The 254,273-nt window shown below is 49.8% G+C and overlaps 3 protein-coding genes, 1 long non-coding RNA gene, 1 other non-coding gene and 1 pseudogene across 21 annotated transcripts in view; 4 read left to right on the top strand and 2 right to left on the bottom strand.

The window, feature by feature from the left end:
* Positions 1-3,501: 3,501 nt before the first annotated feature.
* On the bottom strand, positions 3,502-142,801 carry FNBP1 (formin binding protein 1). 15 transcript variants are annotated; one of them, XM_078436364.2, is made up of 17 exons: positions 142,655-142,801; positions 91,825-91,940; positions 79,575-79,631; positions 78,732-78,879; positions 65,388-65,450; positions 64,862-64,966; positions 38,361-38,489; positions 37,026-37,172; positions 30,268-30,465; positions 29,151-29,333; positions 23,379-23,393; positions 18,880-18,989; positions 13,734-13,866; positions 12,300-12,421; positions 11,867-12,006; positions 10,044-10,199; positions 3,502-6,578 (listed from the first exon to the last, which is right to left on the bottom strand). In XM_078436364.2, the coding sequence occupies exons 1-17, from the start codon at positions 142,676-142,678 to the stop codon at positions 6,571-6,573; spliced, it is 1,854 nt and encodes a 617-aa protein (XP_078292490.1). In that variant the 5' UTR covers positions 142,679-142,801; the 3' UTR covers positions 3,502-6,570. The 15 variants fall into 15 exon arrangements, with proteins under 15 accessions (XP_078292490.1, XP_078292494.1, XP_078292493.1 ...); XM_078436368.2 differs by lacking the exon at positions 3,502-6,578 and having other exon boundaries at positions 7,254-10,199; positions 11,867-12,003; positions 29,151-29,303; XM_078436367.2 differs by lacking the exon at positions 3,502-6,578 and having other exon boundaries at positions 7,254-10,199; positions 29,151-29,303.
* On the bottom strand, positions 27,792-27,905 carry LOC132663934 (U6 spliceosomal RNA; annotated as a pseudogene).
* TRNAR-CCG (transfer RNA arginine (anticodon CCG)) lies at positions 42,060-42,144 on the top strand. Its single transcript has one exon. It is a non-coding gene; the product is annotated as a tRNA-Arg (tRNA).
* A 130-nt stretch (positions 142,802-142,931) lies between the features above and the next one.
* On the top strand, positions 142,932-144,304 carry LOC132662838 (uncharacterized). The gene is made up of 2 exons (XR_013551644.2): positions 142,932-143,305; positions 143,973-144,304. It is a non-coding gene; the product is annotated as an uncharacterized LOC132662838 (long non-coding RNA).
* A 5,844-nt stretch (positions 144,305-150,148) lies between these two features.
* On the top strand, positions 150,149-219,432 carry GPR107 (G protein-coupled receptor 107). Of its 3 annotated transcripts, XM_060608366.3 has the most exons (19): positions 150,149-150,639; positions 171,943-172,065; positions 172,398-172,448; positions 172,703-172,782; positions 173,537-173,676; positions 176,177-176,214; positions 177,962-178,018; positions 181,332-181,442; positions 181,768-181,901; positions 185,954-186,029; positions 187,793-187,866; positions 188,242-188,359; positions 191,099-191,229; positions 193,288-193,331; positions 195,533-195,564; positions 205,636-205,725; positions 207,332-207,415; positions 207,734-207,852; positions 214,246-219,432. In XM_060608366.3, exons 1-19 carry the CDS (start codon positions 150,499-150,501, stop codon positions 214,340-214,342), a joined length of 1,740 nt encoding a protein of 579 aa, XP_060464349.3. In that variant the 5' UTR covers positions 150,149-150,498; the 3' UTR covers positions 214,343-219,432. The 3 variants fall into 3 exon arrangements, 2 of the variants coding, with proteins under 2 accessions (XP_060464349.3, XP_060464348.3); XM_060608365.3 differs by lacking the exon at positions 195,533-195,564 and having other exon boundaries at positions 150,200-150,639; positions 205,676-205,725; XR_009602736.3 differs by lacking the exons at positions 207,332-207,415; positions 207,734-207,852; positions 214,246-219,432 and having other exon boundaries at positions 150,167-150,639; positions 195,533-200,370; positions 200,409-205,669.
* Positions 219,433-238,952: 19,520 nt separating this feature from the next.
* NCS1 (neuronal calcium sensor 1) overlaps positions 238,953-254,273 on the top strand; it is a 59,873-nt gene continuing 44,552 nt past the window's right edge. The window contains exon 1 of the mRNA XM_078436361.2: positions 238,953-239,558. Coding sequence (XP_078292487.1) covers positions 239,495-239,558 — 64 coding nt within the window. The 5' untranslated portion in view covers positions 238,953-239,494. The remainder of the gene's footprint in view (positions 239,559-254,273) is intronic.

Here is a 254,273-nt window from a genome sequence, read left to right on the forward strand (position 1 = left end):
GGGGAGGGGGGGCCGGGGGTGTCGAGGCCCCGCATCCCACAGGCCGGTCCCCTCCTGGCGCCGTGCCCTGGCCACTCCGAGTAACCCCGCATCGAGCAGGGGCCGCCCTCCCTGGGCCGGGCAAGGCCGCCTCGCGGCCCCGGGGACCTTTCCCTCGGCGCACGGCCGACATTGTGCCGGCGTCACTGCATCGCGGTGGCCGGTGTCCAGCTCCCTGACGTTTAGTGACGCTCGTGTTTTATTTGCCCCACGGTTTGGGGTGGTTTTGTTGCTACTCCGTGGGGTCTGGTGGGGAGAGAAGAATTGGCGGCTTTTATGTATTAACTTGAAACACACGTGCTCGTGAGATCCCCTCACACGTGAGTGTGCAGAAGCGTGTTCAGCGCCGAGAACGGTTCCTCGGTGTCACCATCACCGGTCCCCACGGACTGCTGTGGGTCCCTCCTGAGCACGCCTGCCACCTCGCCCCACCCCAGAGGTAGCCCCTGGCCTCCGTGGCCGCGTGCGTCTGTGTCTAAGCAGTATCTTTAGCTTTGCTCGCATTGGAACGTCGTCTACACAGAATTCCCATGGTGCAGATTGCACGACTGGCTTTTCTTGCTTACCTTGGAGGATGAGAGAGAACCAGTTCTGCTGATTCAGAGTTTTGGAGACAGTCACTGGTCTACAGGAAGGTGGGGGAGAGATTGGGAGGTACCACTGGGCCTTAAAATGCTTTACATCTTCCCTCGACGCACCAGGCTTTGGGACGCTGGGCTGGTTCAGTCCGTTCAGCGTCCGTCTCTTGGTTTCGGCTCAGGTCATGATCTCACGGTTCGTGAGACTGTGCCCCGAGTTAGGCTCTGCGCTGACAGCGTGGAACCTGCTGTCTCCACCTGTGGATTCTCTCTCTCTCCCTCTCTCTGCCCCTCCCCCGCTTACACACAGGCACTCTCTCTCTCCAAATAAATAATCTTAAAAAGAAACACCAGGTTTTAAGTGGCTCGGCCAACCTTAGGTGCTGGAATCCTGAGACAAAAGAGGAGACCGTGGATGTTCACCCCGCGGACTGCGGACTGAATGGGGACAGGAAGCAACCACCGGGCAGCAGGGGAGGCCCCTTCCTGTCTTTCCCTCCTGCCGGCTCCCCCCCCCCCCCCCCCCCCCCGTCGGGCTGCTCCCTTAGGCTGGGACTGGGCCTCACTCCAGCAGCACCTTTTAGAGGAGCCAGAGCCACGGCCCGGCCGGGGAGTGTGCGGTTGCCGTCCCATCTGCCCGTGCTTCTCACAAACCCGCATTCGCAAATACACGGGCAAGGCGCGGGCCACCCAGGAAGTGTGGCTTCCCACCTTCGTGCCCGTTGCAATTCCGCACAAACAAGCCTGTGAGTCTCCCCCCACCTCATTTTGAGCCCCCACAGAGCCTTGAGGGAAGCCAGTGGTGTTTTGGAATGGGGCCTCCCTCTGGCTGGTTTCCGTGCAGGAGTGCAGGAGAGGAGCGTCACTGCGGGGAAGGAGCAGGTGCGGGAGAAACGAACGCCCTCCGGGGGAGCTGTGGGAAGGGCAGTCCGAGCTGTGGACCAGGTGCCTTCTGGAAAGCTGTCCCAGGGGCGTGTTAGGATGCTGTCTCCAGCCCTTCCCGGGATCTGACCCCAGTGAGCAGCCTGGTGTCTGGTGAGTGGGAGCGGGCACAGGCTGGCCTGGGGGCAGTGAGAGGGTGTGCACGCTGCCGGGGCGCCCAACCCCCCCCTCCCCCTGCACCAGGCAGGATGCTGCCCGGGATCCTTCCGGCCCCTGCTGCTTCCTTCCGGGGCCAAAGAGCTGATGAAGAGAAGATCCCTGTGTTTTCTTCCACACCTTAAAAAATAAAAACAATGAGGGGCGCCTGGGTGGCTCCGACGGTTAAGCGTCCGACTTCAGCTCAGGTCATGATCTCGCGGTCTGTGAGTTCGAGCCCCGCGTCGGGCTCTGTGCTGACAGCCTGGAGCCTGCTTCGGATTCTGTGTCCCCCCCCGCCCCCCCGTCTCTCCGCCCCGCTCATGCTCTGTCTCTGTCTCTCAATAATAAATAAATGTTTTTAAAAAATGGGAAAAAATTAGAAAATACAAACAATGAAATAGATAATAAACCAGGGCCTCATGGCTGTAAACAGCTCCCGACACACCCAAGGGTCGCTTCACAGACTTCACACTTTAATCCCTGGTCTGAGAGGGTGCTGGCCACAGGCTTACTGCCTCGGAAAAGAGCAGCAGGGGCCAGGGAGGGAAGGGGAGGCCTCCTCCAGCGGGGGACAGGACTTGCCCGCGGCTCAGCGCACGGGGACGTGCGTCCCAGGAAGCTAGGCTGGCCTCCCTCCTTCAGCCCCGGTTCAGAGCTGGATCTCCAGGCTGTCCCGTGGGGCGGACTCCAGGGATCTCTTTTGCTTTAATAAAAGAGAGAGAGAGAGACCCTTGAGCCCCGCTGGCTCAGCCCACCTCCATCGTATTGCCCGTTACCGGGTCCCCCGCCAGGGGGCGTCCTTCCCCTGACGCGCTGACCCCCTCTCCCGCTAGGGGTCGCCCCCGCCTCTGCGACCGCGCTGCCGGGCCTGGGTGCGGCCGGCGCCGGGGAGGCCGGGGGAGGCCCCCACCCGCCCGGAGAGGCCCGGCCCTGCCCCCGCAGACTCCCGGCCCCAGCGGGGCAGCCTGACCGACGGGTCCGCTGCCTCCTGAGTCAGGAGCTCCGGCTTTAAAGTCCAGTCACACCGGGGTTGGGGGAGGAGGCCAAGGCCCCAGGGAGGGCCGGCCTCTTATTGGTGGCCTCGCCTCCCACCCCGCAGCCGCTTGGCGCCGGCGAGGCTGCCCCTGCTCACGCTCCGCGGTGCTGTTTCCCTCCCTCCCGAGAATGTTCTCCGAACATGGCTCGGAGGAGCCTTAGGGCCCCAAGAGGTGTGGGCACAAACCGCTGTACCTCCCCCCGCAGAGCCTGGGGCCGGATTCTCTGCGCCGGTAGGGACCCGGCCTCCCGCCGCGCACATCCTGTGCGTGCAGGCCTGGGCCTCCACCCTGCGATGTCGCACGCCGTCTGGGGCCCCACAGAAGCCAAACTAGCCAGGGGGCGGGTCCGGGCACTTGCACCTGACACAGCAGAGCGTCAGTGAACCAACGGCAAACTTGCCCCATTTTCCCAGCCCCCCCCCCCCCACTCCTACCATAGGATCCCTGAAAACCTGTAGCTGCCAAGTGCATGAAAAACAAACTTCCTGCTCCTAAGGAGCCTCCCCAGATCCCTGGACTGAATCAACTTGAATCTCTCATCACAATGTCCCCGACAGCCAGCTTTTCCCCCAGCGGGTGGGGGGGTGGTCAGAGCGAGCCCGGCCCCCCAGTCTCGACGGCTACGTGACTCGTCTTGGGTTCACACAGTAAATCAGCGAGGTGCGGACGGGCCCAGCCGCCTCCACCCCCCAGCGCAGGGGCCCTGCCTGCTTCCGTGACCCGGGTCACCCCGCCAGTACAACAAAAACAGACCCGTGACAACGTAACAGAGGTTATACTTTTATTTAACATTTAAGAGGGTTAACGTATAGTTACAAGGTCAATATAAGCCTTCCAATGGAAGCACTTTATTTGGTTTAATTCCATCTCCAGAGACAAATGGGCAGTTCCAGAACCTTCACAATGGCAATGGGCCGTTACAACACTTGAGATGCCTCCAAAGCTTAGAATTAGTGCCACGCGCACAAATAAACTAAAAAGTTTAAAGGTGCTCAACGTCAGGTTAAAATAGAATTTTGGATCACTCTCTAAAGAAGTTTTGTTTTTGTTTTTGTTTTTTTTAATGATAGAAGCACACGAGGCAGAGGCATGAGGAAGTATGAAACCAAGATTTCTGGAAAAATACTTAGCATCGATGTAACTTTTTTTTTTTTTCCACGTTCAGTAAACTTTCTCCTGTAATTACGGAAGTCACCAGAAAGCATTAGGGGGCCCCTGTGCTACAGCTCATCTGGCCTGAGCCTCACAGCCTGGAAGCTTCGAGGCGAGCGCCATCAAAATCCAAAGGAAAATCCCATTACGGCTTTCCATACCTTTTTATCCTGCAAAGGAAAAACGGGGTAAATGACAAGTTCCTGTCTTTCGTTTCGTTTTTAGGTCATTGTCAGGGCAGGCTCCTTAAAACTTAGTCATTCTTACGACAACAGTATTCTAGCATCGGCAGGGAAACCACAGGCATCGGGGGTGCGGGGCGGGGAGGCCGGGAAGCAGGTCGGAAATTCCGCATCTCTACCCTACGTGAACTGGTCCGTACGAATAGATAGATGAGCTCCCAGTAGGACTCCCAGAGTGAACGATACGTCTCAACTATCACATAATAACTTATTTCCTTTGATGAGCTCGGCCTCACAGCGCAAACCCCACGCCGAACACTGAGAAGTGCTTACGATGCATTCTTTTTTGGACGCAGGTGGTACAGAAGGAAGGCGGGGGGGGGGGGGGGCGGGGAGGAAGGCGCAGGGGGTACAAGATACGAGTATATTCTATATCGGGTTTAACAGACATGAAAAGGACAAATCACTGCAGCTTCTACCGTATCCCCTATGTTGCGAGAAATGAATCTGTTCTGACCCGGGATGGGAAAGATGCAATGCGCATGCGTTACCGAGGCTCTCAAATCGATTTAAAAAACCATTAGCATCTTCTGTGGGGTGGAGAGTGGTCAGCTTGGCCTGGTGAGATTCAGAAGTTCCTGGGGACACCTGGTGACCCGGCGGCTGCAGAAGCCGTCCGTGGAGCCCCCGGGGCCGCCCGGACTAACCACGCACCTGTAGGTTTGCAGGGACGTAGGGGAGCCCCGGCCCCCCCTTCGCCCTTTGGCCGCCTGGCTTCCGGGTCACGTGCCACGCCGGCCCTCTCGCGAGACTGAGGAGTCGGCCACGGGTGCGCCGCCACCGTGGGGACCGGAAGCCTGCCGCCAACGTAGCAGCCTCGCGACAGCCAGTGGCCGCAGCCTCTCCGGCAGGTGATCGTCAAGCCAAGGGCGTAGCCCCCTTTAGGGACAGACAGAAGGACAGAGAGACAGAAGGGGGGGCGGCTCATGCTCTCTCGCTGGCTCGCCTTTAAACCCAAAGCGACTTCGGTTCACTTGCTCAACCCCGGGCGTTTGCTTGCTGGAAGTTTCTAGTCGCCGAGCCGCTCTGAGGGAGGCGTCTGGTCAACCCCGGTTTGCTGAGAGGAGCCATCTTTGGGGCCGCTGGACACAGGCCCAAGCCCCTTAGCACCTGCCCGTTTCTGTCCCTGTCCCTGTCCCTTCGGCTCCCAGAAGACACCCTGGTCTTAGATTCGTAAACGTCGAGAAAAATTGAGGAGGCTCGAGGTGACCGCCTAGTTACCAAAAGCCAAACGAGACAAGAAAGAGGCCCGATTTCCTTCTTGGGCTTCGGATGGGGTCTCGTCCACAGACAGTCCCAGCCAGTGATTTCTCCCGACTGTTTCTGCACCAGAAAAGAAGGAACGCTGCGCTGCTCTAAGGCATGAGTGGCCACAGGCTACATGGCCTCACGTTGTCCCCGAGGATCCGCAAGGGGCGGGCAACCTAGCTCCAGAGGCAAACGCAGTCCAGTCTCCGTGGCCTGCAGAACACGTGAGAACACACAGAAGCCAGAGCCACGGGCAGCACAGGGTCTTTGGTGAGGAAAGCGCCAAAATCCTAAGACGCACATCTCGGAATTCATGGAAAGATGGGAATTCTCGCCCTGCGACCAGCTAACGCCGAGGCGAGACCCTCGTTCGTAAAGCGCCAGGGTCCACAGCGCTCATTAATGAGACGACAGGGAGAAGGCGGGTGGATGCAGGCTTTTGTGCGCGGCCCCCGGGCTGGAATAGGACGTCCAGTCCAGACCTTTCCGGGCCACTGAGCACGGGCCCCAGATAAAAACACGTGTGTACTGAGCGTGCACGGAGAGGGGGGGGTGCGCGCGTGCATGCGTGTGCGTGCCCCCGTGGCCACCGTGGGCGCGCTCGGGCCATGACATGTTGCAAGGGCCAGTGTTTGGGGCGAGGTGAGGACCCATAACCAGAAAAGGACCACTGAATACTCAACAGACTCGGGACACGGGAACACGTCAGTGACATTCGGGCGCTCAGTTCACCTGGTGCGCACCTGGCCTTCCTCGTCCAGATTTTGTTAGTCTCCCGGGCAGGGGGGGGGAGGCGACCAGTGGCAAAGTTTTCACGAAAGGCACAGTGTGAACCATGGACGGGCCAGGATGCTCCAGGTAGACTGAGGGCCGAGGTGGGAGCCCGGGGAGGAGGGAACACGTGTCTAGCTGCCTTCCGTGGCCCTTTGTGTGTGGTGGGGACAGGGATAGACCTGCTCCCCGCAGAGGTGGCCGGACTGGGCCACGGAAGGAGCCGGGCCACGAGGGGCATGCTGTCGAAAGGAAAGAAAAAGAAAAAGGCAAGCAGCTACGTGGCAGGGGGGGGCGGGGTGGGGAGGGGAATGTCACTTCAGGCTGAGATGTCCAGGGCCACGGTCCAGCCCAGCGCGGGCGCCCAGGCCTGTGGAGACAAGCAGACCGGAGGGTTTCTCCTGGGAAGGCTCCCCGAGGCCTCTAGGAATCTACAACACAAAAAGAAAGAAAAAGACGGTTTAGAGGAAGGCAGGCGGTCAGGGGGGGCCACTCTGTTTCCCAGAATGCACCACCCGGGAGGGGGGACAGCTTCAGAACAGTGGGGCTGTCACCACAGGGCACGTCTGAGATAAGGAACTTTCACGGTTTCACTTCCCACTTTCCCTGGGGAACCCGCCTTCCCTTCAGGGGTGAACAGAGGCCCGCATGGGAGACGCTGCCCCCACCCGCCCTGACCCCCTCTTTCTAAGGGGGGAAAAAAAAATGTGACCAGGTTCCCAGGAGGGCGCGAGGCATTTCAAGGCCCGGTTCTGGATTCTGTCCCCGGCTGACACTCTCTGTGCTTTACAAAAGTGTACAATCTTGGCGAGAAAAGGAAAACCTGTCACTTTAATGTTGACTCAGCAATGAACAGTGAAAGTTCTTCATCTTGAGGGGGCAGAGGAGGAGAGAGAGAGGCGGATTCTGGAAGCCCTCAGGAGCACACGGGGCAAGAAACAGAGAAGGTGGCATCATTTTAAAGGGTGGGGGCGGGGAAGGGCAGAATTTTTAAAAAGCATTTGGCCGGAAAAGTTCCCCGTTACTGAAGACAAAAGAGTTAAACACCCGTATTACACAGAATAATTTTCTCGGAAAGGTGAAGAATCACTTAAAATACACAACACTGAGAAAAATACGTTTATTAGAGAGGCAGATACGAGGGTACAGCTGAAAGGTGCCAGACAGATTCGTTTCTTTTAGGGTAAGGAGAGCGAGACAATCATGTTGGCCGCATTCAAACAAAACTTACTCAGAGCCCCAGTGTCTACAATAAACTCAAGTGAGGAGGCAGCCGGCAGGGGGACCTAATCCTTCCGGCTTCCCCAGCGGTTACAAAAACAAAAAAGGTCATTAGGCAGCAGAATCACCAATAAAACAAACAGACAAAAGAGTAAAACGGTAAAACAACGAATTCAAGGCATCCTTTTAGTTCTTAGCATCCTTTTAGTTCTTAAATTGCAGTATATACAAATATAGTGGGGGGGGGGTCGGTGGGGAGGGGATTACGGGCATATTTAACAGAAAGCAATTAAAAAAAAAAAACCATAAAAGAAGGTAAGTCACAATCCAACTGACCCATTGGATGCTCCTCTAGTCTAAATATTTTGGCAATCGTTAAATAGTCACATAGTAGATCACACACACAGACACACACACACACACACACACACACACACACACAAGTGCACAGGCACACAACAGCTGCTTTGAGTTCTGGGCGTCAGGAAGCAGCAGTCCACAGGCTGGGATGGGTTTGCTGGGGGGGGGGTGGGGGGGTGGGGAAGGGTGTTCTTGGGGGTCCCGACCAGATTTAGAAACCAGGTGGGGAAGACCAGCCCCTACGTATACACTAGTCACCTCTAAGTGTGCCTCTAAAATAGGAGAAAACTTCATGAACAAGCTGAGACTTGTGTTCTATTGTAGCAGATTAACTGGGCGAGTGGAAACCAGAGTCTACACTCTGGGCAGAAATGGGCATCCTGATTCTTTGAGAATCGTTGCGGGATTTCTTCTAACACCCGGGGCTGCGCTGACCGGCCTAAACGGGAGCTACAAAGTGTCACTGCGTTGTCCCCGATCCTGTGGCGGCCTCTGCTAGGGGCCCGGGGCACACAGCTGCAAATCGTGATCATTTCATTTACACGCCCAAACCGGCCGCCAGGCCCTCCCGCAAACCAACGGAGCCATCTTCTGAATCAAATCTGCACAACCATAAGGGGGAAAAAACAAACAAAAAAAAGAATTCATGCCCTGTCATACTTCCCAAGGGAGGCTTCAAAAGGCTAACGTTGTCTTGGCCATTTTAAGACTTCTTCAATGTTTAATTTGCTTCCTGCAAGCAGTTCATCGTCCGGAAATGAGTCCAGCAGCGGACAGAAAGCTTGGATTTTAGTATCTCGGGTCTCCCATGCGCTTGGGTCCGTGCCTTCTGCTAGAATGTGCAGCAAAAGCACTCCTGTCTCCTGCCAGGTGCTGCCCCCACCCAGGAGCTGCGGTTGCTTTTCAGATCAGCCTTATTTATTATGAAAATTTTTTTGGTAAAGTCAGCTATAAATTGACTCGAGCTTATAAAAGGAGCTCACAACGTAAAAACCAGGAGCCGATTTCCCACTTAAAAGTAGGAAAGACATGAAATGGTTTTCAAAGCCAAATAAAAGGAAAATCTCAACCTGACCCCTTTATTCTGAGCTGGTTCTCTGGGCTCTCAGGGTAGATTCTTGAAATGGGGACAAGCACTGGGCTCGGTACCCGTCTATGCATGTGATCAATTTCACTACCCATCTTGCCAATTTAAAAAATGCAAATCCCCTTGTGACCCAGATTCCTTTCAAGACGGTGAAACGCTTTATTTTACTCCGGCCATGGTTAATTATACAAAACAAGCGAGCAATTCTCAAACAGTTGTCCGTAAATTCATATTTTGGGTCTTAAAGAATGCCAGGGATTAAAATAAAACAAAACACCTTTGAAAAGTGATTAGCCGGGGTCTGCGTGTAAGAGGCAGCTGGTGGCGAACCAGGTTCTATTTATGGCCCCACCTGGGGAAGCGTGAGCTGCCTACGGCCCCCGCTTGCCACAAAGGCTCCAACAGAAATGCACTGATTTTTGTTAAGTTATCTGAACAGCACCAGGACATCTGATGGGCTCGGTCAACCGCAGAGGGAGGAGCTTGGGTGGTCTGATGGCAAAGTCAACTGGTTAATCGTTAACCGAGCTTTTCCGGGTTTTAGTGGGTTGTCTGGGATCACGCAGCCGTGACAGGCTCATCCCAAGAAACCAATCGCGATCTTAAACGTGTTTAAGGAAAAAAGACACACTTTTTAGTACCAACATAGGAATCTCCTCACTCTTTCCTCCAGGAGGGGGAGGTTTTATTTCTGACTTCTTCCAAAGCGGACGACTGCAAGAGCGAACTGACCAACTTGCGGAGTTCAATGTGTTAAGTTACAAAACGGAACGTCCTAGGGCAGTTCAACGGGACACAGATGCTATAAACAGGAGGGCTGAGGTCTCACGGCACCCCTCTGACGCGCGTGGACGTTTTAAACTCAGAAACGTCGACTAGAAGCTAGAAGGGCAACTTTGTTTTTCTGGATGCCTACAGGTAACTGCCAGAGGAAGGACTGTTTGTGGATTGCAAATGACAGCATCGTAAGGGGGCAGTTGGAAGCTTTCCACATAATATTTCATTAGCGAGTGAAACTTGATTATCGTCAAAACTAGCCAGGGAAAGCCGGGTGTGAGACGCCTACATGCCCACCGCGCCCGGCCCAACGACAACACGCACGCGGGTGTCCTCCATCGAGACTTTGAAGGACTGCCTGTCACCGTCATAGTTGTGGAGCGAGACAACGCCAACTTTTTTTAAGTTTGTTTTTTTTTTTTAAGTTGTTATTAAATATAAGTCTTAGCACCTTTGGCATTTTTGTCCAAATAGACTTCGACGTACGAAGTGGGGACATAACCCTCTTCTTCGTTCCTCCGGATGCGGGTCCACCCGTCACCTTTGTCTTCCTCTATAACGTACAGCGTTTCTCCTTCCACTACTGAAATGGTTCCTTCATTCTGCCCTGGGGAAGCAAGATCAAGAGTATTTTAGGCTTCTCGCGGCATCCTGGTGGGGCACACAGGGGAGCCCGGCCGTGAAGAAAGGACAGCCAGCAACAGAGGCACCCACCCCCTCGCCCGTTGCCCTCCAAGGCCTCCTCCCTCGCAGAAGCTTCTAGGCCCTCCCCCCAAGGCCCTTCTCCAGTTCCTCCTGGGAGGGCGAAGCCAGGGGAAGCCAGGTGTCTCCCCGGGGAAGGGCAGGAGGGATCTTTGCGCCGCTCTTCCTCTCTCTTGCGGACAACAAAGTCCCAAGGCTTTGATGACCCCTTTTCAGACGACATCCCTACTTCTCTTTCTCCCTTTCTGGTTCTTGTCTGGAGCGAAGGTTCCACTTCTCCCTGCGATCTGTGTCCACCTCCCTGTTGCCCTGGCACCTGAACCGCCGGGCTCACGGTTATGTTATTATTACAAATAATACAAATCCCAAACCACGACTTCCTCCTCCTGCCTTCCCACTTCAGGGGGACCCCAGGAAGGCACCTTCGGGACCCCTCTCCGCTTTCCTCCCCCTCTTCGTTCCCCGCTTCCCATCAGCCAGGAGTCTGAGCGGTTGGCTGACCGCGGCATCTCGGTGCCCACTCTCGAATCGCGGTCCCCAAGACCGTTTGCGGGAGACAGTTGCCAAAGTCTAGCCCCCACGGCTCAAACAGCGTTCTGAGCGCAGACTGTCTGGGGCGCTGTTTACAGGGGGTGCCGTAGGGGTGGGGCCGAGGTGTGGGAAGGAGGCAGCATCGGCAACATTTAACCCGGTGCTTTCTTGTCACTATCAACATTTGGTCTGTGGCAAGGGAATCTGTAAGATCCCTTCGTTCCAGGGCTTCCCCAAACCAACCCGAGCTCGGATGGCTTCTTCCACAGCATCCTCGTTAGCTTTCTACAGGACATCGTTCTGGCAACGCTAGGCTAGTCTTTCTAACCCTCCGTCCCTGTTCTCTGATTGGTCCTGCACATGTGACAGTAAAGATCCTAAGGTATCAACACCCTGCTCAAATGCTTTCAATAGCTCCTCCGTTATTGCCAAGTCAGATCCAAACGCTGCTCTTACCCCCGGCCCCCCGCACAGGTACCACTTTCTCGTCTCAGATTCCCCTATTCCTAAGACCTCTCAGCTCCAGCCGCACGAGCCCATGCTTTCCTTCCCTCCTTCCCTCCGATGTACAGCAGCCTGGAGGGTTCTCTGAGTTCTCTTAAGGATGGGATCTCACCTTCCCCCCCCCACACAGAGTGATGTCCCCCTGTCACTCTGTACCCTTCTTCTGGTAAACGCTGCAAATGTGTGTCTGCTCTCTGATCTCCGGGGGCGGATGCCAAGCCACACCCACCCACATACCCCGCCCCCCCCCCCCCGGGGCCTTTCCAAGACAGGGGCTCCAGAAATACTAGAAGGACGGATGAAAAATCATCATCATCCCACACTGCCTGCTGCAAGTAAACTCCACCAAAGCTGTTCGGTTGTGCGGACCGAAGGGCAAACTATACAGCAGTCAGCCACGTGATGATGACGATGACGACGGCAACTCTGAGCAGAACGAATCTTCTAGAAAGATCTAGAAGGCTTCAGAAGAAGGTCCGGTCACAGCAGGAGGAGGGACAGCATGTGCAAGCGGGGAACCCCGTGGGCCCATGTCACCTTCGAACGTGTAGAGGGCTTTGCAAGTCCCGATGGCAGGCAGGGGCTCCTCATCATCAAACTCGTCGTCGAAATCCGTGGCCAGCACCTTCACCTCACTCTCCTGACTCTGCTCCTCCGTGTAACTGCCATCCGGGCTGCTCAAGAAAGCAAAGCACACAGCAACTATAGCGACCGACCCCGGTGAGGGCTCAGACTCTGCCACCGTGCGAGCAACGTGCTTGCACACACGCACCCCCCCCCCCCCGTCCCCCGCTAACGAACACCATCTCGGGTCACCCCGCCCGTCCATCCCCGCCCCACGCGGCATCAGGGACCCGAGTCGTGGCGAAAGGGCAGCTCAGGCCTCACGGGCGCTTTGGTGTCAGGAAACGACCTTACGCTCCTTTCCAGCCTCCAGAATCGGGAAGCGAACACAAGGGAGATACTGTACCTCTCGCGGTCCTGAGCGCAGTTGTTGACCGTGGTCGGGTTCTGGGCCTCGTACATTCCGCTCTGGCGCCGGGCCTGATCGCTGCGCGCTGGCAGCCTGCCTTCCACCTCGGCCAGCCAGGCCTGCGAGCAAGAGTGACGAAAGGCCCTGGTCTGAGCTCAGCTCAGGGCCCGACCGTGGAGTCCTAAGGCCCCATGCTGGGGTTGCCCGATGGTCACTGAAGCTGAGACTCCAGAAGGACTCCATGGGGGGGAGGGGTGGCGACGGGGGGGGGGGGGGGTGTGTGTCCCTCCAGTGTATTTGCACCTGGCTGTACCACCGCTTCTAGCTCGTCTCACCTCGGAGACGTAGAAGCAAAGGCACTGAGGCAGCTGTGACAATGGGGCGGAAAGAACACGGGACCGGACCGCGTCACACTCTCGGGCTTTTTGCAAACAGCCGTGTGGTTTCAGATGCGTTACTTCCAGTTCCTTCTGGTTCCAAAATTCTGTGACCTCGAGGTCACACGGGGAAACAGGAGGATCCTGCCCCACGTAAGCAGTGACTCAGTTTGAAAGCCACGCTTCCTTTTTTTGGGGAGGATCACTCTCTTGAATAGGGAAGAAACATACATATAGGAAATCCGAAGTAGAAAAAATTGCCCTCAGCGACATTTGAAACAGGGTAAGAGAGGGGCGAGAATGAAAGTGATCAGAAAAGGACATTTCTAGGTTCTAGAAACTCAAAAACAGTACCAACTGATGGATGGGCTCCAGGAAGAATTTTAAAAACGCCCCCGTTGACCCTTCGTGGCTGCAAATCACCTATTCTGACCGGAACGATCGGTTACCAATGTATCTTTCCGTGTTTTGTAGCCTTCACGTTTGGGGGCAAAAGAAGCCTTTGAGTGCTCCTCTCTCGGTCCTTGAAACATTTATTATTTGTATTTCCCACTCACTTCTGATCTGTGTCTCCTCCCGGTTTTCACAGACATAACCCTTTAATAATGGGGCCTTTGAAAGAACAATAACACATTGGAATTGATTTTTTTTTTTTTTAAGTTTTTTTGATTCCGGGCGGTGTCGGACGATTACATTCTTCCAGTTGTTTCCATGACCAACAGAAAATGAAGCAGGATCAACTAAGGGAGGCACTTCTGGAAAAGCACTGTGGATCCCAATATGACTCTGATCGGCATCGGCTTTAGGAGACGTAACGGACCGAGGGCGTGCTGAGGGGCAGGACGCTCAGTGCACGACCATTTCCTCTTACGACAACTCGAGACCCACCCCTTGAGACCCACCCCGACACCTCTGGCTGAATCTCCAGCCGGTGCCAGACGCTCTGTGACCGCGTCCCCCCCCCCCCCCCCCCGCCCCGCCCCTCCCTCTGTTTCTGTCTTTTTCTTTTTTTTTTTTTTTTCAACAGAGCTTTTCAACCCCAGCTTTTTCATACCTCAAATTTCTGGGCTTCTAGCCGCAGTTTGTCTATATTTTGGCTGACTTCTGTTAATTTGTGATCCAGGCTGGCTGGGTCTCCCATCTGAGGATTCTTTAGGTAAACATCTTTCATTTTTGTTATGGCATCTCTGGAGGGAGGGGAAAAAAAAACCAAGAATGAGCAGAACACGGTGAAAGGTGAATGTCACGAGCTAAGTGTATTCTCCCGACGCCCTGGGAACCGTGTGAAGGTTAAGCAGGGGAAGATCGGGTAACGTCTGGGTTGGGGGGCGGGGAGCATCCTTCTTTAAAACTTTCCTTTCCTTCTTTAAAACTCTCCTTTCCTTTCCTTCCTTTCCTTCTTTAAAACTCTGTAAGAATTCCGCTACCCAGGCCTGTGTCATCCAGAGACGGTTATTAAACTCTCAGTCGCCTCTTCTGAATGCTACCTGGTGTCTCCCCATTGCCTTTAGCCGTTGAGAAACGTGAATCAATCCTGACCCCTCCCCTTGCCCCAAACGACAATAAAACCAAAGCAAACCCAGAGGTCTCCTTGTGCGCATCCTTCACGCAAGCCAAAGCGACAGCTGGCATCCTGGGTCCTGCGGGGCTGTCGTTCGCTCACCCCGTGGAGAAGCACAGTTAACTGCTTTGGAAATTTTCCTACACACCCCTTTCAACTATTAAGAAACCAGATCCATCCAGTTGGTATCCATGACGAGAGCAGCCGAGCCTCAAAGCTGCATACAGCAAGATCCCACCCCCTTCCTGAAATCAGGTGTCGGAGGCCCGCCCACAGCAGCCTGAGTAAGGGATCCCCAAGCTGGGGTTATCTCTAGGACCACAGAGCCCTCTTAATTTGAACTCTGGCTTCAAGGAACCTTCGGAGGGGGTCAAGATGTTAAGAAGTTTAGGGGCGCCTGGGTGGCTCGGTCGGTTGAGCATCCAACTCTTGATTTCGGCTCCGGCCACGATCTCGCGGTTCGTGAGTTCGAGCCCCGCGTGGGGCTCTGCGCTGACAGCCCGGAGCCTGGAGCCTGCTTCGGATTCTGTGTCTCCCTCTCCCGCGCCCCAAAATAAATACACATTAACAAATTTTTTCAAAAAGACGTTAAAAGCTTAACCCAAGTGACTCTGCAGGTGGTAGCGGGCCAACTTCCAGAAGCTTCCGTAAAAGACACTCTACACCCATCATACGACATCAGACCAATGAACCAAACCCTATTCTGAGTCACGGGAAATAGTTTAAATTTTTTTTTTTAATTTTTAATATGTATCATAAAGCTCTAAGTTTCCTTTTATGAGTATCACCTTAGTGATAGCCCAGTAGCTGATTCGGAGAATGTGTGTTCAGGTTCAGTTCTGCTCTGTATATTTCCCAGTGCCTAGTATGACTTCGTTAGTCTCTGAGTTATTCAGAGCTACACTTCTTAATTTCTAAACTTTTGTTCTTGGTAACCAGCTTTATGTCAGGCTTCAGAGAGCACGCCTTGAATGCGGTCTCCCCTTGGACGTTTGTAGAGATTCGCTTCATGAAAACAGGATGTGCTCAATTTTTGGAAACGTTCTAGTGGGTGCTTGAAAAGAATGCGTACCATGCAATCACTGGATAGGCTTGTCCTGGGTCAATGTGATCAATCCTATCATTTAAATATTCTGCCCTGACTGTGCTGAATCTGTTCTGTCACTTACGGACAGAAGAGCATTAAAAAAAAAATCTCTCCCTACAACGACATGTTTGTGTTTCTTGTACACGCTGATGTCCAAGGGTTAAGAGCAAAACCTTGTTTATGTTTTGAGGTCATCTGGTCCTACGGATTTAACTGAGCTGTTTGGTACTCGAAGTATTTATTGTTATAAAGTTGATCCTCCTTGAGCTGAATAGTTAGAGGGTTTTTTTGGCCCGAAAGTCAGTCTTCCTTCGGTCGGGCACTGGCCAATCAGTGGATGACAGATCTTTTTCCATTCTTTTATTTTCAACCTTTCTGTACCTTGCATGTTAGGGGTGCCCTGGAGCCTGCTTCAGATTCTGTGTCCCCCTCTCTCTCTGTCCCTCCTCCACTTGTGCTCTGTCTCTCAAAAATAAATAAAAATATTAAAAAAAAAAGAAAAAGAAAAGGGGCACCTGGGTGGCTCAGTCAGTTAAGCATCTGGCTTCGGCTCAGGTCATGATCTCACAGTCTGTGAGTTCGAGCCCCACGTCGGGCTCTGTGCTGACGGCTCAGAGCCTGGAGCCTGCTTTGGATTCTGTGTCTCCCTCTCTCTCTCTGCCCCTCCCCTGCTCGAGCTTTGTCTCCCTATCCTCTCTCTCTCTCTCTCTCTCAAATAAACATTAAAAAAATTTTTAAATGAAATCTAGCATCAACTTTGCGCTTCTAATTCTGCCTTCTTCTACACACAAATCTGACTAATTCTGCCTTCTTCTACACACAAATGTCAGCGGCCTGACATATGGTTTGTTCATCACTTTATCCTCAGCGCCTACGATATTTCCTTGTACACAGTACATGCTCACTAAACAGTCATTTAGTGAAGGTTTAAATGTGATTTGCCTAATTACCAGCAAGGCTGCTGGAAGGGTTAAAAGGTTAACCAGGTTCCCTGGCCATGACCCAAGTGGCAGAGGAAATTTTCTACGTAATTATTGGACAGCATCCGATGTCATTTCGGATGCTTGAGTCCTAACTTCCTACTCTCGGACGGAACACAGCTGCTCACATATTAAACGGCATGAGGTTTAACTGGCTTATACACCGATGACCCTTTCTGTATTTGGTCCCACATGTAATAAAAAGTACAGGGACGAAGTTTTCATTTCAGGAGGTGTATTTCTAATATAAAACAGCAGCGAAGGTAATTATATGTGCTGCTACATTTTATGTGGCGTAACAGGATTTATGAAACCCACCCATTTTTCAGGAGCTGTTTTACCAGAGGCAAAAAAATAAATAAATAAACAACTACTTTTCTTTTGCATATACTTTAACTGTACTGACCTACCAATTGTTTGCTTTATGCATAACCAAATTTTATTTTTAAAAACGATTTTTTTTAATGTTTATTTTTTGAGAGAGAGAGAGAGAGAGACAGAGCACAAGCAGGGGGAGAGAGGGAGGCACAGAATCCAAAGCAGGCTCCCGGCTGCAAGCCATCACGTGACGCAGGGCTCGAACTCACGAACCGTGAGATCATGACCTGGGCTGAAGTCGGACGCTCAACCGACTGAGCCACCCAGGCGTCCCTGCATAACCCGATTTTAATCCCAGCTTCCGTATCGTTCAAATCACACAGAGTCACTTTTTGGCTACATGCAGAGCACAAAATCTCAAGTTCAAATCTCAGATGGGTCAGTGACTCACTCAGTGAGAATTTTAGAAGGTGGGAGACGATTAACAAAGTGGTTTTTCAATCGGGATTAGTAGCAAGTATCCCCTATGTGATATAAAAGATGTACGGGTTATAAACGTGGGAAGCACAAGGGAAGACAGATATCAAACCTCTTCCATTTTTTTTTTTTTTATGGGTACGATTCTAGGGAACTTGCAAAACAGCCCCGAAAACTGGGAACCCCGGAAGGGGAGGCAGAAGCTGGTCAAGAGTCAGCAACCGTCACCCCCCTGACGGCCGGCGGTGTGTAAGGCGTACTGTGATTTATTTTCTAGACACTGTCAATATGTTCCGTAACAAGATACGGAGACACGAGAACCTCTGGGAGGGCTGACTGTCATTCAACCTCAGGGAGAAAAACAAGCACGTTTTGGACCCAAAGCTAGGACATGGGGCAAGGGGGAGGGGCTAGAGTCAGGCCATGTTTCTCTTCCTCATTTGTACACGAGACTTGGCTCTGGGGCACGTGGGTGGCTCAGTGGGTTAAGCATCTAATTCTTGATCTCGGCTCAGGTCACCCTCTCAGTTTGTGAGACAAAGCCCCGTGTCAGGCTCTGCGAGGACAGTGCGGAGCCTGCTTGGGATTCTTCCTCTCTCCCTCTGTCCCTTCTCCCCCTCCTCTCTCCCTCTCGAAATAAATAAACTTAAAAAAAAAAACAAAAAACCAACCCTCAGCTATACAGTCACGATTTAAAAAAAGAAGAAGGTGGGGGGGGGGGGGGATGGGTGAAGCAGGTGAAGGAGATTAAAAGCACACGGATCACGATGAACACTGCGTAAAATATGAACTGTCGAATCACCACATTGTCCACTTGAAGCCAATACGACACCGCACGTTAACTCTACTGGAATTAAAATTAAAAACCTAGAAATACAAAATTTAAGGGTTGCCTGGCTGGCTCGGCCGGGAGAGCGTGCGACTCTTGATCTCGGGGTTGTTGAGTTCAAGCGCCACGGTGGGGGTAGACATTACTTCAAAAGAAGTAAAAAAAATTTTTTTTAAATGCAGAAATATAGAAAAAAAAATAATCTTATGTATTTTGTTGCCCAAACTCAGAATAAAACCTATTTGTGAAAAGAATTCTCCTGATCGGTACTGAAGTCCTCCAGGAGACTCTCCGCGACAAAACACGCGGCCAAAATAATCACTTATGTTGAACCCATTTTAGGATTTCCTGTCTTTCCAAACTGAACCTGAATTCCTTTCTTTCTTTCTTTCTTTCTTTTTCTTCCTTCCTTCCTTTCCTCTTTCTTTCTTCCTTCCTCCTTTCCTTTCTTTTTCTTTTCTTTCTTCCTTCCTTTTTCATTTTTCCTCCTTCCTCCCTTCGTCCTTTCTTTTCCTTTTCTATCTTCCTTCCTTCTTCCTTCCTTCCTTTTTCTTTTTTCTTTTTCCTCCTTCCTTCTTCTTCCTTCCTTCCTTCCTCTTTCTCTCTTCCTTCCTTTTTTTCTTCCTTCTCCTTCCTTCTTTTTCCTTTCTTCCTTCCTTCCTTCATTTTTCTTCCTTCCTTTCTTTCTCTCTACCTTCTTTTTTCTTCCTTCCTCCTTCCTTCCTTTTTTCCTTTCTTTCTTCCTTCCTTCCTTTTTTCTTTCTTTCTTCCTTCCTCCCTTTCTTTCTTTCTCTCTTTCTTTCGACTTTTTTTTAAGTCATCTCTACACCCAACGTGGGGGCTCGAACTCACGACCCCGAGACCGAGCGTTTGCGAGCTCCCCCCGACTGAGCCGGCCAGGCACCCCCGAACCTGAATTTCTCAGTAAGTCACACTGCTGCACTCTACCTTTGGTCCATCTCCTTTTGAATTTCCTTATTTAATTCATCGACTTTCTGCTGCAGCTTTTTCCTTCTCTGCTCAGGCGGGAGGTTGCTGAAATCCTCTGGCGCGGCGCCCTGCAGATGCAAACACGCGTGAGCCAGCGGCAGGGCTGGAAAACAGACACCGAGCGAAGCCCGCGGGAAAGATGCCCCCAGACCCCGGGGGCCGCAGATGTCCGCATGTGTTTTCATGAAATCGGTGAAGCCCTTTCCCACGACACCCAGCTGAGTCGCAGAATCAGTGCATGCAAACCGCCAAGGAAAGTCCCACAGACCGGTTCCCGCTCCAGGCCTGCCGGCCCAGCCGCCTTCCGCCAAAGGCAGAGAGCGAGACGGCAGAAGGAGGGAGGCGAAGAAGTACCTCTGACCCCCGCGAGAATCCACGAGAAACCCATTTTGCGACAGGTTCTCCACTTGACCGCCAGGGTCGGTGGCATCGCTGAAGTCTGAAGGAAGTTTGGAGTTTCTGCTTCCTTCATAAAACACAGGGACAAGCGCCCCTGTCACCCATGTCCCGTCAAAGGCACTGCTTTCCTCCCTGATCTTTCTTCCCATTTCTGCACACAGGCGGAGGCCAAAAGTTTCCACCCCCAGCAAGTGACAGATGGGACATCTGGCTGCTCAGAGACCGTGGGTGAAAAGGACATTAAAACATATATCCTCCCACCTCCCCACCCCCCCACCCCCCACTGGACCCTTCCCTCTGAAAGTCTGGTCACGCCTTTTGACATCTAGAGGGTGACCGCAGAAAAGTCCGCGGAGAGCTCGCGCCCCGATCTCCACACCGGCTTCCCAGCGTGCAAATAAATCCATGCCAGCTGTTTCCAATCTGGCAGGAGGAGCAGATTTTGACATCTTGATCCCCCTTCAGAAACAATTCCTATCTTTCCTCCGTGCCTGCCATCTGAGCAGAAAATATCAACAGCGAGCTTCCAGACAGATGCTTACGCGTTAGAAGCTGCGGCTAGGCTGTTGGTCCCCGAGTGCTTTGACTTCAACGAGGCTGTGACCATAAAGACAGAGAAATGTATTCCACAACCAGGGAGAAGCCAAGGAATTGAAAAAGAGATCCCCCCACCCCCACCCCGCCTTGCTTTCGAGCCAATTAAACAAAGACCAGACTGGCTCGGGAGGGGGTGGAAAAGAGGGGACCCGGATAACGGAATTCCGAAATCAAGCTGAATTTGCCAAGCAGCTAATATGGTGCTTTGTGACCAAGGCTCCTTGGCTGCCTGCGACAGGATGCCAGGTTGCTGGGCTGGAAGCGTGTGATTCAGCAGGGTTTACCCGAAGGCCACGCACAGACCTCTCTCAGCTGATGCTCTCAGACTTGTGCGCGCGCGTGCGTGTGTGTGTGCGTGTAAGAGAAAGATTTGAGTGAAACCAGAAGTGGCTATTTCCCTGATGGCAAACCGAGCCAGTCCAATCGCCTCGACGGCGAAGAGGAACCAGAAAGAAATCAGACTTGTTTTTTCTTTCCCACGTGCTACTGCCGTGTCGGTGACACTTGCAACCCTCAATCGTGTGCTTTTTCACTTGGGCTGAATTCAGTCGCCGGGCCAGCGAGCACGAGACTCTGTCCTCGTGCTGGCTTGACTCAAAACAGATCAGCACGCTTTCCGGAATGGAGGGGCTTTTTGGTCTGTGTTGCTTTTCGGTGCTGCAACAAGTCACGGCCGCCAGGAGACCTAGCGAGCGGTCGACGTCGACTCACGGATCTTCACTGAGCCTGACTGTGTGCTGGGAGTCCCGAAGAATTTTTTTTTCGACAAAGGATGGAAAAGGTCTCATGTCTGCACTGGTCAGTGCGGTAGTCGCACAGAGCTGCCGCACATCTGCACCGCGGCCAGGGCAACCGTGGGACTGCCTGAAGTTTTCGTTTCATTTTCCTGAACTGAAATGTGAAGAGCCACGTGTGAAGTGTGCCTGCCATACGGGACGGCACAGGTCTAGATGGAGAACAGGTGTAAGATTTGCATTTGGTGTATCCACAGCTGCAAAGGGATCTTCAGTAAAACGGACCGTGCTTAGGGCTTACGGACAGATACCCTCAACAGCAAAAAAGTTAACTTTAATCATTTACGAAAACTAAAAACGGTTAAATGAGGAAGGAATGAATTAGGGCCCTTTTGATAGATATTCCGTGCTTCTGTATTGCTGTTTAGAAACTAATCTCGGGGCACCTGGGTGGTTCAGTCAGTTAAGTGCCCCGACTTTGGCTCGGGCCATGATCTCACGGTCCGTGGGTTCGAGCCCTGCATCGGGCTCTGTACTGATGGCTCAGAGCCTGGGGCCTGCTTCGGATCCTCTGTCCCCCCCTCTCTCTCTGCCCCTCCCCTGCTTGCACGCTCTCTCTCTCAAAAAATAAATAAAAATATTAAAAAATAGAACCTAATCTCATGCACTATGCCTCAAACAAACCTCATGTCGCCCTTGGAGTTGCAGGTCATAACTTCTACATCCAAAGGAGCGTATGGTGTCTGGAAGTGCCTTAAAAGGCCATTGTGTCCAATTAGCTTTTTAATTCCATGAAGGAATTTATATTTCTAGCTTCGGGTCAGAACAGACTTTCTGAAGTCTTTGGAATGGCCTGGTTTACAAAGAGACTGGCCACACCAGGTGGCACTGGTGTTTCAGGAAGGGGGGGGGGGAGGTCAAAGCACGTATGGTTATTTTAAGTGGCTGTGGCTCTAGGAGGAACTTGTTTTGCCCATTTCTGGAATCAAACACTTGCTCCGGAGCATTTCCCCACAAACAGCCCAAGCACGAGCTGCTTCCTGGGATTTTACGCTTGTTTCCACCCCAGGCGTCTCTGGGCAACACTCCATTTCTTTATTAGCGTCTACGTAACGATATAAAGCAACAATTCAATACCGGGTGGGTAAAATGATTTCTATCTCAGACGGAAAGACCGCCTAATATTATTAGTGATATTATCCTTTGTTGCCAGCACCTCAGCAGAAGAAGAAATACAGAAAGGGCAAGGAAGGAACCCCAGTATCTGAGAGACTCCTACTTAATCGATCTAATTTCTCCCCGATTGTTGCTGTCATCGAACGCAGTTCATTGAAACATTTAGAATGTTTTCCTTCTTGTAGACACTTTAATTAGGGATTCGTCTTGGATTTTGAGTTTAAGAAATGTTCAATTTAATAAAATATTCATTTCCTTCCTTCCTTCCTTCCTTCCTTCCCTCTTCTGGTTTTGGCGTTAGGGTAATGCTGGCCCCAGAGAATGAGTTAGGAAGTATTTCCTCTGCTTCGATCTTCTGAAAGAAATTATAGAGAACTGATAGAATTTCTTCCCGAAATACTTGGTAGAATTCACCAGTGAGTCCATTTGGGCCATGTGCTTAATTCTTGATAAACGAATGCTAGGATCAAATAAATGTGTGTGCTTGCACATGTGTGTGTTTAAGTACGCTCCACGCCCAACGTGGAGCTTGAACTCATGACTCTGAGATCAAGACTCACATGCCCTATGGACTGAGCCAGCCAGGCACCCCTAAAATATTCATTTTCTTTAGGGTTGAGTTGGTTGCCAAATACTGAGTCAGGTGGAAAAAATTCTGTATATGCGCACATATACATATACGTGCACGCGTCCAAATGTGTACATCAGGATAACCAGAAACTCTTATCCTGCATTATCAACAGAATTGCATAAAGTGCTGACTTCCTCCCTGGTTGAATTGTTGCAATTTATCATGGTCCATAATTTTAGGAAATTCTCAGCTGTGCCGTTGAGACCACTATGTAAGTTACACGTATCTGAAGTGCAGTTAAGGGTTATAGGGTTAAGAGTTTCTTTTAAGAAATTTAATAATGATTAGTCTGTTTACTAGGGCTATATGCAAGTAGGTAGGAACAACACAGAACACTAAGTACATCATTTTAGAAAGGCTTAGGAGGCTCCTTGCGGTGTCTGTAAAGTCACCTTGTGATTTCTTAAATCAGCTATGCACAAGGCACCCACGTATTTATGTAGCAACTTTAAACATTCCGTGGCTTGCGATTCTCGCAGGCTGCCTCGGACCTGAGTTTGAGACCGGCACCATCCCTGCACGTGTCCTTCAGGCTCCCCGCATCTTCCATCTGCTTCTGGGGTCCCCAGGGAGGAGCACCCTCCAGCCGCGAAATTTACCTTGACTCCAAATGATCCCATGAGCCACCCCCCCGATATTGAGTATTTCTATTTATGCTCGCACTTAAATAAAGCTTATGAATATTTGCCATCCTCTTAAGGCCCCAATAAGAAAGAAAACCAAATCAGGAGTTAAGCGTTAATTTTCTTAGCGACTTGAAAAGATTAAGATCGCCCCTATTAGATTTTGGACCTTTGTTTTGCAAAGGTCTGATGAAAAAACACCAGCAAAAGCACACGCAAAGGAAACACACACCAAAAAAAAAAAAAAAAAAAGCAAGCTGATTAGATTCAGGACATGCATAGAATAATTGTGCTTACCAGCTTGAGAGAAAGCTTCATGTAAAAATTGAAGAGGTAACAGGGGAAAAAAAGAGAGAGAGACAACACATCAGAAGAAGAGGAACTCGACCAGTTCCACCGTATTAACATAGCACATAAATTCACCTGTCGCTTGTGCAAATGGCTTGCAGCGGATCTGTGCAAACGTTCACAAGAGGGGCTGGCCCCTGCCAAAAACCTTCTTTTAGCTGCCACGTTGCCAGAGCAAAGAATAAAGATAGAAAAGGAGAGTTTCTGTTCACAGTTCTGTATCGGTCACATCAGCCTGGAGATGAGCTAAATTACGTTTGCAGTGGGTAACGCGTGCGGATAATACAAGCCAAGAATAATCAGGTAGGCTTTTGTTCACCAAATTTCACATGGAATGTTTTACTCACAGCGGGGGTCTGGAGAGCAAGGACTTCCACAAGGTACAAGTAATCTGTCTTAAGGAACTCTAATAACTGGCATTTCTTAAAGGCACCCACTCTCGAGTGGGTGAACGGGGGACCAGGGACTGGAAGTTGCTTGAGGAAACCACCCACAGGAGCCAGAAAGCCTCTCTGCACCAGGCTGGAGGCAGGGCGTTGCTCTCTCCCACCTGAGCACCGCTCACCACCTCCTGCGCCGTGGAAGGTGTACTCAGAGGCTCTCCATCCACTCTGAGCCCTACCCCCGGGGGTTACATAGCACTTGGGGAATTAACAGCAGCAGCTGCTCTGAAGGTTACCTTTAGGAAATAGAGAACCAGCTGTCTCAACTACCGAGGGAACACTTACTCCTTGCTGTGGATTTGCTGGGAATTATCAGGACACAGCAGGTGCAATTCTGCTGGGCCTGCAGATTAGCAAAGGTATAGTGACTCCTCGACACAAAACAGATGACGAGGCATCTCCGAATTAGCAAACGAAACATTCGGTCCTTCGTTAACAGGGGGGACATGCTCTATGGCTATAAAGCAGTGTTTTGAGAGTGCAGTGCCTTTTTGCTTAGCTGTCGTCAATCCTAAAAGTTCCGGCAGCTGTAGTAGGATCAAAACTATGTTGGGGACAAAGCACCGAAGAAAGGGCCCTTTGATTTTAAGTGGCGAGTGGGGAGGGTGTTAAAATTCCTTAACCAGATTTAAAAAATCTTATTCTTAAGATTAACTCAAAAATGGACGCTTCTTTTTAAATAGGCAGGAAGCTTTTAAAGACATTGCCCTTATGGGGGAAAAAGAAAGACCTTGAAGGAAGGAAGTGGTCGGACAAAACTTTTGGGAGAACACGGTACACACAGGCACACTCGCGACTGTCTCGTGCGCCCCTCCTGTGAGCTTTAGCACAGATCAGTTTGTCACGACTTGGGTTCTTTACAGACAACACCGGGTGCACAGCAGAAAACTTTGCGAATATCCTCCCTAGAAAGCACACTACCACCTACAGATGTCTCCTCACACGTTATCGTCTTCAATGCTCCTAATTCAAAGAACCGGCATTTGAACTTCATACGTTACCTGTTCTCTATTCGGCTACTTCGGTGACTTATATACGTATGCAAGTTATGTATTCTTCCTTAAGCATCCCGAAAGAAGAATTCTAACATCAAGCCTCATGGCACGGGAATATCACCACTTCATAATGAAAACGAATCATGAGGACTGGAAACAAATCCGAGCACCAATGGGAAAATACCGAGTTTCCAAGACAAAATTCGATTTTCCGAAGTGGACAGTGATGGGGAATCTACATAAAGCACCAGCACGGTGCCGCGTATTCTTGTAACGATTATCATAAACTGGTTTCCGGTCGTGAGTTGTAAGCCAGCCAGTTAGATCATTTGACATTAGAAACCGAATCATTTAAGAGAATCGTTTTCAAAGACGGCATTAAGTGCGCCGCGAGACACCCGGGGAGCTAAGAAGCTGTCAGTTTCAGGCAACAAGTATGGAGCCTCGGAAGCCACACGTGTCAATAACACATGAGGGAACACAGAGCCAGCGGGTCCATGTGTTATTCTGCAGCCGCAGGTACTAACCTCAAGTACGAAGAAAGGGGACGGTGAAAATAAATACACGAGTAAACGTGCTTAAGGTCCGTGGAAAGTCACGGTACTACTCTATGACCTTGCTCGTTGCTTCAGTGGTCGTTCTGGCTCTCCAAGCTTTATGGCATAACCCCCTTACGGATCCACCTGTTTCAGACCCGATCGTGAGCCCTCTTGCTACGCAACTGCCGTCCGTTAAGAGTGTCCTTCTCCTGGGACCACGCTCTGTGGCTGCGCTTATGGGGGAGACTCTGCCGTAAAGGCACATACCCAGGGACATCGTCTCAGACGGCCGAGCTCAGCTCACTGGCGTTTTTAGGCAGTTTGGTGGTTACTGGGAAGTTGGGTTCTCTTCCCCACCTCCCGCCCCAAGCTTTCCGGATGAAGGAGCTTGGGATTGCATTTATACTGAGAATTGGGCTTTTTCTGTGTCCAGGTCCGCCAGTGGAGAATTTCATTGCTGGGTCCCCAGTCTTGGTGCTGTCATAGGGGTTAGTGCCTGTGCTGTGACTGTATGACCTGGCCGACACATGGAAACTTACAACATAGTCCCTAGCTTCAAAAGCATACGTGGGCTTCCCTATCGTCCTCTTCATGAGTTCTTTGTGAAAACAGAAAGACTGAGTCTGCCAATAATCAGCAAGAGAACAAGATAAAATAAATAAAAAATTACAGTAACCATACAACCGCAACATCTGACAAACGGTCGGTAAGGACTTTCCAAATCTTTTCATCCACGTTGATGGGATTTTTCCATGCAACGAGCTCTCAAACGTGGGGAAAATATGTCCACGTTTTAGATTTAGAAGGCCCTTGCCCAGCCCGGGAAAAGAAATCTTAATTTAAGGCAATAAAATTACATCTGTAAATGGCAAACCGAGACCATACTTTCTAGTTCCATTTTTCTTACGGAAAGATGAAAACATGGCTAATCATGCTTAGGTGACCTACTGTAGAAACGTTCAGTGAAACAGAATCTTCTTGCAGATGCCAATAGCTTACAACACCCTTCCCTGGTAGGGTTGCTTTACATCCAATTTGTTAACAAATCATAAATTAAAAAAAATAAAATGAAATCTGTTTCCCCAAACTTCAGATTGCTTTTTATTTTTTTGAACTTCCTAATCATACTTGGATCATGAGTTTCCTTTTTCTTTCCTTTTGGTTGACTGCTACTTCCTGAAGGAAGGGTCATCAAATGTGACCTTTGCTAAGAGCAGACTGACCAAAAGTGAGGGAGGCAGAAATATGTTTCTATCTCCTTACTGATGTTTCCGGTCTGTATATGTGTGAGTTCACTCTCAGCAAAGCACACTCACTATCGAGGAGAAATTTTGTTAACCCTGTTTTTGCTGAGCACAGGTTTAAAGAGTAAGAAATAAACTTCATTTTGCTGATGACCATTTTTTTTTTTTTAAAAAGGGATTTTCCTTTAAATCCTCATAATAGCTGGTTTCTCATTTCACGGTGTTAAGTGTTAAATTTTTCCTAGCCATCTTTCCCGTACGCTTATTGATTACTGACATTCTTTGGTCTTTTCCTAAACATTCAGAGAACAGCATGAGACACAGATTCAGAAACCATTTGCAACCGACAGACTGTGTGGTGTTGACAGAATGGAAGAGACACAAACAAATGGGAAACAATCACGGATATTCAACAGACTCCGTTAGGAGATTCCAAAAGACCGTGCAGAGGGGTTTATTAGAAATATAATAAATGAGCGCTCTGTAAAGGTTTTGGAAGTGGCCGAGATGGGTTAACAGACTTATAGTTGATGTAAAGCTTTATACGGTCGAGCAAAAACACCCTGGCCAGATGTTGGAAATTCTTCCAGGAGTAAAAGCGGGATGGACGGGAGTGTTAAAAGCCAGCCTGATCGAGCCAGGGATTGAGATCTCATTATAGAGCTCAACGCGATCCGTCATCTACTTGGGATGCTATACTCTGCCTCCTAACAACGGCTCTCCTGAAGTCTTGCGGAAGTTAAATCTCTAATTCCTAACCTGACACGCTGGGTAACCTTAAAACAAAATAATCCCACCAACAATACAGATTCTTTGCATGAAACACTGGGATTCCCTGATGAAAGAAACTCTGCATATAAAGAAATAGGGGGGTTGTCCCTTGTTCCGTTTACTTATTTATTTTTAAAATACGGAACGCGCAGGGGCGCCTGGGTGGCTCAGTCGGTTAAGCATCCGACTTCGGCTCAGGTCATGATCTCGCAGTCGTGAGTTCGAGCCCCGCGTCGGGCTCCGCGCTGACGGCTCGGAGCCTGGAGCCTCCTTTGGATTCTGTGTCTCCCTCTCTCTCTGCCCCTCCCTCGCTCGTGTACTCACACTCGCTCTCTCTCTCTCTCTCTCTCTCAAAAATAAATAAACATTTAAAAAAATGGAACGTCTCATGATTTTGTGTGTCACTCTCACATAGGGACCACGCTAATCTCCTCTGTATCGTTCCAATTTTAGCAGATGTGCTGTCCCTTGTTTTAAAAGGCAACCACTTGATTGGCTGTTATTTACTGACACTTCTTCTTTACCCAAAGGAGGGGAAGAGTAAAAATCATCGGTACAAGAACACATCCCCCTGCCACCGGACGGCGATCCCCAAAGGTCAGGACAAAAGACCTTTACTGGATACGTCACCGCGCTATGTGTCTGTTTGCTCTTCACTGCCACACTTCACTCGTTATTCGTAATGAAGAGTGTTGGGGGCGTGGCTTAGAGTCCACTGATCGGTTCGATTTATTTGGGAGGCTACGGCTGACTCTATTCCAATCTTTTCCCGTAAACCACACTGGTATCTACTTTTGGTTCCTGGATCAATTCCACAAAACCCTGTGAGTGAAGCCAGGCAATGGTAATCAGCGTGGCAAACTGGAGTATAAATGACCTCCACTGGCGGGTCGACCGTGGGGTACCAGATCCTCCCTGAATGTGGATGTCGCAAAACCTCAGCGTATGACGAGCGGGCTCTCTGGCTTTCATTCTGGCTCGCCGTCTTCCTAAGTTCATCTTTTTATGCCTTAGTTTTCTTGCCAGCAAGACAAGGAAACCTCGGTACCTAGGTTCGGAGGGCGGCCGAAGGAAAAGCAAACGAGCACACCGAACAGGGTCTGGTACATCACAAGCACTCGATAAACGTCAGCTCCTTCTTATTTTCACCCTTTAAAGACAAATACTGCGTTCGGCCTCTTCCAGTCAACAGGTATTTTATCAGTCTTGTAAGTTCAGCCAAACGGCTCAAGAAACCACTGTAAACTCATGACATCTCCGCCCTCCGAACCCTGAGGCTTAGCCCGGGGAGAAGTGCCTCGGCGACACTCAGGTGGTTTTGGGAATTAACGAGCAAGTATTTTCTGGGCGTACAGTGACTTCCAATTCCTCATCTCGTCTGCCACTGGCTTTAGAGAGCAAACCGAAGTTTTCCTTTTTTGGTAAAATATTAATGACTTAGATGTTTTAAAAGGGAAGTGGAGACAAGTCCTTCCGAAACGCGCGAAGGGCGCACAGAACCCCGGGCTGGCTGGCTTTCTCTTCTTCTTTCCGTCCATTCTGCTTCCTCCTTCCTCCTCCCCTCTTTCTATTGTTGTTCTTCCGTCTAGCTATGAGGAATCACAGGTCCTTACGGTTTCGCGTTATGGGAAAACACAACGGGCTCAACTCACAAACGAGATAAAGTGACGCAGGGCCAAACACGCAACCCAAGCGCACGAGAGAGACAGGATTCCGGAGCGGAACTTACCCCACGCTTTAGGCTCCTGAAGCAGTGGATTTTGGGTTTGGAGGTCATGAACTCGTTGAAGCGATGGGAGAGGGGTTCCTTTTGCTGCTTGGGAGACTGGGGGCCGTTGGGAACAGCAGTGGGTAAGGCAGAGGCAGGGGGAGGAGGGGGAGGCTGATGGGGGGATGTTAAAAGGGACATAAGCTACATGTAAGAGACGGAGCAGTGACAGAGTAAAATCAGAAACAAGAAGATAAGACACAAAACAAAAATAAGCATCAAATCATATTGGAAATCCAAAGCAAGTACAACGCAAAACGATCGACTATCCCGGCCATGGTCCGAAAGAAAACACTGGGGCATGTGACGAAAGGGGAAGTTTTTAGTAAGTAGAAGCAAGAAGACCGAGGGACATCTGACCAGCAGCTCATGCAGACTTTCCACATGCAAACTAAGGCTTCTGATTAGTTCCGCCAAACCCGTTAGAGCCAGAAGGGCCGAGACTTCTAACCCGCCTACGCTAACAGAGCTGAGCTTGGTGGGAGAAAATGAAGGACCCGACAGCCTCTGCGAAGCACATAGCAAAGTTATCCTGAGGCAAAAGCAGTCCCGCGGCCTTGACCACAGCCGACGCCCAGGTTAGAGCGGCCATGCGCCTGCGCATCACACTATCAAAAGGAAACGCAAAAAATGGGCATGGACGCACACAGGTTAACACGAGTCCAACACCGAGTTATTAACCCATGGAAGCGATTCCAATGAGATCTGCTGATAAATCGTTATCGGAATTCTGCGCGGTAACCCCTCTCCCAGCCGAGGCGACCGGGCGTCTGGGAGACTTAGCAGTGAAAGGCATGATGGGAAATGGCCGAGAGGTCAGTAGAGGTCAGGGTTAGCGTGGGCGACACGGTACAGAGTGGTAATATGCATCGGAAGTCAGACAAATGGCCATGGCAAAGGTTCCACCACCAAAGAGAAATGATGGTTCAAAATAAAACAGCTCACTAGCTTTTCTTTCTTTGCATTCTGCGTTCTGTTTAAAATTCTTTGCTTGTTTGTTTTTAAAGGCTTAACAGAGAAAGTCAAAAATCGCCACACTTTATAAAACTCCTTTCACACCGGGTCCAACCATCAGTACCTTATTTTTTTTGATGAAGGGCCACAACTTTCCTTTGGATTTGCCACCAAATTTGAGCTCCGGTTTGCCTTCTCCTCTGGAATTCGAGAGGCTGTTATCTGACACAGTGCGCTTCATCGGCTGAGTGTAATCCTCAAATTCAATGTCCCCGGGAGGCTCAAAGCCGGACTTGTAAGCTTCTATGACCAGCTGCGAATCCTGAAATGACACCCACCAAACAGGAATGCATTTAAACACGTGCAAATACCTTTTACACAATGAATTATGATCATACAGCTGACCGTGTAAAGAATTTTGTCCAAATAAGGACTCACAGAACTGCATCTATATTGGTTAATAACAGATTTTTTTCTAGTCAAACATATATTTTTTTTCTTTTTCTTTTTCTCTTTTTAAAAATTTGTTTAAACCTTTATCTTTGAGAGAGAGACAGAGAGCGAGCAGGGGAGGAAGAGAGAGAGAGAGAGAGAGAGACACAGAATCCGAAGCAGGCTCCAGGCTGTTAGCCCAGAGCCCGACGCGGGGCTTGAACTCACAAACCGTGAGATCATGACCTGAGCTGAAACCAAGAGTCGGGCACTTGACCGACTGAGCCTCCCAGGCGACCCTCCAGGAATATTTTTATAACTAGAAAGACTAAGTGCCATTCGTAAAGGTATGTGTCTAATGGAGATGGGAGAACACTTTTAAGAACCACCTGTCCACATATGGAGAAACAAATATTAAGGAAGAATGACTTTGCTAAAAGCAGGGAGAAAAAAATGAACGGCTGTTAACGCAATTCCCTTGAAAAATACAGTAATACAAAAGTCTGGTTCTCACCAGAAATTCCTAAGGTAATTTAGCACCCCCCAAAGTCAAAGCCAAGCGGAGATAATCGCTCTCATTTCTTTGGTTCGTTGTGGTTCGGGGGTTTTAATTCATCGCATGATTTTTCCTTATGTATGCATTTGTTCACGGTCCCAAAGGCAAGCTCCCTTCTGTTTTTTCTCTACTGTATCCCCAGAACCTGGATGGTGCCTGGGGAGAACCGTGGGCAACAAATGTCTGCTGAATAAATCAATGAACTCTACGGTGTGCACGCTGCTAGGAACTCTGGGTGCCTCACCTTCTCAGGGTCAGAGAGCGCAGGCACAAACGTGTGAGGCAATCACAACCATAATGCCATAGAAAGATAGATGTATACATAAAATATCACAGGGGCGCCTGAGTGGCTCAGTCGGGTAAGTGTCTGACTTCAACTCAGGTCACGATCTCACGGTTCGTGAGTTCGAGTCCCACGTCGGGCTCTGTGCTGACAGCTCAGAGCCCGGAGGCTGCTTCGGATTCTTGTCTCCCTCTCTCTCGGCCCTGCCCGCACTCACACGGCCTCGCTTTCTCTCAAAAACAGATAAGCATTTAAAAAGTTAAAAAAAGTAACTATAGAGAAGACAATCTAGAAAGATCTCAGTTCTTTTCTTTTCTTTATTTATCTTGAGAGAAAGAGAATGCGGGACAGGCGCAGAGAGAGAGCGCGAGAGAGAGAATCCCAAGCAGGTGCCACCCAGTGCAGGGCTTGAACCCTCGAACTGTGACAACATGACCTGAGCCAGAGTCAGACGCTTAACTGACTGAGCCGCCCAGGTGCCCCTGGGAAGATCTCAATTCTTTTTTTTTGTTTTTATTATTTTAAAATTTTGTTTTAATGTTTATTTTTGAGAGAGGGAGAGACGGAGAGAGAGACAGAGCACGAGCGGGGGAGGGGCAGAGAGAGAGGGAGACCCAGAATCCAAAGCAGGCTCCAGGCTCCGAGCTGTCCGCACAGAGCCCGACGCGGGGCTCGAACTCACAAATCACAAGATCATGACCTGAGTGGAAGTCAGACGCTTAACTGACTGAGCCACCCAGGCACCCCAAGATCTCAATTCTGAATACAAGCCCACATTTTAGCAAATATTTTAGCTACTACCTACTTTGTAGATGGGCCATAGACTGCGGATTATCTCCTTTTTTTTCTTTTAATTTTCTTTAAATGTGTATTTATTTTTGAGAGAAAGGGAGAGAGAGACAGAGAACGAGTGGGGAGGGGTAAAGAGAGGAAGACACAGAATCTGAAGCAGGCTCCAGGCTCTCAGCTGTCAGCACAGAGCCCAACGTGGGGCTCAAACCCGTGAACCATGAGATCATGACCTGAGCCAAGGTCGGACACCTAACCGACTGAGCCAGCCAGGCGCCCCAGACCACCTAAATTTTGACCTCTGAGATCTCTGAGATGTATACAGGGCAGGGCACCATTTTATGAAGACTCTTTAAAGGGATGGTGTGGGCCCTTCTCTATATTCTGCTTTCTGGAAGTCGGACGTGATGGCTGGAGCTCCAGAAGCCACGTTGAGTTTGAAGGTCACATCATCAAAAGCTGTGAGCTAAGAGGAGCCCGGGTCCCTGAGGTCTTAGAGACATCTGTCCAAGCCATGACTGGACCCTCTGCCTGCAGACATCCTTTACGTGACAGGGGAAACAATCCCCCTTGTGTAAGACACTACGCTTCTGGTCACACGCGGGGAGACGTATGCTAGCAGAGTCGGGTCCACAAGCCCGGGTGTGCCAGTGAGCACGCCGCTGTGCTCTAGTGAAAACATGGCCATGTGAAAATAAGTGGAAACTGATCACATATAAATAAACCAGTGGGAACGCTTAAGTAATCATGTGATTCTGACACTGCATTAAGGGGGAGAGGGGACATCCGGTTTGTTGGGAGAGCTGGGGGCTTTAGGACCTCCTACCCCATTTAAATAAATAATCACCTCTTCCAAATCTTTGCTCAAATGTCACGCCTTGGTAGAATACCCCACAGGCACTTCTAACACCCTTTCCTACCTCATTTTCCCCCAAATGCTCATCCTGGTATTTTATTTTATTGTATTTTATTTTAGAGAGCACACAAGCTGGGGAGAGGGGGACAGCGGGGGGAGAGAGAGAGAGAGAGAGACAGAGAGAGGGAGAATCTTAAGCAGGCTCCATGCACAGCGCAGAGCCTGACGCAGGGCTCGATCCGACGACCCTGGGATCATGATGTGAGCAGAAACCAAGAGTCAGATGCTCAACTGACTGAGCCACCCAGGGGCTCTGCGCTCATCCTGTTTTAACACTCGTTTATTTTGCTACTGTCCGTCTCCGTCTTTAGAACTGTGCCTGGCACTTGCGAGTGAGTGGGCAGATCCAGACGTGTGCCAGGAACGGTGCTGGTTTTAGAAATAAAAAGAACAAGGTGGTGGGCTTAAGGGAAAGAACATGGGTTTCCAAGGGTGTAACAGCGGCCAAACATGAACAGGCGGAGAGCGAGAGCGTGTGATAAAAGGAAAAAGGGTGACAGAAACAGCAAAGATCAAAGCAGCAGGACCACAAGTAACCGTGCTAAGAGCCGAATCTGCCGAAGAAGATAAACTTGAAACACGCTGCGAGAACAGGGCAGGCGGAAAGGAATGTGCAAGGAGAGGTGTTATATAGGGATTAAGGAATATCTCGCCCTTGAATTCTCAAAAAAAAAAAAAAAAAGCAAATTGAAACATTCATTCAAGGAACACCAAAGGTTGAGGGAGTAAGCCAGGCAGGTATCTGGGGGAAGAACATTCCAGGCAGAGGAACAGCAAGGCAGGAGCATACTTTTGAGCTTACGAGGAAGACAGCACTGGGGAGAACAGAGAATAGGCGACGTGGGACGGATAAATGGGGAGGCAGGGCATTCCAGATGGTTCAGGGCGTCGAGGCCCCAGCGGCTTTGATTTTTTCCGGGAGACAGAAGCCCTGTGAGGGCCCTGAGCAGAGGAGACATGTGACCTGGCTTATTGTTAAAAAAAAAAAAAAAAAAAAAAAAGAACCCTCTGGTCTCTGTGTTAAGAATGAACGGGGGTGGGGGACAAAGGTGGAAGACTAGTTAGAGGTCTCCTGCAGTCATCCGGGCTCCTCCTGCCCAATCCGAGGTGATGGAGATGTTGGATCAGGAGAGGTGGTAAGAAGGGTTCTGATGGGAAAGCCAGCAGGATGGACTGATAAATTGAAGCAGGTGTCGGGGGGGGGGGGGGCATCAAAGATGATTCCAAGATACACGCCCCTGGAAGGACGGAAATGCTGTAACGGAGGCAGTGGGGACCCCGGGAGGCGCGGGTGTGGCCAGGCAGGTCTGGAGCTCCATTTTGGATACACTAAGCTTGAGGAACATACCGGACACCCAAGAGGAGAAGCCACTGGGCAACTGAATGAATGAACCTGCGGTGGAGGGGAGAGTCCAGGCTGGGATCGTAACATGTGTGATTCATACTTGAGATGGGACTTAACGCTCCAAGAGTCTACGGATCGCTCCAAGGAGTCAATGGGCAGAGTTCAGAGATCCGAGATCAAAGCCCGGGGGTATTCCCCCCTTCCATGGTAAGAAGAAAGAAAAACACGAATAAGAAAGGAGACTGAGGCAGTGAGGAAAAGCCATCACGTTATGGTTTCCTGGGAATCAAGTAAAGGAAGAACAAGTAGGGGGGTGGCCGAGTGGGGGCCGGTGCTCCTAATACTTCAAGTGCTTGAATAAGAACTTGAATGAAGACCTAGAAAAGACCCTCAGAGGGGCGCCTGCGTGGCTCAGTGGGCTGGGCGTCCGACTTCGGCTCAGGCCGTGGTCTCACGGCTTCTGAGTTCAAGCCCTGCATCGGGCTCTGTGCTGATGGCTCAGAGCCTGGAGCCTGCTTTGGATTCTGTGTCTCCCTCTCTGCCCTTCCCTGCTCATGCTCTGTCTCTCTCACTCTCAAAAATAAATGAAAGAAAGAAAGAAAGAAAGAAAGAAAGAAAGAAAGAAAGGAAGGAAGGAAGAAAGAAAGAAAGAAAGACCCTTGGATTTAGCAACATAAAGGTCACAGGTAAGAAAGAATTATCAGTGATATAACGGAAAACAAGGATCCCCTAATGGGAGAAATAGCCTATAAACCCAGCGGGCTCACAATTTCTCAGATAAAGCCCATAAAGGGAAACCCGTCCTTCAGACGTGATCTGATAAAGTTGTGAAATTTCAAGGAAAAAGAAATTTCCAAGCTTCTTACTATAAGAAATTTAAACCAGGCTGGTTTCAGATTTTCATCAATGCCAGAAGTAATGAAGCTAAGGAAAAGAGTCAAGAACTGACCTCACTTCTAAAAAGTTTTTTAATGTTTATCATTTTTGAGAGAGAGAGAAAGAGAGGGGTGGGGAGGGGCAGAGAGAGAGGGAGACACAGAATCGGAAGCAGGTTCCAGGCTCCGAGCACAGAGCCTCATGCGGGGCTCGAACTCATGAGCCGCGAGATCATGACCTGAGCGGAAGTCGGACACGTAACTGACTGAGTCACCCAGGCGCCCCATTACTATTTCCCTTTAAAAGGTCCCTCCCCATAGTATTTTATTGGTGACCGTTGACATTTTAAATAGGGAGATTAGAAAAAGCCTCACTGAGACTTGATTTCCCTCTAAGAGCCAGGCATCGATGAGCCACCAACACACTTTTACCAAAACCGAGATGTATGAAATTGATGAAGCAATGGCAATAAGGAAATGGAGCAGGCACTCGTTGCATGGAAAAACTTGACTGTGTGGACGCAAGCCCAGTCACGTGTGTCTGAACTGTTTTTCCCTTCAGACGCTTAAAGGAGATAAAGAAAACCACCATCAAATAAAGAAATTTTCAGCTTCAGGAAAGGATGGTTTGATCACTTGCGAACCCATGTGGGCACAGCGTAGTTCTGTGAGGGAAACACCATTAATTCGGAAGCATCAGTAATTTTCCCCCCAAAAGTTGGCTGAAATCCCCGAAGAAGAGGGCTCTCGGCAAATAGATGTTAATAAAACAGAGGCTGAGGAATCCTAAAATGAAAAAAATATGCCTGCTACTGGAACTATTCTCCCTAAAAACACTTACCATTTAACACATTTGGAAGTATCTCTGCACATTGGATTGACAAGAGTTTTTTGTTTTTTTACACAGATGGCCTTAAATGTTAACACACATATTCTTAGAGCAATGAAAAATCTACACGCTGAGATATGTTCATACAGAAAAGACGGCTTTGATCCCTCACCTGGGCTCATTTTAAGACACTCCTATGACAAGGAAGACTTACGACATCGCTTTTTGTTCAATATTTGGTTTTGCAAATTAACGAATGTTTGCAAAAGCCTATGCTGGTGTTCTAGTTGATACTTTTATCGAGGGAAAACAGGTTTCTAGGAAAGGAATTCAAACGAATGACACTGGCCCTAAGCAGTGTTCTCAGACGGAGATGGTGTTGCCCTGTAGGGGACATTTCGCAGCGTCTAGAGACACTTTTGACCATTATGACTTGGGAAGGGGTGCTTCCGGCATTTGGTGGGTAGAAACCAGGGATGCTTCTAAACACCCTTTAGTGCTCACGACGGGCCCCTACGATAAAGAACTACCTGGCCCGAAACGTCAGTAGTGCCTTAAAGAACCAGATCCCAACGTGGGGGGTTATTCAGCCAACTGACAAGAAAGCCATTTGCTTCTGCGATGTCTCAGACTTATCTGTGTCTCCCACAAGAGAAGTTTGAGAGCTGAATCCAAAACCCTGAGGGATGAAGAGGACACTCGAAAGCGGTGTAACGACTGCTCAAAGTACTGGTGATCACGGGAAGCAACTCCCCACCGCGAGATGATCCAGTGAGGTCGCTGGAGACGGTGGCGAAGAAATGGTGGAACCAGAGATACAACTTGGTTGTAAGTTAAGCCCAAGCTACAATACTTACATTCTTCTGATCAATCGATTCGGCCGCCTTTACTATTTCATCCAAGCATTTCCCAATGATCGGAATCACCTGCCGATCAACTTCCGCGTAGGTCTTCATGGACTCCCCAATCCTCAGTATCCTCCTTTCCTCCATCTCCTGTATTTTCTGCAACATTAGATTTTGTATGAAATTAACGTAATCCACTCTCACTTACGGAAGTTGCCTTCAATGGCGCTGTTACCTCGAGCAAACAGTCTAGGAGGGAAACAGGTCCATCGATCGGGTTCGAGCTAGACAATCACTGTAATTATTGCCTCCACATTCACCAGCTGTACACGTTATTTTACGAATCGTTAGGCTGCCCAAATGTATCCAGTAAAACCTTGGATTGCGAGTAACTCGGTTCTGCTCGTGTTCCACACGACAAGCAAACATCTCTAATAAACTTTAACTTGATAAACGAGCAACGCCTTGCCAACGAGTAGTACGCGATGCCGAGTGTCACAGGATCACAACTGAGCCAAAGGTTCCTAACATTCACTTTGATATACGAGTGCTTTGGACTGCAAGCATGCTTCTGGAATGAATTGTGCTCGCACACCAAGGTTTTACTATACTTTATAGGATTCCATTCCAGCTTCATTGCGAACCCCAAACTCAAGTGCTTTTGTCGGCGATACATTTCAGACAATCTCTTCTGCCTCTGACCCCCTACTTCGCTCTTTACCAAAAGCCTGGCGTTAGTGAACCGCCTCAACGCAACACAGGCCGAGATGTCACTGGTGTATCTTCCTTCTACAAACTGGAGCTTCTCGTCTGCTGTGTGCGTAGACACTAAGACGCGAATATTTGTTATTTTCCCTCCAACTGGACACAAGTCGTAAAAGATTCCCAAAGCGGGAGAACACGTATACATCTTTCTTCACGCCATTTCTGACAACCTAAAGTAGCCCAAAGAAAAACAATCCAGAGAAAAGTTCTGTCCTTTGTTCAAATCCTACAAGCTTAGGAATTCCGCTAGGACTCCTAAGGTTAAGTTGGCATTTCAGAACCAGAATTGTCCTTTCGGCGAAAGGAGCACTAATCTAAGAATTGTAAATTCTCAAACTGGCCAAGAAAGGCTGCAGGTACCAACCGAGGACGTCTGGAAAGGCCAACTGATTAACCTTGAGGTTAATGTTCTAGTTCACCTTGGTGCCAGTCAAGGCTTGATCTGGACGCTTCAAAAAATGGCTTTAGTGCACGGAAATTTAGCACTCTATATAAATACTCAGCATATAAGCCCAGCCATCGTGATTCCAAGGCAACGTGGCTCTCAAAGCAAGGCCACCTCGGGAGGTCTGAATCACTTACCTGAAATATGTTGGGGATGTGAGTATGGTAATATTCGTGCTGCTCGTGGTTGAATTTCTGGAGAATTGACGAGTAATCGGCTCTGCTGTCCTCGGCCATTTGGTGACGTACTTGAGCTTGCTGACGTGCCTTGGGGTCAAAAAATGAGAACACCCCATGTTTAATGAATACAGTAAAGGGTCTAGGACCGCAAACCGGAGGGATCTGCAGTCAGACTGACCCTCAAATGTGTTATATGGAGCAGGTGTTATTTTCTAGAAATTGTTTAGAATTTGAATTTGGCTTAGGTAAGGATGTGAACCCAAGTTTCTCACAAGCCCTACCATTCTCTATTGTCTTAACTTGGCATTACTTTCTAGTTCAACACAAACACCGCTATTCTGTATTGTCTGCACTTGGCCCAGTTGACGTATTTATGTCACCTAGACGGGCCTTGTGGGAACTTGCTTCTCTATATATCTATATAGTTTTTTGAGGAGGGGATGGGGGAATCCGTAATTTTTTTAATTCAATTCTCAATGGAGGTCATGAATTAAAAAGGCATATGAACCACTGATCTATATGTATATGGACCTTTTCTAAAACTCACCACAATGTTTGTGATCATTTTTATTTAAAAAAAAATTTTTAAGTAATGTCTACGCCCAACATGGGGCTTGAACTCACAACCCAGAGATCAAGAGTCGCATGCTTCACTGACTGAGCCATGGAGGTGCCCAGGTGTTTACTTTTAGTATATAAAGTATACAGTTTAGGGGCACCTGGGTGGCTCAGTCGGTTGAGTGTCAGGCTTTGGCTCAGATCATGATCTCACAGTTTGTGAGTTTGAGCCCTGCATCCGGCTCTGTGCCGACAGCTGGGAGCCTGGAGCCTGCTTCTGATTGATTCTGTGTCTCCCTCTCTCTCTGCCCCTCCCCTGCTGGTGCTCTGTCTCTCTCTCAAAAATACACATTAAAAAAAAAACTTTTTTAAAGTATACAGTTTAAAGAAGCAGTAATGTGGCACCCTCTTTGTGTTTTTGTCTGTATATGTACATGTATGTGCTATTTTGTATTCTACTGCGTTGATTTTCTCCTAAATAATCAATAAGAAAATTCATACGTTTTTCTCTCTTTTTTAAAAAAAATTTTTAATGTTTATTTTTTTTAATTAAAAAAAAATTTTTTAACGTTTATTTATTTTTGAGACAGAAAGAGACAGAGCATGAACAGGGGAGGGTCAGAGAGAGAGGGAGACACAGAATCTGAAACAGGCTCCAGGCTCTGAGCTGTCAGCACAGAGCCCGAGGTGGGGCTCAACCTCACGGACCGTGAGATCGTGACCTGAGCCAAAGTGGGCCGCTTCACCGACTGAGGCACCCAGGCGCCCCAAATGTTTATTTTTCATTTTTGAGAGAGAGAGAGACAGAGCATGAGCAGGGAAGGGGCAGAGAGAGAGGGAGACACAGACTCCAAAGCAGGCTCCGGACTGAGCTGTCAGCACAGAGCCCAACGCGGGGCTCGAACTCACGAGCTGTGAGATCACGACCTGAGCCGAAGTCTGATGCCCAACTGACTGAGCCACCCAGGCGCCCCTTTGTTTCTCTTTTCTAATTCACGTTTTGGTCAATCACACACTTGCAAGAAAGGGGCAATCGTTGATGAATTGCAGAATCGATACAATAATAGTTATTATTTTAAATATTATATATAATATAATAATAATGATTATTATTATTTTAAAGCTCAAACAAGAACGTCTGTAAAGTAGGAAATCATCCACAAGCACCGCCAATTGTTATGCTGCTGATCCCACCTTGGATTCATCTAGCACTTTCGAGATGTCTTAAGCAATATGACCTCATGAATCTCTAACGCGGCCTGAGGTTCGCGCGGGGCAAACACTCCCCCCCCCACCCCCCCACCCCCCCGCAGACAAAGAGGTGGCTTGGCCTGCAGGTGACACGACCACTGCTACTCGGGGCCAAAAACACACCAGGAAGAGGGCCCTGTTCCAGCAAAACCCAGGGAACTTTCCCGTTTGCTTTCCATTTTGCTTTGTGTTACTAAACCCCACAGTTTTCAAAAAGGACGAAAGAGAACACGGACACGTTCAACTGCAAAAGCGACGCCCCACTTTCGGTCTGACGGCTGGCACCGCCCACTATCAGACTTGTGGCCTCGCGCTGTCCTTTATGGCTTCCTGCCTCTGTGACTCGAAGGCTCCACCTGAGTTTTCACTTCCTTGACACACTTCACTCATCTGCGCGTTGGTGAAAGCCCAAGGTGCTCATTCAGAGCTTGCTTCCTCTATTTTCTTCTCAAACGAAGGTTAACAGGATGAGTCTTTCCAAACCGATTTCCCTATTAGCTGGGGCTTTGCAGTTTCTCAGGGCTTTGAGGGATCTCAACACCATTTCCTCCACGTCTCGTGTTCCCTTGGTTACTTCGACTGCCACGTTCTTCCTCTTTGTCGGCACCCTGTTAACTCCCTTCCTGACCATACGCTCTGGCGTCTGCTTCTGCGTCCACTAGTAAATATTTTAAGCTGGTCCCCCAAATGTGAAGATCCTGGCCACCCTCAAAAATCCCTTCCAATAGACACTAGCCCTCCTCTGTGTAGATAATAGCTTTCCCACCTACGTGCGTACCATCTGTCCCCCTAACGCTTCTGACACAAAAATCCTTTTAACTCTTTCAGTTACTTAAGGGTTTTTTATCATTTATCATCTTGTTGTGAATGCAAAAAAAAAAAAAAAGAACCGAGGAAATTCCCAGGTAGACCTCAAACTTCTAAAAAATTCTCTATTTCATTTACATACTTCTCTCAAAAATTCAGGGGCGCCTGGGTGGCCCAGTCGGTTAAGCGTCCGACTTCAGCTCGGGTCACGATCTCACGGTCCGTGAGTTCGAGCCCCACGTCGGGCTCTGGGCTGATGGCCCAGAGCCTGGAGCCTGCTTCTGATTCTGTGTTTCCCTCTCTCTCTGCCCCTCCCCCATTCATGCTGTGTCTCTCTCTGTCTCAAAAACAAATAAAAAAAAAAAAGTTAAAAAAAATTTAAAAAAAATTAAAAAAAAAAAATTCAAGGCAGGGGCACGGGGTGGTGTTTCCTCCCCTCCTTTGTAAACAAGATGGAGTCCCCTTTATTTTGGAGAAATTATTCTACCTTGGTGAATTTTTATTTATTTATTTTCAATGTTTATTTATTTTGAGAGAGGGAGGGATAGAGAGCGAGCAGGGGAGGGGCAGAGAGTGAAAGGGGGAGAGAGAATCCCAAGCAGGCCCCGCACTGTCAGCACGGGGCCCGTTGCCGCACTTGAACCCATGAACCAGGAGATCATGACCTGAGCTGAAACCAAGAGTCGTATGCTCAACCGACTGAGCCACCCAGGCGCCCCTGGTGAATTTTTAAAATAGCTTAAGTTCTGAAACAGAGAGCAGAACGTCATCCTTAGGCACGTGTAAGTATGTACGTACACACATGTGCACACACACACACACACACACACACACACACACACAGAATCGAGCTTCCGGACGATAAACCCATTCTTCTCAATCCCAGCAACCAGCTGCTTGGAATTAATTCCCACTTTGGAATCCCGGGCCCGGGCACGTGCCATCGTTCCGACCAAGTTGTACTATGGAAAATCCATTTTTGATAGGTTTATTTTGTTGGGTTTATTTTGCAATGGAACTTAAGAGTCTCTCTCTAGGGGCGCCTGGGTGGCTCAGTCGGTTAAGCGTCCGACTCCGGCTCGGGTCATGATCTCACGGTTCGCGGGTTCGAGCCCCGCGTCGGGCTCTGTGCTGACAGCTCAGATCCCGGAGCCTGTTTCGGATTCTGTGTCTCCCTCTCTCCCTGCCCCTCCCCCACTCATGCTCTGTCTCAAAAATAAATAAACATTAAAAAAAATTTTTTTAAAAAAAGCATCTCTCTCTAAAACTAGAGTCGGGTCAGTTACTCACGATTATAAATACATTAAAAAAAAATATGTTTAAACGTGCTTTCAAAAACTTATTTGGAGTAACCGGTTACGTAGCTAGAAATTTTAAGAGGGTATCTCCCAGTCTGAGGCTAAATGAAGATCAGAAGCGTCCTTATTTCTATCTCTGTGTAAGTCAGTCTAAAAATAGCGACTATTATCTTAAAGAGATACTTCCTTCCCAAACCAGACCATACGCTGTATCTTGCAATTCAATTAAAGTTCTCGTTCTAAGAATACAAGACAGTGCATCTTATAGCGACATGACCGTAGGGCAGAAGTTCAGAGGATTTTTTTTTTATGAGTCGGTCACAGAATTTAGAGAAAATATTCTAAAAAAGTCCAGCATGACCACAAGTGCCTGAGGCTGTAAATCGCAGACATCTTTGAATAAAGGTCTGGACGACTTTCACTGTCAATCAGAAAGGCTGAATTGAAACTTGAGAATTTCCTTGACCAACCCTCGGGAATCTCCCCAAATGAATCCGCACAGGCCTGCGTGTGTATGCTTAAGCATGACTTCACAGCTCGGTGGTTTCTCGACACAGCCCCTTCTACTGTCCTATGGAAACACGGCTGGATTGCCTAAAAGGTCAGAGGTGGAGTTTCTAAATAAAGAAGACAATATTTTAGAAACTGAACTGCCGTCCGATGCTTCGAAATCCTAATGGGTTTAGAGATAAAAATACCGTAATCCATTTAGTTAGTTAAATTTAGACGATTCGCGCTGGCCAAAATGTGCAGCCATTTGCTGTTCAATGCAGTGTTATTCTCTCCCTTGATATTTCAGATATCAAGGGACAGAACAACACTGCTGGCTGAGTCCCCGTTGTCACGAGCAGAGAATACAGGGTGTATTAAGAAACTCGTTCGCTTTCACGTGGGGAACGTGGCTGATCTGCTTAACAAACGATACCCTCTCGTCTCTTACCAGCTGCTCGTGGCTTCTGACCTTTTCACAAAAATGGGCAAATCCACACTCGTTCCATTTAGATATTTATTGTTAATAAGCAGAGAGACTGATTCCTTTTTTGAGCAACAGTTAAATGACCTCAGACCTCCCAGATCGACAGGCAATGCTGCTCCTTAAGTGAGAAACCATTTACTGCAGCGGTGCTCAGAGGTTTGGGGAAGCCGTCTTCTCCTTTGTTAAAAGCATGTAATAGAACAAATTTGAAAGGCCCATCCTCTCCTAATCCCAAATCTGGGAACGGCAAAGAGGAATATTTGGCATTTACCACTGGGAGCTCAAACGACAGTAAGTGTTCTCCAGAGCACCTGCGCTTGTGATGTTTATTTCATTATTTTATTCATTTATTTATTCTTAGGGATTTTTTTCTTTTTAATGTTTTTTATTTATCTTGAGAGAGAGAAGGAGCATGAGTCGGGGAGGGGCAGGGAGAGACGACGGAGAAAGAGGATCCCCAGCGGGGCTCGATTTCACACGAGATCGTGACCTGAGCCGAAATCAAAACTTGGGACGCTGGGGGCGCCTGGATGGCTCAGTTGGTCGGGCCACCGACTCTTGGTTTTGGCTCAGGTCATGATCTCGCTGTTCGTGAGTTTGAGCCCCACGTCGGGCTCCACGCTGGCAGTGCGGAGCCCGCTTGGGATCTCTCTCTCCCTCTGTCTCTCTGCCCATCCCTGCTCACTCTCTGTCTCTCTCGAAATAAATAAAACTTTAAAAAAAAAAAAAGTCAGACGCATAACCGACTGAGCCACCCAGGTGCCCCAGTGTTTTCTTTCTTTCTTTTTTAGTGTTTTTTAAATTTATTTTTGAGACAGAGAGAGACAGAGCATGAGCAGGGGAGGGGCAGAGAGAGAGGGAGACACAGAATCGGAAGCAGGCTCCGGGCTCCGAGCCATCAGCACAGAGCCCAACGCGGGGCTCGAACCCACGGGCCGTGAGTTCATGACCCGAGCCGGAGTCGGACGCTCAGCCGACTGAGCCACCCAGGCGCCCCTCCAATGTTTCATTTCATTAACATAAAAAGAAGCCAAATGTATTTTAGGCTGGACGGAAAAGAGGACTAAATCGAGATGTTATTCGGAATCACCATTTGGTATCACTGCCGGACTACCCACCATTATTATCCAGTAGCTGGCGACCCGAGGTAGCTCCGCTGTTGGGGGCAAGACGGGCCGGACCACTACCACCAGGATCGAGCCAGATGGCTGGATGGCCTGGGCTGAAGCCACAGCATGGATCCGGTGGGGCTCCTGGCTGCAAATTCACCCATCTTCAAACTACCTCAGCCGCTGACTTAGTATCACAGATAAAACTGGGGCGCCAGGCTGGCTCAGTTGGTGGCGCGTGCGACTCTTGATCTCAGAGTGGTGAGTTCGAGTCCCACCGTAGGCATAGAGATTACTCAAAAAAAAAAAAAAAAAAAATCCTAAAAAAATATACTGTGGATCAAGTGACAACCTACACATTTAAAGACCTGGGTTCTCTGGCCTTTGTCCATCCTTTTTCACCTGATTACAAAAATTTGCTTGCCGCAAATGATTCCGATTTACAGAACTCTGTGGTTTAGAAGTAAAGGTCCCTGCACGTTCAAACCCTCCGACAATCGCTGGGAACATGACAACCTAGAATCCTTCATTTGTGAACTGTGCTAACTACTGAGAGGAGGTAAGACAGCCTGGGGCAAGTCACTGGAAAGTTCCAGAAGCACAGCTGCAGTGCTTCTAAATGACACCAGCACATTACAACGGCCCCCAGTCGACAGCTGGCAAAGCTGTTCACCATATTCTCAGAGTGGCAAAGAGCCCTAAGCACGAGACACGCTTCCTTTGGACCCCCGGCTGGGTTCATGAGAAGTACACACACCGTGGCAGCAAACGAGGGAGGAAGAGGCCACTGAATACTCTGACCTATTTTCTGGGTATTTTCGAGATGCATAAAAACAGCAACCAGTCGAGAATCCCTGAAAACTTTCACTGTTACACTGGATGTCTCTAGGATTTGTCTGTGATTAGGAGGCGAACTCATGTTCCCTAGTCCTTGACTTAGCAATTCTACTTCTGGGAAGTCATCCTAATGAAATTCTTTTATTCATTCATTCATTCATTAAGTTATCTCCATACCCAATGTGGGGCTCAAACTCATGACCTTGACTAAGGTCAAGGGTCGCAGGCTACACTGGCTGAGACAGCCAAGAGTCCACTGCCCTGCCAATGAAATCACTTTAAATGTCCACAAGTGATATTCATCACAGTATAATTTATACTAGACGATAATTTGAAACAAATGCTCAGTAATGTGATTGGTTAAATATATGTCATATCCTTGATGGACTAAAGTGTAGCCTGCTTAAAAAAAAAAAAGTAAGAGCACTTAATGATTTGGAAAAGTGAAAGCTGTATGTGATCTAAAAAAATGTTAAGGTTTCCAAACAGCATTTACAGCATACTTTGGTGATTGTAAAAATAAAACATTAATAATTAATAGTGATCACTTCTGAAAAGAGTGATTAAGAAATATTTTATTTTGCCGAAAAGATTAAAGAAACAAATTCTAATGGTGAATTCCAGAAACTTAAAGATGGAAGAGGTATGGCTTGCCTTTGAGAGAAAGAAAATTCCTATTCAGACAGAGTGCTGGGAGTTTTTGTTGGAGACTTCCAGGCCGGGGACTTGCCAAAACAATGAGTCTGTCTTTGATAAATTATAAAGGCAGCTAAAATACAAAACAGAGAAAAACTTCAAAATAAGTTAACCAAAGAAATATGCTTGAAATATTTCAGCAATTTCCTGATTCTTTTTTAACAGTCTTACAACTTCTAGCCCCAGTGTATTGTAAGTTACTTTGGTCCATAGTCACTGAAATAGAAGGAGAGAACACAGAAAAGATAGCAAATGAGACCAGCATCTCAATCCCACATGGGCCATTCAGTTGCTAAACAGTTTTAAGAAAAGGCCTTCTGTTCCCCTATACCCTGGTTGCCTTATTTGAAAAGTAGAATTGGAAATATCTATTTACCAAAGGTGAGTGACTGTTTCTGCTGAAAGGGAAGCCAATGCTGATAGCGTTCATCTTGATGTTGGCACAGGCCCAAGGTAGGCTAGTGAAACATTCGGCATGAGCCCAGAGATCTTGTTAAAATATAAATCATGGTCTCCAAGACTCGACCCCCTTCTCTTCCCTTGTTTCTAAGGCATTGTTGGCAAGAAACTTGCGTTTTCAGCTGTGGCAGGGTGGAAACTGACTACCTCTTTCTCTTCTCTCTCTCCCCTTAATAAATAATCTCACCCCAGAATATGACACTCACAAGGTCTCACATGAGTACAGCTGAAGATGACAGCCCGGATTCTAGAAAGTTAATGCCCAAATGACCTTTCTTTATGGCTGTGGGGTTCCTGTGAAGAACAAAAATACTAAAAGCCCTTTTAATGCAGTTCTAGAAAAGATCGGTTCCTCAGAAGAGGACAAAAATTAGTCACGTTACATACCCCAGGGAAAGAATTAAATACATGCATCCTGTTCTGAAGAAATCTGATGTATTTGGTGGTAGGTTAGCAGCTGTTTGTCCTTAGTACCCGAGTGACCACAGACGTCTAACCAGTAAGGTTTAATACTAAAAAGTTGTCATGTGGTATTCAGCATATACGCTCAATTCGTTCAAGAAGTAAGACCACAGGTTTGTTTTTTATTTTAATCTCGGTGTTCATTCTTTCTGCTTTTCTTTAAGTTGGGTGACACCTAACAAAACTTCTCTAGTGACAGAGAAGACAGCTAGGAAGTTTGTTAAGGTCTTTGGCTATGGGGTGGAGTGGAGGAAGTGTGTCCTCTGAGAAACAAAATCTTAAACTTGTATATATTATACAGATGGTACAAGAACTCCCGACCCAAGTAATTAACATAAAAATTGGTCCCAGGTTGTCTGGAAGAAACCGATATAAAACCTTGCTGGGTTTCACCTAATCCTGCCTTTATGGGATTCTCAGAGAAAAAACCATCCCCATTGAAGACATGTTCATATAAAAAAGACCATAATAATCACAAATGCACAAGGAAATAAACCACCATGAGAGATGATACAATAGAGAGAAAAATTATCAGCATAAGAACTTGAGGTAAAAGAACAATTTGGAAGAAAACATAAAACAGGAATATTTAAAGTAAAGAAATAAAAAAAGCAATAGAACTCAGAAGAAAATAGTAAGACATTATAAAAATGAAGCATATATGAAAAAGAACCAAATAGAACTTCTGGAAATAAAAAATACGGTCACTGAAATTTGAAAACTTAACAGATGAGTCAAATAATAGAATGAAGAGAATTCATGAAGTAACTGAGAAAGTTACACAAAATGTAATATACGGAGATAAAGAAAGGGAAGGAATGGAAACGAAGTTAGAAGGCATGGGGAATAGGATGAGGAGTTTCACACACATCAACGAGGAGACCCAGAACCAACAATTTGAGAGAATGAAACCCAGGCAACATTTGAAGAGTTAGTACCTGAAAGCTTTTCCTACATCGACAAAAGGAACAAACCCCCAATTGAACCCCAAGCAGAAAAATTAGAAATAGAAAGTATGTACTCTGAAATATCATAGCGATGCTACAGAACTCCAAAGGCAAAGATACAGTCTTAACAACTAGGGAAGGAAAGTCAAATATCTACAAAGGAATGCAATTAAGTAGACAGCCAATTTCCCAAGAGGAATGATCAAAGATAAAACACACTGGGATGATATTTTCAAAATGTTTAGAGAAAATAATTGTCAGCTGAGAATTCTATACCTAGCTAAACTATCATGGTAGAATGAGGGCAAAATAAAGACTTCAGACAAATAAAGAAGCAAGTACTGCTCACAAACCCTCAAGGAAGAAAAGTAGAACAACCTATCATCCAGGAAGGAGGAAATTTAACCCAGAAAGGAATAATATGCAAGAAGTAACAATACTGGGCCTGCCTGGTAATGTGTCTACAGCGGTGAGGATGGACGGTGAACTTCCAGGTGTCTGTGCCTCCTGGTCCAGTACGATCCCCGCCTCTCCTCCTTGGCTCCCTGATACTGAGGCCTCACGTCAATTGCTATTAGCCACCTTACCCCAACTCACTATTACCTGCCAGTTCTGTAGGTGAGAGCGGTGGTTAACAGTAAAGAGCTCATTCAACATAACCCAATAGTAAAGTCATAGGGTCCACAGACAAGAACTGAATTTGAGGCATGGACACGTACTTCGGTCTTGGCTGTACCCTATCCAGCAGGGCCACTTGCAGCTAATGATAATTCAACATCTTACAGCCTTACCCTGTTTATCCAGAAAGGGACAAAAGAATTCTAGAGAGGATCAGAACCCTTTTAGAAAATACAAAGCACTTTTCCAGCGTGAGCTTTTTGAGAAGTAGGTTCAATAGCATTTCATCGGGGTCACATTCATTCTGCCATTTGGCTTTTAACATTCTTCATCATCTGTTCTCATGCCATCCCTCCAGGAGACCCTACTCAGTCCCCTGCCCCACCAGGCAGGCCAACCTGAGCAGCATGTTCCCTCAGAGCCCTGGATGCAGCACTTTCCACTCTGTTGACCTCTGCCTGCTTCATCTTTTCAATTTCTACACATCCTTCATGTTCAGGCCCCAATTCCAGCCTCAGGCCTATCTCAACAACCTGTCATCTGCACAGAGCTTTCACAGATGCAGAATCCTAGTCTCTGAACTCCTCGTATTTGCTGCTCACAGGACCCGGTGATTTTCCACACGATGTCTCTCATAAACCATGTTTTAAATGCTTTTATTTATGAAAGACACAGAGAGACAGAGTGTGAGTAAGGGAGAGGCAGAGAGAAGGAGGGAGACACAGAATCTGAAGCAGGCTCCGGGCTCTGAGCTGTCAGCAGAGCCTGACACGGGGCTCGAACTCACGAACTGTGACATCGTGACCTGAGCCAAAGTCGCAGGCTTAACCGACTGAGCCACCCAGGTACCCCTCTCATAAACCATTTTTTTTAAACTGCTATTGTTCTCATTATCTTCACCAGGCAGTTTGGCATGTAACCTACGATACTCTATCTTCTTCTCCAACTGACTCGAGTTTTCCTCGTCTCTCCATTTCATCGTTATCGGCTAACCAAAGCCCTCACGAAAGGCACCCTATTGTAATCCTCTTGATGCGCTGTTTGTTCAATAAGTGTTCTTACAGAATGCCTAGGTGCCTAGAATGTTCTAAATATACTCAAGTGATTCACAGTAGGTCGAAGGAATAAGACCGGAGGAGGAAGGAGCCAGAAGTAACCAAAAGAGAGGGACACAGACAAAATACAGATGATGACAACAGTGTCGACCACTTAACCGTGGTCCAGAAGCAGTCCTCTCCTTTATGCAGATCACATACCGCTGAAACCTCACAACAAGCCCTTGAGGTGCGCAATGCTATCCTTATTTCACAGAACAGGAAACACACTCAGACAGGAAGCAAACCGTCTTGTGCCATACCATTAATGAGTGGTAGAAACAAGGTCCAAAGATTAAGAACAAGCTCTTGCCCCAGCTAGCCCCCTCACTCTCAGTGAAAATGAAAATATTTCCTTAGATGAGTTGCCATATGGAAGCCTAAGTGAGTATCATTTTTATGTATTTAATCCATTTTTGTATAGGCATATTCATATGTTCATAAAATATGAATATATTCATATTTTTTAAAATATTTTTATTTTTTACTTTTGAGACCGAGAGAGACAGAGCATGAGCAGGGGAGGGGCAGAGAGAGAGGGAGACACAGAATTCAAAGCAGGCTCCAGGATCTGAGCCATCAGCACAGAGCCCGACGCGGGGCTGGAATTCACAGACCGCGAGATCAAGACCTGAGCCGAAGTCGGACGCCCAACCAACTGAGCCACCCAGCCGCCCCAATATTCATATTATTTCTATTCAATTCATCTTAATCTTCAGGTCTGGGGCATGGGGATGACCTATTTATTATCTTACTGGGCTCTATTGCTATTTTGCAGATCATTTTGCAAACGTGGAGGTTGGTCAATGGTTATGCTTTCAGGAACATTAAAACAAGCCTAAGACAGAGTCTCATGTCAAAATGAAAAAATGCATACTGGAAATATTTCACTGAGGAGGCTTTCGGAAGTATTTCATCTCTATGTAAATTCACTTTTGGTATCACCTCCACTCCCACCCTTCCTGATACTCTTGAGATTTTGACATTTTGACTTCCTTGGGGTTTTTCGGATGTTTATTTAACCAAACTCCATTGTTCAGCGTAAAAACCACTTACGCCAAAAACAAATAAGTGAAAATTAAGACTCACAATATAGAGACAGTAGCAGTTGCTAGCAAATGAACTAAAAGTTGGAGCTGGGAAACCCAATTTGGCAATAAATTTCATATTTAAAAAAATAATAAATAAAAAAAATAAAAGTTGGAGCGGAATGCAATTTAAAGAGCACTTCTGTAAAACATTTAACCGTAGTAAATAATTGCATGTTTCAACATTCTTATCACAAATTCATTAAAATTTTTTTAAATTTTTTTTAATGTTTATGTATTTTTGAGATAGAGACAGAGCACGATTGGGGGAGGGGCAGAGAGAGAGGGAGACACAGAATCCGAAGCAGGCTCCAGGCTCTGCACCGTCAGCACAGAGCCCGATGTGGGGCTCGAACCCACGAACCGCGAGATCATGACCTGAGCCGAAGTCGGACGCTTAACCAACTCAGCCAGCCAGGCACCCCCACAAATTCATTTTTAATGGTAAAACTAACACTGAGTGTCACAACCTTTAAAAAAAACCCACAAAACTCATCTAACTAATATTCGCTTACGACACAGATCAAAGTTATGCCCTGTTTCCAGACATAAATACATTTACTTCACATCTAATAATTGGAGAACATTTCCATTAAATTCCATTTCCCATGTTCAGTGTCAAAAGAGGAAAACATATCCATTATTACCCAGGACAAATATTAAGAACCAAAACAACCGAAACCATTCAGAATGTTCACTTAATACGGGCACCCCGAGAGACAACGTATACGCAGAATATAAACTCTACAGATAGATACGTAAACAAAACAATAACAAAAGCGTTCCCTCTCGAATCTTTGATTTGAACACTGATCCATTTATAAAGGAACAGAGCAACAATACCCATTTTCGAAAGTCTCTTTTTAACCGTACACATTTTTTCCCTCGTTGTAAATAAAAAAGCATTTCCAACCAAAGGATCGAGCTGCCGTTGCAAAATGTATTTCCTGCATTCATACTAACCACTTCCTCTTTCAAAAAAAAATTTTTTTTGTTGTTTTCTAAGCTGTTACAGTGAACAGTTCCTTCAGATAACCAGTCAGACATTTTATATGAAACAAATTTGGGAGAAGCACTAAAGATATTACCATGTTCCATAAAGATGTCAAACCTCAGCGTTAGAGCGAGGGCAGCGAAAACATTTGACAAGTACAACTCCTTATACGTCCAGTGGCTAAAGCAGTCATCTTGCAAGAGACTGTTTCCCCAAATGGTAAAAAAATTTAACACTGCTACTCGGCTGGCTTCAGTTAGAGAAGAAGTGAGCCTACCGTGCCTGTGCGTTTCGGAGTCCTCAACTGAAGAAAATTTCCCAACTGCTCAACTCCTTTTCTTTTATTGAGATAATTACCACACTGAAAATCATTCAAAGCAGATCCTTTCCTTCTTGCGTAAAGTTAGCACAGATTCTTTACTATAGTTTTATTTTGCTCTCCAAAACAACCGATTAGGTAACACAGGACACATTAAAAAAAAAGAGCGCATGTATATTTTATCATAAACTAGAAATGTGAAGTTTTATCACATACTTCTCGAATTTTTTTTTTTTTTGAATGTTTATTTTTGAGAGAGAGAGAGGAGACAGAGTGCGCGCCGGGGAGGGAGAGGGAAAGACAGAGAGACACACACAGAATCTGAAGCAGGCTCCAGGCTCGGAGTTGTCAGCACAGAGCCCGACGCGGGGCTCGAACTCACGAACTGACAGATCATGACCTGAGCCGAAGTCGGACGCTTAACCGACTGAGCCACCCAGGCGACTCTATCACCTCCTTCTTAAAATTCTACCATCATTCATAAATGGCTCAGAAGTTCCTATTCTGCTTCACGCTAGGGACCTCCCTATAGAATCTAAAAGCTACGAATGTTCAAAGCCAAATACTTTTAGAAGCTGTAATGACTACACATAAACAGAATGCTAACTCCCTGAGTAACTGACACGCTCTTCTAAGCGCTGCTCGTCAGGATCTGGATGTAATTTAACTTTTAAAACGTTTCCTCGAGTCAGGTTCTATAACAACACTCATGAGCAAGCCCAGTAATGAAGCCTCCTGCATTGTCTAGAGAATTCTTCTGGTTAATCAAGACTCAGAATTGCAATGAACTTGAATAAAGAAGCCCCATTAACAGTTTCAGGGCACACAACTGCCCGTAAAAATGCAGACTCTGGCAGCAAAAAGAATCATCCGAGATAAATGAAACTACAGCTGTAAGAAAGGGAGAAATTGACACCAGCGTTTAAAAACATAACTTGAAATCCACTAACAATTCGTAACCACTAACTGTGCAGTTTTTTGTTAAACAATATCCTATTTTGCATTTAGAAATTATGTAAGCGCCAACAGTCACAAGGCAAGGGCGAATTAGAGAAAGGGAATTATTCATTGCCTGACATGGATGAACTCCGTGTAATGCATGCATTTAGAAAACACTGTTCTCTCTGTTCCGAAATATTAGTTCACATTCCATTCATTTTGATAACCTTTTCCTTTTTCCTCCTAACACCACACTGACCATGGGCAGCTCCATCAGAAGGCAGAGATTAGGCACTGCTCCTCGCCCAACTTGGTCCAGTATGTCGTTCTTCCAAAGCAGACCGACAGACAAAACCTGACTATAAAGCCTTTGTCACCAAAATGCCACTGAAGAGCCCCCGTTAGAGGGCAAACGGGAAAATTCACAATACGGAGAGCTGAATACCGGGAGGAAAGTGAAAGCCAAGCTCCTTAAAGTCAAGGATTGTGTGCTGGCGTGTGGGTGTCTCGGGGTGCCGCCCCCACAGCTCCCCAGCACGCAGTCGGTGGGTCATGGGTGAGGGAACGAACGGGTGCATCATTCCGAAGGATCACACCTTAGGAATTCTTCAACATGTTCAATGCTTTTTGAAAATCAGACTAGGACCGTGAAATCACGATTCCATTACGATTCCCTGAAATTAAAACAAAGCCAAACAAACAAACAAAAATAGGTAACTCATTGGGGGGGTGGGGGGGTGGGGGGGCGGGGGGTGGGGTGGGGGGAGGCCTGTGAAAAGGGAAATAGGCAATGTTCAGAATTTAGTTGGATAAAAAGCTGTACCGAGCAGGGGCGCCTGGCTGCCTCCATCGGGCGAGCACGCAACTCTTGATCTCAAGGTTGTGAGTTCGAGTCCCATACTGGGCATAGAGATTACTTACATAAATAAACAAACTTAAAAAAAGAAAAAAATGGTCCACAACACTCCTCGTCAAGGAAATGCAAACACAAAAGAAACCACTACCAGATTCCACTCCCCCGCTCATCCAGAAGTCTTTCTATTTCAAGACCGAGAGCACCTCTTGTGGGTACGGATGAAGAGCGGCCCGCGGAGGGGCATCCGTGGGCACGGCCACCTCGTCAAGCTCTTTGACAGCACGCCAGAGGTACCCAAGTACGACTCACGATGCCACACCCAGGTCTCCGCCCAAGAATAGCGAGAGATCGTGGCCACCAAAGATACGTCTAGAGAGGTTCGTGGTAGCTTCCTTCTTAATGTAACCTCACTACGGAGACAACCTAGATGCCCCCGAACGCGAGAAGGGATACACACTGGGGTCTGTCCGCACATGGAGAATCACATGGCGACCGAGAAAGGGCAACTCAAATGACCACCACATGCAACAAAAATATGAGGGTCAGAAACACAACCTTGAGCCAGAGAAGCCAGACAGAAGGATATGTGTTGCATACCTTGTACGAAGTACAGAAGCAGGTTAAACCAACGTATGATAGGGGTCAGAACGATAGTTACCTTCGGGATGGGGGAGTGTTCAAGGGAGCCTGTGGGGTTCTAGAGACGTCCCCATCTTAGCTGGCAGTGCACGGTTTCCTATAGACGTAAAAACTCATTGAGTTGTCCACTTAAGATGTGGCCACTTTATTGTATCTAAATTCACCTCAATAAAAAACTAATTTACGGGGCGCCTGGGTGGCTCGGTCGGTTAAGCGTCCGACTTCGGCTCAGGTCACGATCTCACGGTCCGTGAGTTCGAGCCCCGCGTTGGGCTCTGTGCTGACCGGTCAGAGCCTGGAGCCTGTTTCAGATTCTGTGTCTCCCTCTCTCTCTGCCCCTCCCCTGTTCATGCTCTGTCTCTCTCTGTCTCAAAAATAAATTAAAAAAGCGGGGCGCCTGGGTGGCTCAGTCGGTTAAGCGTCTGACTTCGGCTCAGGTCATGATCTCAGGGTCTGTGGGTTCGAGCCCCGCGTCGGGCTCTGGACTGATGGCTCAGAGCCTGGAGCCTGCTTCCGATTCTGTGTCTCCCTCTCTCTCTGCCCCTCCCCCATTCATGCTCTGTCTCTCTCTGTCTCAATAATAAATAAAAACGTTGAAAAAAAATAAATAAATAAAAAATAAATTAAAAAAGTTAAAAAAAAATTAAAAAAAAAAAAAAAACTAATTTATTTCTAAAGTAAGCTCTATGCCCAACACGGGGCTTGAACTCACAACCCTGAGATCAAGACATGCATGCCCTGCCAAAGGAGCCAGCCAGGCGCCCCAATAAAAACCTATTGTGAACGTTCTAGAACACGTATCAAGTGCAAGGGTGATCACCTCTCATGAGGGCCCGGGAAGGGGGCAGAATACCTTTCCCCTTACTCTCAATGTATTTTAATTATTATTCCTATTGTTTTACCAGAGAATCCTACATTTGAGTGAGGCGTTTTGGGTTTGATTTTTCCATGTTCCCTTGTAGCCCTCTGACTTCTCAATATTACAAAAGAGACAGTAGGGACTATATTTTCCACCTCGTTAAAAAAGAGGTGCTTCAACTTCAGCGCGTGGGTCACGAGCCCCAGGGCGACCTATTCTAACATGTATCGGTTCTTTTACCAACCCGGATCAGCGAATTCCTAATCACTAGAACTCATGTTAAGTCTTCAAGTTCAAAACCTCCTGAGCGCTGCATCTTGGCAAAGGAGAGGAGACCGCGACCTTCCTTGAGTTTCATCACCAACAAAAACCATTCCATTGAGCGATTTCCTTCCCCCGTCGTTCCTCAGAGGAACACGGCATCCTCACACATCCAAATATGTTCCCCTGCCCAGAGATAAAACTACCAAGGGTCTTTTTTTTATTTTTAATGTCTATTTGATACATATAAATTTATTTCTAGTTAGACTGGGCGCCTCGAGGACAACACAGAGCTTCTTGTAAGCAAATTACTAAATATCTGCCCACATGCTGATATTGACCACAGAGCACAAGTCTACTGATGCCCCACGCAGACTTGGACAGATTTTGGTGACCTGAACACAGGGCATGTGAAAACCATAGGACGTTTTATTTTTCGAAAAAAAAAAAAAAAAAGACGACGACGATGAAATTCAGGCTCATCATACCCAGATCCTAAGTCCTCTAGAAGATGCATGTACCTAGAGTTCACATCACCTGTTATCATCAAACACAGATGCCATGCGCAGAAGTCCCTTCTGCTTCTCCTGGGGAGGGTTCCCTCTCTGTAAACACAGTGCTATCATTCCAAATGTCGCAGAACTGATCGCCGCACGAGGGAGGGTGAGTTATTTCTAACACAATTGGATAACTGAATCATGGGCGGAAACCGGGGGGGAAAGACATTGACATCAGATTCAAAGACCATCAGAAGTCACAATGGGAAATTACATTACACAGCGACAAGAAGTGAAACATTACTTCCTTTCCGCTTGATACTGACAAGAGGCTTCGCTGGTGACAAAGGAGAGCGGATCGCTGTGTGTTTGGGGAAATCGGAGTGTTCCAAGTCCCCCTCTTGGGCAAAATGACACGATTGCCGATATTTCGACACTGCTTTACCTGCTTCAGGTTTGTGATGCTAAAATCATTTATCGTATCCTCGGAGAGGAGGTAAGTGGGACTTGCATAAAAATAGCAAAATGGTGTCTTCAGGATAAGAAAAAACAGTATGCCCTTGGAAATACTAAGACAGTCAAGGAGAACAATTCAATTTGGCCAGGACCTGTCAGAAAGTCCTGAAGCCGTAACTGGCCCCAGGAACTGCACTGTTCATAGCTAACTAGGGTCTGACCTGAGGGCGAAAAGCAAAGAAAACAATCACCCTGGAAATTTCTGAGCCACAGAAAGGGCCAGAACTCATACAGCATGTGTGGACCTCAACCCCCAAGTGGAGATTAATGCAGTCCTGGCGGGGGAGTGACCTCAGGGAACGCCAGCTCATCCTGGAGAACCCACTTTAAAGCTAGGCCATACATTGGGAATGCAAGCTGGTGCAGCCACGCTGGAAAAGAGTATGGAGGTTCCTCAAAAAACTAAAAATGGAACTACCCTACGACCCAGCAATTGTACTACTAAGCATTTATCCAAGGGATACAGGTGTGCTGTTTCGAAGGGACACATGCACCCCCATGTTTATAGCAGCACTCTCGACAATAGCCAAAGGACAGAAAGAGCCCAAATGTCCATCGATGGATGAACGGATAAAGAAGATGTGGTCTATATAGACAATGGAGCATTACTCGGCCATCAAAAAGAATGAAATCTTGCCATTTGCAACTACGTGGATGGAACTGGAGGGTATTCTGCTAAGTGAAATTAGTCAGTCAGAGAAAGACAAAAATCAGATGACTTCACTCATATGAGGACTTTAAGAGACAAAACAGATGATCATAAGGGAAAGGAAAAAAAAATAATACAGAAACAGGGATGGGGACAAAACAGAAGAGACTCATAAATATGGAGAACAAACTGAGGGTGACGGGAGGGGTGGTGGGAGGGGGGATGGGCGAAATGGGGAAGGGGCACTAAGGAATCTACTCCTGAAATCATTGTTGCGCTATATGCTAACTAATTTGGATGTAAATTAAAAAAAAAATTCTTTAATATTTATTTATTTATTCTATTTATTTATTTAGGACAGAGAGACAGAGCCTGAGCAGGGGAGGGGCAGAGAGAGAGGAGACACAGAATCCGAAGATGGCTCCAGGCTCTGAGCCGTCAGCACAGAGCCCGACGCGGGGCTCGAACTCACAGACCGTGAGATCATGACCTGAGGCGAAGCCGGGTGCTCAACTGACTGAGCCACCCAGGCGCCCCAATTTGGATGAAAATTAAAAAAAAAAAAAAGAAAAGAAAAGAAAAAAAGCTAGGCCATGGATAAAATTCCAAGGAACACACATTCATAATCAAACAGTCTATTCTACACCTCCCATGTTTTTCTGCTGTGATTTATACCTTTTTATGGGACTGAAATACAGGGCAATGATGCGAGGATAACATAAGAGCCTTGTTAGTCTACGTGCAGTTTTTCACAGCACATTAATATCTACTGGGAAGATTTTTCCGCCTATGTAAAAATAATGGATAACTACCGAAAACTATCTATCTGATGGATCAGATTTTTCAGTTTGATGAGAGGCATCTCATCAGAAGTGAATGCTCCCAGGGGCACCTGGGTGGCTCAGCTGGTTGAGATCCGACTTCAGCTCAGGTCATGATCTCACGGTTCGTGGGTTCGAGCCCCACGTCGGGCTCTGTGCTGACAGCTCAGAGCCTGGAACCTGCTTTGGATTCTGTGTCTCCCTCTCTTTCTCTCTCTCCCCCTCCCCTGCTCACACTCTGCCTCCCTTTCTCTCAACTATGGATAATAAAACATTAAAAGAAAAAAAAAAAAGAAGTGAATGCTGCCCAAAACTATATCTCTGGAGGTCCTACTACTCTTAAGGACCTACATCATGAAGGACAAGGGCTGTGATCCTCGGTGCAGATGCCTAGTTTTACTAAAGTTGTTCTTCTGTTGGAGCTCTGGGTACCAAGTTCTCTTCACTGTTGAGAAATCAGTTTCCAGGCCTATTTTCCCCCCAGAAGCCCTGTCTGTTGTTTTTAGCAGTATTTTTGTGGAACGTAAGGTTCGCGGTGATGCGTTTATGGCATTATAGAAGAAATGTCTGTATCACGAAAATACACAAGGAAACAAGTCACCGTGAGCAAGTGAGCAGAAACAGCAAATTGAAGCATCAGGCCCGCAAAGAGTAGACGCTGAAATTAATTAAAAAGAGAATATAAAATTAGTACATTTACTATGTCTCAAGAAGTAACCTATGATGTGAAAGTGTGACAACGTCACCAGAAGATAACAAAATGTCTCTACAGATTTTAAAGACAGCCTGAAGGAACTTCTGGAAAGTAAAATTAACACCTGAACTTAGAGAACTTAGAGAACCCGCGGACTAGACACAGTGTAAGAGAGAATTGGTGAAATGAAAGTCACATCTGAAGGAATTCCATGGGACACAGAAGAGACAGAGAGACAGAGATGAGACTTACAAATACACTTTCACAGGCAAAGAGGACACAAAGTAGAAGTTTTAACTTGCACCTTAAAATCGGAGTTCCAGAAGAAATAGAAGAAAGATGGACAGGCATGTGTGGGAAAACTCCAATCTGGAGCCAATAAATTCAGTGGATCAGAAGCAAGACAGAAAAGAAATTCACAGCTAGATATGTTATAGTGAAATTTCAGCGAAGAACTTAGACCAAAAATATCTCCGTAGTCAGCAGGAAGAACAGACATTATCTTCAAAGGGTTAACAGTTACACGGACTTCTCACCCCTTGTGACCTCTCAACACAAATGAGAGCCAAAAGATGATAGAATTAGGTTCCTCTGGGTACAATCACCCTGGGATTGTATACATGGAGAAATCATCTTTCAGAGATGAGAGGTCCATTCCAATCAAACGAACACTGAGATTTTATTGCAATAAATCTTGGCTACTGGCACTTCTAAAGGATGTCCTTTGGAATTAAGAAGGAATTAAGATCCCCGATACAAAAAAAACAGTGAACGAAGAAAGTGGAAAGCATACTTATAGGACTGTATAAAATTACCAAAGCCCCGCTTGTGTAATTGAACCCAAAATACTCACAAGTAAATGGCAACAAGGGAGCTGGTTTAGTTAAAGGGTTGTGTGAGAAAACATCACTGGGGCGCCCGGGTGGCTCAGTCGGTTAAGCGTCCGACTTCGGCTCCGGTCGTGATCTCGCGGTCTGTGAGTTCGAGCCCCGCGTCGGGCTCTGTGCTGACGGCTCGGAGCCTGGAGCCTGCTTCCGATTCTGTGTCTCCCTCTCTCTCTTCCCCTCCCCTGCTCACACTCTGTCTCTCTCTCTCTCCTTCAAAAATAAATAAACATTAAAAAAAATTTTTTTTAAAGAAAAAAGAGAAAACATCACTAAAGATTCCGGTATACTTTGTAGTTCAGGCTGAATACGTCTGTTCAAATGTCTAGGCTAGCCAATGAAAGCACAGGAAGAGGATACAGGAGATCTCCAAAAAGAGCTAGTACAGATCAGGCAATACAGACTTTAAGGCACAAAGCATCACGGCAGAAAGAAATTCACCACACATGGATGAAAACTTAAAACACACCGAAGGTACTGCAATTCTAAAATTTATTTATTTCTTTAAAGGCTTTCTTTTTTTAATTTACTTAATTTCTTTTTTTTTTTTTAGTTTTTTTTTTTTTAAGTTTATTGATTTATTTTGAGAAAGAGAGAGAGGGCAGGGGAGGGGAAGAGAGAGAGGGAGAGAGAATCCCAAGCAGGCTCCATGCTGCCAGCCCAGCGCTGACGTGGGGCTCGAACTCACCGACGGGAGATCAAGATCTGAGCCCAAACCAAGAGTCGGACGCTTAACCAACTGAGCCACCCAGGTGCCCAAATTTAATTTCTTTAAGTAATCTCTGTGCCCAACATGGGGCTCAAACTCCCATCCCCAAGTCAGAGTCGCACGCTCTACTGACTAAGCCAGCCGGGCGCTCCTAGAATTTATTTTTTCCTAAGGTAACTTCACGGTAGAAGAAAAAAAAGTAAGAGTAAATGACAAATCTTCCACCATTACGATCTGCCATAAATGGCTTTGAGTCCCTTGTACATACGAACACTGTGAATATTCCCATGAATCCTGTTCTTCTGTGTTCCCATTTTACAGACAAGAAAAGTAAGGCACAAAGAAGTAACATATCTCCCACAAAGAAATGATACAACCAATGGCAACAAGAATCCTTCACGATGGGAGGATTTGCATATCAGCAAGTTAGATCCAATGCAAATACGTAGGGATGGAGAATACATATTCTTTTCAATTACTTCTAGAACACTGATAAAAACTGACCATGTGCTGGGGCATAAAACAAGTCTCAAATAAACCAAAGACTCAAACTCAGAGTTTCCAGAACGATGATGCGATTAAATTATAGAAATCAATATCAAAGATACTGAACTTATCGAAGAGAAGTTGAACTACGTCATACAGTGGGAAATTTTAAAATAGGCTTCCAAATAAATCATAGGAGAGATTCAATAATAGTAGAGGAAATGAAAAGTATCTGGAAATGAACAATAACGATACTTCATATCAAAATCTGTGGGTTACACACAAAATCATATGTAAATGGGAAATGTATTACTTAAATGCTCCTATCAGAAAAGAAGAAAGGGGTGCCTGGGTGGCTCAGTCGGTTGAGCGTCTGACTTTGGCTCAGGTCATGATCTCACGGTTTGTGAGTTCGAACCCCTGCATCGGGCTCTCTGCTGTCAGCCTGGAGCCCGCTTCAGGTCCTCTAGCCCTCCCCCGCCTCTCAAAAATAAATAAACATTTTGTTAAAAAAAAAAGCGGGGCGCCTGGGTGGCTCAGTGGGTTGAGTGTCCGACTTCCACTGAGGTCATGATCTCATGGTTCGTGGGTTCGAGTCCCACATCAGGCTCTGTGCTGACAGCTCGGAGCCTGGAGCCTGCTTCGGGGTCTGTGTCTCCCTCTCTCTCTGCCCCCTTCCTGTTTGCGTGCTCTCTTTCAGAAACAAAAATAAAAACAAACAAACCAAATAAACACACATTTAAAAAAAACGAAAAAAAAAAAAGAAAAGATGAAAAGCTGTAATGACATCAACCGAAGAAAGAAATTTCTGGAAGGGGAGGAGAATAAATCCAAAGACACTGACAGAAGAGGAAGAAGAAAAAGAAAAAGAAACTAGATGAAATAGAAACTACAAATAGACAAAGGAAGCTCCATGACGATCGGTTTGGGGTTCTCGGAAAACGCGAATAAAAATGATCTGGAATGCTGGTCCTCCAAAAAAAAACCCCAGAGATATAAATAAACAATTTTAGGAGTAAATAAGGGGGCACAACAGCACAGGCAGCAAAACTAAGGTGAGAGAATATTATGGGCAACTTTAAGCCAATAAATTTAAGGGGCGCCTATGGCTCAGTCAGTTGAGTGTCCAACTTCGGCTCAGGTCATGATCTCGCCGTTCGCAGGTTCCAGCCCCGCGTCGGGCTCTGTTCTGACAGCTCGGAGCCTGGAGCCTGCTTCGGATTCTGTGTCTCCCTCTCTCTCTGCCCCTCCCTCGCTCGTGCTCTGTCTCTGTCTCTCGATAATAAATAAACATAAAAAAAATTTTTTAAGCCAATAAATTTGAAAATTCAGGATGAAGTGGATATAGGTCTAGAAAAACACAATCTGCCAGTACCGACCAAAGGGGAAGCAGACGATGAAGGAACTGACTCTGTAGTTCGAGACTTCCCACAGTGAAGTATTACGAAACGTTCAAGAAACATTAATTTCAACTTCCATGGATTATTTCAGAAAATAGAAAAACAAACAAACTGGCAACACGCTCGTAAAGCAAACTAGGACGGACGGGAAAGGAAAATTATAGATCCATTTCAATGGAAACAGATGCAAAACTCTTAGGTAAAATATTTACAAAACCAATTCAGCTACCGTAGTAAAATAAAAAACAAACCCAAGACATAATCACCTAGTTGGGTCCGTCACAAGAATGCTAATTTGGTTCAATGTAAGAAAACTGACTCAGGTAATCTATCGCATTGATGGACTCAAGGAAGCAGAAAGAGTATCTGATGTTATTCAACATGATGAAGTCACGGTGAAAAAACCTCATGGTAAAATAGGAAAAGAAGGGACTCCCTTAGCCTGATAAAGTGTATAGATTAAAATCATGCTTAATGGAGAATTATTTGAAGTACTCTCTTCACACTCAAGAATCGAGATAAAGAAGTCCACAATAATTGCTTTTACCAGCATAATGGCGCTCATGACCAACAGAGCAAGATAAGAAAAATAAATAAAACGCATAAGGGTTGAAAAAGAAATAAAGCGGTCATTATTTGCTGGTGATAGGACTGTCTCTACATACACACACACACACACACACACACACACACACACACTCCAAAGTAGAAATACAAAGAGAAATTTAGCAAGGCATCTGGCTCTAACATTAATGTAATTAATATATAAAAGTCAGATTTCTACATAGTCCACGGGAATTAAGAACATCACGCCGAACGAAAAAACAATCAAGAATGAAGGAAATAAATGAAAGTATGATTTTTGTTTATATAATGGTGAAAAAGAAGCAAAATTATAAATATACTCTTCGGAGATACATACACCCGTGGCAAAGCTGGGACAATTAGTAAGGAGGTGATTAACACCGAATTAAGGATAAAGGGCACCTCTAGGGTGAGGATCAGGGGCATGAAGTTAGGGACAGACTTCAAAGGCATCAATAAGATTGTATTTCTTTTTTTTTTAATCTGTATTTATTTTTGAGAGAGACAGACACAGAGCGGGAGCGGGGAAGGGACAGAGAGAGAGGGAGACACAGAACCTGAAGCGGGCTCCAGGCTGTCAGCACAGAGGCCGACGCGGGGCTCGAACTCACGGACCGTGAGATCACGACCTGAGCCGAAGTCAGACGCTTAACCGACTGCGCCACCCAGGCGCCCGTCAAGTATTTTTGTAATAAGCAAAGATAGCTTTTATGCTAAGAAAAGGCCGTAAGAGAAATTCCTTTTTTATTAATTTTTTTTATGTTTTTTATTTTTGAGACAGAGAGACAGACAGACAGAGTGCAAGCGGGGGAGGGGCAGAGAGAGAGGGAGACACAGAATCGGAAGCAGGATCCGGACTCTGAGCTGTAGGCACAGAACCCGATGGGGGGCTCAAACTCACGAGCCGTGAGATCACGACCTGAGCCGAAGTCGGACACTTAACCCACTGAGCCACCCAGGCGCCCCATAAAAGTAATTTTCTTTTAAGAAGATCTTGAAATGAATAAAATTCACTCTGATTTTACATTTAGGCTAACAAAACATTTGATAAAGAAGGGGCATGTCTTTGCGAGGAATGCTACCCCTATACTGACGTACCTCATTTAGCCCCAAACGATTTCAACTGAGTCCCATTTTAAACAGTTTGGGGAGCTGGCTATTTAATAGGAATTTATGACAAACCTACGGTACTTTACGGTTACTTTATCAGCACATTAATATCTTTTGGTAAAGTATCCACACTCGGGCTCAAAAACAGACATTGAGACTATGTATTTTAATATCGTCGGCAATTTTCAAGGAAGGCAGGGTGATAAATACCTGGGCTTTAAGCCAGGCATCTGGCAGACCTAGACCCATAACTAAATCATCCACGCTATTTTCCAACTAAACTCGTCTCCCACGAATCTGGCAAAAGTGAAAGAAACCTATGAAAATGCCAGGCTTCTCCCCACAGAAAGCAGCAGGCTGAGGACGTCAAAACGGCCCTGGGCGGTCGTGGGATGAATACAGCCATTTAGCAGGCCTCACGCTGTTTACCCTGTATTGATGACTCTTTGGAAAAGAAAACTCCGCTTCTAGGGAAAAACACGTATGGGACCCACAAGAAGGTACAGTGCGAGCTTTATCACCTTCCTAACTGCGACACAAGTCGGGGACGCCCAGAGGCCAGCCCTCAGCTACCACCTGCTAACAACTGCAATGAATCCACTGCAAGGCAGGCCGGCCCTCCAGGCCCTTTATCTCCCGAGCGGAAGCATCAGAGGCAGCCGATCTCTTCCAGATGGCTCTGCGGCCCTGTGCTCTGGCTTTTAAAGGGGTGAACTCGTTCTTTGAAAAGCCATTAAGGGAAAAGCCACAACCTCCGGAAACCACCCTGCTGCGAGCCGCTCCCAGGCCGAGTCTCCGCGTCACCATCCTGGGGACCACACGATTCGGCCAACTGCCCCCGATCGGCACTCCGGAGACGCCCCGAAAGTCAGGGCTTCTGGCCCCCACGACAGGTGACACAAAACGGGAAGCACTGATCCCAGGGTGGGTGGCCTTCTGCGGTGCCGTCGGAAAGGAGAGCTTGGGGACGGGCAGCCTGGGGAGGAGGGGCTCCAGGCCCAGCTAAGGGAAGTAAGTGAAAGACTCTCACTGTCACCTCACCTTCTCAACGTCTGCTTTGGTGACATTGATGTCGGCGTCCATCTTCTCAAAGTACTGCTGTGCCCTGTCCGCCTCTTTGCAGTCACGCTCAAATCGCCTTTTACTCTGAAAGCAGGGGCGAGTGGTGGCAGGAGAGCAGGTGTTAATGCAACCACGAGATTCCTACGCGAGGGTATCATTTCATCTCCATCCCCCAAAGAGCTTTCTCCTTCCTCTGAGCGGATTTGTGACGATTTCAATAAGTTACTCGAACAGCTGCATTTATTTCCACCCAAACCCATCTCCCCTTTGTTCTTTGCGTGTGATTTTTTTTTTTTTCTTTTTTAAGAAAAACACTCTACGTGAGCTCTTGGGGCTCAACATCCTAGTCTCCCTAAGGGCGCCTACAAACAAATCCAATTCAAACTGGAAGATCTCTGAAGGCGTGTCTTTGGCGTTTTGGTTTCGCGCTTACGGATCGCTTCGCGCTCGCGTTCACGTTTAGGGAACCTAAAGCCGTTTCTCGAGCCGTTTGTCCTCCACTTACTGATTCGAGCTGCTTCCAGCAGATCTCGATGTGCTGTTGTGCCTTCCGCCCATCGTGAAAGTACTGGAAACAGAAAACGCACAGTGATTAGCACCCCCTCTTTCCCAGGGTCACACCTGAGGGGAAAAAAAATCATCAACTCAAATCATATTTAGTTTCTTGTTTTAAGTAGGCTCCACGCCCAACGGGGGGCTTGAACTCACAACCCTGGGATCCAGCGTTGCGTGCTCTGCCTACGGAGCCAGCCAGGCGCCCCCTAAACCGTATTGAAATGCTGAACCTCTAGTGCATTCCAAAGAAATGGAAGACTTAAAAAATAAAGGGGAGGGGCGCCTGGGTGGCTCAGCTGGTTAAGCGTCCGACTTCGGCTCAGGTCACGATCTCGCGGTCCGTGAGTTCGAGCCCCGCGTCGGGCTCTGTGCTGACGGCTCGGAGCCCGGAGCCCGCTCCGGATTCTGTGTCCCCCTCTCTCCCTGCCCCTCCCCTGCTCAGGCTCTGTCTCAAAAATAAATGAAACATTAAAAAAATAAATAAATAAAAAATAAAGGGGAAATGAAAACACAGTCACAGAGTTTCCCCCTCAAACTTCAGGTAGGATAATCCCGAGTTCTCAGACCCGCGCGCAACACTCGTGAAAAGGGCAGGAATGGTCGTTAGGACAGCGACCACGGAGACCTTTATTTTTCCGCTGCTTTGAGAATTCACACACAATGGCTTCCATTAGCGCATAACTGTTCACCAGGAAGAATGTCTTCCAGGTTCATCCACGTTGTCACGTGGGTCTCGGTCCTTTCTCTCGTTTTTACTGCCCAGTGACACTCCGTTGTATGGTCATATACCGATTTTGTTTCTCCATTCACAGTTGACGAACATTAGGGTGTTCCCAGTTGGGGGCTACTAGGAATAATGCCCCTGCAACCATTTGTGTAGATGAATGCTTCCATTACTTAGATCTTCTTAGATTGAAAAGTTCAGCCCCCTGCTCTCTGCCAAGGCCCCGTGGCAGGTACGTGCCTTGTGTTGGCCAGTAAGGACCCCAAAGGGCTAGAGCAGGGGTAAGCCTCAGGCACTATCAGGAAACGGGGTCAGAGAAGAAAGGGCCAGCCTGTGTAGAGTCTCGTAGGCTTTGGGTCTGAATGAGCTGGGGAACCATGGGTCCCATAGAGGCGCCATGTTGTGAAGGAAGGTTCCAGGTCTCTCTCTAACCCGGGAGACGGGAGACTTGGACCACAGGGCAGCAGCGTAGGTGGTAAGCGGGGGTCAGACTCTAGGTGTCCTTCCCAGGTGTCAGGAAAACCCCAGGATCAGATGTGAGTGGAGGTACGGAAGTTTCAGGGTTGACTCCAAGACTGCTGGTCTGAGCTTTAGGAGGGGGGTACTGGAGTCAGACAGTTTTAGCTTTGTTAGGTTGACATTCTAAGACACCCCCAAGTGGAGAGCCTACCGGGGAGCTGGATGGCCGAGTGTGGGCTCAGGGAAGGGTCAACGCTAAAAAGATCAGTGTGGACGTCACCAGCATCACGTGGGTGGTTAGAGCCACAGCCTGGACAAGATCTCCAAAGGAGACGAGATCCCAAGGAAAGACCAGAAATACACAGAAATGTTAAGAAACTGATGTCCTTTTTATCCCGTGGCCCCAAATCACCAGCGTTTCCTAAATCGTGTGATCTCCTTCAGCTGTGACATCACTGACTTCGTCAATGTGGTGGGAATTTCCCAGATCTGTCCCCTGTGTCCCCAGCGGCTGACCCGGGGATATGGACCACACACGGCCTCCCGGGCCCTCCGGTTCTGTCAGATTTGCCACAGACGTTCTGGTGCATCAGAGGGCGGGGAATTTAGGTGTATCTGAAGGTCCTCTCGCTGAGAAATTCTGGGTTGGCTGGGTCCTCGACCGAGGCCACGGCTGCGGTCAGGAACCCCCGCCCCGTGGGACGGAGGGGACCGCAGCAGCTCCCCACCCTGACTGCCCCCCGGGGTTGGGCACTAGCTCTTAGTGCTTTTCCTGAACCTTCTCCGCAGCCAGGTAAACCCTCCTGCTACTGAACAACCTTCCTGGAATGACTGGGCTTGAATGTGCCGTCTGTGTTCTGACAGACAAGGTGGGGAATGTCGTGGCCAGAAGGCAGGTTGAAAGCAGACTGATGGCGGAGGCTCCCCCTCCCCCCCCCCCCACCCTCCCCCTCTGAGTTTATCTCTCCTAGTCAGAGCCTAGGGCCGGGCTGAGTCACAAAGGAGGACTGAGGACTGGGGAGGACAGGAAGGAGGAGACAAAATCAGATCCTGGCTCTTTTATAAGGGACTCCTTCCTTGTCTCTCTTTCGAGGCCACGCTTCTCGGCTTTAAGCTCCCTTTTCAGGCAACTTTTCTCCATCCAGCAATTTAGGAATCCAAGAGGGGGCCCCCCGGGGGGGGGGGGGCTTCACTTCTCAGGTTTCGTTAACAGACACGGGGACGAAAGGGAACCGAGCTGGAGTCTCGACATGAACGTTTCTCCCAAAACACGAGGCCCGTCCTGGGCAGAGAGAGGAAATGGACACAGAAGAACACGGGGAACGTGACAGGCACTGCCGGGAAAGGTTGACTCGGCTTTAACATCAAAGGCGTCTTCTCTGAAGGCAACAGGTGTCCCCCCCCACCCCCCGCCGCCCCCTGCTCCAAAAAAAGTCACATTCTGGGAGCATGAGGGCTGATCTTGATTGAAAACCCATAGAGTGAATGTTCTTACCACCCCTCCATTTAATAATCTAATAATAAATATGAATTTATTCCAGGGGTGCCTGGGGGGCTTCCGACTCCCGATTTCGGCTCAGGTCGTGATCTCACGGTTGTGAGTTCGCGCCCCACATCGGGCTCTGGGCTTACAGCTAGGAGCATAGAGCCTGCTTCGGATTCTGTCTCAGTCTCTCTGCCCCTCCCCTGCTCGTGCTCTCTCTCTCTCTCTCTCTCTCTCTCTCTCTAACTCTCTCAAATACAAAATAACACATTAAAAAAAAAAAAATCATCTGAGAACTACACTTGAGACCCTAAGGTTTCCAGGGACACAAGGAAAAATCGAGGTGTCAGTGATTTCCCTCCTAATCTTTCTTTCCTGGCAATATGTTCCTCCAAAACTCATCTGTGGCTACAACACACACACAAAGACGTGGTGCTGAGCCCTTGGGAAGTTGGCGGGTGGTACCGGAGCCCCCCTGACCGTCCTGAGCGGACGGCCACCTACCAGTGGTTCATCTGCGGCCAGCTCTCCGTCCCCTCCTTCAATCCCAGAGGCTAGTTCACAGGAACAAAGGTAAACAAACAAACCAGCTTGCCAGATGGGTTTGTTGTTTCTTCCCAAACAATGGCAAAGCATTTCTTCCCAGGACAGTGAGCAACTGTGTATCTAAAAAGTGTGCCTCCCAGCGCTAGAGAAAGAGGAATTGTTCTCTAGAAAAAGAGAATAGGTCTTTTGGAGCCACAGAGTGAAGTCACCACGGCGCTTTTCTCCTATCGCCAGAGAAGACAGGAAATGCCATCTCCAGAGACCCAGAGAGATGCTGCGGACTTTCTGCTGCAGGCAAGATGCTTTTGTGTCTCTTCCAAGGTGATAAGAGACTTTTAAAAATGCCTGATGGTACGGCAGGTGGCAGCTAAACTTCCTTTCCTTTCCCCTTTCTGGTTGAACCTTAAAAATATACAGATAAGGGGCGCCTGGGTGGCTCAGTCGGCTCAGCGTCCTACCTTGGCTCAGGTTATGATCTCATGGTTTGTGGGTTCGAGCCCCGCGTCAGGCTCCGTGCTGACAGCTCAGAGCCCGGAGCCTGCTTCCGATTCTGTGTCTTCCTTTCTCTCTGCCCCTTCCGCACTCATGCTTCTCACCCCCCCCCCCCCAAAAATAAACATTAAGAAACAATTTAAAAACTATATACAGATAAAATCTATACAAATAAAAACCATCCTTCCAATTTTTGTTGTTGTTGCTGTTAGAAATCTCCCAGGGACCAGGGGCAGCTAAGATAAGATAAGAATCACAGGGAACCTAAAATAAACAACCACAAACTTAAAGAAAAACTTCAATGACAGAGCTTCCAAGAAAGTTTTACTAAGCGCTGCAAGAGATCATCGTTAGGCTGCGAGAATGTCTATTATTCATACCCCACAATTAGGTACAGCAGCTGCTCTTTTTTACTAGATTTATATATAATAGACCGTTAATTTTTAAAACTCCACAAAAAAGCAAAATATAGCACTGATCTGAGAACAGTCACTTCCCCCCCCAAAAAAAAGTGAAAAAAAAAAAGCATAAACACTCAATTGAGGACAGTCAACCATCTGGAATTTTAAATAAAACTCAGATTCCACAGATGAAAACAAAGGAATACAAAGACTGGAAAAGGCCAACGAAAAAAAGCAGCTTGCAGAAAATATGCCTGGGACAAATATTATAATTTCCTCAAAACCCACAGCGTGGTGGGTCTGAACACTAACAGCTTCGAAGCCCGACTCGGGATTAATGAACAGAGCTATGAATCTGCGTGGCCAAGGGGAGCCGTGGATGCGGGCTGCGGGGGAAACTCAACCACCTTCAACCCTGCCCGAGGGAGCCCTTCACCCCCTCACTTCAATCCCAAGCCACAAACCTGGGAGCTTTCGGGATGTGATGGGAGTCGCATTCTGATTTATGCAGAATGGTCAGATGATTAAATAAAGAGGAATGATTCGGGAAGGTCTATTTCCCCCAATACATTTATAATACAGATAACCTTCGCAGTGAATTTGTTTCAAGTTCCTAAAGCGCCTGCCTCCCGGCATCATGTTTAGCTGCTTACCCCCCCCCCCCCCCCCCAGGCCATCTGGGCACCGGGCAGGGGACCCCACTCACCGTCCTGCGGCCAAGTTCCCTTCACTCCTTCTCCCCATGTGCCTTCACCCCGCTGTTCCTGTCATTCTCCTGCTGGCTTTTGCTACCCAGAATGCTCCTCGTGCACAAGGTACCTGGACTCCAGAAGGCTTTTGAACCTATTCTTCAGGACAACTCTTTCTTTCGTGTTGCTTAAAATCCTAATTGTGCTGAAGAATCCGATTAACTTTTTTTTTAAGTTCCACGTCCAACGTGAGCCTTGAACTCACAGCCCCGAGATCGACAGCCTGCTCTGTGGGCTGGGCCAGCCAGGTGCCCCCCTGATTAACTCTCAGGATGATCTTAAACAGCCGATGAGACACGGCCCTCCCTTGACCTCTTCCGGGGTATACCTCTGTTACTTCTAGACCCAGACGAGGAGGATCGCCCAATAGAGGGCCAGGGTGACCAGGGGTGGGACTTTAGGGGCAGTGATCCTTCCCTGAAAAGGCTAAAAGCTCTTTCAGTGGGATTCAGTCATTCAGTCCACACGTGCTAACTGTATGCCCAGATGCGCAGGGTGCTGCTGTCCTTGTGAAAACTAGTGGACGCAGAGGAAGAGAAAAGGGGACGAGGTGGGGGTGTGGGCACAGCGGCATTTTAGACAGAGAGGTCTGGGTGATGTTTCTTTCTTTCTTTCTTTCTTTTTTTTAATGTTTATTTATTTTTGAGAGAGACACAGACAGAGTGTAAGCAGGGGAGGGGCAGAGAGAGAGGGAGACACAGAATCCGAAGCAGCCTCCAGGCTCCGAATGGTCAGCACAGAGCCCGACGCGGGGCTCGAACCCACGAACCGTGAGATCATGACCTGAGCCGAAGACGGACGCTTAACCGACTGAGCCACCCAGGGGCCCCTGGATGAGGTTTCTTGAACAAAGTGTAGGAGCGGACTTGCAGAGGTCCGGGGAAACACCCTTCCGAGCAGCGGGAACAGCAACGGAGATGCCCTGAGGTGGGAGAGGGCTGGGTGTGTTCACGGAACAGCTGATGCCAATGTGACCAGACGGAGATGACGGACAAGGCCGAAGCAGGCGACGGCTGGACCAAGGACAGCTTCCAAAGCCACGTTAGCGTGAGGGGAAGCCACCAGGACGTGGTCTGCTCTGTGCCACCACAAGGTTGCACGGACTCCCTGGCGTGTGGAGAATGTTCCGAATGTGGCAGGTGCAGCAGAGGGACCGGGGGTACAGGTGGAGATGGGGAGCTGCGTCACGGACCACGGGGCGAGCCCGGAAGCCGAGGGGGGAGTCGGGAAGCCTGGAGCACTCCTCCGGGTGAGACGATGAGGGACTGGACGAGGGCTGAGAAGTGTTTGGATTGGGGACATTTGCTGAAGATAGAGCCGATCACAGGACCTGCTACTATACAGAAGATGGGGTGCGAAGGGGGCCAGAACAACTAGGTTAAAAAGGAGTGCCACTGACTGACTGGAGGAAATGCAGACTGGAATGGGGTGTGATAAAAAGGAGTTTCGGGGATCCAAAGTTTCTTTCTGGATGGGATACATGAGCCACTGCCTCCCACAGCCCTGGGGCATCACTCCCAGTACTGCTGGGCTCCAGAACCCCCTCTTTCCTTGGTGCACTGGTGGGGGGGGGGGGGATGCTGCATCGGGCACATGGCGGGAGGTGACGAGCAGGTGCCTGGATAGAGGAGAGTCAGTTGGGACACAAAACATCAGTCAAGTAATTCCCGGTCTCAGAAGAAAAAGAAGGTGTCATTCCAGCTCCTGAGGGAGAAACCCAGAACCCAGAGTTGCACTTCAGATCTATGGAATCGAGAACAGAATTTCAGTGCCCTGATAACTAGCTATGCTACCCCATAAATGACAGGACAGACTGTCTACGGTTCTGCGGGTGACAGAACCACAGTGGTGACAGGCCCTCGATGAACAGAATGCGACCATCACGTGTGCTTCCAAAACAAAACAAAATACACCTTCTAGAGATCCATTAGACCAGGGGCCACCAGTGGGTGTCGTATCAGCATGACCTTGCCAAAGACCAACAGCTTCTTTAGGGCTCCTCGCTTTTGGATTTATTTAAATAAAAGAGGTAACCCCAGGAAGGAGGAACTCTTATTGGGAACGATGCTCCTCTCCCAGGCCACGAAATCTAAAATCTCTTAACACAGTACCCAAAGTTGCATCTCAACAGGACCGAAGGGATCAGAGACAGATTTGTAATCAGATGATCACATACGTACGTTCCTTTCGTTTTTCGCTTTCCTTCTGTCTCTTTGCTGTAATCGCGCATAAAAACATGTTCTAAACACAGTAGGGTCAGTCTGTGCTACAAAACTGCCTTGTAGGAAATTAAGTCCCTCCCTAGGTTTCTAAATAGGACCTACCCAATACCTAACTTCAAGAGGAAGTTCCAGTAAATATTGGCCGGAACCTCCTGACTCCCCTTCTGGGGCAACAAATCTCCATAAATCCCTCTTACGCGGTTAGTGGTGACCACTGTGGATAACCCTGCGACAGCCTCAAAGCTGGAGCTGCCCCAAACGATCCCTCTGAAGTTCTCTGAATACTGGATGCGATGTGCAGAAATCGCCAACAAGAGTGTATTTACTTCCGTTAAAGACCGTTACTCTTGTAAGTGACCAAAGCTTAATTGAGAACCGTAAACCACGTATGCTTTGACCTCGTATTCTCTTTCTGGGAATTTAGCTGGGAGAAACGATCCCCACCCCCCACACCAAACAGCTATTAAAGTAATGAGTTCTCCGCAGTATTGTTTATATAAGTGAGTAATCAGAAACCGGTAATAGCCTATAGATCAAATATTAAAGAATTAATTAAGTATACAATAGCATTAGAATGAGACATAGCCACTACAATTCTAATCATGAAAATTGTATGTTTTCGCGTACGAAATTGGAAACTGCTTATGCTATTAAATGGAGAATAAATAAAAATATAAATTATACCTATATAGGACTCATATGCTTAAATGTTATATATTCTTATACAGATACTATATATACACCCATATCTGTCTCTCTCTATACATATCAATATCTTTATGTCTATAAATGATGTCTAGAAGGAAACTTGGAAAAACGAGGTTCTGATTTATAAAAACTTTAAGTTTTGGGTTTTTTTTTAACTTTATATATCTTTGAGACAGACAGTGCGAGCAGGGAAGGGGCAGAGAGAGAGAGAGGGAGACACAGACTCCGAAGCGGGCTCCAGGCTCCGAGCCGTCAGCCCAGAGCCCGACACGGGGCTCGAACTCACGAACCGTGTGATCATGACCCGAGCTGAAGTCGCCTAACCGACTGAGTCACCCAGGCGCCCCGAGTTTTTGTTCTCTAATCCAGAGTTTTGGTAACATTCTACACAATACTGACAACTAATAAATGAATCCTAGCCCTCCCCCACCTTCAAAAAAAGGAGGGGGAGGGGCACCTGGGGTGGCTCAGTCGGTTAAGCGTCCAACTTCAACTCAGGTCATGATCTCACAGTTCGTGGGTTCGAGCCCCGCGTCGGGCTCTGTGCTGACGGCTCGGAGCCTGGAGCCTGTTTCAGATTCTGTGTCTCCCTCTCTCTCTGCCCCTCCCCAACTGGGGCTCAATCTCTCTCCGTCTCTCAAAACTAAATAAATGTTAAAAATAATTTTTTTTCAACACTATGTGAGAGAGTTGCACGTAACATGGGAACACGGGTGGATGTGGACAGGGCGGCATAAAACCCATCTTTTCTCCTAAACACACGAACGGCAAGAATCCTATTTTACAACCAAGGTCTTTAAGACTTAAAGATCGGCTAGCCGGCTCACTCTGAAACGCCCCCCGAAGACAACCATCTCTCCCACTTCCTTCCTTCTTACTACCTTCCTTTCAAAGCTTGACAAAATAGGAAGGAAACATCTTTTGCATAAGGAGCTATTTTTTTACCGTGCAGACTCTCGTGAGAGACTCGTCTACTCAAACGTAGCAAAATCTAGAGGAGAAATAATTTTCCAGTAGCATTCCAAACCGAACTTGGAAACACGCTCTAGGCAGTAATGAGATCCAGCAGTAATCCTGTAAATTCTAAATCATCCCTTTGGGCAGATAGGATTTCGCCGCTACGTCAAAGGCCCCTAGACGTGACACCAGCAGACCTAGATGCGAGTTCCAGAAAGGGGAAAAGATCCCATTTTGCCGTGTTTTTAAGAGTCCCCTTTTCAAAAATAAATAAGATCACTCACTAATAAGAGTTGGGGGAGGGACGCCTGGGTGGCTCAGTCGGTTAAGCATCCAGTTCTAGATTTGGGCTCAGGTCACGATCTCACGGTTCAGGAGTTCGAGCCCTGAACTGGGCTCTGCACTGACCGTGCGGAGCATGCTTGGGATTCTCTCTCTCTCTCTCTCTCTCTCTCTGCCCCTCCCCCACTTGCTCTCGCTCTCTCTCTTACAATATACTTTAAAAACCAGTAAGAGGGGAGCCAAAAGGGAAAGCTCGAAAGGAGACACATTGGTCATCAGCGTTCCATCTCAAGGAGCTCCTTGGCCACAGCTAACTGCCCACGAAGAAGTTTACACGTTGACCCGGCCTCCTCGCATGGAAGTTAAAGAATCAGTCGGTTAAGCGTCCGACTCCGGCTCAGGTCATGATCTCGCGGTTTGTGGGTTCGAGCCCCGCGTCGGGCTCTGTGCTGACAGCCCGGACAGTCGGGTTGACTCTCCAGCCCCAACGCCTCCAGCCTCCTGGTCTGGAGTAAAACGTTCCCGAGGGGAACCGTGGAGAGTAAATGTTAAAACGTAAAAGATATCAGTTATGCAAATCCAGAAACATGAAGATCTGAGGCCAAACAACTAAATAGCCAATATCATCCGAATGATTTTTAAAGTCACAGCGTCTCAACATACAACGTGTCACCATGTGCGGTCACTCCAAATGATGGTAAATATGAAAACACCGCAAATACGCATTTGCCTACCGATACGCGTCCTGGAATTCTAAAAGGTTTCCCAGTTTCCTGGGGCGCCTGGGTGGCTCAGTCCGTTAAGTGTCTGAGTTTGGCTCAGGTCATGATCTCATGGTTTGTGCGTTCGAGCCCCGCATCGGGCTCTCCTCTGTCGGCGTGGTGCCTGCTTGGGATTCTCCGTCCCACCCCCTCTCCCTCTGCTCCTCCCCTGCTCTCTCTCTCTCTCTCTCTCTCAAAAATAAATAAACAAGCAAAAACGAAGTAAATAAAAGGTTTCCCAGCTTCCTCAAATGTCATTTTAATATAATTACAAAATGCTTCAAGAGAGCACGGTGTTTGTAATTCTTCCCGGCAGAACATTTGACTCAGAAATGTGTGCTTGCGATTCTCCTTAAAATAAAAGGAACAGCACGTATCGCAAGATATTATTTAACGTGTATCTGTGCCACCTGTAATTTACTCCATAAATTACTATAATTTCTGATAAAAAGGGAACAGAATTCAAACTACAGATATGACGGACGGTACAAGACATGTGATTTACGGGGGGTAAACAGAACGAAAGGACCCAATCGTAACACAGCAAAGACACACAAGGATCCTCAACACGAAGTCTCCCTGAGGACAAAGTTGAGTCTAAGACCGCTTCTCACCACTTCTTAATTATTTCTTCCACCTTGGGAGTATTTATCAAGAGCCTGCTTTGTCCCGCCCGGACACTCGAGCTCGAGATACAACGGTAACCAAGAAAATTCTTGCCCTCATGGAGCTTACGTTCTAGCGTGAGACGCAAGGAAACAGATACATAAAATGTTAGACGCTGGCAACCACTAGGGAAAAACAGTAAAGCAGGGAAGGTGGGGGCAATGAGGAGGGGAAGGAGTCGGGGGGACTTTGTAAGTTTAAATAAGGTGGACAAGACAGACCTCAATGAGAAGACCATATTCCTGCGAAAGAACTCAGCAGGTGAGCTCTGCAGGTATCTGGGGGGAAAGCTTTCCGAGGAAATAAAAGGCCAGTGCAAAGGCCCTGAGGCAGGATCACACAGGGCAAGGAGGAGGAGCAGCGAGGGAGCAATGTGTCCGCAGGAGAAGAATAAAAAAAAGTGACAGGAGGGGGGCTCAGTCAGTGAAGCATCTGACTCTTGGTTTCGGCTCAGGTCGTGAACTCGTGGTTCGTGGGATCCCGCCCATCGGGCTCCGCGCTGAGACCACAGAGCCTGCTTGGGATTCTCTCTCACGCTGTCTCTTTACCCCTCCCTGGCTCGCACACTCGCTCTCTCTCTCTCTCTCGCAATAAATAAACTTAAAAAAAAAAAAAAAAGTGGGGCACCTGGGTAGCTCAGTCGGTTAAGCATTTGACTCTTGGTTTCGGCTCACGTCACGATCTCAAGGTTTGTGAGTTCGAGCTCCAAGTTGGGCTCTGTGCCGAGGGCGCAGAGCCTGCTTGGGATCCTCTCTCTCTCTCTCTCTCTCTCTCTCTCTCTCTCTGCCCCTCCCCCCTTCGTTCTTTGTCTCTCCCCCTCTCTCGAAACAAATAAGCATTATTTAAAAAAAAAAAAAAACTAACAGGAAGCCAGGTCATGTGGGTTCATATCTCACGGTCCACTCCAGAAACAGCATGTACGTTCCGGACTAAGGTAAATGCAGAGAGTTCTTGTTGAGGGCGTTGGCTAAATCTCTAAGCTATATGGGTGGATAAAGGTCAGTGAAGACACACAAAGCACCGAACAAAGAAACAAACAGGAAGAGGGTACAAACTGTGCAAGGTTGAGGGAAGTTCAAGTGCCCAGGGAAGCAGTCCAACATCATGTCCAGATTGACCGCATTTCCCTGAGGATCACAATAGGCCACGGCGTTTCATTCTGAACCTTAGTATTTTGCTTCACTGCTTCCTTTCCATCACGGAAAAGACCTTCTTTAATGAACGGTCTGGAAGAGGCTGTCATGTCAGTCTGGGCACCACGGACATCAGGGGCCAGGTAATTCTTTGTTGTGGAGGCCGCCCTATGCATCACAGGATGTTGAACAGCATGTCCGGGTTCCACCCACCAGATGCCAGTGGCAACCCCCCCCCAAAGCTAATCCCCCCCCACACAACCAGAACTATCTCCAGACATTGGCACATGTTGGGGGGGGGGGGTCAAAATTGTGCCAGCTTGAGATCCACTGCTCTAATGTGAACAGATAAAAATTTCATCTCAGTTTACGAACTTTTTTTTTTGCAACGAATGGGTTGATCTTCAGGCATAGATCTGTTCCTAACTTCTATACACCCCCAAAGCCATGTTCTACCTACTTATAGCTTAGAAAGAGTAAACGCCTCAGCCGTTCCAAATACCTTCCTGTCTCAGGGCCTTTGCACTGGCTGTTCCCTCTATGGTTTGCACCAGGCAACTCGTCCTCCTACTTCGAGTCTTGCCAAAACGTTAAGTGCTGAGGGCCCTGGGAAGCTTCTCCCTGGTCCTGGGTCCAAGCATGTTAGGGATTCCTATCATCTGCTCCCAAAGCCCCTGCAGTCATACTCTGTAGCTACTCTCACAATGAAATAATTATTTTGGTCATGATTTATTTAACGTCTCTTCCGTTTCAGCAGCAACGAGATCTTCCCCGTTGGCTCGAGCAACACCAGAGCACTTACAACCATTACTGTGGACTCAAATTTATTTTTTTTCAACGTTTTTTTTTTTTTTTTTTTTTTAATTTATTTTTGGGACAGAGAGAGACAGAGCATGAACGGGGGAGGGGCAGAGAGAGAGGGAGACACAGAATCGGAAACAGGCTCCAGGCTCCGAGCCATCAGCCCAGAGCCTGACGCGGGGCTCGAACTCACGGACCGTGAGATTGTGACCTGGCTGAAGTCGGATGCTTAACCGACTGCGCCACCCAGGCGCCCCAAAGGACTCAAATTTAAATGAAAAAAGTATCGTCGCTGGCCAGCTCTGGTACCTTATTACTAACATAGTATGATGCCCTTACTTCCTAAGGGATCAAAGAACAATGACACAGACCACAGCCTAACCATAAATCTCTTAGGGGCCTCCGGGGGACTCAGTGGGTTAAGCATCCAACTCCTGGTTTCGGCTCAGGTCATGATCTCACGGTTTCATGGGTTCGAGCCCCGCATCAGGCTCTGTGCTCACAGGGCAGAACCTGCTTGGGATTCTCTCTCTCTCCCTCTCTCTCTCTGCCCCTCCCCCACTCACACTGTCTCTGTCCCTCTCAAAATAAATAGACTTAAAATAATCGATTAAAATAAATCTTTTAGGATGAAACCTTCACTATGAATATACTTCATGTGACCGTACATTTTTCTCCTTTGTTAATAATAAAAGCTACGAAAAGATTACGGCTCAGGTCATGATCTCACGGTTCATGAGTCTGACCCCCCGCATTAGGCTCTCTGCTGTCAGCACAGAGCCCACTTTGGATCCTTTGTCCCCCTCCTTCTCTCTGCCCTCCCACCCCGTGCTTGCATGCACGCTCGCTCTCTCTTTCTCTCTCTCTCAAAAATAAAAATAAACCTTAAAAAAAAAATGCTATTTGTTACCGATTTCCTCTCCTGCTTCAGTTCCTGGACGTAGCGGGCTAGCTCCACAGTGATGTGTGAGGTCATGTTCTCGGAGATAACTTCGTGCTGCCCGGCGTAATCGTTCATTTCGTTCAGGGTGGAAAGGAAGGCTTTACATGCCGTATACCTACGGAACAGAACACACGCCACTCCTTTGCAAACAAGGCCACGTCCGCTCTAACGCGCTGCGCGCTGACAAAATATTAATTAAAATCAGGTTAACATGCATCGACCTCCCAGAGGATCCTGGCAATTCATCACACGTAAGAGTGCTCCGGTCAAAATGGCTCGGAATTAATTACCAGTGAGACACTTTGCATTTTGGGGAACGCCGAATCACTCTACATAAGGCAGGATTTGGCTCTGTTAATGCTCGGTCCAAAGATACCCCCCAATACGTATACGTGGTAAATGCACTAATGCAGTGGATATTTAGGTCTAGGTGAGAGACATAATACTTTGGGGCCATCCACGGTAAGGTGCCTTAGCTACCGACTGAAATGAACACATTTCTCGGTGAAACAGACTCCTGATGTTACAAAGCCAAATCCAGACGGCGGACTGCATAATCCACACTTCCTGTATTTGCGTAGATTAAGCTTTTCCCCATCACCTTAACTGAAATGATCTGGAATAGGTCTAGTGACTCCGTCAAAGGGAAGTTAGTGGAGCAGGGTCTTTATGGTTCTTCCCGTTTAAAAACTGACACAAAGAGGAGCGGGGAAGGCAGCTTAGTTTTGTAGATTTCATTTTTTTCTTTCCTTCACCATCATCACCACTGGCATAAAGATATCACCACATAATGATCGGTGTTAAACAGACCTGTATTCCTCTTCCTCCTTCGAGTTCTTTTTAGGTTGGTATTTCTTTGCAAGATTCCTAAAACAAAAATGCAGACAATGTCACCTTCTGTAGAGAGATGACTGAGAGAAAAAAAAAAAAGACGACCGAGAAATCAGTGATGGAAGGTGAAGTCAGTGCTTTTGTTGACAACTTAAAAAAAAAAAAAATCAGAAAATGTCCACAGTTGAAATCCATTCTTTTCCTTCGTTTTAAAAAAAAAAAATTTTTAACGTTCATTCGTTTTTTGAGAGACAGGGAGACAGAGCGTGAGCAGGGGAGGGGGACACAGAATCCAAAGCAGGCTCCGGGCTCTGAGCTGTTGGCACGGAGCCCGACGCGGGGCTCGAACTCACGGACGGTGACATCATGACCCGGGCTGAAGTCGGGTGCTTACCCGACTGAGTCACCGGGGCGCCCCATTTCCTTCCTAGAGCAGATAAGAACAGAGAGGGGCGGGGGCACCTGGGGGGCTCAGTCGGTTGAGCGGCCGACTTCGGCTCAGGTCATGATCGCACGGTCTATGGGTTCGAGCCCCGCGTCGGGCTCTGTGCTGACAGCTCAGAGCCTGGAGCCTGCTTCCCATTCTGTGTCTCCCTCTCTCTCTGCCCCTCCCCCGCTCACGCTCTGTCTCTCTCAAAAATAAACATTAAAAACCACGTTTAAAAGAAAAGCACAGAGGGAGGCACTAGCTGATGTCGACCCGGCTTGAATCGGAGACTACAGACCCTGTGTACCCATGAAGCCACGTTCACAGGCAGGACTGAGCTGACGGTGGGTTTTCCCACCAGGCCACTGCTCCTTTGTGGTCCTCTGCAGCCGAATAGTATTACCCTAAACCCACGGAAAGCACGGGGACTACGTCCAAAATGTTCAAATTAAAACTCCAAGTGCCAAGGGCATGCCGTCAAGGCGGTGCGGCTGCCCCTCCAAAGAGCTAACGAAAAGGGGAGAAGGGGAAGGAAGCCTTCTCGGAGGAAGCGGAGACCATATTCGGGGGACGTTCACGCTACGACATTTAACGAGAACTTTCAACCTGCCCAGCCGATTTGCACCGATCGCACTCCGACGAGCCCGAAATCACTCCTATCTCTCTTCCGAATCTCACCTCCAGGTCAAGAATCCAGATAATGTCTACAGTCAACACGCTGCGATCTACACAAAAGCTAGGAGGCAAACATGAAAAAAGAAAACTCGCTCACATGGGTCTCGCTGGCTGATTTCTCGTGGGGCCTGCCTTCGGCGGCTGTGGTTTAGAGGAACAGCCAAAGGCTGACTAATGGTCCACAGTGGGAGCCCTCACCTGAGGGCTAGTCCTCTTTTCTAGCAGCTACTTTCACTATTTTGTTCTTTCATTTCCCCTGAAACCAACAGAATCGTCTAGAAAAAAAAAAACAAACGTGCCGTCCTAAGTTTACAGTTTGGATCAGGGTACATTTCATGGACAAAGTGGATGCGATCTCATCTCTAACAGGTGTTACTAGACGACACGAGGCCGTGGACTTGGGTAAAAAGTCTGTGTGTTCAGGTCTTCATCCATGAGTCCGAGGGGACTGGATGAAATGACCTCTACTGTCCCTTCAGGTTTGGAAATTCTAGGGGAGTATGTAACATCCACTAGAATATTGATCGTTGTCATTTAAAATGAAGATACGAGGGGGGCTCCTGGCCGGTTCAGTCAGTAGAGCCTGTGACTCTTGATCTCAGGGTCGTGAGTTCAAGCCACACGCTGGGCGTAGAGATTACTTAAAAATAAGGTCTTTATTTTTTTTTAATTTTTTTTAATTTGTTTTTGTAACGTTTATTGATTTTTGAGACACAGAGAGACAGAGCACGAACAGGGGTGGGTCAGAGAGAGAGAGGGAGACACAGAATCTGAAGCAGGCTCCAGGCTCTGAGCTGTCAGCACAGAGCCTGATGCGGGGCTCGAACCCACGAACTGGAGATCATGACCTGAGCCGAAGTCGGACGCTTAACCGACGGAGCCACCCAGGCGCCCCAAAAATAAGGTCTTTAAAAATAAAAAATAAAATAGGGCACCTGGGTATTTCAGAGGTTGTGCATCCGAGTTCGGCTCAGATCATGATCTCACGGTTCATGAGTTCGAGCCCTACATTGGGCTTGCTGCTTTCGTCACAGAACCTGCTTGGGATTCTCTCTCTCTCTCTCTCTCTCTCTCTGCCCCTCCCCTGCTTGAGTTCTCTCTCTCTCTTTCTCTCAAAACTAAATTTAAAAAACATTAAAAAAAATTAAAATTAAAAATAAAATTAAAATGTGACTTGAAGAAAAAAACTAATGCAAAAGAGGGAAACCTTGTCTGCTAAAAGCACAGTACAGTTCTTTGAGCTGGTTTGACCACAATCACCCCGTAAAAGGAAGATTTAGTAAAAACAGTCTGTCCTCCTTACAGGTGGCAGGGACAAAAGGGGAACACGTGGAAAGCAGGTGAATATAAAACCAACAGGTTCTTGTTAGCAAACATGGGAGACTGGAGTAGTAAAAAGCCTATTGGCTGCATGTGAAGTATTTTTTAATGTTTATTTATTTTTGAGAGAGCGGGAGAGAGAGACAGAGTGTGAGCAGGGGAGGGGCAGAGAGAGGGGGAGACACAGAACCCAAAGCAGGCTCCAGGCTCCGAGCTGTCAGCACAGAGCCCGATGTGGGGCTCGAACTCATAAACTGAGATCATGACCTGGGCTGACGTTGGACGCTTAACCGACTGAGCCACTCAGGTGCCCCTGCATGTGAAATGATTTTTAATGCAAGGTTTTAAATATTAATCATTTCTTCTGTTCACAATAAAGTATAAATGGAAAATACCACTTCGAAACTCACATCTTCTATAAAAATTCTTTCAAAACTGTTATTTTAAAGGTTTATTGAAATCTGACTTCGGCTCAGGTCATGATCTCACAGCTCGTGAGTTCGAACCCCGCGTCGGGCTCTTTGCTGACAGCCTCGAGCCTGGAGCCTGCTTCGGATTCTGTCTCCATTCCTCTACCCCTCACCCGCTAGTGCACGCGGGCTCTCTCTCTCTCTCTCTCAAATATAAAAGAAAACATTAAAAAAAAGTTTTTAAAAAAGTTAAAACAAAAACCCATCATACTGTGATGAATGAGTATCACTTTGATCATATTAGCGTACGTAAACAGCATTCAAAAAAGCTTCTTAAAAGCACCGATGAATAATTCACTCTATAAATGCCAGCAGAAAACTAAAAGCTTAAGAGGTCTGGAAGGGAAAGTCAGGATATTTCTCTCAGGGACCGCTACAAAAAAAAGATCGACTTTCATTTGCATTCTCTGGAGATGGGCTTTCTTGCCCTATTTTGTACGAGGTTATTTTAACAAACAAGCAAGAAAATAAACCACAAAAAGCATCTATAAATTTATGGGATCTTTCTGAGAACTTTTAAGTGTTTTATATATTAAACTTGCTCTTCAGACAGGCTAATTAAAAGGCAAGAGAAAAATATAATCCTCTCATAAGAATACTGGATGTAAACTTAGTTGATCCTAAGAACCACAGGGAGGCTTTTAAAAAGGAGATACTTGGGCTCCATTCCAGACCCTCTGAAATGGAAGGTCCAGGGCTGGGTCTAGGAATGTTTTGTTTTTTCCTATCTTTCGTTTTTTTAAAGAAGCTCACCACAAGATTTCCAGATAAAGACAGCGGAACAAAATTCGATCAGAGAACTATGCTTTCCCAGTAAGAGGTGAAAGTCACAAGCCAGGACAATTTTCAACAGCGGAAAGCAAGCCGATGAAGAAAGGAACGCAACCTCAGTCTACACAGTCTGAAAAGTGGTGACCGTGGCGAGGGACGGAAGATTCTGGAACAGTAGAACCCCACCGCCGCTGCGGGGTGGGGCTGGGGGGTAAGCCCACCAAACCCTGAAGAGCAATTTTTTTTTTTAATTTTTTTTAACGTTTATTTATTTTTGAGACAGAGACAGAGAGAGACAGAGTATGAACGGGGGAGGGGCAGAGAGAGAGGGAGACACAGAATCGGAAACAGGCTCCAGGCTCCGAGCCGTCAGCCCAGAGCCTGACGCGGGGCTCGAACTCACAGACCGCGAGATCGTGACCTGAGCTGAAGTCGGACACTAACCGACTGAGCCACCCAGGGGCCCCCCAAATTGTATTACTATTGAACGGACGAACCAAGAGTATATCCCAGGTATTGGGCTCTAATGTCTGTTCTCCCTTTTTTTTTTTAAGTTTATCTATTTATTTATTTATTTTGAGAGAGAGAGAGAGAGATAGTGTGTGAGTGGGGGAGGGGCAGAGAAGGAGGGAGAGAGAGAATCCCAAGCAGGTTCCATGCTGTCAGCACAGAGCCCGATGCAAACTCCTGACCTGAGCCGAGATCCAGGGTCAGATACTTAACTGACTGAGCCACCCAGGTACCCCCCCCCATGTCTGTTCTCATTACTACCTCACTGAAGTGCCCATATTAAACATAAGCAAGGTGAAAAGATATGTAATACAGAAGAAAAGGAAGGAAGGAAGGGAGGAAGGAAGGAGGAAGGAAGAGAGGAAGGAAGGAAGGAAGGAAGGAAGGAGGGAAGGAAGGATGGATGGATTTTTGGGAGAAAGGCAGGAAAGGAGGGAGGGAGGAAGGGAATGACAGAAAAACCCAATCTGGAAGAAAAGAAGCGAAACAGGCAAACACCAATTCCTGCAGACTATTTTACACTAGAGACAAACGTAATAAAACCACGAAGCCAATAAAGCAAAGAACTCCCAGACCACAGACTAAAACGGACTGAAAGCTAAGGAAATGAACTAAGACCCAAAGCCCACCGCTACGGAGCTAGTGCATCAGGTGGGCTTGGGTATCGAATTCAACAGAGGAAAGTTTGGAAACGATCATAATAAGGAAAGCAACTAACAAAAGCAGGAAAAAAAATATCTATCGAAAGGGCAAGACGCTTTAACACAAGGAAAACTCCTCTCTCTGAAATATACACGACCCAGTAAGTAGCACAGAAACAACACTCCGATGCAATTGAAGAAAGTTCCCCCGAAAATAAATTAAAAATTGGAATCTGCATATGAAAAGGGCGCTAAGGAAACCGACAACGAATGAGCAACAACAGGGCTTAGCTTGGCGACGTTATCAAACTGCTAAGTGGAACAAAAAAATTCTTCACATCTACAGTCAAAAAAAAAGCAAGCCACCTACAAAGAAAAAAAATCTGGCTGCCCCCAGACTTTTCCAACAAAAGACAATGCAGCAACAAAGTTTGGAGAGACAGAAAATATCACCAGAGAACAAGCAGGTCAAATTATTATCAAGTATGAGGGCATTCTCAAACAAGAACAAACCCGAGAATTAGTCCACAAGCTCTCATTAGGGGAGAAAATATTCCTATTTTTCTTGATGCCCAGAGATAAGCAGAGAGGCTGTGGTCGAAGAAAGAGTGGTGAACATACATTCATATTTAAAAACAGGACTAAGACAAACGAACCGTGGGACTCAGGTTACAGACGATATTATATCACTCAGAAAAGGAAGAAAAACATGTAAATATTATTTTCTTTACCTTAGCAGTGAGTCAACCGAGCCCGTTTAACATCGTAACATGGAGCTTAAAATAGAGAACAGTAAGGGGGCGGCCGGGCGGCTCAGTCGGTTAAGCTCGCGACTTTGGCTCAGGTCATGATCCCATGGTTCATGGGTTCGAGCCCCGCGTCAGGCTCTGTGCTGATAGCTCAGAGCCTGCTTGGGATTCTCTCTCTCTCCCTCTCTTTGCCCCTCCCCTGCCTGTTCTCTCTCTCTCTCTCTCTCTTAAAATAAATAAACTTAAAAAAAAGAAAGTCTAAGTGGCTTCCACGCATAAAAAAAAGGCTTAAGCTCATTGATAACAAGAGAAACGCTAATGCTCAGATGCACCAATTTTTACTTATCACCTTGGCAAAGATAGAATGGACTGGTACCAAGAGGCACTGAGGGTCGAAGAAAGTTGCACTGCCACCCAATAGGGCGTGAGTGGTAAGGGTCACAGCCTCTGAGAGTCGACTTGGCAAAAACGCCACCAAACCCAGGGCGCTCCTTTTAGGAACTTAGTCTCCAAGCAGGCTGGCCAAGTGGATTACTCAAGGCTACGCACTGCAACTTTGTTCAGCGTTGCAAACAATTGGAAACACGTCCACCAACCCGATGCAACATTGTAAAACCGCAAACATAAAAATGAGTCCTCGGGAAGATCTCCAGGATGTAGCAAGGCAAGGGCACGCTGACCTGCCGGGGGAAATGAGGAGGCAAACACACTTAGTTGCCTGTGTCGGCATAAAATCTCTCTATGGAAGGATAAACAGGAGACGGAGAACATTCATTGTCCCCAGGGGCAGTGGGAACAGAAGGGACACTTTGCTGTAGACCGTGCTGTGCCTCTGGAAGTTTTCATCCTATGAATTCATTACCTGGTCATAACCAATAACTTTCTTAAAAAAAAAAATACAGTTGCTAAGGGCAGGGCACCTGGGTGGCTCAATCGGTTGAGCGTCCGACTTCAGCTCGGGTCACGATCTCGCGGTCCGTGAGTTCGAGCCCCGCGTCGGGCTCTGGGCTGATGGCTCAGAGCCCGGAGCCTGCTTTGAATTCTGTGTCTCCCTCTCTCTGCCCCTCCCCCACTAGTGCTCTGTCTCTCTCTCTCTCTCTCTCTCAAAAATAAAAATAAACATCAAAAAAAATGAAAAACAAAAACAGTTGCTAAAGGGCAATACATAGCTGGTTCTCTTATACAGGTCAGATAAGATGTTTAAAATTTTCTTAGGAACTTGACCTTACGCTGCCTTGAATAAACAGTAACTATCGCAACGGTCAGTAAACTTTTTTATGTATTTATTTATTTAGAGAGAGAAAGAGAAAGGGAGGAAGAGAGAAGATGAGGGGGGAGGGGGGGGAAGCAGAGAGAGAGAATCCCCAAGCAGGCTCTGTGCTGTCAGCACAGAGCCAGATGTGGGGCTCGAACTCATGAACCGTGAGAACACGACCCGAGCTGAAATCACGAGTTAGACGCTTAACAGACTGAGCCACCCGGGTGCCCCTACGCTTTTGCTACAAAGGGCCAGACAGTAGATATTTTAGACTTGCACGTAGGTCATGATCACATGGTCCCTGTTGCAACTAGTGACTTGCCACTGTTTTGCAGAAGCAGCCGTGGACAATACGTAAATAAAGGAGTGGACGTGGCTGGGTTCCCGTAAAACTTTATTTACAAAACCAGGCAGTGGATGGGTTGGGACATAGGTTGTAGCCTGCCGACACCTCACCTACAGAAATCAAAGCCCCGACTCTCATCATTTGCTTGTAAAAATAAGCGAGCACCTCTTTCCTCTAATGCTGAAAAACTAAAAATGACTTGAGGCCAGAAGTCTCCCCGCAAAGGCCGTGTTGCCTTTTCAACATCAGACGGATATTTCAGGCAAGCATTTGCCGGGTATGCTTCAGTCACGCTGGCCTTTCCGTCCCTTGAACATGTTCCCACACCCCAGGGCCTTTGCACTTGCTGATTCCTTGGCCTGGGAGAGCTATCCCCACACCTTGGCAGGCCTGCCCTCTCCTCGTCCTTCAGTTCTCAAGCAACAGGCTTTCCCCGGCCAGTCTAGCTTACGTAACCCCCACCTGCCACCAGGCTGCACTGCATCGCTGGCTTTAGGTATCTGGGGTGGTAACTGCTATCTTTTAGATGATTTAATTTCTTGCTTATCTGCATGTGCTCACACGCTCGCGGTCTGTTTCCCGCAGTGAGAAGGTTGAGTTCCGCAGCGTCTCGTTCATGAGACACATCGGGGGTCCTGTTTGTCGGTGAGCCCTCCTCAGCTCTCAGGCCTGTGCAAACCCACAATTCTCCCTGAAGCGGGGCTAACCAAACGTCTGACATGAGAGCCCTGTTGATCCGCTCTTTCTCCGGCTACTTACTGAGTCCCTGTTACGCATCGGGCACTGTCCTGTACCTTGGGGACACTTCAGTGCACACAGCTCAAAACCCGTGCCCTTGAGGGGTCTCCGTTCTAGCAGAAAGGAGTGGAAGGCAATGAACAGTAGGTATGGGCCATAAGACAATGTTACCGGGTGTTAGAAAGTTACCAGTGCTCTGGAAAAAGTGGAAGGTAGGGGCGCCTGGGTGGCCCAGGCGGTTAAGCGTCTTGACTCTTGATTTCGGCTCAGGTCCTGATCTCACGGTTCATGGGATCGAGCCCCGCATCAGGCTCTGCGCTGACAGTGTGGAGCCTGCTTGGGATTCTGTCTCTCCCTCTATCTCTGCCCCTCCCCCACTCTCTCTTCTCTCTCTCAAAAAAAGTAAATAAGCATTAAAAATAAAGAAAGAAAAAGGGTAAACTACAGCAGGAGGACGAGGCAGGCCTCGCTGAGCAGGTGACCTCTGAGCAAAGACTTGAAGGAGGTGAGGGGGGGATGGCCACACGGATCGAGGGGAAGGATATATAGGGGATCCCCATATGGAAGGTGAGCCCGGGGTGAGGGCGAGCCTGGTGTGTACAAGAAACAGCAGGGAGGCGGGTATGGTTAGGGCAGAGAGGAGGGAGAAGGGGGAAAGAGGTGATGTCAGAGAGGTTGGGGTTTACGATCACACAGGGCTTTGTTAAGACATCTATCGTTAAGGATTCTGGATTTACGGAGTACAACAGGGAGTTGTTGGAACTCTGAACAGACCGCCATGATCTAGCTGCTGTGTGGAAAACAGAGAGAAGACACGGGATAAGAAGGGAATAAGAGAGGGGCGCCTGGGTGGCTCGGTCGATTGGGTGTCCGACTTCGGCTCAGGCCATGATCTCACGGTGTGTGGGTTCGGGCCCCGCGTCGGGCTCCGTGCTGACGGCTCAGAGCCTGGAGCCTGCTTTGGATTCTGTGTCTCCCTCTCTCTCTCTCTGCTCCTCCCCCACTCAAGCTCTGTCTCTGTCTCTCTCAAAAATAAGTAAACATTAAAAAAAATTTTTTTTAAAAAGAAGGGAATAAGAGAAACCAGTTAGAAGCCCCATAATAACCCAGGTGAGAGGTGCTGGGGCCTGGACCGCCACGGCCGCAGCGGAGGTCAAGAGGAGGAGTCGGACCCTGGGTAAATTTGCCAAGTACAGTCCTGATGGCTTAGATGAGGGATGGGGGGGGGGGGGGGGTGGGTCACGCGAGAGAAAGAGGGGGAACCAACGGTGTCCGGGGCTCCTGATCCAAGAAGCAAGGAGGCAGCTGCCCTCAAGTGAGTGGGGAAACGCTGGGCCGTGCGGACGCAGAATCTGAGCGGACAGATTCAGTTCTGGGCACGTCGCATTTCAGACGTCCCCCTGGAGACACTGCGTAATCTGTGTCGGAGTCCGGGACAGAGGTCTAGCTTGGAGATGCGTATCTGCGAGCCACGGCTACACAGACCATACTTAAAGCCAGAAGAGATCACAAGGGGATACAGGAGACGGGGACTGGGCACGGGGGGCACGCCGGATGAAGAGAAGGAGGCAAAGGAGAACCCAGTAAAGGGGGGTGCGAAGGAGCTCCAGTGAGGTGGAAAGAAGGAAGCCAGAAGACTGGAATTCGAGAGGCCGGGCAAGGAGGAGGGAGCATCCGCCCCGTCAAAGCCGCCGATGGGTCAGGGACGCTGCAGACTGGGGACGGGAGGTTGGGTTGAACAACATGGAAGTCACTGGAACCCTCGAAGAGCAGTTCTGGCTGAGCCGTGCGGGGTGAGTTGAAAGTACTGACAGGAGGGGCGGCCGGGTGGCTCAGTGGGTTGAGCATCCGACCTGGATTTCGGCTCAGGTCACGATCCCGCGGTTCATACGATCGAGGCCCCCAAGCCGGGCTCTGCGCATGGAGCCTGCTTGGGATTCTCTCTCCCTCTGCCCCTCCCGTGCTCACTCTCTCTCTCTCAAAATAAATAGAGAAACATTTAAAAAGTAATCAAGCAGGGACAGGAGAGGGACCAGAGACAGCAAGTAAGAACACTTTCGAGAAGTCTGCCTATGAAGGGGAGCAAAGAAACCAGCAGGTGTTGGGGAGCACGGGGCACAAGAGGGGCGGGGCCTGGGTTTAGACAGGAGCATCTCTGGTGGGGGGGGGGGCACAGAGACGTGGGGACAGACACCGAGAGATAGGACGTCTTCTTCACACCGCTTCGATGTTCTCGGTGACGTTGGGAAGCCCACGGGAAGGATGGGGAAGGAGGTGCTGGGTTTGCAGAAAGGGGAGAAGCCGAATCACTTCGGTGAGTGGGGAGGGCGGGGGGCACATCGACAAAGCGCAGGGAGCATCTTATGTATCTGCATTGAGGACCCGCTGAGATTTGCATTCTTTCCCAAGAGCCTCCCGGTTTGTTGCTGGCATCCTCAATCCCTCACCTCGGGTGCTGAGAAAGGCCAAGAAGGCAGGTGCAACACAGAGGGGGAGCTAAGGAAGCCCTTTGCTTTCGTGACGCGCAGAACGGAGCAGACGCCTGCTAGGCGCTGACTTAACGGCACCGAATAACAACACTCCCAAACGAAACGAGATTGTGGCAAAGGCACCAGGAAAGACCAGGGCAAGCTAGCGGAAAGACAGCAAATACACATAAATCCACAAGGTGAGACTGCATTTGGGGCTAAGGCTGTTATGCAACCCATTTTCCCATGCAAGACGTTTTACGACCAGCGGTGCGATACTGAAATAATCACCACGAAGCAGCCCCGTCCCTATTCCGACATTCAGTTCTTGAGGTCCTAAATGAGGCTGCTTTTACACGCAAGGAGCCAGAAGTTGATCTGGGTTCAGCAAGCCATAACCATTGTTTCGCTGGCCAACATGTTTTATGTTTTACTTGCTGAGTGGAAACAAGACTAGTCAGCCCACAAAGATATTCCATGGGTGCTCATTTATAAACAACAACAACACCAGCCCTAGAAGGATCTGCCTTCTCTCAGTGACCCATGACCTACCCCTCCTGCAGAAGCTCTTTTTAAACACTTGTTTTTAATGTTTATTTACTTTTGAGAGAGAGAAACACAGACAGAGAAACAGAGACAGAGGGAGACACAGCATCCGAAGCAGGCTCCGGGCTCCGAGCTGTCAGCACAGAGCCCGATGCAGGGCTCGAACTCGGGACTGGCGGGATCGTGACCTGAGCCGACGTCGGACGCTTAACCGACTGAGCCACCCGGGGGCCCTGTGATCCAAGCACTTTTCAAATGTGGCTCCCCGGGACTCTCACACACTGCTGGATGGATCGTGGATCGGGAGAAGCATTTGGAAGACTGTGTATGTGAAGCTACACATACAGGGTGCCTATGACCCCGCAATCCCACTCCTGGGTGGAGACAGACTCTGTACCCCCAAACAGGGGCCTGGCAGCAGAGGAACGGATAAAGGGCGGTACACTCACATACCCGAATACTATCCACCGATGAAAAGAAAGAAGCTACCACCACATGCGGCCACATGAACGAATCTTACAAACATCAGGTAGAACAAAAGAAGCCAAAATCAAACAGTGCCCAGTAGATGAATCCATTCACAGGAGGTTCAAAAACAGGCAAGACTGTCCACGTGGTTGGAAGTCAGGAGAGCGGACGAGGGTGGACGAGTGTGGGAGGAGGGCGGTGCACCAGGAGGGGCTGGAATTGCCTGTTCCTCCACCTGGGTGGAGGTAACCCGGCTGGTTACCAGGGGGGTGGTTCACTCTGTGGATTCCTGGGGCTGCGCACTTGGGACTCGTGCATTTCTCTGTGTATATGTTACACTTCAATGAGAAGCATTCTGAAAAGGGGCGCCTGGGTGGCGGCTCGGTCGGTTAAGCATCAACTCTTGATTTCCGCTCAGGTCACAATCTTGCAGGTCAGGGGTTCGAGCCTTTATTGGGCTCCGTGCTGACAGTGTGGAGTCTGCTTGGGATGCTCTCTTTTTCCCTCTCTTTCTGCCCCTCCCCCACTCCTGCACGCGTACATGGGCGTATGCTCTCTCTCTCTTAAAATAGATAGATAGATAAAGCCGTTTTCCACAAAAATAAGTAGCTCCAATATTTTAAAAATGCAGAGCCTGAAGGCAATAACTTAGCTTTTATTTTTACTGTTCTATGAAAACGAATTTTCCACATTAAAAGCAATGGTTTCCATTGAAACAGTACCTTACGTAAGGGGGAAAAGGAATATTTAAAGGATTGTACATCTGTCGTATAAGTGAGAATCTAAATTATCAGTACATCCATTTTGCAGTTAACAAACAACCTTTGTCAATATCAACTTACCTGAGTTGTTTTGCATAGCTGAGTTCGATCTCTGTCCTTTCCTTTACAAATTTGATGTATTTCTCAAGAATGTCAATTCCCCACTGTGTGTGTTTTTCTAAGTTGTCAAATTGATCCTGTTTAAAAAAAAAAAAAAAAAAAACACAAAGAGAGAGCTTATAATCCTTCTCTGTGATTAATAGCATTTCAGCGAACAATGCTCTCAACGAGACGTCGCTATGTAGAAAGCAGTTCTAATATTTTCCATGATTGTCCTGGGTGCTTTTCTTGTTGAGGAGTTTTAAATCAACATTACCAAATTTGGTTTGAAAACTGCCTGGGGGACTGAACTCTGACCCACGCGTTCCCGTTAGCAACATGGTTTGAGGATCCAGTTCGTGTCCTAGTGCAAAGGAGAATGTCCTCTCCAGATTCCAAAAGCCGAGAGGTAAAACACCCGCCTCAACTCGGTGGGCAGCTAGCACCTTACTCGTCACCTCTCAGTTATTCAAAGCAGCTCACTGAAATTCGGGGCAAAGCACAGGGGAGCCACAAGAGCTCCCAAGTACCGCTCTCTTCAAACAGATACATAAAATGACTCACGCGGACTTTATTGAGACGTTCAAACATCTATCAAACCCACACTGTGTGCCAGGAAAGGAGCTGGGGAAACCACCCCCACCCCCACCCCCGCCCCGGGCCCCATCTTGCAAGGTGCTTGAGGGTCCCAGCCTGGAACAACGAGGGGTGCTGGGTATCCCGGCAACCCCTACTGCAAAGGCCCGGACACGTCCAGGAATCAGGGGGCCTTGTCCTCTGCAGCGAGGGTGGGGGCAGGGCGCCAGGGAAGGGTGTTGGTGGCTGAGAAACAGGAGAAAGTTGGGGGCCCCTGGGTGGGTCAGTTTAAGCAGCTAACTCTTGATTTCCGCTCAGGTCACCATCTCACGGTTTGTGAGTTCGAGCCCCGAGTCGGGCTCTGGACGGACAGCGCGGAGCCTGCTTGGGACTTTCTCTCTCTCCTCTTCTTTGCCCCTCCCCTGCCTGTGTTCTCTCTCTGTCTCTTTCTCAAAATAAACAAACATTAAACTTTTTTTTTTTTTTTTTTAAAGAAAGCAACGGCAGAAAGTCTCAGCCCATCGGCCCAGGCGAAGGAGCCTTTTAGCCTCTCGAGTGGGCACACGTGAGCCACTGAAGTTGCGAGGGGAGAGGCACGCCCACGGATGTGTTCAGAATCGTCAGGTGGTGGAAGTCAGGAGACGGTTCAGTTGTCCAGATGAGAGGAAACGGAAGAAGACGGAAGGACGTACAGACCCGTGACAACTAGGATCAACTAGTCTTGGTGGCCGATTGCGTAAGGAGGCTGGAGGGGGATATGAACGGGAGGCAGGATTCCGGAGGGCTCCCTGCCTCTACCTCCTGGGACCGAAGGACAGCACTTTGGGCTGAAGTGACACATCGGGGGAGGGAGTGGCATGTCCAGAAGGGAGCTGGAAACACGGATCCGTTCGGAGCTCGCGGAGGGAGGCCCGCAAGCTGGTGGATCTGAAGCAACAGGGCCTGGCTGGGGGGGGGGGGGGGGGCGGGGGGGGGAGGCAGAAAGTTCTGGGAAAGAAAAGGGAGTGTCAGCGTGACATCGCGGGGAAGAGAGAACGGCCATGAGAGAGGCAGATGCCAAGTCTCCTGAGAAGAAGCCGGAACAGAGAAGGTGGGTTCTGGCCCCAGCCGGGGACTTCACCGACGCGGGACCCCACACGTGGCCGAGCGTGGTCATCTGCCTGAAGGTGAAGAGCCAGTCCCCGCCTAACTTCACAGCTCAGTCTTTAGCATCGTGTAAAATGGAAAAGTGTCAAATCAAATATAAAAAATACAAAGCCACAATTTGGGGCGCCTGGGGGGCTCAGCGGGCTAAGCGTCCGACTTCGGCTCAGGTCATGATCTCGTGGTTCGTGGGTTCGAGCCCTGCATCGGGCTCCGTGCTGACAGCTCGGAGCCTGGAGCCTGCTTCTGATTCTGGGTCTCCCTCTCTCTCTCCGCCCCTCCCCTGCTCTCTCTCTCTCTCAAATAAATAAACAAACATTAAAATTAAAAAAAAAAAAACCAGGAAAATAAGAAAACCAACAACTGTATTTGCTTAAAGGAAATTATTTAAAAACCATGATGGAAATAAAAGGAGATAGGAATCAACGAAACATCATACCATGCTCCTGCTGGCTGAAAAGATTGGATATGCAGAATTGACTCAATATTAACCAAAGTCCCTGAAGGATGGCATACAGAAGTTGGTAAATTTTTTTTTAGAAGTTGGTCTAAGTTGATTTAAGCATTAACTGAGAAGAATAAAAAGGAATGGGAATATTGTAAAAAGTCATGAATTTGTATACTTGTAAGTGGGTGAACTGTTTGGTAGGTTAATCGTATCTCCATAAAGCTGTCAAAAAATAATAAAATTTTTTAAGTTAAAAAAAGAAAAAAAAATTTAATACATAAATAAATAAACTTTTGAGAATACAAAAATACAAAACGACAATTTAATCCTAGCACATGCGTGCGCAATCCGACGGGACCGACTCAGCACCGCCCTTCAGCTTGATTTTAAAACCTAGCATTTCCCACTTTTAAACGTGTCCTCACGCTTTCATTCTGTTTTCCGTTCAAGGCTGAGCACACCGGAAAGTGAGTCGACTTCGTTCCCTCCAAGTCTGCCTTGGGTGGAAGCAGGCAGGCAACGGGGTCTAAAGCACTTTTTCTCCGATGTCAGAAAATCTCTCCTTGAAGAAAACTCGTTTCCTCAACCTTGATCTGTGCCCCCCACCCTCATCCCCCCACCTCCAGGCCCACGGAACACTTGGAAAAATTAAGGTTTTATTTTACAGGAATGTTTTTCTCATGGAAAAATCACTGTAAGATGTTTGTCTTTCAACCTAATAAGTGTCCACCTGATCATAAAAAGCAAAGGACAAATATTTAAGGCTTTGGTTGATTCTTGGTCCCCAATAATACATTCCATGGACATCCAGTCTCCCCTTAAGGAACACTAGTCAGGAAGATTATTTATTTGTGTTATCTGGAAAGAGAGGGGTTGTCAAGCAAATTAGGTCACTTTAAACTACTTGAGGGAACAAATACACAAATAATTCGAGTAAAGATTACAAATCATCCCTAGCTATTTAGACCAAGGCTCGTTAAAGCTCTCTGCTAATTGGTAACCCTTTGCTAATCTAGTTTCATAGCGACCCTATTTATTTAAAAACTCCTTTCCAGGGGCGCCTGGGTGGCTCAGTCGGTTAAGCGTCCGACTTCAGCTCAGGTCACGATCTCGCGGTCCGTGAGTTCGAGCCCCGCGTCGGGCTCTGTGCTGACAGCTCGGAGCCTGGAGCCTGTTTCAGATTCTGTGTCTCCCTCTCTCTCTGACCCTCCCCCATTCATGCTCTGTCTCTCTCTCTGTCTCAAAAATAAATAAACGTTAAAAAAAATTTTTAAAAAAAAGAAATTAAAAAAAAAAAAACAAAAAAAACTCCTTTCCAGGGGCGACTGGGTGGCTCAGTTGGTAAAGCGTGTGACTCTGGATCTCGGGGTCGTGAGTTCGAGCCCCACACCGGGGGTAGAGCTTACTTAAAAAACTAAAGTGAAATAAAATGTTGTCGCAAATCAAATGTTTAAAAATAATAAAACATCTCTAATGATGCCACACTCTACCGTTCCCATCACACGGATCACCGCAGCATGAACTTTTTTTTTTTGACAGCAGCTGAAAGAAAATTCAAAACAGATGAAAAACTAATCAACCCACTTACATTCTTGACCAAAATGTGGAAAACTTAATGGAAAAGAATTCCAAATCTTCAAAAGACTCCTTTGTGAGCAAATATTATAAATGGCCCTTTAAAAAAATAGCTTTGGCGGCTTTGAAGACGGTGCCATTATCAAAAATTCCTCCTTTCCCGCTTTCATTTATGTGGGTTATGGCTATCAATATTTACTCTAGCGGAAATTAGAAACTGAGAGAGTTTAAATCGTATTTATTGATCCCTCCAGAAGACAACACTAAATCCATCACGTGCTAAAATATTTTTATTTATTTTTGAGACAGAGAGAGACACAGCGTGAGCAGGGGAGGGGGCAGAGAGAGAGGGAGACACAGAATCCGAAGCGGGCTCCAGGCTCCGAGCTGTCAGCACAGAGCCCGACGCGGGGCTCGAACTCAGAGACTGTGAGATCGTGACCTGAGCGGAAGTCGGACGCTTCACCGACGGAGCCACCCAGGCGCCCCTCACGTGCTAAAATAAATAGCATTGTTTCCTTTTCAAGAATGTTCCTTTCCAAAACAAAACAGAAAAGTGGGAAGGCTGGCGTTGGTTTACATTTTTGCAAACCTCTTTTATGTCTGGCTTAATGGAATGCCGCTGGGTTTTCGGATGCCTCTGTTGGGATTCCCTACTTTGGTTGCATTATACGAAAAAATAAGACTTCACCCAGATATGCAGTAAGAAAGTGGAGGAGCTGGGGCGCCTGGGTGGCGCAGTCGGTTAAGCGTCCGACTTCAGCCAGGTCACGATCTCGCGGTCCGTGAGTTCGAGCCCCGCGTCAGGCTCTGGGCTGATGGCTCGGAGCCTGGAGCCTGTTTCCGATTCTGTGTCTCCCTCTCTCTCTGCCCCTCCCCCGTTCATGCTCTGTCTCTCTCTGTCCCAAAAATAAATAAAAAAAAAAAAAAAAAAAAACATTGAAAAAAAAAAAAAAAAAGAAAGTGGAGGAGCATTTCAAAAGCCTTTTTAGGGAATCCTGGATACTCTTTGGTACCACACCCAAGTTCAACAAATAGTAGCTTCTTCAAGGCTAGCTTCGATGTGAAATCTGAAACCACACCAGTGAATTTTTCATATCGGGTTACAATAAAATGCACTTTGAATGGCTCTTTTGCCGGCGCACGACTGTGTAACATTATGCACTTAGAAAATACACATGTATTTTTAAACATTTTAAGTAATCTCAACACCCAAAGTGGGGTTCGAACTCACAGCCCCGAGGTCAAGAAACACTACCTTGTGACACATACTCTAAAATTTCTAGGGGCGCCTGGGTGGCTCAGTCGGTTTGAGCGTCCGACTTCGGCTCAGGTCATGATCTCGAAGTCAGCGAGTTCGAGCCCCGCATCGGGCTCTGTGCTGACAGCTCGGAGCCTGGAGCCTGCTTCGGATTCTGTGTCTCCCTCTCTCTCTGCCCCTCCCCCACGGGTGCTCTGTCTCTCAAAAATAAATAAATGTAAAAAAAAAATTTTTTTTTTTAATTTAAAATTTCTATTGGAGGGGCACCTGGGTGGCTCAGTCGGTTAAGCGTCCGACTTCGGCTCAGGTCATGATCTCGCGGTCCGTGGGTTCGAGCCCCGCGTCGGGCTCTGTGCTGACGGCTCAGAGCCTGGAGCCTGTTTCAGATTCTGTGTCTCCCTCTTTCTCTGCCCCTCCCCTGTTCATGCTCTCTCTCTGTCTCAAAAATAAATAAATGTTAAAAAAAAATTTTTTTTAAATAAATAAATAAAATAAAATTTCTATTGGAAAGCTTCATATCTCCAAAGATGAAGGAAGTCAGATAATACAGAACCTAACGGAAACTTATGTTTAGTTGACGACTGCATACTATATACCCTCTCAAGAATTCACTCCAGAATTGCCCAGAGACGAGCAAATGGATGTTTCCAAGGAGCTGAGTAGGTACCACGTGATGAACCCCCTCCCTCTTGACCTCTCACTGCTCCTCGAATTCGAACCAAACAAACTTTTTTGGTGCCAAGAGCTGTTGGCCACACAACAGGCTGACTAAGCTGCAGAGACAAACGAGGAGGGTGTACCAGGGTATCAATCAGATGCACGTACTGTATTTTCCAATTATTTTCACATCTGGTTTTATGCACAGTAAAGAATGAACCAGAAGTATGAACGACAGCATCTTTTTTGGGTCATCCTATCTTCAGCAGAGTTCCTAAAGAATCATGAAGTTCAACACAGACCAATTTTGCCTTGCCTCACCTACAATATCAACTCATCAGTTGGGGGGCCAAGACGGGTCTCTCTGGGTCAGTATGTAAATGACTACTCTCGGCTACGCAAGAAGCCTTCTGAAATCTGATTTTGTTTTTTCAAAGCACGCAAAAGAACGGACACGGGAACTACTTGCAGAAAAGCTGGTTACTTTAAGATGAGGAGACCCAAGTCAGCCACAGGGAAGTTCTTCTCCAAAGTACAGGACTTCCCGTGGCTGAAAAGTAGACGAAATCGACGCGAATTCAAAATCCCGGGAATCCGCCAATCTGGTAAGAAACTATGTTGCTCAAGTCACCTCCATGTAGATGGCTCCCATTTAGAGGAAGGGTATGTGGGAGGCCCCATCTCCACAATTCTCTCCCTCTGCAGTGAGTCTGTGCTGTCTGGACCGGTGTTTTAGGAGACTCTAATTTCTTTGAATTTTTTTTACATTAATTTTTTGAGAGAGGACAAGTGGGGAAGTGGCAAAAGAGGGGGAAAGAGGGTCCAAAGCAGGCTCTGTGCTGTCAGCAGCGAGCCCCGTGTGGGGCTCAAACTCATGAAATGCGAGATCACAGCCCGAGCCGAAGTCGGATGCTCAACCGACTGAGCCACCCAGGTGCCCCAGGGAACTTTAATTTAGGGTAAATACACTTTCCTAAAGACTAGGGCACTTTGAGAAGCAGACCTTAAATGGATCTATCTGAACAGAATCTCTTGGGATGATATTATTCGTATTAGCTTCCTCTTATCTTGGAGAGAAAACTGTCAACACATATCGATCTACCCAGAGTAAATGTAACAAAATCTCCATCTAAAATGTTTTTAAAAATCAATTTGGTTCTGAATATTAAAGTGGCTGTATACATATAGGAACAAAAAAGTTGTTCTAAAACTTTACAAACAAAAATATGTCATCACGAATACCACCCGATATTCTGGATCTCAAATTTGAAACAAAGACCTCAATCTGGGGCCCCTGGGTGGCTCAGTGGGTTAGGCATCTATCTGGCTTCAGCTCAGGTCATGATCTCATGGTCTGTGAGTTCGAGCCCCGCGTCGGGCTCTGTGCTGATGGCTCGGAGCCTGGAGCCTGCTTCCAATTCTGTGTCTCCCTCTCTCTCTGCACCTCCCCTGCTCAGGCTCTCTTTCTCTCTCTCTCAAAAATAAATAAATAGAATTAAAAAAAGAAAGAGAAAAAGTCAGGGACTGTTTGAGACATGCGTTATAACTAGGCACCGTCGACCTAAGGCTGCTTCTGTTGTGAAAACGAAAAACAAGGAGTTTATTCCGTTTGTGGTTCTTTTCCAGCAACTGCGTTCTGAGCCCAAGAGGTAAGAGTGTAAACAAACACAAGACGAAAATATATGTAGGCGTTAAAAAAAAACAACAAAACTTTAACTGAAGCTTAGGAGGCAACAACAGCATGTAGATGAAGTCAGTGACATAAAAAAAATGTGGCAAAGGGGCAGCTGGGTGGCTCAGCTGGTTGAGCGCCTGACTCTTGATTTCAGCTCAAGTCGTGATCCCAGGCTTGTGGGATTGAGCCCCACGTCGGGCTCTGTGCTGGGGGTGGAACCAACTTGGGATTCTCTCCGCCTCCCTCTTCCCCTCCCTCTCTCTCTCTCTCTCAAAAAAAAATGTGGAAAAGCACACCAATAGAAAGAGCTGCATTTTTCATGTTTTTATAACAATAATTATATTGTGTAAAAGGGCAACACGGAGGCTGGTGCCGGGCATCGAAAGTAGCCGACTTGAGGCGGACGAATGCAGGGATGCCCTGTGCCAAATTTTACACTGCATCCTGAGTTGAAAAGAGAGGGTGAGAAAGATGACTTGTACCAGAAGCACCAGAATTCTGACTCTCCTGGAGTCTGAGCAGGTGCGATGTTGGCTGCAGGGGGCAGGGGGAGGGAACTGCTACGGAATGTATTCCTTTAAGAAGCGGCAACGATAGGCTTCTGGCTTATTATTTCAATGTTCTCAGCACACCTTAGTCACTTTCGGTTCCCCCTCTGTTCCTCCGGACACAGTCAAAGCCAACAAAGAAATAAAACCTCGGACACGGTACCTGCCCCAAATATGCTGAGTGAAAGAGAGCAAAGGATACTATTTTCAAGGAAAAACAAAACAAAACATTTTGAAGAGTGCTTTTTTTTTTTTCCATGAAAATAACAACAACAACAGGAATTTTTAAAGTGATCATACAGGGTCACCTGGGTGGCTCAGGTGCTTGAACACCCAACTCTTGACTTCAGCTCAGGTCGGATCTCGAGGTAGTGGGATCGCGCCCCTCATTGGGCTCCGTGCGGAGTGTGCAGCCTGCTTAAGATTCTCTCTCTCTCTCTCTCTCTCTCTCTCTCTCTCTCTCTCTCTGACCCAATTAAGATTCTCTCTAGAGGCGCCTGGGTGGCTCAGTCGGTTAAGCGTCTGACTTTGGCTCAGCTCATGATCTCGCAGTTCTTGAGTTCGAGCCCCGCGTCGGGCTCTGTGCTGACAGCTCGGAGCCTGGAGCCCGCTTCGGATTCCGTGTCTCCCAGTCTCTCTCTCTCTCTGTCTGCCCCTCCTGCACTCGCACTGCGTGTGTGTCTCTCTCTCTCAAAAATAAGTAAACATTAAAAAGTAAATGAATAAAAGAGGGGCTTTGTCAAGTGGTGATTGTGAGATGAACATCTTTCACACAAATGTTCAGTATCATCAGTGTCTGGCTTCAGCCCGGAAATGGAATCGACTTGTTCATTTCCTGGTTTCTATACATCAGCTCAGGCAAGGAAACCTAACAAATGTGAAGTTTCCTGAGCCCGGTCAATCAGCAGGCACAGGAGTTCAGTTACCTGCCCTCCCCACCCCACCCCCAGCTGCCCCACATTCCTTTAAACCCTGGAGAGCAAAGTGTATCTCTCAAACATCCCACACTGTCCTCCACAGGTGATTCTCTCTTCCCCCCACCCCTCCCCGGCCAAAACAAGTTCAAGACCAACCGAAGGGAGGAAAAAAAAGAGGGAGAGGGAAGAATGCCCAGAACACTGAAGGCAATCCAAAGACTAAACAAGAACAAAGCATATAAGCTAAATTTTTAATGAGAAGAAAAAAAAAAACAAATTTTTTCAGTCCTGACTCATTTCTAAACTCTATAAATATTTCCGTGGGTGTGGGGAAGGGGTGCAAAATAATTACAAAAATATCATAGGAATGGAATTTTTTAAGCCCCGTCACCTGAAACTTAGTTAACCTCAAGGCAAAACGTTTTCCAAACGCTTAGCAATTTAACTCACTTCCAATTCTAAGTGAAGAAGGTTAGGCAAACACATAGGTGTTGTTCTCTTTTCGAGACAAAGGGATCCCCGGGGCGACCAGGGTTGGGGGGGGGGGGTTCAGCTGATAAAGCGTCAGACTCTTGACCTCGGCTCGGGTCGTGATCTCACGGTCCGTGGGGATCAAGCCCCGCGTCAGGCTCTTTGGTGACAGCGCAGTGCCTCCTTGGGATTCTCTCTCTCCCTCTGCCCTTCCCCACTCGCACACATTCTCTCTCTCCCTCTCAAAATAAACACATAAACTCAGGTTGTGTAACGTGTCCCCTGGGACATACCCCCGTGGCTGACGGTCCAGCAGCTACCCCCTACGCATCCCATCTTCCCTCTGGCAGAGCGCCTCGAGTATATCTTTTCCGGCTCCCTTGCAGCTAGGACACAGGCATGAGCCGTCACCCTGGCTCACTAGATGGGTGGGCCATCTGTGGCCGGCTACTGAGAAAGCTCACCCTAAAAATTCCTCCTCTTCTTGACCTGTCATGGTCACTGCTGCCTGGGACACTTCAGGTTGCGCCAACCATCCTGCAACCATGAGGAGGGAGCGTCGCTGGGATGCTGGGATGGCAGATGGAGTTCAGCCCTGATCCCAGGGCCCCCTGCCTCTGGGCTCTGCAGTGTGAGATGTGTCCTTATCGCCTGAGCCACTTTTCTCTGGGTCTTTGTTCCTTTCTTTTTTTAGCGTATTTATTTATTTTTAATGTTTATTTATTTTTGAGAGAGAGAGAGACAGAGTGCAAGCAGGGGAGGGGCAGAGAGAGAGGGAGACACAGAATCCGAAGCAGGCTCCGGGCCCTGAGCTGTCGGCACAGAGCCCGACGTGGGGCTCGAAATCACGAACCGCGAGATCGTGACCTGAGCTGAAGTGGGATGCTTAACCGACTGAGCCACCCAGGCACCCACAAAGAGTGGATTTCAAAATAATTTATCAAGATAAATGCTAGGAAAGGAGCTACGATGACCACCTTAAAGCAGGTCCACAGTCTTTAATTGGCAAAGCCAGAATAAAAACAATTCCTGAAAGCCAAAAGCTTTTTCATAACTCATCTGATGACAATCCTCACTCAAGCCTACTTATAATCTCTATTTATCACACTTAGTGTGATTATTCGTATCTATCACGGCAGAACTATAATGTTACACGATATATGATATGTTTGCTGTAGTTCCCTTCTAAATTCTAAAAAAATTTGGAATCCCTAACACATTTGGCTTCAAAGGTTTTGGATCATGAGTTGTGGATCTAATTTTGGGAAATTAGTTGTTTAATAAGACAAAATAGGAAACATAAAAGGTGTAAGGACTGGAAAGGAAGAAATAAAATTGCCATTAGCCACAGATTATATGATTAACTACCTACCACAGATAAAAGAATCCACCGACAAATGATTAGAATTAAGAGTTAACATGATAATTGGACATAAAATCAATGTATAGAACCCAACTGCTTTTCTAGACACTAGCAACAAACAAAAAACTAAAGTTTGGAAACAGTATCATTTAGAAGAGCATGAAAAAACTACAAGTAGATAGAAATAAACTTAATAAAAGGTCTGCAAGACCACTATGGATAAAATGATAAATACTTATTAAAAGACATTAAAGAAAACTGGAAAAAAATTGAGAGATATAAGCCACGTTCAAAATGGGAAGGTTATCGGGGCGCCTGGGTGGCGCAGTCGGTTAAGCGTCCGACTTCAGCCAGGTCACGATCTCGCGGTCCGTGAGCGCGAGCCCCGCGTCGGGCTCTGGGCTGATGGCTCGGAGCCTGGAGCCTGTTTCCGATTCTGTGTCTCCCTCTCTCTCTGCCCCTCCCCCGTTCATGCTCTGTCTCTCTCTGTCCCAAAAATAAATAAAAAACGTTGAAAAAAAAAAATTCAAAATGGGAAGGTTATCTACTGTAATAGAGCAATTCTCCAAATTATCTACAGATTCCAACTTCATTAATTATAAATTCAAAAGTAACTGGGGCACCTGGGTGGCTCAGTTGGTTGAGTGTCCGACTTCGGCTCAGGTCATGATCTTGCGGTTTGTGAGTTCGAGCCCCGCGTCGGGCTCTGTGCTGATGGCTCAGAGCCCGGAGCCTGCTTCGGATTCCGTGTCTCCCTCTCTCTCTGCCCCTCCCCTGCTCATGCTCTGTCTCTCTCTGTCTCTCAACCATAGATAAACGTTAAAAAAATTAAAAAAAATAAAAATAAATCCAAAAGTCATTAATTATACATTCAATCAATTCAACTTTATAAAGTCCCGGCAAGTTTCTGGAGAACATAACTCGGAGATTGAAATGGAGTTGCAGAGGTCAAACGACAGCCAAAACGGGCTTGAAGAGCATGGTGGGGGGAATAACCAGACGGTACTGACTGATTATAAAGTTAATGAAGAAGCTGTGGGGTATGGAGCAGGGACAGAAAAATAAGGAAACGCAAAGAACAGCGGAGGCCCATGAAAAAACAAGTTTGTACGGGAAAGAGGAAGTCATACAGAAAACACAAAGAACCTAATGGCTGAGGACCTGGGGATCTGGAGCTAGAACGGCTTGGTTTGAACTCTGGCCCTGTGACGGGCCACCTACGTCACATGCAGCAACCTACTTAACCTTTGTCTTTCTTTCTTTCTTTTTTTTTAATTTTTTGAATGTTTATTTTTGTTTTTTTTATTTTTTGTTTTTTTTGTTTATTTATTTTTGAAGGAGAGACAGACCGTGAGCAGGGGAGGAGCTGAGAGAAAGGGAGACACAGAATCCAAAGCGGGCTCCAGGCTCCGAGCCGTCAGCACAGAGCCCGACACGGGGCTCGAACCCACAGACCGCGAGATCATGACCTGAGCCGAAGTCGGACGCTCAACCGACAGAGCCACCCAGGCGTCCTCTGTGTTCCTGTTTCTTATCTAAAAAATGGGGATAAAAGCAGGATCTATTTCCAGGAGTACCGTAAGGATGAAATGTTATCTTCTGCTGGGAACACTGCTTGGCCCATGGTAAGCCCTTGGTAAGTGTTCACCATGACCACCATCATCATCGGCCAAGGGGAAAAGAACAGTCGTTCAATAAAAAATGCTAGAAGAGGGGCACCTGGCTGGCTCAGTTGGTGGGTCGTGTGACTTTTGATCTCAGGGTTGTGAGCTCGAGCCCCTCGTTGGGTGTAGAGATTACTTAAAAATAAAATCTTAAAAAAAAAAAAATGGTGCCGGGATGATTGAATATCTACTGGAAAAAAACGAAATCAAATCTTTCTTTTTTTCTTTTTACAACTGGAACCCCACTTTTTAAACCTCTATTTCTAACAATATACAAAAACTAGTTCAAGATAGACTAAGGATCTAAAGATATAAAAGGGAAGACCGTAAAGGAAAAAAACTTATAAACTTGACTGTATAAAAACTAAAAACTTTTGGTCACGAAAAGATAAGTGAAACGATAAAAGGTAAACTAGGAGATTTTACAACACACATGGCCAACAAAGGATTAGTACCTACAACATAGAAAGAATGCCTTCAAACTCGTTTCTTTCAAATATGAACTAACTCAACAGGAAAAGAGACAAAGGTAAGAATTTTAAACAGGAAGTGATAGTTAGCCTTATTAGTAACCGGAAGGCACATTAAAACTACAATGAAGGAAGGGCGCTTGGGTGGCTCAGTCGGTGGGGCATCTGACTCTTGATTTTGGCTCAGGTCACGATCCCAAGGGCAGGGGATTGAGCCCCGCATCGGGCTCCATGTCGAGTGTAGAGCCTGCTTAGGATTCTCTCCCTCTCTCCCTCTCCGCCCCTCTCCTCCACTCGCACCCTCTCTGAAAACAAAGCAAAACAACAACAAACTACAATGAGATACCATTTCACACCCACCAGTGGCAAAAATTTAGTCAGAAAACTTACCCAGTGTTCACAACGCATTGCAATGAGAAGGGTCATACTCCACTGGAGACCTTGGAAAACAAATTAGCTCTGCCGAGTAAAGGTGAACTTGTGCCTCTGCCTAACCTAGGTACTCCTCCTCTCTCTGTATATATTAAGGTCAAGGAACTAGACAGTAAACTCTTGCTGATATGCCCAAAGACACATAAGTAAGAATGTAGGCCACAGCATAATCATAGCAAAATACTGGAAACAACTCAATTGCCTATCTCATTCCATTTCTATAAAGTCTCCAAACAGGCAAAACCAAACAATAGAGTTTACTAATGCAATCAAAGTGACGACAAAAAAAAAAAAAAACAGTAACAACAACAACAAAAAAAACAACCTATAAAGAAAAACAAGGGAATCTAGTTTAATACAAAATTCTGGGTATTATTTAATTAGGGAGAAGGATGTAATCACAATAAGGCCACAGGAAGCTTCTGGGGCAGAATAATGTTCTATATCTTTACCTGGGGGAATGTAAGGGGTGTTCATTTTACTGCGATTTTTTTTTTAATTTTAATGTTTATTTATTTTTGAGAGAGAGACAGATACAGCATGAGGAGGGGAGGGGCAGAGAGAGAGGGAGACACAGAATGTGAAACAGACTCCAGGCTCCGAGCTGTCAGCACAGAGCCCGACGCGGGGCTCAAACTCACGGACCGCGAGATCACGACCTGAGCCGAAGTCAGATGCTTAACCCACTGAGCCACCCAGGCACCCCTACTGCTATTTTTGTATATGTCATTCTATACATACACGTTTCCATACGTTCTTTGGTAATATGCCATAATCAACACTCAGTTGTTAGTTTATAATTGGGTTGGTATGAACATCTTCGGTGTAAGAGAAACTTAAGACCACGGGAGCCTCTGCCAACTGGAGATCAAAAACGAAGCTAAAACATTTGTGAAAGCAAAGAGGAAGTCAATAGGAAAATCTATTACATAAAGTATTGAAGTATTACTTTTTCCTTGATTGATGCACTTCCTATTTTGCTCCCATATAAAGTACGAAACGTTCCTCAGAAAATGGGCCTCGCTTAATACCCAAGTATGGATTGCTTATTGATTGTTAAAGACTTCACACTTGGGGCAAAAACTTTTTCAAAAAATTCCAGGACTATTACTGTCCGAAGCCAAAAATATGTGTCACAAATCACCACAGAAATACAGCAGATACTTTCCCTCAGGTAAAATGTTTACGAAGGTTAAGAGAACACAAAACACGACGGTAAGCAACAATCACACTTATCCAGTCATTCATCCAACAATATTTTACTGAGCACCTAGTATGTGTCAAACCCTAGTCTAGGAACCAAGGACACAGCACGAAACAAAAGACAGGAATTTATTCTCACGGAGCTTACCTACCAGATCTTTGCTGTACAAAGCTATAAAGAAATTTCAGAAAGATCAGTTTATGTTCCCATGAGAAGAACTACTAGGTCCTCAGATAGGAACGCTTTTAAAGCCCACTCATACCTGCGACCAGCGGCGACAGTCAAAATATTTAACAATTATTAACAGACTCCCCATCCAATCAGAACAGAGGCCAGCTGTGCTGGGGAGGCATCCGGGCTGGAAAATACCTTGCCTGCCAGAACCCAGTATTACCGTTTGTAAACCGAAAACCAACCAACAAAAAAGGAGAGGAAGAGAGCATGGTTTGCTTGATAAGCAACTTGCTTCATTTATGTAGTTCCTTTCATATTTGGGAAATGAACCCGTGCAGGAATGGTCATTAGCCTTTGGAATCTCCTCTTGTAACCCTTCTCTCTCTCTTTTTGAAAATCTCTTATTTAGATATTTTTAAAAATAATCTCTACCCTCTGCCCCCCCGCCACGTGGGGCTCGAACTCGCAACCCCAAGATCAAGAGTCACATGCTTTACTGACTGAGCCAGCCAGGCACCCTTGTAACCTTTCTCGTCTTAAACTTTATGCATTTATTTATTAGAAACTTTGTATTTTGGGGCGCCTGGGTGGCTCAGTCAGTTGAACGTCCGGCTTCGGCTCAGGTCATGATCCCATGGTTCACGGGTTCAAGCCCCGCATCAGGCCCTGTGCTGACAGCTCGGAGCCTGGAACCTGTTTCTGATTCTGTGTCTCCCTGTCTCTCAGTCCCTCCCCTGCTTATGCTCTGTCTCTCTCTATCTCTCTCTCTCTCAGAAATAAACATCAAAAAAACCTTTTTTTAAAGAAACTTTGTATTTACCTTAGATTTTGCATAAGCACTTCATATAATCAAGACTGTCATACTAATTCTGTCATATTTGGTATAAATGTTGTTCCTAGTTTGATTAATTTTAAATTTATGTACGCTTTAAGTACACAAAGCGCTGGGGAGGACAAGCGCGAGCAACAGAAGATTAGCTATCTCGCTCTTACGGAGCTAGTGAAGAGGTCATTTACGAAAAGCACACACTCACGCGAAACTTTACATATATAAGATAATAATTTTTTTTTTTCTAATCATTCCATTAGGAGCTCTCAAGTTCCCAAGATCGGGTGCAAAAATGTTAAAAAAAATAATAATAATAATTCTGGTACAGGCTACCTTCCCTAAGCTGTTGCCAAAAAATGTGAGATAATTAAATGTTTAGTTACCTATAATCCGAGTGGAAGTGTTTTGCCTTCATTAATTACACACAGTAGTGAGGTCTCCTGACAGCCAGAAGCTATTCAAGATGTAAAAGTCACCATGAATAGATATTTCCAAAAAAAACCCCTCTATTTGGCTGTATTTGGGAGTGGTTGTAAATTATTTCAGCTTAAAAAAGAAATGATGTCAGTTTCATCTTATTTCAATGTTTTGAGCTATTTCTGCGTTACAAATTTATTTTGGGCAAACACTCACATAAGCATCATACGCGGCATTCTCTGCTTCGCAAACAACCCAAAACGACGGGGCGCCTGGGTGGCTCGGCCCGTTGGGCGTCCGACTCTTGATTTCCGCTCTGGTCATGACCTCACGGTTGGCGAGATCGAGTCCCGCGTCAGGCCCCGCGCTGACAGTGCAGCGCCTGCTTGGGATTCTCTCTCCCCACCCTTCCCCCCATCTCAAAATAAATAAGTAAACTTAAAACCAAAACGAGTAAACCGAACACGTACGGCAGCGCGGGTCACACTAGGCACTTTTCCGCGGGGTGGGGGGCAGAGCATGAGGCCCAAGGCTCAGACTGCCCCGTCCAGCCAACACTGTCACCCCACCAGCCACGAGAAGTCACTTTGTTCGCTTCTGTGTTAGTTTCCTAACCCAGAAGTGAAAACAGTAATAATACCACGTTCAATGCCACTGAACTATACAAAACTGTCAAAAGGCCAAATTTTGTATTTTACCACTATTAAAAAAAAAAAAAAAGTTTGGGGGGAAAAAGAAGAAGAATATTGATAGAAGTCAGGAAGATCACCTTGGCCAGACCACCTAGGGCCACGCCGACCATTAAAAGGAATTTGGGAGGGGCGCCTGGGTGGCTCAGTCGGTTGAGTGTCCAACTTCAACTCAGGTCACGATCTCGCGGTCCGTGAGTTCGAGCCCCGCGTCGGGCTCTGGGCTGATGGCTCAGAGCCTGGAGCCTGCTTCCGATTCTGTGTCTCCCTCTCTCTCTGCCCCTCCCCCGTTCATGCTCTGTCTCTCTCTGTCTCAAAAATAAATAAACGTAAAAAAAAAAAAAAAAAAGGAATTTGGGAATCAGCCGGAAGTCACTGACATACTTTGAGCACAGTGACTCTCCCTGTCCACTTTCACCCCTTCAGTGTCCACTTTTCATAAAGACTGGAAGGCTAAACACTACGCTTCTCGGGCTCCCTTGCACTTAGGGATCCGGGTTTGGGTTTCTTGAGCAAGGTGGACTCTCATGAGATCTCGAAAACAAACGTGAGGCAGGGAAAAAAATAAATAAATAAACGGCACCAACTTCGTAGAGCTGTTGGAACATATCACGTGAGTCAATCTCCTGTAAAGTGCTGAAAACTGGCACCAAGTACGTAAATAGCTAAGCAATAGCTTACTGACAAATTGAACACCATAGCAATATCGTAACAGGTCAAACCGTTAACATCCATGTCCTGAAAGAGCAGGGAAACCCGTCTTTAACACTAGACCCCATTTCCCCTTTCAGCATATCAGTCAGTCATGGTCTGAGCTAGTGACCACTCCCACGCTAATGGTGGGTACAGGACCATGACCCTGAAATCCCAGTATCCCAGGGATTTTTGGCAGGACTATCGGAAACCCCTAATTCAGACGGAAAGTGCCCATCTTTTTCCAAAACATTACACATACGCAAACGATTTTATTGGTCTGGGATGTGATGGCCATTCAAGAGAATCTACCAGGCCAACAACAGAACAGGCTCCATCTTTGGGCAGGGCCAATTAATGATTTAATTCCAGTGTATCTCGTTGTGTCGGCAATATCGATCCGGCTAGTCTTTTCTCCCCCTTTTGCAAAGATTGGGGAAGATTCATTTGAAACAGACATCATCTATGCTGGGTTCCCAGGCTCCTGAGTGTAGATATCCAGGTCATGGATAATGAAAATACTGGTTACCGGGCACCTGGGTGGCTCAGTTGGCTAAGAGAATAATGGCTACCACTTCTGGTGTCCTCACCTGCCCGAGCCCAGTTATTCACTGGAAGAGGTAAGATTTGAACTCACAGTTCCAGAGTCAGTGAGTCTGTGTGCTTAACTGTTACTCTAGACTGTTTGCTCAAGATGATCCTTACTTTTTGGGGCACCTGGGTGGCTCAGTCAGTTGAGCGTCCAGCTCTTTTTTTTTTTTTTTTTAATGTTTTTATTTATTTTTGAGACAGAGAGAGACAGAGCATGGGCAGGAGAGGGGCAGACAGAGAGAGGGACACAGAATCCAAAGCAGGCTCCGGGCTCTGAGCTGTCAGCACAGAGCCCGACGCGGGGCTCGAACTCCTGGACCGGGAGATCATGACCTGAGCCGAAGTCAGACGCTTAACCGACTGAGCCACCTAGGCAACCCCGAGTGTCCAGCTCTGGATTTCAGCTCAGGTCATGATTTCACGGTTCAGGAGTTCGAGCCCCACATCGGACTCTGTGCTGACAGTGCAGAGCCTGCTTGGAATTCTCTCTCTTTCCCTCTCTCTCTGCCCGTTCCCCACTCACTCATGCGTGCTCTCTCTCTCAAAATAAACTAAAACAAAACAGAACAAAACAAAACTTTAAAAGGCAGGAAAAAACCCCAATGCAGATTCTTTCAAGTTTAAAATAAAACCCGTAGATCATCTTTTTCCTTTGTAAGAGCTAACAGCTCCAAGGACACAGTCAATGATATGTTACTTCATGATCTTGGTGTACTGCCCTGATTTGTTTTTTATGTAATAGGCTTTTTTTTTTTTTTTTTTCAGGAGTTTCAGGGTTAGAGAAAAACTGGGCATAAAATACAGAGTTCCCATACATGGCACCTATTTCCCCAACCCCCAGTTTCTGCCATTATTAACATGCGGCATTCACATGATACATCTGTTACAATTGGTAAGCCAATATCGACACATTGTTATTTTTGTGCTGTATGAATTTGCCAATGGAAACTGTCAGGCATCCACCATGACAATATCATAAGAAAGCGTTTCATTGCCCTAAGAATCCTCTGGGCTTCTTCTCTTTATCCTTTCCTCCCTCTTAACCCCTGGCAACCACTGATCTTTCTGCTGTCTGCCCAGTTTTGCTTTTTCCAGAATGTCATAGGGTTGGAATCAGACAGCATGTAAACTTTTCAGACGGCTCTCTCACTTTGCAATATGCATTTAAAGTTCCCCCATGTCTTTTTTTGTGGCTTAATAGCTCATTTCTTTAATTGCCTGAATAACAGATGGCATTTAAGGGCATTTGGTTGCTTCTGAGTTTGGGCAATTATAAAATAAAGCCGCTATAGGGGCGCCCGGGTGACTCAGTCGGTTGAGCGTCCAACTTCCGCTCGGGTCATGATCTCACGGCTCGTGAGTTCAAGCCCCCCGTCGGGCTCTGTGCCGACAGCTGGGAGCCTGGAGCCTGCTTGGGATTCTGTGTCTCCCTCTCTCTCTGCCCCTCCCCTGCTCACACTCTGTCTCTCTATCAAAAATAAATAAAAACATTAAATAAATAAATAAATAAATAAATAAATAAATAAATAAATAAAGGTGCTATAAACATCCAAGGGCTGTTTGTCTCTGGGTTTGTTTGTTTTTTTATCTCTGGGGTTGTTCTCTTTATTTCCTTTTTTTTTTTAAGTGACATTGATAACAAAACAATTACAGAGCTATTTTTAAGGCACACTGACTACACAGAAAAGTCAGGATTTCCTCAAATCAAGTGAACTTTCTCTTGGACGGTTCCCACTGCCCTATCAGGCATTTATGAGAAACACTAATGAACAAAAAGGACACGGGGCCTCTGTTTGAGAGTTATGAATAATTTAATTGTAGGCATGCCTGTGTAATTTTTTTTTTTTTTTTTTTTCCAGGCTGGATTGGTAAAGATAGCATAAATTAGCAAGACACTATTGACTTGTCTGGGGAAGCCTCTTGAAATTCCCTGGACTTAGCTTTCTCCTGATGACGGGTCTTAACATTATGTACTTGCTCTCGTGGCATTGATCCCAGTATAAACCCACATTTGTCTGGGTAGTTATCTGATTAGTAAGCTCTATGAAGGCAGCCCCCTCTGTCTCTGTGCTCACTCTGGTATTCCCCCAGGGCATAACAGAAAGAATAATTATATTGGCAAAAGTACTATTTTCTTTCTTTTTAATTTTTTTTTAACATTTATTCATTTTTGAAAGACAGAGACAGAGAGAGTGAGCGCGCGAATGGGGAAGGGGCAGAGAGGGAGACACAGAATTCGAAGCAGGCTCCAGGCTCCAAGCGGTCAGCACGGAGCCCGACGCGGGGCTCGAACTCACAGACCGCGAGATCATGACCTGAGCCGAAGTCGGACGTCAACCGACTGAGCCACCCGGGCGCCCCAAAAATACTATTTTCATATTATCTAAAGAGCCAGTGTTAGTGCGAATTTTTTTTTTTTTTAACGTTTATTTACAGAGCTCCATGTGACCAACCATGAGCCGAAATCGAGAGTCGGACACCTAACCAACCGAGCCCACCCGGGAGCCCCGAGAAATTTCTTAAAATGTATAGGTTCGCTGCAATTTTCATTACCTCAAATTTTTATTTTTAGATCTGACACACAGCAGGCAGAGAATATCTGGATTATTTTAAATGCAGTGAAAAGAGTCCTCCGTTATATATATACAGTTACTTACCTCTTACTAAAAGTCAGTCTATATGGATACAGAAGCCAGGGGAAAGAAGGAAATCCTGACATTTGCAATGGCATGAATGGGCCCGGAGGCATCACACAGAGTGAAATAAGTCAGAGAGAGGCAAATATTGTAGGATCTCACTTATATGTGGAATCTAAAACAGCTGAACTCACAGAAACAGAGGTGAGTGATGCTACTGGGGCAAACGGGAAGATACCGGTCAAAGAGTACAGACTTCTAGTTACAAGGTAAATACGTGCGGAAGATCTAACGTACAGCTCGGGCGATTACAGGTAATAATACTGTGTTACAGACTTGAGGGTTGCCCACAGAGTAGATTTTAAATGTTCCCACTGCAAAAAGGAAATGGTAATCGTGTGACACGTTGGAGGTGTTAGCTAACTGAACCGTGGCAATCATTTTGCATCATGCAAGTGTATCAACGTGGTACGCCTTAAACTTACACAATGTTCATGTCAGTTACGTCTCAGTGCAGCTGGAGGAAAAGACGAGAACGCAGCTCCATTGTACTAAGAGAATTTCTACAAACTCTGAAAATTCTGACCCCTGAAAACCTCACGTGGGGACTTTATCCCAAAAACCTTTCGCTGGCTAGAAGCAGTGAAACAATACATCAAAAAAGATAATCAAACCAGCATATTTTTCCCCTCAGATAAAAAGCCAATGTAAACCAGTCAAGATCGGGTTTGTTTTTGGGGGGTTTTGTTTGTTTGTTTTTTGGATTAAGCTGGCAATTAGAAAGCACTGGTTCCATAAAGAGTCTTTCTGGGTTTAAGAGTGATTTTCTTTTTTTTTTTTTTTTTTTGGATGAAAGATACCTCCATGGAGAGATTCAAGAAAATATTCTAGAATATCAATCTTGTAATTAGCCCTAATGTTTATACAAACCAATGAGTAAAGCTCCAAGCAGATCATCCCGGCTGCTCCATGTGGAGCCAGAATCTGCCACGTAACTTCAAATTTGGCAATAATTAACTGGAAAGAAACCAACGATTGTTTGGTTTGTTTGTTTTGTTGTTTGCTTAGGTTTTCAGAGCAATAGCTGGCCGGGGAGAAACCTCAAGCTTTTCAAGTGGTCAAATGCACAATGTTGATTCTATCTATCTAAACACTAGACGATTTTAACAAGCCTCCGCTAAATTAAAAAAAAAAAAAAAAAAAAAAAAAAAAAAGGCTACAGAACCGAAAAGTAACCACTACAAGCCCCCTTTAGAGTTGGTCTGATGATTTGCCTTTTAGGCAACAGAATTATGCTTTCATCACATTCCTCAGCAGGAACACTCAGAGGGAAATTTCCGTTGGCTCTCCAAAGCCTAGCATGATACAAACGACATCGACAGCAGGGACTCTACCTAGGAGACCCCATGACAGAGGCTTTATTTCCACATCTGCAATGTCCATGAACATGGGCTTTCTCATTTAATTGGGCTGCCTCTGACTTCTCTTGTGATAGCCATCGTTCTGTTTTGTTTTTCTTTTTGGCTTATTAAATGTTGTCTACTTGAGACCGACAGTGCAATGGTAACTTTAAAACTACTATTTCTGGGGGCGCCTGGGGGGCTCAGTCGGTTAAGCGTCCAACTTCGGCTCAGGTCACGATCTCACAGTTTGTGGGTTCGAGCCCCATGTCGGGCTCTGTGCTGACAGCTCGGAGCCTGGAGCCTGCTTCAGATCCTGTGTCTTCCCCTCTCTCTGCCCCTTCCCCGCTCACGCCCTGTCTCTCTATCTCTCTCTCAAAAATAAATACACAGGGGCGCCTGGGTGGCTCAGTTGGTTAAGTGTCCGACTTTGGCTCAGGTCACGATCTCATGGTCCGTGAGTTCGAGCCCCGTGTTGCGCTCTGTGCTGACAGCTCAGAGCCTGGAGCCTGCTTCGGGTTCTGTGTCTCCCTCTCTCTCTCTGCTCCTCCCCCGTTCATGCTCTGTCTCTGTCTCAAAAATAAATAAAAATTTTTAAAAAAGATATTAAAAATATTTTTAAAAATACACATTAAAAAACTTTTCTTTTAATAAATAAATAAAACTACAATTTCTGTAACACTTAACCTAGGTCACTTCAACATAAAACCAAATGGTCCTAAGAATGGAAGCGGCGATGCCGACAGTTGCCGATGGGAACAGTGAATGAATACTCCACGCCAACTCAGCAGAGACGCGGTCCTATTGAAACCTGAAGTTTTTTGCACTCTGCTCTGAATGCCTGCACAGATCCGGGTGGGATGAGTACTCAAGAACGCTGAAAAGCTGCCATTTCCTCAAGTGGCCAGCAGCTTTTAGCCCTTCCTTCCCACTGCAGGAGCAACAGAGAACATAGAATGTGTGCATGCCAGCACAGAGCGAGCCTTAGTTCTAGCACTCTCCATTACCAAGACTAATTAAAATGAGTGTTAAGCCAATACACGTAGATTCCCACCTCTGCTTTAAAAAAAAAAAAAAAAAAAAAAAAAATTGGGGCGCTTGGGTGGCTCAGTCGGTTAAGCGTCCGACTTCGGCTCAGGTCATGATCCCGCGGTCCGTGAGTTTGAGCCCCGCGCGGGGCTCTGTGCTGACAGCTCGGAGCCTGGAGCCTGCTTCACATTCTGTGTCTCCCTCACTCTCTGCCCCTTCCCTGCTCACGCTCTGTCTCTGCTCTCTCTCTCTCAAAAATGAATAAACATTTAAAAAAATTTTTTAAAAAACTTAAGACTTCTCCGAAACAATGTCAAATTGCTGGCTATTTTTTCATACGCCTGATAAAAGATCACATAAAACTGGTCATTCAGAACAGATGGGTTTTTAGGTCATGAAAAACTATCACAGCAATTTCTAGAAATGTCACCCCTATTAAATTTAAGGACAGGTGTTAAGTCTTCATATCTAGCCCCCACGGCAGCCAGCTCACGGCCTCGCACAAAATGTGTTTGTGGAAGTGAGTTGCAACATGGGTAAGCGAATGATGTTTATAGCCAATCTGACCAGAGTGGCTTTTAAAAAGAACTAAATACTCATTTTCGGTCACACACTGTAATCACAGGAAGGTGTAAAACACTCAACCTTGATCACTCAACTGTCAGCTTCTCTTCTACCTGGGCGCACACTTTCCACGAGTGCACAGAAAACTACCATCAGCCAGATGGACTGAAAGCCTCTAGGTACTGGTTTGGGTAGACAGCTTCACAACCGATTGGCGGAAAATTAATTTGCAGAAAGCACAATTCCCAATTAATTCTCCGAGTCTGGTTTAATGTGGTGGTTGTAATTTTAAATAGCACCTAATACACTCTTACAACCTGTTTTGCAACAAGGTTATTTAGACAGTCGGTAGGGAGACTTCAAACACAACACAGGGATCCTTTAATTACTTGGGAGAACATTTACAGAACCCTTCTGAAGAGTTACAGGTCAATGGTTTCGCACGGCATTTACAAACAGCTTTTACATTTCCAAAAACCAGTGAGCCTCCCAAATCGCTTCTTTGCCATCATAAAGAATAACTAAGACGCCCAGGACGATCTGTGTTGTATCTTTTTCTCTTACTGAAATTGAGGCGAAATTCACATAATGGAAAATGAACTGTTTGAGACAATTCAGTGCCACTTAGTACATGCACAGAGCTGTGCAACTACTCCTTCCACCTAGATCCAAAGTATTCCCGTCGCCCTAAAGTAAAAACCTCTACCCACTGAGCAGTCACTCCCTGCTTCTCCCTCCCCCAGCCCCGTCAAACACCAACCTGTCTTCCGTCACTGCGGATTTACTTATTCTGGATTTTTTATATAAATAGAATCACAGAACACGTGACCTTTTGTGTGTCTGGCTTCTCTCCTTGAGCTTCGTGTCTTGAAGGTACATCCAAGCACCGGATGGAACCGATTCCTCTTCCTGACTGGATAATATTTCATTGGGTGGGTATACCACGTTTTGTTTGTTCGTTCATCCATCCGTGGACATCTGGGTTGTCGCCACCTTTTTGTTTCTGCGAACAGTGCTGCCATGAACGCTCCTGGACCGTGTTTATTAGAACATCTATCTTCAATTCTTTTGAGTTTATACCCAGGCACAGAATTGCTGGATCACGTGGTAATTCTATGTTTAAGTTTTTTTTTTTTGAATTTTTTTCAATGTTTATTTTTGAAAGACGGAGACAGAGCATGAGTGGGGGAGGGGCAGAGAGAGGGGGGGGGGGGGGAGACACAGAATCGGAAGTGGGCTCCAGTCTCTGAGCGGTCAGCACAGAGCCCGACGCGGGGCTCGAACCCACGAACCGCGAGATCGTGACCTGAGCCGAAGTCGTAAGCTTAACCAACGGAACCCCCCAGGCGCCCCTATGTGTAACTCTTCAGAGGACCGCCAGATGGCTTTCTGCAGTGCCTAAGGCATCTTCCGTTTCTACCAACAGAGTACGAGGGGTCCAATGTCTCCTCCACATCCTCTCTCACACTTGTAATTACCCACTTTCTTGGGTATAGTCATTCCGGTCCGTGTGACAGCAGTATCTTGTCGTGGTTCTGATTTGCATTTCCCCGGTGACTAATGATGTTGAGCATCTTTTCGAGTGATCATTGGCCGTAAGTATTGTCTCCCTGGAGAGCCCATGTCCTTTTATCCCTCTCTTCTGTGACGGTAAATATAAATGACTTTAATCTTTGCTATTACTTTTTAAAAAGTGACCCCTCCCTCCACTTTTCAAAGTAGGGCCCATAGATGGGCCACGGAGGGCTGTTGTGTATGGATATTAAATAACATGGAAGGAATGTCCTGCCTTTACTGTGAAGAGGACGGCTTGGGGCGCCTGGATGGCTCATGCAGTTAAGGGTCCCACTCTTGATTTCGGCTGAGGTCATGATTTCACCGTTCATGAGATCAAGTCCCACATCGGGCTCTGTGCTGACAACGCGGAACCTGCTTGGGATTCGCTCTCTCCTTCTCTCTCTGCGCCCCACCCCCCCCCCCCCCCACACTCACTGGCTCTTTCTCTCAAAATACATGCATACTTAAAAAAAAAAAAAAAAGAGTACTGCTTGGTATACTCATCAGGCCTCTTTTACATAATTACAACTAAGAAATGCACACATTTACTAAGAGTTTACCAAGCTTCGGGTCTAAAAGCATAGAACAACATACTTTGTTTTGATATCCTCAAGAAATAAAACTGTCAGACAAATGGCAGCGCTGTTCTTTTTATACCAAGAATAAACTCAATTTTTAGAAATATAATGGCTGGTATACACCAAGGTATAGAGTTAGAAGCTACTGTCTTAGGAGTTTTTTTTGTTTTGTTTTTTGTGTTTTTTTTCCAGTAAAGGTAGGACAAAAAAAGGACATCAGTTTGGTGATCAGTCCAAATTTAGAAAGGTACGGTGTTAAAAGAGACCAGCTCTTGAGAGCCTGGCTGGCTCTGCAGGTAAAGCGTGCAACTCTTGATCTTGGGGTCCTGAGTTTGAGCCCCATGTTAGGTGCAGATATTACTTTAAAAAATAAATAAACTTAAAAAAAGAGAGTGCGGGGGTGCCTGAGTGGCTCAGTCGGCTCAGCATCTGTCTTCAGCTCAGGTCACGATCTCGCAGTTCCTGAGTTCAAGCCCTGCATCAGGCTCTGTGCTGACAGCTCGGAGCCCAGAGCCTGCTTCGGATTCTGTGTCTCCCTCTCTCTCTGCCCCTCCCCTGCATGCACTCTATCTCTCTCAAAAATAAACATTAAAAAAAATTTTTTTTTTAAGAAACAGAGAGAGAGACAAGCTCTTACCTAAGTCTGTTTGCTTTTTGATAAAACACTCCTGGAGATTAGATTTAATCTAGCCTCTCTTTTCTGAGTTATTACCATGCCAGGACCTAAGATGAGGTCATTTCGCATTAGCCCTTGAGCAGCCGACTTGCTTATTAAACCACATTCACATCCCACTCATCACCAGCTAATGGAAAATGAATAGAGGACTCCAAGAGTTTACAGAAGACGGTTCTTAAAACTTTGAAAAGATACGTGAGAATTAAAACCACACGGAAGCCATCACTTTTTAGCCACTGATTAGCAGATAGCAAAATGTTTGGCCACACAGTGTCGGGGAGGATGTAGGACCGTAGGGCTCTCATACACGCTGGAAAGCACACAGACTGTTTTTGGGCCTCTTCGTTGGGTGGTTTGGAGGTACCTATCCAGGTTCCTGGTATCTATCCTCCAAACATATGCAAAACAACAAAGGAGACTCTTAATCTGTACTATTTTTAAACACTTTTTAAGGTTTATTTATTTTGAGAGAGAGAGAGAGAGAGTACAGGGGAGGGACAGAGAGAGGGAGACACAGAATCCGAAGCAGGCTCCAGGCTCCGAGCTGTCAGCACAGAGCCCGATGCGGGGCTCGAACCCACAAACTGTGAGATCATGACCTGAGCTGAAGTCTGATGCCCAACGGACTGAGCCACCCAGGCACCCCCACACTCTCTTTTTGGAGCTTGAACTCACGACCCTGAGATCAAGACCTAAGCCAAGATCAAGAACCAGACTCTCAACCGAGTGAGCCACCCAGGTGCCCCTGTCTTATTTTTAATATGGAAATATATTGCAAACAATCTAAACAACCATCACAAGTTTCAATATATCCACACAATAGAATGGTATATAAGCATTAATTAAGAATTGATACTTTGGGGGCGCCTGGTTGGCTGGCTCAATCAGTAGAGTAGGAGACTCTTGATCTCGGAATCATGAGTTCAAGCCCCACGTTGGGGGTAGAGATTACTTAAAAAATAAATAAATAAATAACAGTTACATTAAGAAGAATGAGGCAGCTAAGGGAAAGAGAACACCAAGAGAGTATAAGTGATAAAAAGAAAGATACCAAAAATGTGAATGCCATGCTGCCATTCCTGTGGGGGTTGGGGGGGGGGGGGGCTTTTATTTGCCAACACTCGAGAGCTCTCTAGAAGAATCCACACGAACCTAGTTAACCAGTGGTTGCCTCCAGGGAAGGGACGGGGTGACTGGGACAAATATATACCAGGAGCCCAAGTTGCTTATTCAAAAATACACAAACAAATAAGAAATAAATCACGGCTTTTGAGATCACTTTTCCCCAGTTATGCATCTTTAACGGAGTTCCTTTAAGCGTGTAACTACAGGAAAGAGGTCACTGAAAGGAAGTGGGGTTCATAGAAGGAGGGGAGGGGTCGGGGAGCTCTCTGGGGCAGGAGGGTTTCCTGGTGGAGGGCAAAGCTAGAGCAAAGCGGTGCAGAGCTGAGGCAGAAGCAGGCTGGCTGGTCTGGAGGACAGGAGGGTACGAGCGGCTGGAAGCGACAGTGTGCCAGGGGATTCTAAATTTAGCCATCACTCTGAGCAGTTCCGGCCTGGCTGGGTTTGCACTCAGGTCTGAGACTCACCCAGTCCCTATTAAGAATCCAGGTTCCTAAGCTGTCCATAGGATCCGAAGGACGGGCCATTTTTTTATTTAGCATTTTACCCAGTTCCCCTGAACACAAGCTTCGATCCACATTAGCAAATCCTACATTCCCCCCTAGGCTCTGTCTTTTCTCCTTTGCTTTCTTTATTTTTACTCCATAGGAGATTGCCTGGTCCCTGGGACTGGCCCACAGCTCAAAGACTGCCAAGGAAATAGCGTATATAACAGTATCCTTGAATCTCTGGTCTCTGCCACACTGAAATACCAAGGTAAGAGTCATCTTCAGGGGCGCCTGGGTCACTCAGTCAGTTAAGCATCCGACTGTGGCTCAGGTCATGATTTCAGAGCTCGTGGGTTCGAGCCCCGTGTCGGGCTCTGTGCTGACAGCTCAGAGCCCGGAGCCTGCTTCCGACTCTGTGTCTCCCTCTCTCTCTGCCCCTCCCCGCCACTCATGCTCTGTCTCTCAAAAAATGAATAAACGTTTAAAAAAAACAAAAAAGAGTCACATTCAGTTTGGCCCACCTTGGTAATCACTGAACAGCCAGCCAGCACACCCCAAGCAGGTGACGTGGGTGGAGCCTGTACCTCAAATAAATACTGTTTTCCAACGAACAGACCTTCGTAGAGACCCCCACATATCGGTGACACCCAACTGAACGCTCCTGACACGTCTGCAATTGACTTCTAAAGTTTTCAATCTTTTTTAAATAATCAAGGGTAATTTCTAGATGGGCTTGGAGTGATCAGAAACAGTCTGTAGCCCAGCCAACTGCTCTCCGAGTCCCCCTGAGTGTTTTCTTCTCCTCTAATTGACTGTTCATGCCACTTTCTCAGACAATTACCGGCGTTCCACATCCAAAGAAATCCCTAAGTGAAGGACAAAAAAGCTATCAGCCTACGTTCTTTTCCATCAGGTGGTTGAGTCTTTCTGATCCGAAGCCTAAAGTCTTTCTGGAATAGTATTATTTAACCTCTCTTATTTCCTTGCCCACCTACCAAAGTGACAACTAAATGAAACGACAAGCCATTCAGGCAAAAAGTTCTGGATGAGCAAAACAGCCCCTGGTCGTTTTTGCCTATGGAGTCACATCCAAGATAGTCAATCCAAGTCCAGGGTGCCTGACAACTTAAGGAATGTGCTCCATGGTTCTATTCATGTGTCACTTTTTGAATTGTTGAACCTTTTACAAACCTCCTATTAACATTATTAGCATTTCTTTGAGCTACGTGTGGGAACGATACGTAAAATCTCTCAGCAGGGTTTCAAGCCTCAGAAGTGGCTACTCTAGGGTAATTGACACTGACGTGTTCTCCTCTTACTGCGCATCAGTACTCCCAGGACAACTTGTTCCTTGCCCACTGATCCTGGAATCCTGATTACTTGAGAATACGTGAGTTGAAGGGACTTGAGGTCACACAGTGTAGTTCATACCCACCTCACCGATCGCTTCTACGATACGCCTAGTGAGGAAATGCCCGTTCAGTTTCTTCTGGACAAGATTCAGCATATGAATGAAATATCATCATAACCAGCAGCGTGTAAGGTGACTAGTGAGAGCCAAAGCCAATATAGCTTATTGTGTCAGACATTTACGGCTCTTAACTATTCATTAACCGATTTGATATTCCCAATGAACTCGTAAAGTAGGCCCTGTGATTATCCCCATTTTACAGATGAAGGAACTGAGGTTAGGCGACGTACCCAGAAGAATTACTCAGCTAGTTAGTTTTGGGCTCTGAACCAAGCAGTCTGGCCCCAGACCTGAATTCTTGGACAAATGACACACGGACTAAGTTGTACAGTCTTGTAAAAATAAAATAGAGCAATTTTTATTTATTTATTTCTTAATTTGAGAGAGAGAGAGAGAGAGGGAGGGAGAAAGACAGCATGAGTGGGGGAGAGGGGCAGAGCGGGAGAGAGAAAGAGAATCTTTTTTATTTAAAAAAATTTTTTTAATGTTTTTTTAATTTATTTTTGAAGGAGAGAGAGAGAGAGCATGAGCAGGGGAGGAGCAGAGAGAGAGGGAGACACAGAATTCGAAGCAGGCTCCAGCCTCTAAGCTGTCAGCACAGAGCCCGACGCGGGGCTCGAACCCACAAACCGTGAGATCATGACCCGAGCCGAAGCCGGATGCTCAACCAACTGAACCACCCAGGCGCCCCGAGAGAGAGAATCTTAAGCAGGCCCTGTGCTCAGCGCAAAGCTGGACGCAGGGCTTGATCCTACCACCCTGGGATCGCGACCTGAGCCGAAACCAAGAGTCCGACGCCCAACTGACTGAGCCACCCAGGCACCCTTAAAATAGAGCGATTTCTAACTAAGGAGTCATTAGAGACCACCTAGCCCAAGCCCCTCACTCAGAGAGCGAAGGCACAGAGTGAATCAGCCGAGACAGAACTAGACCCGTGTCTTCTGCTTTACTCTGGCAGATTCACTGCCTCCAGAACTCTGATCGCATTTCAAAAGTAAAACTAGGAAAATGTGCACGTTACTTAATATTCCTCAAACAACACCTCTGAAGCGGATCCTCCTGGCTTACCCCTCAAAGACGAGATGGATGCTGGGGAGAAAAAAAAAAAATGACAGAACTATTTCTTACAAAGGGGCCTGACAATGAAACGTGCTCTTCTGCAGGTGGATGACAGTCAAGGATGAACTGGCATTTCAGAAACAACGACCCTGAATCACCGCGCTCAAAGTGACCACAATCCTGCCACCAGAAGCTTAAAACCAACTGCGTATGTAAAGAGTTTCTTTTTTCCTGTAAGTCTTCACGAGATGCCTTGTCAATTTCCTATTCCATCGCCTTCGGAGAAGAACAGTATAACAACTTATTTTTTAATGTTTTTATTAATGTTCCTCTGTTTCTCAGTGTCACATTCTAAGGGATTTCTTCAATAAGAAAATGATCTTATTTTCTCTTTAGGGTACAATAAGAGGGTACATGGCAACCCTCTTGTTGAATAAACAGAGAAGGGGCAGCGTTACTCTTATCTAATAGGACATCCAAGGATATTGTTCCAATTATTACTGTTTAAAAAATCACCCCCCGGGGCACCCGGGTGGCTCAGTCCGTGGAGCGTCCGACTTCGGCTCAGGTCATGATCTCGCTTTTGGGGAGTTCCAGCCCCGAGACGGGCTCTGTGCTGACAGCTCAGAGCCTGGAGCCTGCTTCGGATTCTGTGTCTCCTTCTCTCTCTGCCCCTCCCCCACTCACGCTTTGTCTCCCTCTGTTTCTCAAAAATAAATAAATGTAAAAAAAATTTTTTTTAAATCACCCCTGAAACTTAGTGGGAAAGAACCATTTTATTACGGGTCAGCAATCTGACCGCGACAACTTATCTCTGCTTCTCCATGGCTGGGGCCCCAGCTGAAAAGGCTTGAAGGCTGTGGGGACTGAACAGCTGGGGACTAGAATCATCTGGAAGGCTTTCACTCACATGGCTGGCAACTGATTACAAAAGTTAGCTGGGATCTCAGCTGGGGTGTCAGCAGGAACCTTCATTCAGTCTCTCGATGTGGACTGTCTGGGCTTTCCCAATAAGGCAGTGCTGTGTTCTAAGAGTAGGCATCCCCAAAAAAGCACACACTATATTTGTGATCTCGCCACGGAAATCAGAGGGTGTCACTTTCGCCCTACGCCGTTGGTCAAGGCAGTCATCAAGATCTGCCAAGGTTCAAGGGGAAGGGACACAGCCCTCTCCTGCCCCTGCGTGGGAGTCACGCTGTAAGAACACGTACAATTTCAGAGGTTGTTGTGGCAATCTTTGCAAAACAGAGTTGGCCCCCATATGAAGTAGGGCTCCCCCCCCCCATATTAACAATTTTCAACTATCTCGGAGAAATAGAAAGAGGAAAATTAACCAGGCTCAGGTACAAAAGAGATCTCCGTCAACAAGGTGTGAACTGCATGATTCTGAACATTCCCCACTCATCTCCAAATGTGAGAACAAGCACACAGGCCGCTCCCAAAGAAATAGAGTCAACCCCATTAGACTGTCTGCAAAACCCTATTCCTACCATATGTGACATGCGCTGCTCTGATCAATTACCGAAAGCAGAATGCCCGTCGGTGGCCATTTCTTTGCATTTTTCTCATTTTTGAATCGGTACGTTAGTTTGACTTCTGAGCATATCAAAACTTCAAGATCTTAGAATAACTTACAAAACCAATCGACTCTGAATAGTCTCCGCTCCCCCCCTTCCCCCCACCCCCGATCTAAGACAAGTTCCACGGAACGGTTCTCACTAAGGTAAACAGTTCACCAAACAGCACAGCCACTGTCCAAAAGGGCAACGTATTATGACAGTTTTGCTAAGTGACAGAGTTCTAAAGTTAAATGAGAGTGTTTGGAGGTGGGGGGAGGGGGAGGGTGCCTGGCTGGCTCAGTTGGAGGAGCGTGTGGCTTTTGAGCTCCGGGTCGTGGGTTCAAGCCCCACGTCGGGCATAGAGATTACTAAAAAAATAACAATACGTATTTTTTTTACTAAAAAAATAACAATACGTATTTTTTTAAAAGAGCACTTGGAGGAATATCACTATAACAAGAGCTCGGAATTTTATCGTTTTAATTCTAGCTTTCCTGATTACCCACACCTATACTGGGTAATCTGACCCAAACAGACATGGCCCTGTTCCCGGGGCTCCAGACACATATACTGAACGATGTACTTGGCATTAAGTGCTTCAAGATCTAAGAGGCATCTTGCAAAAATGTCCAGCACTACACTTTTGTTCTCCTCCTCATCAACCCTAATTCCTCAGTTCCCAGTGTCTCACACTTGATTTTTCTCCTTGGCATTTATGATGATCAGATATATTATGCAGAGGGGCGCCTGGCTGGCTCAGTCAGTAGAGCGTGTGACTCTTGATCTCAGGGTTGTGAGTTTGAGCCCCACGTTGGGTGTAGGAATTACTTAAAAATAAAATCTTAATATATATATATATAGAGAGAGAGAGAGAGAGAGAGAGAGGAAAGAGAGAGAGAGAGAGAGGAAAGAGAGAGAGAGAGAGAGGGAGTATCTTAGAATGGTTACGTCTGTAAGTGGGTGCCAGAGTTAGAAAGCAGCTCCAAATTATCTCTACATTTTACATTTCTTTTTTTTTTTTTAATTTTTTTAAATGTTTTTATTTATTTTTGAAGGAGAGAGAGAGACAGAGCATGAGCAGGGGAGGAGCAGAGAGAGGGAGACACAGAATCTGAAGCAGGCTCCAGGCTCTAAGCTGTCAGCACAGAGCCCGACGCGGGGCTCGAACTCACGAACCGCGAGATCGTGACCTGAGCCGAAGTCGGACGCTTAACCCACTGAGCCACCAGGCGCCCCTACATTTTACGTTTCTTATAAAGAATAAAAACCAGGCATGTGGCTCAGTGGGTTAAGCATCCGACTCTTGATTTTGGTTCAAGTCAGGATCTCACGGACAGTGGGATCAAGCCCCACAGGGGGCTCTGTGCTGACAGCAGGGAGCCTGCTTGGGATTCTCTCTCTCCCTCTCTTTATGCCTCTCCCCCATGGGGACGCACACTGCACACACTCTCTCTCTCTCTCTCTCAAAATAAATAAATACATGACAGAAAAATCAAAACTGAGGGGCGCCTGGCTGGCTCAAGGGGAAAAGCACACAACTCTTGATCTTGGGGTCATAACCCCCCCATATCGGTGTAGAGGTTACTTAAATAAGTAAACCTTAAAAAAAATAATATTAACAACGAGCAAAAGCTGAGAACGCACGAGAAGGAATCCAAGTGTTAAAATAATGCTCCCCGACTGCGTGGCTCAGTCGGCTAAGCGTCCGACTTGAGCTCAGGTCATGATCTCGCGGTCCGTGAGTTCGAGCCCCGCGTCGGGCTCTGTGCTGACGGCTCAGAGCCTGGAGCCTGTTTCGGATTCTGTGTCTCCCTCTCTCTCTGACCCTCCCCCATTCATGCTCTGTCTCTCTCTGCCTCAAAAATAAATAAACGTTAAAAAAATAATAATAATAATAATAATGCTCCCCGAGCCACGTCAGGATTCCCCAGGAGGGATTTTTAAATGGTAGATTCTCGGGGAGCCTAGGTGGCTCAGTCAAGGAGCCCGCTTGGGATTCTCTGTCTCCCTCTCTCTCTGCCCCTCCTTCCTCCTCAACAATAAATAAACATTTCTTAAAAAGGTAGTCTTAAAAATAAATAAAAATAAATAAAAATAAAATAAAATAAAATAAAATAAAAAAATAAAAATAAAATAATAAAATAAAATAATAAAATAAAATAAAATAAAATAAAATAATAAAATAAAATAAAATAATAAAATAAAATAAAAAATAAAATAAAATAATAAAATAAAATAAAATAATAAAATAAGATAAAATAATAAAATAAGATAAAATAACAAAATAATAAAATAAAATAATAAAATAAAATAAAATAAAATAATAAAATAAAATAAAATAATAAAATAAAATAATAAAATAAAATAAAATAAAATAATAAAATAAAACAATAAAATAAAATAAAATAAAATAAAATAAAATAAAATAAAAAATAAAATAAAATAATAAAATAATAAAATAAAATAAAATAATAAAATAAAATAAAATAAAATAAAATAAAAAATAAAATAAAATAAAATAATAAAATAATAAAATAAAATAAAATAATAAAATAAAATAAAATAAAATAATAAAATAAAATAAAATAATAAAATAAAATAATAAAATAAAATAAAATAAAATAATAAAATAAAATAAAATAATAAAATAAAATAATAAAATAAAATAAAATAAAAGAATAAAATAAAATAAAAGAATAAAATAAAATAAAATAAAATAAATTAATAAAATAAAATAAAATAAATTCTCAGACTTGCCAGTGTGGCAAAAGCTGCCACGTAAGAAGACGGTAAACACCCAATATCCAATTTGGGTACCTGGATATAATCTCACGAATGCAAGACTGAACAGAAATTGGAAGTCAACAGGTCGAAACGTAATCGAATACCCTGCAGTCTCTCTCAAGAAAGAACAGATTAAAGAAAAAGGAATCATCGCCACAGCATGTACCAAATGGGCTTTATTCTACCCTTGATGTGGAGCTATCCCCTCCGGAAGGGCTGGGTTTCCACAGCTTGCTGTCACGAGCCAGTAAATGCGTCCAAATCTATCTTGACTGTATGCTCTCCAAGAAACTTTGTGTGGAATCCCGCCCTCCACCTAGATTAGCCCACAGGGAGAAAACATGCAGCCGGGCATATAGGAAACACTGGCCTCTCTCTGGATATACCCCTCCTGATAAATTTAAAATCTGCATTTTGAGTTCTTCGTCAGTCTTGGGAATTTGGTTAGCGTGAGTCGCCTCCAGGCCTAGCAAATCCGTTAGCTTAGTGAAAGCTGGGGTACAGACGCTGGCCAACCCCTGTCCGGTCTGTACCACCTGCGCAGAAACGAAGGACCGGAAAGAAACAACCGTAGGTTTTGGTTTTAGGCCCAACGGGGTTACAAAAGGACCGGAAGCTGACAGGCTATTTAACCCACAAGCCAAAGTGGTGAACTGGGGCTCATCCTCCCAATCGCCCGGCTCGCTACTCAAGACAGACCCTACTAGGTGTTCTGTAGGCATTCGAGGCCCCCCGAAAGTTCATTCTAGCCTAATTCCACCCATATAAAAGTAATACTGAGAGGGGCTCTGTACCCCCACATGATGAGTCCAATCAGCCTGTTAACACAGCCGGGTCTACAGCAACCTGCCTTCTTTCCAAGCTGCTCAAGGACAAGAACCACATCTTGGCGCTTAGGAGATGCTCCAAAAATAGGTATTGTGGACAAAGTATGGATGTCTCCATCATTCACATCATATCTGCATCAATATATGCAGTATAATGGTTCAATAAGTCTATACACGACTTAGCACACATCATGGAAAGTGTACTCTTAATCACCTTTACCTAGCAAAAAAATTGTTTAAATGTTTATTTATTTTCAGAAAGAGGGAGAGAGAGCGTGAGTGGGGAGAGGGGCAGAGAGAGAGAGGGAGGGAGAGAATCCCAAGCAAACTTCGTGCTGCCCCAGCAGGGCCTGATGCGGGGCTTGATCCCACGAACCGTGAGATCTCGACTTGGGCCAAAATCAAGAGTCAGATGCTTAACCAACTGAGTCACCCAGGTGCACCGCCCCCCCCCCCCCGGCCCCCGCCCGCCTCCCCTCTGGGAACCACCAGTTTGTTCTCTGTATTTAAGATTCGGTATTATCCCTTTTCTCTGTGTTTTGTTTCTTAAATTCCACCTATGAGTGAAATTATATGGTATTTGTCTTTCTCTGACTTATTTCACTTAGCATAATACCCTCTAGGTCCATCCAGAGTCTCTCAATGGCAAGATTTCATTCTTAGGGGTGCATACATCTTTTTGAATTAAGAGTTTTTGTTTTCTTGGGGGTAAACACCCAGTAGTAGAATAGCTGGGTCATACGGTAATCCTATTTTTAATTTTTTGAGAAACCTCCGTACTGTTTTCCACAGCGGCTGCACCAATTTGCCTTTTCACCAACAGCGCACGAGGGTTCCTTTTCCTCCACATCCTCACCAACGTTTGTTATTTGTCTTTTTGATTTTAGCCATTCTCACAGGTGTAAGGTGATATCTCATTTCATTTGCCCTCCTCTGACGATTAGTGATGTCGAGCATCTTTTCACGTGTCTGTTGGCCCTCTCTATGTCTTTTTTGGGAAAACGGTCAGGTCTCTGTCCATTTTTTGATCAGATTATTTGTGGGTTTTTGGGTGCTGGGTTGTACACATTCATTATATAGTCTGGGTATTAATGCCTTATCAGACACATCATTTGCAAGTATCTTCTCCCACTCGCCAAGTTGTCTTTTTGTTTCGTGTGTTTCCTTCACTAAACAGAAGCTTTTTATTTTGGTGTAGCCCCATGCTGTTAAAATTTACATACCGCCCAAAGCTCTCTACAGATTAAAGCAATCCTCATCGAAAGACCAACAATGGTTTTCACAAAACAGAACAAATAATACTAGATCACTTACTTTTAAGGCCAAGTAAAATTTAAACGTAAAAATTTAGAGGCGCCTGGGTGGCTCAGTCAGCTGTGTGTCTGATTTCGACTCAGGTCACGATCTCACGGTTCATGAGTTCGAGCCCCGCGTTGGACCTCTGTGCGGACAACTCAGAACCTGGAGCCTGTCTCAGATTCTGTGTCTTCCTCTCTCTCTGCCCGTCCCCTCTTCATGCTCTCTCTCAAAAACAAAATAAACATTAAAAAAAAATCTTTTTTAATAATAAAAATAAAATTGGGGCGCCTGGGTGGCTCAGTCGGTTGAGCATCCAACTTCGGCTCAGGTCATGATCTTGCGATTTGTGAGTTCGCGCCCCACATCGGGCTCTGTGCTGACGGCTCGGAGCCTAGAGCCTGCTTCGGATTCTGTGTCTCCCTCTCTCTGTGCCCCTCCCCTGCTCGTGCTTTGTCTGTCTCTCTCTCAAAAATAAATAAAAACATTAAAAATAATAATAATAATAAAATTAAAACTTAGAGTCATAGTGGGGTGCCTGGCTGCCTCAGTTAGTAGAGCATCTGACTCTTGATCTCAGGGCCTTGAGTTCAAGCCCCATATTGGGCACGGCGCCTACTTAAGAAATAAATGAATAAAAATAAACATGTAGCGTTATAGTGAAAAATATATTTTACATGCACACGTATACTAACAAAATCCAAATTTTTTTGCCCGAACATTGCCAGGCATTTCCATATATATCTATTTAAGGTTCTTTGTGTTCTTTGTTAAGAAGTCAATCTCTGGGGATACAAGCTGGTGCAGCCACTCTGGAAAATAGCATAGAGTTTCCTCAAAAAACTAAAAAAATAGAACTACCCTACGACCCAGCAATGGCACTACTAGGCATTTATCCAAGGGATACAGGTGTGCTGTTTCGAAGGGACACGTGCACCCCCATGTTTATATAGCAGCACTATCGACAATAGCCAAAGGATGGAAAGAGCCCAAATGGCCATCCGTGGATGAATGGATAAAGATGTGGTCTATATAGACAATGGAGTATTACTCAGCAATCAACAAGAATGAAGTCTTGCCATTTGCAACTACGTGGATGGAACTGGAGCGTATTAGGCTAAGTGAAATTAGTCCGAGAAAGACAAATATTGTATGACTTCACTCATAGGAGGACTTTAAGAGACAAAACAGATGAACATAAGGGAAGGGAAATAAAAATAATATAAAAACAGGGAGGGGGACAAAACAGAAGAGACTCATAAATATGGAGAACAAATTGAGGGTCACAGGAGGGGTGGTGGGAGGGGGGATGGGCGAAATGGGTCAGGAGCACTAAGGAATCTACTCCTGAAATCACTGTTGCACCATATGCTAACTAATTTGGATGTAAATTTAAAAAAATAAAAAAACAACAACAACAAAAGAAAGAAGTCAATCTCAAACTAAGCTGATACGTAGCATAATTCATCAGACGTCTCAGGCAGCAAACATCCAGCTTTTGGGGGAAAATAATGTCACTTCAGGATAACTTAAAAAAAATTGAGATAGAGAGGCTCTGGGTGACTCAGTCGGTTAAGCGTTTGAGTCTATCGTCTTTTATCATCTTGGTGAGATGGAGCCCCACATGGGGCTCTGTGCAGAGCGTAGAGCCTGCTTGGGATTCTCTCTCTCTCGCTGCCTCTCCCCTGCTCACTTTCTCTCTCTCTCTCTCTCTCTCTCTCAAAATAAGTAAATAATTGTCGACATACAGCATTATTAGTTTCAGATGTACAACATAATGATTCTATATTTGTATATATTGTGAAATGATCACCACAGTCTACCTAATGTACCTAATTACAACTTTTTTTTTCTCGTGATCTGTAAGAATAACTTTAAAAAAAATTTTTTTTAACGTTTTATTCATTTTTGAGACAGAGAGAGACAGAGCATGAACGGGGGAGGGTCAGAGAGAGAGGGAGACACAGAATCGGAAGCAGGCTCCAGGCTCTGAGCGGTCAGCACAGAGCCCAACGCGGGGCTCGAACTCACGGACCGTGAGATCATGACCTGAGCCGAAGTCGGACGCTCAACCGACTGAGCCACCCAGGCGCCCCGTAAGAATAACTTTTAAAAAAAAATGTGGTAATAAGAGCCAAAGAGAACTATTCCGCCTGGAGAGGGAACATTAAATTTATATCTTAAGTAGACCCACGTATATTGCTAAAAATTAGTATGGTTAGTGTTATGGAGTCCATTCTATATTTTAAAACAAAAACTTTTTTAAGTAATAAACACGCCTGGTCTCCTAAAGTCCAGACTTTCTTTCCAAAGCCATGATTTCCAGGCATTTTCTCCTCCTATTATTTTATTTCATTGTTAACACGTAAAGAGAATTTTAGGTCAAAAGACAAAGACTTTACCATGAAAACCAGAAGGCAAGGAGTGAATCGCTCATTTTTCATGAGTCCTGCTTGCAGCAGGGTGATTCTGCAGTTGGCTCCCAAAGAGAGTCGTTTTTTTTTTTTCCTTCCCATCACCATACTACTTTGTATTTACCCATCACGCCTCATCGAACCATCTCAAAGCACTTTACAAACAACCACTTACCTTTCTGCTTTCTCACAAAGAGGAAGAAAGTATCATCATACCATTTTATGGGTGGGGAAACCAAGGAAGGGAAATGTGAGGGCTTGCCCAACACTGATGAGGGTTAGGTTAGGCAATCCGCGAAGGCCGAGTGGAGCTCTGCTATGCTTTCTCTCTCACGTGGGAACGCCCACATCATTTCTCCCAAGAACCTGTTGGGTATTTTAATGCATTTTAGGAACCTGCTCTCAGTTCTGGTTGTGCCCACACAAGTGTAAAGGGAACGGTTCCCTTTATTTTTTTTTTTTTTTTTGGGAACGGTTCCCTTTAAAGGTGCCACGTTTTCGGGGCGCCCGGGGGGCTCAGTCGGTTAAGCGTTCAACTTTGGCTCAGGTCATGATCTCACGGTTCTTGGGTTCAAGCCCTGCGTCCGGCTCTGTGCTGACAAATCAGAGCCTGGAGCCTGCTTCGGATTCTGTGTCTCCCATCTCTCTCTCTGTTCCTCCCCTGCTCACACTCTGTCCCTCTCTCTCTCCCAAAATTAAATAATAAAACATGTAAAAAATTTTAATAAATAAAAACGAAAAAAACTAACAAAAAAAAGTCGCCACATTTCCTTTTGCTGTAGATAGGAGGGGAGAGGGTTAGCTTCTTAGTCTCCAAGAACCAAAACTTTGAAGGCCCTGCATGTGACGGCCAGAAACCCCCAAATCGTCAATATCTATAACCTCTTCATTCTTTCTCAATTTGATCAACAAAACTTTTCAACAACCATAACACAAATACTTTTCGATAAGACGTACTTTTGTTAGACGGGAAATCAGAACTTAATGTTATCTTAAGATTAACACCTTTGGGGTGTGAAGCGTCTGACTTCGGCTCAGATCATGATCTCGCGGTTTGTGAGTTCAAGCCCTGCATCGGGCTCTGTGCTGATGGCTCGGAGCCCGGAGCCCGGAGCCCGCTTCCGATTCTGTGTCTCCCTCTCTCTCTGCCCCTCCCCTGATTGCACTCTGTCCCTCTCTCTCTCTCTCTCTCAAAAATAAACAGACATTTAAAAAAATCACAAAAAAAGTGATACCTCTACAAATTAATTTCTTTATATTAAAAAAGAGAAAAAAAATAACTTTGGATTTGAAAGAATGAGGGAACCACTAGACACGCATGAGACACCTGCTGGTCTAAGGTTCATTCATCCCAGTTTCTGCTGGGGCTGCAGCGCTTAACTCCGTGAGTCACCGGTTCTCGGTGCTTCCCAATATGACTAACAGCAAAGGTTTCTGAAAGCAAAACATACATCGATGCTGGGGACATCTGAGCGAGTGGTGGGCAGAAAAGGGATTGCAAGCTACTAATACGGAAAATGCAGTTTTACGACTACATTTGTCTAGTGTCCGAAAAACAAACAAACCAACCCAAACCTGAAGCATGAACTCCAGGGTTCTTAGGTGAGTCTGGTTAAGTCGCTTCACCTCTCTGAGGCTCATTTATAAAACGGGGAAAGTTATGAAGCTCACATGGTCCTTCTTAGGTCACGATAGTAGACATCCAAAGCCTCTAATAGGGACCCCTGGGTGGCTCAGTGGGTCAAGCGTCAGACTCTTGATTTTGGCTCAGGTCACGGTTTAGCGGTTTGTGAGATGGAACACTGCTTGGGATTCTCTGTCTCCTTCTCTCTCTCTGCCCCTTCCCTCCTCGCACTCTCTCTTTCGATACAAATACATTAAAAAAAAAAAAAAAAACTTAGAAAAAATAAATCCTCTAATAAAGGTGTCCAGGGCACTTAACCATTGGGTTCTCTTCTGTCTTCAGATTTTAAAAGATGGGCAGAAGAATTTTGGTTCTCTGCCTGGTTCCTGGGAAAAGGGGAGGAGCTGAACAGCGTTACAATACGTGGGGGAGGGGCGCCTGGGTGGCTCGGAGGGTTGAGCATCCAACTTCGGCTCAAGTCATGATCTCGCCATCTGTGAGTTCGAGCCCCGCATCGGGCTCTGTGCGGACAGCCCAGAGCCGGGAGCCTGTTTCAGATTCTGTGTCTCCCTCCCTCTCTGCCTCTCCACCACTTGCATTCTGTCTCTGTCTCTCTCAAAAATAAAAATAAACATTAAAAAAAATTTTTTTTTGGGGGGGTGCCTGGGTGGTTCAGTCGGTTAAGCGGCCGACTTCGGCTCAGGTCATGATCTCACGGTCCGGGAGTTCGAGCCCCAAGTCGGGCTCTGTGCTGACAGCTCGGAGCCCGGAGCCTGTTTCGGATTCTGTGTCTCCCTCTCTCTGACCCTCCCCTGTTCGTGCTCTGTCTCACCCTGTCTCAAAAATAAATAAAAATGTTAAAAAAAAAATTTTTTTTAATTAAAAAAAATTTTAAATACGTGGGGGAAAGACCAAGGGTTCTAAACACACCTGGTGGGGCCAAGACGGGAAGAATGCCAACATTATTGATTACCTTCAAGCTGGGTGATGACTACAAAGGGTTCACAATAATACTTCCTGTAAGTAGATCTGAAAATGTCCCTAATAAAAAGTTCCAACAAGAATATTTTTGAAGACATTAACTTAAATTTTTTTATTAATGTTTTTCTTCTTAATGTATTTTTGAGAGAGAGAGAGACAGAGCGCGAGCGGGGGAGGGGCAGAGAGGGAGACACAGAATCGGAAGCAGGCTCCAGGCTCCAAGCCGTCAGCACAGAGCCCGACGCGGGGCTCGAACCCACGAACCAGGCGATCGTGACCTGAGCCGAAGTCGGATGCTTAACTGACTGAGCCCCCCAGGTGCCCCTATTTTTTATTTTTTATTAAGTAATCTCTACGCCCAACGTGCGTCTCGACTGACGACTCTGAGATCAAGACTCACAGGCTCTTCCAACTGAACCAGCCAGGCAGCCCTTAACTTAAAAAATGTTTGAAGGCTGAGGAAGAGGGCTCTTGTATCCCACAGGTATGGAATTGCACCCCTACTTTCTACTCCGTGAACTTGGGCAAGTTACTTTATCATTCTGAGCTTCAACCTCCTCTCACAAAAGGGGTCGATAAGGGTATGGCCATGGCCGGTGCAGAGATGTGCCACTCAGATCCGGCTTCCAGAAAGGATGCACCGCCCAGCTGCAAGGAGTGTAGCAGACAGCCTCCTTTAGGGTCTGCCTTATCTTGTGAGCCAAGGTCACGGTCTTCTTGTGGCAACCAACCACCAACCAAAGACGGACCAAGGTGGCAGCCAAGGTCACACCGTTCTTGGGGCGGCCCTTGCCCAACGAATGTGCAAGGCAGTACGAGGGCCTAGCCATTTCTGTCCAACGTGAAATGGCTTAAATGGATAATCTTCGCCCTGGAGCTCCTCACCGGCCTGGAAGAGACTTTTGTCAGGCTGCATCTTGGTCCAGTGGCCCCTCCTCGCAATCACCCTTCCCTCTCTTCTCTTCACGGGTGTTACTTCCTAATAAAACTCTCCACTCCTAACTCCTTCTCAACATCTTCTTCCCAGACGCTCACATGAACGGTACTTACCTCACTGGATTCTTGGAAAGATTAAATGAGGTGATGGATGGAAAATAAATTTTTTTTATTTGTTTTTTTGAGACAGAGACACAGTGTGAGCAGGGGAGGGGCAGAGGGAAAGGGAGACCCAGAATCCGAAGCAGGCTCCAGGCCCCGAGCCGTCAGCACAGAGCCCGACGCGGGGCTCGAACTCACCAACCGTGAGATCATGCCCTGAGCAGAAGTCGGACGCTCAACCGCCTGAGCCAGGCAGGCGCCCCTGATGGAAAATAATTTGTACAGGACACGGGAGATGATAAGCTCTCAATAAACAGCAATGTTGATGATAACTACTCAACAGCACGTAGGACAATGGGGCACGGTGCACAGGTGAAAATACCACAAGAACTATAGAATTTATACAATTTATAAACTATTTCCGCTTATATAAACCATAGAGTAGAGAAGCACAAACAGAAACGGTAGCTGCTAAACTGTATACACTAAAGCCACAGGTGTTAGCCTAAGAGCCAATTGTTAAAAATTTCATTCTCATGACGAGAATGGCATGTTCTACATTTTCAAAAACACGCAGTCGGGGTGCCTGGGTGGCTCAGTCGGTTGAACCTCCGACTTCGGCTCAGGTCACGATCTCGCGGGTCGTGGGTTCGAGCCCCGCATCGGGCTCTGTGCTGACGGCTCGGAGCCTGGAGCTTGCTTCCGACTCTGGGTCTCCCTCTCTCTCTGCCCCTCCCCTGCTCATGCTCGGTCTCTCTTTGTCTCAAAACTAAATAAAACATTTAATTAATTAATTAATTAATTAAATAAAAACACGCAGTATAACTATTGTGATATTACAGATTAAATGTGAAGAGGTATTATAACTTTTGCAATAAGAAATTGGAAGCTTCACCTCTTTGTCGTTGTTGGGGGTGGGGGGTGGTGGTTTGAATCTATTTCCAGTATGGAACAACTGAAGTTGTTTGAGCTTTCCGTGAATTTAACAGACAACTTACAAACTGGATGAGATTTGCGAGTTGAAAGTTGGTCCAATTGGAAGACCAAGACTAAGGAACATTGTATACGCTCAATTAACTCTCTAATATAATATACATACATGGCCTTTTATGATTTTAACATTTTTTACGATTTATTTATTTATTTAGAAAGAACACAAACTGGGCGAGGGACAGAGGAAGAGAGACAGAGGATCTCAAGCAGGCTCCTCGCTCGGCACAGAACCTGGCGTGGGCTCGATCCCACAACCCTGGGATCACCCCCCGTGCCAAAATCAAGAGTCGGACGCTCAACCGACTGAGCCGGCCAGGTGCCCCTACAGATTTTATGTTTAAGTAATCTCTACACCCAAAGCGGGGCTCGAACTCACCACCCTGAGATCAAGAGTTGCCCGTTCCACCGACTGAGCTGGCCAGGTGCCCCGATTTTAACATTTTTTAACTAGACATATCGCTAGGCTGAAACCAGTACGTGTTACTAAAAAAGGAAACAAATATTTCATTACAAACACTGATTCCAGATTTCACACCCACGTTCTAAAATCTAATTAGATTAATTCCTGGGGCATTCATGGATTCTCGGTAGCTTGCAGTTTTTAAGTGTCAAAATAAAGCCTTGTTTTTCAATGTGGGCGGTGTTGATGAAACAAGTTTGAGTAATGCAGGAAACACAATATTAGCTTTAGCTAGGTAGTGGGTGATACTTGAATAGACCTCCAAAGAGCATTTTCCGTGTCGCCCCGACGTACAGCCCGAGTTTAACGTGGTCGCACGGCGAGCACGGGCGTTTACAAAACTCTTTTGCGGTACCTGAAATACAGCGTCACCTACCAAAAATGCAGTTTATACGAAATTTTCAGGATGATGTCTGGTGTGTAGGGAGGACAAGGAGGTGATGAGGGAATTAAGGCTGCCAGACCTCCCGTGTTTTGTTTCATAACCAGAAGAGGCGGGCAAAGCCTGCTTCATTTTATTTTTTTTTAATGTTTATTTATTTATTTATTTATTTATTTATTTTTAAAAATTTTTTTAAAGGTTTTATTTATTTTTAAGGCAGAGAGAGACAGAGAGCGTGAGCAGGGGAGGGGCAGAGAGAAAGAGCGAGACACAGAATCCGAAGCGGGCTCCAGGCGCCGAGCCATCAGCACAGAGCCCGACGCGGGGCTCGAACTCACGGACTTGTGAGATCGTGACCTGAGCCGAAGTCGAGCGCTTAACTGACCGAGCCACCCAGGCGCCCCTGGGGAAAGCCTATTTTAATGGCAAGGCAGGGATGGCAGAATTAAACTCCATTTCGTGTGTCTTCTGAAGCAGTTCTGCTCCACTCACCACCGATCTGAGAGTAACGAATGTCTCCCCTGTTGGTCTTGCTATGTTTTATCCCAAATGGAAATCTCTGAATCATTAAGAATAAAGAGCAGAAGGTCTAGGAGTTGTCGTTAATACGGCCCTGCATTTAGCATTCTGCAGTGAGGAGAGGTACTCATCAATCTCCCAAACCTGGAACTTACTAAGTCAATTACTTCAAGATGAAGAAGGGATCGGTATTGCCTAGTGTACAATTTTAACACTCTGGAAAGTGTTCTTATAATGAACACACACATGCATAGCAGGCATAAACAGCATGAACGACAGAGAAGAGAGAAACATTCAAGCCCTACTTTAAAAGTAAAAAAGGTGCCGAGGCCGTGCGTATTTGCGAACGGGGGGGCCTATGGGAAATCTCTGTACTTCCCAATCAATTTTGCTGTGAAACCCAAATGGCTCTAAAAACTGAAGTCTATTAAAAAATAAATAAATCAAAGATGCCTAGAATTATCAGACATGTTTACAACTGCCAGAGGGCAGAAAGGTGGGAAAATTACCCTCCCATTACTAAAAAAAAAAAAAAAAAAAAAAAAAAAAAGCCAATGTTAAAACAAAAGGGACAACAAGGATTCGTTCATTTATTCAGCAAGTATTTACTAACTCCTACTGTGAGTCGGGCATTGTTCTCAGTACAGTTGGTAGATCACTCTTTCATGGCTGCCTCTAAAAAACTGCATCCCGGGCCCCTGGGTGGCTCAGTCGGTTGGGCAGCCGACTTCGGCTCAGGTCATGATCTCACGGTCTGTGAGTTCGAGCCCCGCGTCGGGCTCTGTGCTGATGGCTCGGAGCCTGGAGCCTGCTTCGGATTCTGTGTCTCCCTCTCCCTCCCACTGACCCTCCCCTGCTCACACTCTGTGTGTGTGTGTGTGTGTGTGTGTGTGTGTGTGTGTCTCTCAAAAACACATAAACATTAAAAAAAATTTTTTTTTTTAATTACACACAATCAACACAGGGGATTACTATGTTAACCAATAGGTATTATTCAGTCTCGCTGCTTGTTTTCTTGCTTTTGGCATTTGGGCCAGTCTATTTCTTATTAGCACCAAAGTAAAGAAATGATGATGGCAGAGAGGCCGCTGAGAGATAACAAAAGTAGGTTCTGTCACTTAGTCATTTGTTAGCAGCAGAGAGTAGAATCATTATGAGGAAAGCTAAAATTTCCAACGGGTTTATTTATACTTTGCATTAATGAGCGAGCAAATAAAAATCTGAAGTGACACTTCAGTAACTTGTCACTTCCCTCTACTGAGTAACAAAAACAAACAAAAAAAAAAACCATTCAAATGTAAGAAATTCTTGCTTGGCCATTTCTCCCATGACCAGTCACAGTGTCAACAAATCAGGGCAATCCATTTAACCCTCTTCACATTACCTTTTGTAACAAAGTCTTGAGTAAACGCATTTTGGTTATTCTTAGAAACATAAATCTCTGTTTAGACTCTGATGTGGCAGACGAGAGTTAAAACCTGCTTCAATGCTTTCACTGAAACAAGTAGATATCCTTCAATGTATATAACAGGAGTTAGATCAGTGTCTTGCATACAGTGGCTGTTCAATAAAAAAAATTAAAAACTGATTTAAAGGGAGGGGCGCCTGGGTGGCTCAGTCTGTTGAGCGTCCGACTCTGGATTTTGGCTCAGGTCATGATCCCAGGGTCGTGGGATCCAGCTCTGTGTCAGGTTCTGATTGATTAAAGGGGAATAGTATGGGGCGGGGGGAGCACCTGACTGGCTCAGTCAGTAGAGCACCCAACTCTTGATCTCAGGGTCCTTAGTTCGAGCCCCATTTCTGGCGTGGAGTCTAACTTAAAAAAAAATTTTTTTAACAACAAAAATAAAAGGGACTAATGTGAAGAGTTGTACAGAAACGATTTAATTATACCCTAACCACTTTAAAGCAGCCATTTACACTTTGTTATGACCTTCTGATACAAAAATAGAAAGCCTCAATTTAAATACAAACGATCCAATGAAGTTATTACAAAGTACGGGTCTGAGTTCATTTTTACAGTGGTATGATAACTTCCTGAACATTGCATGATTTCTCAAGGTTTCCTGGAATATGAAAGTAAAGGAGAGAGAGAAAGGTTTCACTCCACCGAAAAGGAGGACATGTGTGGAGACCAGTCCTCGCGTGTAAAGGACCCATTAGAAACCCGTGGGTTTTAAAGGCCTGTGTGGATCTTGACTAAAGTCTTAAAATGTGTGAGAAACGTGGTGGGTATTTGTGAAGGTCTCTGAAAGCTGCAACCACCTGTTACAAATAACTCATGGCCACCCAAACCATAGCGCCGTCTCACCCCACCTAGAGACGTAATTCTGACAATTTAGGCTTCTGCGCCCCATCGTTATCTTTTTTTTTTTTTTTGAGACAGAGAGAGACAGAGCGTGAACCGGGGAGGGTCAGAGAGAGGGAGACACAGAATCCAAAGCGGGCTCCAGGCTCCGAGCTGTCAGCACGGAGCCCGACGCGGGGCTCGAACTCACGGACCGTGAGATCATGATCTGAGCCGAAGGCGGACGCTCAACCGACTGAGCCCCCCGGGCGCCCCAACCCCGTCGTTATCTTATTACCCGCGTGCCTGAGTCCAAGCCACCATTCAAGGAAAACCCTCAATGCCTGCTCTGTGCCCGACTGCTGGACACTGCCCACCCCTGTACTTCACCCAGTCTCCTACCACTGAAGGACTGGAGGGTTCTTTTTCAGAATCCTTCATTATTCCCAAGTTTTTCTTAAATCTCCTATACTAATAAAATAAAGCAACTGAAAAGAGACATTTTGTTGCCCTTATACTCCTGGGCATTTCACCTTAAAACTCCAATAATTCACTTCTCTTATTAGTGCAAATAACGTGTTGATTTTTTTCCCCTCTATTAAACTCTCAGCCACTCAAGGACAAAGCCCCCCCCCCCACACACACACACACTCGAGTGGAGTGGTTTTTAGGGGTAACTCTTCACCGACATATACGTGCACGTATAAAACGGTAACTGATGTGTTCTTCCTTGTCAATCTATCAAGCAAAAAAAAAAAAAAAAAAGAAAAGAAAAGAAAAAATTCCAAGTAGTACACATATACTCCCTAACGACCTTTTCCAATTACTTCTTTTATAGAAAATTCCCAGCATGTACAGTAGCAAGAGTATCCTGGGTCCTTTGATGCTGATGGCCCAGCTTCAACATTTACCAGCACACCCCACCCCCCACTCGTGCTTCATCAACATCCCTACCCACCACCCCTCCAATTTACTTGGGAAATCAAGGCTCCATATCATACATATTCCAGTTCCTATTTGTTTTCGGCAAAATTGTCTTTCCCACCCCTCTGCCCTCTAAAGAGCAAGGCAGGCGATTGGGGCTAACCGACCATTTTCTTCCCACAGCTACCTCCTCTTTCCGGATCACCTCTTAGGACATTCACTCACACCACTGAAACGGCCACACTGTGTTCAGTCCCTTTAACCCAACCTGTTTCGCCTAAAAATAGATTGCATTTCCCCCTCCTTAATCCCTCTCTCTTGTCTGAACCAGTGCAAAAAGAAATCGTGCCAGGATTTCTATTATCTGGATAAAATTTACTTCTGATGTGTTTCCCCCCACCCCAGATAAGCTTAAAAAGAGCCAAAAGGAGTGGACAAGGAGTGGAAGAGGAAAGAAACACCGCACTTAAAAGGATAGACTTTTGCCTAAGTAGGTATGTTGCAAATACCTAAAACCATCGGTTAACTTTATTTTTAAAATGAGTGTTTGTAAACATCGGCGGAAATTTCGAGCCCGTTTAGACAGAGGATGTTTATCAAATGAATCGCTCTAATTGAAGGGAGCTATTGCCTTCAGGATTTTGCTATCAGTAACAGTAGCTGCTTCTGAGCCGGAGAAATGGTTATGTAAAAACAATTAAAGCCAAAAAAAAAAAAAAAAAAAATTAAGGGAGGATGCGCTCCGTTTCTATAGCGGCTCCAACCTTGTTTCACTTTGATGCGAGATTTCTTGGCCTCGGCTCAGAGCAACCACCACCCCACACTTTTCTCCTCCACACCCTTTACAAATGGAATTCGGAAAGGAGGCCCTTTGGAGTTCACCATGGGGAAAGGTCTCCTCTTGAGAACATTTCTGGGCGATGATTGAGATTGCATCCACTTCTCCTCCTCCTTCCCCCCCCCCCCACCCCCGCCCCCCCACCGTACTGCCCATCCCCTGCCCGGCCACTTCCCCAGGAATCCAGAGAGAGGCGGAGAAACCAGCTCCATCCCACCGGCCACAGCCTCTGCTCCCCGGGGAGGGCCTGCGCGCTGCCTCGGCGTCCCCAGTTCGCCCCGCTCCGGGGACGCCGTTTCCAGACACCTCGCCGCCTGTTTACCCATCGGCAGCCCCCGCTGGAGGATCTCGGAGGGCGCCCCTCGCCGCCAACCTTCCCCATGTTAAACTGTTTCCTCGGAGCAGTCAAAGAACGGTTTCCCCCGCGAATGCCTCTTCCTGAAGACATCTCCCCCCAACTACTTTCCCCTCCAGGCCAAACGCCGCAGTCCCCGCGGCAAACCCAGGATCTGAGCTGCTCCTTGAGAACTACGAGCGCGCCCCGCGCCGCCACAGGTCAGAAGTCCTCGCCCCGAGAGGGAAGACGCACCACGTCTCGCCCGTGTACCCCAAAACCCAAGACCTGGGACCCGGCCGGGCCGAGGCCGCCCCGCCCCCGAGAGGAGCGCCAGATCGGCCCGCACTTCCACTGGGAGAACAGCCCTAGGGACCCGCGGCTGGGGCGCCCGAACGCATCACGCAGCCCCGAAAATCCGACGGCCTCCACGCCCCCTCGAAGCCGGTCGGTCGCGCATCGGTTACTCGACGCGAGGGATTAAGGCTGCTTTTTCCACACACCACTCTGAGCTCGGGGCGCGGGGGACAGGGAGGCCGGCCCGCGCCCCTCGACCAGACCGCCGCGGGGACCTGGATCCGCACCCCGTTCCCAAGCACCGGGGCGAGGCGTTGGGGAGGAGGCACAGGTCCGTGCTCCCTTCCCGGGCCGCTGGGGGGACCCAGATCCGCACCCCTTCTCAGGCCGCTGGAGAGTAGGGGGACCCAGATTCGCACCCCCTGCTCAGGCCGCCGGGGAGACCCAGATCCGCTCCCCCTCCTCAGGCCGCTAGGGAGTAGGGGGGACCCAGATCTGCACCTCCTGCTCAGGCGGCCTGGGGTCTCAGATCCGCGCCCCCTCCTCAGGCTGCTGGAGGGGGTGGGGTGGGGGTACCCGCACCCCCGGCTCAGGCCGCCGGGGAGACCCGGATCCGTGCCCCCTTCTCAGGCGGCCGAGGACCCACACCAGCTCCCCTCGCCCGGGAAGGGCGAATCTGGCTCGCACCTCCCGCTCGGGCCAAGGCCGACGAGGGGCACCGAGCCCCGCGTCTGCTCCCGAGGCCGCGGGGACCCGGACCAGCGCGCCATCGCCTTCACCAAGGCAGCTCGGCCCGCGCCCCCTGCCCAGGCGCGCCAGGCACCTCCCCACCCCCCCCCCACCCCCCCACAGCCCGGCGGGCCCGGTCCCTCACTCACCCAGAGCTCGATGCCCCAGCTCATGGTGCAGGCAGGGGGCGGGAAGGGGCGCGCCGCGCGGCGGGCGCGGCTCTCCGGTCCCCCTCCCCGGCGATCCCTTCGCCCCTTGAGGTCCCCGCGATCGAGGAAAGCCCGGTGCGCGCGCGGCCGCCGCCTCCTCTGGCTCGCCGCTCCTCGCCTTGGGTCTCCTCGGCAGCTCCTCCTCCCCGAAGCTCCTCAGCAAAATGGCCCGAGGAAGCAGCCGCCGCCGCCGCCGCCGCAGCGCCCGCCCGCCCAGCACCCGGAGACCCAGAGGAGGGGGAAGCGAGGGAGGGGCTGCGGGCTGGGGGCGGGGCTACGCCGGGGGAGGGGCCGGCCTGACAGCTCGCGCACGCGCGCGCCCCGCCCCCGCCCCCGGCCCACCTTCCCGCCGGGCGCCCTCCGCCGGGCCTCCGCGGCGCCGGGGTCCAGAAGGACGCACGGGGTGGCGGGAGGGCCGGCGGGATCCGGAACCCGGAGAACTCGCCCTGCCGATTTCTTTTATTTCTTATTAGCGACCACGTTCTGTGCTCTTGGAACGACCTCTCGCCTTTGAACGTAGCCGGACTCCGTTATTAGCGGTGCTCTACCGAGGCCTGGGGCTGCCCCACCGCGCCGAGCGCCAATTTGGACGTAAGGACAATACTTTTCCCTGGCGGCCGTTCGCGCCGACCAGAGTTCGCTCGGGTTGCCCTTTTCCCACCGCCCGGCAGCCGCGGAGGCCCGAAGGGCCCCGCGGCCTTGCACGGTGGCAGTGGGGCCTGGGACGGCGATGTCTGCGCCGGATACAGATAGGGAAGTCGAGGCCAAGAGCGACCAAGCAGCTCTGAGGGGCTGGGGAAGGAATCCAGGGGCAGGCAACCAGTGATTTCTAATCTCTGAAACCAGTGGTTCCCAACTTGTTGGGCCAAGAAACGCTCACACGTGAAATAGCGTCGCGGCTGAGTGGGTTATAATAGCAAAGGCGTTGGGTCCACGGATCACGCGTCAATCCGGCTTCCTGCACACATAGCTGGGTGGCCTCAAGACAATGACTCCGCCTCCCACATGGAGGTTATAAGGATCCATCTCACCCAGTGCTGGAGAGGAACAGGAGATGAGCACCTGTTACCCACCCGCCCGACGTTGGTAAACTGAGAGCTGGTTTTTCTTTTAAGATTTTAAGTAATCTCTACACCCAAGGCGGGGCTGGAACTCACAACCCCAGGATAAACAATCTCAAGCTCCAGAGACTGAGCCAGCCAGGTGCCCCCAGAGTTGATTTTTAAGTAGATGCTCCCCTTTTCTTTGTGTTCCAAAGGTCTACCCAGATATTTCCAACGAGCTGTGTTGAATTGTGGAGTTCCGACTCTTTCCTCTGAATCACTACGTCCTCTCCTCCCCAAGTTTTCATTTCGCGCGTATCTAACGTTCCTGACTTTTCTGAGTAACTGAGAACTAAAATGGGCCCCATTTTAGAAATATTGCACAATAATGCATCTCTCCAATACCTACCACCCCACCACCACCAGCCTCAACAAGTTTATCATTCTCCTCCATGGAAGGGTGGAAATGAAAAACCCTTGCAGAGAAACCTACGAGTCTACTTCCTTTGTTGGACACAGTTACAATAAATTGAAACTGTCTAAGCTGTTGGGTTGTTTTGTTTTGTTTTTTTGTTTTTCAGTTACCAGCTCCCCCTACTCATTCGTTTTTAGCGCGTGTATTTAAACATTTTTGTCTCACAGTTACCAAGTCTGGGAACTCTTTACTCCAGAGCCTGCTAGATATGCAACAATCAGGGTGGCCAGTCTCTTACTCCCAAGGCAGATTAAGAGCCCGAGTGAATTGGAAGGCTTAGAATTTCAAACAATGCTGCAAAATTTAGTTTGCTATCTGGAAATGGTAAAGGAAATACAGGTTAGCTAACGAGACCTTGCTCAGCAATCAACTCAATTTCCCTTCCTGCCAAGGCTTGACTCTTTTTCCAGTCAAATACAATGATCTAATCTTGACTGAGTTCTTGGAGACTTCTCAAAAACACACTGACCATTTGTGAAAATATGCTAATCAGGAGAAAAAACAACCTGCTGCTCTAGAAGGGAAAGAAGAGGAAGGGACAGAAGAAGAAAAAAAGACCACATGACAATGAAACCTTTTTAAAGTAAGCAGGAAATAGTTATAGGAACCCCTTAGAAGCCACAGTAGCAGAACTCTATGGAACCAGGTTAATTAGACCACACTGCAAAATATCTTCAAGTTCATTAAGTTTGGGTGGTACCTGGAAAAGTTTTGAAAATGTCAGAATCTTCAAGAAATAAAAATAAAGGAAAAAGGCACTACTGATCTCAAAGCAAGGGAAACCAACGGTTCAAGATTAAGAGCAGCCAGCGGGGGGGGGGAGGGGGGGATAATTACAGCACAGTATTCTCCAGGCAGAACAAAATCCACTTCAGTTTCTCTTATAGTAAGAGAATAATTCTAAGACACAGAATTCTCACTATTGACACATTAGGGTGACCTGAGCTACTTAGGCATCAATTTTCACAGGACGTATTCCAAGCTCTATGTAAATGCTTGAATTACACAGAAGGTCAATGTGGGTTCAGCATACCTCTTTCACGCTCAGTCACATTTGAAGAACACGGATTTGGGGGCGCCTGGGTGGCGCAGTCGGTTAAGCGTCCGACTTCAGCCAGGTCACGATCTCGCGGTCTGTGAGTTCGAGCCCCGCGTCGGGCTCTGGGCTGATGGCTCGGAGCCTGGAGCCTGTTTCCGATTCTGTATCTCCCTCTCTCTCTGCCCCTCCCCCGTTCATGCTCTGTCTCTCTCTGTCCCAAAAATAAATAAAAAATAAAAAAAAAAACAAAAAACGTTGAAGAACACGGATTTACAAAGTTACGATCTTGGTGGGTAACTATGAATTTCCACCAGATACTCTGTTCCTGTGGACATGATTAGAGACCCTGCACAGCCCAACAATTCCACCAGGGCTTTTTTGACAATTCTGATGCTTCTAGCAAATAATACACATCTCGCTCAGGGCCTTTGATGTATAGAGATCTCTTTTACCTAGTTTACAGGAGATAGGTTTTGTAACTGCTAAGTTGGGATTTTAGTGTTCCATGACTTATCAGATAGATGTGTTATGTGTGTGACCTTCCCAAGTCAACTTAAACTGGGTTTCAGTTTCCTCATTGGTAAAACAGGAACCGCACAGGTTGTTACGAGGCTGAATGAGGGGGCTGGCATGCACACAGGCTTTGGGGTCAGCCAGACTGGGATCGCCCTGCACAGACGGCTGCAAAGCTGTGGCCGAATTATTTTCCTTCCCTAAGCCTCAGTTTCCCACTCTAGAAAACGGACATAATGCTACTGACTTCAAAGTCATGAAGATTTGTAGTAGCACTTTGAAGATTAAGTGCCCCTGAGATTGGGGCGCCTGCGTGGCTCAGTCGGTTGAGCATCCGACTTTGGCTCAGGTCACGATCTCTCACGGTTTGTGGGTTCGAGCCCTGCGTCGGGCTCTGGGCTTACGGCTTGGAGCCTGGAGCCTGCTTCGGATTCTGTGTCCCCCTCCTTCTCTGCCCCTCCCCCGCTCATGCTCTGTCTCTGTCTCTCCAAAGTGAATAAAGATTTTTAAAAAATTAAAAAAAAAAGAATACGTGTAAAATGCTTAGCACACTATGGGCACGAGTTATCAGTCCCTTCCTTTCCTCTTGTTTTCTGGAGGATTTTTACTTATCGCATCAAGGAAAGCAATGCTTTAAACACTTCTGATGCAGCAAAGCGGCCTGCCTGAACTACAACTAATTGGTTGTCTATTGCTGAAATACTATTCATAATGAACTTCTTGGTATTTTTTTTTTTTCTTTAAAATAGCTTCCATCAGTTTCCAGCTTAAAATTCTCCATTTGTTTAGCATCCAAACTTCTAAGGACCCAAGAAAGCAGTCAAGTGGAAAAAGCTGGACTGGGATAAAAGTCGCAACTCTCTGGCGAGTAGAATCTTAAAACTGCGACCGATTTTTCACCTGATTGTGGAATTTCCCCCGAAGGTCTATGAAAATGTGCACGAAATCAGGAAAAACCAGCTGTCCTATGACCAAGCAAGTTACACACTGTGCCGCCAAGCTGAGAAGTGAATTTGATGTTTTTCTCCAAACCACGGGATTTAAGATGCGTCAGGGCCTCGTTTTTCCGAGATCACTCTTCTGTAGGAACACCTGATGAACTTCCCCATGCCCCAAGAAACGAAGCTTCAAGCCAAAGAACAAGAGTGATGTTTGACTTCTGAATGTATTTATAGAGGTCTGGGGTCTTAAATAACAACTCTTTTGATAAGAAAAACATATGGCAATTATACCTTATTGCAGCCGGAGAACATTAACCCGCTAATTTCTATAAGATTTCTGGAAATTTCTGGAAACTTCTAAATGGATACCAAAGATGATTAATAGTACTAGGTTCAAAATACAAATTCAGCTACTAGTGGCAAACTTTGGTGGATCCTGCAAAGTTAGAGGAAGTGGAAAAACAAAACAGACTCGACTGAGAGAGCAAGGTTAAAAGCCAGCTTTGGGAGATCAGTCTTTGCAGCTCCTCCAGGCCTTTTCAGGCGATACCTTAAAGTTCAACGTCCCTTTGAAAATGTTGCCAGGGAGAAGCAGGCATAACTTGTTCTATTGCTCAACATGTCTGTTTCCAGTTACAGCATCATGATTATGCAAATAATCTTTTCTTGAAACTCTGAAATTATGTGCCCGAATAGGATTGTCAAGAGAGTTTTCACCTTATTTGAAAAATAATTATCTTAAAAAAAAAAAAAAAGAAAACCACGTCACTTTTAAGTCTTTGTAATTAGCCTTCCCTTTCATAATTCTCTCAATTTTAAACTAATGACTGGCACCATATAGTTCTCAAATACGTGAAGGAAGATACTACTTATAAACTTCTGGACAGATACCATTGGTATGTGACCCGGCGAAGGTCACAGAATAATTCCCAAGGGGAGAGAAGCAAAGAGTAAGAATCCAACTTTAAGCCCTTGTAAAGTTGTTCCCCAGAAACTTAAAAAAAAAAAAAAAAAAAAAAAAAAAAGCTTTCTATTTTATAAACTATTTAAATGTTTCATGACTATTATATCACTTAATGAAATTAAGACTCTTCCTTATGCTCAGTCTCCCTCTCTCTCTCTCTCTCTCCTTCAAAAATAAATAAACACGTTTTAAAAAGTGTAAAAACCAGAAATACTCTAAAGCATTGCAGACTGCCTTTAAAAATGAAAGTGCAATTAAAAATCACCTTTTCCTTGAACGGCTTGTTTCGTATTGACATGAGAATCAGTTAACTGTTTTTGAAGTCTCCTCTTGATACCGAAAAAGAAAGTATCATTTATTTTATATTCTTACTATGTTCTTTCATATTGCTGGTTTGTAAAATACGTTCTGAACATTTTTCTAGCATTTGATAACACACCAGTTACTTATATTCTGGGCTTTTAACTTTTTGAAATATTAAAACGGTGATAATTAGAAAACCATGTAGGGTTCAGTGCCAGAAGCACAGACTGGGCTTTGTGGTTGGGCCCTGAATGAGAGTTTGAGAGTTCCATCTGGGTTATTTGTGAATGAGGAGCGGCCTTTGAAGAAGTCGCATCTTTTAAAACAGGAATCAAAACATACATCTTTTATAAGGTTTTGGTGACGTTAAGTGAGATAATGCATATGTAAAGTACTGAGCAAAATTTTGGCAAATTTAATCACTCGATAAATGAATTTAACTATTATTATCTCCCTGTGTGGATTTGCAAAATATTAGTTTCTTGTGCCCCGTTTCTTTACCTGTAAAATGGGGTAGTGAGAGCCGATAAAACTTCTGTGCAAAGATGTAAGATTACATATTTGTAATAGATGGCCAAAGATCAGAGGTTGGGGAAAGATGTGCCTCACCAGCTGGTAAACAGTGCCTCTCTCTTCCGGGCTCCACCTCAGTGGCCTACTTTCGTCCTTACAGTGTGACAGAATTTGTACGGACGGAGTGCTCATTCAAGGGAGGAATTCATTGATTCATGATGTTACCAAAATTGCACACAGCTAAAAAAAAATCTAGGACCTTCCCTTTCTCCCATCCCCCTCAGGCTTCCTTCTCCTATTCTGTATTTGACCCATGTTTTTTAAAAAAATTTAATGTTTATTTATTTTTGAAGGAGAGAGAGGCAGAGAGTGAGCGGGGGAGGAGCAGAGAGAGAGAGAGAGAGAGAGAGGGAGACACAGAATCCCAAGCAGGCTCCAGGCTCCCAGCTGTCAGCACAGAGCCAGATGTGGGACTGGAACTCACAAACCGTGAGATCATGACCCCAGCGGAAGTCAGACGCTTAACTCACTGAGCCGCCCAGGAGCCCCACCCCCATTTTTTTTTTTTTTAAACCTGAGTGCAGCCCATTCAACTAGATCATGTTAATTTCAGTTCCTCGTTCCAGGTAAAACTTTAAAAAAAATCGGACTGTGCCATACAATACACTAGTATACTAGTTTTTTACTTTTTCCTCTTCAATGATTTCACACGAAGAGCACGCATTACTTGCGTGCCAAGCTACAAACGAATCTAAAAACTAAATAAACTTGTCTAGTTTATTGGCAATTTTCATGATCATGTTCCTTTACAACTTTTATTTCAATTTTTTAATGTTTATTCATTTTTTGCACAGACAGAGAAAGACAGACAGAGTGCGACTGGGGGAGGGGCAGAGAGAGGGAGACGCAGAATCCGAAGCGGGCTCCAGGCTGCGGGCTGTCAGCACAGAGCCCCACCCCGGGCTGGAACCCACCAACCCGGAGACCATGACCTGAGCTGAAGTCAGATGCTTAACCGACTGAGCCACCCAGGCGCCCCGTGTCTCTAGCTTCTTGATAAAAGGTGGTGAGAGAGGGAACCCACTACTGAATTCGCTATTGAAGATCTCCCTACAAATCCCAGATTGGAAGCAAAGAAAGTCTCCACGCAGAACTCAGGGACAAACGTTGACCCTCAGGCTCTAGCCGTCGGATGAAATAATGTGGGGCCATACAACACAGTACTTGGAAGTTTCCGTGTGATTCTCAGCTCAACCTGGAACAAACGACTTGATTTCTCAGAGCCTCGGTTTGCTTACCTGTAAAGTGGGGATAACGGTCCTGCCTACCTCCTACCTCGCCAGACTGCTCCAAGGGTTCAACGCAGTAATGCAACACAAAAGGCCTAAGCACCTGATAAGGGCTCAATAAATCGTCTTACTGCAAACATTTCGTCTGACACTTTAGTGTGAGGTGCCTCCACAAAACCAAGGGCCCTACGACAAGCCCCGAACTTGGTATTTTCCACCGAGTCCCCGCCGCTCCCGAAAGCAGGCCGATCGTCGGCGGGGCACGGTGCTGTGGCCACAGCGTAAGACTCCCCGCCCGCAGGCAACCTGGATCCCCCTGCGGCCGCGGTCCTGCAGGCCCCAGGTGGCTTTCAAAACTCCGCGGGGCGGAGGTGAGGCCCCTGGGTGGGTGGGGAGGGGGGGGGGAGGGTTTCCTGCCCGGGGCTTTTGCCATGGCAACCGCCACAGACTCCTCCACGGGGGGAGGGGAAAACTCCACCTCTTCCGGCGAAACAGAGAGTCTGCGTCCGAGAGGCCAACTGAATCGCCCCAAGGTGGCCGCTCTCAGCCCCTCGGCGACCTCCCGGGCCGCACGCTCCAGGTAAAGGCCCACAAGCCCCCGGCGGCCGGCCTCCGAGCCCCGCTTCCAGGCCCTTCCGGGGGCCGCCGCCCTTTGCCCCCGGAAGTGGGCGGGAGAGGAAGCGGCTGGTGATGCTGGAACAAACATGGCCGCCCCGGCGCCCGTCGGCCCCTCGGGCTCCTGCCGTCCTCCGCTGGCCGCCGGCCTCCGGCTGCTGCCGCTGCTGGGGCTGCTGCAGCTGCTGGCTCAGCCCGGCCTGGGCCGCGTCCACCACCTGGCGCTCAAGGTAAGGCCGGCCAGGGCCGCGCGGGGGGCGGAGGCCGAGGCCGAGGCCGCTCTCCGGGGCTGGGGGCAACTTTGGCCCACGGTGGGCGGGAGCCGCTGAGCGCTGGCCCTCCGCCCCTCCTTGCCCCAGGCGCCGCCTCTTGCCGAGGGAGGGTTCTGCGGGGAACTGTGGTCACGGCGGGGGTCCTCGGACCGTCTGGAAGGGGCTGGAAGGTTGGAGCTGAGCCGCCGAGGGGAAGGGGCTGAACTGCGGCGTAACCCCAAGGACTCCGGAGGCCGCCCTTGCTGACTTTCCTCGCTTCCCGGCCGAGAGCGACCAGCTGTCCAACTGTTTTCCCCGATTCGCTTGTCCGCGGTGCCCACTCTTCCATCCTCTTGTGCCCCTTGAAGGGACGCGAAACCCTAGCCTCAGTTTCCCGGTTTGGCTCAGGGCGCTCCCTGGACTGATGAAAGCGGGGATCTCCTGGAGGAGTTGCAAATCGTTGTTTTTAAGGAATTTCAAATCTGGCCTGAAATACACGACCAGCGTTCAAAACGTGTTTCTGATTAGAGGGCCTGCCCTTTCTTCCCCTCGCTCCTGTCACTGTCAGTCTAAGGAAGAGACTTACACAGGCCTAGAATGATCTTACTGTACAGTTCACCGCTAAGAGTCGTCTGAGGCTAAAACGTGCCTCCAGGCGATTCAGCAGGTTAATATATCTGAGGAGTAGAAAAATAAATCGTTACGACCCACAGCCTTGTACGTTATTTTCACAACGTACAGTTTTCTAAGAAGCTGTGGGATTGTAAGCACTTTGTCTTATAAGAACACGTTACTTGAAAACCACGAAGCATTGTTATTTTGTGACGGTAGAGTTTGAAGAGTATGGAATCCAGGTGAAAAAGCCTGGCCAGACCCATGCACCCATACTTTGGGTTATCAGCTTTTGCTGTTTGTTAAGTAAAAAGTATCCTGATTAAAATGGTTCCTAAGTGCAGGGAAATAGGTGAGTCTTGGCTCCTTTTGAGAATCTGTTGAAAACTATAGGACCTTTCCCCAGAAAAGTGCAAGAAGAAATGTAGACAACACATTCAGGGGGAATTTCTGCGGCTTTATAAGCCCCAGATGATTATCCATAGGCCCTAGTCCCCAGGCTTATGACTGTGACTCCAGATGTACAGAATTCTTTCTTTTATAGTTCAGGATCCTTGGTGTTAGATTAAGTGGTGGAACTGGATTCATATAGGTTATAAATTGGAGACAAAGCTAGTAATGGCCGCGGTGGACCGTGGCTCTTGGTTCCCAATCCAGTGCTCTTTGTAGATGTTTGGAATTAAAGTGTCAGGTGTTCAGCACCATTGGGTAAATACTGACGGTATTGACGTAGGTGAAAACGTACACTAACCTCAGTGGTGGAAGCAAACCGAATTGGTGTGATCCTGGTGATGGGTTTCTTCCTGTTGTGCTAAATTACTTAATGTTTTTCATCCGTGTACGTGATTCGTAAGTACTGTGGTAGTTATTCCATAATAATACTGTAGTGGTTTCTTTCCTCTTTGGATAAATATTCTGACTTCTTCCCCCAAGGAAACAGAAATCACCTGAAGAGAGCCTTTCAGAGCAGCACCATTAGATGGTCTTGTTTTGCTTGAGACGGCATGAACGAGGAGACTTGATCAGGATATAGACCTGGAGTGGCAAGAATAACGTGAAGAAGTCACTGAGCATTATAAATATGCATTGATCTGTTTGAAAACTTCATGGAGTTTTCATGGGGAAAACTTCATGGAGAATTTCAAACAGACATCAATAGCAGCCAGAATGAACTCCCATGTACCTGTCATCCAGCCTCAATAACCATTAACCCGTAGCTAATTCTGCCCCATCCCCATACACATGACTTCTCTCTTGACATTCTTTTTTTTTTTTTCAGTTAGAAATGAGTCTTTTCATTTTTTATTCACTTTTTTTATCCCATATTATGCTTTTCTTTCTTTTTAAAATTTTATTTATTTATTTATTGGGTGCGGAGGGAGGGGGGGAGAGAGAGAGAGAGAGAGAGAGAGAGAGAGAGAGAGAGAGAAAGGGAATCTTAAGCAAGCTCCATGCTCAGTGTGGAATGTGATGCAGGGCTCGAGCCCACGACCCTGGGATCATGACCTGAGCTGAAATCAAGAGTCAGATGCTCAACTGACTGCACCTTTGGGCGCCCCTCTTCCTTTCCTTTCCTTTCCTTTCCTTCCCTTCCCTTCCCTTCCCTTCCCTCCCCTCCCCTCCCCTCCCCTCCCCTCCCCTCCCCTCCCCTCCTCCCCTCTCCCCTCCTCCCCTCTCCCCTCCCCTCCCCTCCCCTCTCCTCCCCTCCCCTCCCCCCCTCTTCTCTCCCCTCCTCCCCTCCCCTCCCCTCCTCCCCTCCCCTCCTCTCCCCTCCTGTCCCGTCCTTCATTCCTTCATTCTTCCTTCCATAGGCTCTAGGCAAAACCTGGGGCTTGAACTCATGACCCCCAAGATCAAGAGTCTCACGCTCTACCGACTGAAGCAGCCAGTGTTCATCTATCCTTTAAATTGTTAATTGGATGTAGAGGCTTGATCATGTTGAGGTTTGATTCTGTTGGCAAGACCGCTTCATAGTTAGCGCTGTGTGCTTCCACTGGGAGGCGTAGTGTACGATTTTCTTTCTGTCACGTTTGCCCCATCGATGCCCGATGCTTATATCTCTGTGTTCATTTGTGTCTTAGTCTTTTCAAGCTGCTGTAACAGAATACCACACACTGGGTAGCTCATAAACAACATAAATTTATTTCTCACAGGTCTGGAGGCTAAGTCCAAGATCAAGGTGCTAGCTTTGGTGAGGGCCGTCTTCCTGGTTCCTAGCGGGTGTCTACTCACTGTGCCCTTAACGGTGGAAGGGGTGAGGGATGTCTGTGGGGTCTCTCTTACAAGAACACTAATCCCATTCATGAAGGCTCAGCCCTCATGACATAAGTACCTCCCTCCTAATACCATTACCTTTGGGGATTAGGATTTCAACATACGAATTTTGGGGGAGAACAAACATTCGGACCGTAGCAATTTGGCATTTGATCTTTACATTGTCTGGTGTCAAAGTGTAGGACTGTCTTGATTAAGTTATATGTTTTATTGTATAGTAGATCTGGTTGTATTTCTCAAATTTGGCACACAAGGCAAAGTGTATTAAGTGCAAACAAGTATTGTTCCTTAGACGTTTATTTGCTCGGGAAACATTTATGGATCACATGTATTAGGCGTAATCCCTACCCCCAGGCTGACCAGGCATGGAAGTTTCAGACCAGCAAAGAAAATAGATACGGTCCTCCATATTCTGCGTTGTAGTATAGACTTCTCTATTGATGGAAAATTTTCTCAAGTATTTTAATACTTCTTGACTTCATAAACCTAAGATACGGGATAAAATTAGCTTTTCCTGGATAATGGGTGGTTTCCATTCATTTATTCACTAAACGTTTGTTTTCTGACTCCTAACTTTGAACAGATGGAATGTTTATTTAAAAAAAAATTTTTTTTTTATTGTTTATTTGACAGAGAGAGAGACAGGGTATGAGTGGGGGAGGGACAGAGAGAGAGGGAGACACAGAATCTAAAGCAGGCTCCAGGCTCCGAGCCGTCAGCACAGAGCCCGTCGCTAGACTCGAACTCGCAGACCACGAGATCATGACCTGAGCCGAAGTCGGCCGCTCAACCGACTGAGCCACCCAGGCGCCCCTGAAGTTTCTTTAGGTTGGGAGTGACCGAATGTACATTTTAGGTAGGTTTCTGTGGGCACGTGATCGGGGGGCAGGACCGGAAGCGATAGGAGCCAGTGATGACTCTGGGTACAAGATTAGGGCTGAGCGTAGGGCGCTGTGGGGAGGAGGGGGGAGAGGGAACAGACCACTAGCCGTTGAGAAGGCGAATGCTGGGCAAATGTGGAGGTGAAGGAGGAGGTGACACCTAGGTTGCTCGCAGAGGTTATGAAGGTGGACACTGGTGCCACCACCTGACAGGCCATAGGAGGAAGATGAGATAACCCTGTTAACACGACTTCGCAGCCCGGCGGGGAACACGGGAGCGGCGTGCGTATTTATCCTCAGACTGTAAACACACGTCCTCTGCCTCCCACTCGCATTTGAGGTAGAAGGATTAAGTTTGGGGATCTGATGATCCAACCGGCATATTTTGCAGGGTGTGAAGGGCACTTCCTGCGTAATTACCCATTTGCGTAGCTGAATTACTCTTGTCCCTCCTATTAGACCAAGAGAGTGAAGCGCCAGTTTGGCTTGAGCACATGCCGTCCTGTGGTTCGTGGGCCTGGCCAGAAGGCAGCGGGTTCCCATTTCGTTTGGGCTTGGGTAATGCGAACATACGGACTGATCCGCGTCCCGTCCTCATTTTTCATACGTTCTCCTGCCTACTTTCATGCACCGAAGCGGAACGGTCTATAACACTCGGAAGGTTCTTTTAACACCGGTACCTGGCATTTTTAATTAGCCTCCTAACTTCAGTGTATGCTTTAAATGGCTTCTGTTTGTTTGTCTGTTTTTAATGTTTATTTTCGAGGGGAGCCAGAGAGTGCGTGGGGGAGGGGCAGAGAGACCGAGAGGGAATCAAGAGAATCTGAAATAGGTTCCAGGCGCTGAGCTGTCAGCACAGAGCCCGACGCGGGCTCGAACTCGCTAACTGCACAATCGTGACCTGAGCCGAAGTCACACGCTTAACCGTCGAGCCGCCCAGGCGCCCCTTTAAATGGTTTCTCACGCGCCTCTCAGGGTTTCATCCCTTTTAAGTACAACGATCTATTGAGTATCTGTTCCTCGGTATGTGTGTATATGAGCACATAAGGTGCCCTTTTGCAGTGACTGTCGTCACTGCACGTGTGCTGGTTTGCTTTCTTCCGAGAATACTAGCACGGAAGAATCAAGTATTTGATCGGTAGAGTTTCTTAATAAGACAGCCCTGGAAAATTCTAGTGACCGCTTTGTCTTTTTTCCACTTTTCCTGCCCCTGCCCCTTCCACGGCTGCTGTTATACATTTTTGCTGCTGCTGCTTCTTTTTCTTTTTCTTCTTCTTCTTCTTCTTCTTCTTTTTGGTCTCCCCCCAGTGCACCCTCACATGTAGTTTACTACTTTTTTAACTTGTAGAAAAAAAGTTGGGGTCAAAAAATACTCTCTGGACTAGCCAGCAGGTTTTCTTTTCCTTCACCTCTTTACTTGAAGGATGACATCTACATGGGCCAGGTAGGTAGGCGCTGAAACACTTCACTGTGAATGATTAGGAAGATGGATAGATATGCTGCGGTGACAAGTGTCCCTCCAGAATGAACGTCTACCTGGAACCTCAGAATGTGGCCTTGTCTGGAAATGGGGTGTTCGCAGAAGTGAGTGGTTCAGATTAGGTCATGCTGGCTTAGGATGGGCCCTAATTCCAGCACGACTGGTGTCCTTACAGGAAGAGGGGACACACACAGAAGGAAGAAGGCCATGTGAAGACAGAACAGAGATTGCGGTGAGGTATCTGTAAACCAGGAAACTCCAGGGCTTGCCAGCAGCCTCCAGAAGCACAGAAGACACGGGGAGGATTTTTTTTCTTAGAGCCTTTCCAGGGAGAACAGCCATGCCCAGGCCTTGATTTTGGACTTGTAGCCTCCAGAACTGTAGGAGTAGAAGTTTCTGTTGTTTTAAGCCGCCCAGTCTGTGGGTATCCTGACAGCAGCTCTCGAAAGTCATCAATATGTAGCAACCTTACTTCAAAACTCTACCTTCGTGGCAATGTGTTATTACTTTGTGTGTGCGCGCGCGCGTGTATGTGTGTGTGTTTAATTTTTATTTATTTTGAGAGAGAGAGAGAGAGAATCCGAGCGCAAGCACGGGAGGGGCAGAGAGAGGGGAAGACAACAGAATCCGAAACAGGCCCCAGGCTCTGAGCTGTCAGGACAGAGCCCGACCGCGCGGCTCGAACCCATGAGCCATGAGATCATGACCCGAGCTGAAGGTGGACACTCAACTGACTGAGCCACCCAGGGGCCCCACGTTATTACTCTGTTTTTGAGTAATAACTTTCAGAGAACATCTTTAGCAGTTTGACGTAGCGGTGATCCCTGGTACGTAAGTCCAGTCCCTCTCTGTACAAATACTCGAGAACCCGGTCGCATTAGCCTTCTATGGTGGATCTTCCTTAAGCCAGTGGCTACAGCCCCACTGCACAGACTGCTTTGTGAGGCCCCCTCACCCCCAAGAGTTTCTGAAGAGTTTTGGGAAATTAAGAGAGCATCTTCCTCCTCCGTGCCATGCCCCATCTCAGGGCGGGGCCGTCCCGGTAAACCTCAGACCCTTCCCGGGCAGCCTCCGGAACCGTGGTCAGTATGTAAAATGAATGTGGGTAGCCTTGTCTGTCCAGAGTATTGATCAGGGCGGTATAGAAAAGGATGCAGTGTGTTCTTGCAACAGCAGTGTGAGGTCAGACCCGTTACGTGGGCCTTGTGAGCGTTGCAGAGAGCTTGGTCGAGGCAGCCAACAGCCCATCCAAGGCAACGCAGAGCGAGACACGAAGGAGCTGGGACGAACGTGACACTGAGGTAGATGCCGTTGGCACATTCATTGTTGTCTTAAATCTTTTTTTTTTTTTTAAATGGTTATTTATTTTGAAAGAGAGAGAGCAAAGTGAGCAGGGGAGGTACAGAAAGAGGGAGAGAGAGAATCCCGAGCAGGCTCCACACGGTCAGCACAGAGCCTGACACAGGGCTCGAACCCACGAACCGTGGGATCGTGACCTGAGCCGAAACCAGGAGTCGGACGCTTAGCCGACCGAGCCCCCCGGGCACCCCGTGTCCCTCTTCAGTGTGGCTCCAGGGCTCTAGTATGTGAGACTGCCGTGTTCACAAGACGGTGGACCCTGCTCCCGTGTCCAATGTTCTAGGCTCACTTGGAAATCAGGTGTTCTACAGAATCTAAGTTTGAAGTGGTGGTGACAGCAACTCGGTATTAAAGTACCCCCCGTGAGCCAAAGACTGGGCTGAATATTGGATGTTTTTGCTCATTGACTCCTCATAACAGCCCTTTGAGGTAAACGTTACCGTTCCTACTTTGTAAATCGGGAAAACAGAACTTGGGTTACAGAAGTGGAGGTGACGGAATCTGAACCCAAGACCGGGGCTCCTCCCGTCTTCCCACTTGCACTGGGTGAGCAGCCCTCAGTGACTGTCCCCGAGGAAAGCTCTGGTTGCCAAGACCCCAGATTTCTGTGTTTCCGTGTTTCTGTTTTACATTCTCTTTCAGCTTTTTGTGGTTTTTCTCTCGTGTATGCTTAGCTGTCACAATTTTGCTTCTTTGAGGAAATTGGACCGCATTCCTTTTGTGAGTTGCTGCCTAAATACAGTGAGCCAAACATTCAGATATTAAGCTTCTTACGGGAATGTTTCCTAGCATTAATAGTAGGCAGGCAAGGGACGGGATGCTAGATGGTGTTATTCTTGTTTTTCTCTGGAGTAGAGAAATTGATTGTGGGTGCCTTTTGCTGAAAGGCACTGTTGCTTACCTTTGAGATGTGATGTTTGTTTTAATCTGAGGTCCCCGATTTAGATGCTGCTGGAAGCCAGCTAGAAACTGTGAGCAGGCTGGCTCCAGGGGACCCCAGGGGGCACGGCCGGCTGAGGGGCACCTGTTCCTTCTACAGGGGGCTGCTTCTCTGCTTTTGCTGCACTGGAATGTGGCCCAGACATAGTGGGTCTTGTGGGTTTTCTCCCCCCGCCCCCAAGAAAACCTAGAAATTTCGCCTTTTATGTGAAATTAGCCAGCAACTAATTGAAGTTAAAAAACCAAAAACCACCATTTTAGCCAAATAGAACACATTTATGGGCCCACACAGTCTTACTGCCAGTTGGTGAGCTGTTTAAAACGAAGTGGCCGGGTAGGTGACCTTGAGCCAGCTCAGTTAAGTGTTACTGTACTTACCCTTTCAAGTTCAGTTCATGAGAACAACTAAACTGAAGCATCATTATTCTACTTGCTTTATATGTGAAAACAATTTAATGTGAAATTGTTGAGGAAGTTAAAGCAAAAACACTGCTTATATCCTGATATTTAGTCCAAGGAACGGGATCGTCCGTAGAAAACAATTATTGTTACAGGGAGGAAAAAAGGAGAAAGCACACCAACGTAGTAGTTTTCATTAGGGATTATGAGTGGCTTTTTTTTTTTTTTTTTTTTTTTTTATGTTTATTTGTTTTTGAGAGAGAGAGAGAGTGCTTGAGTGTGTGAGCAGGGGAGGGGCAGAAAGAGAGGGAGACCCAGAATCTGAAGCACACTCCTGTTTCAGATTCTGTGTCTCTCTTTCTCTCTGCCTCTCTCTCTCCAAAATAAACATTAAAAAAAAAATTTTTTTTTTTAATAAAAAAAGAAACAGGTGCCCCAAATTCCTGAAGTATCAGGAAATGCAGCTGAATTAGTGTCCGCAAAATGGAATGCCTGACGTCAAGGTTCGGTGAGGATGTAAGGAGGAAGCTCTCCTATACCTTGGAGATCCCTTTGGCAGTTTCTGGCAAATTGAAAATGTGCACATTCTGTGTCCCAGAATGTTCACGCCTGGGCGTACGCATGTACTCCCGATCTCTGCACAGATATGTGTAAGAAGGCACGTACAGGGATGTTCATGACAGCATTGTGATGGCAAAAGGTTGGAAATTCCCTGAATGTACGCGGATGGGGAAATGGATATACCGATGTTCCTCGACTTACGATCGAGCTATGTCCCGATAAACCCACTGTAAGTTGAAAATGCCTTGATACGCCTACCCTCCTGATCATCAGAGCCTAGCCTGGCCCACCTTCAACTCCCGGAACACTTACATTCGCCTACATCTGGGCAGAATCACCTCACACCGAGCCTGTTTTATACCAAAGTGCCGAATGCCTCGTGTAATGTACCGAATACCGTCCTGAAAGCGACAAACAGAACCGTCGTCCGTGTAGGGGTCGGTTACGCTTGTGACCGCGGGGCTGCCTGAGAGCCGCGGCCGCTGCCACCGCCCAGCATCCCGAGAGAGGATCGTGCACACCTCTAGCCTGGGAAGAGAGCCAAATCCAAACCTCAAAGTCCGGTTTCTACCGCGTATGTATTCCTTCTGCACCATCGAAAGGCCAGAAAATTTGAAGCTGGACCGGTCTTCCTGTGATGTACGTGTGGTGAAATATAAGCCGATAAAGTGGGACCCGGAGCATGATAAATGTATCAACACAGATGGGTCCTCACAAACAGCGTTGTCTGAAAATGCAAGTTACAGATGTGCTTCTACGTTATGACACCGTGTATCCAAAGTTTTAAAACACTGAATGATACTGTATGATGTTTATGGATATGGATAGATATATCTAGTAAAGGTACTGTTGTTATTTTTTTTTTAAACGTTTATTTATTTTTGAGAGACAGAGAGAAACAGAACGAGCAGGGGGGTGGGGGGCGGAGAGACAGGGAGACACAGAATCGGAAGCAGGCTCCAGGCTCGGAGCTGTCAGCACAGAGCCCGATGCGGGGCCGGAACTCGAGGTGTAAGACCATGACCTGAGCTGAAGTCGCACGCCTAATGACTGAGCCACCCAGGCGCCCCCGTAGTAAAAGTACTTTCAAAGGGAGAGCAGGAAGGCACCTAATCAGTTCATGAGCACAGGGAGGGGGGGATGAGAGGGGACGAGGGTTCGACAGAGGGACGAAGGCATTTTTCTTTGTCACCAGTGTTTTATTTTCCCTTCTTCACACCCTCCCTTCCTGTGAATCCAAAGCAGCTGCAACATAGGCATCTAATAAGCCTGGAGAGCGGGGGAACTGGGTATTTGTTGTTACTCCTTTTACTTTTCTACAACTAGGAGGATGGGGAGGCTCTGGAGGCCGCAGGCTCGCTTGTCCGGCTGACCGCTGACGCCCAGTGCCCGACACGCGGTGGGGCTTCAGCAGGCGTTTGTCGAATGACGGAATGAGTGCATTTCTGTGTCCCAGTTTTTCTCAAGTGAACACTTGTTGCTAGAAAAGGTATCGTTGCCATGTTCGTTAAAGTAGAAGTTCTCTGGGTCGCCTGGGTGGCTCGGTCGGTTGAGTGTCCAACTTCTGCTCAGGTCATGATCTCGTGGATCATGGGTTCGACTGCTCAGTGCCTGGAGCCTGCCCCTCCCCTGTTCACGCTTTGTCTCTCTCTCAAAAATAAACAAACATTAAAAAAAAAATTTTTTTTTTTAAGTAGAAATTCCCTGAACCTGGGTGGTGGGCTTGTGAGCGCTCAGCCCTACACGCCTGATCTTGTTATGGATGCCACCAAACAGCAAGATTATACATTGTGGCTGTGCTTATACCTTTCTGACATGTGTGCGTGTGTGTGTGTGTGTGTGTGTGTGTGTGTGTGACACACACACACACACACACACACACGCACACAGAAGATTTGAAGCGGGCTCCATGCTGACAGCAGCGAGCCCCGATGTAGAGCTCGAACTCACAAACCATGAGACCCAGTTGGTTTATTTATTTTTAGTAACCTCTACACCCAGCGTGAGGCTCCAACTCTCCACCCCAAGATCAGGAGTTGTACCTCTTCCAACCCAGCCAGCCGGGCGCTCCTCTAACATGGTATTTGGTTGCTGAGTACCAGTTCAGAGCTCTGATATCTGAAGTACGTGTTTTACATTTTCTTAGATCAAAAGGAAAACCCCAAACCGTTATTATGACTTATCCCTGAGTGGTAAGGTTGCAGCTACTTTTCTACACGGTTCACTTACGTTTTCTCTGACCACGTACAGGCTTTATAATTCACAATAACTGATGGTAAAGTAGGTGAGGAGCTTCCGGGGTGGCAGGCCTGTGGGGGTGAGGGGGGAGTGGCGGGGAAGCTTTGCGCCCCTTCCTTCCCGCATTTCTTTCATCCGACTCTTGAGTTCTAGTCTTTTGTAATAACTCTGTTCTGCGGGGCGCCTGGGTGGCTCAGTTGGCTAAGCGTCCGACTCTTGATTTCAGCTCAGGTCATGATCTCACGGTTCGTGAGATCGAGCCCTGTGCCGGGTTCTGTGCTGACCATTGAGAGCCTGCTTAGGATTCTGTCTCTCTCTCTCTCTCTCTCTCTCTCTCTCTCTGTCCCTCCTTCCTTGCACGTGCTCGCTTGCTCTATCTCCCTCTAAAAACTAAACTGAAAACAATTTTAAAAACCAGTGAATTAGTGAAGTAACAGTACATTAAATTCCATTAAAATAGATTAGAGGAAAATCTCCAAATTCTGAATGGTTTTCACACATTGGTGAAACGGAGGTACCTTTTTTTCCTTTGGCTTTGGCTCTTTTTTTCCCTAATGTAGGGGAAATTTTTATATTTTTAAAAATATATTATTAATTAAAACAGTTGTTTTTAAATTTTAAGTAGGCTCCACACCCAACACGAGGCTCGTACTCACAACCCCAAGATTGAGAGTCGCACACTCTACCAGCTGAGCCAGCCAGGCACCCCTGTCATTTATAATTTTTAAAAGTTACATTTGATTGTAAAAACGATCCTAAATCTCACTCAAAGGTAAAATAAAAATGATTTTTTTGAATATAACGCTTCATTTTCGGAGGCATAGTTTATAGAAAACCAGATTTTCATTTGGGTAAGTACACATTAGAACAGCACAAGTTACAATTACCTTTCGTAAAGCATTTGAAAGAGGGAAATAGTTTTTAGCATGTGACAGGTGACCTTTTCCTTTTTGCTGATCCAAAAGCTTGTCTAACACAAGAGGATGACGGGCGTGGTGAAGAGTCCTCTCTTCTCCCCATCCCTGTGGGCGGGTTCCTCAGACTTAACCACTCTCACCCTCCGTGGGTCCTTCCACGTTTTTCTACATAACTTTAAAGATCTTCGTCTGCACATTCCCCACTTGTAGGTTTCTTTTTTTTCTTTTCTTTTCTTTCTTTCTTTTTTTTTTTTTTGGCATAATCACACTTTATAAAAATCTAAGGTCAGGGGGCTCCTGGGTGGCTCAGTCGGTTAAGTGTCCGACTTCGGCTCTGGTCATGATCTCACGGTTTGTGGGCTCAAGCCCCGTGTCGGGCTCTCTGCTGTCAGCACAGAGCCTGGAGCCTGCTTGGGATTCTGTGTCTCCCTCTCTCTCTCTCTGCCCCTGCCCTGCTCACACTCTGTCTCTGTCTCTCAAAAAGTGAATAAACATTTAAAAAAATTTTTTTTTTTTTACTTTTTAGAAATGTATTTATTTTGAGATAGCACGAGTAGGGGAGAGGCAGAAAGAGAGGGGGAAGAAAGAATCCCCAACAGGCTCCGTGCTGTCAACACAGAGCCCGATGCGGGGCTCGAACTCTCATGAACCACGAGATCATGACCCGAACTGAAGTCAAAAGTCGGATGCCCAACTGCCTGAGCCACCCAGGCGCCCTGCCCTGCCTTTCGGTGACTTCTAAGCCAAAGCCCAGCCACAGCGGTGTCTTGTTGTCCTCAGTCCACCGAGCTCCGTGCCAAGGTCCAGAACATCCTTCCCGCTGACGTCTGCATGGCCTGTGCCCTCACTCCGGTGCCTTCTCAGTGAAGCTCGGACTGATAGACCGAGGCCTTCACAGTGCGTGTGTTCTCGTCTCCTCTCTCCACTAGACGGAAGCTCAACAAGGCAGGACTTTCTGTTCACCTCGCTCAGTGCCCCATTCTCACAGCCTAGGGCAGTGCCTGTTCAATGAATGGCCTTGGCTCTTTCTTTTTTTTTTTTTAATGTTTACTTATTTATTTGCGGGGGGCGGGGGGGGTGCAGGCAGAGACAGGGAGACAAAGAATCCCAAGCAGGTTTCCACGCTTAGCCCGGAGCCCGATGCAGGGCTTGATCCCACGACCCGAGGATCATGACCTGAGCCAAAATCAAGAGTCAGACTCTTAACCAACTGAACCAACTGGGCACCCCATCTTTTTCTTTATTATATTACAGGCTCGCTTTATTTATTTATTTATTTATTTATTTATTTATTTATTATGTATGTATGTATGTATGTATGTAGGCTCCCTGCCCAACAGGGGGCTTGAACTCACGACCCTGAGATCAAGTGTTTGCTCTACTGAATAAGCCAGCCAAGCGCCCCTCTCTTGCAGTCTTTTCTCAAATGTTGGGATATGCGGGCCTACATCCTTCTTTTTAACCACTATGATAATTCTTCATTGTAAAGAGGACTCAGCATTGATAGAAATCATTTGTTTGCTGACAGAAATGTATACTGCATTTTGACTGCTTGATTTTAGCTATTGTAAACAGAGCTGCTTTGAATATTCTTGTAGAAATATCTTTATATTTCAGCTCTAGTGTTTCTGTGGGGGTAGATTCCTAGGCATGGGATTACTTTAAATGGAAGGTACCAAAGAGCCCTGTGTGTACAAGGTTCTGTCAGTTCACGCTACCGCCAAGTGGCGTGTAAGTGTTTGCTGTTCATTTGCACACGTACGTCACAAGGCATCACGTTGTAGGTCTTAACTTCTACCAACCTGATAAGAGAAAGGTGCCATTTCGTGTTGACTCCTGGTGACGTTCAGGATCTCAAGCGTGTTTATTGTCTTTTAGTTTCAGACTTTCTCTGTAAGCCAGAAATTTTAGGAAAACTTATTTCAATGCGAGTTTACTTCTCGGCGTGTATACACTCCTAAATGCGAGGAAAACTTTGGTGGTGGTAAAAATAAAGGTGTGTGCAAACAGAAAACAGGAAGAAGAGGGGAAACGTACGCATCCATAATCATGCCCTGAAACCGCACATTTTAAAGTGTACTTTTTGGGTAAAGTTTTGGTTTAGAACTTTGATAGCGATACGATGAAGTTTTAATTTTACAAGTAGTTTATTGAAAATAGAGACGACCCATTTAGAATAACCTGAAATAACTCAGAATAATCGGCCGGTGCCACATTTTCTCTAATTGGATCCTCTGTAACAAATTAACTACCCGTTTTTTTAGATTGTTTCTTCATCACTGTCGTCAGAGTAATGCTTAGGTCCTTATTTGCATTAGTGCCTTGGAGATTGTAATTGTGTTTCCACTGATTTCAGATAATAAAAGTCAACTAGGAGAGCAGGAGTTTACAACCAGCCATAGAGATAAGTACCTGAGAACAGTCCTGTGTTTTATGTTCCTGTAAACGTCTTGTGGATGAACAGTCTTGTTTACCTAACTTGATAAGCAGTTTATTGTGGTTAGGAATATGCCATATTATCATGATTATGTTTTTTAAAGACGTTCTCATCAAACATACACTGAAATATTAATGGATGAAATGATAGCACATCTAGGATTTGATTCTGTTGAATCCAATCTATTGATTGGAGTGAGATCCTATTTAGATGAGATTGGGGGTGGGGAGAAGTACAGAAGAACAAAGTGGACCGTGAGTCGATGGTTTGAAATTTCCTATAATAAAAAATGCAAAACAAACAAAAGATAGACTGGTTGGTTGGTTGTAATAAGTATGAGGCGGCCAAAACCATAGGTTGGGGTTTAAACAAACCTGAGTTTGAATACTGGCTCTGTCGCCTACTGACGTTATGATTTTAAGCAAGTTTTACCACTCTGAGCCTCTATTTCCTCGTCTATAAAACGGACATAATAACACCTGCCTTGTAGTGTTGCGATAAGAATGAGTGGCGGTAGGGGTGCCCGGGTGGCTCAGTTGGTTGAGTATCTGACTCTTGGTTTCAGCTCCGGTCATAATTTCAGGGTTTGTGGGATCGAGCCCTGTGTCAGGCTCTGTGCTGACAGCGGAGGCCTGCTTGCGATTCTCTGCCCCTCCCTCCATGCTCGCTCACTCTCTCTCTTTCAAAATGAACAGATAAACCTAAAAAAAAAATGAGTGCTGGTAGATAAAGCTCTTAGCATAGTACTGGCTACAAGGTCAAGTGTTTGCAGTCTCTGAAATCCTTGGGGAAACAGACATTACTGCTGTGTCAGTGCTAACAGAATTAATGGGGGCGGGTGCTTCTGGCTGCCTTAGTTGGAGCACGAGACTCTTGATCTCAGGGTTGTGAGTTCGAGCCCCATGTTGGGTGTAGAGCTTACCTTAAAATCTTACCAAAAAAAAAAAAGTGTGGTTGTTGAAAATGTAATTAAATCTTCTTTGTGTCTGATATTGTCATTCCCACCCTACTCTGGCACCCGCCCTGCCTTGTGTCTCCTGTTTGCTTCCTCATCCAGTCAGACTGACCTCGCTGCTCCTCCTAGGAGAGTGTCTGGAGGGAGAAATGTCACGATTCTGACTCACTCCTGCCTCCTCCCCAGACGCCGGCTGGAGCACTCTGGCATAGGAGTTACGGAACAGATGGGGCATTTGTCCCAGAGTACCCAGGTCTGGAAGGAGTGTTTTTTTTGTATCCCTCTGCACTCAGAACCGACTATTGGCAGTTTTTTCTGGGACTGAGTATTTTTCACGTTTGGGGCCTCAGCCATTAGTGGTATCATGTGAATGTTGGTTTATTTACACTGCATCGAATCAAATGAAGTTGAATGAACAATTAGAATGGATGACCTTCCTGGTTCCTTCCAGTTTCAAAGTGTCCATGTGTCTATGGTTTGTATAGTAAAACAGAGTTTGTACAATGCCTTCCACACACACCTTATTTGACACAGTGACGCGATAACTTAACACAGATGGGGGTTAGGTTAGGTGCAGGTCGTACACATGATACTGGCAAATGGTAATACTGAACATTTTTTTTATTTTTAATTTTTTTTGTGTTTATTTTTGAGAGAGAGAGAGAGGGAGAGAGGAAGAGAGAGAGAGAGAGCATGAGCAGGGGAGGGGCAGAGAGGGGGGAGACACCGAATCGGCAGCAGGCTCCAGTCTTCGAGCTGTCAGCACAGAGCCCGACGCGGGGCTCGAACTCAAGAACCATGAGATCATGACCTGAGCCGAAGTCGGACGCTTAACTGACTGAGCCCCGCCAGGCGCCCCGATCCTTTGCCCATTTTTAAGTCAGGTTATTCGGGTTTTTTGGGGTTTTTTTTGTTTTGCTGTTGAGTTGAGTTCCTCACGTATTTTGGGTATTAGCCCAGTATCAGATATATGATTCGCAAATATTTTCTCTCCTTTCAAAATGTTGTCTCTTCACTCTCTTGTTTTCTTTCCTGTGCAGAAGCTTTTCAGTTTGATGCAATCCCCATTTGTCTGTTTTTGCTGTTTTTTTGGTTGCCTGAGCTTTGGGTTTTACCCAATAAGTCATTGCCCAGACCAGCATCAAGAAGCTTTTTCATATGTTTTCTTCTACTAGTAGTTTTACAGTTTATAATCTTACATTTAAGTCTTCAGTCCATTTTGAACTGGTGTGTGTGTGCATGGAGTGGGAAAGGGTCCGGTTTATTCTTGTGCGTGAAGAGATCTAGTTTTCCCAACGCCATTTGTGGTGGGGACTGTCCTCCACTTGGTCAAAGATCCGTTGGACATACGTGTGTGGATTTATTTCTGGGCCCCTTGGGTCCTGTTCCGTCGGCCTCTGTTTTCGTGCCATTGTCACACCGTTTGGATCACGGTGGCTTCGCAATAGACTTTGAAACCAGGCAGTGTGATGCCTCTAGCTTTGTTCTACTCAACTTTGCTTTGGTTATTTGGGGTCTTCTGTGGTCCCATAGGAGTTTGGGGTTGTTTGGTCTACTTCTATGGAAAATGCCGTTGGCATTTTAGTAGGGTTGACGTTGAATGCGTAAGTTGCTTTGGATAGCATTGACATTTTTACAATCGTAAGTCTTCCGATCCATGAACACAGATTATTTTTCCATTGATTTCTGTCTTCAGTTTCTCTCATCATTGTTTTTATGGTGTTCAGGGTATATATAGATCGCTCACTTCCTTTGTTAAACTTATGCCTAAGTATTTTATTGCTTTTGATGCTTGTAAAATCTTTTTTCTCTCTCTCTCTCAGATGCTTTGTTGCTAGTGTATGGAGATGCCACTGATTTTTTTTTAAGTTTATTTATTTTGAGAGAGACAGAGACAGTATGAGTGGGGGAGGGGCAGAGAGAGAGAGAGAGAGAGAGAGAGACAGACACTGAGCATCCCAAGTAGGCTCCGAGATGCCAGCACAGAGCCCGATGCGGGGCTCAAATGCACGAACCGTGAGATCGTGACCTGAGCCGAAACCAAGAGTCAGACGCTTGACCAACCTCAGTGCTATTGATTTTTGTATTCTGCAGCTTCAAGGAATTCACGTATTAGTTCTAACAGTGGAAGCTTATTGTTTTCTATATAAAATAGCATGCCATCTGTAAATAGTGACAGTTTTACATCTTCCTTTGTAGTTCGATGCCTGTTATTTGTTTTTCATGCCTGATCGCTCTGGCCAGGACTGCCAGTACTGTGTTGAATAAGCATGGTAACAGCGGGGAACCTTATTTTGTTCCCGAGCTTAGAGGACAAATCTTCTGCTTTTCACTGTTAAGGATGATGTTAGCTCTGGGCTTGTCATTTATACGGCCTTTTTTATACTGAGGTGCGTTCCTTCTGCACCTGATTTGTGGAGGGTCTTTATCATGAAATGATGTATTTTTGTTGACTACTTTTTCTGCATTTATTGAGGTGATCATAGGATTTTTTTCTCCCTTCATTTTGTTATTGTGATGTATCACATTTATTGATTTGCATATATTCAGCCATCCTTGCAATCCTAGGGGTGAATCCCGCTTGATCATGGCGGATGATCCTTCCGTGTGCTGTTGAGTTCAGTTTGGCGGTCTCGTGTTACGGAGTTTCTCGTCTGCGTTCATCAGGGATATTGGCCTCTACTGTTCTTGTCTCGTAGTGTCCTTATATGGCTTTGGTTTCAGGATAAAGCTGGCCTTGTAAAATGGCTTTGGACATGCTCCTGCCTCTTCGGTTTGTTTGGAAGAAGTTGAGAGGGGTTGCTATTAATTTTGCCTTAACTCTTTTTCCTGTTTGATTGGTCTCCTTACTCATTATTAGTTTGTTCAGATTTTCTCTTTCTTTAGGAGTCAGCCTTGGGAAGTTGTGTGTTTTTAGGAATTTGTCCATTTCTTCTAGGTTGTCCAGTTTGCATTTAATATCATGTCGTGATTACCTTTGCATACTGGGAGGCAGTAGGGTGAAAATGGCTTTCACGTCAGATCTGTGTTGCAATCCCAGCTTTACCACTGATAGTCTCTGTTGTCTTGGGCCACGATTTCACCCCTGAACCTGTGTCTGCGTCTCTACCGTGGAGCTGCCGCCCTGAATTACACTGGGCTGGGTGAGGATGGGATGCCCTGGGAAAGCCCTCGGCCCGTAACCCGTTTCTCGAAAGGTGTGGAAAATGTGGAGTTATGATGCTGTAACGAATGTTTGAAAGGAAACTTGGAGATTTTAGAGGAGTATTTCTCAAAATGTGGTTTCTGCATTATAAGTAGCCATAGTGTATGTTAAATATGATGATTTGTGTATTTTTACCATAATTTAAAAAATAATGGTACCAGGGGCACCTGGCTGGTTCAGTCGGTTAAGCGTCCGGCTCTTGATTTCGGCTCAGGTCACGATCTCGCAGTTCATGGAATCGAGCCCCGTGTTAGGCTCTGCGCTGATAGCGTGGAGCCCGCTTGGGATGCTCTCTCTCCCTCCCTCCCTCTGGCCCTCTTCCACTCGCGCGTGCACACGCACGCTCTCTCTCTAAATAAAAAGCAAAAATAAAATGATTCAAAAACATGTATTTTGTGGCAGTGTTTTATCAAGTGAAATGCTAATATAAAAGTGAGAAAAAGCAATAAAGGAATGTAATGTTTAAATAGAAAAACAACTGTTCTAAGCTTGGTATTGAAACATTTTCCCCCAAATACGCAGAAAATATCTTTGGTGGACTGGATGAGTTAAGCATTTTTTTTTTTTTAAACCAGGCTTCCATTTTGCCACGTAGCATCTAAATGCTGGATAAATTAGAACAAGCATACTTGTAGGACTTAAACCTTCGTGTAGAATACACATGCTAAAAAATAGTCACTATTGGCTCATAACTTGGTGAATTTCCACAACGTAAATAAACACACTTGTGCAACCACAAGAGTGTCACCAAGCACTTCCGGAAGCTCCTTCCGACCCCCTCCTGTAGCCGCTGAAGTCTCTTCCTCCCAAGGATCCCCCTCACCTGACTCTATTCCCGTAGACAATTGCCCTGTGTTTGAATGGATCGTACCTACGGCGGCCTCGTTCAGCTTAGTGTTCTGTTGTGAGGCTCCGCTCGGGGCAGGAATTTGTTTATTCATTCTGTCTCTGGGGATCCTGCCAGAGCCTGAAACCGCAGTGTCCTGAGGCGTCCGTCTCATGGAGTTGAACTGATTTCTCTCCCGTGCATCTAGGACTGTGCTAGTCTTGTGCCTTCGGGAGCATTGAGAAAAGAGGCACTCACATCATTCTCTTAGAATCCTGAAAAAGGATGTGAGCTTTGGCATTTTGGGTTTTGTGGTCGAGCCTTCCGGCGGATGACTTCTAATATCTTCTCTGCTTCTCTTGTCCTCCCTGGGAGTTCCCGTGTGCCGCAGGCTACTCTGTCCCACCCGGGAGTGGGAGTCCAGCGACGTTCTCTAAATGCACGGCTGGCTCCTAGGAAAATTAGGGAAACTCCTAGAGGCCAAAAAAAAAAGAAGACGGTGGGGGTGGGGAAGCTGCAACCTCTGGAGCCAAAGCCTTGGGTGCAAGGAGGCAGAGGGGGTGGGGTGGTCAGGGTGTGGCTGGAGCTGTGTCCCTCTCCTTAGCCCCTAATATTATAGGACCCTCAGAGCTATAGTCCTTGAATTGATGAGTGGGCTAGGAAACATAACCCTCCTAATGGCAGCAAAGTAAGTGTTTTAGCTATCGTGTAGGGGGTTACAGTTTATGATTTTTTGAAAAAAATGTTAATGTTTATTTATCTTTGAGAGAGTGCAAGCAGGGGAGGGGCAGAGAGAGAGGGAGACACGGAATCCAAAGCGGGCTCCAGGCTCCGAGCCGTCCGCACAGAGCCCGACGCGGGGCCCGAACTCACGAATGGCAAGATCGTGACCCGGGCCGAAGTCCGACGTTCAACCGAGCCAGCCACCCAGACGCCCCCAGTTTATGATTTGAATGCTGTAGACTGATCCACAGCCTCTCCTCCGAGGCCTTTGGGGTTTGCGATTTTAGACTCCCTCTGATGTCCGGGAGACCCAAGTCTAGAGAGAAAATTAGCACTCACGCGAAGAAAGAGCCGGCTGTGAAAGCCCACAGAGAACACCGGAAGCAGAATTAGAGCCCCCAGAGCATCTCAGTGGATTGTAACGTAGTTTATGTGTAAAACTGGAAGAGACAAAGGGTAGAATTAAAAAACATGAGCCAGAAGCAAACAGTAGCAAAAAGGACTGTGCAGATTGGAGGAAGAACCAAATGCAGGATTTAGAAAAGTGCTCGGCTTAGTGCCTTGCATCTAGAAGCTTCCTAATTAATAACTGTTAGCTTCTGAAGGTGCTCAGATTTAGGCACGTGATTCTCAACATAAAACTCCTGACTTACCAATATGCACTGTCTTCATGGAGCCTCCGTTTTAGAAGTGTTCCCTAGAGCTTTTGTTCTTTTGGCCTTAAAATGTATTGACTTGGTTGAGATTGGAATCCCAACTTTGAGATGGCTTCAGGCGGCCGTGGTAGCACCTGCCCACGTGTCGCAGTTTCAGCAGATCTCAGGGCTGTCCTGTGTCCGAGACATCGCCCTCCACCCGGCCAGTGTCTGGATTCCTGCTGCATAAGGGCTTTGTTTCCTGAAACGTGTGTGACACCATTTTAGATGCAGATGTTAAAAAATTGTATCGTAGGTCAGAAAAATAATGTCAGGTGTCCTTCATCGTCCCGCAGTGGGAGGAGCCGGGTAGGTGCATAAAACTCTCATAGGAAGATTTATATAAATGAGTGTATTGTCGGAGCACCTTTGGCCACTTTTCCCCTCCCCCCTCCCCTCCCCCATCACGTTTTGAGTGCCTCCTGATGCCAGGCCTTGTGGCAGCGGGAAGCTTGTGAGGATGACTAAAACATTGTTCCTCCTTCCCGGGCAGTCACATTCCGCTTGACCACCAAGTCTGCCCCTGGGGCCCTTACAAGTGCACGGGGATGAATGGAATCTATTGTATGCCTCTTTCTGCAAAACTGTTGATATCTTATGAATTTCTGATGAGTCTGCTTCAGCTTTTGGAGCAGGAAGGTATATGTATTGTACATATTGCCAAATACATGGAAACGTGAGCTTGCTAGCTAGACACTGTAGTTTTTCAAGCAATAAATCGGTTAAATAAATCAAGTTAACTTCTCCCTTTGACTCATTCCACCACGGCAAATCTTTCTAGGACGATGTGAGGCATAAGGTTCATCTGAACACCTTTGGATTCTTCAAGGACGGGTACATGGTGGTTAATGTCAGTAGCCTTTCAGTGAATGAACCTGAAGGAGCCACGGACAAGGACACAACCGTAAGTGCCTTCCAGGAGGTCAAGGGCTTTACCCGTTTCTGTTGTGTAGATGAGAGCTTCACTCCCCCCCCCCCCCCCCTTAAATATGAAGTATCCCAATGTAGAGAAAATTAAACTTGGGGGCGGGCACCAGATAGTTTTATTTTTTAACACTTAAGTTGTAATTCTTGAATAATTTTTCGTAACTGGGGTTGCTTCTTACAAAATGAATGCTCAGAAGACCAAGAGAAGGCTAGGCCAAAGAAGCGCCTTTTCTGCTCCTTGAGTAAGAAAGGTGTGGATGCCAAATCTCTGCGTGGACACTTACCTCTGCCCTTTCCACCCCCTCTTAGATTGGATTCAGCCTGGATCGTACAAAGAACGACGGGTTTTCTTCCTACCTGGTGAGCATCCCTTGCATGACCCGGTTCCCCTCATCACTTTGAGCCCAAGACGCTGGGCGGGAGCCTCCTGCTTTTGTCAGTGCTGTGCTCCTGGCGGTGGGGGCTGCTTTGACTCCCTGGCATCTCTGAGCACCCGCAGCTGTGTGGTCTGGGGCGGAGCACGGGTCACTTGCTTGCCTTGGTCCTGAAAACTTTCTGTTCTTGTTCTGACGTGAGTGAATGAGATGATGTACCCCCGGGGCTTCCTTTCTCAGGATGAAGATGTGAATTACTGTATTTTAAAAAAAAAGTCCATCTCCGTCACCCTTCTAATCCTAGACATCTCCAGAAGCGAGTAAGTAATTGCAGTGTTCCTTCAGTCCCATCCTAGAGGAGACTCAGGGGGAGTTGCGTAGCTACGCTGACGTTCGCGGAGCGTCTACCGGATACTGGGCCGAAGGCGGGACGTCAAGAACATGATGGGGGGGACAGAGGCGCCGCCCCCGAGAAGCGTGCAGATTAATGACGGAGACCCAACGGCAATACACGTGGTCACAGCAATAGAGACAGGAAGTAGGGCGGAGAAACGGGACTTAGAGAAGAGGAGGGAAGGCTTCAGGCAACCGTTGGCTCCTTGGCAGGACGGGGTCTGCTGAGCGGGGAGAAGGGAGGGAATGCACGTTCGGCAGGCCGCGCATAGTGCCCACTGCCCCTCACATGCCCTCCCAGAGTTCCCTTTAACATCTTACTTGGTGTTTTACCCCTCGCTCCACTTCCCTTGTGCGCCAATTCGTTGAACACATTGTAGACACTAAGGGGGAAAATACGTTCATCAGAGCCGTGTGGTCGCTAGGAATGTAAGCTTCGGAGTGAGAATGTCAGGTCCTCGCCCGGCTGCTTCCGGCCTCACCACTCTTGGGCGAGTTATTAACCTCCCCGAGCCCCCATTTCAGCAGGTGTACAAAGCAGACAGTAGAATCCACATCAGGGACCTCGTAAGGACTACCTGAGATGATGGGTTTAGACCCCGGGACAGTGTGTAACACGGGGCGCTCAAAGGGCCCTAGCATTCCTTTGAACTTGTTTACTTTTCTCTTATTTGAATTTAGGGTGAGAGTAAGATCTCCATCAGACGCTGGGACCCAGCTACCAAAGATCATCTTCAGCAAGGATGAGAAAGTCCTCGGCCAGAGCCAGGAGCCTGGTGTTGACCCTGTTCCGGCGGGCAACCAGACTCAGCAGAAACAAGGTAAACTATAAGGTGGAGAAGAGCATTTTCTTTACCACCCTGCTTCGTAGATTCTTCTTTGTCCCCAGGTAAAAACCACACACAGTCATAGCATTATTTTATTTTGGAGCTTGTCCAAAAATAAATAACCATCAAAGAAAAAGGTGGAAACTGGGGGAAAGGAGAAACAGAACAGTAATTTCTCTGATCTTGTTGTGTTAGAATTTTAGTATTTCTGTTTTCTTTTTCTTTTTTTTTTTTTTTAAGTTTATTTTTGAGAGAGTGAGAGAGAGCCCTTACACAAGTGAGGAAGGGGCAGAGAGAGAGAAAAACCCAAGCAGGCTATGCACCAGCCCAGAGCCCACTGCGGGGTTCGAACTCAGGAACTGTGAGATCGTGACCTGAGCTGAAGTTAGAGGCTTAACCGACTGAGCCATTCAGGTGCCCCCGTATTTCTGTTTTCTTCTGAGCTGTTTCCTGGGTGGGTCTAGAACATTTGATTTTTATTTCTTGTAAAAATTCTTTTAATGTTTATTCATTTTTGAGAGAGACAGAGTGCAAGCAGGGGAGGGCCAGAGAGAGAGGGAGACACAGAATCTGAAGCAGACTCCAGGCTCTGAGCTGTCAGCACAGAGCCCAATGCAGGACTCGAACCCACGAACCGTGAGATTGTGACCTGAGCCAAAGTCGGAGGCTTAACCGACTGAGCCACCCAGGCGCCCCTGATGTTTAAAAGTCATAGTCATGTTTGTAATTTCCTAAGCATCCCTGTTCACTCAACTTTAAGATAGTTCATTCTTACCAGCCATCCCATTATATGGATACTGTAACTTGCTCAAGCTTTCCCCTTAAGGAGACGTGTTTCCATTGTCATGCTATTATAAATATTGCCGCACTGGAGGTTCTTTATTTTAGAACTTTGGTCATTTCTAGAACTTTCTTTAGGATGGGTTCCCTGAACTGGAATATTCGGTTCAAAGGATAGGAGTACTGAGAGAATATTGGTACTGTTTTCAGCTCCTTTCCAAATGAGTTGTATGAATTGATACTCCTTTTGGAAAATATATAAGAATAGTGCCCACCTCACCTTGTCCTAGGCAGGACTGGGATTTTGGTGTGTGTTTGTTTGTTTTGGACCCAAAGTAAAAGGCAAAAAAGGACTCCTGTTTGGGTATTTACTCTTAACTACCGAGGTTGCACTTTTTCTCCATATGTTGAGTAACCAGTTTATATTTATTGCCTCTTTTATTAATTGTCAGGTTTATCTGATAGTTTAGTTCTTAAAGAGAACTTACTCTTTATTATTGACACTTTTTTTTCTCAGTGTGTCAAAACTCTAATCCCAATTAAAACACATACAGAAACGTTGCCTTTGCGTGATGGTGCAGTTTAGTGTCTGTGTACATTTCCTCCTCGTGCTGGTTTCTCATGCTCACGTACACATTCGCTGCACGGAAAGTATCCTTTTCCTACTGTTATTTTGAAACTCTCTCCCTATAGCGAGGTTGAGATCCTGTCTTCCCCATGAAGATATCTTAAATAAAAATAAGGCCCAGATGCCCTCTCTGTTCCGTGAAAGAAACCATTAGCAATCTTAACACTCCCTGCTGTCGGGAAAAAGCATCAATTATGCTGCTGTTACTTGCTATGAATTTTTCCGTACGTGTAAATAGATGTCATACACACACACACACACACACATATATATATATATACATATTTTGTTGTTGTTTATTTTGAGAGGGAGAGAGTGTGTGTGTGCATGCAGAAACGGGAGGGGCAGAGAGAGAGAGAGGGAGAGAGAGAAGATCCCAAGCAGGCTCCACGCTGTCAGCACAGAGCCCGATGTGGGGCTGGAACTCAGGAACCATGAGATCGTGACCTGAGCCAAAATCAAGAGTCGGATGTTAACCAACTGAGCCACCCAGGCGCCCCGTGTGTACATATTTTGAAACAATGATCTGTTTTTAAATGTGATTACTTAGAAAATGAGGAAGGTCACTCCGTGTGGCATCTCTGGCAATAACATACATTAGATTATTCAGAGATGAGTTTCCCTGTTGGGACTGAATGTTATCCTTTGTTAGAGAGCATTTATGGGGCGCCTGGGCGGCTCAGTCGGTTAAGCGTCCGACTTCCGCTCAGGTCATGATCTCGTGGTTCGTGAGTTTGAGCCCCGCGTCGGGCTCTGTGCTGACAGCTCGGAGCCTGGAGCCTGCTTTGGATCCTGTGTCTCCCTCTCTCTCTGCCCCTCCCCTACTCGTGCTCTGTCTGTCTCTCAACACTAAATAAACCTTAAAAAAAATTAGAAAGAGAGCATTTATAAGCTCCAATTTGCTGCTTCTGCAATTGAAGAATCGTTTTGGAATCTGAGGAGTTGGCATTCTACAAGATAGCATACGGCCTCACCTTGTTTGTTTGATTTATTTGATACTAGACAAGCTAGAGCCTCGTAACGTGAAAGTAATATATCTAAGAGCTGAATCATGCAGTAACATCTTTTAAATGTTTCTGCTTCTAGACGGTGGAAAGTCTAAAAGAAGTACGGTAGATTCCAAGGTAAGAACTGACCACCCACTGCTCAGCTTTTCTGCGTGTATTTGTAGCTGTGTGTACATGTGTGTGGCGGTATATGTAAGTGACCGTATGCGGGGATATGAATGTGGATATGAACGTATAGACGTACACGTAAGCAGATACACACAGGTGCGCGTGCCTACCCCACGGGGCGTTGCTCTCTGTCGGGAGAGCTGTTACTACACTGGAAGAATAAGCATGACGGGTGCCGGGCACCGGCCTGTGGGAAATAGAAGGTGTGCCTTGAGCGGAGAGGGGGATCTTAGTTAATATAGGTCCAGACAATAGAGGCTGTTTATTTTTTTTATTTTTTTTATTTTTTTTGAAAATTTGGATTTTTTTTGTTAACAGTTTTTTTTTTTTTTTTTTTTTTTAATTTTTTTTCAACGTTTTTTATTTATTTTTGGGACAGAGAGAGACAGAGCATGAACGGGGGAGGGGCAGAGAGAGAGGGAGACACAGAATCGGAAACAGGCTCCAGGCTCCGAGCCATCAACCCAGAGCCTGACGCGGGGCTCGAACTCACGGACCGCAAGATCGTGACCTGGCTGAAGTCGGACGCTTAACCGACTGCGCCACCCAGGCGCCCCTAGAGGCTGTTTATTGATGCACCCAAAATAGGAAGTCCTCAGGAGTTCTTGGTCAGGAGAGACTGATACGGACGGTGTTTGGGGCGGACGTTGCCCTGCAAGTAATGTGCAGAGGAGCCTGGGAGTGGGGGGGAATGGAATCAGGAGGACCCGGAAGAGCGCCCGCCGTGATAACACACGGTGCCCTGACAGCGGCGCGAGGGTCTGCAGCCAGAGCAGAGCCTTGGAATGGGAAGCAAGGGCTGGGGGCGAGGCAGGGGAGGGAGGTGTTTATCTTCTACTGTTTGTAGTAGACGAAGAGATAGTAGAAATCGCGGAAGGAAAAACTGGCAGCGTTTGGGTTTGGGGTATCTTGAATTTTCTGCGAGGGGGCACCCGGACGGCAGCGCTTCGTCGGAACCGATGCGTCGAAGGGTGACCGTCATACGGTTAAGCGCACACTTTGAAAAGTTTCGCCCTAAGCGTCCACCTGTGAACCCGCCACCACGATCGAGACCGTGCACCCATTCACGGTCCTGCAGGTTCCTCCTCCCACGCCCGGCAACCGCCGGTCCGCCTCTGCAGATCAGTAACGCAGAGCTTTGTAGAAGTGCCTTATGCAGCCCGCGCCCCGGTTGTCGTCTTTGACTCCGCGTGACCGTTTTGAGTTCGGCCATGTTGTTGGCTGTATCCGGAGTCCCTTCCTTTCCGGTGCTGAGAACTTGTCGGTTGCGCCGATGGCAGTAGGCCGGTGGTTTGAAATCGGGAATGGCGTCCAGGTGGTGTGTCGGGGTGTGACCTGGGCAGGCACCCGTAGTCTTGCTGAAGCCGTAAGAGCAGAGATGTGCTCGGGGGTGGGGGTGGGGGCGAGATCGGGAGGGCGGGGCAGGGAATAGGGGGTTATCGGGGAGGCAGAAGAGACCGCAGAGAATAGGAAGTAGGTGAGGAGGAATTCCCATTCTCTGGGAAAGGGGATCTCAGACATCTTGAAAGGATGGTGAATTTTATTTTCAGAGAGCTTTTGAAGGTCAGCCAACTCCGGATTTTTTTTAAAAGGATGTGTTTTTGGTTTCGTTTTTCCATTTCCATTTTTATGAGCATACGTTTTTTGCCAGTGTCCTCCTAAAACAGGCGATTGTGTTTTGTTTTTTGTTTTTTAGGCCACGGGAGAAAAATCCTTTTCTGTTCACAATAGCGATGGGGCAGTTTCTTTCCAGGTATGTATTCTCTTGGAGTCATCTCCGTAGGATTTATCCCTACAGCGTAAATGGGTGAATTTGTGAAGGAAGTTTGAGTTTAGGAATGATAGTTTAGGCATGCTACACATCGGTCACTCGAACGCGGTAGCTCTTTCCCTGGCAAACCTGCAAGGTGGATACGGTTACCCACCGCTTGCCAGATCATGTCTCTGAGAATGAGCCACTTTGTGAATGTCCAGCGTGAGTGACAGGGTCCAGATTCCAGCCCACATCTGCCCGGCTGTCCCCACACCTCTGCCTCTTTAATCCCGTGCTGCCCCCTATTCAGAGTGTTCTAGAAGCACAGAATTCTGTACCTAGGAAGACCTGTGGTGATCATGGACGATGCTGGTAGGACTCGAGAGATGAATTCACCGGGGCCCCTAGGCCTTGAGTGACCGGCCCAGCCGGTCCCGCTGTTCGGTGCACGAGAGCACGTGTGGCAGCCTTACAGCCTTGGGTGGGGTCCAGCGGCCACTTACTTACTAGGTGGTGACCTCAGACAACTCAGTTAACTCCTGAATCTTGCTCTCCAATCATCTGAAAGTGAAACATGGTGGAACCTATCTCATAGAGTTCCCGTAAGTATCATTTTTAAAGATATAAAAGTGCTTTGTGAAACACTATGCAAATAATGTTTTATCATGAATTGGTAAGAATCGCGGTCTCTTTTCTGAGCAGTTTTCATTAATTGAGGTCTAATTTGCTTCGAGTGAAACGCACAGGGCTTACACACGCAATTTGATCAGTTCTGGCAAAGGCACGCACCCACGTAACCCACTCTCTGTGGAGATTTCCGGTATTTTTATCACCTCAGCGCCCCCCATCCCTGCATCCACTGTCCTGATTTCTTTCAGCATAGATCATTTTGCCTCTCTAAACAATTTTATATGTTCTTTAAATCTAGTACCCCCAGGTTTTAGTAGCTAATTGAGAGCCCGTGGACGCTCGTCTGCTCAGAACCCTTGGCGGCTTCCCATCTGCCTCAGAGCAAAAGCCTCGAGCCCTTCCCGGTCTGCAAGGCCACGTGGTCTGGCTGCCGTCTTGTCTGTGACCTCGGCTCCTGTTTTCTGCTCCAGCCGCGGAAGCCACCTTGCTGCTCCCTCCCAGAACCGATCAGGCCCGAGCCTCTGCTGTGGCTGTGCCCCCTAGTGGGAATGCTTGTCCCTCAGAATCCACATGCTTAATTTCTTCCTCTTTCAAGCCTTTGCTCGAACATCATCATCTCACCAAAGCTTCCTCCGTTCGCCCTGTTTTAAACACGGCTCCCTTCCTTCCCCTGTCCCTGCAGGCTTCCCCTTAGCACTTCACCTTTTGCCAACCTGCTGTGTACTCTGCTTATTTATTATGCTGATGTTCTGTTGCTCCCGTTAGAAGGTAGCCCTAAGGGAGAGGTTCTTTTAAATCTGTTTTATTACTGATGTATGTAAAGTCCCTAACCTCGGGCCCGGCCCATAATAGGCTGTGTCCGTTAGTAATCATGGAGCCAAGTAACCGGGTCCCAGGCGTGGCGCGGAGCACTTACACGTTGTCGTTACCCCAGTTCATCCTTCGAGCACCTCTGTGAGGTAGGCACTGTTATCATTCCCCTTTTACAGATGAGGAGACTGAGGCTCAGAGAGGTTAAGTAACTTGTCCAAGGGGAGGATTCAAACCCAAGTTTGTCTGACTCCAAGGCCCATGTGTTTAACCACTTTGTTCACTGCCTCCTTAAGAAAATACAAAAGGTACTTTCCTCTTTTCCTTCTCTCATTTTAAAATGCTTGCTAATACAGTAAGCTTTTTGAAATTTCTTTAAGCCGTTTCTTTTAAAATCACCAAGGAAAGAAAACGTGGTGGGATTTACACATTTGTCGCTTACTGACGCTCTGTGTCAGGGTGGGTGTCGTGGGGAAGCAGCTCGTGTGATGGTTAAGAACGTTGAGATAGCCAGTTTGCAGGGTTCTCGGGATCAATGCGACAGGCAGTGGATGGCCAGTCTGCCTTCTCTCTGGCTTCCCTTCTCCTCGTAAGAAGTCGGTAGATGACCCCTTGCCTTGCTGTTCGCTAATTTTGGACAAGGCAGTCACTGTGAGCCTCTCTACCCCATCCACGGAGCAGGAATGATAGTTTATCTGCCTAAAGCAGGAAGGGGACCGTTAGGCCTTATTCCTACTCTAGAATGTACATTCGTGCTTGATTTTGTTTGCGGGTCAGGTGCCTCCTGTGATCGGCCGTGATATTTCTGCTGACTTTTTTAGAAATTTCTATTTCTTAGAATCTTCATGGGCATCTTACTTTTGGAACTAAAAGTTACCAAGACGTTAAGAGTTTTCTGGCTACCCTGCGTGGACTAAGACATACACTCTGACGTTGACAGCTGAGCTTGGGAGATGATTTAACAAAGGAATAATTCCAGCTTGAATACCTGCGGTCTCTTATTTCCGTCTTCTTGTCAGATACCTGTTTTTTTCCCTATCCTGTCTAAGTGGACCTTTGTAACCATCAGCGGGGGCCAGAAATAGAACAGTGCCAGCACCCCAGAAACCCCGTGTGACCTTCACATCCCTTCCCAACTGTTAGGAGAGATGTTATAGCCCCGTCAGTTCCTCGCTTCTCCTTATGGTTTATCGTGTATCTGTGTAGCCCTCAAGAATGTATCTTAGGCTTGTAGCAAAGTGCTTTTGACCAAGGAGTCGTATTTTCTAATCTTATCTACAAAATGTCTTTGGATTTACGTTAAACTCCGTTTGAACACCTGAAACATGCAAGAAACAGGAAAGTGTGCAAATGTAGAAAATACGGCCTGTGTCCCCGTTGTCTGAAATCACAGGTACACATTTTAACGAGGGAGTGTTGGTCCCCTGCCTTTTCAAGTAGCAGGCGGGCCTTCTTCCTTCTTCGGGAGTTTTTTGTTTGTTTGTTTTTGTTTTTAACCTAAAAGAGCAAGGCGACACGTCGACTGAAAAGTAGGTACCTGCATCGTAGGTCATCGCTGCGGCCCCCAGCCACACCTCCCACAGCTGGGGAGTCTGTGACAAAACCAGGGTGGTGGGGAGCGGACCGTAGACCCCAGGTAGTGGGCACGCGGGTACTCACCAGCCACTTCCGTCCCCTTTCCTGTCGCCTGGACAGAGACCGAATCGCAGAGGAAGAAAACACCTGTTTGGTCTCTGCCCTGGGGGAATTCGGTTAGGTAATTCGTCTCTCTGTGTTTGTTTCCGCCCTTAGCATCCCCGATCTCTTCCTAAGATTGAAACACGTCGCCGGGGATCTGGGCATATTCTGAAGTTTCTGTCCTCTCCACTTACAGTTTTTCTTTAACATCAGCACCGATGACCAAGAAGGCCTCTACAGTCTTTATTTTCACAAATGCTCCGGGAGCGAACTGCGGTCTAGCGACGAGCTCTCCTTCAGCCTTGATGTGAGTACTGCGCAGAAGGTGTTCCACGTGGGTTTTGTCAGCCCCGTAAAACGTGAGGCATTTGTTTCTTTGTAAGAGTGGGTGTTAACAACCCTTAAAACGGAGTCGGAGAAAAAAATGGCCGGAGTCTCACCTCTGCAGAGGATTCCTAAGCTAGAAAATACAAAGCAGTTTGGGGTGTTTTTACACTTTATGCCGTGCGTTAGGAGTGTGGCTATCTGCCGGTACTTTCTTCGGCCCGAGTGAAGCAGCTAAGGCGACAGACTGCTGGCTGTGGGGTGATCTGTTCTTGAAAAAGAAAAAATTAATCTCACGTTCGTTGCAGATTGAGATCACAGAGAAGAACCCTGACAGCTACCTCTCGGCGGGAGAGATCCCTCTCCCTAAATTATACATCTCTATGGCCTTTTTCTTTTTCCTTTCTGGGACCATCTGGATTCACATCCTTCGAAAACGACGGTAAATTGTTACTTCCTTGAGTCATCCAGCTTAGAGTATGTTGAGATGTGTGTCATTTCACCTTTTGCTGGCTTCTGTGCCTGGGGGGCATTGGCTCTAGCAACCCTGCCCTCCTCCAAGGGCATCTTCCCTGAAACAGGGAGACTTTGCAGCGTGTGGAGGGGCTTGGCATGCCGTGGCGTTTTCTTCCCTTTGCTTTATTTCTTTATGTTTAAGATTTGTTTTTAACGTTTTCATTTATTTTTGAGAGAGACAGAGCATGAGCAGGGGACGGGAAGAGAGAGAGGGAGGCACAGAATCTGAAGCAGGCTCCAGGTTCTGAGCTGTCAGCACAGAGCCCGACGTGGGGCTCAAACCCACAAACCGTGATCGGACGTTCTGAGCCGAAGCGGGGCACTGAACTGACTGAGCCACCCAGGCGCCCCTCTCCCTCTTTGCTTTGTTTAAACAGCAGATCCAAGTATTTTGATGATCCGGGGGCTGTTTGTTCATGAGGAGGAGGAGAGTGGCAGGGAGCCACAGCCTGGCTGAGAGCGTAGCATTACTGCCCGGTGCTCGATATTGCCCGTCTACCGGGCAGAGGTGTTGGCTTCCAGAGACTTGTCACTGGAGGAAAAACTTCAAAGCCCACCTGCCCGGCTCTTGGCCTCTCTTCTGAAACCCGAAGGCTTTATCTGCCTGTACTCGGTTCTTGAAGGGAGCAGCTGCACGTGTGTGTGGGACCAGCGTTTAATTCTGTCTCCTTTCCCCCGAAAAACAGAATAAAATACTACTTGTCAGTTAGAGAACAGTATGAGCGTTTGTTACATAAGATCTGTAAACTAAGTAAAGGACGGTATATGCTTATGGCATATTGTAACGTGGCGTCATGTAAATTCAGAAGATAATTAGGCGTCCCAAATGCCCAGTACCTCTTTCTGTGGAGCACTGGGCAGAAATCGAGACCTCTTCAGCCCCCGGGGGCCTGTCTTCTGGCAGACATGCTCAGCTGGGGTAGCGAGCTCGGGCCGGGGCAGTGCAGGCTCCGGTTTGTTTTAAGATTTGCATTGATGGAAAGAGCCACCCGTCTACTTGTGAAGGACCGTGCATGGTTGTGTTTGGGGTAATCAGTCAGGTGGCCATTCATAAGAAAGCAAGAATCTTAACCAATTCAGGCTATAAAAAGGTTCTTCAGTGAAGTGTTGATTCTTCCCTTATTAGAAAAACCAGGACTGGGACTCAGAGACCCAATTCCAGGTGTAAACACGGGCCGCTCCCACCTCTGTGTCTCGCTTCACTCCCTGGGCCACAAAACTGGGACGGGGTCATTGCCCTGCTTTCCTCTGAGTGTCTTAGAACCTTAGGTGTGTTGTGTGATTCCCCCCGCCCTTCCCCCCAAATCCTGTGCGCCAGAGGACTTTGCAAATCAGGGCACTATGCAAATGCGAGGTGCATACGAAAGACCTGAGCAGACAGGTGCTCAGGGGTATTTCAGTTTCTGTTTGTTTAGCGATGAGACCGTCCCTGTCGCTGGTCCGCTTACATGAGATGACGGTGACTTTTAACTGTGGTCAGAAGAGGCGCACCTGCTGCGCGCAGCACGTGTGTAGTTCACGGCACTTCGCGTGGAAGGGGAGGACAGACAGCCGCTCGCTTTCCAGCGCCTGCTCCCTGCCCAGTCCAGCGCTCGATGCGGGTTCTGTCCGCTCACCTTCCACCTCCTGGAGGTGGGCGATGCCCCATCTTCAGCAGAGGTTACTGGGGGCCGAGAGGGGTGACGGTTGGCAGGGTAGAACCCGTGTTCGAGCCAAGTTACTGGGGCTCTCTCTCGAGCCTCTTGTCCCTCCCGTGTCATCACCGCCCCGGCCGCTGGCGCTTCGAGCAGGATTGCAGGTCGAGGGGGCCGGGGTGTGTGAGCGAGCCGTCTCGGCAGCGGGCGGTTCTGCGCTCTGGGTAGGTGTCGTCGCCACTCTGGAGTGGCAGACTCGTCTGGCCTTGACTTCCTTTTTGACCTTGGAGTAGGTAGGCGTCGGAAGGGAAAGGAACGGGGGGGGGGGGGGGGGGGGGGGGGGGGGGGGGGGAAATGGGCCGGAAAGGGAGCGTGCGTCAGTTTGTGACACACCCTCCTTATCGGTCTGTGCCAGGCCCCTGTTCTTCATTTCCCCTTCGTCCCGACCCCCGACCCCTCTCTCGTTCCTTCCCGGCTGCTCCGGTGCACGTGATGTGTGTTGTTGGGCGTGGGTGTGTTTACTGTTCCTGCATGTTTGTGACTTTCGTAAACCATGCCAGCTCTAGATTGCCGTTCGTACCGTTTGTCACGCAGTAGTAGCTGTTTCAAGGCCTAGTCACACTGCCGTGTGTCCGTCCGGTTCGTTCATTTTTTGGCTACCCCATAGTGCGCATCCCCACGTTTTACTCACCCATCGCTTCGGTGAGGGACCCCTCCCTCGGCCTCCCCCCCGCCCCGGTCCCCCCAGCCGTGTTGTCATGACCTCCCACCCCCTCCCTGGCCTGTCCCCTTATGGCTCCGTGCAGCCTCTGAGGTGCGCTCCCAGAAGGAGGTGTGCTGGGCAGGGGGTAAAGTCTTCCTTGATTTCGTTAAGCGCCCGCCACCAGATGGCCCGTACCAGCTTCTACTCCTGCCAGCGGTGCAAAGGGTCCCTGTTTCCCCAGACACCACTGGCATCTTATTTTTGGGTATAAACTGGAGCTTCGTTCTATTTTGCATTTCTCTGACCACTAGTGACGTGAAATCTCCTTCTGGGGCCCTGTTAACCATCTGGGTTCCCCTCCTTGTGACCGTCTCTATGCTTTGCACATTTTCTTTGGGTTTTCTGTCATTTTCTTGTCGCTTTACGTGCGTTTCTTGCATAGTTTGGACATCGATCCTTTGTCTGTCCCAGACATGGCAAATTTCTTCCCCCAATCTGTTAAACCTACCTGTGGTATTCGTTGTTGAACGGAAGTCTTTCATATTAACGGAGTCAAAGCTGTCTAATCTTGGGCGGGGCTTCTTGGAAGAAGCCTTTTCCTACTCCAGGGTCACAAAGGATGTAAGTTATGTTTGGCAGTGAAATCCATCTGGAGTCCTTCTTTATGTAAACGTGAAGTGGGGACACGGCTGCACACACACACACACGCACGCACACGCACACACAGGGTTGGGCGGATTTTCCCCATGCCAGTTATTAAATGGTCCATCCTTCTCCAGCCGGTTGGCTGCCCCTCGTCTGTCGTAGGCCAAGCCTCCATACACGCAGGAATCCGTTTCCAAGCTCTCGGTTCTGTTGGCTTATTTGTCGGACGCTGTACCCCTTCCACACTTTTTGCTGCTGTGGCTTCGCAGAATGTCTTGCTGTCTGAGAGCGTGACTCTCCTCCGTAGCTCTTACTCAAGTCTCCGTGTACTTTCATAGTTTTAAATCTGTCTCCAAAAGCGTCTTGTGTCCCATTAGGTTAGTTCCTAGGGTGAGGTCGGAAAGGGTAGAGGAGTTGAATGGCTGGCAGCCCGAAGGTGGGCGAGTACCTGTGTAGGCCTGGTGGTGGGAGCGGGCGCTTCTCCCCACTGGCCGGTCCCAGCCCTGAGGGCGAGGGGACGGGGCACCACCCCAGGGCCCTCCCTTCCGCCCTGCCCCGCTCCGGGCCGCAGCCCGCCCCTACAGCTGCGCCCGCGCCCCTTCTGCTCTCCCAGGGAGAGCTCTCGCCAGGTCCCTAGATCCCGCCGTCTCGTTCTCGCCTCTCTGGCCTTTCCAGGGTGGTTTCTGGGCACGAGGCTGGCCAGCTGTGTGGATTTCCGTCTTCTCGGGAACTGGAACTCGTCCTGTCTGGCTTCGGTGCCTGACGCTGCTGCGGTCACAACAGAGACCTGTGGCCTTGGTGCCTGACGCTGCTGCGGTCACGGCACAGACCTGTGCGCGAGAGGCGACTCTGGGGCTCCGTCGGGTCTGTTTCTGCTGGTGGAAACTAGGTCTCAAAAAAGGCTTCGTGTTTCTGGTTTGCTTAGGTTGTATTTACTGCTTCCTTGTAAATGTATCTGATGACTGTCTTTTAATTCTTTCTTTTCTGTTTTTATAGGAATGACGTATTTAAAATTCACTGGTTGATGGCAGCCCTTCCTTTCACCAAGTCTCTTTCTCTGGTGTTCCACGCGGTACGTATTAATATTTCGGGTCATTCATGAAATGATGTGCTGTGCCTCTAATCAGGAAAAATGAGTTGGAAGGAAGGGGGGAAACAGTAGATTAAAGAAGTCCTTTTGTCACGGAGCCTCCTTTGGTACGGGAGGGATCATCACAGGGATGAGTCATTACACCCTCCCTGACCTGGCCCGAGACCTCTTCTAATACTGCCTACGTTCCCAGAGTTTTCCTAGAACGCTTCCTTGCTTTTATTCCCTTTTTTTTTTTTTTAAGTCCTTTCTTGGGATTAGAGTGCCACCTGCTGAATTGTTTCCGCGATTTTACTTTTCTAAACATCTTTCCATGTTCCCGTTTGATTTGAAGCCCAGTGTTAGCATAACTTCTTCAGGGGGAAATGATGCCCTAAATACTGAGGCGTGTGAATCGAGCTCGCGCTTTGCATAGTTAGTCCAGGTGCGAACTGAAGCGAGCCTGCCCGAGGGAGGAGTGCCACAGCCTGCCGGGTTTCTAGGCCCATGAGGCTCCCGCGGCTGCGCCTTTGAGGGCGACAGCATCCAGACATGCGCTCTCCTGCAAGTACAAGGGTTGTCGTAGGCGTCGTGATGTGTCCACTTACAGTCTCTAGAAACGACAGTCATTTGGATAATTTCCCATTTGGATCTAAGTTAAAAGACTCTTTCTGGGGCACCTGGGGGGCTCAGCCGGTGAAGCGTCCGACTTCAGCTCAGGTCATGATCTCATGGTTTGTGAGTTTGAGCCCCGCGTCGGACTCTGTGCTGACAGCTCACAGCCTGGAGCCTGCTTGGTATTCTGTGTCTCCTCCTCTCTCTGCCCCTCTCCCGCTCGTGCTCTGTCTCTGTCTCTCTCTCTCTCTCTCTCTCTCTCTCAAAAGTAAACATTAAAAAAATTTAAAATTCTTTCTGGAACCTTCTAGATGATGAATGGCAGGATCCTTGAGTCACTTTAGTATCTAAGCTGCCATTTGTGATAGAATGAAGAAATTGCTGTCAGCGTTTGTGAGTTGTGCCAGGAAGCATTTTGGGTGTGCTTCTGAAACCTGCCACTTTATTTACTTAAAAAAAAAAAAAAAATTTTTTTTAATGTCATTTATTTTTAAGAGAGAGAAAGCAGGCACATGCCAGCTGGGAAGGGGGCAGAGAGAGAGAGGGAGAATCCCAAGAATTGCTAACAGCGCAGAGCCCCACTCGGGGCTCCGCCCCGTGAGATCATAACCTGAGCTGAAAGCAAGAGTCGTTGCTGAACCGACTGAGCCCCCAGGCGTCTCTGAAACTTGCCACCTCAATTAACATACACTGGTGGCTTTAAGTAGCTCTAAATTCACAGATTTCTTCCAAACAAAAACAGTTGAACCTAGATAATTCCACATGCCTTTTTTTGCTGACCGACTGACTGACGTATAGAATAAGCAGCTGGGGTAGGCAAGGGGAAGTTCTCAGCTGGGATCCCATAAAAACCTGTGGCCTTTGGGCGGTGGAGATTTTAAAGACCAGAACAGGCAGCCGTTTGCCCCCCGTGAATCCCCTGCCCCAGAAGAGGGACCTGGCCTGCGTGTTGGCGTTGAAACCTCGTGGCTGGTTTCTCATGCTTCCTGACGTTCCTGTCCTTAACCGTGGATAGACGAGTGAGGGATCAGGGCGTGAGATGGAGGGGACATCCCCCGTCGTGAGGTCCTGTGATGGCATTTCCTGTTTCACTGTGCACACGAAGACGCGTGGTAGGTGGACCTTTCTGAAAGACACTTCTCTGGTTGCAGATCGACTATCATTACATCTCCTCCCAGGGCTTTCCGATCGAGGGTTGGGCTGTCGTGTACTACATCACTCACCTGTAAGTACGCAGAGGGACCCGCGAACCCTTGTCGCGTGAGATGATGCGCAGGAGAAGTTGGGGAGGCCGTGGGAGCAAGAGCCCTGCCCTCCCGTGGCGGCCTCTCTGGGTTCCTGCCGCGCCAGGGGTGTGTGGCACGCGGGTGGCTGTGCAGACGACAGCCCGGGGCCGCTGGCCTGCTCCCGGGAGGGGGCTGCCTCCGTGGGGGGATGGGCTGCTCAGGTAGTGGGGTGCACAGCGAACTCAAGAGGCGTTTCCCGAAGTTGGCTGCCTCTCTTTTCCGAGACACGCACGCAGTCGCGAACGAGCTGTGCGGCGGAACCGGCAGAGAAGGTCTGGAGAGACCGTTGGCATCTGAAATGCTTTCTTTTCCAGTTTGAAGGGGGCACTGCTGTTCATCACCATCGCGCTCATCGGCACCGGCTGGGCTTTCATTAAGCACATCCTCTCCGACAAAGACAAGAAGATCTTCATGATCGTCATCCCGCTGCAGGTAAAGGGACCCGAGTCCCGCGTGTCCTGGTGGTGTCCTGGCGCTTGGAAGAGGGCGTCGGCTCACCCAGAACCGCAGCTCGGGCCCCTGGGGCTTCTCCCTCTGCCGTCTGGCCGACCCGGGCCTCGGGTCGTTGCCCCGAGAGCTGTCCGCCGTCACTCAGCTGGCGAGCGGTGTGTGGACGCCTGTGCCTTGAGTAGGGAGCTGCTGGGAAGTCCGGGAAGCTGCCGCCTGCCTTCCTGCGCCAGGCTCCCCTCTGACAGAATGGTCCTCTTAGCCTTGCCCGGGCACATAGTGATTTTATTAACAGTGATTTTAAAACCGTGAACGACACCGGTGAGGCTTCACAAGGTAGAATACTAAGCGGGCCTCAGGACAGCTGTTCATCAAGCCCTTCCTGGTTCGGGACCCTGGGCTGAGGCCAGCCTTCCCCGGTCGTGAGCCCCTGGGGACAGGAACCTTGTCGCCTGCGTAACAGTCTTATTGGAGGCAGACACTGGGCTTGGAGAACTCACGAGAAGCAGAGAGGGCCTGGCAGGGGTGCAGGACTGCTCTGCTCGACCGAGGAGCGTGGGTTTGGTGAAACTGTTCTCGGCCGCCCTCCCTGGGGAGCACGGTGTGGGTGTGGCGGGCGAGGGGAGGGCGGGCACCTCCCTGGGCCCCCAGGTCCGCCTCCTCACCCTGGCGACTGGTGCTCTGGCAGCATTTGCCCCAGAGCCACCTCCACGTTGATGACGCGGGACCTGTGTTCGCGCCAGATGAGTGGCGCAGACCAGTTGCTGTAGATTTCCCAGGAGAGACTCATCACCCGAGTCGGAACGATCTGGAAGGCTGCAAGGTAGAGAAGGGCCTTGCCTAGACATTTAAGGAGAGACCCGTGGCCGGCGGAAGAGGAGCAGTGGACGCGGGTGGTCGGTTGCCGAGCGAACCGAGAGGCTGAGGATCTGTGTGGGTCTCGGCTGTGGAGCTCCCAGGGCCCCCTCGCCGGCCCCGGGCCAAGTTGCAAGCGCTGCGCGTGGCCTCCCCCCGTCTCCCCCGCCAGACTCCATCCCTCCAGGCCAATCTTGCGTCCTCACCCCACCCGAGCCGGGATGTGACGGGCGCGGCCTTCTGGCTCTCGCACCCCCAAGGGAGCTGAACACAAGGTTACATGGCCGGCCCCTCTGAGGAAACGGCATTTAAAGAGTTGAACGTAGGGAAGTTAGGCATCGATAAGCACGGAGGCCAGCCTGGGAAGGCTTTGAACGGCAGCCGGAAAGCTAAGACTCTTTCTTCGTGGCCACGGGGAGCCGGTGCACAGCTCTGAGCGAGAAGGGAGAGGTGCACAAAACGTACGCACAGACCTTGAGGGACATTTTTGGCACTTCGTGCCACACCAGGGAACGTTGTGTCGCGTGTCAAGAGTGTCGGCTGAGGACGGAGGGGAGTTAGGGATTTAAGGTGAGAGGGAAAGCCTTTGTTTCCACTTTGTCTTCAGAGGTGGAGTCCCACGTGCAGGCGCGCAGGATAGAGGAAGGCCCGAATTTCAGAGTAATTTTTGCATTCGTGCCAAGTAAAGTATGGCTTCTGCGACCATGTCACTAAAAGCTCCCAGACAGGAAGACCTTACTTTGAGATGTCCCGAATAGCAGCGTGGCAGATTTTGCACTCTTTGTCAAAGTGTGCAGGGTGACCTTTACGGCAGGCGAGCACAGTGTCTGGGACAGAGGACTTGTGATCTGTGCATCCACACCTACCGGAAATCCCCCAGAGAGCATCTCCTAGGTTCTGCAGGGTACTGCCGTCCCAGCGTAGCCAGGCCCTGGGGCCTCTCGCAGCGCACTCGTGCCGGGACTGAACCCCCAGGGCCAAGTGGAGCGGGACGCGGTCGCCGGTGCACCTCAGGGGGAAGAACTGAGCCATGTCCCACGTGGAGGGGACCTGGGTGGGGTTACTTCTAAGGAAGAGCAGCGTGGCCTCTCAGGCACCGGGCCCAAACCTGCCATTCTCGTCGCCCTGGTCTCTGATAACACCGTCTGGTACTTAAAAGCCTGTCTCTGAGAAGCGGCAGCAGCTGCCCAGGGAGAACCCGGGCCTGAGGAAACTGAGCGTCGTGGCTGAGCGCGGTGCCACCCGTTCAGGCCACCGCCTGGCCCTGCTCAGGGGGCCTGAAAAGCAAAGCAGAGGGTCCCAGTGGTCTGTGCTGCGTCACAGATCCCCCCCCAAACACGGTGGCGATAAGCATGTATTCTCTTCGCGTTCGGTGGGGGTCAGGAACTGAGGCGTGGCGGGTCCGACGGGGGCCCTCGCGCAACGAGTGAGACCGTGGCTGGGGTCACCTCAGTCTTCACCTGCCTCTCCTGGGTCGGGAAGACTCGATGAGGTGGGGCGAGAACAGCAGGGGCTCCTCCGCCTTTCTTCCTCTGCCTGGTCTCTCCACGTTGCCAGCCTCCGGGTTGCCAGAGACAGACTTCCCCCGAGAGGCCCAGCCAGAGGCGGCGTCCTTTGTGCGACCTACCTCGGAAATCCCACGGCCTCACTCGCGCCTGACTGTCGCTCAGGGCAGTCGCACGCTCAGGAGGAGGGCACAGACACCGCTCCTGGATGGGAGGGTGGAGTGTTCTGAAAAGCATGTGGCCCTGGAGGGAATGCCGTGGCCGTGGTTGGGGGCCCGCCAGCCCGAGTGCCCACCCCCCTTGGGGCCGCTGTTGTGGAGGCCTGCCCTTGCCTTAGGGCCTCAGCGACTTCTCGTGTCCGTAGGTGCTGGCAAACGTGGCCTACATCATCATAGAGTCCACCGAGGAGGGCACGACGGAGTATGGCCTGTGGAAGGATTCTCTGTTTCTGGTAGACCTGCTGTGCTGTGGGGCCATCCTCTTCCCCGTGGTGTGGTGAGTACCCGCAGGAAGGGGGGGCCGCGGTGCACCCCGAGGCTCGTGCATCCGCCAAGTCCAGACCCCCGGATCAGCCGTTCCCAAACCGGTCCGAATCACACGGGGCATCGGTTTAACAAATGAGCTTCCTGGGTCCTCAGGCGGACCTGAATCCGCCTCCAGGAGCAGGAGCCTGGAGTTCGGGTGTTGATCTCGTCCCTCCGTGGAATCCGATACGGCTGATCTGGCACCTTGGCTTTTAGCACAGCTTGGATCATAGAGAAGGGTCTGGAAATGAGAACTCAGGGGCGACATAATGGCAGCACGAATTTGGAGGGAGGAGAGTTGAAGAAATCCTGTAAACAGCTTTCTTGCCAGGTAGGCGGAAGGTGAGGAAGTGCGTTAACGTAAACCAGCGAGAGTTCCCAACGTGTTCTCATGTCAGAGGTCTTCAGAATGGCGGGCTTCAGACGCACGTGTTGTGCTTTGATCATGTGTGAAGAAATGTTAGTGCCAGTGGCTGTTGAGAGAAGATATCCTCATTAAATCTTAATGCCACGTGAAGGAAATTACCGGTTCAGTAGGAAGCAAGGAGAGGAAAAAAGGCTAGCAAAAATTAAACACCCTTACAGTGATCTAGGTCCGTGGCTGTTTGAAAGCGGTTACTCCTTTTGGAATAAAGTCTTAAAAAGTGGACTTACCTGTGTTGTGTTAAAGGTAAAGTGGTCCACGCTGCAGTAAACTCCTATTTTTCAAGATCCTGGGGCTTATCAGCTTATTCTGTCACTCCGATTACTTAGAATATGGTACCAGCGGAGGGTCATCCTCATTCCAGCCGGTCAGACTCACTCTTGACCCTTATTCCATCGTACGTGACACGTTGTGCATACATCAGTGTAGCCGGCAGCTTCCAGAAGATGGGGGGGGTCTCCCCGATCTCCCCCACCTCCCTGCGTCGTGCCCGGGACCAGGTAGCCCAGGCATCCGTAGCGGGATGACCAGCACCGTCTTCGGGTAGAAAGAAGCGTCTTTCTGTCCGGAACAGAGTGCAAGCCCTCCTCTTCGTCTGCCGCCTTCGGCAGAAAGAAAGGACCTGGAGGTTTGGGGAAGACGCAGGGGAGCGATAGGGCTGCGGGTGGTCATTTCCCTCGCCTCCTTCGTTGTGGCGCGAAGGGGCAGATGTCACACGGCGATACTCTCGAGAGCGCATCTTCTGAAAGTTGCCGTAAAATGAAAAGCGTCAAGCACCAGAGGTAGCTTCAGGAGCGGCACCGATGACTTGGGAGCTGGCTTTGTGCTGGCTCACTTTTGAGTGGTGTGCCATTCAGATCTCCCAGGTGGGCAGGTGAGGGGGCGGGCGCGGGGCTCTCAGGAGAAAGCCCTCAGCCGGGGTCAGGTGGAGGGTGGGTGGCCCCATCTGTGAGCCCCCACCGCCCGCCTCTCCCCCCAGGCCGTCCTCATCCTTTGGAGACAGACCTTCCCGTAGCGCCTTTAATAATGTTCGTGTTCCCGTCCGAACAGCGATGACGGTAATTAGTTACCTGGCACATCGCAGCAAGAGAAGAGGCTCCCTGGAGGCTGCCACTTGGCAGCAGAATTCCAGACAGCGAAATACTGAGTTTGCAGGAAGCCATGTGCTCACAGGCTCCTAGACCTAGACCTGAGAAATCAGCCTCCGGCCTCCGTGTGCGGGGGTCCGTGTTCTGTGGGCAGCAGGTGCGCTCCAGTGCGGTGTCAGGGAGTGGGGGTAGTTGGGGAAGTGAGAGATTTTAGGTGGAGAGAGAGGTCAAGAGCGTCGAAATGATCGCATTTTGCTTTTTCTCCTCACACCCAGGCCCCTGGCAGAGCTTCCTCAGCCATTAGAGGGCGTCCTTAACGCTCGGGCTCGAGTACCGTACGCGGCCAGGTGCCGGGTGTAGAGGTCACGTTGATTCGGGAGAGTGCTCCGAAACCATCTAGTCCAGCCCGTCAGCTTATGACTGAGGAATTCAGGGCCTTGAGTTACTAGTGTTGGAAACACAGAAGAGTGCAGATTGGTGTGAGCTAACCTTTTGTTCTCCAAATGTTCATTTTTAGGTCAATCAGGCATTTACAAGAAGCGTCAGCCACAGATGGAAAAGGCAAGTTTCCTTGTGCCCCTTTGTGCTGCTGGGCCTTCCCTGAAGCCCCTGCCCGGGCGCTCCCGGGAGGCGGAGGGGCCGCTGTCTCTTGGGGAGGAGTTTGGGGGAGCCCCGGGGGCTTTATGAGAGCAGCGGGGGTGGGGGGGGGGGTTGTTTGCTGGAGAGGCAGGTGGTGAACGTTGCGGAGGTCAGTTGTGTAAGGAGGCGTGGGGGCGATTGCTGCTTGCTGAGATGATTCATTGCGTTTCCACGTGTGAACGTGGTTTTCACCTTCTCCGAACTGAGTCAGGAAGAGAAAATCTTGTCTGGGAAGGACCGGATAGCACTTCGCTGTGAGAACAGGAGGTATGATGGATTGGGGATGGCTCTGTGTAAAGCACCCCTTCCTGCTGATTTAACACGCTTTCAAAATAGACGTGTCGGTATTAATTTAAAAGGAGGCTGATGCCAGAGAGAAGCTCTGAAGCTCTCTGGCTTTTAAACGGCTGTGCCATCAGAGCCTTCTGTGGCTCCTCGCTTTTCCAACCGAGCCTCCTAAGGAAAGAAGCCACAAAGAAAATGTTTTGTGTGGTTCTGCGCGTATGTGAATAGTACCCGGCCACAGGCCGCTGTGGCATAAAGGGGGAACCTCAGGCCACGGGGACCACGGAGCAGTGCTTTCTCTGCTCTGAGCTGCCTCCGGGTCTGGGAAATCGTGTTCTTGAAGGCAGATCATACCTTTGGTGGCGTTCGTGAAGTTTTGTCGCCGATCTGTGTTTCTTTTATTATAAAAATAACGGGGATGCATCTCAGGAAAATTGGAAATCAAGTGATAGGTACAAATCTTATTTCATACTTGCCATAAAATTAATACCGTGTTCTTTTCTTTAAGTTGAACTAGACCCGATTTCAGGGCTTCACCCCCGGGTCCAGAGAGATCCCGGGGTTCTTCTGTGGAGCACGGCCCCCAGGGCATCTGTGGCTCCTGCAGTTTGGGCCCACAGTGGTTGCTGGGGGGACCCCCGCCATCCGGCCCGCGTAGCGCTCTGGCTCTGGGCGGCCTGGCGTGTGGGGGTCCTGCCTCGGCTGGGAGCCCCAGTCAGTGCGGAGTCCAGCCTCCCCAGCCCGCCCGGCCTCTCGGTGGGTGCTGGCTCCACTCGCAGAACATGCCAGCTCGTGTTTTCTTTCTAGGCCCGGGAAATAGCTCTGATTTTCTCCCCTTTTTTCTTCAGAGGAACTGGGTTCCCTTCTCCCTCTGGGACAGATTCTTGCTAGTGAGTTTCAGCCTGAACTTTGCCTAAATGTGTCGCTTTCAGCCTGACTGCAGCGCCTTGCCCTGAGCCAAGGAGCTCAGAGAGCGCTCTGCCTTCTTGGAGTGGGGGAAAGGGAAATTACAGAGAACAAAACACAAACTAGAATCTTCCTAAAGCGCCCGCCGTAGACGGAAAAACCCAAAGTAGAAAATGAAAACTCACCTTCTGGGAGTAACTGTTGTTTGGGGATAGCCTTGTCTTTTTCTCCTTTTTCTGTGCCTGTCATAGCAAAAGGTGGCTTTGTTATTATTTTTATAACAGCAAATTGGTCGTTCTCTTCTTTTTAACACATTGAGGGCACCTGGCTGGCTTGGTCTGCGGGGAAGCGACTCCTGATCCCAGGGTTGTGGGTTCGTACCCCACATCAGGTTGTGGGCAGTACTCAGAATTTTTTTTTACACACTGAGATGAGACATTCTACTTTTTCATCTTGATGCATTTCAGTATTTCTGAATTTGTTTTTCTTACTCCTTGGCTGAAATATGTAAAAATTCCAAGGGTGATGTCTTTCGGTTGATGAGTTTTGTTAATACTTTTCTTCCTAGTCTCGCCTTTCCCCCTTGTGGGTTCCTCTGGCCCTTCCTCACCAGCTCCCTTCCCCCCCCCCCCCCCCCCCCATCATCCTGCATCATCCTGCATCATCCTGATCCCTCCAACTGCCTCTCTGCCTTCTGCGCCCAGCTCTTACCCTCAGTTTGGGGGTAACCGTGGTAATGAATTGCATCTGTGACCGTTTATTCCCCGAGCTCTTCATCAGGTATTTTGCCTGGGGTGGATAGCACAGCAGGTGACGCCCAAGATGGGGTTGGAGTTGTCCCCAAGCAAACATCTGTAGTAAAGGGAAACCATCGAACTGGAATGCTCTTGTCATCGCCTGGTTCACACGCAGTTTCTTGTTTTTTCCACCAGGTGACAGCATGGGACCTCTTCAGCAGAGAGCGGTCCCATGAGCACACCAGGGCTCTCCTTCTTGGGATGGCAGACTGTTGAGAAAGCACCCATTTCTCATCAGCAAACATCACAAACCCTTTGAGGGGGGACAGAGTAGGTTAGATGGGGGGGTGCCTTGATCCGCATTCTTTCCCGGAGTTGATCTGTAGGCGGTGGCTGCTTTTTAGCTAATCTGCAATTGTGTATTTCATTCGGTACTTTGAGAAATGGTTACACCTGTAACAGTTCTGGAGTCAGGGCAGCCACGTTCCCACGGTCAAGTCCCCCCTGCAGAGAACTCTCAGGAACAGCATCCCCCCCACCCCTCCCTGGCACGCCACCCAGGTGTGACTGCAGAGCAGGCCAGGTCAGAGCTGGGCAGAGGCTGGAGTGGGGACACGGGCCACCGCCCGACCGCAGCTTCCCGGGTGCTCTGAGTGACCCCCCGTGCTCCTCAGTCTGCCCTTCTGAGATCTAGCCCGTCCCAGAGGCAGCTGGCAAAGTGAAGGCCACGGGCAGTAATGTCTCCTGCTAGATTTGGAAGCATTTTTGCTGGATGGAGGCTGAGGCTCCGGGTCCTGTTTATAGGCTCGTTAGGCCATTGACTCAACACACAACCTTGACAGTGACTTGGGCGTAAGACTGTCCGAGTAAGTGCAGTTCGGGCCGACTTCGGCGGGGGGAGCGCTGCGTGTGGGCCGGTGGGTGGCTTTCGGAGTGCTTGTTTGGGTGGTGGTTACTTCTTCGTCTCTGGAGTCCTCCTGACTGAACCGGGGGGGGGGAAGCGTTAAGGATGCAGTCGCCCGCTGGCCTTCAGCTGTGTCTTTGTCCCTCTGTCACACGCTGGTGCTTCTCTCCACTCCCGTGTCATTTAGAGCCTCTGCCGCGCTGCTGCGCTCCCTGAGAGGAAGCTTAATTGAGTCACACGCAGACACCCGAGCTCGGGTTCTACTGTGTTCTGCCTGCCAACATTGACTGGCTGTCACTGCCCTTGAGCCTGGACCTGCTTCCTTCTTTCTCCAGCGTCCTTCCCTTAGGGGACTGGCCTGGGGGTAGATGTTGTTCACTGAATTAACAGTCTCTGCTGCTACTGCTCTTATCCGCGCACACCCCCCCCCCCCCCCCTCCAGGTTTCTAAGGAAGATTCAGAGGAAGGGTTCTGAGGCCTCTGGGCTTTTATGTGAGCTTCAGAGGCCTTTAAACAAATGGTGATGGGCTAGCTGTAGGGCTTGTAGAGGAATGGCTTCATCCTGAGCTGCTGCCATGCTCGGGAAGTTGCTGTGGCCGTGGGAAGTGTTTTTCAGGGCAGCCGTCCTCAAGAGGGCCCTCAGGGTCAAAACAGTTTTCATCACCGGACGCGGTCATCCTTTTTTGCTGTTGATGTTTGCACTTGATGGTACAGGAGGGACGGTGGGTGAGACAGCTGGTGCCTTAGCGCGACTCAAGGCCGTAGCACAGGACTGTGTTAGTGGCCGTTGCTCTCGGCATCAGTGCTGCTCGCAGGGGGTGGGAGAGGCTCGTTCCACTTAAGAGCGGCCTCGATGAAATAGTAAAAACGACTGGTGTTATTAAACCTCAACCCTTAGGGACGCCTTGGTTCAGTCGGTTGAGCATCCAACTCTTGATTTTGGCTCAGGTCATGATCCCAGGGTCATGGGATCAAGACCCACATTGGGCTCCACAGGAGTGCGGAGCCTGCTTAAGAGAGGTTCTCTCCCTGCGGCGCCTGGGTGGCTCAGTCGGTGAAGCGGCCGACTTCGGCTCAGGTCATGATCTCGCGGTCCGTGAGTTCGAGCCCCGCGTCGGGCTCTGTGCTGACAGCTCAGAGCCTGGAGCCTGCTTCGGATTCTGTGTCTCCCTCTCTCTCTGACCCTCCCCCGTTCGTGCTCTGTCTCTTTCTGTCTCAAAAATAAATAAAGGTTTAAAAAAATTCTTTTTTAAAAAAAGAAGCTACTACTTGTCAAGTTTTCATGTGGAATCCAAGACTATTCACAGTTATCTGGAAAGGCCCGCGTCTGCACAAGGCCGTATTTTCTTCACACCCTTCAACCAAAACAGCTCTTGGACAGCACATCGACTGCAGAAGCAAATACCAGAGTCCAGCTGTGTTCCATTAAGCCAGACCCTAAAGAGATTTACAAAAACAGAACACGGTTCCACGCTCCTCGTAAATTGTTTTTGAGTGAGTTATTTTTTATTAAAAAGATATTTAACATGAACACGTACTGAATTCCTTCTTTCAATTTTGCATCGATTATGAAATACTTCGAAATTTGTTTCATTTTCTAATTTGGTGAATAATGACAGACGTTACCAAAAACAAACGTTCTTTGAGGTCCTCAGTAATTTTTAAAAGCGTGAAGGAACCCTGAGGTCAAAAGTTTGAGAACCGTGTGTTAGAGATGAGGCTTGTTGAATCTCTTGTCACGACAGTCACGACCGAAAAGTCTGCCTGGTTCTTTTTTCCTGTGCCTACAGAGTTTATTTCAGGCTTGGCCAGATTCTTCGTTCTGGGCCTCTCGTGCCAAAAAAAAAAAAAAAAAAGTTTTGTTGGGTGTGTTCATGTAAACAGACCTAATGAAAAACCCATTGATGAGAAAGGAAGAAGAATTCCCCTCGCCTGTTTTTGTAAATAAAGTTTTATTGGAATGCCCCGTGCCCACTTGTGGAAGCATCGCCCGTGGCCGCTCCCTGTGCTTCACTGGCAGGGTTGAGTGGTTGGGGCAGAGATCATCTGGCCCACGAGGGTGCTCTCCAGCCCTCTGCAGGAAAAGTTGGCCATCTCCTGGCTGTCGGGGACATTGAAGAGACACCATTTTTAAAAATCCTAGGTGTAATACGATGACGTTGATACACTGACTGCTCACTCTTTACTGGGTGCTGTGAGAGCTTTAGAGCTCGCAGAGGTCTAAGAAATTACTGTTTTTAAGTATTTACCGAACTCCGTCTTTGTGTCCAGAACGGTGTTCTTTGTTGCTTGGGGCAGTAGCTTTTGCATCATTATCCACTGTGATCTTTTACCTTATTACTCTGATGGGAATCTGTGCTTTTCTCTAACAAGATGGCTTTTAACATCAATCACCCTCAGTTCACCAGCAGGGCTTTGGGTTAGACGTTTCGGCCTGGGCTGATGTTTACGAGCACTGTCTTCCCTGACTGCTTTGACCCGGTTCCTGGTTATAACTTCAGGTGCGTCCGATCTTTATTTACATTTTCCAAGCAGAAACCAAGGTGCCCTGCGGCCCACTGATGCTCCAGGCAGTGAGGATTACTATTAGGTTAGACCTGGGGACCCTAAGTCAGAAGCCCTAGGCTGAGGAAGGAGGTCGGGAGAAAGGGGAACTTCCCAGCTGCACTGTGATCTCCCTTCCCCAGCATGCGGGGATGGCTCTAGGACCGGGTGCAGCCTGGGAAGCAAGGAGCTCCCCTGGAATTACACTGTGCTGTTGTCTGCACTGCTGTTGAGGACGGCATGGGGATTACCCCCCGTCCGGAGCACTCTTTCAAGATGATAAGAGTGGAGAGGCAGAAAAAATGAGACGCCCGAAGTTTCATCCTTCCCTTTGTCCCTGGGTATGTAGCTAGAGCGTAAGCTCGTAATCGTCTCCTGTCCCTGAAGCTGCGGCAAGAGTGTACCGTAAGCAAGTCTTCTGCTCCAGGAAGGCGCCTTGCTGGCAGGCGGAGAACGCTCTCTCTCTGGCTGGTGTGGTGCAGGGGCTTAGAGAGCTCATGCATCTCAGGAGTGAAATAAAATCAGATAAAAACAGAGAGGGAGGCAAGCCGTAAGAGACTCTTGACTATAGAGAACAAACGGGGGATTGCCGGAGGGAAGGTGCATAGGGGGATGGGCTAAATGGGTGATGGGGATTAAGGAGGCTACTTGTTGGGATGGATGAGCGCTGGGTGGTATATGTAAGTGATGAATCACTAAATTCTACTCCAGAAACCAAAAAGAGAAGGAGAGGGGGAGGGAGAGAGGGAGGGAGGCTTGCGCATCTCCTAGGGCACGAGGTAGGGTGGCATTCTGTCCTGCACTCAGGGCCACCTTAGGTCACGTATGTGTGTGGCCAGCCATCTAATTGGCATGTTTTTCACGGGGCATTTGTGAGTGCGTCACAGGAGGGGGTGTGTGGTCGCCAGAAACTTGGTGAGATTTTGTGCCTGTGTGCATTTACCCGGGGAGAGGGTTCATGGCCTTCAGCAAATTCTCAAAGCTGTCTGTGACCCTAGAAAGGCTAAAACCACACCTAAATAGACTATTATGAAGAAATAAAGAGAGAGAAAAAGGATCTGATTAGACTGGCTTAATGCAATGATTTTTTATTTCTTTTAATCACCAGATTCCCTCTCTTCATTACTTTCCCCTCACAGATCACCCCAGATCACCCCTTTAATGGCATCAACATCACAGCTTCAGCTCAACATTTCAAAAGAATCAACCTTTGTCACCACCCCGAGTTAGTAGAGTCTATAACCAAAAGCAATGAGGCCTCTATACGCCCCGGCCTGAGAAACAGCCACATTGTGGACACATGCCGTTTTTTAAAATTAAGCCTTTAAAACATTCGGCACCTTGCTGTCTGGGGAGGCCCTTGGCCGCCCAGCAGGCCTGGTTTGCGATCTCAGTTGGTGTGCCCTCTCTGCTTCTGGACGTGGTTCTCCTGCCTCGTGGCCTTGGCTTGCATTTGACCTCCGTGAGTCCTGAGACAGCAGTGGAAACCACGTCTTCCTGGCTGATGACTGCGGTATTTAGGGAGACCCGGGTCCCTTAGGGAGAAGGTGTTGTCTGCTGTTGACCAGGCTGTGGCATAAAGCCTGTGACCAAGCAGTGGGACGTCCCACTGTGACCAAGCAGTGGGACGTCGGGCCTTCTTCCTCGCCCAGCTCATTGCCGGCCGCGAGTCTGTGCCGTGGGCAGCTGGGGACAGCCGGGGGCGGTGTGCTCCTTGGCCAGGCCCAGCCTCAGCCGTGACGTCAGACTAGTGAGGCTCCCGGTATCGCGCAGGCTGCAGGCTGGCCGAGAGACGGGAGGGGAGTCAGATCAGTGCGGGTCTTCAGCACCCCACCCCCCGCCCCCACAGGGCCTCTGATGTGGTTCTAGAGCCCACGGGCAAAAGCAGAGGCTCAGCAGATGGGACAGCAGAAATCTTAGAGTTGTTAGCCTTCCCCTAGAGCGCCGTGGTGGTCGGCCAGTCCGTTGGGCTGTTTCTGCTTCTTTCTTTTTGCTGTTGCCGTACGATAACGTTTGCTTCCAGTAGGACGCAGAGCCCTTAACCGTGCAGTCTGGTGAGCTTTGCCCACTCCTGGATCACGGTTTTAAATGCATATTGGAAGCATGTCCTGTACCACTTCTCACGTGACCCTCAACAGTTTGAAAATCAGGGTGTCCTTGTCTGCAGCGTTCTTGTCTTATCACGGCCGTCCCCATACTTGCTCCCGATACCGTCTGAGACGGATTCGTGGGATCTCCTCTTAGGGCAGGCCACGGGGCGCCTGGGGAGCCGCTCTCTCCCCCAGATGGATGCTTTCAGACCAGTGTGGGCCCGGCTCAACGTGCAGCCTGGCTTTCGGGCCTGGGAGCGACCACGAAGATGGGGGCCGCTGCTGTGCCCTCCCCTGCAGAGGGACTTGGGCTCGGAGCTGAGGCAGACTGTGGAAATGCTGAGCTCGAGGGTGAGTCAGAGCGACGCCGACACCACCCAGCCTTCGCCATCATCCTTATTTCTTTAATTTTTATGTTCGACTCAGAATCCCCCCCCCCCCCCCACCGAAGCACGCCAGGGAGGAAGCAGGAGAAAAGGGCGTGGGGCAGGCGGGGATGGTTTTAAGCCTCACGGCTCTCCTTATACCCAGGGAAGGGTCGTTTGGGAAATTTTTCACCCTTTAAGAGACTGTCATGGGCCTTTGCGTCTGTGTGTCTCATAAATCCTCTGGCATTAAGTTCTCGAGATGGACTGCTGCGTTTCCTGAGCATTGCCGAGCATTTTGAGCCGTGGGCTGCCAGGGGATCCCAAAGCTGTGAATTGCCTTTCTCTCGGTGCAGAGCGTGGGCACGGAGAGCACGGTCCCTCGAGAAAAGTAGACTGGGTTGGGAGTCCTGGCCTCTTCACCTACGAGCTGGGTGACCTCGGTAATTTGCTGGACTTCTCCAGGCCCCGAGGCTTTTCCTCTGTGAGGCAGTGGTAACGGCAGCTCTTCCTTCGTGGAGGCCGTCGTGAGGTTTGCACCCGGCGAAGCGTGAGAGGTGCCTGGTGTGTCTGTGATTCCCTCTCGGTCGATGGTGACGACCAGTGTTACGGTTCCACGACCCCCCAGGGGAGTCCCCTGGGAAGGAAGGGGACCGTCTGTCTCCTTGCCGGCCTCTTAGTTCCTCTTGGGTGTACAGAGGCGAGGTAAGAGTCTAGGGAAGGGACCGCACCTCCTCGAGCCGGGCACATTTGCTCTCGTTCCTGGTCACAGAGGTGGCTGCCTTGGTGAGCGTTTCAGACAGCTGGGTGCTTCCTGTCTCCTGGCACCTGTTCCAGTCTCATCGGTAGAAAGTAGTTGCCAGCATCGGGTCCCTGGTCCTCCGTCCCCGGGAGGTCCTTCGGAGTCCTTCCGGCCAAGCCCTGTTCCGTAATAGGGGCGGCCGGGCCTGGGCACCGGGAGAAGCCCTCAGGGTGATTCCGATGCTCGCCCCGGCGAGAACCCCTGCCACGAAGACCTCCTCCTGCCCGTGAGCAGACCGGGGCCCGGGAACGGAGGGACGGGCCACGGAGGTGCAGGGGCCGGAACGCAGGGCCCTGGACTCCCGTCCGAGGCTTTTTTCCTCCCGCCGGGCTCGCTCTCTGACCGTCTCTGCCGTTTGTCGCGGTGGGGCCGGAAATGGCCAGCCCGGGCTTGAGGAGCCCCAACTCCCGGGGAGCCCGGCCTGCTGCGGCCGCTGAGCGGTAGGCTCAGCAGCCTGCTCCGCTCCAGGGGACAGCTCGTTTGGAGCAGGGCAGGAGGCGACTTGGGAGTCGGGGCTGTGACCTGTGCCTCTCTGCTCGTTGCGCAATTGCTGGTGAGGTTTCGCCGTCCGGGGCCGGCCCCTCCCCACTCGGTCCACTTGTACCCACCGGGGCCCGGGCTCCTGGCAGCCGCCGCAACCCCGCCAATGGCCCGCTTGGTATCGGGTGGATACTCCGTCATCCTAATCCTGGGACCTCAGACATTGAGTGCTTACCGGCTGCTCTTTGCTTTCCGACGGCTGCCTCGTCAGTTCTGCCGACAACCCTAGGAGTAGGTGTGGTTATCCCCGTTTTACAGACGAGGAAACTGAGGCCTGGCAGCTCTTTTCAGCCCACGGGTCCTGCCCCCGTGCTGTGATAAAGCCACCTTTTTGCGCCAAAAGGAAAAAAAAAAGGGGGGCAAAAAGAAATGGAGGCCCAGAGAGGCTAGGAGGCTCCTCTGAGGTCACACAGCCAGGACGCAGCACAGTTGGGATTTGAACCCAGACGTTCAGAGCTGCACTGCCCTCGCTTCTGTCTCCCTGCCTTCGCCGCCTCGGCTGTGACTAGAGCACGCACGGGGGGGGGGGCCGGCAGACTTGTCACCAAATGTCTCCCGTGTGACTGGCAGTGGTGTCCGTCGTGACCGTGGGTTTTGCAGACAGCCTCGAGCTTCGCTTTCTGTGGCTGCATTCCCTATCGCCGCTTGTCCCCAGGTCTGTTTGTCCGTCCTAGCGAGTGTCCTGCTGTGGGACAGTGCCTGGGCACGGGCTCATCTCTGAAGCACCTTGTGGCCTGCCTCGGCCCAGGGTGTCTTAGGCGGCAGGGGGGACATTAGAGCGGCGTCTTCCGCACCCTTCTCACACGAGGGTCCTCGCCCTGCAGCGTCCTTCCCCCTGTGCTGCCTCTCACCCGACCCCAGACTCTTCACCCTGCTGGGAGGGAGGGGTCATCAGACTTCCCTTGTCCCTCCCAGGCGGGATCTGCCTCCCCCCTCTCAGGGAGACCTCCACCAACTCGAGGGTTTGGGCCTCAGTTGGGCTCTCTTTCTTGGTTCTTAACATCCTTTCTCCAGAGAAGTTGTTCTCGAATGTGGATGTGACCAAGGCAGCCGCTGCTCCAGACCCTTCAGGGGCTCCCCGAGGCCCTCGCCACCGCCAGGGAGGAGAGCCGGTGGTGTCTCTTTTCGGCTCTCCCCACGGCCCGGCCCCCGGCCCCCAGCCTCTCCACAGTGCGGCCTGCTTCCTCCTCCCCGCTTGGTGCTCTCCCCCCTGAGCCGTCGTATCTGTTCTTCCCGAGCACTCTGCCCGCTGGCTTCTCCGCTCTTGCTCCCTCCCAAGCCCCGCTCAGACCTCTGCTGCGACACCAGCTCCTGTGGGAACCCTCTCTCTCGCCCTCGTGCCCCTGGTCTAAGTTGGGAGCCCTTCCTTGGGCGGGGCCTCCACAGCCATGGCCTGTCGTGGCCCCTTGGAATCTAGGACTCAAATCTTGATGCTTCTGTCCATCTGGCTGACGGTTCTTGCCGAAGTGAAGGCAGGAGTTTCATTTGTAGGATTTCTTTCAGCCAAGGAAATTCGCAAGACACTTTGCAAGCGTTCTTACTTAAGTGGTCTCCTTGTTAATACTGTCCTTTCTCAGTGATTCCCAAGGAGAATCGAGCATTCATATTCCAGAACTAGTTGGCTGGTTTGGGAGGGCGGCCATCCCCTTGCCCACGTGAAAAAGAAATACAGAAGCAATCCTCGTTCACACAGACGTGCGAGGCTTTAAATTCGTGGTGGTTTAGCCTTCTGACACTTCTCAGTCCTAACGCTTGGTCCTCAGCGAAACTCTGCCAGCCTCTAGCCGGGCAGGGGCACCTGCTTGCGTCACAGGCTCGCATCACACTCGCTGCCCTCGACGCGCCTCGCATCGAGTGTGGAGCTCCTCTGTGCTGCGAGAGGCTCGGGGCCTCTCTTTCCCTGAGGGACAGCAGCCGCCCTGGGGACAAAGGCCACAGCCGCCCCGACTTGGCCTGGCCCAGAGACAGAGTGAATGGCAGAGTGGGTAAGATTTGATTTTAAAAACAAGACTGCCAGATAGGTTGCTAGATAAGAAAGCTTTTGCTGATCAGCCTGCTTTAATGTAGCTTCTTTAAAGGTTGCGTGCGTACGTGAGTCCGTTCCAGCTCGAGACGTGGATGTCATGGCCGCTCAAATCTAACGTGGGGTTAGATTTTCTGTAAAGATTTTCTGATGCTCCCGTGAGGGAGGCATTCGGTTCCTCCCAGGAGGTTCTCACAGATACTGTTCGTTGGTAATCGTGTTGAAGGTTAGCATTCCAGGGATTTCTGTTGGAACCCTAAGCTTGACTGCCCCCCACTAATCATGAGCCAGAGGAGGGGGGAGGGGAAGGGGAGCCTCCTCCACCCACGGTGCCATTGTTAAACGGAACCAGTAATTGAATGCTATTAAGCCAAATTAATTTGCCTCCTGCAGGAAGGTCTATGATGAATGAAAGGCTTGCTAATCAGGGAGGGAGCCAGGCTGCCCTCTGCGGTCATCAATATTTCATGGCCGTGGGCGGTGGCAGGAAGTTAGCTGTCCTGGCTCCCTGACCTTGAGCGATCCAAAGGTAGGACACGGCCAGCAGGGTTGTATTTAAAGGGCTTGTTACAAGTGAAATTTGCAAGATGCGCCCGTGGGTTCATGGAATTTATACCCTCAGCTAGTGGGAGGTGCGGGGACCCACCCGAGACAGGCCCTGGTCCCTAGTGGGGAGTGCAGCCGTGTCGACCACGGTGGCAGAGCCGAAATGTTTAGCAACGGCTTTGGGGGGTAGGGGCCGATCTGTAGTGCCTGCTGATTTCCGTGGTGTCCGCACACCCCCAGCTTGGCGAGTTCAGAGCTGCTGAACCCAGACTGGGGAGATGTACACCAGCAGACTGCCGGAGCTGGGGACCCCAGCCTGCTGCTCCCACAACTCCCTGATCCTCCCTGGGGACCGGGGGGAGAGCCTCCCAGGCTGTTGCGGCTGCAGAAATGTAGATGTGCCCCCGGCAGCACTCACCTGCATTGGATTTGGCCTCTTGACAGAAGGCACTTAAATGTCACTTGCTTTGAAAGATGAGAAAAGAAGTTAACGTGCCTCTCATTTTGTTCTTTCTTCTCCCTAGCTGCTATTAACTTAGCAAAGCTGAAACTTTTCAGACACTATTACGTCTTGGTGAGTAAAAAAAAAATAAAAAAAAAAAATTAAAAAAAAAAAAATCCTAGATCTGTAAATAAGCCCAGGACAAGGAGTAGAGCAAACAGACTTCCCAAGAATTGGCAAAAGCCCAAGAAGTGCTACCTGGAGCCGTGTGGGTTTCATTTTATCCGACCGAACTGTGTCTTTTGAGAAGAGAAATTGAACAGCTGAGTCACTTCTTTTTAAATGTTAGTTTTCGGGGCGCCTGGGTGGCTCAGTCGGTTGGGCGACTGACTTCGGCTCAGGTCATGATCTCGCAGTTTGTGAGTTCGAGCCCCGCATCGGGCTCTGTGCTGACGGCTCAGAGCCCGGAGCCTACTTCGGATTCTGTCTCCCCCCTCTCTCTAACCCTCCCCTGCTCACGCTCTGTGTCTCTCTGTCTCTCAATAATAAATAAACATTAAAAAAAAAAAATTTAAAAAAAAATGTTAGTTTTAAATTTGGCTTTAAATACTCAGAGAAGTAACACATGCTTGATGTTTTCCTACAATGCAGGGACTATAGAGACAGAGCAAAAGCCCTTTCTGACCCTGACCTTCTCTCCCTCCCCTCCCCTCCCCGTAGGTCATGACTGGTCCCAGTTTGGTGGTCATTTCTCTAGCTGCTCTTCAGGCATATTCCATACACGGCCGTCCTTTGGCTTGCTCGTTTTATCCGTTTGCAAAAACGAGATCACGCCTAAAATCTGGACGTGAGAAGTCCCTGTGAGCGGACGCCACAGGCGGGAGTTGCTGTAACTTCTTAGGATAACAATTTCTTGGAATATACGAGGCGTAAGCTCGCCCGGTGTTCGCTTCCTGACTCGGAAAAGAAAGTTTCTGAGTCGTCTTCCACCTGTGGTTGGACCTTTCCTTCCCTGCAAGCGCAGCCACCCCGGGCGAGGTCCCAGTGGCCATCTCGGCGAATCCTTGCCTCGCTCTCCATCACTAGAGTACTTAGTGTTACTTAGTGTCGTTGGTACTTCCTCTCCGCGTGGGCCTCAGGCGCTCACAGCGTCTGCTCAGGAGGCTAAAGCAGCGTTGCCATTACTCCTCAGAAACATTCCTCAGAGCCTGGGAATAAAAAAAAAACCTTCGGGGATGGAGATCAATGGGGTGTGTGTGTAGAAAAGGCGAGGGAAGGGTGACTGGGGAGTTCAGAGCGGCCACACCAAATGTTTTGTCCCCCCAGCGTTGGGTGGGCACCTGGCGATGAGAAGCCTGTCTCTGCCCACGTGTTTTTTGGTTTTGGTTTTTTTTTTTTTTAATGTTCATTGATTTATTGTGAGAGCGAGTGAGCGGAGGAGGGGCCCAGAGAGGGGGAGACAGAGGATCCCGAGCAGGCTTTCTGCTGCCGGGGCAGAGCCCGATACCGGACTCAGTCTCACGAGCCGTGAGATCGTGACCCGAGCCGAAATCAAGAGTCGGACGCTTAAGCGACTGAGCCACCCAGGCGCCCCTCTGCCACGTTTATTAATTAGCCTCAAACGGTTGTGCTCGGGTAATTCTGTTTCTCCTCTGTGGTTCCTTGGCGAAAGCCAGTTGCTGGAAGTGCTGTGATTTCTGTGTTGATTTGATTGCTTATTTCTTTTTTCTCCTCCTAGATCGTATGTTACATATACTTCACCAGGATCATTGCGTTTCTCCTCAAACTGGCCGTTCCGTTCCAGTGGAAGTGGCTGTACCAGGTGGGTGCACGACTCGGTGACGTGGAGACTTCCTAGAGCCACTCGGTGCCAAAGGGCGCTGTAGGAAGCGCAGGGATGTGAGGGGCTCTGAAAAGATACCTGTGACGACAGGTTGAAGCAGGGCGTCGTACGCGTCCTCTCGGGGCAGCGTGCTCCTAGCTGGGGCGCGGCACACCTTCCGGGGAGACCCTGCCCTGGCGTTTGAGCGGCCGGCGAGCCGGGGGTCGTGGGGGGGGCTGGGCTGGTTCGTTTCTAGTTCCACGGCCTTCCGAAGAGCAGCGTGCTGATCCCTTTGTGGGGGTGGGTTTTGATTTGCAGCTCCTGGACGAAACGGCCACGCTGGTGTTCTTTGTCCTAACGGGATGTAAATTCCGTCCGGCCTCAGACAACCCCTACCTGCAGCTCTCTCAGGAGGACGACCTGGAAATGGAATCAGTGTAAGACATCTCCTTTCTCGCGCCTCCTCCTTTGCCCGGGGACCCGACGTAGCGCAGAGCAGTGCCGTGTGACCCGGGGCAGCTTCTCCGTGCGTCGTGTGGCCCCAGAGACGGTGCCTCTGTATTTAGCAGAAGGACGTGGACGCCTAAGCCCCGGGCTCTCCCACTCCTTGCTTGTTGCCCGACGAGCTGTGACGGGCCAGGTCCCTTGAGGTGTTTGATGATTAGCCTGAGGCCGAGTTTCAGGGGTGCTCCCTCCAGCCAGACAGGTGGCCTTTCGACTTGTCCCGGTTCAAAGGCTGAGCCTCTGCCCATGCTGGGCCCTGCTGGGCCGTCAGGCAGCGTAGGACCGCTGTGTGTGCTCAGCCCCCCCTGCGGGAACAGTGACCGGAAGGCAGATCCCAGACGGGCCCCAGACAACAGCTCTCTGTGGAAGAAGAAATACCTTTTTACAGATAGCAGAGGGGTGAACGGCAGGACTGTCGGACGTTCTAGGAAGAGCAGAATCTGAGCAAATAACTTGGCCGAAGGGGCCCAGATGAAAGTCCCGTGAGCGGCTGCGTGACCAGCAGGCCGTAGTGGATTCTTCCGTTCCCCTCACGGCAGGGCTTCCCTGGGGGCCACGGCTAGAAGCTGGATGGCTGGGTCATTTGATGCCCCCCGTATCCTTTCCGTCAGCCATTGCATCGGAAGCGAGCATGCACCGTGAAGGTATTTTTGATTCGCGGCAAAAAAAATTTTGAAAGAGAGAGAGAGAAACCACACATGCAAGCAAGGGAGGGACAAAGTGAGAGGGAGACACGGAATCGGAAGCGGGCTCCGGGCTCCGAGCCGTCAGCACAGAGCCCGACGCGGGGCCCGAACCCACGAACCGCGAGACCGTGACCTGAGCCTAAGTCGGACGTTTAACCGACCGAGCCACCCAGGTGCCCCACATGGTGGACGTTTTTTTAATTTTTTTTTTTTTTAATGTTTTATTTATTTTTGAGACAGAGAGAGACAGAGCATGAACGGGGGAGGGGCAGAGAGAGAGGGAGACACAGAATCTGAAACAGGCTCCAGGCTCTGAGCTGTCAGCACAGAGCCCGACGCGGGGCTCCAACTCACGGACCGCGAGATCGTGACCTGAGCCGAAGTCGGCTGCTTAACCGATTCAGCCACCCAGGCGCCCCACATGGCGGACGTTTTTTTAATTTTGTTTTAGGTTTTGTTCCTCTGTGGCAACACGTGATGGCGGTGGTGACCGTTTTGGCAGAGGGGTCTGTGTGTGTTCAAGTCGGGGCAGGGTAGTGGGGACAGGGGGCACGAGTCAGGTGGAGCCTGGAGAGGGTGTGGCCTTTATCCTGGCGGCTTTGGGAAAGTCGGGATGTCGAGGGTTGTCCATTGGTTGCCTCAGCTGCCGCTGGCATTCTGAGGGAGGACCACTCTGATGGCGCCGTCTTCTGTGGCCGGTCAAGCGTGAGCCGTCCTGTCGTCGTGAAGGGGGCTGCTCTTCGGTGGCTGAAAAGCCAAGTATGTACCAGCCAGAGAGTCAGACCACAGAGGGAGGTTTCGTTGAGGGTGGTGCCCCTGGAAAGGAAGTCGGGGAGCCGAGTGAGGCCAAGTGCCTTTAAGTCAGCAGAGAAATTGTCCTGGGGCTTCCCTTTGGCTGAGAGAAAGTTCTGCCGGAGAGAAAGCCCCGTGGGCTTAACACGATGTGACAGAGCGGAACGGGCCCGAGGTGGAGGGACGCTGCCGTGACAGCCTGCCGTCCGCACTCACCCGCAGCTGGGTGTGAGGGCCGATGGCAGCTTCTCGGGGACACCACCGCGCCCCAGGCTGCCCGCTCCCTCTTCTGCTTGGAGCTGCTGTTCTGAACGGCACCTCTTGAGTCTTCCAGAAACAACCGAAGCCAGAGGCGAGCAGAGCCACTGTGTTTTCTAGAAGGTCGGGAGCTCTCTGCCATCCCCCTCGGAGGGTGTTTCCTCAAGAAAGGAGCTTGCTCTGATCCTCACCACAGAACAGATATCGCTTCCTCTTGGTGGGAGGGACTACTCCCTAGGCCTCACACACCCGAAACCAATCCTCCTGACGAGTCTTCCCCCCTGGTGGCACACGAACTCTGCCCTGGGCCACTCACCGACCTTATTGACTTGCGATTCCGGGTAGTTTCTTTTCTTCCTGTTTTCGCTTCCTTTCTCTGAAGTGCGGTACATCTGGGAGGTGAGTCTTGACGGTTGAGCCCAGGACAGGCCGTGCTCCTCCCGGGGTCGAGTGCTCCCACCCTTCCTCCGGCTCAGGCCTCGTCCGGCTTCTCCCGCTGAGCCTGCAGAGTGAGGGTGCAGTGAGAAGTAGCCGACTTTCTGTCTTTTTGTCCTTTTACTTCTGTGCACACCTCTCACTGGGCTAACCAGAGCCTTGCCCATTTTGATAAGAGAATTTATCCTAAAAAACTCAGGTTAGGAAGAATGGCGTGCGTGCGGTTTTCGGCGTTCAGACTTGGCCACAGCCAAGCCCCCTGTGCTTTGCATGTCCTTGAAGATCTGAATTATTTTCTGCTGTCTTGAGAAGTCAGAACGGAAGAAACATTTGGTGTGGGTTCCAGGGCCGGGAAGCTGCCTCTCTGGGGTTCCCGTTGCAGAATGCTGGCCTCAGGGTTGCGGCCAACCTTTTCCCACTCAAGTGGGTATGTAACAAAAGTGGAAATGGGAATTCGAGACTAGTAGAATTGTTTCTCGACCAGTCCTCCCCACGTTTCGAGTCCAGAAAAGAGTTTTCAGTTGGGTTGTACTTTATAGTTGGGTTCCAGAAACGGATGTGTCCGGGGGCCACTTAGGCCCAGGATCGCGGTCTGGTGCAGCAGAAGGGGCAGCCGGTGCCCGGGGCTCCCTCTTTTATCTTGCTTGTGTCCAGTAGGCCTGTTCCGTTGCGAACGCAGATAGGGTTCTGCTAGGAAAGGAGATGTAGAAGGGAAGTGGGAGGCGGCCGTGGGACCATCTGCTGTCTCCAGCTCTGTTACACTCCCCTGCTCCTTCTCTCAGGCACATCCCTGCCCCACTTTCCTCTCTGTCCTCCACGCCTCTCCCGATCCCGCAGGGAGCACATCAGCTGGGCTCCACACCTGCCACCGTCACTCGGGCCTTGAGGCCGGTGGCCTCCCCGAGTCAGGAGTGGCCACTTGGGCTCGAGGAAGTGCTTCCCCGAGCAGGCACCGGAGGCCACGACAGCTCCGGGTGGCTCCGTCAGCCCCGCAGGCGGTTTGGAGCCCTGCCCCCAGGGAGCTCCCGGTGTCCCTCGGGAACGGTGTGCCGGGGCGCAGACCGCACCGCCACAGGGGGGTGCGCCCGGAGCCCAGAGCAAGGGCGATGAGGAGCTAGTGAGGCAGAGAAAGAGCGAGCAGAGGTGAGAAGGACAGAGCCCGCCCTCTCCCGACCTCACTGTCCCCGTTTGGGAAGTGAAAGGTTACGGCCGCGCGGCAGCCCCGGAGGCTGAGCCTGCCTTCCCAGAGCTGCTGTTGGGGCTGGAAGTCACTGCGGCCCGTTGCCTGACCTGAGCTCGGAGGGGCCTCTCCTCGCCGTGCACCGCGTCGCCGAGCTCTGCCGGCTGTGCTGCGGGTGCTGCTCCGGGGGCCGGTCACCTGGTGGCTTTTCTGCCGTCGTCCCCCCTTCGGCATTTGCGCTCAAAGTGGGACCCGCAGGGAGGTGCCCGCGGAGCCCCGAGGTGGCCGGAGGCTCACCTCCCGTCCCTGCGTGCGGGGCTTTCGGGCGCCTCCTTTCTCCTGCCGCAGCGTCTGAGCCCCAGTCGGCGGGGGCCGGCCAGTCTCGCCTGCCGCACCTGGGCACCAGATGTCCTTCTTGCTTCCCAGCGGTTTGCTGTGCGACAGGACACGGAGGCCCGCCGGCGTCACTGCCATCCGCTGTCTTGACCTGCTTCCGCCCGCCTCCCCGCTACCTGCTCTCGTTCCCCCTGTGTTGGCGCACACCCCGATTCCTCCGGCCTTGGGGCCTTTGCCCTCTTCTCGGCGGGTGGGCGCACCCGAGCCCAGGGTCGCCTCGGCCGTCTCCCCACTGACCACTCCCCAGTCCCCGGCCCCGGCCACGTGCCTCTGGCCGTCTGCCCCCCATCACCCAGGCTTGCGCCCCCTGCATCCCTTGAGGGCCTCAGCGGCACAGCCGGCCACCCGGTCACCACCGGCAGAATATGGCGGTTGACCTCAGCACCTACCTCTTCTCAGCCCACCTGGAGTGAGTGGCCACTTCTCGGGGACCAGATGTCGTGTCTCCTCCCCCCGCCCCCGCTTACCCCAGCGGCCCCGCCTTCCTCCGGCCCGCACGACAGAGCAAGGGTTTTCTCGGCTGGTTCACCAGCCAGAAAGCTGCATCTGATGAGGGAAAGACAGGGGGCAGGTGTGTGTCCCAGGCCGCAGCCCGAGCCCCACTCGGGTCCCGCGAACGGGCTGCGCTCTCTCTGCAGCCAGGGCCGTAGCCCCACGCGGCTGCTGTCACCTCGAGCAGCTCTGGGAGACACGAGGCTGCGTTTCTCGTCAGACCTCCGGCGTTTGGAAAGGCCGTGCTGGGTGTGGAAAGCCTCTGGTTCCCCTGGGCCTGCAGCCACTCCCCCCGTCCGTCCCAACCAGAGACAGCCGGTCCCTTGAGGAGCAGCCGTGCGTGCGCGCGCCTGTCGCCGGGGAGAGCCGTGCCCTGCCTCCCTGGCCGACGGGAAGTGACGCTGGGTCACGTGGCCAAGTGAGCCGGTTTCCTTTGTCCGGGGGCCGCACGTACACTCACTGACCGCCTCCGCGGGAACCCCCCGGTTCCCCCGAGGTCTGCGTCTTGGCGGCCCGCCTTGTCCTGACTTTGCCAGAAGTACAGCCAACCCGTGAGTCTGAAGGACTCTTGTCTGAGAAAAGTCCCAACTCTGGAGACGACTGGATGGCTTTGAGGCTCGGTCACAGCAGCAACATGGTGGCAGGAATGAAGGGTGGAAAAGGGTGGAAATTTTCCCTTCCCCCGTAAAATCATTTATTTGCCTTTAGCTCCAGCTGGACCGACTCTAGACATGCCACGTGTAGGGCCACCGAGTTACCATTTGTAGGTGAGAGGATTTGCTGGCTGGTGGAGGTGGGTGGGGACGAGAGTCCTTGGACAGACTGAGTTGCCTGAATTTATTTTACTCACTGGGAAATTCTCGTTGGTCTGGGCACATAGGTGCCTCGTTGTTTTCTAGAGTTCCCCTAGTTTCTTTAGCTTCCAGAGGTTTCCTATGTGCTCCTTGCCCCCCACACGTAGCCTCCTGGGTTACCAGCATCCCCCTCTAGAGCGGTAGGTACGTTTGTGATAGTCGATGAACTTCAGCCTGACGTGTCGTCGTCACCCAGAGTCTGTCACTTACCTCAGGGTTCTCTCCTGGTGGTGTGCATCCCGTGGGTTTGGACAAACGTGTCATGCCATGTATCGGTCTGACGGACTTCGAGTGGTTTCACTGCCCCGTGACCCCTCTGAGCTGTGCCTGCCCCGTGGAGCCGTGTCTCTGCGTGATGTCTCCTGCTCCGAAGCCGCCCGGTCCCTTCCTGGGTCCAGAGAGCATCAGAACCTGTCCAGCTCACAGACTGTGAGGCGGGGGGGGGTTTTCCTGTCGTTGACCCCACCCTCTCGAGAGATGCCGTGACCCACTCCCTGGAAAGGGCCGCTGTGCTTGGCTCGTCACGCTCCCGAAGCTGAATGTTCTTGCGTGTCTGACCTATGCATTCGGCACAGGGCTCCGTGGCGCCTGCTCGCCTCTAGGCAGCGGCAGAGGTGAGGCCCCTGTCCTGGGGTCACAGCGTGGAAGCAGAGCCACGTGCTTGTTGAGAGCCGCGCAGCCTGGCCCCCCAGGTTTGTAGGCAGCCGCCGGTTCCCCATCTCTGACGGCCAAAGAACCTTTGGGCCAGAAGGTTCCTCTGCACCCGTGGTTGTGTCTCATGACTCAGAAAGGATCCGCGTGGCCGGTTGTTACGAGTGACGACACCTGATGAGCTCTGTGTTCGCAAAGTTCTGATACAGACGTTGCTCTCGTCATCCGTGTAGATCTGCAACATAAAAACTCGTGGAGGCCGCGACAGGGAGAGAGAAGGAGAGAGGCCGTCACTGACCGTAGTAATAACAGCTGGTGTGCATTGATTGGGTGCTTTGGACAATCTCGTCTTTCTCTGATGACGGTTCTGAGAAGCGTGAGTCATTTCTTATACTTGAGAACAGGGAGGTCCGATGACTTGGCAGAGGTCACACAGCCAGCCCGGAGCGGGGTCAGGACCCAAACCCAGGCCGGTCTGTTTCTAGAGCCGACACACGTAAACCACCCGGCTGTGCTGTGGTGACGATGGCCTTTTGCTCCAAGACTGAGATTTTCCCAATTTTTTTTGTTCTCCTCATTCAGAGTGACGACGTCAGGGGTGATGGAGAATATGAAGAAAGTCAAGAAGGTGACCAATGGCTCGGTGGAGACCCCAGGCGACTGGGAAGGCACCGCGTGATGGAGGAGCCTGGCGGCGGGGACTGTCGAAGAGAACCTTTAATTTATTAATAGTCCTAGTGGTGACCCGGGGCGGTCGGCACCTCCCGACGGTGACACCACAGAGCACGTGGCCGGGAACAAAGCGCCACGGAAACCTAATTTTTTACTCTCTTCTATGGAAACTGGACCTGTGGCTGGTTATAGGCAGCTAGAAATCTCCTTCAGGTGGGAATGGTTGGGGGGGGGGGGGGGCAGTGTAGCCAGGAGGAGGATAAAAGGAAGACTCTGTTTTTAATTTATATTTCTTTCTTTTTTTCACCGGGAACTCTCCGGAAATAGGTAGTCACGCCCCAGGTGTGTCACGGCAGAGACCTTGGGGGAGGGGGCAGGGGGGCGGCGGTGCGAGGCCGGAGCTGGTCACGGCTCGGGAGCAGGGTCGCAGGAGCTGAGCACGGGCTGAGGATACAGGGACAGAGAAGGGAAAGAGAACGTATCGTCGCATCTTTGGGGGACAAAAAGGAATGAAGTTAGGTTATTTTAGAAAGCAAAGCCCAAGCCCAATTTAGTTATGTGGAGCCTGCCCCAGGATTCCTGGCCCTGAGTGTCGCCCCAGACCTTGATCCCAGATTCTGAAAGTGACCAGGAACCAGCAGCTCTAGAGGCCCGGTGGTCGTCTTCCCAAAGGGGCTCTGTCGTCTGAGGGCTGAGTGTCACTGTTAGAGTCACGGCTCTGGGACCGTGGTGGGAAGTGCTTTTCTTGATTGAAGGGTATTTAGTGTTGTCTGACGGGTGGGCAGAAATGTATTTTTCAGCTCAAGAAGCATCATCCAGTAGGGTTTCCTCAAACAGCTGGCTCCTCTGACCGCCCAGAGCAGGGCCACCTCGCTTCCCTCTGTGCTTGTGTTCGCGTCTGTCTCGTGTCATCAGAACCCGGGGAGAAATGGGGAGGAATCTTCCTTAAGGAGCAGCTGAGGGCAGAAAACGTAGTGTTTAAGCAAGTACTTAAGTACAACTAAGTCGTCATCGTTAAAAAGCTTTTGCTGTAAACCGGGTAGGCTTTCCAACAGGAACGGAACAGACTCGTGCCTGTATCCCCGGAGCGTGCATGCGAAGAGAGCAGGTGTGGTTGAGCAGAGCTTTACCCTCAGGGACTGGCGATGGCGACGGCGAGTTCTTCCTCAGACCCCGCAGAGGGCCCCTCCCAACTCCCAGAGCCTAGAGATGGACACGGGTAGCCGCTTCCCCGGGGGGACCGGTGGTGCAGCTGGTAGCGAAGTCATTTGGATAACGGGACAGGCTCGGAACGTCCGCTGTGACGCAGGGAAGGAGGGCTTGGCAATGATTTCCCAACGTGGTTTTGGTCGCACGGGCCTGGGGCAGGAGGCTGAAACGCGGCCTCGTCGGGAATGCTCCCGGGGTACCGGGACCCCTTGCCTGCCTGGGCCTCTCGGGGGTGGACAGCGGCCGTCTGCCGGGGTGGTTTTCTCACCCCTGGCTTGGGGGAGTCCGTCAGAAGCCGCAGGACTTGGTGGCACTCAGGACCCCAGGCTTGGGCACCTGAGCAGAGTCCTCAGAAAGCGGTTGTTTTCCATCTCCTGGGCCGCTTTCTCTCCCGGATGAAGGGGCAGGAGAGTTTTCACGTGCTCACTGTAGTCCCCTCTGTGGTCTGTGAGGCTCTTCCTGCTCGAAGTTCTGTTGTGGCCAGGCCTGTGGTGCAAGGAGGCTCCTTCCCGGGCCGCTGCCACTGCTGACCCTGCCACAGATTATAGGGAAGGGGCCATGTGTCTCCCCACCTTCAGGAGTGAAGAAATCTGCCCGAAGTATTTACTTAAGGGACCTTTTCTCTTTTGCTTCCTTCCTCCCTCCCTCCCTCCCTCCCTCCCTCCCTCCCTCCCTCCCTCCCTGCCTCCTTTTCTTTCTGTCTCTGTAGTCAGGTTGGGGCTACAGGACAGAAGAAGCAAGTTGCAGGGAGGACGGGAACATTAAGACTTTGCTTTCGTGGCATAAACACGGTTCCAGTGCTTCTGAAATGTGTCTTGTGCTGTGGCCCAAACCCCCGTAGGCGCTTCCCTCTGAGGGACGCGTCCGCTGTTTGTCCTGCGAGCAGGTGTTCTGGAGCAGGCCGTCGTAGACTTCTTGGCAGGACCCAAAAGTGCAATGAAAGCTTCCCCCTGGAAGGGTCCCCGTGGAAGCGAAGCAGTGAGGGAGCGAGGGAGGAGGAGAGCGGCCGTGGGCACCGCCGGCCTGATGGCCGTCCCGGAGCCGGCCGTGGCGCCCGCCTGCCTCTGGCAGAGCCCGAGCCTCAGCCACCACGGCGGGGCGTGAGCCAGCGCGTTGGGCTTCTCTGTGCGACACGTGTGCCTCTCGGCTCGTGCACACCGCAGCTGAGTGGCCGCACGTGACCACCTGACCCCTCCGGAACCGGAAGGTGCAGGCGAGATAAGGCAGTGATTTAGGAACAAAGGCTGACAAGTGGGTCGTCTGCCCGCAGCCCATGTTGTAACTGGCAGGTGTGAAGCGAGGCCAGGGATCAAGAAGAATCAGAACCCCCGCCCAAGATCGGGAAAACTGGTTCTCCCGCATTTTTACAAGTCATTTGTGCTCTCCATCCTGTTCTGTAAAAATATCCTGTCTTTGTCCGTCACGTAGTAGCTGTGGCCGGCGTTCAGCTCTGCCCCCGAGGGAAGGGCACCGACCGATGGGTTCCAAGCCAGGCAGGTGCGCCGGCCCCTCCAGCAGCCCGGTATTCTCGGCTGCGCGGGCTCCCTGGGACGCGGGGCTGCAGCGGTTAAGCCCTTCGGTATTCCAGGGATCGGGCCGGAGGGACTGGGTGCACGTCGTGGAGTGATCGGCAGTATTTATAGCTTTGTTTTGTGCTCCCGCTGCCCGTTTCTGCCCACGCGTGCTACCCGTGCTTCCTTTGAGAGCTCTGCTGTGGACGGGAAGTGCGGCCGGCTGCGAAAGTTCAGGAAGGAAGGGGGTCTGTTTTCCTCCAATGAGATGTGTGCGTTTTGCTAGAAAGCTACTACTTCGACGATAAGAACAGTCATCGATCTCTTAGTCCTGGCTCTTAACGGTGGCCGGGGACTCCACCAGCCTCCTTGTCGGTTCCTCGCTGCTTTAAAATTTCAGTAGCAGCGCACTTGAACCTGCCGAATGCAACTCGGGTGAATCGGAGGCCCATTCTCCCCTTAGGAGGTGCTTCCTCTAGTGTAAAAAATGGTTTCTCAGGTCATAGCCTGAGTCCGTTCCGTTTTCTTCCAAGAGACCACTTTGGAGTAAACTATCCAGGTTTGGTTTGCTTTCACCCGGACACAGCCGGCCAGCCAGCCCCAGCAGCGCAGTCTCGTCGTAAGTCTGCTCCGGGTGCCTGTCGAGGCGAGATTTCTGCGCCTGCCTTACCATCTCGTCGGGATGTCTGCTCTGTCCTGTTCCACAGCTGCCCGCCTTCCTCCCCCTCCCCCTCCCCCTCCGCCTCCCACTCCCCCTCCTCCCCCCACTCCCCCTCCTCCCCCCTCAGCCCACGGCTGTCAATTCCACGGAGGCTCCGTCTGGGAATACGGGCCGAAGGCTTTGGTGCAATTGCAGCATTTGCTCCCAGTAGCTGTGTGAAGGATGTACTTCCTGAGCTAAGGAGAGTTTTGTCCAGAGCGTGGGTACTATGCCGTGTTTTATGCTCTGGACCCCTGCACTCAAATGTATGCTTCTTTAATGCTGAAGAGTCTGTTACCAGGAGCCAGTCCTTACGGACCAAGAAGAGTGTGAAAGATGCCTGTTTGAACCGCGAGTGGCGTTCCGGCCGTCTCCCACATCCCGTGGCATCTTCTCCGAGGAAGGTCCTTAGCACGTTCGGCGGTCCGATGACGTGGTTGGTCCTGCTCCGTAGCGCCCGTGGAACAGCGGAACCAGCTATGGCTCATGCTGACAAGGCGCCGAATTTCACGGGAGGCAGACCCCAGCCCCCTCCTCGGCCCATTCCCACACTCCATGCTCCCCGCTTTGCTTCCCCCTGACCCGCCCCGGCCTTCTCACAGACTGAGGGTGTGCTGAGTGCACGGCGCCCCTGGCCTCCTGCCTGTTCCTCCTGTTCAGGATTCCGTAAACGAGTAGCTTCCACACGAAAGACGTTAGGCTTTGACTTGCTCCTTCTTGGTCTGTCGGGAAGGTATTCATCTGGACCATACCGTATGTTCCAAAAGATCGCTCTTTACTCCAGGTTTCTCCAGGGTGTCTTGGGCTGGAGGTCTTTAAAAGAGACCCGCCTGAGTTGACGCTAATACTTGGCACGCCTGGAGTGTGGTTCCTGATTGGCGTACTGACCACTCCAGGGTCCGCAGGGCCCTTCTCTTATAGCCTGGCGTTGCAGCTGTGCCCCGCTGTAGGGTTTGTGCTTGCAAAATGCTTCTCGGTGGTTCTCTGCTAGGGTATGGGACATTACATCCCCTGAGGCACCGTGTGAGGGAAGCAGGCTGGCAGAGAGGGACCAGGCGTTCTGGGAGCAGGGATCTGGTCGGGCTGCACCAGGGACTGTTGGAATTCTGGGGGCAGGAAGTCTGCAGGCAGGCCACCTGGGAAGGAGGAGTGCTGGACAAAGTCAGCAAGGGTCAAAGCGAGACAGAAAAGCTAACTCACTTCCAAAACAGTAAGCGGATTTCGAGGCAAGCCTTGAGGTTTTGCGGTGGACAGCCAAGTCAGACGGGCGGGGGGGCGGGGCAGAGAGTCAACCTTCTTAGCATTTAAGACACTTAATACAAAAGGATCCCCAAATCTCGTCCACGTGGGGGCGGTTCTTGACGCCCTAAGCAGCTTTTGCCCACCGTCATTTGGATTTGCCTGGTCACGTGACCCCCAAAGAAGTCAGACACATCCAGTCCAGAAGTAAGTTTCATTTGGGGGACAAAATGTCTGTAAATATCATTTGCTTTTCAGGTTAGATTGGGATGCAGGAGTTTGCAGTATTTTTTTTTTTTTTTTTTTTTTAACACGGCTGATCACGGAAAAGTATTTATGTAAACACGTAACGGGTGGGGCTTCCAATCAGGGTGACGTCTGGGACGGATTCTCTTGCTGTGATGCAAACATAGTACAATAAAGATTCTCTGACGGAAAGGTACGTTTGTAATCCTGGAGGGAGTCGCTGACTCCTGGCTGCTGTCTCTCTTCCTCCCCCTCCCTCTCATCATCATTTTTTGGGATTCTTGTTCATTAAATTAGTTAACTGCCTCCCACCTGCTCGCACCGCCAACAGTGACTCCTACCAAGAGAAGTTCCATGCGCCTCAGCAGACCCCGCGGCTGTGGTGAGACGCAGACGTGTGACTGCAACCCCAGGGGCTCGGTTTCGGAACAGGCTAGAAATCCCTTGTAGTTTCCGGGACGCCCCTGCCTCCACGGGGCCCGTGAGCGCCTTCCAAATCGGGCCCTGCGGCTGCTGCCACTGGAGGGGAGGGGACCGCGCAGCCTGGGGGCAGATCCCTCACCGCGACGGCCTCCGGTTCGCCCTTCCCCGCACAAGTTGTCCCACGGCAGGATCCCAGAAATCCAAGAGTTTAGACTCAAAGTGTTTTTGTAGAAGTCGTGCCCTTAGTTAACCACAAATGTTCTACGTTGAGGCGTGACTTAGAGTAAAATTCACCCTTCAAGCGTATGGTTGGAGGGATTTTGACAGGTGTGTATACACTTCTCTGGCCTCCACCGTAATCGGGATGGAACGTTCCCTTGTGCCCCTTCTCGGCCGGAAGCGCCTCGTCTTGGCCACTGCCACACCACGGCTTTGCCTGTCCTGGAGCTTCGTGTGAATGGGGTGCGTCCGTCTGTCCTTCGTGTCCGGCTTCTCCACGTGGCACGCTGCGTTGTGATTTATCCATCCAGCGCCCTGGCTTTAAAGCCACAAGAATTGGGGCCAGAGAAGGCTGTGCCCCCTCCCCACGCCTCCTGGCTCCGGCCTCGTTGGGGTGGTGAGGATCACGTCGAGGGCTCGGCCCAGTAATGGCTCTGTTGGTTTCTGTTTACAGGAACGTGAGAGTGGTCCTCATTCACCTCGGCGGAGGCAGAGACAGGGGCCTTAGAATCAGTGTCATTGGCCTCGGTTTTCCAGTTAGCGGCCACGCTTCCCTCCCCGCTCTCGTTCCTGATCCCCTGGGGGGCTTGGCTCACCAACAGCGGGATGAGCAGTAGGATGGGGCCTCTAATGGGGATCCCAGGAATCGGGCAAGACTCTCAAGGATGAGCGATGCCGGGGCCACCCGGGAAGGGGCAGCCGGGGGGAGGCGTGGCAAGGACCTTAGGGACCACCCAATCCAGGCTTCTCATGCTTGAGCAAGCATCAGAGTCCCGGGGTGGGGAGGAGGGCGGGGGGCAGAGTCTCCCGTGGGACCTGAGAAGTAACTGCTGGCAAGCTCCCAGGTGAGGCTGCCTCCGCCGGTCCCAGATCACACGTCGAGAACCACCACGGCAAGCCAGCCAGCTCCCTCCTGGAGACCTGCCTCCGCCACGGGTAGGAGCAGCTCTCGCACACAGCCCCGGCTGCAGGTGCAGTCAGCAGCCAGAGCGCCCCGGGCCCGGGCCTGCCGGTGGGGCCGCGGCGGTGAGCACGGAGGGGTACCGGCAGGGACTGACAGCCGTCAGCTGGTCAACATCGGCTTCCTCCTCCCCGGCAGCCAGGCTGGGGCTTTCCCGGTTGGAAAAGCAGCCGTCTAGGCCGGAAGCCGCAGAGCCTGCAGCTCGGGACCTGGGCTCGGCTCAGGAAGGCCTGTGCCCGCGCCCTGTTCTGATGAGCCGCGGAGCAGGCTAAGTCAAGAGCCTCCTCGCTGCCTCCCGGGCCCGGGACCCTGGCGAAGCCCTCCCAGGGCCCAGGTGGGCCGCCTCCCCGCTGCAGCTGCCGGTGGGTGACCTGTTCTTCCCGGGGACTCGGTCGGGCCCTCGGATGGATAGCCGCACGTGCCCTCCAGCCGCGGAACGATGAGGCAGGTAACAGGTGTAAGGAAAGTGCGGACTTCCCTCCTGCAGACCTGCTTCTCCTGGCATCACGCGCGCGCACTGGGGCACTCCTGAGAATTCGCAGAGCCCCCGGGGGCACCCGCTCGCACCCACCCGCCCGCCCCCACCTGCCAGGAAGCTGAGTTCAGGGGGCTGGGGTGACCTGCTCAGGACCGTGCCTTATACGGGGGGACGCTGACCTTCACGGAACGAGGAATCCGCTCACTAGAACGGATGTGCAGGGACGGAGCCCGAGGCTCCCAGGCTGTGCACCGAGAGCAGCGTGAACGACCCTCGGGGCTGAGGGTCGTTCTCCCCACACCGCTGTTTGCAGGACACCCACGGGGAGAAGCGTGGGCCGCGCCGGGAGCCCCCCCCCCCCCTCCCACTTCCTCCCTGTCCGTTGGGACAGGCCCCTTCCAGTCTGCAGCACAGCTCAGGCTGAAGTCTCTCCACCCAAAACGCGTCTCCAGCTCGAAGGCCGAACCGCTCAGGCGTGCCTCACCTTCCAGTTCTCCCAACTCCCCGCAGGCCCGTTTCCACTGGCCTAAGTCACCTACAACCCCTTGGGGCTCCGCTACTCTCTGCATCGACTTGAGCAGCCGGTGAAAGGTAGGACTCCTCCCTCCTTGAGCTGCACCCTCGGCTCCCTGTGCACCTGCCAGGTTCGCCCTCCTGCCGGTTCCCTTCTCCCTCCAGCTGGGCGCCCACAGCACTCTGGGGTCCTCAGCCTGTCCCCGAGCTCCCCCTGGCCATCTCCTCTGCGCTCCCGCTCTCCGGCGCCCAGGAGGTTGTCTCCAGCCTGGAGCTGCTCTGGGCCCCTGGTGGCTTGTCCTGCTGTCTCCCGGGCTGTTTTAAAGGCACCTCACGGCCACACGTTCCAAATGAAATTGCCACACCTCTTCCTCAGTCCAGGCCCAAAACCCGGGCCTGACCCTTGGCCCTTCCCTATCCCCCAACCCATTCCTGCATCCACTTGTCTCCCCACTGCCCCCGCAGGGCCCCCTCACCCGCCCCCGGATTACACCACCGGCCGCTGCCTTCCAGCTGGAGGCCTGGCCTCCAGTCTGGCCCCACTTGGCTGCCAGCCCTGTGCCATGCCGCAGCCCAGCGACCTTTTAAAAAGTGCCCGCCTACTGGTTCAGCAGAGAGACACAAGCCAGCGAGGAGGATACAAGATCAATATAAAAAAGTTAACCACATTTCTATGCACTTGTAGCGAACAACCCCAAAGTGAAATTAAAACCATTCCATTGGGACGCCTGGGTGGCTCAGTCGGTTGAGCGTCCGACTTCAGCCAGGTCATGATCTCACGGTCCATGAGTTCGAGCCCCACGTCGGGCTCTGGGCTGACAGCTCAGAGCCTAGAGCCTGTTTCAGATTCTGTGTCTCCCTCTCTCTCTGGCCCTTCCCCATTCATGCTGTGTCTCTCTCTGTCTCAAAAATAAATAAACGTTAAAAAAAAAAATAAAAAAAAAACTGTTCCATTGACATGGGCGCCTGGGTGGCCCAGCCGGTTGAGCATCTGACTCTCGGTTTCAGCTCAGGTCATGATCACACAGTTCATGGGTTTGAGCCCCATGTTGGGCTCCACACTCACAGTGTGGAGCCTGCTTGAGATTCTCTCTCTCCCTGCCTCTCCCCTGCTCACATGCTCTCTCCCCTCAAAGAAAGAAAAGGAGGGAGGGAGGGAGGGAGGGAAAGGAAAAGAGTCGTATAAAAAACCAGTTCCTTTTATAGTAGCATTGGAGAGAGTAAAATACTTAGGAATACACTTAACAGAAGTGCAAAACTTAAACTCTGAAAACTGAAACATTGAATGAAATTCAAGGAGATCCAAATACATACAAAGCCGTCTATATTCGTGGATCAGAAGACAATATTGTTGGGGCACCTGGGTGGCTCAGTCAGTGGAGCATATGACTTCGGCTCGGGTCATGATCTCGCGGCTCGTGAGTTCAAGCCTCGCGTCAGGCTCTGTGCTGACAGCTCAGAGCCTGGAGCTGCTTTAAATTCTGTGTCTCCCTCTCTCTCTGCCCCTCCTCCGCTCGCTCGCTCTCTCTCTCAAAAATAAACATTAAAAAATGAAAAAAAAAAAAAAGATGTTCAACCTCACTGGTCATTAGGGATATGCAAATCAAAACCACAATGATACCAAATCACAGCCATTTGGAGAAATTGCAACCCTTGTGCACTCACTCCTGGGGGGATTATAAAATGGTGCACCCGCTATGGAAAATGGTTATGGCGGTTCCTCAAAAAATTAAACACAAAACTACCATATTATCCAGCAATTCCACTTCTGGGTATATATACCCAAAAGAACTGAAAGCAGAGACTCGGATAGATATTTGTACCCTCATGTTCACAACAGCGTAATTCACACCAAAAAGGGGAAGCGATCCAAGTGTCCATCGGTGGATGGATGAATAAACAATGTGGTCTATACGTCCAATGGGATATTACTCAGCCTTCAAAAGGAATGAGATTCTCGTACATGTTGCAACATGGATGAACCCTGAATATGACGCTAAGTGAAATGCCTTTTCAGATCTTTTGCCCATTAAAAAAAAAAAAGGTTTATTTTTGAAAGGGACAGCGGGGGTAGAGGAGGAGCAGAGAGAGAGGGAGACAGAGGATCCAAATTGGATCTCAAGTGTGCCGACAGCAGAGAGACGGATGCAGGGCTCACACTCACAAACGGTGGGATCATGACCTGAGCCAAAGTCAGACACTCAACCAACGGTGCCACCCAGGTTCCCCCCTGTTGCCCATTTTTAAAATGGGTTATCCTTTTATTGAGTTGTAACATATCTTTACGTATTCTAGAAATGTGACCCTTATCACATACGTGATTTCCAAATAATCGGGTTGTCCTTGCACTTTGTTGATATGTCCTTGAAGCACATAAGCTTTAATTTTGATCAAGTCCAGTTTATCTATTTTCTTCTTTTATTGCTTATGCTTCAGTGTCATATCTAAAAAACCTTGCCTAAATACAAGGTAGTGAAAGCTTAGTCACTTCCTTCTTAGAGTTTTATAGTTTTACGTGTATGATCCATTTTGAGGTAATTTTAGTATATGGTGTGAGGTAGGGCTACATACTTACTTTCTGCATGTGGATGTCCAGTTATCCCTGCACCGTTGGTTGAATAAAAAGATGATTCTTTCCCCACTGAATTGTTTTGGCATCCTTGCCAAATATGAATTGACCATGAACGTGTGGGTCTTTTTTGGACTTCAATTCTAGTACATTGAATAGAATTCTATTCAATTCTATTACATTGAATACTATACATCTCTACTTATGTCAGTACCACATTCTCTCTCTCTCTCTCTCTCTCTCTTTTTTTAATGTTTATTTTTGAGAGAGAGAGCCAGAGCATGAGCAGGGGAGGGGCAGAGAGAGAGGGAGACACAGGCTCCGAAGCAGGCTCCAGGCTCTGAGCTGTCAGAGCCCGACACGGGGCTCGAACCCATGAACTGTGAGATCATGACCTGAGCTGAAGGCGGGTGCTCAACCGATTGGTGCCCCTTGAGGTTGCATATCTTTTTGCATGCTTATTGGCCATCTGTATATCTTCTTCAGACACATGAATATTCAAATTCTTGGCCCATTTTTATTTTAGTTCAGTTTGACTTTAATTATGGCAAAATACCCATAACATAAAATTTACTATCTTAACTATTTTTTACTGTGGAATTCAGTAGTGTTCAGTACATTTGCATTGTTGTACAACCAATCTCTAGAACTTTTCATCTTGAAAAACTGATACTCTACACCCATTGATCAACAACTCTCCATTTTTGCCCCGCCACCCCCCACCCCTCCAAACCCTGGAAACCACCATTCCAGGTTTTGGCTGTATGAACTTGACAACTAGGGGTACCTCCTATAAATAGAACTCTACAGTGTCTGTCACGTTGTGACTGGCATGTTTCACTCAGCATGATATCGCGCCTTTGCCCATTTTTTAATTAATTAAAAAAAAATTTTAAGTAGGCTTCGCGCCCACCATGAAGCCCAACACAAGGCTTGAACTCACGACCCTGAGATCAAGACCTGAGCTAAGATCAAGAGTTGGACACTTAACCGACTGAGTCGCCCGGGCACCCTTGAACTGGATTTTTTATTACTGTTGAGTTGTAAGAGTTCTTTATATATTCTGGTTATTAATCCCTTATCAGATAGAGAATTTGCAAATATTTTCTCCCACTCTGTGGGTTGCCATTCATTTTCGATAGTTTCTTTGATGCACAAAAGTTTGGTTTTTTTTTTTTTTTAATTTTTTTTCAACGTTTTTTATTTATTTTTGGGACAGAGAGAGACAGAGCATGAACGGGGGAGGGGCAGAGAGAGAGGGAGACACAGAATCGGAAACAGGCTCCAGGCTCCGAGCCATCAGCCCAGAGCCTGACGCGGGGCTCGAACTCACAGACCGCGAGATCGTGACCTGGCTGAAGTCGGACGCTTAACCGACTGCGCCACCCAGGCGCCCCTGATGCACAAAAGTTTTAAATTTTGATGAAGCCTAATCTATTTGTTTTTTCTTAAATTGCCTGCGCTTTTGACATCATATACAAGAAATCACCGCCACATCCGTCAGGAAGCTTTTCCTCTACGTTTTCTTCTAAGGGTTTTATAGTTTCGGCTCCTGGGTTAGGTCTTTGATTCATTTTCAGTTAATTTTTGCATGTAGTGTGAGACAAAGGCCCAACTTCACTCTTTTGCATGTGGAGATCCACTTTTCCCAGCACTGCTGGTTGGAAGAACCGTCCTTTCCCCACCAGATGGTCTCGGCATCTGAATTGGCGGCCGGCAAGCACAAGAAAAGATGCTCCACATCATTACTCACCAGGGAAATGTAAGTCAAAATTAGTGAGACACTGACTCACACCCACTGGTGTGGCTATTAAAAAAAAAAACCAAAAAAAAACATAAGAACAGGTACTGAGGAGGATGTGGAGAAGTTGGAGCTCTCATCCATGGCTGATGGGGACATAACATGATGCTCTGGAAAAATCTGACAGTTCCTCAAAAGATTAAGCATAGTCACCGTGTGACTATTCCACTCCTGGGTACACAGTCAAGAGAAATGAAAACAGATGTCCACCCAGAAACTTCTACATAGTTGTCCATAGCAGGATGATTCCTAGCAGCCAGAAAGTAGAAATCACCCAAATGTCCATCACTGATGAGTGGATAAAAAGAAGCGGTCTACCCAAAGGATTATATCATTCATCCATAAAAAGGAACGAAGACGTGACATCTGCTACAACTTGGATGAGCCCTGATAGCATTATACGAAGCAGAAACAAGCCAGACGCAAAAGGCTACCTCCTGTATGATTCCATTTATATAATACATTATATATCTCTAAGTCTGTAGAGATAGAAAATACGGGGGAGGGTGTTGTTTTTTAGTTTATTTATTTTTTAATGTTTTGTTTTTGAGAGAGGGGCGGGGCAGGGAGGGGCAGAGAGAGAGGGAGACACAGACTCCGAAGCGGGCTCCAGGCTCTGAGCCATCAGCACAGAGCCCGATGCAGGGCTCAAACTCACAGACTGTGAGATCACGAAGCTGAAGTTGGATGCTTAACCAACTGAGCCACCCAGGCACCCCTAGTTTAGTTATTTTTGAGAGAGAGAGAGAGCATAAACGGGAGGGGCATAGAGAAAGAGGGAAAGTGAGAAGCCCAAGTAGATTCTGTGCTGTCAACACAGAGCCCGATGTGGTGCTCGAACCCATGAACGATGAGATGACCTGGGCTGAAACCAAGAGTCAGATGCTTAACCGACTGAGGCACCCAGGTGCCCCTGAGACAGAAAATAGGTTAGTGGTTGCCAGGGAGAGGGGGTTGTGAGGGGTAACTGCTAAAGAGTACAAGGTTTCTTTTGGAAAGTGATGAAGATGCCCTAAAATTGTGACACTTGTGCAACTCTATGAATTTATTAAAAACCATTAAATGTACACTTTACATGGATGAATTGTATGTGATTTATATCTCACAAAAGCTATTAAAAAATACAATGGGGGGCACCTGGGTGGCTCAGTTGGTTGAGCATCCGACTCTTGATTTCTGCTCAGGTCATGATTCATGGTTCCTGGGTTCAAGCCCTGCGTCAGGCTCAGCACTGACAGTGCGGAGCCTGCTTGGGATTCTCTCTCTCTCTCTCTCTCTCTCTCTGTCCCTCCTGGACACTTTCATTCTCTCTCTCTAAATAAATAAATAAACTTAAAAAAAAAATACAGTGGGGGCTCCTGCCTGGATGGCTCAGTTGGTTAAGCATCCAACTCTCTCTTTTTTTTTTTTTTAACGTTTATTTTTGAGAGAGAGGGCACGAGCTGGGCAGGGGCAGGGAGACAGGGAGACATAGAATCAGAAGCAAGCTCAAGGCTCTGAGCTGTTAGCACAGAGCCCAACGTGGGGCTCGAACTCATGAACTGAGAGATCGTGACCTAAGCTGAAGTCGGACGCTTAACCAACTGAGCCACTCAGGTGCCCCAAGCATCCAACTCTTGATTTTGGCTTAGGTCACGATCTCACCGTTTGAGGGATCGAGCACCAAGTCTCGGGCTCCTTGGGATTCTCTCTGCCCCTCTCTCTGCCCCTACCTCTGCTCATGCTCTCTCTCTCTCTCTCTGAAAATAAATATTAAAAAAAAAAAAAAAAACAACAATGATCCAAGCTGAGAGGTGTCTGGCGACACAGAGCCTGGGTCCCCAACCCCGGCTAGGTCAAGCAGAGCTTCAGGGAGGAAGTACCATCCTGTATAGAATGAATTAGCTCCATGAAGCCCGTGGTGGTGGACAGGTGTTCAGGCAGGGGGAACAGCATGTGCTAAGGCCCGTGATGAGAGAGAGCCTGGCCTATTTGGACAAATCCAGTAGAGCTGGAACCATGATGGGAAGTAGGGAGCCGAGAGGCGAGGCTAGAAAAGCAGGCGTGGCTTGACCACAGTAGGCTGCTCTCTGCTGGAGTTTGGACTTACCCCAAGGGCAGTAGGAAGGCACTAGGAAGCTTTAACAGGGAACGGGCCGGGTCAGACGGCACCGTGACGGGCACCCTGGGAACTATAGCACCAAGGAGAGATGTGGGGGGACATCTCTTGGCTGCCTCTCTGGCTCCTATCCCCACTTCTTTATCCCAGACTGGACTCCTCCTTTCTCAGGATTCTGGGTTGGGGGGGACTGACCCCACATTCCTGGCTTTAGACTTGAGCCCTGATTAGTTTAAACGGATCAGTATATATCCCTTGTCCCCCTGCCCCACTACCTTGATTGGAGACTAGACCCATGACCTCCTTCCAGCCATCTGAGACCATGAGGCATCATCTTAGGGTCGTGGTTGGCAGGGTGAGGAGGAAACGGGTCACTTTTACCAGGATGTCCTTAGAATGGCCCCTGTGCTGAGGAAGCAGAGCCAGACATGGAGAAAGGAAACCCAGTTCCCGTCATAGCTGAAGCCTGGATCGAGCCTTGCCTGAAAGCGGAGACTGCTGGACTCCTGAGTTACACGAGTCAACTGAGTGACACGAGTCAATAAAGTTCTCTTTTGCATTCGTTTAGGTAGGTTTTCTGTTACTACAAAGTGCTGGACAGAAGAGACTCACAAGGCACAGGTTGCCCTGGAAAGTCCCAGAAGACTGCCCGGAAATGCTAGGGCAGAATTCTGAAAGAAGAGAAGGAGGTAATTAGCAAAGGAGGTGGAAAGGCTGTCATGGAGAGGAATGGATCATTTGTACGGTGTCTTTCCTGAGAATCTGCTAATGACATTCATTCATCATCAATACCCGGAAGGCAGGTGGCCGGGGGTGGATGTCATCAGCCCGTCAGAGGGGGGCCCTCACCCCCGACCCGCACGGAGCATGAGAGGGCCCGAATGGGCCCTGCCGCCGAATTAGCTCATCCTCCCTCGCTGCTCCTCCCCATCCAAGGCGAGGCCCCAGGGGGCAGATGATCGGCCCACGGCCACACAGCAAGTGCTCGGACCTGGAGCCCAGGCGTGCTGTCCCCTGGGCTGAGTCCTTTCCACTCACCAGTCCGGAAGCCACGAGCCTTCCAGGGCCCAGTCTGGGAACAGCTGATGTCATTGCTTTTGAGACAAAGCTCATTTACCCCATCTGGAATTCACACGCAGGCTCCTTTGCCCGGCTCCTTACCCGTGGGGCCCCTGGCTGTGGCTCCTGCCTTTTCACTGTCGCGGCCTCATCAAACCCGTCAGTGGGTGGCCTCGCTGACTCCCAGCCGGGCTTGACCTCTACGTAATGAGCCTCTCCAGGCCCCTAGGAACTACTCTTAACGCGGATCATCCAGAGGTTCCTGCACCAGGCTCATTCAGAGTTATTAACAAGGCTGTGTTTACTCCCCCGGAGGGGCTGGCTGGGGACCGTGACCTTGCCGCAGAGCAGGCGAATCGGGGGCCACTCGGGCAGTAAAGGGCCGAGTTATTATAGGGCTTCCCCACCCGCAGCCTCAGAGACCAGGCGGAGACAACCCGGAAGGGGCAGGGTGGGGCGGGGCTTGGCCTCCCCCAGGCCATGAGTTCACGGGGAAGGAGCCCAAGTTGCACCTGCCCCTCACTCCGCGCGTGTCGTCTTGCGTCTCTTCCCCGGCCCGTGAGGGTCACCGAAGGGCACCCGGGCGGGCTGCTCGGCGTCGGTGGGCTTCCTTCCAGGGGAGCCGGGAGCAAAAGTGGCTGGGGCAGGAAGCCCCAGGGAGATGGGGGCTGTGAGTCCAGGAAAGACGTTTCGGGAACTCCACCCCCAAACTCAGCCCTGTGCCTCCCACCTACCGGTGGAGCTTTTCCTACGTCCTCATCGACAACATTCCCGGGACCCACGGGAAGGCCCAGTCTGAGCCCCCGCAGCGGGCGGGTCGTTAGAGGGCGGGAATCCTGTGCTTGGCACGGACTTCCCTGGGCCGGGGGTGGGGTGGGGGCGATGGGGTGCCCACCGTCAGCATGTCAGGATGTTCCTGACGCCCCGAGGCCACCGAGAACGAGGGCTTTAAAGATCCACTTTAAAGTCCTGTTTGCTGGGCTGTCGGGCCCCATCTGCAAAACTTCGGGAGGCGAAGAGCAGTCCCCACCCCCAGCTCCCCCAGGGCTCACTCATCTACACAGCAGTAAGTCCTTGGTAGCCCCGGATCGTGCGGACCCCCACGTCTCTCCGTAGCCAGATTCCAGGATGTCTCTGTGCTACAGAGTGAGCTCCCAGGCTGCGGGTCAGACAAGCCTGACTTGAATCCCTAGGGCCGGTCAGCAGCTGTGTGGCCCAGGCTCGGCCGCTCAACCTCTCTGGGCCTCACTGCTTAATTCACAGGATCCTGCGAGAGCTCCGGGGCCGATGGCACGAGAAGCCCTCGGCCCGCCGCCAGGCACCCTGCGAGGGTGCCGGTGAGTGGTGGCTGTGGCGGTTCCCCGGGGACCTGCTCTTTACCAAGTTCAAGTCTGAAAGCAAGAGAAGCTGAGGGACTGCAAGGGAAGGAAGGTGTCCTGCTTCCATCCCGGTCGGTTCTGACCCTTCGAGACTGGACCCCGACCCAGAACCGTTACAGCACCCAGTGGCCCAGCTGGAAGGAACCTCAGAGCCCCGCACTGTACAGACAGGGAAACTGAGGTCCAGCGGGTGACAACAGCTGTCTAGGTCTGCACCAGAAGTTAGTGGACCTGGGCATTATGGGATTCTGTGTGTGGCTGACCTCAAGGGGGTGGATGGACTTCATGTCATGGCCAATGAGGAGGTGAGGGGCTGGGGGGTCACCCCCGACCCATTTATCGCTGTTGTCTGAGCTTCCCGTCTGGGTTGGGCCCAACAGGGTGCGTGTGGTCCAGCCTTCCTGGGGCCCCTGCGTTGGCTCAGGGGTAACTGACGTATGGGGGACCAGCCCCCTACATCGGGGGCTCTTCGAGGAGCCACCCCTTGGATCTGCCCAGGGGAGCCCATATCCTGTTCCCTGGCCCCGGCACCCCCTGGGATGAGGAGGGGCTGGGCCCGGCTCAGAAACCAACAGGCATCTCGCTGATGCCCTGGGGACAGGCCAAGTGGCGGGCAGCTCCCTGGCACTGAGGGTGGTGATGGGCTGCTGGCCTTGGGCCTCCAGAAGAGCTGCTCCTCCGCTCCTGCCTCCCCTCCCCGCTCTGATCATCTCTGAGCTTGACCCTGGGGGAGCCCGCTGCTTCCCGGAGGCTTCACCCTGCATCTGGCAGAAGCCACGGGAGGTGGCATCTCCTCTCTGCCATCTGGAAGGGGGGCACGTTGAGGCTTCCCGAATTGTGTGGTTGGTGATATTTGGCGGGTCAACCCAGCTCCCCTTTCCTGAGCGCAGACCTCGGAAGCCCTGAGCATGTGACCTGCCCCTCGTTGGCCAGGGCTCGTCGGACCCGGGCGAACACCTGACTCGCGTGGGCCAATCAGACCCTCTGTCCCAGAACCGGGCACTGTGACTCACCAGTCGGTCTGGTGGGCAGGTGCTGGAGAGAACATGAGACCCAGGCTGGGGCAGGAGGCGCCGGGGAGGCTGCCTGCAGACAGAGAAAGTGCCCGGGTGTTTTATCGGATCCCACCCCAACGCCCCAACCGTCCCTCCCCATCCTTCTGGAAAAAGCACCCGGTTCCTGGGGGGAATTTCCCACCCCACGTCCGGTGTGGTCCCGAGACCCCGGCACAGCCCAGACAGTCTCTCTCAGGACTGCACTTCGAGCACAGACAGGGCCGCAGAAGGGGAGGCAGGGACCCGAGCTGATGGCTGCCTGAAGACACTGTTTTTCCTCGTTTTTGCCAGCGGGTCCCACATCCTGGAGATCGGGGGGACCTGCCCCTCAGTCCCCTGACGCTTCTGTGTGCCCCTTCTGCTGCCATCAGCTGCTTTGGGCTCTGTTCCCTCCCACGGGTGCCCTGACCCTCGGGTGCCCTGGCTTGTCTCCTGTCCTTCTGATGAATTGGCCCACGCTGAGACAGCAGGCGACGGGCGGCCAGCCGTCCACTTGTAGGAAGAGCCTCACTTTGAGAGCCTCGCCGAAGGCCGCAGTAGGGAAGGTGAAGTTCAGAGAGGGTACGTGCCCCCGGGCTCACGGGGCAGAGAGACTGTGAGGACCGGAACAGTCTGCCTGTTAGGGGTTGTCCTTCGGCAGGATGGCCGCGAACTCCCGGAGTGAAGAGACCTCCTCTCTCTTCCGGGGCATCCGAGAGAACCGAGGGGGGGAGGCCTTTACCCCCGGGCCAGATGGGCTCGGCACCTGTTTCTCGTTCCCGAATGTGCCCGCTCAGCTGTTCCACGCCTCCTGCCACCAGAGAAAGTGGCTCCGACCCGGGGCACCGCGGTCCCCGCTCACACATGAGGACACCGAGGCCCAGAAAGGCCACGTGCCTGAGCCCGGGTCCCGCAGGCAGGACCAGCACGCGGGCTGCTGGTTTCCGTGCTTCCCACAGATGGCTCCATTAAAGCATTGCTTTTCCCCCTTTGTCTATCACAGTGTGGATATTATTTTTTTTTTTTTAATTTTTTTTAACGTTTATTTATTTTTGAGACAGAGAGAGACAGAGCATGAACGGGGGAGGGTCAGAGAGAGGGAGACACAGAATCTGAAGCAGGCTCCAGGCTCCGAGCTGTCAGCACAGAGCCCAACGCGGGGCTCGAACTCACGGACCGTGAGATCATGACCTGAGCCGAAGTCAGCTGCTTAACCGACTGAGCCACCCAGGCGCCCCAGTGTGGATATTATTAAAATAAAATATTAGTCATCAGTAACAACAGCCGATCTTTACTGAGTAGTACGAAGTATTTTACACACATCACCTGACTTGATTCTTTTGTCAGAACTTTTAAAATTTTTGTTTTGTTTTGAGAGGGAGAGCGGGCACGCCTGAACGTGCCAGCAGAGGAGGGGCAGAGAGAGAGAGAGAGAGAGAGAGAGAGAGAGGGAGAGAGAATCCCAAGCAGGCTCTGCACCGCCAGCAAGGAGCCAGACGCGGGGCTCGAACCCACGAGGCACACGATCATGACCCGAGCTGAAGTCGGACGCCTAACAGACTGAGCCACCTCGGCCTCCCCCACGCTTGATTCTGATAATGGCTTTGTGGGGGAGGTGGTATCTTTGTCACGCCCATTTTCCAGGTGTGGAAACTAAGGCTTAAGGAGTTTAAGCAACTCGCCTCAGGCCACATCACCAGTAAGTGGCTTCGGGGCTGTGCCAACTGCTTCCCTCAACGGAGAGGAAGTGATTGGCCCCTTCCCCAGGCCCCTAAAACACGAGGCTGGCCAGAGGGCCCTCTGACACGGGTGGATGGTCCTTCCTCTCTGAGCCCAGAGTCCCCTGGTCCTCTCCGACTGCCATTTCCCCTGAGTGGGTATTTACTTAGGACTAACGATGCAGCAGCTCCCCGGCAGGCAAGATGGGCGGGTCAGACCAGAGAATTCTCCCGAGGGAACATGGGGAGGCTCGCGGCCCAGGCTGACCCTTCCTCCCGTGACCGTGACCCACAGCACGGGGGTTCACGCCACTCTCTCCAGCCACGCCCACCCTGTGAACACACCTTCTGAAGGTTGACTGCTTTACCTCCATCCGTCTAACCCTCGTCGAGGCTCAGTGTTGCCCCACTTACCTTGAGGGCATGCTCTCCCCATCATGTCTCCCAGGGGGGTCGGACCCATAAAGCAGTGGGTTCCTCGTGGTTATTTATTCCACAGGACACCAATTTTTCAAATGCTAATGGGAGTTAAGGGGGGGGGGACAAAAAGGAGTGCTGGCCAAATAAGTTTAGAAAATACTTCAATAGAATAGATTCCTTCCCTGCAGGACTTCTCAGAGCCTTTATGGTACTAACCTACACCCTGACTTCTGGAGGGAGGGGGTTTATAGCATGGCGATTCCCCACAAGCAGGGGAACCCTCCTCTTCCCGTGGGACGCATATACCGCACAGACTGGTGTTTTAGGAGGCACTGAATTACATACATTTAACAATTCTTTTTTACTGGAGAAAAATATGTTAAAAACTACTTAATTAAAATACTCAATGACGTACATACGTTTTTTTTTCCCCTCACATAGTTGGGATCATCCTGTAAGTTTTTGAAATCTGTGTGTGTGTGTGTGTGTGTGTGTGTGTGTTTGTGCTGTAAACAGATCTACACCATGTGAATAGCTTTCCAGCCATGCTATAATATGGTGTAGAATTCCACGGTTTGGTAGGTGAATGCCTCCTTTGGGATATGCAGATGACTTCCGTTTTTTTACTGTCGTTATTATAAACGCTGCTGCAGTCACATCTTTGAGGCTTGACATTTGTACGGATCTCTAATTGGTGGCTGAGGATAATTTCCTAGAAATGGAAGTGCTGAGTCAGAGAATATGGATATTTATTGTCAAACTGTTCTTTAACGGGACGTACCAACTTGCACCCTGCTTGGCGATGTCTGGATGCCCATCTTCTGGCTCCTTTGCCAACACTGGGTATGATTATTAACTTTTTGTTTGTTTGTTTGTCTTGGCCGATTTGTATTGTGCTTCTTTGATGGCTTGTAAGGGACAGCTTTCCTGTGGACTGGCCACTTGCATTTGCTCTCGTGTTGTCTAACCGGGTTCTTTCCCCAACTTTCTAATGAGGGCTCATCTTTTTCTTGGTGGCTTAGAAAGTTTTTTTTTTTTTTTTAATGTTTATTTATTTTTAAGACAGAGACAGAGACACAATGCGAGCACGGGAGGGGCAGACACACACACACACACACACACACACACACACGCACACACACACAGAATCCGCAACCCCAAGGACCAGGGGGGCTTGAGTTCACCCGGGGGAGCCAAGGAGTCTCCACGGAGGTGATGTTTACGTGGAGACCTGAAGGGACATCAAGGAGCACTGCTCATCACGTGCAACTTTTAAGTTTCTAGTAGGCACTTAAAAGTTAAGATACCGAGGGGCTCCCGGGTGGCTCAGTTGGCTGAGCGTCCAACTGTGGCTCAGGTCATGATCTCGTGGTTCGTGAGTTCGAGCCCCGCATCCGGCTTACTGCTGTCAGCGTGGAGTCCGCTCTACTTTGGATCTTCTGTCCCCTGGTCCTCCCCCGCACCTGCTCTCTCTCTATCTCTCTCTCTCTCTCTCTCTCTCTCTCAGAAATAAATAAAGCATTAAAAAAAAAATTAAGATAGTGAAACTTTATATCCAAAGTATTACCAGTTCGATATGCAATTACCTTTTGAAAAATAGGAATGAGATATTTTTCATTCTTTTTATTTTGTACGCACCTTCAAATCTCCTTGGGATCTGGCGACCTTTCACGTGCTCAGTGGCATTTGCACGGGAGGGGTCTCTGTGTTGGACACTGCACGTCTAGGCGGTCGCTACAGCACGGGAGGGGACAACAGCCCTGGCGGAGCAAAGTCGATGAGCGGCGAGTCAGGAGAGAAGGCGGCTCAGAGAGGGCAGTGGCTGGATTAGCCTGGCTGGGGGTGGGGGATGGAATAAAGTGTTCAGCCTTGAGGTCTATTTAGGGAGTGACATCCAATGGCCGAGGTGCATTGGACGGTTCTAGAGAGTGGGGTCCCTGGGAGGGCAGGGGGTCTAAGATGTTGTACATTTCTGGCTAGAGCCAGAGTATAGGAGAAGCCATTTGCCCCAGGAGAGAAGATCCTTTTCTGGGGGTGGGGCGATAAGTTATGTTTCTGGCCTGGTGGATTTGGGGGACACTCAAGTGGACACGCCCTGTGGCACATCAGATACGCAGGCTAAGGCTCGGAAGAGACTGGGCCGGAGCCGGGAAGGTCACCGTCGCCCAAGATGCAGTGACATAGGGAATATCTGATCCAGCCCCTGCCTACCCCATGTACGTCATTTTTGTTCCCCGAGGGCTTTCTGGAAGAACTACTGAGCAAGCTTCTGGGGTCACACTCCCAGGCCAGCTTATAAAACAAGACCAGGGATTCTCTGCTGAAAGGCAGGGGGAGATCTAGAGGCTGGGTTAAGATGTGGATTCTCAGGCCACGCCCCCATCTCGTTCAGTCCCGCCCCTGTCTGGATGGCGTCTGGGCATCTGGGTCATCGATAGACTCTGGCAGGTGACTCGGGAAGGCACCTTCCCTGGGCCACCTGCACGTGAGCAAAATGACTTGACCAAATGTTTGTCTTATTCAAAAGCAGTGTGTTTAATTGCAGAAAACAATCTGTCTAAAATACAGAGGAGTTTCTGAATTTAGTAGTGGCGATGGTCGCACAACCCAGCAAATATGCTGAGACCACACAACTGTGCGCTTTAGAATAGTGAATCATATGTTATGTGAGTTACATCCAATTTTTTATTTTATATACTTTATTTTTATTGTATTAAAAAAATTTTTTTTAATGTTTTTATTTATTTTTGAGACAGGGAGAGACAGAGCATGAGCAGGGGAGGGGTAGAGAGAGAGAGGGAGAGGGAGACACACAATCCCAAGCAGGCTCCAGGCTCTGAGCTGTCAGCACAGAGCCCGACGCGGGGCTCGAACTCACAGACTGTGAGATCATGACCTGAGCTGAAGTCAGACGCCTAACCGGCGGAGCCACCCAGGCGCCCCGTTTATATACTTTATTTTTAAAGAACGTGAGCAGGGGAGCGGGGCAGAGGGAGGGGGAGAGAGAGAACCCTAAGCAGGCCCCCAACGCTCAGCGCGGAGCCCATCGGGGGTACTCGATCAACCCCGGGATCATGACCTGAGCCGAGATCAACAGTCGGCCGCTCAACCGACTGAGCCCCCCAGGCGCCCCCAATTTTTTAAAATACAAGGAAAAATACAGAAGAGAACAGAAAACAAAGTGATCTGCATTCCCACCTGTGCTGGTAACAACTGAGACAACACCCAGGGGGTGTAGCCTTCAGACTGCTTTTCACAGGGGTACGTAGTTAATTCGATTATACTATACGCACGGGTTTATAACCCTCAGGGAGCCGCCCTTGACCCCCTTCCCCACCCAGGGACCCATCCCTGTTTCTGAGGGCTCAGTCCTCATGCTCCCTCCTTAGCGACCTTATCCTGCCACACAGCTCTTGATTCCATCTGTCCCAGGACGACTCCCCAGCTTATCGCCACAGCCTCCGTGACCCTGAACCCCAGGTGCCGGCATCACCTGCTTCCTCAGCATCTCATCCAACGCGCATCCATGCTTCACACGGCCAGAGCCGGACTCCTGCTCTGGCCGCCTCCACACCTGTCCACTCCCCACCCGAGAAACGGACAACCTGTCCTAACAGTGGCTCGGGTTCAAATCCTTGGCATTGACCTTGACTCCCTTTCTCCTTGTCCCCCACCCAGTCCATCAGGCGATCCTACCGTCTCTCCTCTCAAAACATAACCTGAGTCTTAACTAGTCGACCCCATGTCCTCACCTGCCTCACCGGACCGGCCACCGCCACCCTGGCTGGCCATGCGGCGCCCTCCCGTGGGTCCTGCCTCTGCCCAGGCCTGCCGGGAATCGGTGCCCTGAGCAGCAGCCAAGGAATCCGGTTAAACGTCCACAGATCCGGAGTCGGACTCCCCTCCCACCTCCCCCGGGCTCTCTAAGCCCCACCTCAGCCGTCACCTCCTCCTTGCCTCTTCCTCCCGCGCCGTCCACCCCCAGGCCCCCGGCACCTTCTCATCACAGAGGTTTGCTGAGTGACCACTGCAGAGTCAGGTGCCTTGTCGTTGGAGCCGCAACTACACAGATGAAACAAGAACGCTGCCCCCGAGGGGCCTGGCGCTACAGGGGAGGGGACACACGCGACAGAAATACAACCACCCAGTGACACAGACAGTCTGTGATGGTTGCTAGGGCGTAAAAGGATAAAGCTGGTTAAGGGACAGGAAAGGTCCCAACATGTTGATATTGTAGCTGGTGTGGCCAGGGACGGCCTTGTGGACTCTCTTCTCTTGCCTCTGTCCGTCCAGGTGGAGCCCTGGCCACTGGCCTCAGCCTCAGCTCCCACCCGGAGCGCCCCTCCACAGGGGGGCCACCCCTCTGCGCGGAGGCTGGAGAAGATCTGACCCTGCCCCCCCTCTGCTTAAAGCCCAGAGGCCCAGCTCTTTGAGGAGGGGTCAGGCCTGACCCCACGGGCCCTGGTCCTGGTCTCGGGCATCAGCTCGTACCCCGCCTGCGCCTGGGGCCCTGTGCTCCGAGAGGAGCGCTCCCTGGGGTTCAGGCCTCCCCTCCTCCAGGTTTTCGGGGCCTGGAACGCGGTCCCAACCACCCACCCCTCCCTCCCCTGGCCTCGGAGGTCACCTTCCCCCGGGCCGCGGCAGGTATCCCCCATCATACATGTGACATCCCGCAGTGGCCCCCCCCGCCCCGCCCCCCCCCCCCCCCGCGAGGGCTGGGACCGCGCCCGTCCCGTTCCACGGCGCGTCCCCAGCGCCCGACAAATCCGCGTCGAATGAATGAGTTTCGCCGCGCAGAGAGACTCGGCCTCATTCGCGTCAGATCTTCCGGGCCCTCCCCCACCCCCCACCCCGGCCGCGCCGCGGGGGTGGGGGTGGGGGGGGCCGGAGCGCGGGAGGGGGGCGGGGTGACCGTCCCCCTCCCGCCGCGGGCCCGGCGAGGCCGGGGTGGGTGTGGGTGTGGGTGGGGGTGGGGGTGGGGGGTGGGGGGCGCCCCGGCCGCCGGCCGCCTCCGTGGCCGCGGGGCCGCCGTTCCGCGGGCGCAGGCCCGGCCGGGCGGGTGCGGGGCGGGAGGTGGCGCCGGGCGCTGAGTGGCGGCTCCGGGTCCACCCCTGGCGCGCCGGTGCGAGCGGGAGGCGGGAGGCGGGGAGCGCAGGGGCGGCGGCGAGAGGGAGCGCAGCAGCGAGCATGTGCCGCGGAGCCCAGTAACCAGGGACGACCGCGGCCACCCCGCGGCCCGCGTCGGCGCCCAGCCCAGCGCAGCTCCGCGCCGCGGCGCCCGGAGAGGGCGGCGGCCGGACGGCCCGGGCCTGCGAGCGGCCCGCCCCGCGCCCCCCGGCCCCGCGCCGCACCCCGGGGGGGGGTGGGGGCCGAGGCGCCGCCAGCCGCGCCGCGCCGCGCGCCGGAGCCCCCGCGCCCGGGCCCACGCGGGCCCGGCGCAGACAAAGGCGCGGCCCCGGCCCCGGCCCTCCGCGCGCCCCGCCCGCCGCCCGCCGCCCGCCCCGGCCCGCGCCGGCCGAGCCGCTCCCGCCGGGCGCCCCGACGGGGTCCGGCCGGGGGGCGGGGGGCCGCGGCCGCCGAGGATGGGGAAATCCAACAGCAAGTTGAAGCCCGAAGTTGTGGAGGAGCTGACCAGGAAGACCTACTGTGAGTGCGCGCGCTCGGACCCCCGCCCCGCGCTCCGCCTCCGCCCGCTGGCGCCCCTCCCCCCGCGCGCGGCCCCCTCCCCCCCGACCTCTCCCCGGACCCCCGCGGCCCTCCCCCCTCCCGGCCACTCCCCGCCCGGCCTCGGCGCGCGCCCCTCCGCAGCCCCCGGCCGCGCCCCCCGGCCCCACACCTGGGCCTATTGTTCTAGGGCACCCCTCCCCCCCCTCCGCCCCCCCCCCCCCCCCCCCCCCCCCCCGCGCCCGGGACCGGTGCCGCCTGGCCGCGCGCGCGGGGCCACCCCCGGGCCGGGAGGGCCGGCTCCAGCCCACCCGCCGCCCCCCTGTCTGCAGAGCTGTCCCGAAGAGCCGGGGTGTGCCCGGGCGAGGGGCGGTGGTCGGGGAGGGGGCTCCCGGTTGCGCGGTGGCTCGGACTGGCACGGGCGCAGCGGGGTGGGTGATTCATGCATCACGATGCCGCTGCCGTTGCCGCCGCCGCCGCCGCCGCTGCTGCTGCGAGGTTGGCCTGTCGCCCCCTCCCTGGCCCGGATCGTGTGTGTTGGGGTGGGGGGGGGGGCGAGGCTTGTTAGAGAGCTCCAGGCGGCGGCGCGGGGTCCTGGGTGCCCTGTGGGCTGCAGGCTTTACGGGGTGAATTCTCCCCTGGCCCTGATCCCACCTCCCCCCCCCCCCTTTTTATCCCTTGTCTGCCACACCGGAAAATGGGTTTATACAGCGGGGGAGGGTGGGTGATCTGGGCGATCTCCACAGGTAAGCATTCGGGGCATCCCTGGGACCCCCCTGTCTGCCGATTTCGGACTTCTCTAGAGCTGTCTCCGTGTCTCTCCACTTGGCCCAACTTCACAAGTGTCCTGTACCCTCGGATCTTCGGTGTCTCCATGACAGACCTGTCCCTTCTCTGCAGCCTTCCCCCTCCCCCCACCGGGGGGGGGGGAGGGACACCCCAGCTTGCCAGGGGTTAATGGTGCTGGGTCCTGACCGCTTGCTCTTTCATTTTGGGGACGGGGAGAAGAACCATTACATGGTCTGGAAGGGCTTCTGCCTGGGTGTCTGACTCGGAAGGGGACCCTGGCCCTGGGTATGGGTTGCAATTCGGAGCGGGCACCTGGGCAGCAGCGAGGGTCTAGCCCCTCTGCACTCTTCCGGGAGGCAGCAGACTGACTGCCAGCCTCCTGCGTTGATGGAGGCCGGGGAGGCATCTTCTGGTGGTGCATTGCACAACCTCTGCCCCCCTCCCCCCTCCATCGGTCTTCTGGGCACGTTTGCAGGTCTGGCCAAGCCCACGGTTCAGGGCCAAGCCCATGGTTCCATGCCCCTCGCCCCCGTGTGCTGGGAACAAAGGGGGCTCTCCTGAGTGGGTGCTAGTCCGCTGAGAGGCACTGGTCCTTCTCCGGTGGAATTCTCCAGCAAAGAGCTCACATCCCAGTAGCTTCTCCTTGAAGCGTGGAGGCTCTGGGGACCGAGACTCAGTCCCTTACTGCTCTTACCCTCTTTCCTGGGGTGTGTGTGTCTGGGGGGGGTGCTTTCCAGTTTGGCTACTGTTTTGTGACATTCGCTGGGCCTTCCCTCAGGCTCTGTGCAGGTGTGGGCCGCAGCTGTCCGCAGGCAGGCGGCAGGTGGGGCTTCCCAGGTTCCTGTGCCCGGGGAGGCAGAGGGCACCACAGGCTTTGCCAGGAGTGGTGGGCTTGGGTTGCACCGGGGCGTCCCCGTCGTGGTGGAGCCTGAGAGCCACCTGCGAGCTGAATGAAGCCAGGTTGCCCGCTATGGAGCATGTGACATGCCAGCCTCTTTGCGTCACCAGCTCATAGGATCGTCAACCGCCCTACACACGGTGGGCACTGTTACCAACCTCATTTACCGATAAGGAAACTAAGGCTCCCCGGGGTGAAGTCACGTGCCCGGGATCCACCCGGGACCGCGGGTGGCGGCAGGACTTTCAAAGTCCAGTCTGCCTCCAAAGTTCTGCCCCTTAAAAGACCTCACAGCTCAGGCCCAGAAGTCCGGAGCGGGTCTTCTTCTGTGTGTCCCTGCCCGGTGGCCGCCATCCGGCAGTGATGGTGGATTGTGGATGGGAAGGGGCGTGGGGCGGTCATTTTGTCCACCCCCCCCCCACCCTCCCTGGGGACATCCGTCAACTTTGGGAGAAGTTGAGTCAACAAGGCTTTGTTAGGAAGGGGTCTGCTGCTGCTGGGCTGGCCTGGGCTATTTTTAAAGGCCTTTGGAGACGTGGAACAGTTTTGATCGGAGAGAGCGAGCGGAGGAGTCCTTTCCTCGGTAGAGCCCTTATTAGGCGTGGGCTGGGGGAGGTGGCGGTGGGTTCATTTGCCTCCTGTCCGTCTCGCTCCCCGATGCTTGGGTGTGCTGGCACTTAGTAGGTCCACAGATATTTGCTGATGAAAGGCCTCCCAGCAGGAAGAGCAGAGAAAGCCTCCGGCTTGTTCTAGGGCCCTAGATGGACTTCCTTCTGATGGGGACTGGAGTCATCTGCTCTTTGTTCCGGGGGGGGGGGGGGGGGGGCGGGGAGGAGGGAGGGTTCTATGTGTGAGGTCAAGAGAGGAGCACTTAGCAAGGGCCGTCAAATGTCAGAGTCTCCTGGAGAGCCCGTTAAATACCAAGCGCCCGGTAGCTTCGCTCCGAGTTCTCGCGCTTAAGGTCTGGGCCGGGTCCAGGGCCTTGCATCCTGACGGATGTTTGTCATGCGGATCTGGGTTCCCAGGAGCCCCAGTTGGAGCCCGGTACTGGTTCTGGGGGTCCTGGCATGCGTAAGCATCGCCCGGTGTCCTAGGCCACCTCGGGATACCGCAGCTGGCCACAGCGCCCGGAGGGGAGCCCAGATGTTCGCACCTGAGTCATTGCTGGCTGTCGCCCTTGGTGGTCATTCTCCTGCTCCCTTGGGAAGGACTGTCCTGGTGGTGTGTGTGTGTGTGTGTGTGTGTGTGTGTGTGTGTGTGTGTGAGGAAGTCAGAGAAAGTCTACGAACACATCTGGATTCAGCCTAGCTAAAAACCCTCCGTCTTTCAGGCTGAACACTGCAGAGGCTTTTTCCGCCTCTGCAGATAAGATTTTGTAAATCATCCTGCTCCATAACCCAGTCCTCACCCTTCCTGGCACGGCGCGTATCCAGAAGCAGCAGGAGGGGCTTCGACACTGGTGGGGGCCCCCCTGCCCAGAGCAGCAGTCAGCCGGCAGCCCGGTTTCTTTGAGGTCTGGCCCGCTTTCTTCCGGCTCGTCGGTGGGGCTGATCCCTGCGTGCCCAGGCTGTGGCACAGGCCGGCCCCTCTCCGAACCGCACCTCGCTTGCCTCATCTGCCAAATGGGTATGTCATGGCTCCTGGCTCCCCAGGGGATGTAAGTCGGCAACAGGACAATTCCCTTAGAGCCTGATTCGCGGCCTGTGGCATAAAGGGTCCTCCTGAATGCACGACAGCGGTTGTCAAGGAGGCACGGGGGCCGTCATTACTGAGGTTTTGACTACACAATTCAACTTCATCTTGAATTGGGCTTAAAGGTATCTCGCGGGCAAGGTTCGTCTCTCCCCAGAGGAATCCTCCCTCGGCCCTGGACTTGGTGTCTAACACACAGGAGGCATGGAGAGGAAGGGGGGGGATCTTTGGTTCTCCCGAATTTCAGCAGCTTCCTGTTTTACCTGCAGTGGTCTCCCCACACCCCCGCTTGTTAATTCTCGGTCTGCCCGGACCTGCCGTCCCCTGAGCGCTCGCTCCGTGCCAGGCGCCGACGCTGAAATGTGGGGAGAGATGTGGTTCTTGCCTTCGGATGGAAACCAGCCAGATGGCCCCAAACACCAGGCTTACGGGGCTCGAGGCGTTGGTTGTGGCCTGAGATGCATTGGTTTAAAGGCTTCTGGGCCCCAGCCAGGCAGCCCCAAGAGGCAGACCCCTCCACCCTGCCTCCCTTATCCTCCCCAGGGGAGGCCCTCCCCTGGGACCCTCTGCCCAGGGCCCAGAGGAGGTCACCTGCTCCTTGTCGCTCTCGGTCAGCCCAGGCTCTGCCTTGACCTTGCTTGCCAACCTTGAGTCTCTGCAGCCTTTTTCCTGATGCCCAGAATGGTGCCCGACACGCGGCAGCTTGTGGAGGGGAGGGGCCTCCAAATGGGAGGTCCGGGGAGCCGGCGGCTAAAGCCTCTGCCACCTGGGGCAGAGAAGGGGACCCTCGTTCACGGTCAGGAGCCTGGGGTGATGCTGGGTGTCACCGTGACCCTCTGGCTTTGGGAAGCGTCCCTTCGCGTAAGATGAGGAATATTCTCTGATGATCACTCCCCCCACTCAGTGCCGCTCAGCCAGAGGGGGCAAGACATCGCCGGGGGCGGGGGCGGTATCTGGTACCCAGTTTGGGACAAATAAGGGGCTTGGGGTGTGAAGGGCCCCACGGCCAGGCTAGGAATAAGCCACCCAGGAGAGGGAGGGCCCAGAGGGAGGAAGGCGGCTTCTGTGATCCCTGTGCGTCCTGGGTACAAGAGGGGAAGACCGAGGAGCCTGGCTCCCTCTCTGTCCCGAGGGTGAGACACAGCGGCAGCCACAATTGAGATCGGGGTCTTTACGCCAAGGTGGGCATCTGGGCAAGAAACGCCAAGTCCGCTGTTAGGAAAGAACTCAGCATCCTGGAGAATGGAGCTGGGGCCTCAGTCGGGCTCTGTGACCTTGGGCAAGTCACTGACCCTCTCTGAGGCCCAGCTGGCTCGTCTGTAGTACCTGCTCACGTGACTCCGTGGGTCCAAACGGGAGGGTGCTTTGAGGTCCAGAGCGTGGGCCAGAAAGGGAAAGGGGGTTGTTCAGCGGCAGGGTCTCGGGGCGGGGGTGGGGGGTGGGGGTGGAAGGCCTCTGGGACCAGATGTGTGGGTGTTCTAGCTCCTGTCTCCTGCAAGCTTTCTCCCAGAGTTTTCCTTTCCTCCCGGGGAAGACGGGCATCACAGAGGCCCCAGAGTTGGACTCACGGCCATGTGAAGGGTTTAGCCCGGTACCTGCTTCTGAGGGGACCCTTGAAACTTCTGGTGGCACTTGGTCCTGGGATACATGTCCTCTGTCTTCTAGAACAGGACACGCCGAGTGGGGGGTCTGCAGCCTGCCCCCTTGTTGTGCAGAGAGAAGCAGAAGAAGCCAGGGAAGGACGGGACTTGCCGGGGGTCCCAGAGCCCAGGCCGCCTCCTCACACCTGTTCTGGCACTTTCTTTTTTTTTTCTTTAATTTTCTTAACGTTTATTCATTTGTGAGAGAGAGAGAAACGGAGTGCAGCCGGGGGAGGGGCAGAGAGAGAGGGAGGCACAGAATCCGAAGCAGGCTCCAGGCTCCGAGCTGTCAGCACAGAGCCCGACACGGGGCTCGAACTCATGAACTGTGAGATCGTGACCTGAGCTGAAGTCAGACGCTTCACCGACTGAGCCACCCAGGTGCCCCCCTGAAAACATTATTTTTTAGTGGTGTACCGTGTGAATGCAACATTTCATTTGATCCCCGGCCATGGGACAGTTAGGTTGCTTCCTTCCTTCCTCCCTCCCTTCCTTCCTTCCTTCTTCCTTCCTCCCTCCCTCCCTCCCTTCCTTCCTTCCTTCCTTCCTTCCTTCCTTCCTTCCTCTTTCTTCCCTCCCTTCCTTCCTCCCTTCCTTCCTTCCTTCCTTCCTTCCTTCCTTCCTTCCTTCCTCCCCCCTTCTTCCCTTCCTTCCCTCCTTTTGCCAATATCAACAGTGCTGTGATGAACATTCTTGTACTAAATCTTTGTAAGAACAGCTTCGCAATAAATTTTGCACCAACTCTTCCTGAAGTTAATGCCCCAGAATGAAGCTGTGGCATTAAAGCCTGGGGACATCTTAAAAGGCTTCTGATGGAAAAATTGTTAAATCACTCTCCGGAAAGTATGTTCCCATTTACATTTGCAGGGAACATGGACGAGAGGGTGCCTGTTGGCTTGCATTCTTGCCAGCACTGAGTCTTGCTGCTTTTCTGGATTATTGCTGATTTTGTGGGGGAAGAAAAGAGTGGCTCGCTGTTTCAGTGTTCATTCCCTTGATTAGGGGAGGGGCAGAGAGAAAGAGGGGGACAGAGGATCCGAAGCAGGCTCCGTGCTGACCGCGCAGAGCCCGACGCGGGGCTCGAACTCACAAACCGTAAGATCGTGACCCGAGCCCAAGTCGGGCGCTTAACCCACGGAGCCCCCGAGGCGCCCTTGATTACTGTTCGATAGAATTCTGGAATCTCTGAGCTAGAGGGCACTTTGGGGTCATGTAGTCCAGTGCCCTTTTTTACAAATGGAAAACCCTAGTCTCAGAGAGGCGAGGTGTCTTTCCCAAGGTTATGTGGCAAATACCAGGCAGAAACCCAGGACGGCTGGCTCTCGTTGGGGGCGCCTCTGGTGAGGTCTTGCTTTTTTCTGAGATGGTTCGTCTTGTCCTAAATATCTCTTACTCTCGGGTAAGGAGAAAACCGGCATCCATTAAAAAGAGCATCCTTTTTACTGGCATCGTGAGATGAAATGCTTCGCACGTCCTGGGTGTGGTCTATTTACCAGGGCACAGAACCTCATAAATTAATGTGCCAAGTTTCCAGGTAGCTTGAAATCGGGGTCAGATTCCCGGCTGAGGGCAGGACAGCAGTGTGTTGAGGGCTTGTGGGCCAGCTTGCTGTCTTGTGGCCGTGGCCGTCCAGCCCCTGACCCCTCTGAGTTCTGGGTGTGCGTCTGGTGTGTGACACGGGGATGGGCCGCAGGGTTCTTCCCAGCGGGAGGACACAGGGAGCGGCATGTAGTAAGTGCTCAGTAAATACCGTCACAGGAAAGAGGCCACATAGCTGTTGGTGTCAGGGGACCGCGGTCCTCGGCCCCTCGCCTGGGCGGTCACAAGCCCTCTGCTAAATTGGGAGGGAGTGGCCAATAGGAGGGCCTCTGGATTTGGCCTCGCTGGCTGGTGGCAGGATCATTCTGAGTCGGGGAGGGAAGGCCTGCTCGGAGACGCTGGCCTTTGGATCCCTTGCATGGACGTGGCCTTGGAGGGCCGGAGAGACACCTGCCTGGGCTCCAGTCCCAGAACCCTCGCAGCCTGGACAGTGACTGTGGAGTCACCAGCGCCCCCCTGGGACTCAGTTTCCCCTTCTGTGCAATGTTCACATTGCCAGCTGGCGAGACTGTTGTGGGGCGGCTACACCGGGGCCCCGGGGACGGAGCGCGCCCCGTGTCTGCCTCTGGTGTCTGCCTGGGAGAACGTGCTGTCGCGGCCACAGGCACAGTTCTTAGTTTCTCGTGCCTTGGTTTTCCCATCTGCGGGTTGGGTCCGCTGTGGGTGAGGTTAGGGATAGCGGAGGCGTGAATTTGGTGGCTCATCAGCGAGGGGGGAGGACCCGTAATCAACAACGCACGAGGATCAGTGGCCGTCTCTGCAGTAGGTTCGTGTGAGTGTGGGGGGGGGGGGGGCTCAGGGCTCCCATGTGCCCATCACCAGCTCCTCCCAGGAGTCCCTGGGGCGGGGAGGAGGGGGTCCTCGCTTACAGATGAGAAACCGAGGCTCACAGGGGATCAGGGTTGGCCCCAGGCCGCCCGTCCGCCGAGTGAGGCAGGTGGCCCTTGATCCCGGGCCAAGTGCGGGCCCTCGTGGGCGGGGGTGCCGCGAAGCTGCCGTGGCCGCGTGTGCGGGCGACCGTGAGCAAGCGTGGGCGCCTGGCGTGGGTGTGCGGCGGGGCGGGGGCTGGGATCACATGCGCCAGCCCCGGTGCCCGTGGGCGTGCTCTGGGTGTGAGTGACGGGGTCGCGGCGCGTGTCAGGAGTGGGCGGGCCGGCTCGTCTGGGCACGCGCGTGTGCATGCTGGTGTGCGTGAGGGCAGCTCCGTGCAGGTCGTAGATGTGGATGTGCACTGGCGCAGGCGGGGGTGGGGGGGGCAGCCTGGGAGCCTGAGTCACAAGCTGATTGCGCAGTTGCCGGCCCTGGGACCTGGCGACCTGGCTGTCCCTTCTCGGCCTCCTTCTGCCCTCCCCACCGTGGTCTGTGGGGGCCCGTCTGTCCTGGGGCAGTGGGGGGGTGGGGGTGGGGGAGGGACGTGAGAAGAATAACAAAGGTGACATCCCCCGTTTACCAAGGGAGCATGCGGTGCCCTGAATCCCGAGTACAGATTTATCCCCGCTGTGGTGTCACCGCGACCCGGGGAGGAGGGACTGTTGTGCCCACTTTACAGGTGAAGAAATAGAGAGGCCCGGGCAGATTCAGAGACATGCCCAGGGCCTCCCCGCCGGCCAGTGGCCAAACTGGGGCTCAGGCTCGGCTCTTCGTCTGACAAAACAATGCCCCCCACCACGTGCCTGCCTCCCACGGTCTCTGTGAGCCTTACGACCTTGGAGCTGCTGAGGAGGGTGGTGAACACCCCCCCAGCACCGGAGGCATTCAAGCAGCTGTTGGACATCAGATGCTGGCCGGGCGTCCCAGCTTCCCGGGCCGGATGTGAGCTCGGACAGCGGGTGGGATCCTTCTGGTTCCGTAGCCTCACGCACGGCCCTGCTGGTTCCAGATGTTTCGCCTCCTGCAAGGGATCTGGGGCAGCCTCGGCCTTGGCTGCCCCTGGGAGTCGGGCCTCTCTCTCGGCCTCTGCCCATCCCCGCGGAGGCTCTGGTGCTCGCTAGGTGCCCAGCGCTGTGCTCGCCTCACGGAGTCCTCCCGGCCCGTGAGCTCAGGAGCGGCGTGTCCCCTGGTGCGGTGCTGGCCCCATCCCTGCTCCCGGGGAGCCTGCGGGCTGGGGCCGGGAAGCAAGAGGCCGCCCAAGGATACGGCCGGCCGTGGAGACCAGTGGTACCCCTGGAGCGCCCCCAGCTGTCCTGACCTGCCAGTGCCTGGTGCGGCCTGGGTACCTCGAGAAAGGTCTGTTGGGCGAAGGAGGAGACCACAGGTGCAGTGTGAGGCTCGGGGACATAGCAACAGAGGGGGACCTCAGAGGCCAGAGGTCTGGTAAGCTCCTTGAACGTTGGGACAACGTGCAGTGGATTTGTTTTTGTGCAGTGCCCAGCCTGGAGCCATGCACAGGGCAGCCTGTGAACACCTCCGCGTAAGTAAGGCTTTGGGCTTCCCAGAGTGTCCGTGTGTTGCTTTGTTTCGGTCGTCCCCCGGCCAGGGTGGGACCTGACTGTGCTCCTGACCCACAATCAGACGAGGCCCGGGGAACCTCCAAGGGAGTCGGGGTCTGGGGTCCTGGTTCCAGCCAGACTTGCTGTGGCTTTTGGCTACCCCCTCAGGGTCTCCATTTCTCCAGCGTCCTGCTGTCTGTGTGATGGGATGTCACCTTTTCTTTTAATTTTTTAAATGTTTATTCCATTTTTGAGAGACAGAGTGCATCCGGGGGAGGGGCAAAGAGAGAGAGGGAGACACAGCATCCGAAGCGGGCTCCAGGCTCCGAGCCGTCAGCACAGAGCCCGACGCGGGGCTCGAAACCCATGGACCGCGAGATCGTGACCTGAGCCGAAGTCGGACGCTTGACCCACTGAGCCACCCGGATGCCCCTGGATGTCACCTTTTCTTAGCCCAAGGGTATCCTGGTGGGGCCACCTAGGGGGCAGTACTCCCCAGGTTGGGGGTGCCCAGAAAGGGGTGCAGGGCAGCTACTGGCTGTGGCACTCCTGGTCTCATGCGGTGGCACCGGGAAGCTGGCGGGGCGTCCAGGCCACCGGGCCACCGTGCTCTGGATTCCCTGGCAGGGGAGAAGGAGGAGGGCGGGAGGAATGTGGCTTTGAGGAATGTTTAACCCAAAGCAGAAATAGCACTCTGCTTTTTTTATTTCAGGCTTGGGTTTTCAGCTAGGAAGTGGGCTCAGAGTGCGCCCTCTCTCTCTCTCTCTCTCTCTCTCTCTCTCTCTCTTTCTCTCTCTCCACCCTCCCCCGGCTTCCCTACTGCTCTGGCCTTTTGGGGACAGAAGGTGGCCTCTTTTCTTTTTTTTTTTTTTAAACGATGAAGCTTCTGCGGGAACCAGAAAGGGCCCTGGATCTGGCGGCCCCCAGAGCCGGGTTCACTTCCCATCCCTCCTTCTCCACCTCCCAGCCCCGACTCCTGACTCCGCTTTCTCTTCTGCGGAGCAGGGGTGGGAGGGGTGGGGGTAGGGGGGTGGTGGGGGAGGACGACGGCAGCTGAGATGGCTTGTGCGCAGTGGGGCGTCAGGCGCTCCCGGGCAGGGTCCTGCCGGGCCTGCGGGCGAACCCCGGCTCCTCTCGTGAGCTCTGGGACCCTCGGCCAAGCTCGTTCCCTCGAGCCTCCTTACTTCACCTGTGAAATGGGCAGATGATGACGGTCCCACTTCCCAGGATTGTGGCCCGAACGAGTGTGAAAATACTGGCAAAGGGGCCTGGCCGGTCCCAAGTTCCCGTACCCCTTCCTCTGAGCCCCGGCGTACTCAGGGGATGGGAGATGCCTCTTGTAGGCTCGCTGCCAGGTTGAATGAGGGTCCGTGCCCCAGGCGAGGGGTCGCTCCGAGGCGCTTTTCACCCTCCCCTCCCCTTTGGTTCACCCTCTGCTTGTGCCAGCACCCAGCGGCCCCTTTACGGCAGGTGCCCAGAGACCGGCCAGTGGCCTCCCCGGATCGGGTGGCGGGGACACCTTCTGCTCCGCCCCTTCTCACTCAGCGATGAGCACCGTGAGCACGGACTCGTCTGGTCACGGGGGTCACCGCTGTCCGCCCCCCCCCCCCCCCCCCCGGCTCCCGGAAAGAAAGGAGCCCGGCGCGTAACTGTTGGAAGAAATGAACAAACAGGAAAACGCACAAGCTAACAAGTGAACGGAGCTGCTTGTCCCCCCCATCGGGTCTTCACCCTCCGTTCCTGTGTGGCCCCCTCCGACCTCCTGGGCTGGGGCTGGGGGGCTGACCCTGTCTGGGGGGTGGGGGCCCTGAGAAGGCAGGCCTGGCGGGGACCTGGCCCCCCTCTCCTTCCGGGGCCGGGAGACGAGGAAGGGGTCCAGCCGGCCCACAGGGCCGCTCCTTTCAGCAACCCCCCCCCCCCCCACCCCGCTCCTGTCTCTTTGTTAGGAACCGAGAGATTCCTGTTCAAAGGCAGGAGATGGGGCTATTTTTGGCGCTGTGGGGGAAAAAGCGAATGCTTCCCTTCTGTTCAAAAATACATGGTGTGTGTGCTGGGCAGACGAGGCTCGACAGAGCTCAAAGCCCGTGCTGCCTGGGCCTCTGCCCCCGCGGCCCCCAGGGTCCTGCCTCCCTCCCGTCCGTGGCTCAGTAGCCCCCACGGCCCCATGGGGAGGCAGTTATTTCCAGACATGAGGACGCCCTTGCTGGGCCGGAGCGCAACACGATCTTAATTAAAACTAACAGCAGCCGTCAAAAATACAGAAGAGGGGCCTATGAGCCGCCCTTACCTGGATTTGTGTTTCCTTGGCCCTGGCTCTGTGGAGCCGGGGGCGGTCGTGAGAAGTGCTCTGGGCGCATCTCAGGAGAAGGAGGCCCAGCCAGCTGGGAGGGAGCAGCTGGAGGGCCTGGGTGCCCGTGCGGGGCGAGTTTGGCCAAGGGTATCGCCGGGCCACCTTGCCACCCTTCGCTTCAGAGGCAGAACACCTCTGCGGATCCGCTGTCTGATGCCAGGTCCTGGGGGCGCCAGGACGCAGGGCAGTGGGATGGACGGATGGATTTCTGGTCTTCCAGCATTCGGAGCCGGCCGGAGAAACGCGAGGCTCGGATAAGCGTCAAGACAGGACGTTCTGCAATGCTATGGGAGGCTACCAGGTCTGGGGTGGGGTGGGGAGGGGCATCTGGGAGGGCTTCCTGGAAGAGGTGATGTTTCAGTTGAACCCTGGGGATAGGGTTGCCAGCCATCCTAAACAGTTGCTCGTTGTTCACCTGAAATCTAATTTTAATCAGGCATGCTATATTTTTATATGCTGAATTTGGTGGCCCTACCTGAGGGAGAAGTGGAGAAGGCACAAAGAGGTCTTGGGGGGATTGATTTATGGGGGGGGGGGTGTCGAGAGTGTTTCGGGCAGAAGGAGCGGCGTGTTCCAGGTCTGGAGGCATCTGGGTATGGCAGCTCTGAGGGGCTAGGGAAGGTGTAGGGGCCAGAGTGGAGGGGAGGCATGTGGGAGGGCAGAGGCCTGCCTGGTTAGCCCTGTGGAGGGGGCCGACCCCACCTCGGGGGAGCGCTGCTGGGGGCCGGTCTGGGGACCGAGGTGAGCCACGCGAGGCCCCAGGCACGCCTGGGGAGGTGGGCGCCCCTCTGGCCTCCGGTGGGTTCTGGCCAGGCCGACAGACGTGTGGCTATGCTTCTCTGTGCCCCATGACTGCTTGGAGTCCCAGTGCTGGGGTCCTCCTCCTGCCTGGGACCAGGAGAAGGACCGGGGTGGGTCACTTCTGTGAGGAGGGCCCGTCAGGGTCAACCTCTGCCCTCGGTTCTTTTATTTTATTCGTTTTTTTTTTTTTTTTTTTTTAATATTTTATTTATTTTTGAGGCAGAGACAGAGCATGAGCAGGGGAGGGGCAGAGAGAGAGGGAGACACAGAATCCGAAGCAGGCTCCGGGCTCCGAGCCGTCGGCACAGAGCCCGACGCGGGGCTCGAACTCACAGACCGCGAGATCACGACCGGAGCCGAAGCCTGACGCTCAACCGACTGAGCCCCCTAGTTTTTTTCTTTTTATTGTTATTTTTTGAGTGCAAGCTGGGAAGGGGCAGAGGGTAAGTGTCTGAAGCAGGCTCCACGCTGGGGCTCGATCCCATGAGCGTGAGATCATGACCTGAGCCGAAATCGAGAGTCAGACCCTCAACCTTAACTGCCTAACTGAGCCACCCAGGCACCCCAGCCCTGGGTTCTTAAAGGGCCAGAGCCAGAGCTCGCAGCGCTGCTGACCCCAGGGTGCCTGGTTCCCATTCCCGGTACAGCCCCTGCTTAGTCTCAGTATCCCTGCCAGTGCTGCCTTCAGCGACCTGGTATGTGAGGGGGGGGGATGGGGGTGGGGGGGGGGCTGTCACCTTCCCTGGGTCTCTCAGCCCGCCCCCCTCCCCCCCCCCCCCCCCAGCTGGGTTGGGCTCCGTTTACACAGATCATTAGATGGCTGTGCTGTCGTGTGCTTTAGGTCCGTCTCTCCTGTTACATCGGAGACTCGTGGGACAAGGACCTGTGTCTGGGGCCAGTGCCGTGTTCCAGCTCAGGGCCTGGCCCATACGCTGCTCGGCAATTCGTTATCGAATGCGTGAAGGGGGGGAAAAAACAAATCCCATTTGTTCTAACTACCCTGTTAGGAAGGTTATCGTTGCCACCATCGCCCCCGTTTTACAGACGAGGACACTGAGGCCCAGAGAGGTGAATTCCGTTTCCCAAGGTCACAGAGGGGCTAATGATTCCGCTCAGGGGCGCCCGGGGGTGGCTCGGCCGGTTCAGCGTCCGACTCTTAGTGTCGGCTCAGGTCACGGTCTCGCAGTTCGTGGGTTCGAGCCCCACGTCGGGCTCCACGGAGCCTGCTTGGGATTCTCTGTCTCCCTCTCTCTGCCCCTCCCTGCCTCAAAATAAATACATAAACATTAAAAACAACAAAAAAGAGAAGGATACAGTGCAGAAAAAGACCCCTCCTGCCGACCAAGCACCCCGGTGCCTCCCACAGCCTCCGGTCTCGGCAAGTGCTTGGAAGAGGTTAGTGGAGTTGGGCCGAACTGAGTCCCTAAGCACTTGGTTTGGTCCTCCACGGGGGAGTCCTGAGAAGACCCTGTCCACCGACCTTCCCCCGAGGCCTCGAAGGAAGCAGGAGAAGGCGTGTGGTTCACCTCCTTCAGGACCGACTCCCGTGGGAGATTCAGAGATCCCGGGTCTCCTGACGAGGAAACCGACGCTCAGAGAGGTTAACTGACGTGTCTGAGGTCGCCCGGCTGGAACGCAGGGGAGCTGGGGTTGGTGGCTGCGAGCGGGCCTTGGTCTGGATCACTCAGCCAAAGCGAGCTGTTAATAGATCAGCAGATTTCGAGGACCTTTGCTTCCCAGCCCGGGTGGGGAGTCAGAGAAGCCGGGGACTCGGGGCCTCTTTTGAGGAGCACCAGATGAGGCAGTTCAGGAGTCAGGCGGGAAGTGAAGAAGGGGACCCCCCGAAGGCATTCGTGGGATGATTGCAAAGCTGTACTTCTCCGGCAAGTTCGGGGAGTCACGCGGACCCTGCTTCTGGTCCCAGCCTCCCTGCAGACTGACTTTGGTCCTTGGGCAGGTGGCTTCGCCTGTTTGTGCCTCAGTCTCCTGATCTGTAGAAGGGGGGTACGAAGTCCTTGTCGGGCGGCGGCGTTCGGGCACTGCTTGTGTTTAATGCCTGCCAGGTGTTTAGTGCGGGTGGGTTCGCGGAAAATGCTAACAAATGGAGACGTTCCGCACGAGACAAAGTACATCTTCCTGCAGTTTTGACAGTTTGTGGGGGGAGGGGGAGTTATTTAACTCATATAGAAATTGATATATTTTATGACTTTATTTTTTAGGGTAAAATAACTATTTATAAATGATGACGCAGAATGCAGACCTTGTGGAAATAGCTGAGCTGGAAAGTAAGATTTGTTTTTTTTTAATGTTTATTTTTTTGAGAGACAGAGACAGAGCACAAGCAGGGGAGGGGCGGAGAGAGAGAGAGGGAGACGCAGAATCCGAAGCGGGCTCCAGGCCCCGAGCCGTCAGCACAGAGCCCGACGCGGGGCTCGAACCCACGAACCAGGAGACGGTGACCTGAGCCGAAGTCGGACGCTTAACCGACTGAACCCACCC

Source organism: Panthera onca, chromosome D4, assembly GCF_046562875.1.
Source record: "Panthera onca isolate mPanOnc1 chromosome D4, mPanOnc1 haplotype 2, whole genome shotgun sequence".
Classification (NCBI taxonomy): domain Eukaryota; kingdom Metazoa; phylum Chordata; class Mammalia; order Carnivora; family Felidae; genus Panthera; species Panthera onca.

Coding starts and splice junctions, on each gene's coding strand:
- FNBP1 (XM_078436362.2), bottom strand. CDS start 142,678: ATGAGCTGGGGCATCGAGCTCTGG. Junction 38,490..64,861: donor CCAAAGCAGACGTTGAGAAG/GTGAGGTGACAG, acceptor TTTGACCCCAAG/GCACGTCAGCAAGCTCAAGT. Junction 10,200..11,866: donor AGCCCTCTACACGTTCGAAG/GTGACATGGGCC, acceptor TTGCTTCCCCAG/GGCAGAATGAAGGAACCATT.
- GPR107 (XM_060608366.3), top strand. CDS start 150,499: ATGGCCGCCCCGGCGCCCGTCGGCCCCTCGGGCTCCTGCCGTCCTCCG. Junction 181,902..185,953: donor CACATCCTTCGAAAACGACG/GTAAATTGTTAC, acceptor CTGTTTTTATAG/GAATGACGTATTTAAAATTC. Junction 188,360..191,098: donor TGATCGTCATCCCGCTGCAG/GTAAAGGGACCC, acceptor TCGTGTCCGTAG/GTGCTGGCAAACGTGGCCTA.